This window comes from Culex quinquefasciatus, chromosome 3 (assembly GCF_015732765.1).
Source record: "Culex quinquefasciatus strain JHB chromosome 3, VPISU_Cqui_1.0_pri_paternal, whole genome shotgun sequence".
In the NCBI taxonomy this organism is placed as follows: domain Eukaryota; kingdom Metazoa; phylum Arthropoda; class Insecta; order Diptera; family Culicidae; genus Culex; species Culex quinquefasciatus.
Window position 1 is genome coordinate 191,485,287 of NC_051863.1, and position 213,734 is coordinate 191,699,020.

At 36.0% G+C, this 213,734-nt stretch overlaps 10 protein-coding genes and 1 long non-coding RNA gene across 16 annotated transcripts in view; 3 read left to right on the forward strand and 8 right to left on the reverse strand.

The window, feature by feature from the left end:
• LOC6040951 (RNA-binding protein Musashi homolog Rbp6) overlaps window positions 1-40,495 on the reverse strand; it is a 1,069,503-nt gene extending 1,029,008 nt beyond the window's left edge. For both annotated transcript variants that reach the window (XM_038262029.1, XM_038262028.1), the window contains exon 1: window positions 38,846-40,495. In XM_038262029.1, the coding sequence (XP_038117957.1) occupies window positions 38,846-38,934 (89 nt within the window). In that variant the 5' untranslated portion in view covers window positions 38,935-40,495. The remainder of the gene's footprint in view (window positions 1-38,845) is intronic.
• A 6,299-nt stretch (window positions 40,496-46,794) lies between these two features.
• LOC6031063 (deoxynucleotidyltransferase terminal-interacting protein 1) lies at window positions 46,795-48,605 on the reverse strand. Its single transcript, XM_038266084.1, has 2 exons — window positions 48,544-48,605; window positions 46,795-48,481 (listed from the first exon to the last, which is right to left on the reverse strand). Exon 2 carries the CDS (start codon window positions 48,426-48,428, stop codon window positions 47,073-47,075), a length of 1,356 nt encoding a protein of 451 aa, XP_038122012.1. The 5' UTR covers window positions 48,429-48,481; window positions 48,544-48,605; the 3' UTR covers window positions 46,795-47,072.
• Window positions 48,606-57,664: 9,059 nt separating this feature from the next.
• LOC119770544 (snurportin-1) lies at window positions 57,665-59,045 on the forward strand. Its single transcript, XM_038265596.1, has 2 exons — window positions 57,665-57,799; window positions 57,872-59,045. The coding sequence occupies exon 2, from the start codon at window positions 57,875-57,877 to the stop codon at window positions 58,970-58,972; it is 1,098 nt and encodes a 365-aa protein (XP_038121524.1). The 5' UTR covers window positions 57,665-57,799; window positions 57,872-57,874; the 3' UTR covers window positions 58,973-59,045.
• Window positions 59,046-62,601: 3,556 nt separating this feature from the next.
• LOC6031062 (speckle targeted PIP5K1A-regulated poly(A) polymerase) lies at window positions 62,602-65,191 on the forward strand. Its single transcript, XM_038263933.1, has 2 exons — window positions 62,602-62,803; window positions 62,872-65,191. Exon 2 carries the CDS (start codon window positions 62,885-62,887, stop codon window positions 64,949-64,951), a length of 2,067 nt encoding a protein of 688 aa, XP_038119861.1. The 5' UTR covers window positions 62,602-62,803; window positions 62,872-62,884; the 3' UTR covers window positions 64,952-65,191.
• Window positions 65,192-70,039: 4,848 nt separating this feature from the next.
• Window positions 70,040-78,340, reverse strand: LOC6031061 (isocitrate dehydrogenase [NADP] cytoplasmic). 2 transcript variants are annotated; one of them, XM_038263130.1, is made up of 2 exons: window positions 78,201-78,340; window positions 70,040-71,455 (listed from the first exon to the last, which is right to left on the reverse strand). In XM_038263130.1, the coding sequence occupies exon 2, from the start codon at window positions 71,446-71,448 to the stop codon at window positions 70,219-70,221; it is 1,230 nt and encodes a 409-aa protein (XP_038119058.1). In that variant the 5' UTR covers window positions 71,449-71,455; window positions 78,201-78,340; the 3' UTR covers window positions 70,040-70,218. The 2 variants fall into 2 exon arrangements, with proteins under 2 accessions (XP_038119058.1, XP_001841910.1); XM_001841858.2 differs by lacking the exon at window positions 78,201-78,340 and adding an exon at window positions 76,495-76,650.
• Window positions 77,754-78,343, reverse strand: LOC6031060 (coiled-coil-helix-coiled-coil-helix domain-containing protein 7). The gene is made up of 2 exons (XM_001841857.2): window positions 78,201-78,343; window positions 77,754-78,119 (listed from the first exon to the last, which is right to left on the reverse strand). The coding sequence occupies exon 2, from the start codon at window positions 78,091-78,093 to the stop codon at window positions 77,836-77,838; it is 258 nt and encodes an 85-aa protein (XP_001841909.1). The 5' UTR covers window positions 78,094-78,119; window positions 78,201-78,343; the 3' UTR covers window positions 77,754-77,835.
• Window positions 78,344-95,487: 17,144 nt separating this feature from the next.
• Window positions 95,488-209,081, forward strand: LOC6031058. The gene is made up of 6 exons (XM_038261390.1): window positions 95,488-96,302; window positions 157,241-157,412; window positions 157,507-157,638; window positions 203,649-204,854; window positions 204,930-205,126; window positions 208,515-209,081. Exons 1-6 carry the CDS (start codon window positions 96,270-96,272, stop codon window positions 209,079-209,081), a joined length of 2,307 nt encoding a protein of 768 aa, XP_038117318.1. The 5' UTR covers window positions 95,488-96,269.
• On the reverse strand, window positions 178,141-179,543 carry LOC6031056 (ficolin-1). Its single transcript, XM_001841853.2, has 5 exons — window positions 179,394-179,543; window positions 179,240-179,332; window positions 178,795-179,182; window positions 178,472-178,734; window positions 178,141-178,410 (listed from the first exon to the last, which is right to left on the reverse strand). Exons 1-5 carry the CDS (start codon window positions 179,516-179,518, stop codon window positions 178,296-178,298), a joined length of 984 nt encoding a protein of 327 aa, XP_001841905.2. The 5' UTR covers window positions 179,519-179,543; the 3' UTR covers window positions 178,141-178,295.
• LOC6031055 (fibrinogen-like protein A) lies at window positions 190,229-191,539 on the reverse strand. 2 transcript variants are annotated; one of them, XM_038262844.1, is made up of 6 exons: window positions 191,398-191,539; window positions 191,250-191,342; window positions 191,056-191,195; window positions 190,766-191,013; window positions 190,436-190,710; window positions 190,229-190,377 (listed from the first exon to the last, which is right to left on the reverse strand). In XM_038262844.1, exons 1-6 carry the CDS (start codon window positions 191,523-191,525, stop codon window positions 190,260-190,262), a joined length of 1,002 nt encoding a protein of 333 aa, XP_038118772.1. In that variant the 5' UTR covers window positions 191,526-191,539; the 3' UTR covers window positions 190,229-190,259. The 2 variants fall into 2 exon arrangements, with proteins under 2 accessions (XP_038118772.1, XP_038118771.1); XM_038262843.1 differs by having other exon boundaries at window positions 190,766-191,195.
• On the reverse strand, window positions 193,245-194,209 carry LOC119769635. The gene is made up of 4 exons (XR_005278455.1): window positions 194,054-194,209; window positions 193,633-193,991; window positions 193,304-193,578; window positions 193,245-193,255 (listed from the first exon to the last, which is right to left on the reverse strand). It is a non-coding gene; the product is annotated as an uncharacterized LOC119769635 (long non-coding RNA).
• On the reverse strand, window positions 194,302-197,081 carry LOC6031054 (ficolin-1). Of its 3 annotated transcripts, XM_038262847.1 has the most exons (5): window positions 196,929-197,081; window positions 196,783-196,875; window positions 196,551-196,723; window positions 194,783-194,979; window positions 194,302-194,720 (listed from the first exon to the last, which is right to left on the reverse strand). In XM_038262847.1, the coding sequence occupies exons 1-5, from the start codon at window positions 197,054-197,056 to the stop codon at window positions 194,337-194,339; spliced, it is 975 nt and encodes a 324-aa protein (XP_038118775.1). In that variant the 5' UTR covers window positions 197,057-197,081; the 3' UTR covers window positions 194,302-194,336. The 3 variants fall into 3 exon arrangements, with proteins under 3 accessions (XP_038118775.1, XP_038118774.1, XP_001841903.2); XM_038262846.1 differs by lacking the exons at window positions 196,551-196,723; window positions 196,783-196,875; window positions 196,929-197,081 and adding exons at window positions 195,225-195,317; window positions 195,371-195,533 and having other exon boundaries at window positions 194,783-195,164; XM_001841851.2 differs by lacking the exons at window positions 194,302-194,720; window positions 194,783-194,979 and adding an exon at window positions 195,870-196,290 and having other exon boundaries at window positions 196,354-196,723.
• Window positions 209,082-213,734: the final 4,653 nt, after the last annotated feature.

Sequence of the window (213,734 nt, forward strand, 5' to 3'; positions counted from 1 at the left end):
CTTGAATTTCTTGAATTTCTTGAATTTCTTGAATTTCTTGAATTTCTTGAATTTCTTGAATTTCTTGAATTTCTTGAATTTCTTGAATTTCTTGAATTTCTTGAATTTCTTGAATTTCTTGAATTTCTTGAATTTCTTGAATTTCTTGAATTTCTTGAATTTCTTGAATTTCTTGAATTTCTTGAATTTCTTGAATTTCTTGAATTTCTTGAATTTCTTGAATTTCTTGAATTTCTTGAATTTCTTGAATTTCTTGAATTTCTTGAATTTCTTGAATTTCTTGAATTTCTTGAATTTCTTGAATTTCTTGAATTTCTTGAATTTCTTGAATTTCTTGAATTTCTTGAATTTCTTGAATTTCTTGAATTTCTTGAATTTCTTGAATTTCTTGAATTTCTTGAATTTCTTGAATTTCTTGAATTTCTTGAATTTCTTGAATTTCTTGAATTTCTTGAATTTCTTGAATTTCTTGAATTTCTTGAATTTCTTGAATTTCTTGAATTTCTTGAATTTCTTGAATTTCTTGAATTTCTTGAATTTCTTGAATTTCTTGAATTTCTTGAATTTCTTGAATTTCTTGAATTTCTTGAATTTCTTGAATTTCTTGAATTTCTTGAATTTCTTGAATTTCTTGAATTTCTTGAATTTCTTGAATTTCTTGAATTTCTTGAATTTCTTGAATTTCTTGAATTTCTTGAATTTCTTGAATTTCTTGAATTTCTTGAATTTCTTGAATTTCTTGAATTTCTTGAATTTCTTGAATTTCTTGAATTTCTTGAATTTCTTGAATTTCTTGAATTTCTTGAATTTCTTGAATTTCTTGAATTTCTTGAATTTCTTGAATTTCTTGAATTTCTTGAATTTTTTGAATTTCTTGATTTTCTTGAATTTCTTGAATTTCTTGAATTTCTTGAATTTCTTGAATTTCTTGAATTTCTTGAATTTCTTGAATTTCTTGAATTTCTTGAATTTCTTGAATTTCTTGAATTTCTTGAATTTCTTGAATTTCTTGAATTTCTTGAATTTCTTGAATTTCTTGAATTTCTTAAATTTCTTGAATTTCTTGAATTTCTTGAATTTCTTGAATTTCTTGAATTTCTTGAATTTCTTGAATTTCTTGAATTTCTTGAATTTCTTGAATTTCTTGAATTTTTGAATTTCTTGAATTTCTTGAATTTCTTGAATTTCTTGAATTTCTTGAATTTCTTGAATTTCTTGAATTTCTTGAATTTCTTGAATTTCTTGAATTTCTTGAATTTCTTGAATTTCTTGAATTTCTTGAATTTCTTGAATTTCTTGAATTTCTTGAATTTCTTGAATTTCTTGAATTTCTTGAATTTCTTGAATTTCTTGAACTCTATTTTGAGATTGAAAAACAGAAAAGTCATCTTCTAAGAGCTAAACTTGTTTCAAATGGAATTTATTAAATACCAATTTCTTCGTTTTTATTTGTCAACACATGCCCAAGTGAACTGTTCGGTTCGCCCCTTTTCCAGCTAATTCCCAAAAACCACAAAACCGCACTTGAAAGTTGTCAGTTACCTTTCCCAGGCATCCAACACAGCTGGGCTACACATTTGGGCACAACTTTTTTCTCTGTACTTCCAAAGTCTCTCCTGAGTTCCTATCCCGAATGCAAATTTCTCGCCAAACAATAACAAAAAACACATTCCCAAAGAAAAAAAAGTATTCGTAAAAGTTTAAATGACTGTGGCACCACCGATAAGGATAATGAACCAACATACAGCCGCGTTGAAGTCCAACCAACGAGAAACTTAAGGCACGCCGCTAGATTGAAACATAATCGAGTCTTTTTGTTGGCCGGAGCGGTTTTGCCTTAGGCTCTCAGACTTACTTATTATTTGCTCGTTTTTTCACCTTGCACGTAGCTTTAACGTTTCTTTAAGGATTCAATTCTGGCAGTCGGAGTTGGTCCAGATGGTGGAAGACGTTGAAAGATTGCTTGAAAAACCATCGATATCAAGTTGCATTCTAATTAGGTGATGTGCCGTTAGTAGCTTTTTGCGATTCTTTCACCAACTTTAAAGATCTTCATTTCAACTTAAAGTGTGGATCGTCCAATTTTCCTCCTCTCATGTCACAGGCTCATCTCATTATGCATATCCCACTTCAGCTCTAGTTTGGAAGGAGTTGATGGATCCGTGAGCAAATTGATTTTTTGCTTTTGCTGCTGCGCATGCATCCGACAAACATTAACAGCTCGAAGGCTTCATCAACACGTGGTGTGCAGAGCCGCCCCTCGCTCGCCAACATCTGGACATCCCTCGGTTAATCCCAATCTCAAAGTTGTTGTTGTTGTTCGTCCCAATGTGTCATCAAGAATCCATCAATCAAAACGACTCGCTGCCACACACTTCAATCAGCCGTCGAGCAGTCGTTTGTCGCCGTCTTCAAGATGGACCTTTCTTCGTCATCAGCTCTTGAGAGAGTCGAGAGGCTTGAGGATTGTGTTTTTCCTAGAAGATCAGAGTGTGGCCTGGCGGGGCCAATGTGCGTGACTCCCTCGGAGAAACGGCCACCTTCTAGAATGCTTCACCGCGTATCGGCTAGTGGTCAAAGTCAGGGCCAGATTTGGGGGGCTAAAGCTTGGAAATCGTTAGTTTAAAATTTTTGGGTCCTTATTACTGGGTAATTCTCTACCAACTCACACGAAATTGGGAAAAGTGACCCCGACCCCTCTTCGATTTGCGTGAAACTTTATCCTAAGGGGTAACTTTTGTCCCTGATCACGAAGTCCCTTTTTTATATCTCGTGACGGAGGGGCGGTACGACCCCTTCCATTTTTGAACATGTGAAAAAGAGGTGTTTTTCAATAATTTGCAGCCTGAAACGGTGATGAGATAGAAATTTGGTGTCAAAGGGACTTTTATGTAAAATTATGCACTTTTCGAATCAACATTGACCCAGAAGGGTCATTTTATTCATTTAGAACAAAATTTTTCATTTCAAAATTTCGTGTTTTTTCCAACTTTACAGGGTTATTTTTTAGAGTATAATAATGTTCTACAAAGTTGTACAGCAGACAATTACACAAATTTTGATGATGGAAAATATGAAAGTAAACATTTGCAATAAATATTAGAATAAGTTTTTAAACTCTTTTTTTTTTTTGGTAAGTCCATTGTTTTTTTTTTATTTTTGTGACAGTTCGTTTGAATATTCGTTGATTATTTTTAAATAATGCTAAACATTATTTATATTTTACATTGAGAGTAAAATCCATTAAGGATGTTAAAGAAAACTCAAGTAATATTACGCATTTCAAATGTCGAAGTGTAAATATATGTTGAATTCTTATAAATTCTAATCGAAACGATTGATACTGAGCAGTTCTCTAGGATTTCAGTCATTCGATTTTTTTTGTATTTTTTAATCCGACTGAAACTTTTTTGGTGCCTTCGGTATGCCCAAAGAAGCCATTTTGCATCATTAGTTTGTCCATATAATTTTCCATACAAATTCGGCAGCTGTCCATACAAAAATGATGTATGAAAATTCAAAAATCTGTATCTTTTGAAGGAATTTTTGATCGATTTGGTGTCTTCGGCAAAGTTGTAGGTATGGATACGGACTACACTGGAAAAATAATACACGGTAAAAAATTTGGTGATTTTTTATTTAACTTTTATCACTAAAACTTGATTTACAAAAACACTATTTTTAATTTTTTTTTTTGATATGTTTTAGAAGGCATAAAATGCCAACTTTTCAGAAATTTCAGGTTGTGCAAAATCACTGACCGAGTTATGAATTTTTTAATCAATACTGATTTTTCAAAAATCGAAATTTTGGTCGTAAAATTTTCAACTTCATTTTCGATGTAAAATCAAATTTGCAATCAAAAGTACTTTACTGAAATTTTGATAAAGTGCACCGTTTTCAAGTTATAGCCATATTTAAGTGACTTTTTGAAAATAGTCGCAGTTTTTCATTTTTAAATTAGTGCACATGTTTGCCCAGTTTTGAAAAATATTTTGAAAAGCTGAGAAAATTCTCTATATTTTGCTTATTTGGACTTTGTTGATACGACCTTTAGTTGCTGAGATATTGCAATGCAAAGGTTTAAAAACAGGAAAATTGATGTTTTCTAAGTTTCACCCAAACAACCCACCATTTTCTATCGTCAATATCTCAGCAACTAATGGTCCGATTTTCAATGTTAATATATGAAACATTTGTGAAATTTTCCGATCTCTTCGAAAAAAATATTTTTGGAATTTTCAAATCAAGACTAACATTTCACAAAGGCCAAACATTCAATATTACGCCCTTTTAAAATGTTTGTCTTGATTTGAAAATTCCAAAAATATTTTTTTCGAAAAGATCGGAAAATTTCACAATTGTTTCACAATTCACAATTCATTTTCATTGAAAATCGGACCATTAGTTGCTGAGATATTGACGATAGAAAATGGTGGGTTGTTTGGGTGAAACTTAGAAAACATCAATTTTCCTGTTTTTAAACCTTTGCATTGCAATATCTCAGCAACTAAAGGTCGTATCAACATAGTCCGAATAAGCAAAATATAGAGAATTTTCTCAGCTTTTCAAAAATATTTTTTTCAAAACTGGGCAAACATGTGCACTAATTTAAAAATGAAAACTGCGACTATTTTCAAAAAGTCACTTAAATATGGCTATAACTTGAAAACGGTGCACTTTATCAAAATTTTAGTAAAGTACTTTTTGATTGCAAATTTGATTTTACATCGAAAATGAAGTTGAAAAATTTTTACGACCAAAATTTCGATTTTTTGAAAAATCAGTATTGATTAAAAAATTCATAACTCGGTCAGTGATTTTTGCACAACCTGGAAATTTCTGAAAAGTTGGCATTTTATGTCTTCTAAAACATATCAAAAAATAAAAAAAATTAAAAATAGTGTTTTTTTGTAAATCAAGTTTTAGTGATAAAAGTTAAATAAAAAATCACCAAATTTTTTTACCGTGTATTATTTTTTCCAGTGTAGTCCGTATCCATACCTACAACTTTGCCGAAGACACCAAATCGATCAAAAATTCCTTCAAAAGATACAGATTTTTGAATTTTCATACATCATTTTTGTATGGACAGCTGCCGAATTTGTATGGAAAATTATATGGACAAACTAATGATGCAAAATGGCTTCTTTGGGCATACCGAAGGCACCAAAAAAGTTTCAGCCGGATTAAAAAATACAAAAATTAAAATTGAAGAAAAAAGACCGATTTCGTAGAGAATTGCTCTACTCAGTTTTTAAGCTTTTATGCTTTATTTAGCGAAATTTTGTTGAAAAAAAAAATCATGACGATATTTTATAACAATTATTTTTATTTTCATACCTCAAGACTAAACTATTTGCGATTCGTGGTATGTCAATTTTACTTCTCAGTTATAATTTTTCAGTATAAAAAATCATTAAACATACTTTAGGTACAAAAATTATTTTTAAAAATATTTAAATCAAAACGTTAAAAAACTTGAAGGTTCTTTAAAAAGCAGAAGATTCATAACAAAAGCGAAACAAAAAATATCAACAAAAAAATATTGTTTTTAATTATTCGAAAAAAAAAAGCAAGAAAATAGTTGGATTATATACGTTTTACATACTTGTATCGTTTTTTTACTTCAATTTATCACTTTAAATTCATTCAACTTTGTCAACGATTTTATTTTCGATTTAAGTTTTTCTAATTAACATTATGATGATTTAAGAATAAAAAAATATATGAAATACGAATACAGGTGTGATATTTGCATATATTTTTGATGAAAAACTTCATTTTATTTATCATGCCATTTTTGGTATGAAAATAAAACATTTTTTTATAATTAATCATAGATTTTTTTGAACACAACAAATGAACACATTATAAAATTTAAATTTTCCTAGATGTTCGGACAAAATTTAAGCCCAGTTAACTAATTAATTGTTGTATTTTCAATTGAGTTTGTCTGATAAATATGAATCTCTAAACTACTGACATATTTCATATGTTTGGTATTTTTAGAAACTTGCTTTAAACGAAAAAATAAAGCTCTCATTTTTTCAAACCTATTTTTTAGACAGTCAACTATTGAGCCTTAACCCAGAGTAAAAAATATTTGGCATTGTTGTCAATTTCAAAATGCAACATTTAAAAGTACTTTACATAAATTTTCATAAAGAGCATCGTTTTCGAGGAAAATGTACCGAAACTTTGATTTTGTGAAAAACACCCGACTTTTTATTTTATTTTTGGAGTGCCCAGAGGCTTGCAGATATTCATACTTTTCAAAAATTAAAATAAAATTTCTAAGAAAAATTGATAATTTGACTTTTATGTAGTTGCTGAAACACAGCCCACTAAAGAATAAAAACAAAGGAAAATGGGGCTTTTGTTGTCACCCAAAAAACACTCAGTTTAAAATGCAGATATCTCAGTAACTATTTATCCGATTTTACAATGTCAAAAAGAAGCTTGATTTTGAGTCGGAGCCAAAAGCAAACCCTATACCTTTCTTTAGTAAGAAAGGTAAAAAATGAATCATACGTGAAATTGTGTGAGCTATCGGACATCAGAATTTTTAATTTCTGTCTAACATTTAAAAAAGAATAAGTTGTAAATTTAGCCTTTTTTGTGTTACAATATGAAACAAAACAAAATATTTTTTTCCTAAATCTTTACTCAAGCTACCAAATTCATCAAGCATTCTGATCTCAAGATACAGATTCCGTTTTGTATGGGCAGCTGTTAAATATATATGGAAACTTGTCTGTAGGAACCAATGTCGAAAAATAGCTTGTTTAATCATAGGGCCAAAAATACCAAAAATAATCCATGGCCAAAATTTTGGAGAATTCCATTACAAAAATCCGACTAACAGTACCATTCAATTATACAATGCAATTCTTTTGCATATTAATTGAATACAAAATTCAAATCTGAGTAATGTTTAAACAATGTATTTAAGATTAACATGACGTTATTGAAAAAGGAATACACATTAATGATCCTAAATGGAGCAATCCTTAATCCGTCCCTGACCCTCTTGAAAACACGTCCTCCTTTCGGTCCAAAAACACCACCCATCCACCAACCAGCCTGTCCACGGTGCCACGTTTTCGTCGGCTGGCGTTTGCGTTAATGTGTTGATCTTCAGCACTTTCTCCGCACCCTGGTCGTGTCGCCGGCCATTCCGGGTTCTGCTGAAAATCTTCAACGTTCGACGATGCGTTGACTCATTTGTCTAATGTTTGTCGTTTTATCGTCTTCAATGTCCCAGAGCGTATCGAGTTTCCCTCCTTATCCACGTCCTCCCTAGGGGGCAGCGTTTTTCCCCCGACTTGTTTTTTTTTCTCATGAGTGTTTTTCAATTTTCTCATCCTCGTCAGTGTGCGCGCCGGCAGCTTCTGGGAAGAAATTGATAAAATTAATTGCCACTACCAGCGCTTGTGATGGCCTATTTGTGGAAATGTTCATTGCAGCATCATCGTCAAAACAGTTGATTACGTTGGAACTAGAACATCGCACACATTCACTTGATGGCACTCAATTGGCCAACTAACGGTTACGGTTGCAGTTCCGCAGAACAACCCCGCCGCCGCAGCTAATTGAACTCGAACTGCGCGCGCCCGACTTTGGCGGTCGGGGTTGGCTTGGCTCTGGGGCGTATCAATTTTCCCCAATGATAATAATTTATCGCTCGTACGCGCGGACGGCGAATCTAGCGCTCACAGGCCAAGGTGCGGAAGCTTCTTGAAGCTTACATAAATCACAAATCATCGGTTTCTGGTCGCGTGGATCTGCAGCAGCGGCTAGCTTTTGGTGCTGTCAGTTGAACACCATGGTTGGTTGTTCCTCGAGATGAGTGCGGTTTGAACCGCGTCCGCAGAGGTTTGGTTTGCTCTGTGCTGCAGTTCTGGATGAGAAATACGGAACGGTCGGGGCAATCGTCAGCAATTTTCAATCTTTACTCCTATATTTATGAAGAGGGATGATCATAAAATGTAAGAATTAACTTGCCTTTCTAATGTTTGAAGTTGAATAAAAAAGGGGAAATTCTCATACGTTTGGCAGCTTATGGATTCATTCATCCAATTTCATCAAATTAGCAGATTCTCACAAATCATACAAATTTTGTTAAGATTTCACTGAACTACAAAAAAAAAACAATTTCTTTAATTAGTTAAAAAAGCTCAAAATCAATTTCACAAGACTTAATGTACAATCATTATTTAGAGTTTAGAATCTAGAGCAACCTTTTGAAAGGACTTAAAACACGTATTTGAACTTTTCAAATGCTGACAATCGTAAACCGGGGAATATTTTTTGTAAAGCACCAGAATATGCCTCTAAACATTTTTTTTTACAATTTAAATGATAATGATATCATTCTATAGTAGAAAATTCGAAAAACAAGCAAAAAATAGAAAAAAAGTGACAGTAACAGAAAGTGGTAGAGTAAGCCAAATATTGAACAAGAAAATGCAAATCAAAACACTAAAAATGAAACAAAAAATATAAAACAAAAGAAGTAAAGTTTTCCGTACAATTAAAGTTGCTCAAAATGGCCTCCTGAATACGGGAAAAAAATAAAAAAAATTGGGCAGTAGAGGATTAAGATTTTCTAGCAAAATGAAAAACACAAATTAAATACGAAGGGAATGATGTGGTATAATACTATTCGTGATGTACTTCAAGAAAGAAAATCATAAAATTTTAAAAAGTTACGAAAATTAGTTAATAATAACTAGGAAAATTTTGAAATTAGGATAAACATAATTTTGAATCGGAAAACGAAATGCATTTTCGGATTCTTTGGAAAATTTCCACTAAAAGGAGATAAAATTAGTATGTAAACTGTAAATTTCATGTGTTTTGCCTTCCTCACTTCAATGAGGAAAGGCTTTAAAATCACTCGAAAAATGAACTTCTTTATTTGACTTCGTAGACCCACCTTCACGTATACCTATCGACTCACAATCAAATTTTGAACAAATGTCTGTGTGTGTGTCTGGATGTGAGTCCGTGCACCGAAAAATATGCACTCGATTATCTCCGGACTGGCTGAACCGATTTAGACCGTTTTGGTCTCATTCGATCCGTCTTGGGGTCCCGCAAGACCTTAGTTAATGTTATGAAGTTTAAAAAAGTACTTCAAAAGTTATGCTAAAAAACGATTTTAGCTAAACTTCGGAAGATTGTAAAAAGCACAGAAAAAAATATTTCTGTAAATTTACATTATTTATCATGTAGCAAAAGGTATCATGATAAATGATGTATATTTACATTAGGTTCATTGGAAATTTACATTAGATTCATTAGAAGTTTACATTAGTTTTGAAAATTTACATTAGTTTTGGAATTTACATTAGTTTTGAAATTTACATTAGTTCAAATCAACTAATTCTGATTGGCCAATGGGAATGAGAAGCTCGACTTGGATTGCAGTAGGAAAAGGGTGTGGCCTATGTTCTATCTTAAAATGAGTGAAGCGGGCAGCAAAAGGAAATTATGATTTTAAAAAGTTGTTTCACAGGTAGAGGACGCTTTCTCGTCGACGGTGGAATAACGCTGGACTGGAATCGAACGGACGACGGGTAGAATGTTCGGTGTTACTGCTGCTACCCGCTGCCGACTGAGCCATCTTCGCATTTTATAAACGAGCGGCTAAAGCATCAACTTGTTCAGGTCGAGGCTCTGGCAGTGGGCAAGCGAAATATGAGAGCGATAGAAAGAGAACCAAATATAACTATTTTTAGTTCGGGTAGTTTTGAAGTCAACGTTTGGCAGAAATACATTGGATATATGATTTACATTAAATAGGAATTTACAGGAAGCCGAACACGGGTAGAAATTCATCAGATTTGAGTTTCCATGCTCAACGTTTCCATTAGATTCATGATTTACATTAGATTTAGATTTACATTGGAGTAATTTCCATGACTTTTTACTCTTTACATCATTTTTCAACATTACATTGAATGAGTTTACATAACAAACAGTAATTACGTACTGTGTAAATTTACATATTTTTTTTCTGTGAGGGTAGTTTTTGTAAGAAAACCCGTCATGCTATATATTATTAGAAAGGTATTTGAAAGACCTTTCCAACGCGTTAAAAATATTGAAGATTTGACAACCCCATCAAAAGTTATGAGCACTTAAGTGTTACTTATAGACTTTTTTGAAGCCGGATTTCATATATTTTGATGAAAAAGTTGTCCGGATCTATCATGCAACATATCGTTGGACAGGTAATCAAAAGAACTTTCCAGCAAGCCCAAAAGATTGAAGATCTGACAACCCTATCAAAAGTTATAAGCACTTTAGTGTTTTTGATACACTTTTTTGAGGCCGGATCTCAGATGTTTTGATAAAAAATAAGTGTTATTTATACACTTTTTTGAGGAAGTATAGTGTCTTCACTTTATGAATGTGAGGAAGGCACCAACCACCTAAAGGTGGATTAAGTAACGTTTTTGAAACAGAATTCGAAAAATCATTATTTATAGTAACTAGTTTTTAAAAAAAAACCTTAATTTTGACATTGTAACAACATAACATAAATTTTAAATGCATTTTGTAAAACATATTCTTTGAAACTGTAGCAGCAACCTTGATGATTAAAAATTTGTCGTTTAAGTTAAATTTGAATACTTAAAATCTATTACAAACAAGAAAAATCATGACTATAAAATTTTGAGCGCAACATTTTTTTCAAGTTTAATTTGAAAAAAACTTTTTTCCGAAAATAGTAAATGGACCTTTCGTGGTCTACCCCAGTGCATTTTTAAAAATTATAATCTCGCGACATATTGGACAGCTGGAAATAAATTTAAATCCTTTGAATGTCAATAGTTTTCTCTAATTCCAGTTCCTTAAAAAATTCAGCGAGTTTTATTATTTTACATTGAAAATCAAACCAATAGTTTCCAAGATATCGTAAATTGAAAATAAAGAGAAAATTTAATGACACTGAGAAAACATCATTTTTCACTAAAGTTAAGCTTCAAAAGGCTGCATCTCAACAAACAGCAGTCCGATAAACAATGTCGAAGAATGCAAGTTAAGCTTTTTTAAGCTTTTAAAAAAATATGTTTTAAATTGCAAAAAACTGATTTCTGTTTTGAAAACTTTCACATTTAAATGGCTTTAACCTGAAAAAAAGCTTTTCATAAAAAATACCTTCGATGTAACTTCTGATTTCAAATTTGATTTTGTATGCAAACATTATTTTTTAATTATTTGATGGCATTCAAGATACCCCTAAATTTTTTTCCGGGAAACCATATATCCAGTGCCCAATTTCGTTATTTGCCACCTTAAATATATCACCGATAGCTACAAAATCCATATTTTGGTAATTCAGTTGGAAAAGTCGATTTGCGAAAATCTTGGGAGTAATAAAATTAATTTTCTATCAACTAATGAATTTTCCCACTTTTCTCTCATAATTTTAAAATTATTACAAATCTGCATTTTAAACATTTACCATGCAAATAAAAATTTAAAAAAAAATTGTCAATGAAAACTGCTCAAAAATGTACTCTAAAATTTCAGCGATGACCTACACATGTCTGGGTACCAAAAGTTGCGTCTTTTAATTACGAAAATTTTGGTACCAAAACAAATATAGGTCATCGCTGAAATTTTGAAGTAATCGCAGTTTTAGTGAAAAAAGTTGATTTTTTGCCGATTTCGTCATTTCCGGTTTTTGCGCGTGGCGCGTCGAAAAACACGGATTTTATTTTCAAAAAATCATATCTTGGAATCCTGATGAACTCTTCCCATTTTTTAGTATGTTATGTAAAAAATCTCCGGGAATCCGATAAAAATGTTTTCAGACATAGGCTCTTTGGTCCAGACACCGTCAAAACGGCATTTTTAAGTTTCATACACCCTTTTCATATGTTAGGCTAGATTTTTAAATTTGTAACTATTTTTCTTTGAAAGGCCAACTTATCACCTTTCATTTGCGTATAAGACAATTGGAATCTGTTGAAATGGCGAGGAGTCATGATTTTTCGAAAAAAGTGTTTTTTTGCGAAAATCGACGAAAATGCCAATTTTTCGGACCACCCTAACGCGGCGTAGGTCACCCTAATGGCCAAACAAAAAAATAAGAGTCTAATTATTTCGGCCAGGGAACCCCCAAAAATAATTTGGGCTCGATCCGAGCACTTTTGTTTTTTTTTTTCATGCTGTTTTCGTGGGGATTTGCTGTATATTTTTCTGTTTTTGTAACTGAATAATGAATTGACTTAAAAAAATTCAATTGGCAAAAGTTCAAATTACAGTAAAACAACAATCATCTAAACTTTTGTTTACGAAGTACAAAGGCTTGATGGTCCTTCAATTTGCAAAGATGTCAATGTCTGTTTTCAAGAGAAAAAAAAATATAGTAAAGAATATTAAAAATACTTTAAACAATATCAAGTAATTGAAAAGGCAAATGTTTGATTTTCACATTTTTCATGAAAATAAAACTTGGAATCAAAAGTTTGGTATGCTGCCATCCAAAAATGACGTAACACCCCCATTACAGCCATTCCAATCATCCCCAGCCCAGGATCATCCGCTATGCCTCTGCCAAGTGTGCAGTTTTACACGATTTATGCTCCCATCATCGGTTGGGTGTCGCAGGGGAGATTCCAGGGTTCCTCTCTCCCTTATTACCCTTCCATCATTGACTAGCATTGCAGTTGCAGCAACCTTCATTGCACGGCCTCCTATGACGACGACGACGAATTGTTTGTCTCAATTGGTTCTTGGGATGTTGCACCCACCCAGCTCACTCCACCACCACCCTCTCTAAATTGTACCCACCGTGTGCAATCATCATCAGCAGTTTTCAGCGCGCACACACTGCAGAGTCATTCAATCATTTGAATGCAAGGAGGGGGAGGGGTTGAGCTATTTTTAAAAGAGTCCCCACCAGTGTGGGGGTGGTGGGGAAGTGGAACAATACGCGTAGCCCATTCGTCGGTGGCAAATCGGTGATGAATTGGTGTTATTGTAGTTGTAAGCCTCTGTGTACACACAGACACGCACACACACGCACACTTACACTTTACACATTTTTGCAGTGGTAAGCTGGTGTGCTGCTCGATTGATATGCTATCTGTGTGTGGAGTACAAATAAATGCACCCACCCTCAACGCCACCCACCCATCCACTGTTCGTAAAACGTGAATGATTGTTTGTTCGGTTCAGCGTTTTTTTTTTTTTTTCATTCTTTTTTGTCGAGTTATTTCATTCATATGGCTCTGGCTGGAAAGTAAACGAGCGTGCAGTAACAGGAAAATTATTTCGGCATGCCAGCAGCGATCCTGTGTGTCAGATCAACTTTGAAAATTGCACGAATCGTTTAAACTTTTCCAGGGAAAATTGGGAACAAAATGCGAAATCAATGCTGGTAATCGAAATTCACTGCAGTGATTGACTTTTTCTGCTGTTCATGAATTGAGATTAATTTTTAAGATAATATTGAAAAAAGAACATTAACTATCTGCTCAAAAATTAGCATGGTACGAAACATTTTTATTGCTCTAATTGTCATTAATGCAACAAAGAAGACCATAAATCGAGCCACTTACAAACGTCTGTTCCTGACACTACCCTCGTCAGAAAACTTTGATTTTCAACGTCAAAAATTTAATTGCCCGCAACCTTTTTCAACAACTTCCCTCCTTTTTGACCCGCGCCCTCTTTAAGAAGGTAGTCTTTCGCAGTATCGATTCCTGGCACGTCCACACCCCCCGCCCCGCCGAGTGCTCCACAAAACTTTTCACGATGGCTTGCCCCCCGAGTTTTCCAGGAAAAACACCATAATCGCTCTTGCCGCGCCACCACCTTCCACAAATCGCAAAATTCGCGTTATTTCGCTTTATTACACACACACACCGAGTCTGAGAATCGCGGCACATCCCTTGTGCGTTACTTTTTCCCTTAAAGGTTCAGACGGGACCCATCAAGTTGGTCTTGGTGGTGGGAAAATCGAAACAACGAAAGCGAAGAGCCACCGCCGCATTTTCCCCGGAAAAACAATAAAGCCCGGCGAAACCAGCTGAGCTAAACGGTCTCCAATCTTGGAATGGGTGCTGGACTGAATGCTTCCGATTACACAATATTTACTGGCGCTGTGGTCTGGGGAAGCGGCAAGGAAGTGTATGTTTAAGGGAGGAGAGGACGAGAGAGCACTGTTTTGGCAAAAGATACAGAGTAACTTCCGGTCCGGAGGACTGCTATTAGCAATAGCCGGCAGGGTTCAATCGGGAAATAGATTCAACGCTAGCAAATGAATGACTTTCAGGCAAGAAAGAAGGTGATGAAATGGAATGTGATTTATGAAAATAAGTATTGAAATTTCATTCGTTTTCACAAATAATATTTAGGAAAAAAACAACTTAAATCCGAAAAAATTGAGCATTGTGTAACAACCAAATGAAACTTAAACAGCAAAGTCTTACCTATTTTCATTAAAAAAAAATTACTATTTCGATTTGAAAATACTTAATTTGTCATTTTTGTCATTTTTGTCATTTTTGTCATTTTTGTCATTTTCGCATTTTTGTCATTTTTGTCATTTTTGTCATTTTTGTCATTTTTGTCATTTTTGTCATTTTTGTCATTTTTGTCATTTTTGTCATTTTTGTCATTTTTGTCATTTTTGTCATTTTTGTCATTTTTGTCATTTTTGTCATTTTTGTCATTTTTGACATTTTTGACATTTTTGACATTTTTGTCATTTTTGTCATTTTTGTCATTTTTGTCATTTTTGTCATTTTTGTCATTTTTGTCATTTTTGTCATTTTTGTCATTTTTGTCATTTTTGTCATTTTTGTTTTTGTCATTTTTGTCATTTTTGTCATTTTTGTCATTTTTGTCATTTTTGTCATTTTTGTCATTTTTGTCATTTTTGTCATTTTTGTCATTTTTGTCATTTTTGTCATTTTTGTCATTTTTGTCATTTTTGTCATTTTTGTCATTTTTGTCATTTTTGTCATTTTTGTCATTTTTGTCATTTTGTCATTTTTGTCATTTTTGTCATTTTTGTCATTTTTGTCATTTTTGTCATTTTTGTCATTTTTGTCATTTTTGTCATTTTTGTCATTTTTGTCATTTTTGTCATTTTTGTCATTTTTGTCATTTTTGTCATTTTTGTCATTTTTGTCATTTTTGTCATTTTTGTCATTTTTGTCATTTTTGTCATTTTTGTCATTTTTGTCATTTTTGTCATTTTTGTCATTTTTGTCATGTTTGATCATTTTTGGTCATTTTTTGATCATTTTTGGTCATTTTTGGTCATTTTTGATAATTTTTGTCCATTTTTGGCCATTTTTGGTCATTTTTGTCATTTTTGTCATTTTTGTCATTTTTGTCATTTTTGTCATTTTTGTCATTTTTGTCATTTTTGTCATTTTTGTCATTTTTGTCATTTTTGTCATTTTTGTCATTTTTGTCATTTTTGTCATTTTTGTCATTTTTGTCATTTTTGTCATTTTTGTCATTTTTGTCATTTTTGTCATTTTTGTCATTTTTGTCATTTTTGTCATTTTTGTCATTTTTGTCATTTTTGTCATTTTTGTCATTTTTGTCATTTTTGTCATTTTTGTCATTTTTGTCATTTTTGTCATTTTTGTCATTTTTGTCATTTTTGTCATTTTTGTCATTTTTGTCATTTTTGTCATTTTTGTCATTTTTGTCATTTTTGTCATTTTTGTCATTTTTGTCATTTTTGTCATTTTTGTCATTTTTGTCATTTTTGTCATTTTTGTCATTTTTGTCATTTTTGTCATTTTTGTCATTTTCGCATTTTTGTCATTTTTGTCATTTTTGTCATTTTTGTCATTTTTGTCATTTTTGTCATTTTTGTCATTTTTGTCATTTTTGTCATTTTTGTCATTTTTGTCATTTTTGTCATGTTTAATCATTATTGATCATTATTGATCATTTTTGGTCATTTTTGGTCATTTTTGGTCATTTTTGGTCATTTTTGGTCATTTTTGGTCATTTTTGGTCATTTTTGGTAATTTTTGGTCATTTTTGGTATTTTTTGGTAATTTTTGGTCATTTTTGGTCATTTTTGGTCATTTTTGGTCATTTTTGGTCATTTTTGGTCATTTTTGGTCATTTTTGGTCATTTTTGGTCATTTTTGGTCATTTTTGGTCATTTTTGGTCATTTTTGGTCATTTTTGGTCATTTTTGGTCATTTTTGGGCATTTTTGGTAATTTTTGGTCATTTTTGGTCATTTTTAGTAATTTTTGGTTATTTTTGGTCAATTTTGGTCATTTTTGGTCATTTTTGGGCATTTTTGGTAATTTTTGGTAATTTTTGGTCATTTTTAGTAATTTTTGGTTATTTTTGGTCATTTTTGGTCATTTTTGGTAATTTTTGGTCAATTTTGGTCATTTTTTGGTAATTTTTGGTAATTTTTGGTCATTTTTGGTCATTTTTGGTCATTTTTGGTAATTTTTGGTCAATTTTGGCCATTTTTGGTATTTTTTGGTATTTTTTGGTAATTATTGGTCATTTTTGGTCATCTTCGGAGCACTTAAAGAGGTCTGATAAATTGAATTTAAATTATTGGTCAAAAGTAAATGTCTTAACGAGGTTAAAAAGACTTTAAAATCATCAATGCGTACTAGACTTTTACCAGAATAAATGATAAAAGTTAAGGCGACTTGCTCAAATAAGATTTTTTTAATAACTTTGTCCTAAAATTGTTTCCAACCCAAGACTTCCACTACCAAACCACCAACCACAACAGCAGCGTCGATTCCCGTGCTCCCGAGTGTCTGAAAACATCTTCCTCAACGTTGACTTCAACGCCGACGACGACGACGACGTAACCACACACGCTGCACAGTGGGCGAAATAGAACCCAAAATCGGACTTAATTGAACGCGGCTGGTTCCCTGGTATGAATAATAGTGTTTCTTATGTAAAAAAATCCGGGGAATCGATTGGTGATGGTTTCATCCACCGCACGAAACGGCAAAGGGTCCATTTTGCCCCAATTCTCCATTTTTCACATTTTTTCTTGAAAATCGGTCTGTATTTAGAGCGGAGGCTTTATGCGGCCTTCCAAAATGCACTTAACTTATGTGAAAACGTCCCAGGAATCCAGTAAAAATAACCACTTGCACCGCAAAAATCATCTAGGGTCCATTTAACCCCAATTCCGCTATAAAAGCATTTTTGGCCGTTTTCAAATGTTAGATCAGATTTTAAAAATCTGAAAATATTTTTATCGTAAAGATCAGACAATTTTACATAAGAATGACGATTTGCACTTGAAAGTTTGACACATTTATATTGATATAGAAATTAAACTAAATAAAAAGATTGAAGAATCACTTTTGGGCCAATTTTCCCAAACGCAGAATAAACTGCCTTTCATATACATTTTATTTTTATCAACATAAATGTGTCAAACTATCAAGTGCAAATCGTCATTCTTATGTAAAATTGTCTGATCTTTACGATAAAAATATTTTCAGATTTTTAAAATCTGACCTAACATTTGAAAACGGCCAAAAATGCTTTTATAGCGGAATTGGGGTTAAATGGACCCTAGATGATTTTTGCGGTGCAAGTGTTTATTTTTACTGGATTCCTGGGACGTTTTCACATAAGTAAAGTGCATTTTGGAAGGCCGCATAAAGCCTCCGCACTAAATACAGACCGATTTTCAAGAAAAAAAATGTGAAAAATGGGAAATTGGGGCAAAATGGACCCTTTGCCGCCTCGTGCGGTGGATGAAACCATCACCAATCGATTCCCCGAATTTTTTTACATAAGAAAGACTATTATTCATACCAGGGAACCAGCCTCGTTCAATTAAGTCCGATTTTGGGTTCCATTTCGCCCACTGTGCGCTGGGCCGTCCCGTCAGCGCACGACTTTACATATCGCTCAAAGTGAGTGAGTGACAAATAGCCGGTGTTCGCGCCATCCTTCCAACCGGCCAACCCAGACCCAACCAAACTAAACCCATCGAATGTTTCGATGTTCCGGAGAAGACAGTGAATAAAAACTGCTCATTTTCAAGATATTTTCTAAGATTAAAAAAAATGTTTCGGAAAAAAGTTGGTGATATTTGACGTCCATCCTATGTGCTTGTAGCTTGGGTGGCACATCGGCGGAAACTATGAACTATCTTAGAAATGTTCTTCTTGATCACTCTAATTTTACTGTGCTGCAGTCAGTCGCGGTGAAGGGGGGCCCTTCAGGAGCCGCCATGTTCGCCTTTTGCGGGGTTATTATCATTTCAAACAAGAAGATTACAATTTGCCGATTCGCCGCCAGAACGTGCAGTCGTGTAACACCAATCACTTTCCTGAAGTCTGAAGGAAGCTGGTTAAAGAGGGGAGGTTGGCCACGTGGTAGTGATTAGTTGTTTGATTAGCCCGCACAATCTAGACCAGGCCGGGCACTTTGTCCTCTCGTCTGTTTGCCTGATTGGTTAAGTAGTTTGCGAATATGGAAATTAGTTTCAATCAGTGGCTGCCGGGACAAGTGGACGACAAGTGCCACGGATTTGCATTTATGTGTACTGTACACACACTTTAGATGTTGCCATCTCGGTTAAGGGCAGCCGATAAATTAAACAATGCAGCGACAATGTTGGCTCGGCTGACAACGGTGTGGAAGTTTTCCACTGCCAGGATCGTCGAGCGCGAAAAAAAAACGAGCCAAAAGTCGCTATTTTTAACAACACATGAACGCCCGAGCAAAACTTGAACCGGCGTCGGCTGAACCAAGCGGAAAACAAGCTGTCGATCACCGTCGATTAAAAATACATTTAGAGTTCACTCAATCAACACTTTAGCACGGGTTTGGGCTGGGTCTGCGGCAGGACTGACTGACTGACTGTTGCCGATCGTCTTGGGAGTGACGAACGCATGTCTGAGAGCGCTTCGCTGCCAAAGCCGAGATTCAGTGTCAGAGCGAAGTCCTGTGGTGCACATAGCCGAGGATCGCGTTCTTGTTGGCAATCACGCCGGTTTCAAGTTTTGTTTGTGGTAACTGTGACTCAGGGGCTCGTTGAACTTGAAGCCTTGGCTTGACTAGTTTACTGAATACTGTTATATTGAGTTTACTATTTAATGTATATCGTCCGCAGGAGTGACACAAGTCTGGGGGTAACTGCAATTTCTGCAAATTTGTAGGACCTCAACCTTACACCTGGCGACACCCCTGGAAGTTCTGGTGTTATTATTAATACTTTATTGAATTTGAAACTGAATTTCATTTGCGAAATATTAAGGTCTTTAAAAAAAAACATTTTGGTCTAAAATAGAGGTGGGCAAAAAAGAGCGAGCCGCTCAAAGAGCCGGTTTCAATTAAAAGAGCAAACTAACCATGGCTCACAAAAAAAGATTCCTTGGTTCTTTTTTAAACTTCGGTCTTTTAAAAGACCGTTCCAAGATGGAATGGTTGTTAAACTTGTTATAAATATAACTTTGAATTTCCAACTAATTGCAGCGTATTTTTTTTTATTGAAAAGGCAAATTCAAATATTTCAAAGCTTAAAAAAAATTCAAGTTTTTCTTCTTATTTTCAGTAAAAAAAAATCAGGTTATTTTTATGATCCCAAAGTGAAAAAGCATAAAAAATCACACCATTCTTAAAAATATCCTTTTGATATATATATATATATTTTGATAAAGAGAGGTTCTTTTTAATGAGCGAACGAAAATGAGCGGCTCCTAAAAAAGAATGGTTTTTCCCACCTCTAGTCTTAACTATAAAATTTGGAAAAATAATCTATTTGTAGTCATTTTAAATCAGACCATAAGTTAGATTGACGTTAGAAAATGGTGGATTGTTTGGGTGAGACTTGGAAAACATCAATTTTCATGTTTTTAAACATTTGCATGGCAATACCTAAGCAACTAAGGGTCGTATCTACAAAGTTTAGAAAGCAAAATATATAGAATTTTGTCAGCTTTTCAAAAATTAATTTAAAAAAAATGAAAAACTGCGACTATTTTCAAAAAAGTTACCAAAAATGGATATAACTTGAAAACGGTGCACTTTATCAAAATTTCACTAAAGTACTTTTTGATTGCAAATTCGATTTTACATCGAAAAATGAAGTTGAAATATTTAGCGATCAATATTTCGATTTTTTGGAAAATCAGTATTGATTCGAAAATTCATAACTCGGTTAAAGATGTTTTTGCACAACCTGGAAATTTCCGAAAAGTTGGCATTTAAAAAAAAATAAAAATTGTGTTTTTTTGCAAATTAAGTTTTAGTGACAAAAAGTTAAATAAAAAATCACCAAAAACTTCTTAACCGTATATCATTTTTTTCCAGTGTAGTCTATATCCATACCTACAACTTTGCCGAAGATACCAAATCGATCAAAAAATTCCTTCAAATGATACAGATTTTTGAATTTTCATACATCGTTTTTGTATGGACAGCTGCCAAATTTGTATGGCAAATTATATGGACAAACTAATGATGCAAAATGGCTTTTTTGGGCATACCGAAGGCACCAACAAAAATTCTGTCGGATTAAAAAATACAAAAATTAAAATTCTAAAAAAAGACCGATGTCGTAGAAATTTCTCAATAGTCGTTTTAATCCCCTAAAACATATAAAAAATCGAAAAAATTAAATGATTTCAGGAATTTTACACGGCAAAAAATGTAGTAATTCAGCTAGATGTTTAAGGCCAGGGGGTAAAATAAATTTTGCATTATTTTATGAAATTTAGTGTAATATTACACCCTAAAGTATGTAGTTCATCAGAGTGAGAAACCTACTTGACCGAAATATCAAGCTCACTTATGCGTTTATGCTTTTCATTCTACATCGATCTGATGGACAAGCGGGCTAAGGCGTCAGTCCTTAATGTTGGTGCTGGGTTTGAATCCCGTCAGTTGCATCTTTTTTTGTGTTGCAAGATTAAACCTCGGGTTGCTGAGATAGAGCCGCTTTAAGAAAAAGAAACACGAAAATTGAAGTTTTCTAAATCTCACCAAAGCAGCCCCATTATTTTCTAATGACGATATCTCAGCAACTAATGGTCCGATTTTCAATGTTAAAACATTCGTGAAATTTTCCGATCTTTTCGAAAAAAATATTTTGAAAATTTTAAAATAAAGACTAGCATTTTAAATGGGCGTAATATTCAATGTTTGGCCCTTTTAAAATGTTAGTCTTGATTTAAAAAATTTCAAAGTATTTTTTTCGAAAAGATCGAAAAAATTTACGAATGATTTTTGTTTTAACACTGAAAATCGGATCATTAGTTGCTGAGATATTGTCATTAGAAAATAATAGGGCGTCCAATTTTCCCGGGTTTTGCATTTCCCGGGAAACGGGAAAAATATTTTTGAAATCCCGGGAATTCCCGGGATCCCGGGAAATTTGCAGAAGTAATAATATCTATGTTTCAATAATATTTGACATGTTATTCAAGCTGAAAATCATCAAATTGGCTCAATACTATTCATTGGTGATAATATACACTTCAATCTAAACAAAGAATAGCAGTTTTATAATAGCTTGCCAAATTTTTTGTTTGTTTTTTGTTGTACTTAGGTTTCTAATCTAATTTCTAACCTAATGTGATTTAAATGAAATTAATCTCTTATAAATACATATTTTTAGTTATTTTTTTCTGCCATGACTAGAATTATTTAAAAAAAAATCTATGTCTAAAATAACAAATAAAAAGATCACAAACAAAATTATAGATGCCAATGTTTAATTTTAAATAAGTTTAGAAATTCATGTTATATATAAAGAATATTTTAAAAATTATCTTAAATCACTACCGCCAACTGAGGAAAATCAGTACTACAGTCTACATAGGTTCAGGAGATTTTAGAGCAATTAATTTGGAGATCGGTGTACTAATTGTTTTCTTCTATTCCTGTTTGAATCACGAAACACTAAAAAGGTGTCTTGATTTGATACATCCGTCTTGATTAGCCAAAGATGTTTCATGAAAAATAATTTAAAATGTTATTATTTGTTCAATTTCAAATCATTAATAGTATTTTTTTTAAATATCAAATTATTTAGAAAATATTTAATGCGCTAGGCATTTTCCGGATCGATAAATTTTAAACAATTTTCCTTTCTAAGTCAAATTAATGATGATATCTAGAGTTGAATAGGTTCTATAAACATGTGAAACACAAAAGCTTATAGGACCTTTTAAAAAACCCTGGATATATGCTTAAGAGCGAGTTTTTCACCAATGTGTAACAGGTCGTATCGAGGTGCTCCGATTTGGATGAAACTTTCAGCGTTTGTTTGTCTATACATGAGATGAACAAATATGAGCCCTCTACGACAAAGGGAAGTGGGGTAAAATGGGCTTTGAAGTTTAAGGTCCAAAAAACCTAAAAAATCTTAAAATTGCTCGCATTTCTGTAAAACTTCATCAATTCCAACTCTCTTAGATGCATTCGAAAGGTCTTTTGAAGCACTTCAAAATGTGCCATAGACATCCAGGATTGGTTCGACTTTTTCTCTTAGCTTTTGCAAATTACTGTCAAAAATGGATTTTTTTAAAACCTTAATATCTTTTTGCAACAGCCTCCAACACCCATACTCCCATAGGTCAAAAGATAGGTAATTACATGGACTATAAGCCTATGGTATTAACTTTTTGGCCAATCGCAGTTTTTCTCATAGTTTTTCGATTTTTCTAGAACAAACATTTTACAACGTTAGTTTTTGGCCGGTAGGCTGCCATAGCGGCACTTTTTAGTCTCAATTTTGTCATATTCGGAATCCTCGGACAATTTCACGTAAGTTAGAAGTAATGGAGTTGTAAATTTGATTGGAAAAATTGCCATTAAGAATGAATTAAAATATTTTTTAACAATTTGTTTAATTAGGGGTAAAACAGGTTTTCGCCTACTTGATACAGCATTTGACGTATTGATCACAGGGTAAATAAGATCTATTTCTTTTTTCAAAAATGTTTTATTTAATTATATTTTAAATCAAATTTACAACTCCAATACTTATAACATACGTGAAATTGTCCGAGGATTTCGAATATGACAAAATTGAGACCAACAAGTGCCGCTATGGCGGCCTACAGGGCAAAAACTAACGTTGTAAAATGTTTGTTCTAGAAAAATCGAAAAACTATGAGAAAAACTGCGATCGGCCAAAAAGTTATTTCCGTAGGCTTATAGTCCATGTAATTACCTATCTTTTGACCTATGGGAGTATGGGTGTTGGAGGCTGTTGCAAAAAGATATTAAGGTTTTAAAAAAATCCATTTTTGACAGTAATTTGCAAAAGCTAAGAGAAAAAGTCGAACCAATCTTGGATGTCTATGGCACATTTTGAAGTGCTTCAAAAGACCTTTCGAATCCATCTAAGAGAGTTGGAATTGATGAAGTTTTACGGAAATGCGAGCAATTTTAAGATTTTTCATGTGTTTTGGATAGTGCGTCCATCCCGGGAATTCCCGGGACAAAAATCCCGGGATTTTTCCAAAACCGGGAATTCCCGAATCCCGGGATTTTTCATATTTTGTCCCGGGAATTCCCGAAATTGAAAACATATCAAATTTTGGTCTAGAAATTCAGATTTGGTTGTGGAAATTAGTAATCGATAAGCATTTTAAAGCATTAAAATTTTTATTCGGCATATGACAACATTAATTTGGCAGGGAAAATTGTTAAAATTTTTGTTTACAGATCCGCAAAATGCTTTGCACCTTAGATATTTTCTACTAAATTTTATTTATTTAAAAAAAGACTTATTATTATATTCACGTTCATTTATGACTTTAAACTTGAAAAAAGCATAATATTTTAAAAATTATTTAACTTTTCATCATAAACCGGCATCTGGAGCAAATCAGGAAAAAGTAACGAATTAAGAAAGCTGTTTAAGCTAATTTGTTTTTGAATAATGTTCTGATTGTTTTGATTGATTTCGATTACAACAGGAACAGATCAAAACAATTAGTACACAAATTTCCAAATTTATTGCTCTAAAATCTCCTGTACCTATTCAGACTGTAGTCCCGATTATCCCCAGTTGGTAGTTGATTGGTAGTGACTTAAAGATAATTTTTAAAATATGTTTTTAAATATAAAACATAAAATTCGAAACTTAACCAAAGTGTTACATTGTCTGGTATAATTTTATTTCTTGTTGTTTTAGACACTTTCAATGAAATTGTATAAGCTTTTGTAGTTATATTATATAAATAAAAAAATAAAAGAAATATATTCAAAATTCTGGTTCAATTAAATTCCAAAGCACATCAAAGAACACATTTTTTAAATTGTGTTTTACACTATCTAAAGACTGCTGTCCATGTTCAGATTGAAGTGTAGCTTATCACCATTAACAGTTTTGAGCTAATTCTATGATTTAAGCTAGAAAAACGTAACAAATATAATGAAAACATAGATTTTATGACTGCTGCAAAAATTTCCCGGGATCCCGGGAATTCCCGGGATTCAAAAAATATTTTTCCCGTTTCCCGGGAAATTAAAAACCCGGGAAAATTGGACGCCCTAGTTTTGGACCTCAAACTTCAATGCCCGTTTTACCCCACTTCCCTTTGTCGTAGAGGGCTCATATTTGGCATGAGTTCATCTCATGTATAGACAAACAAACGCTGAAAGTTTCATCCAAATCGGAGCACCTCGATACGACCTCTAGAACAAACCGAGCAATATTTACAAATACTGCCTCTTAATATTTTATTTTATTTTATTTAATCGTTGTTTATCAATTTCCACAAAAAAAAACCCTGGATTTCCATACCAAAATTTGATATTCATTTCCGATTTCGGGAATTCCCGGGACAAAATTAAAAAAATCCCGGGATTCGGGAATTCCCGGTTTTGGAAAAATCCCGGGATTTTTGTCCCGGGAATTCCCGGGATGGACCCACTAGAAAATAATGGGGCTGCTTTGGTGAGATTTAGAAAACTTCAATTTTCGTGTTTCTTTTTCTTAAAGCGGCTCTATCTCAGCAACCCGAGGTCTAATCTTCAATGTCTCTTCTACAATTTTATAGCAAATTTTCTGAACTCTTCAAAAAAAATATTTTCAGAAATGATCACTCATGGTCACTATTTTTAAAAATCGAAAAACTTGAAATATTTCGCTAAAATCAAACTTTCGGTGGTTATATCTTGAAAACGGAGCCCTTTATCAAAAAATCTGTACAGTACTTTTCGATTGCAAAATCAATTTTGCATTGAAAAATAATACCACCACTAATTTGTGTCTGGTACATAAATCTGCTTCAGTCCCTTGCAGCAGCCCATAAAATAACAATAAACTCGCTCTATATCTTTACAATTATTCGGGTACTTCTCATTACCACGTAGCTCGCCGAAGAGCAGATCTGTAGCGGGCGGCGCTGTCGTTAATGCCATGTGACCAACACCCCAAACCCCGAGATCTTCCTTTAATACCATTCCCTCACACAAACCCCCTAAAATGCACCATGCACTTTTCTAATGTATATGGTGATCATTTATTATTACCCAACTGTTCAGCTTAGCTCAGCGAATCTGTCCCGCTGCTTTAGTTCAGCTGGTCCGGGTTTGGTCCCCTCAACCAAGAGATTCACGGGATTGGCACAGTCGGCCGGGAACCGTGCCATGACGGCCACGCGAGAGGCTATTATCTGTCGATTATCGTGATTATAGTTATTATTATGGTAGAAAATAACATGCACTTGGATGGGGGGGGGGGGTCCACAACCGACGACGGACGGAACGCGCCCGCTTTCGCATAAACCGAAACGAGCCGAATGAGTGTGTGATCTTGATGGTCTGCTGACGACGACGGCAGCGAGACACGGAGAGAAGTTTGGAATTTGTAGTGTCAAGTATGTTGAGTGATAGGTAAGACATTGACAACGACAGCTTTGCGGTACGCTCGAAGGTTGCCGATCGAGAGGTCGCGAGTTCGGTTCTAGTTGGGTTTTACAACTCAAACGTTTTTTTTCCGTGTTTTCAGAACTGGTCTTCCATCGTATAAGCGTGAACGAGTGCGAGTACTCACGACTGAGTATGGTGGGAGGTATATTCATTCAGGGTTGGGGTGGCAATCGGCAATTTTAAATTTTATATGAACCAATCAGCGTACGCTATTATTTCCACTAAATATTAATATTATTAATAAATGTTATTAGAGAGAGAGAGAGAGAGAGAGAGCGCGAGCGCCAGCCCCAGATAATGGTTTGCTCACCGAACCGGCAGCCGCTCCTAATTGATTTTATGGGATTTTATATTATGCCGAACCACGCGGTGGCAGCGGTTGCCGTCAAAGTCGCCGCCGTCAACGTTGCCATGGGAAGTGGGCATAAAGATGTTTATGTACTGGCCACACCGCGGCGGCTCAACCAATCGGCGTTGAGATGATGGAAGAGTGGGAAGGAGAGGAAGCTTGAAGAACCCCATGCGGAGAGCGGATCGGAAAACCGGTAGGAGCTCGTTTTCGGAATATGCAAGAAGAGAATAGCGAAATGACGACAAATGAGACAAGACGAAAGTCGGGAAGAAGTGAGACAAAAAGTGACTTAAAAATGGCTTCCATCTGAGGAAGAACTTTGCGTTGTCAAATTTTGATTGGACAAATTAAAGCGTTTTTGTCAATCAGGGATTCTTTTGAACGTGCCTTGTTTTACTTTTTCTAAATCAGATGATTGATTTGTCTAACTATTGTATACGACCAAATAATTAATTTGTCTTAAGCTACAAAGTAAAAAAATTAAAATGTTGATAATTTGGTTGGTTGAAGATTACTTTTTTTAGCAATTTTACCAAAATAATGTGTAAAAAAAACCATCAATAACTGATGAAAATTTCACCAGCTCTCAATGTAAAATTGCACATTTTTCGACACAAATCTGTTACCATTCCCAGATGAAATGTTTTCATAATTCCAGGGTCTTCTCAGATCTAAAAAACGTGATTAATTTGAATGTTCAATTCGTGGCGCCTCGTGGCACGGTGGTTAGCGGCTTTGGCTGCCGAACCCTAAGTTGCTGTGGGGCGTGGGTTCGATTCCCGCCTTAGCCTCCTGACCTTCTATCGGATGGGGAAGTAAAACGTCAGTCCATTTGCGTAAGAGAGGTTTTGGGTTGACTCACCACACATAACCTTCGGACGCCTAGAAATGAGCAGAAACTTGCAACAGAGCCCACAAAAGACCCGGGGGTCGTTAAGGTGTAACGGGCCATCATCAAATATGGCGAAAAAAATATGACGAAACCCCGTCCCGTTCCACGTTAATGATGATTGTTTCCCGATACACCTTTTTGTGTGAAAACTAGATTTTTTTTCTGAAAATCGTTAATTCCTCGCACTTATGATTAGCTAAAAAATATAGAAAAATAATCACTACGTACAAAATTAACACGGGAAAACGGCTAAACTTATAGTAGGCTCGAAAATGCTTTTATTTTTGAAAATTTAGCCTGTTTTTGCAAAGAAAATTTTCATCATACAAAAATACGCACACTTTAAAACACTTCAAAACTACCATTTTAATCACCTCACCTTAATAAACCGATAATCACTGGACGTAGAGGGTAGATTTTGTATGAAAAAAACACCTTAATAAACCGATAATCACTGGACGTGCTGCACACATGAGGACCAGCCAATTACGGGCAAACACTTCAAAACGCGATATTTTAGCGAAATTTAGAATCGAATTATGCGAATTGGAATTTTTCATTGGGTTTGTTTACATCGCTGATGTAAACAGAATATAACGTCACTACTACATGTATGCACGTCATGACTAATGCATGAAAATTTCAACGATCATCATAGTTCCAATACACTCACATCGCACTAACACATCGCCATTGGTGATGATGAGGCGTTTCACCTTAAAGTGGATTGTTTTTTTTTATTCAATTTGTGTCAATACAAGAACTGTCAAATTATTGTTCCGGTACAAAAGATCAAAAAAATGTCCATTTGTTGTGAAAATCATGCAGACCGACCGAAAACTCTTTCTTAAAGTATCTGAAAATTAAAACACTTTTAAATCAGACTGTTGCCAGGGCCGATTTCCCTCTTTAATGTTAGAACAAAAGGGTTTTCTCGATCCTAAAAAAAATTCTACTCAGCTGTGCGTTGGCCCTACTTTCGATCAATGTATATCACGCTTAATCGATCTTCAAATTGGTGTGCAGGCGTCCCGCTTCCTCTAATTCTAAAATTGGGCGACCCGCATTCCGTCGTGCGGCACGCGAATACCGTAAACAGGAATGATGTTGTACAAAATTGAGCTTCTTCTCAGTTGAAATCTTGAGATCTGGAGTTTAGCATATTTACAGAATTTTTTAATAATGTTGAAGCGATTTTTTTAAGAATTTGAAATAAGAACTTGTCGTTTGATATATTCGTTGTGACTTTATCAATCTGTTTGACTAACATCTCCTATATTTCAAGTGAAAATATCAGACATTATTTGCTTTCCACACCTTACTTGCAAAAAGGTTACAAAATCATTAGAAAAATTAATTTATGGATTTGACTTCCTAGACCCACCTTAATGTAAACATATCTACCCAGAATTTAATTCTAAGCAAAAAATTGTTACTCGTTTAACTCGTCACTGGCTGGACAAATTTTGAGCTATTCTCTGAGATTTCGGTCATTCGATTCTTTTTCGTATTTTTAATCCGACTGAAACTTTGTTGGTGCCTTCGGTATGCCCAAAGTAGCCATTTTGCATCATTAGTTTGTCCATATAATTTTCCATACTGTTCCAAAATTCAATCAGTATCTTGTAAAGGATTTTTTTGAACGATTTGGTGTCTTCGGCAAAGTTGTGGTATGAATAAGGACTACACTGAAAAAAATACACTATATTTTATTTGTGGTTTTTTATTTCACTTTTGTCACTAAAACTTGATTTGGAAAACAAACACTTTTTTGATTATTTTCTGACGTGTTTAAGGGGACATCAAATGCCAACTTTTCAGAAATTTCCAGAATGTGCAAAATATCTTTGACTGAGTTATGATTTTTTTAATCAATGCTGATTTTTTCAAAAAAATCGAATATTGGTTGCAAAAATTTACCAACTTTATTTTTCGATGAAAAATCGAATTTGCAATCAAAAAGTACTTTAGTAAAACTTTGATAAAGTGCACCGGTTTTTAAGTTATAGCCATTTTTAGGTAACTTTTTTGAAAAAAGTCGCAGTTATTCATTTCTTGATCATCTTTCTTGACCGTTTTGGTACCATTCGATCCTGATTTGGGAACCAAAAATCCTTTTTGAAAATTGCAAAGTTTAGTTAGGTACTTCAAAGTTTTTTTTTTGTAAAAGTTAGATTAAAAAAGGGTAGATTTTGTATGAAAATTATTTTAAGGCGTGTACTTAGGATGTGCAAAAAACCTTTCAAACTTAAAAATCCAATTAAAAGTTATGAGCACTTTAGTTACATCTTATTTTGAAGCCGGATTGTGATATGCGAAATCAAAAGACCTTTCCAACGATTTCAAAATATTGAAGAGTTAATGAGATGATTTAACAGATTTTTGCATTGTTGTAAAAACATTGAGAAAAAAAACATAATTTGTTGAAATTGTTTGCTAAGAAAAACATTCGAACAAACGAAAAGTGTTTTAAATTGTATTTTACACAACTTCAGTTATTTTGCAATCAATAGTATTCAAAAAATGTATGATTTTTAGAAAAAAAATAAACGAAAAACTAAAATTCTGAAGATTAAAAAAAAAACAAAACATGTTCAACATGATACTAAATAAAGAGAAAATGCATTTAAATAGATTTCAGACAAACTTATTTTTGATTTTTAGGTTCAGATTCAGGAAAACAAAACAACTGATTTTTTCGACAGAAAAGTGCCAAACTTCGTCAAAGTAACTGTCATTTTTCACCGATTACTCGGCAGAATGCCTAATAATTTGCCGAGACTCGGCATTTATTTTTGCCGAGTGATAAGTTGTTCTGACAAAAAATGTGAGTGTGCTCAAAAATTTCCAATTGTTTTTTAAAGATTTTTGAAAAAAAGATTGCCCCCAGATTTTTCGGGCTAATTTTAAAGTGGTGGGAGGGCGGCGACATATTTTTGGTCTGATTTTTTGAATATTTATGATTGCAAAACAAATGTACTGGTATAAAATGCCTCTTCAAATACTTTTTTCCGCTAAATTTTGAATGTTGGGCTTGTAATTCAAATTTTTATTTTTTGTTTTGTATCTTGAAAGTTAATGATTCTATTAAATCAGCGATTCTCAACGGGGGTACCGGGCCTACTTGATTTACACGGTAGGGGGTACCAGCCTAGAAGAAGGTTGAGAATCGCTGTATTAAATGATAAAAAATGTGCTAGACAAGCAAAAATAGTCGCTGAAAATAAGCAAAACCCAAAATAGGCAAAAAAAAATAATGGACTAAAAACAAAGGTAAATGCATGAAAAAAATTAAATATTAAACATAACACAAGACAAGTAAAGTTTTTCGTAGAACAAATGAGATGTTAAAACTTACCTGAATAAGTGAAAATGTTTCCAAAAAAATTGAGTGATAGGGATATGAATCGAAAAAATAAAAAATAATTATCAATTTCAAAGCACCAACTGCTGAAACTGGTCAAATACTTTTATATCCAAAATGATCAACTCCAGCTCACGGTACCCCTGTCTGGCGCAGCACTAAATTGACCCGCATCCCCAACAAGACATTGAATTTGGCAGCCGAACAACAACACAGCACTGAACTGACTGATCCATTGTGTGTGTGTGCATATTGTTGCCTTGGCACTGCGTTCGGTTGCGCTCGATCACAAATTTCTCTTGATTAAAGCGCATCATCACCATCGTCGTCAGAGTTTTCATCGTCGTAAACAGTCGCCGCCGACGGTTTCACACACGAGGGGATGCGCGCCATATCGGTTAAATGTGTCGGTTATGGACGCAAATTAGTTCTGAATGTGAGTTAGTGAGTCGTGTCACGTGTGTGTGTGTGTGTGTTTGTTAAGGGGTCTATTTTAGTTGAGACGAAATTCAATCTGATGAAAGGATGAAACAACGCGTGGATGTTGTTGGTTAGAGGATGGCACATGTGACGCTGCTTTTTCCGAGACGTTGATGAACTTCAGTGATAGCAGTTTGTTGAACTTTAAAGATATAAGCTGGCGCCAAATTGGGATTTGTTTACATGCTTTTTGAATTTGGTGGAATTAAGAAATTTGTACACAAATTTACACCAAAATACACTTTGGTTGTTAAATAATGTCTAAATTTATTCCGAAATTCAAATTTGCATGTAAAACTAATTTATTAAAATTCCAAGCGAAATTCCCAAAAAAAATGTTAGCATATGTGTCACAAAATGCGTAAATTATAACAGTTGGGAAGTTTTTTTTAATAGGTCCAATAACCTTTTTTTTTGTTATGAATATCCCTGATTCCCTGAAAATTAGCTTGATTAATTGGACCTCATCAAAAAAGACTCCATAGTTACACTTCTGTCCATAATTTTGTTAAGTTCATGAACATTTTTTTTTTCTTAGAATTCACGTCATTTTTCAATCTGTGGTCAAAAAACTCAAAAAATGCTTTTTTACGAATGCCGATATACATTGTATTTTTTATTGTTTACCTGGTGTGACAAGAAAAATTAATAAAATTGGAAAAGTTAAGAGATGTCCCTAGTTCGATTCTTGAGATCAAAATTAGAAACAGTGTCAATTTTGTGCCAAATTGGTTAAGGTTTAAGGGCCGCCATTAATCGTTGAAGTTTGTATGAGAAAAAAATATGGGGAAGAGCAAAAATATCAAAATTCCACCAAAAAGTTGCGTTAAATGTGTCCAAACATTGTCAAGTGTGAGATTCTTATGTAAAATGTTAACATCAAATAACTTTGTCGAAGATCGCCAAACGATCCGAGATAACCCTGACGAATTATGAGCGATTTAAAGAAGACGTTTTTGCATGGATAGATTTTATTTTTCATCAACTGTAACGATCCTTAGCGCCCTTCAAACTTAATTAATTTGGTTCAAAAATGGCACAGTTACTAATTTTTACCTTATTGTTGGGAAAATTAGACCTTATTGTTGGGAAACTGAGTGAAATTTTATGTCAAATTTTCATGTATTTTGTCAATAAATCGTTTAAATCCAAAAAAAAATTGAAAAGTGTTACTTTTCGAAACAAGTGCTGAAAAGTTCAACTTTTCAGCACCCATTTGAGTGCTGAAAAGTAGAACTTTTCAGCATTTATTTTGAAAAGTGTTGCTATTCGATTCTGTTATTTTTGGTACAGAAAAGCAGGCTATTTCGTCGTTCAAGAATGACAGGAAAAGTAAGTAGTTTCACGACGGAATTGCAAAAAAAAATATGTATGATTTTTTTTTGGTTTTTGTTAGGTTAGGTTATGTGATTAAATTTAAACTCTTAAAAAACTGGGCAGCTTTTGAAAAAATATATATTTTTGGGGTTTTGCGCTGATTCGATTTTTTTGTACATTATTTACATAATATGTTGGGAGTTTTTTCACCTTTTTAAGCAAAGTTCAGCAAGTTGTAGCATTTGCTACATACAAGAACATTTATCAAAAGATTATTTAACAAATATTATTCGTGAGGTTTTGCAATGGATTCATTTTGAGCAGGTAGTGAAAATCGTTTTAAAAATGCTTCAAGTTTTTGTAAATTGTTGGTAGGTTTTGTCACCCCCTTCCCCCGTCCTTCAAAAATGGCCCAAAAAGGCAGATTTTTTTCCGAAAAACTTCAAAATTTCAATAGAAGTTTAAATGCAAGCAGCTGAAATCAATTCAGAATTCATTCCCCTGCGTTTAGAATCAGTTTTAGCATGTTTGGGTTGATTTAAAAATCTTTTGAATTTTTTTTTAAATTTTCGATGTTTGTTATCGCAAAAAGCTTTTTTTTTCGCTAAAATGGCCAGAGGTGCAGAGCCGAGGAATTATAATTTTGAAAAATATTTGCATCAGCCTTTTGAAATTTTTAAATTTTTAGTTTTTTTTTTAATTATGGTTTTTATTTATTTTTTAAATTTCAATATTTTTTAATTTAAAAATTATGTATTTAAAAAAAATAAACATTATTTTTTTTGAAAACAAGCTTCTAACCTATTTCAAGACTCGGGAATTGAATTTTGTCGATAGAAGATCGAGAAATTATGATCGAATGATCTTAATCAACTTTCGACATATTAAGACTTATCATCGACAAATTATGACCTATTGTGGACAAATTACGATCGTAATATTTCGATCGACAAATCTCGATTGTGAGTCGTGAAATTACGATCGAAATATTACAATCCAGTATAAAAATTCTGCTGCTTTAAAAATTCCTTTTATCTTATGGTGATTTCGAATATAAAAAAATAATTTTTAAATACACAATCTCTAGAAAACCATAGATCTAGGGTTTTTTTCTCAAAATTTATTTTCCCTAAAAGAGCACTCAGCTAGCAAAATCTAAACGTAGAAATATGTACTCTCCCTGCAAAGGCTTATGAATTGATCTCAGTTGAAAGGTTCTCCAAATCTCCGAATTTCAAATGTAACATCCTGGAACAGAACTGCTAAATTCTAAAAAAAAAACACAAATTTAAATTAAAATATCTAGAAAACTATTTCAGAAAATTTACTTTTATTTGCTTGACAAATAACCAAAACAAAATCAATGATAGTCCTATGCAACAGGCTGCCAAAAAAGGTTCTTACCATTAAAAAAAATCGTGAGTCAATTCTTTAAAAAAACATGTTGTTGGGATTTGTAAATGTCTGATAGGGCAAATCGGAAGTCCGATTGTCGCAACATATTTAAGACCCAAATATCAATGCTGTAATTTTGATTTCATTGATTTAATTATCGTTTTGCGTCATAAAGTCAACAGTCGATACTTTCTTTTAGTTCCCCATTATGCCAACTGTAACAAATTAAAATCAAACAACCAGGGAAACTGACAGGCATGGAATTAAGTCGGTATAGTAATAAGAGCATGAATGAAAGCCGCATCAATGGCGAATCCCGATGTCGTCCACACAGACCTAGTTTCCGGACAAACCCGTACCCCACCAGTATACGAGATGAATGAACAACTCAACCTGAACCGTGTCGTTTGTACGCTCGGCGGCGCCTGCAACCATGTGCGTCGACTGACGACGACGAGCCCGGCTCCTCCTCCTCCACACAAAACCAGCTCAGCTAAGCCGCCTTCGGCCGGCCGCGCGACTTACGCGTTGCTAAGCCGGCTTAACCTGACGCGCACGCGGGTTGGCTTTTATTTTGATTTCTCATTTTCTCCTCCCATCAACTTGCCCTCTTCTTCGTATTATAACGCTCACCTCTCAGCTAAGTCGAGGCCAGGGTGGAAGCTACGAGGAAACAAAAATCACTCACGAAAGTTGACGCGGAGAAGACGTCGCGTTGAGTCGCGCGCAAAGTCACTCAGAGAGGTTGCTCGCCCAAGTTACGTAAACGACTTCGGACTACGGAAAAACGTGACGCACTGGCGTGACGTTCGCGAAATTTTGCGATGTTCCGGAAGAGTGGTGAAATCAACCTTAAACTTCACTCCCGGAACACATCCAGAAGCACTCGAGTTGGGACTGACCTGCCTCATTCCGGGGCTCTTCAAGCTGAGCAAGATAGTGTTGGCAACTCCAAAAGGGCGCTCACAGTAATCTTCGAGGGGTTCTCCATGTGCTCCACATAGATAATCGGGGCCAATTACCCGCCCGAAGCAACCGCGCACCCGGACTGACAGCGACAGGCAGAGCTATCACGAGACTCCACTATCTGCGGCTGGACAACCAACAACGGTGTTAGATAAGAAACTTGTGGGTTCGTTCAGGAGCTGACGCGCGGATGGCGCGGCGGCGGCGGCGCAATGAACTTGTGTGTTATCGGGGTGCGCATCAGGCAGGAGTGTTCAGGAAATCACAGCATTGCGGCGTTGATCGGAATCGATGTTCTGCGACATAAACAGTGATACAAGATGGGGACATCGATGAGGAAGTAGTCGGGTGAGAGTTCAGTATTTTGAGCTACACTCAATTATCCTAATATAAACCTACATCTTGATTATCTAAAATTTAGGCTTTTGTTACTCGGTGGTAGATCTTTAGATCATGAAATCATATTCTTAATTTAACATCTTCTTTTTCCCAAATCAGCGTTCGCTACCTTTAATAAGTTAAAAAGGGGTTATAAGCTCTATATGTGAATTCCCTATACAATGGATAAAAACACGTTTAAAATTATTTAAATTAACAGACCAACATTCCACCATTAATCAACTATGGCCCTTGTCAAGCAAGAACCTTTCTGTCAAGAAAAATCGCAAAGTTAATTTTTCATAATTTATTTAAAATCTATTTTAGACCTTTTGTGGTCGTACATAGTTTCATTTTGCTAAAACAATTTTTTTTTCGAAAAACTTCAAAATTTTAATGAAAATTTAAGTTTGATCAACCGAAAACCAGTTAAAATGCATTTTCCCGCGTTTATAATCATATTTAGCATATTTGAACTCCTTTGAAGACGTTTTAATTTTTTATGAAATACCAATGTGCAGTCCTACAAAAAGTTTTTTTTTTTCGCGAAAAAAAAATTCCGTCAATAATTAGGCTGGTACAAATATTTTTAAAACCCTTCAAAATTGGCCCGAAAAATCAGGGGGCAAAAAAAATATTTTTACAATAAACTTCAAAATTTCAATGAAAATTCAAGGGCAACCAGCTGAAATCAAATTAAAATACATTCTCCTGCGTTAAAAATCATTTTTAGCATGTTTGGGTTTATTAAAAAATCTTAAGATTTTTTGAAAATTTTCGATGCGAAATCTTTTTTTTCGATACAATTTTTGTTTTTGTCAGATCTTAGATTTTTTGAAAACTAATGATTGCAAAACAACTGAACTAGTGTAAAATGCATTTTAAACACTTTTTTCATTGAAATGTGAAGCCTATGGCTTGTTATTTAAATTTTTATATTTTTTTATTTTTTGCCAACCCCCCCCCTTGACCGCGGCCAGGGCCGAGGGACAATTTTTTTTAAATATTTGCATCGGCCTTAATATTCTAAAAACTAATGATTGGAATGCAGCTAGACGCGTGTGAAATGCATTTTAAAACACTTTTTTCATCTAAATGTTGAAACCTAGGCTTGTAATTTCAACTTTTATATTTTTTGCCACACCCCCAGCCCCCTTCCTCCTGGACAAAAATGTCCAAAAAATACTTGCAATTTAAAAACAAACTGCTGCTGATACATGTTTTTTACAGTTTTATAATTTAAAATAAGGCCGATGCAAATATTTAAAAAAGTTTTTGTCCCTCGGCCCTGGCCGAGTTCAGGGGGCAAAAAAATAAAAAAAAATATAAAAATTTAAATAACAAGCCATAGTCTTCCCATTTAAATGAAAAAAAAGTGTTTTAAAATGCATTTTACACTAGTTCAGTTGTTTTGCAATCATTAGTTTTCAAAAAATCTAAGATCTGACAAAAACAAAAATTGTATCGAAAAAAAGATTTTGCATCGAAAATTTTCAATAGACCCAAATAGACCCAATAGACCCAAACATGCTAAAAATGATTTTAAACGCAGAAGAATGTATTTTAATTTGATTTCAGCTGGTTGCACTTGAATTTTCATTGAAATTTTGAAGTTTATTGTAAAAATATTTTATTGCCCCCTGATTTTTGGGCCAATTTTGAAGGGGGGGGGGGGGGGTGACAAAAACTTTTCAAAATATTTGTACCAGCCTAACGCCATGTAGTTTTTTAACAATAAACTTTTTTTCACATTTGGCCCGCAAGCTTATGTCAACTTCAAATTGCACCCGCCACTCTAAAACTTTGAGCATGTAGAACGGAAAAAAACATTTCTTTTCATTTTAATGCAACAAATTTAAATTTACAAGGCAACATTTTACCATGGATCAACGGTCCCTATCCTGCAAGAACCTTTTTATCAAGAAAAATCAATTTAAAACCCTTTTGTAGTCGTACAAAGTTTCAACAAAAAAAAAACAAAAAAAAACTGTGAACAATAATATCAGAACTTTAAGCATAAGTTTAGGACAAAATAAGCTAGGTTGGTTGCTTTTTGAATTACAGTCCAGACTCGATGATTCGAAGCCTCGATTATCCGAAGTTTGAATTGTCCATAGTTCGATTATCTGAAGGTTTGTATGGGACTTCGGATAACCAAATCACGAACAAAAAAATACTGTATTTTTTTTATATTTGTGCTTTTTTCAAATTTGAGTTCCAAGTTCTAATTTTATTAAAATTTTAGTGGTTGATTGCCTGTGAGCATTCCAAAATAAATTTTCATATATTTTGATTGCGAACTTGATTGTTTATTTTTTTGATATTTGTCCATGTTTTTCAAAAATCAATATTTTTCATAAAATTGGCAACTTTGTCAAATACACTTTGTCCAATTTGTTACTTAGCACAAAAGATGACATTCATCAAAAAATATCAAAAGATAGGTTTTTGAGTAAAAAAACCAATTTAAAAAACACAAGTTTTTTTCCTTTCTCATGAAACAGATTTTTGAATATTTTAACAATCTTTTTGTATGGACAGCTGCCAAAATTGTATGAAAACTTGTTAAGCTCGTCAATTAAAATTAATCCGAAAAGACTTCTTTGGTGATAAAAAAAGTACACACGAGCAATTCCAGCTCAAATCAGGATTTTTCTGGTACTTTTATACCCGACCCTCTCCGATTTCAATGAAACTTTGTAGACATGTTATCCTAGGCCTATATGAGCAATTTTTGTGTATATGGAGCCAATAGTACTCCAAAATAACATTTGAAAAGGGCGTAAGGTATTTAAATATTTTTGTATTTTGTAATTTAAAAATTACTGTATCTCGAAGCCGTTGCGTCGTATCAAAAAGTGGTCAAAAACAAACTTGTAGGAAATTGGACGGGCTTTCTGAAAAAAATACACTGAAACAAAAATACACGCCACATCTATAAGATTTTTTGATTTTTCAGGCTAAAACTTAATTTGAAAGGTGATGTCAAGTTTTTTTTTCGTTCAAAATTTTTGAGAAAATTGCCTAAAATATAACCAAAAGACTGACGAAAAATGCAGGATGGTCTCTCCTAAAAAAAATACAAAAATCATTTACTAAAACTGTATTTTTGAAAAGTGGTCTAAACGTCAAAATTTTTGAAAACCGGTAGTGGGAATCGATTCTCCGGACAATTTTACAAAAAAGTCTCCATATTGACCATTGTCCTATGTCCAATCCTTGGGGAAATACAGCGGTTTTAAAAATGAAAATGTTGAAAAAACGGGTTTCTTGGTGGTTTTTGGCTATTTCTATATGACAGACTTGGTTTTCAAGTCTCGAAAATATTTTTACCGGAAAGCTCGTCCAATTTCCTATAAGTTTGCCTTCAACAGCTTTTTGATTTATGTCGTTTTTATATTTACGTAATAAAAAAAATAAAAAAAACAATGTCCGAATATTTTAGAGATTGTACATCTGATAAAAAAAAAGTGTTTTTATTCTTCAAACCCCTAACCCAAAACCATCACTTCAAACAACGTTATTTTCACTCCCAGAATCACGTTTAACACGACTTTCGTGTCAAACCCAGGCAACAAATCCCAGCGTTGGTTCTCTCGACCTCCACCGATCAACCGGACAACGCACTGGCGCGCCACTTTTGACCCAACGAGTTTGATGGACACATGCCGATGACATGTCACTCCCAGCCAGCCAGCAGCCGGCTCACGTTTGTACGCACATATCGTTTTGACAAATTTTTCCCGCTGCCTTCCCCCCCCGCTTAACCTGACTTATTTTAGGATTTGGTCAGCCGCTCGCGCTCTTACCCTGGGTCGTTCGGCACCTCGGCCTGATTGCCCCCGCCGGCCTGGTGCGCTCCGACTCCGGCCATGTCCTGGCTCTGGTGGTGCTCCATCTTCCACAGCTTGATGGCTTGCTCCAACGGCGTGGCTGCGTAAATGCTTCGCTCGAGCGAGCTGCGGACGATCTTCTTTTGCTTTCTAGAACTGCTTCACACACGGTGCTTCAAGCTAGATATCACAATTTAGAACTTTTTTCTTCTTGGATCTTAAGGTGTAGCAACACGCTAACGCTTCTTCACTTCAGCTATATCAGCGAACGCACTTTCGAGCTCTTTGAGCTGGTAATCACACGGAATCACTGACTTTGGCTTCGATTGCCGGATACTGATAACGATGCTCTGAACTTGACACAACGCCACGTGGTTGAACTCGACTACGACTGCTGCTTCTTCTGCTTCGGAGGGACTTTGAGATTTGCGATGTTCTTACGCGCGCACTCTGCTGGAGATGCTTCTTTGTTGAACTTGGGAGTATAGATATTCGAACACGGTTTACACGAAGAACTACACACGAAAAGAACACGCTCTCTATACAATCAACGAGGGGCTAAATAGTGTGTTTTATTTTTAAGTGGTTGATGCGCTGCTACTCGTAATCCGAAAAAAACGAAAACTATCAATTAGCTACTAATCGTTTATTTATACTTGTTTGAATATATGTATAAAGATAGATAGACAGATAGTGATGTGTGTTTTGCTGTATATATATATTTATATTTCTAGAGCGGCACGCCGACGATGATGATAGTGTATTTTTCAATATTGAATGAACTTCCGTTGATTCAATTAGAGCGGTGCACTGGCTGCGCGCGATGCTGCGTTCAATCGCTTAGATTAAATTTATATGCACTCTTCCTCCTTCCACAAAACTTCTTCCACTCTCGTTTCGCCCCGCAACGGAATCACTCTCTCCAAAAAGCTGGCTATTTTCCGAAAACACCGGCGTCTGGCTTTTCCTGAATCGCGTAGCAGGGAAAATTCCAAAAATACTGCTCCCTTTTTCAGCTCAAGTGGAATCCACGGCTCGCCTTGAACTCTGCTCTGGAGATCTGGACACGCGCGACTTGGCGACTTGGCGACTCACGCGTTCGACGGACGGGGGTGCAGGTGTGTGAACAACAACAAAAAAACAGTGTCAAAAGTGTCGTGTGTTCTGTGTGTGGTGATGCAACTCTACCGCAGGCAAGGCAAGACTACAGGACTAAGCGCTGTATGGACTGTTGTGTTGTAATTTCGCGCGGAACGATTCTTCGCGACAGCTGCTGCCGGCGGCGGAACACTACGACCTACGGATCTCCGTGCGTGCGGAACTGCTGGTACCAACTTCCGGTGTCTCGACTCTCTCTCTCTCACACTAGTCTAATCTCGACCACTACCAAAACGTGACTGAGGCTGCTCCTGCTGCTGCCGTTACGCTACTCTAAACAGAACTCTACGCGGCGGCGGCGACGACGACGACGTCGGTCCACGGATTCCCGGATTTCAAAAGAGATAATTCTCAAGACACAAACTCCAGAAAACTCGGCCAAAAACTGGGGGAAAAACCTCGAGCGCGCGCGGAGAGCTGGCGTAAGGTGCTGCTGACTGCTGCTACGGCTACTTCTAACTGATCCTTGGCCGTGTTCCGCCGCGGCGACGATGCAGACAGATATCGTCGTCGTCGTCGGTTCTAAGGAGGCACTCGCGAGAGAGCGACGGCGGCGGCGTCGCGATGCGACTTCGTACGCCAGCCCGCAGGCGATCACGTGTGTCCCCCGGCACTCAGCTCTCACGTGGGCCGGGGAGACCAAAACAACGCGGGCTCTTCGGTGCTTGGACGAACGGATTTGAGAGGGTGGGTGGGGGAAACTTGCAGTTTTCACTGCATTTTCACTACCACAACGAGCAGCCAATCACCCGCAATTTGGAAGCGTGCATCGCGAGAGTGAGAAAAAGAGCGAATTGTTTTGAATGTGGTGGTGGTGAGTTCTCGCGAATTCTTGCTCTCTGAGTTCTCTCTCTCAGTTGAGTGTGGAGGAATTTTGTTTTGCTTGGTTACCCCTCCAACGTGAGTAGGGGGTGGTTGAAGATAGGGTGTCTCCACATGGTGTCTCTGTGAAGAAGACCAAACCAGGCCGATGCAAATATTTTTCAAAGTTTTTGTCCCTCGGCTCTGGCCGAGGACGAGGGAAAAGCATAAAAAAAATAAAAATTAAAATAACAAAATTACAAGTCAGAAAAAATAAAAAAAAATATATAAAAATTGTAATAACAAGCCTAGGTTCAACATTTGGATGAAAAAAGAGTTTTAAAATTCATTTTTGCAATTCCGTCGTGAAACTACTTACTTTTCCTGTCATTCTTGAACGACGAAATAGCCTACTTTTCTGTACCAAAAATAACAGAATCGAATAGCAACACTTTTCAAAATAAATGCTGAAAAGTTCTACTTTTCAGCACTCAAATGGGTGCTGAAAAGTTGAACTTTTCAGCACTTGTTTCGAAAAGTAAAACTTTTCAACATTTTTTTTGATTTAAACGATTTATTGACAAAATACATAAAAATTTGACATAAAATTTCACTCAGTGTGTGTTTTTTGGAATTGCAAAAAATGTTGTATGGAACTCGTTGCAAAACTTGATTTTTTCAGCACTCTTCGTATTTATCCAACTCGGTGAACCTCGTTGGATAAATGTACGACTCGTGCTGAAAAAATCCTCTTCTTGCAACTTGTTTGCAACTACTATGTTTATGCAACAAGTTGCAAAAAGAGGATTTTTTCAGCACGAGTCGTACATTTATCCAACGAGGTTCACCGAGTTGGATAAATACGAAGAGTGCTGAAAAAATCAAGTTTTGCAACGAGTTCCATACAACATTTTTTGCAATTCCAAAAAACACACACTGAGTGAAATTTTAAGTCAAATTTTCATGTATTTTGTCAATAAATCGTTTAAATCAAAAAAATGTTGAAAAGTGTTACTTTTCGAAACAAGTGCTGAAAAGTTCAACTTTTCAGCACCTATTTGAGTGCTGAAAAGTAGAACATTTCAGCATTTATTTTGAAAAATGTTGCTATTCGATTCTGTTATTTAGGCTGTTTCGTCACGCGAGAATGGCAGGAAAAGTAGGAAGTTTCACGACGGAATTGCAAAAATGCATTTTAACTGGTTTTCGGTTGTTTAAACTTTAATTTTCACTAAAAAAATTGTTTTATTCAGGCCACTTTGAAGTGGGGGAGGGGGGCGACCAAAACTTTGAAAAATATATGCAACGGCCTAACTTATATTAAATATATTTTCAAAATTGGCAAAATCCAACCAAATTATGTTGAATTTTCAAAGAATTCAAGCAAAAAATATGTTTTTGATTATATGGCAAGATTACTGAAAAAATCACAAAATACCATATTTTTGGAGAGTAAATTTCAATATGAGTACCAAACGAAGCGAAATGTGGTATGATTTTTCGCTGTTCTAGTATTTTTGGTTTTTAGAATACAATGCTCTAGTTTTCACAAAATACCGCATTAAAAAAAATCGAAAATACTCAAACTTTTGCAATGTGCAACATGGGCATCAAACGAAGCGAATTTTATTATGCTTTTTCACTTATATTGGTGTTTTTTGTTATTTACTACAATTTTTACAAGATACTCAAATTTTCATAATTTAAATTTTCATAAACGAATTGAAATTTTGCATGCATTTTCATTTTTCAAATTGTTAATGCTGTGTTGACGACATTTTGTGAAAATTTTAGTATTTCATTTAAAAAAATTTTTAAAGCGCAGTAAAAATGTATGCAAATTTTAAAATCGTTTAAAACTCACATTGCAAGTTATGAAAATTTGAGATTCGAAAAGAAACGGTATTTTGTGATTTTTTTGTGTATTTATGTTTTCTAACTAACAACATTATTTGCAGTTGTCGTCCAGATAGCGTTGGATTCGGACGTGCTTGTTGAAAGCAAAGTGAAACAGTTCAAGGTCGTTGTGCTCTGTGAAATAACAATGGAACCCCGAAGATTGTTTACACTGAGGGTTCATTTCGGAGTAGGTTCCCGGAAACCGAAGGATGAGGAGATATTTCAGTTCTTCCGGAAGCAAGGATGGACCAGTTGTGATTTGAGTGCTATGTACCGAGAGGATCATAGCCTGTACGTCCGGTTCAAGTCAGCCAAAGGAATGGAAAAAGCCTTTTCTAGGTTAGGTCCGAAAACCACGTTTTTGTACAGCGATGGAACGGAGGCAGATGTAACGGTTGCGGACGCTGGAGGTGTATCGAAGTACGTTCGAGTTTTTGGATTGCCACCGGAAGTTGAAGATGGTCGGATTGAGGAGGTTTTGGGAGAATATGGAAGAGTTCAACAGCTGTACCGAGAACGTTATCCGGAGGAAACGGGATTCCCAATTTGGAGTGGCGTTCGAGGAGTATTTATGGAGGTTAAGGAAGCAATACCAGCTCAGGTCAAGATTCAAGGAATAAGCACTCGAATTTACTATGACGGAATGAGCAACAAATGTTTCGTATGTGGATCGAAGAATCATTTGAAGGCTGACTGTAAGGTTAGGGGAAAAATGCAGGAGAAACCGATTGATTCGTCGCCTAGGGAACCCAGCTCATTTGCAAGTGTGTTGGCTAATAGTTCCGCGTCTTCCCAGTCAGACAAAACAGTGTCTGATGGCTCAATGGTGCAAGACGATAGAAAGGTTACTTCAGAAACAGCAATCACTAGTGAAGGCCTGAAGGGAAAACCGAATGAAAGAAAACTTCCATATAGATTTAAGGGAGGAAAGATCATAATTGATGAAGAGTTCGCAAAATATTGGGATGATCGGGATGAAATGGTCCTAGAAAGAAGGGCAGCGGAAAAAAAGAGACTACTTGATTCACAAGGACAGCAATAATTATTTGAAAGAGTTTATGAACTTATGTATGTAAATATTTTAATATTTGTTAATAAAATATCTTTTTACGAAAAAAAAAAAAAAATGACATAGGCCGATGCAAATATATTTCAAAGTTCAAAGAACATAATAAAAAAAATATATAAAATGAGATGACAAGCCATGGTCCAAACTAGTGCGTCCATCCCGGGAATTCCCGGGACAAAATTCCCGGGATTTTTCCAAAACCGGGAATTCCCGAATCCCAGGATTTTTTGTATTTTGTCCCGGAAATTCCCGAAATTGGGAAAAATATAAAAAAAATCTCTGGAAATTTAGGTTTTGTTGTTGAAATAGATGAACAACGATAAAAAAATATATATTAAGCATATATCCAGGGTTTTTTTAAAGGTCCTACAAGCTTTTACGTTTTCATATGTTTATAGGACCTATCCAAACAAGGTATCAGCATTAATTTGACTTATGAAGCAAACTTGTAAAACAAAATACCGATCCGTAAATTGCCTATCGATCTAAATATTTTTTATCAAATTTTATATATTTTTGGAAAGACTAGTTATAATTATGATTTAAAATTTAATAAATAATATCATTTTAAATTATTTTTCATGAAACATTTTTGGCAACTCAAGACAAATGTATCGAATTAGGACAGCTGTTTTAGTCATTGTTTTTGCATAATGTTTCAATTATTTTGATTGATTTCGGTTAAAACAGGAACAGAGCAAAACAATTAGTACACCGATCTCCAAATGAACTGCTCTAAAAACTCCTGTACCTAATTAGACTGTAGTCCCGATTTTCCCCTAGTTGGCGGTAATGACTTTAAGACAACTTGATTAATAGTTTTTATATACAATATGCATGTCTAAACTTATTCAAAATTTAACTGTTATAATTTTATTTGTTGTCTTTTTATTTGTTATTTTAGACATTTAAAAAGAGGCTTTTCTAGTCATGACAAGTAAAAAAATGTATTTATAAGAGACTTATTAAATTTGAATCAGATTGGATAAGATACAAAATAACAAACCAAAGCTCAGCAAAGAACAAAAATAATCTTTCAAGCTATCTAAAAACTGCTATCCTTTTTTAGGTTGAAGTGTAGATTACCACCAATGAATAGTATTGAGCTAATTCTATGAATTTAAGCTTGAAAAACATGCACATATAATGAAAACATAGATTTTAATACTGTTTTAAAAATTTCCCGGGATACCGGGAATTCCCGGGATTTCGAAAATATTTTTCCCGTTTCCCGGGAAATTCAAAACCCGGGAAAATTGGACGCCCTTGTCCAAACATTTAAATGAAAAAACTGTTTTAATAATCAATTTTAAAAAAATATTCGAAATTTGACGAAAATTACGAAATCCATTTAAATTTTTAGGTTTTTTGAAAAAATAATAGAATTTTTTGCCCCCCTGATTTTTCGTACCAATATTGATGGGAGAGGTTTAACACCAATCCCTTCCCTACTAACCCCGAGTAGGCCGCGGGTAATCGGCTCCCCTCCCACTAACATTTACACACAAGATCCTCTGTAATTATTAAGTTTTTTGTAATTACAAAAGCCGACTCGGTCCTAACCAGGTCCCAGTACCGAAAAGGACCTAATAAAAATAATTTTATGAAAAAAAAAAAATTGATGGGAGACGGGAGGAGGGTGACAAGAACATTAAAAAATATCGGTTCAAGCCGATATAATTATCGAAATAACGATGACGATAATATTATCGCCGAAAATTCTATCGATAAACAACCTTGATATTCATATTTATATATCAGCTTTTTTTTTATATAAAAATCTTTTTCAAAACATTCATAGTTTGTTAGTTTGCTAGTTTGTTAGTTTGTTAGTTTGTTAGTTTGTTAGTTTGTTAGTTTGTTAGTTTGTTAGTTTGTTAGTTTGTTAGTTTGTTAGTTTGTTAGTTTGTTAGTTTGTTAGTTTGTTAGTTTGTTAGTTTGTTAGTTTGTTAGTTTGTTAGTTTGTTAGTTTGTTAGTTTGTTAGTTTGTTAGTTTGTTACAAGAACAAGAACAAGAACAAGAACAAGAACAAGAACAAGAACAAGAACAAGAACAAGAACAAGAACAAGAACAAGAACAAGAACAAGAACAAGAACAAGAACAAGAACAAGAACAAGAACAAGAACAAGAACAAGAACAAGAACAAGAACAAGAACAAGAACAAGAACAAGAACAAGAACAAGAACAAGAACAAGAACAAGAACAAGAACAAGAACAAGAACAAGAACAAGAACAAGAACAAGAACAAGAACAAGAACAAGAACAAGAACAAGAACAAGAACAAGAACAAGAACAAGAACAAGAACAAGAACAAGAACAAGAACAAGAACAAGAACAAGAACAAGAACAAGAACAAGAACAAGAACAAGAACAAGAACAAGAACAAGAACAAGAACAAGAACAAGAACAAGAACAAGAACAAGAACAAGAACAAGAACAAGAACAAGAACAAGAACAAGAACAAGAACAAGAACAAGAACAAGAACAAGAACAAGAACAAGAACAAGAACAAGAACAAGAACAAGAACAAGAACAAGAACAAGAACAAGAACAAGAACAAGAACAAGAACAAGAACAAGAACAAGAACAAGAACAAGAACAAGAACAAGAACAAGAACAAGAACAAGAACAAGAACAAGAACAAGAACAAGAACAAGAACAAGAACAAGAACAAGAACAAGAACAAGAACAAGAACAAGAACAAGAACAAGAACAAGAACAAGAACAAGAACAAGAACAAGAACAAGAACAAGAACAAGAACAAGAACAAGAACAAGAACAAAGGAAACCAAGGAAACGCATGGACAAAGTTTTATAGAAAAGTCAATTTGCAAAAAAAGTTGGGTATTTTTTTTCCAGAATTAAATATGCGTTAAATCATGTTCTAAATTGTAAATGCTGTTAATTGTTTTGTTTTACCAAGTGAGCTGAAACAAACTATATTTTCAGACCCAGGCAAATGTCCAATTCCAGATAAATTAAAACAAGAGACTTTTATTGGTTTGCACATTACTTTATTGAATAATAAGATATATTTTAAAACACTCATAGCACACCCCAAACTGCACACATCCTGAAGAGAACACTCACGAAATTTCATATTAAAAGAAGATTTTTCGCACAATCAACATCCGGTTAGTAACTTTGTTAGATTACACGCTGATATGTACACATCGACAAGCGACTACTGATTGTTTCTAAAATAGCCTTAAAAATTTAGTTTTTCCTAAATATCACTTCTCAATACTCGAAAATAGGAAACACCGTGCATCAATTTAGGATTTGGCCACTTCACCACTTTCCGGTATCGACACCGTGGCCACCACACTGGCCGGCGGAACACCGCCTGACGTAGTCACCGTCGTCGTCGTCGTCGTCACTGCCGCGGGTTGGGACTGCTGGGCCAGCAGGGCCGTCAACGTGGCATGAGAGGAACTCAGCGATGAGACACGTGGCCGCGGCTGCTGCTGAACGATGTTTGGCGGAACGGATTTTACGGTGGAGGAAGCTTCCGCGCTGTCTTTGATGAGCTTTTGAACCTTGGCGTAGATGAACTCGGTCAGCTTGAAGCCCTGCAGGTCGGCTAGTTTTAGGTAGGGCGCGTATTCGGGGTTCCGCTCGGCAAGCTTCTTCACCTCGTCCAGGACCAGCAGGAAGAATCGCCCGTTACGGTTTAGGGGAGAGATTTGTTTCTGGTTGAGGAGCCATTCGCGGTCCTGATTGTCTGGACAGTATCTTAGGATTTCTGGGTGCTTGTTGGCGAGGCGTTCTCGAAAGTCGGACACCCCGAGGGCCCGACCTGCCTTGAAGTCTAGGATGAACAACGTTTCCGGGCTGATTGTGGTTGAGTAAACGGTTGGGTTCAGTACTGAAGGACGAAGCTGGTACGGAAGGGACGCTTGGACATTTCCGAGTGACTGCAGAATCGAGTACTGATGGTTCTGGGTGTAGAGCGATCCTTGTAGGAAGTACTGCCGCTTGAAAGTGTCCGGTTGATTGGGTTCTGGCAGCTTGCGCTTCAATGCTTGCTGAAGAAGACTTGGCGTTCCAGTCGGAACTACGTTGTCCGTGCTCGAGTCAGAATCACTCAACTCCATGCCCGGTGTGTTTGCCCTCGAAAGCGAATTCTCCGCCGGGGACGCGATCTGACCGACGTACTGGCCCTTGCTATTCTCCAGCAACGAACAGTACGTATTCTTTAACGTTTCTTCCGACACCGCCGACTCTCCCAAATTTTCCTTAATATTCTTGATAGCCGGAATGAAGAACAACGAGCTAAACTTCTTAATCACCACGTCAATCTCCTTATCGAACAAATACTGAATATTCGCCCGCAGCAGCTCCAGCGACTTCATCGCGGCGTCGTTCGAGGGTTGATTGGCAAACGACCTGCCCGAGTACCGCGCCTTCAGCACATCCAACATGGCCTCACCACTCATTTTAGGGCGTCCCCTGCCGGTGTGCTGACCGGACGAGCTGCTGTTCTCCGACTCGGAAGACCCGGCCGCATTTTGAGCCAACTCAGCGGATTGACTTGTTGCTACTGCTGCGGCTAGTGGGTTGTTGTTGCTGCTGTTGTTGGATTGGCTCGGTGCCGAAGAGGACGAACGCCACACGCGCTGGATGACCATGGTTTGAACGCGGGAATCGAACGGGAAACTACAGGGTGGAGCACGTGAAAGGTCTGCAAAAGATGAAATTTGAATTATTACGCCGGAATGTATGCAGAAAATAGGAAATATTTACGGAGGTGAAAAACACGCCTGGATTTATGCAGCACGTAAACTTTATGATGCCTTTGAGATGGGATCAGGGTTTGTCATTGGAAGATGGAGTTGGCTTGAGATGTTCCCCGTTTGACATAAAAGTCATTTGACATAATAGTATTAATTTTTATTTAATAATTTTAGCGCACTAAAATGTTTCTCATAAACGATATTCATTTTTTTTTTCTTTATTACCGACTAACAGTAGTTTTGTAAGTGCAGTACAAAGTTTTGAGGGATCCTTTCAGCGAGTATAAGACATTTATCACAATGGATGCTAATAAAGTTGGTTGTAAAGGGAAACAGAAAACAGGAAAACAACTCGCAAAAATCCTGTCATTCTTGCTGGGATAGAAAATGGATAGGAGGAGGAAAAGGGTTTCTCGAAAACTAGATCACAATATCACGGCACCATACTCGATATCAGAGTGTTCTCCGACATCGTGCAACTCGTCCAAAACCTCTGTAGCAGTTTGCTGGTCCAGGTATCCAGTGATTTCGTGTTGGCCGCCTCCTCGAGCTCGTCCGTCGAGAAGTTAAACGGCACGGCAAGTCCAGCATCATTTTTCAGGATCTTGTTTTGGCACGTCTGCCAATTTAATCAAATTGTGGTCGCAGAATTCAAATTTCCGCTATAACTTTTCAAAAAATTGAAAAAATATTACGAAATTAATGTTAAAAGTAAGGCCATTGCAAATATTTTTCAATGTTTATTTTGTTTTCGGAAAGATCGAAAAAACAAATGTTTCATGTTTTAACATTGAAAATCGGACCATTATTTGCTTCAATGTCTCCTAGACAATTTTGTAGAAAATTTGCTGAAATTCTAAAAAAAAAAAATTCAGGGATGGTCACTTTTTTTGAAAACCGAAATACTGCAAATTTTCTCTGAAATCTAACTATCTTTGAAACGGGGCCCTATATCACAATATCTGTAAAGTACTTTTCGATAGCAAATTCAATTTTACATTAAAAAATGGTCAAAAAAATGTTATGTATAGTAAAAAAAAAAGTAAATCTTTCCCAGTTCCTGAGGGGAACACCCTTGAAAAGTATCGGGACCGGCATTTACAAAGCGGATTCAGTGGCAGTTTCATTCTCAACTTAATGTTAACATGTTAAGGTTAATGTTAACATTCCATAGGTCGCCTCCCTAAGGTGTCGTGATAAGGTCCAGTGTGTGACGATACACTACCTTCCCTTTACTAAGCAATCAATTCCAGAAGGGAAAAGATCACCAGTTGTGTTGGTCCGAGCCGGGATTTGAACCCCGATCTACCGCTTACGAGGCGGAAGCGTTACCACTGGGCTACGTGGCTCGGTTTTTCCAAAAAATCAGTATTTATCAAAAATTCATAACTTGGAAGCAGAATTTTTGGACATACTTCTCTATGGCTCAAAAGTTGTGGGTTGTGGTCCCCTAAAACATTTAAAAAATCTCTAAAATCTAAAAATACGTATTTTGGAAAATTAAATTATTGTGAAAAAAGTTAATTTAACATATTTTTAAATATATACAAAAAATTAAACAAGAAAAGGAACTTTATCTTAGGACAAAAGTTGTTCAAAATAACATCTGAACTAAGGAAAAACTAAAATTTTAAAACTTTTAGAATCAAGAAAAAATAAAAATTTGGGAAAAACCTCGAAGTTCCAAATTAAAAACTGATGGCCACACTGAAATACTGTAATTAAATTGACTAAAACACTGAAACTCCGATGGTTTGACACCAATTGTCGTCAAACGAACGTCACTTTTTAGTTTGACACCCTCTTTAAACAGAGCTCACACCTGCTACTAAACAACTGGTTTGATAGTAAGTGTGAGTCCCATATTAAAAAAGACAGTTCGTCACTTTGTAGTTTGACTTTGACCAACCAACGAGATAAAAACTAAAAAAAGTGTCAATCTAAATAGTGACCAACCATCACTGCCGTTTTACGGCGATATGATGTATACGCCATTGAGGTTTTTTTTTTTTTTTTTTTTTGAATTAAATATACTTTATTGAATCTTTCTTATAATAATTACATTTGGTTTACATAATAAGTGGTCAGCTGTGGCTCTTCAGCTTTAGTTTGCTTTTCGTGATTTAAACACTGTTCATATTCATAACTTTAAAAGTATATGATTTATCATTTTTGTAACACTAGGTACAATGAAGAAAAAAAAAATTTTAAGAAAACATAACCTAACCTAAAACTAACTTAATCTTACCATAAACTAAACCAATCCTTGAATCAAGGGGTATTCAGATATAGCACATTTTTCCCTGAATTTCAAACATTTTTCTTGAATCTTCTGATCCAACATTTTTACTTCTGCTAATTCATGAACCTCACTTGATCTTGTCCAGCCAGGAACATTCAAAACCATTTTGAGTACCTTGTTTTGGACACGCTGGAGCTTCAATTTATGAGTTCTAGCGCAACACTCCCAAACAGGTACTGCATACTCAATAACGGGGTAAATTATTTGTTTGTAAACTGCTAGCTTATTTTTCAAAGATAACTTTGATTTTCTGTTAATTAAAGGATACAAACACCTGATGAGAATGCTGCACTTGTTCAATATTTTATCTACATGCTGTCGAAACAATAGTTTCGAGTCAAGTATGAGACCTAAATATACAACTTCCTTTGACCAGGGTATTGAAACATCATTCATTTTAATCAAAACATCATCCTTTGGGACAAATCGGGCCGATTTGGAAAGTGGAAAAATGATGGTTTGAGTTTTGGCTGCATTTATGCGAATTTTCCAGTCGCCAAAGTATTCGGAAAGAACGTCAAGACCCTTCTGAAGACGGCCAACTAAATATCTGGTTATTTTACCCTTATAAATAACGGCAGTGTCATCAGCAAAAAGTGACAACACACCATTACCAGGAAGAGTAGGCAAATCAGATGTAAAAATATTGTACAGAAGTGGGCCAAGAATACTTCCTTGGGGAACCCCAGCATCAATGTTGAATAATCCAGAAGCAATCCCATTCAGAAAAACTCTGAACGATCTCTCCGAAAGATAGTGCTGGATAATTTTGATAAGATACATTGGAAAACCGTATAAATACAGTTTATGTATCAAACCATCATGCCAAACATTGTCAAAAGCCTTCTCAACATCCAACAAAGCCATAGCAGTTGATTTAGACTCAAGCTTGTTCTGCTTGATGATTTTAGTTACTCTCGTAAGCTGATGAGCAGTATTATGTCCCTTTCGGAAGCCAAACTGCTCATTCAAAATTATATTATTATCGTTGGTAAAATCCAAAAGCCTTGAATAGATGACCTTCTCAAAGAGTTTGGACAGACTACTCAAAAGACTAATGGGACGATAACTTGTTGGCGATGTTGGATCTTTTGAGGCTTCAAAATTGGTATGACTTTGCCCAGCTTCCAATTGGTGGGAAGTAACCAAGTTGCAAACATTTATTGAAAATATTGGCTAGATGTTGAAAGAACTGATCACTCTGTTTTTTCAACACTAGATTAAAAATGTTATCAAAGCCAGGAGCTTTCATATTTTTCATTTGTTTAACTGCAACTTTGACTTCCTCACCAGAAACATGGGAATCTGCAGGAAATTCAAAGGTAGAGTCATTGATTGTTGAAATACTATTGGCAACTGATGTTTCTTTACGGCTGGTCATGGAAGCGCCAAGATTATGTGAACTAACAAAATGAAGCCCAAGTGCATTTGCCTTTTCCTCGGATGTAATCAAAGGAGAATCCTCAACAATAAGAGGAGGAATAGGCTTTGGTTTGTTTTTAAGAACTTTTGAAAGTTTCCAAAATGGTTTTGAATAATTCCCAAGCTGGCTTACATGTTTTGAAAATTCTTGATTTCTGATATTGTCAAGTCGGTCTTGTATGATTTTGTTCAAATTGTTAACTGAAATCTTTTGTCATAGTCCCCAGTCCGTTGATATTGTCTCCTATAAACATTCCTAAGTCTAATCAAGTGTTTAGTATCTACGTCAATATCAGTTACCTTAAAATTAACAGGAACCTCCCGAACGTTGGCAGCCTCTGCTTGGTTGATAGCCTGCTGGATCACCTCCAGCGAACGATCAATATCAGCAGAAGTTTCCGGGTGTTGATCATAGTCGATGTTGCTGTCTACCACTTGCTGAAACTGCTGCCAGTCAACGTTGTGGTAATCTTTCCGGGTTGGTTGCCGCTGCGGAGTAACGGAAGCTCCAACCTCCACAACCACCGGATAGTGATCAGAACTCAACTCTTCAAACACCTCAGGATGAGCCACGTTCTCAGCCATATTGGTAATGAAGAAATCGATGATTGAGTGATTCCCAGACCGAGCCACCCTCGTTGGACGATCCGGACTCACAACGTTGTAGTATCCGTTTTGCAGATCGTTGTGCAGAATCACTCCGTTCCGATTCCTCCTGCTGTTGCCCCAAACTTCATGCTTCGCGTTGAGGTCACCAGCGATGATGTACTTTGCGCTCCGCCGTGTCAGCTTCTGGATATCGCTCTTCAGTTTTGCTGCTGAACCATCTCTGGCATTCACCTGACGTGGGCAGTATGCAGCAATGAAGAGTACTGGGCCAACCGAAGTGGGAATTTCCACTCCAACGGCCTCGATGATGTCCAGCTTAAAGTGTGGCAGCCGGCGTGGCTTGAGATCACGATGAACAGCGACAAGCACACCTCCTCCTCCAGAGGTGGTCCTGTCGAGCTGCGTCGCGATCTTGTAGTTTTGCAGATAAACTTTTTCACCGGGCTTCAGATGAGTTTCCGTGATGGCAGCTACGTCGATCTCCTTCTCGCGAAGAAAATCCACCAGCTCTAAGTTCTTCCTCCTAATGGAGCAAGCGTTCCAATTCAGCAGCTTGAGGGACCTACGATCCATACTGGATGACGAACGAGGTCAGCACTTCAATCTGCTGGGTCTTGGTTTTGCATCCACGCAGTGCAGCGGACATCTGTTTGAAAATATTGAGGAGTTCGGTTGAGGTGTAAAGATCATTACCATTTTCCTCAACTGCTGGTTCTTGGGTTGGTCTTGGCTCCTGGCTGAAGCCCGGTGGTGGCGTTCTCGGCTCCTGGCTGGAACCCGGCCGTGGATGATTCATCTCAGCTCTCTTCCTGGGATCCAACGGCAACGGTGCCAAGTTCGGGACCTGGCGTCGCGGTTGAAGAGGTGGAAAATTTTGCTCCACCAGGGCTGGAGGAGTTCTACGACGCTGAGGCTGATTCTTCGTCGATGCTTGCTGCCGAATTTTCACGAACTCAGCTCTCTTGGGGCACTTTCGGTCGGTTGACGAGTGCTCACCGTTGCAGTTGAGGCACTTCACCAGCGAATCTTGGATGCACTGGGATGTGATGTGCGCATCGGTACCACATTTGGCGCAACGACGCTTTAGGTGGCAGTTCTTACCTCCGTGCCCGAAGCCCAGGCAGTTGAAGCATTGTGTGACGTCACGATGCACTGGTCGGTATCGCTCCCACGACACGATAATGTTGAAAACCGCTCTGATTGCCTTCAGCTCAGGAAGCGTCGTCGATCCCTTAGCCAAATGCAGCAGGTAGAGCTGGTCACGGTACTTGATGTCTTTGTTGCGTCGGCTCATTTTGTGCACGGCCAACACATCCAGTTTCAAAACTTTTAGCTCGGCAGCTAATTCCTCCACTGGCATGTCGTACAGACCTCTGACGACGATTTTGTACGGCTTATCCATGACGACATCATGGGTAAAGTACTCCGCCTCGTTTTCGGTCAAGTAATCCTTGACCAGTTGATAGTGCTGCCTGGATTGCACCAGCACCTTAAATCCGTCCTGACACAGACGAATGTTGCCTTGGACTTTCCCAGACTTGATGAGTTCAACCAGCCCCGCACGAAAGTCGATCGTTGCTGCTGATTGCCTCACATAAAAAGGAGGCAGTTTCTCCTTTCGCTGTTTCACTTCATTCTCCTTTGCTTCCGCTACCTGGTCCTCGTCAGGCAGTCCAGCAAACTTGTTGTTCTTCAAAAGCTGCTCCTCGTGCGATGAAGAGTTCTCCTCCTCCTCATCCATCGGTACAGTACCGTCGCTCTTTTTCGTCTTTTTGCTGTTCGATGTCACTTCCAAAAGCACCTTCCTTTTGGAAATTCCCGGTTTTTGGCCATCAGTTGAGGCCTCAACCTTCCTTTTGGAAATTCCCACTTTTTTGCCTGCTTGAGCCGCAGGTAGGGCAATATTGCCGGCGTTTTGCGCCGGGACACGACGAGTCATGTTGATTCAGACAACCTTCACCAACGAATGCTCGGATAACAATGACGCCATTGAGGTGATTTTGCTGTAGACACGATTTTCTGGTTTTGTTCATTTTTCCAATTTAAAATGACTTATTTGAGGTCTGCTCTGTAGAAACTGTTAAAAAGTACAATAAAAATGTGGCCCCTACAAAATTTCTTGTTTTTTTTCTATTCTCTACGATTTTAGCAATAAAAAATCACTACTTTTCCTGCCCAATGATGTATGTATACATTGCTCGATCAAAGCTGGCTTTATTTTTTGTGCCAGCTATTTTGATAGCTGAGTGGATCCCGTAATGCATTGTCTACGTGGATACTTCAAGGGGGGGAGGTATTAGGGAGCGTTCTTTTATTACGTAACGCAGTTGGGGGAGGGGGTCGGAGGCCGTGTTACGCTCCATACAAAATTTTTAAAATTTGTATGGAAATTTTGTTACGAGGGGGGGGTCTAAAAATCCGTTTTTTGCGTTACGTAATAAAATAACGCTCCCTTAGCGATTGTCTATGCTCCATAAACACATTTTTGCGTGAACAATTGTCAGCAAAGGAGGTGGGTGGGTCTAGAATTTTCAAAAAAGTGTCTACGTGGATGTGGATAAGGTGTCATCCAGTAAGTACGTCACATTAAAATCAGCCAAAATTTACTCCACCTCCCTTTGTCACGATTTCCCTATGCTTTTAACACGCAACGTCACGCTTTCTCAAAACCCCCCTCTTCCCTCAGAACGTGACGTACTTTATGGATGATGCCTAATGGACGTCCCCTTAAGAATTAAATCGAAATAATGTATCACTCAAAATAATCCACACGTTGATGCTACGTGAAAAAACACGTAACTCCGATTTTCCCCTCGCTAGGTCCGTTTTACGTGACACACGTAAAAATAATGTGAAAGTGAACTGGGAAAAAAATGGTTTCACGTTGAAGTTACGTGAAAAACCATATGGTATTTTTCCACTAGGTTTTTTCATGTAGCTTTCACGTGTTTTGAAATGCAACTTAAACGAGACTCGAGTGCGCAATATCGGTCATATTTCTACGTGATTATTTTAGTATGAAAATTGAAGGCGATCGGTAGAGGTTTGCTGCCGGACTTGTGTTGGCAAAATTTTATCGAAAATGGAAAGGACGGTGAGTTTTATTCGGTTTGAAAATTTTAAAATGTAACTGATAGTACATTTTTGAAAGCAGGATCGGTAGCAGTATTTATTTTCGGCGAGTGCGCAATGGCACCGCAACTGGGCATCGCAAGCAATCCCGAGGTGGAAAATTTCGTGAACCCAGACAATCCGATCCAGGTTTCTACGCCGGGACTTTCTTAAGGTCTTGGCCATCAGCAGTCAGCTAGTTTTGAAGAGGTTAGTTTCCTCAAAGCAGACATATAAACAAACTGTTGTAACATTTTTTATTTTTTTTTTTTTTCATTTGTTCGACTTCAGATCGCTGGGCGCCGTCAACACGACCATTTCCAGGAACCCAAACTGGCCATCCTGGGACATCTCTAACAATCCCCGGTTGGCACGAGTCATGAGCCCAGGCAGTTCAATTCGGTTTGCCGTGTGCATGCAGATGGCCAAGTGCGAATCCACCGAGTAGGAGTAGTAGTTAACGTGGTGCACAAGGCACTAGCCACCGGTGGTGATTCTGCGCGTGACCAACGGTCTTAACTACTCCTTCTGGCGGAGATCGCGGTCAATTTGTTGATCACAGCCTCAGGACCGGAGGAAAAGTCTCATCCGACGACGTCTCATCGGTGTTTCCAGCAAATCACATTTTTTTATAATTTAGTTTCTAATGGCGAGATCTTTCCAATGTTTGTATATATTGATGAATAAAACAAGTTTATGCAAATTTTACTGACTTCATCCTAGTTTCTATTCGAAAAAATAAAATAAAGTGAAGCAAACATCAAAATCTACTACTACAAAGTTCTAATAACATTTACTAAAACAAACATGTTGATATCATCGATTGACTCATTTAGCTTTTACGTGTGAAACACGTAGAATTAATGTGAAACGATCTGGCCAAGCATATTCCGTTTCTACTAGAGTGAGCTCGTAGAAGTTACGTGAAAACTCTAGTGGAAAATTACCACATAGCTTTTCACGTAACTTCAACGTGAATATTATTTTGAGTGTAATAAAATATTGCCCAATCTTGATTTGGTCCCAAAACATCTAATCAACATTCAAACAGTATTGAATTTGACTTCTATCAATTCTCAACACGCAGAAAAATGTTTTGTAGAATAAGCCTGTACGAGGCTTGAATCAACAAAATTTTTGTTGAATATAATCAACGCCGATTTTGCGTTGAAACAAACCTTGATTTTCTCAATTCCACAAAAGCCTTTTGTTGTTTTGAAAAATCTGCTTTGACGTTTAGCGTTGATTCAACAAAAATCATGATTTTCAAATCAACAAAATGTTTTGTTGATTCAAATATGCCTTATTTTTCTGCGTGAATGTATACATACATCATGACGAGTAAAATTGGCGTATACATCATTGTTTGTTTGCTTAATGAAATGGGCCCCAGAGCAGTTTTTTGAAAAATTCTTTCGTCAGGAGGTAGCTTTTAAGATTCTTTATCAGACTGTACAATAAAATTGAAAATGTCCAAAATGGCGTATACATCATATCGCCGTAAAACGGCAGATCAGGGGTTGAGTGTATAGAGTAATCTACGTGCGCATGTATTGCGTGTACGTACACGAAAAAGATTGAGGTTAAATTTTGTCCGGAAAGCAAAATCAAATGGTGCGCTAGTGTGTGTACGCGAAACGTCATAAAGCTCTATACCAAAGGAGGGTGTTATGTCAAATGACTTTATGCCAAATGTGATAAACCCATTTTTAAACATGTTTACAAACAACAGCTGCGAATGAACAAGGCTGAAAAAAATGTTTTTTGATTCCTTAAAAACTGGATTGTTTTATTCATCAAAATTTAAAAAGGAATAAATTAGGTAAGTGTAGCTCAAGTTCATCCTAACTTTCAAAACAATCTTTATTAAGTTTGTATTCTTGCAACATTTCAGAAAATGACCGACTCCGATTCCGACAGCGTGTCCCGCTTTACCGATCTGTACAAGAACAAGTCCCGCAAAGAGGAGCAACAATGCGAGCGTCGTCGAACCCTGCTGGAAGAGCAGAAACTTTACCGCCAATCCGAGCTCGACGCCGGTCGCCCCGGCCTGTTGGAACTCATCGAAGCCGAACAGAGCACCGACTCTGACTGTTCCGATGCGGTTCACCGGCGAAGTCGGCCCAAGATTTGGTACAGCAAACTGTATCGGGATAAGGTTCAACTCTCCGAATGGATGTACGAACGACCGGAAGATCTGGACAACTGGTTCATGGTTCCGTGTCCCTCCGGAACGCGCTGCCTTGTCGTCATCCGCAAGGGACTGGCCGTGGCCTACGACAAAGAGGGACGATCGATTACGAGGTTCGCGACAGGACTTGGCAAACGCCAACGCGTAACCGTGCTGGACTGCTTCCTGGTCAAGGAGAACCGAACGTTTTACGCGATTGACATGCTCGTGTACAACGAAATGGACCTGGTCCACTGCGACTGCCAGTTTCGGTTCCTCTGGTTGCGCTCCAAAATGGAAGAGGACGATCTGCAGAAAAAGTTCTGCACACTCAAACAAGCCTGCTGGCAATTACAGCTTCTCCAGGCGTACGACTTCAAAAATCCCGCCCAAATCGTCGACTGCCTGTCCCGATTTCCAGCCTTCCCCGATCCGGCCACCAAACTCGACGGTCTTCTCTTCTACCACAAGGAATCAAACTACATCTATGGACGAACGCCCCTCGTCACGTGGCTCTTCCCCTTCATGGTTCCGGACGTGCTCGGTGAAGAGTGGCGCCAATCGCTCAACAGTCGCTATTTGGGCAACGTTCCGGAGGGTTATGGCCCGCAAGGACCCCGCGCGTACATGGACGACTTCGACGCGAAGCTGGCAAAACGACGCGCCAAGCGGAACAACAACCGGCTGACCGGAATGGACGAGGATGGCGAGGAGTATTGTAGCAGCAGCGGTGGAACCGGGCAGGAGTTGGACGGAAGCTACGAGGACGAAAACTGGCAGCAAAAAGAACTGGACGAAATGCGGCGGTTGGAAATGGAAGGATAAGTGATTATTCGATTGGATTGTTTACTGATATGAATAAAATTCATATTTTGTGGTAAAGTTGATGACAAAAAAAGTTTTTTTAATGTTTAAATATCTGTATTTCCCTTAAACTCGTACAAAGTCATGAAAATTAAGATTATTTTAGAGAAAAATATTGATTAAAACCATCCATAAACCAAGTGAACCCTTTTTTCAAAAAATCTTTTTATATGGAGCGTAGACAACCGTCAAAATAAAGTAAACCAAATGGAAAAAAACCTTACATTAATCATAAAAATTTCAAGAATACAAAGTTAAAAAATCAAAATCTCCAACATTGCTTAACATGCAAATTCAGCTATTTACAAATTTCAAAATACAAATATAAAAAAAAAAATAAAATTATAAAACACGAATTTATAAGAGAAAATTCAAAAATATTAGGCTTCCATAATTTAACAAATTGAAAAAACCCCACAATTTTAAATTGTGGAATTATAATTCAATCCGAAATTTTAAAACTGAAAAATTCTAAAACAATTGGGTCCTAAAATGAAGCTTAGATTGCTGATATTATTGTTTACAGCGAAAAAGCTTATTTTTCTGAGTACAATGACCCTTTGTACGACTACAAAATGTTTAAAATGGATTTTTAAATCAATTTTGAAAATTTAACCTCGCAGTCCTTCTTGACAGCAAAGCTCCTACTTGACAGCTCGTTCCAAGGGGACCATAGTTGATCCCAAGTTGATCCATCGAAAAAATGTTGCCTTGTCAAAAAAAAATTTTGCACTAAAATGAAAAAAGTGATCAGAAATGGTTTTTAATCGTGTTTTTTACCATTGTACATAAAAATTGACATAGGGCTTTAGTACCCAATTTGGAATTAAAAAAAATCTAAAATCGAATTTAAAGTTTTACTAGTTCAAAATGTATTTAAAATTAAAAATTTAAGAAAAAAGACAAAAAAAATGAAAAAAATAAAATGCCACAATCATAAAATTGCAATTTGAAATAATAAAAATAAAATTACATAATAATTTTGATAAAATCTGAATATTTTGATTAAATCAATATATCAGATATATAAAAATTTTGAATTCCAAAATTCAAGAATTTGACGTTTTTTAAAATATTTTATATAATAAAATACAAAATGTTCGAAGTCCTCGTCAAAGTTTCACCACGGATAATCGAAATTTTTATCATTATAAAAAGAATATCTATGATTTTCTGTAATTTAACACGACCGCTGAAATTGGCATTCAGGAATTAAAAATTTCAAGAATTGTATAAACAAATTGTTTAAAATTTGTTTCCCTGAATTTCGAGATTTCAAATTGTTTCATATACAGGAATTGAAAAAATAGCAATTTTGAATTGAAGAAATTTTAATTTCAAAACATTGGAGTTTTTGAAGATTTTTTTAATTTTAGAATTTTTGGATTTTAAATTTTTAATTTTTGGGAATTTTTAACATTTTTTGCGAGGGGGTCTCGAAAATAAACTCGCAACTCTCCTTGAGCGCTTTCCTGCCGATCTCCGTAGTTAACTTCTTTAATGCTATGATCAACGATGCCTGATTTTTTTTATGGGATATCAGTATTTTCCTAAAAATAAATCAGTCTTTTATCTGTATTATGACAAATTCAGAGCCATAGACGAAAATTTTGTATTTTTATCAGATGATTCAAGTTTTTTAGTCATAATAAAACATTATTCATTAGGGTAGAGTAGTCATCAATGAGACACGGGGAACAATGATAAAATGGCTCTCACAAGTCGTAGTTTCAACCAATCAGGCTCATATTTGGGGAAAGGTGTGTCTACTGGATACACGTCTGCCATATTAGTGGCTTTGGTTATGGACGCTCCCTTGAAAAGTAATTCATAACTGTTTGATTATGGGGTGTAAAAGTAAATTATGGACAAAAAATACTTTTTCGCTCGTAGGCTGCCATATACACCAAAACTAATATTTCTTCAAATTTCTTTCGACGTTCCATAGGGATTAAGTTGGGCTACAATGTCCTTTCATTAGATTTGGCCAAAATTTAGAATATACCCAGAATCCAGGGCTGTCTCATTGTTCCCCACTCATTTCAGGCCATGGGTAACAATGAGACACTTTGATTTTTCTTCAATAAACTTTTTAAAATCGATGGAAATCTTTCAAAACATGAATTTAAAGGGATTTTTGGCATATTTATAGAGTTTAAACTTCATTTAACCAAAAATACTAAGTTATTTGGTATTAATATATGGATTTTACAAAATTCCAATACTTTTTAGTGTAACTTTTGTTATTAAAAGTTTCATGTTGGCAAAATTGCTCTAAAATGTTCAAGGCAAGTCACCTGCAATGGAAAAATACAAAAACATGATGTTTTGCTAGAAAAATGTTGATTTTCGTAAAGTGTCTCATTGTTCCCCAGCTGTCTCATTGTTCCTGCCAAGTGCGTCTACAATGAGACAGTTGAATAACTCTGGCTGTAGATGTCGGATTGATCTCATATTTTGGTCAATGTTAAAACACATTAAAAGAAAGATAATGCAACTAAAAGCTCTTTAAAACATGCTAATGAAAAAATTAGAAAAATCGTTGAAAGTTGAAAACCAAAAGTGTCTCATTGATGACTACCCTACCCTACACTGACCTCACAAAAATGACTTTGCAGGCTCAACTCGATCGGTGGTCCGACGCTGTTGCATACAAGCAAAAAATGCATGCAATATGTGGGAGTAGCGAACAGAGAAAAATCATTCGGCCCTATCTAAACTTTTTTGAAAAATTCAAAGTGCGCGCGTTTGTGAAGACCCAAAAATTCCCCTCCAGTTGAGCCTGCGCAGAAATTTTGTTGATCGGTGTTACTGGTTGACCTTTTTTTCATTTTAATGCAAAAAAAAATACTAGGCAATTTTATTTCGATGGATTAGATGGACCATTGGAACGAGTCGTCAAGTAGAAACATTTCTGTCAAGAAGGGCCGAAAAGTTAATTTTTTGAAATCGATTTGTTGTGAACAATACTATCTCAAATTTAAGCTTAATTTTGAACCAAATTACGTGCACGTTCAAAATCAGTCAGATTTCCTCTAAACTAAACTTACTTAGAAATAAGTGATTTGGGTATTTTTTATATTTGAGTTGTATTTCACGTTTTGGACAAAAACTGAGGCTGTCATGCAAATTTGGACGTACAACGATTAAAAACACACTTAAAAATCATTCCTGATTTATATTTTTTATTTTGGTGCAATTAAAAAAAGTTGACAGGACAACATTTTTTAGATATACAAACCATTAAAAAAAGTAGGACCTTTTTTCAACAAGGACCGTGAGGTTAATTTTTCAAAATTGATTTAAAAATCCATTTTAAACTCTTTGTGGTCGTACAAAGATCATTGTACTCAGAAGAATAAGCTTTATCGCTGTATGAATAATATCAGCAATAATATAAGCATTATTTTAGAACCCAATTGAAATTTTTATAAATTATATCGCGATCAAATCAAAATTTGATTTTATGATTAAATTCCAATCGATAAAAAATATATAAGTTGGTTCAGCTGTGTATGCATTATGCCATTATGCAAAGGCCATGTCGCAAAAAATACTAAAAATTAGGAATTTATACCTAATGTCCGTTTTGCGTGTGGTGATGGCGTTTCAAGTGTTTCTCCATGTTCTTTGTTAACAACTCGAAAGCGCAAGTTTAAATCGCACAAAAATCGCTTAAATTTAGTTAATCAGCGTTGGAGCCATCGCGATAGTGTGTTTGCCTGCATCCCCATCGAAATCTGCACCAGAAATTTGAATTCCGTTCCGTGAAAAGCAGTTCCCTCTCGCCAGGTAGGTTTCGCTTTCTTCTCCACTTTTGCTTTGTTTACTCACTTTCGCTGGTGTTTCGAAATCAACAGCAGCAACATCGCGATGGCCGACGACGACCAGCAGCCTGGACCTTCACGGCCCCGTTCCGAGTCGGAGACTCCGGTGGCGGTGGTGGCCATCGACAGTCAGGACGACAGCGGGGACGACGATGAGGAGGAGGAGGAGGAGGCGCAAACGTCTGGGGAGGGTTCCAAGGACCAACAGGGGGACCAGCAACAACAGCAGCAGCAACAGCAGCAAACTCCGACGAGGAATCGCAAGCGGAAGCACTCGACGAAACGGGGCAGCGCGAACAAGAAGGGTGGTCCGAGCGAGGAAGAGTTGGACGCGGAGAAGTTAAAGTTCTTGCTGGAACCGGTGCTGAGTGCGTTGCGCGCGTTGGAGGTTAAGAACGAGCTGGAAGCGATGAGGACGCTGATCAATACGTTGCAACCGTCGCAGCATGAGATTGAGATGGCGTTGAACAAGGTTAAGAAGGATCTGGACCGGGTGCTGGCGTTTCCGAACAACAGTTATTGCGTGTACGATTTTGGGTCGATCAAGTCCGGGTTGGCGTTCCGTGATTCGGATCTGGACTTTTACGTGCACTACGAGCGAAACAGCGAGAACCGGAATGACCAAACGAAGCTGATTCACGTGATTCATTCGCGGATGATGCGTGACAAAACGTTCCACACTTTGGTGAAGATTATCGGAGCGAAAGTTCCGCTGCTGCGGGCCGTTCACGGTCCGACCAATCTGACCTGCGACATTAACTTTAGCAACGCCCGCGGGTGCTACAACAGCAAGTTTATCTACGCGTTGACCAAGTTCGACTCGCGCATCCACAAACTTGCGATCATCATCAAATTCTGGGCCAAATGTGCCTTCCTGTTGACGAACCACCGCCAGATGAACACCTATTGTATTATAATGATGCTAATCTTTTACCTGCAAACGAAGAAGCTACCTCTGCTGCCGTCTGTGCAGGATCTCCAGAAGGGCATCCCGCGGGTCAACTATGGGCCGTGGAACCTGGGCTATCCGCGTGAGATCATCTTTCAGTCGATGAACCGCGAGTCGATCCGTCAGCTTCTGACGGCCTTCTTCAAGTACTACGCAACATTCGAGTACGACAAGTACCTGATTTCGCCGTACGTCGGCCGCCGAGTCACCGTCGATGAAATGAAACAGCAAAAGGTGCGAGAACTGCAGCCGTACTACCGGGCCGAACAGCAACAGTTCCCGCAGTTCAACTACGGCACGTTGCTCCACATCCAAGACCCGTTCGAGCTCAACATGAACGTGGGCGGCGTGCTGAACTCTGCCCAGCACTTTGAGCAGTTCAAGCTCAGCTTCAAAACGGCCCACGAAGTGTGCCTCGCCACGATCCAGGAACCGTTCGCCAAGGTTCTGGAAGAGGTCTTCACCAAAACCAAGAAGTTCAGCAAGCCACCGAAGAACGTTCCACGGCCCAAGAACGGCACAACGAACAACAACGCCACCGGCAACGGCGGAGAAACTCCATCCCCGACGGAAGATAACGGCAAGCACTGGCGAATCTGCCGGTTGCTCCCCATCGAGTACGAGCTGTTCATGGTGCGGCAGATTCTGCTCGTCCGAAACACCGACAAGGACGCCATCATCACCGAGCGCCAAATCAAGGACATGTGGGCCGACTGTTTGCTCGACTTTATCGAGGACATTCTGAGCAAAATCTATCTCCTCAAAGTGGAACCCCTTAAAGACGCCGATCGCTGCTCGGGCATCCCCCCGAGCGTCAAACAGGACGACATCCGGACGTTCCAGATGGTGAGCGAGCGGCAGGTCATCTTCAAGCGGCCGCGCCTGCAAATCTCCAACGAGGAAGAGCTCGAGAACGAAATCGCCATCAGCAAGGCGCGCTGGCAGGCGAATCGTCCGCTGGTGTTCAACTGTCGCGTGGACCTCTTCAAAACCAACGACGACGCCATCGAGCTGCACATTCCGGACCAGCAGCGCAAGAACGGAGCGTTGCGCGTGTTTATAGAGACCTGCTTTCTCACGCAGATCAGGAACTGCATCAAGGGCTACCTCAAGGTGATGCTGGCCAAGGCCGAGGAACGGGCCAAGGCCGACCGGAACAAGTAGAGCGTGGGGGCATTTCATTCTTTAGATTTTACACTCACTTACACGCGTGTAATTATTAAGATCATTTAATTTGGACGACACGGAAACGGTTTGCGTGCTAAAATTAGGATAAAACTTTGAAGTTTTACACACTTTCCACTTTATGGTAAGATTATGTTTTTTTTTTCTTTCTCTAAAATTATGAACTTCTCTGTCGATCGTTTCATTTGTGAAATAAAACACCCATTTGCGGAGGGGAAATTTTTGCTGTTTTGAACATTACTCAATCCGAAATCTTAACAACGTAGTTTGCACCGGTCAGGTGCTAAAGCTATGCGAAAAAGTCAAACCAATCCTGGATTTCTATGGCACATTTTGAAGTGCTTCTTAAGACGCTTAAGACCTTACGAATGTATCTAAGAGAGTTGGAATTGATGAAGTTTTACGGAAATGCGAGCAATTTTAAGATTTTTTTTATGTTTTTCGACCTAAAATTTCAAAGCCCGTTTTACCTCGCGTTTTACCCCACTTCCCTTTGTCGTAGAGAGCTCATATTTGGCATGTATAGACAAGTTTCATCTAAATCGGAGCACCTCGATACGACCTGTTACACATTGGTGAAAAACTCGCTCTTAACATTTTTTGAAATTTACAAAATGTTTGGTAATTTTTGTAGTTATTGTTAATTTTGCAGTTTGTTTTTAGTTTTTAGATCCTTAAATAAAAAATGTTTTTGCTTTTTGGGTGTTTTTTTAATACCCCTGACCTAAGAGCGGTTTCAAAAACACCCAAAAAGCAAAAACTGGAAATTTGGTTTATTTGTCCTTTCAAAAAAAAAAAAAAAAACTCCGGAAATGTTGTATTTTAAGAAATAGTTTAATAAGTAAATTTGGAAACAAGTTAAATTTCATTTAGGCTTCATCCATAAAGTACGTCACGCTAAAATCAGCCAAAATTTACCCCCCTCCCCCCCTTTGTCACGCTTTTCCTATACTTATAACACGCAATGTCACACTTGCTCAGACCCCCCCTCCCCCCTAAAGCGTGACATACTTTATGGATGACGCCTTAGTTTATTTTTTTGTAGTTTGTTTTTAATTTTTGAAAGTTTTGCAGTTTTTGAAATTATGTATCCTTAAATTTATAAAGGAAATGTTTTTAAAGTTTATATATTATTAGTATTTTTTCGATGTTTGTGAAGTTTTTGATGTTAATACAACTTTGGATATTTTTGAAACTTTCAGATATTTAAGAAAGATTTGATTTTATTTTAAATTTATGTAGTTTAAGAAATTCTTTAAATTTGTAAAATCTCTAAATATATTTTTTTTTATTTTTCCTTTTTAAAATTAAAAAAAAAATCAGATTTTCGGGAATTGTTGCAGTTTTGAAAGTTTTAAAAATGTTCATTTTTGAAAAGTGTTTATTTATAATATAAAAAAGGATTTTTTCGATGTTAGTAATGTTTTTTATGGTATACCATTTATGAAACTTTCAGAATTTTCAGAAGTTCAAAATTTTTGTTGTTTAAAACTGTGTCTAAATTTGTAAAATCTCTGAAATAAAAAAAAATCGAACTATATTACATTGTTGTTTTTATTTTTTGTAGTATAAATTTATTTTTTTCAGTTTCTGAAATTATGTAAGGCCGTTGCAAATATTTTTCAAAGTTTATGTCACCCCCTCCACTAAAAAAATAATCCGAAAAATCAGGGGGCAAAAAATGTTTTTTCATGAGCATGAGCATGAGCATGAGAGATCACCCATAGGGGGATGGCGTCGCTATTTTTAGACCACGTTTTCCACTTTTTCTCATCGAAACCGACTACTTTATCGACTTCATTTTGCTGGGGGAGATAGGACGCGGTCGAGGACGCGGTCTATTTTTAGACGATGACTCAGCACTTTTCCACTCTTGCACTTAAAAAACCAGATGGCAGCACGATGTAACGTCACGTCCCTATGGTTGCCCCTCCGTTGCTGAACAGAACCGTAATAGAGTTATCTACGCGCGCATGTATTGCGTGTACGTACACGAAAAAGATTGAGGTTAAATTTTGTACCCGCCAGCAAAACAAATGGGGTGCTAGTGTGCGTGAGCTCGGGCTTAGATAACTCTATATCCTTTCAGCACTACTGATTATAGGCTTCGACAATCTAGTGGTGTTTCCCTTATCAATAGCATGTATGAATGCGCTGAAAAGATAAAACACCATGATTCTTTTATTACGTAACGCGAAAAATCGGAATTTTAGACCCCCTCCCCCCCCCCCTCGTAACAAAATTTCCATACAAATTTTAAAATTTTTGTATGGAGCGTAACACAGCCTCCGACCCCCCCTCCCCCCCTACTGCGTTACGTAATAAAAGAACGCTCCCTTACTAAAACTAGATCAGTTGCGAATAGGTAACAGTCATTGGCCACCAACGGCGCCCGCCATGTCAGTTTGTAGACCTCGATTTTAAGTGACGGGGATGTTAGTTAGCGCATAATTCGAATAATCAGGGGGCAAAAAATATTTTTTCAAAAAAAAAATCAAAATTTTAATGGAAATAGAAGTCATATCAACTGAGAACTATCTGAAATGCCTTTTTCTGCATTGATAATCATATTTAACATGTTTGGACTCGTTTAAAAATATTTTGAACTTTTATAAAATTACAATGTACAGCACCGCAAATACTTTTTTTCCGCAAAAATAAAATTTTCGTCAGTATTTAGAAATTTTGGAAATCAATGATTGCAAAACAACTGGACAGGTGTATGATGCATTTTAAAACACTTTTTTCATTCAAATGTTGCCACCGTGGCCTGTATTTTCAATTTTTAGCTTTTTTTACATTTTTTACATTTTAATACATTTTTTGACATTTTTAAAACAATCAGAAATTTCAGAAATATTTCACTGTCGTTAAAATTTTTGTGGTTCAAAAATTGTTTAAATTTGTAAAATCTTTGAATTTAAAAAAAAAGAAGAGTCCAGACTCGCTTTTCCGAAGGCCTTGGAAAGTTTCATTTCGGATAATTGAATTTGTAAAATCTTTGAATATATTTTTTTTTATTTTTCCTTTTTAAATTTTTTGCAGTTTTTTTTTATTTTTGCTTTTTTTAGAATTTTTAGATTTATAAATTTGGAAAAAATGCAAATTTTTGAAAAGTTTCTTGATTTTTTGATTCCGTAAGCAAAAAAAAAATCCGATTTTCGGAAATTGTTGCAGTTTTGAAAGTTTTAAAAATGTTTATTTTTGAAAAGTGTTTATTTATAATATAAAAACTAACTTAATCCACCTATGTGATTGATGCCTTCCTCACTTTTTACCAACAATGGGTAATATGAGTGGTTTGGACACATATTTCAGCTATTTTTTTAGATCCAGAAAAATAACTACACAGATATAACTTAAGAGGTCATAATTCGAGACAGGGTTGCCAGATCATCAATAATATGGACTCGTTGGAAAGGTCTCTTGATAACCTAACCAACGATGGGTCGGACGATAAATCCAGACATCGTTTACATACATTTAAACGAGATCCGGCTTCAAAAAAGTACATAAATATCACTTAAGTGGTCATAACTCGAGACAGGGTTGCCAGATCTTCAATGTTGTACACTCGTTGGAAAGGTCTCTAGATTACCTAACCAACGATGGGTCGGATGATGGATCCGGACATCGTTTACATACATTTAAGTGAGATCCGGCTTCAAAAAAGTACATAAATATCACTTAAGTGGTCATAACTCGAGACAGGGTTGCCAGATCTTCAACGTTTTGGACTCGTTGGAAAGGTCTTTCAATTACCTAACAAACGATGGGTCGGATGATGGATCCGGACATCGTTTACATGCATTTAAGTGAGATCCGGCTTCAGAAAAGTACATAAATATCACTTAAGTGGTCATAACTCGATACAGGGTTGCCAGATCTTCAAAGTTTTGGACTCGTTGGAAAGGTCTTTCAATTACCTAACTAACGATGGGTCGGATGATGGATCCGGACATGGTTTACGTGCATATAATTGAGATCCGGATATTTGCGAAAACACGTTTTTATACATAACTTTTGAACTACTTATCGAAACTTCAAACAATTCAATAGCGATGTATGGGACCTTAAACCAAGTCGAATGCACCAGGTTTGGCCAAAATTGGTTCAGCCAGTGCTGAGAAAACTCAGTGAGAATTTTGGTCACATACATACATACACACACACATACACACACACAGACATTTTTTCAGTTTTAGATTCTGAGTCGATATGTACACATGAAGGTGGGTCTTTGAGCTTTTAATAAAAATTTCATTTTTAGAGCAGGATTATAGCCTTACCTCAGTGAGGAAGGCAAAAAGGATTTTTTCGATGTTAGTAATGTTTTTTATAATATACCATTTATGAAACTTTCAGAATTTTCACAAGTTCAAAATTTTTGTTGTTTAAAACTGTGTCTAAATTTGTAAAATCTCTGAAATAAAAAAAAATCGAACTATATTTCATTGTTGTTTTTATTTTTTGTAGTTTAAATTTATTTTTTTCAGTTTCTGAAATTATGTAAGGCCGTTGCAAATATTTTTCAAAGTTTATGTCGCCCCCTCCCCTAAAAAAATAATCCGAAAAAACAGGGGGCAAAAACAAATTTTTTCAAAAAAAAAAATCAAAATTTCAATGGAAATAGAAGTTATATCAACTGAGAACTATCTTAAATGCCTTTTTCTGCATTGATAATCATATTTAACATGTTTGGACTCGTTTAAAAATATTTTGAACTTTTATGAAATCAATGATTGCCAAACAACTGGACAGGTGTACGATGCATTTTAAAACACTTTTTTCATTCAAATGATGACACCGTGGCCTTTAATTTCCTCTTTAAAATTCTCCGCCACAGGTGTAGATGGATATCTTTTCTGTTTAATAAACTAAATTCATTAGCTTTCCTGAAATAATGTCCTGTTAAAGCATTCAAATCTAAAATTATATTTAATGTATACAGAAGGAACAGTTCGAGGTCTTTGATACACTATAGCGTTAGTAGATAATTGAAGTCCGTACTTGAAATGAAACTTGAATTAAGCTATCAACGAAATCAGGGAAAATAAAAAGAACAAATTAAATTTCAGTATAAACGTGTTTATTTCAATTTCCAAAGTTATCTGAGACAATCTCACAATTACAAGAAAGGACTTCCACTCAGAGTAATTCAATCCCGCTTACCCTAGAATACAAACGTACGATAAATGCCCCCAAAAACGGAACCGTAGTGTTGTGCCGCCGCCGACGCTGCAGACTTAGGCCAGAGCCGCCTTCAAATTATCCCCGAGCTTGGTCATGAACTCAAAGGTCTCCAAGTAGTCGGAGCGCTGCACGCCGGACATTCCCTTGATGCAAATGGCCAGATCCTTGGTCATGAAGCCCGACTCGATCGTGTCGATGCAGACCTTCTCCAGCGTTTCGGCAAACTTCTTCAGCTCGGCATTGTTGTCCAGCTTGGCACGGTGCAGAAGGCCGCGGGTCCACGCGAAGATCGACGCGATCGGGTTCGTGGAGGTTTCTTTGCCCTGCTGGTACTGACGGTAGTGACGGGTGACGGTTCCGTGGGCGGCTTCCGCCTCAACGGTCTTACCGTCCGGGCACACCAGCACGGAGGTCATCAGACCAAGCGAACCGAAACCTTGGGCAACGGTGTCCGACTGGACGTCACCGTCGTAGTTCTTGCAGGCCCACACGAATCCTCCCTCGGCCTTCATGCAGTAAGCCACCATGTCGTCGATCAGACGGTGCTCGTACCAGATTCCGGCGGCCTCGTACTGCTTCTTGTAATCGGCTTCGTAGATTTCCTGGAAAATGTCCTTGAAGCGTCCGTCGTACTTCTTCAGGATGGTGTTCTTGGTGCTCAGGTACAGCGGGAACTTGCGATCGAGGGCGACCTTGAACGACGAGTGAGCAAAGTCCCTGATGGAGTCATCGAGATTGTACATGGCCATGGCCACTCCCGGTCCCTTGTACTGGTTGACAACGTAGCTGATGGGTTCGCCACCCGAGCTCGGGGTAAACTTCAGCTCCAGAGTACCGGCACCGGGAACGACAAAGTCCGTGGCCTTGTACTGATCACCGTGCGCGTGACGGCCGATGACGATGGGCTTCTCCCAGCCGGGCACCAACCGCGGGACGTTCTTGCAGATGATGGCCTCACGGAACACGGTTCCACCCAGGATGTTACGGATGGTTCCGTTCGGCGAGCGCCACATCTGCTTCAGCTTGAACTCCTCGACGCGGGCCTCGTCCGGCGTGATGGTGGCGCACTTGATGCCCACGTTGTACTTCTTGATCGCCTCGGCACAGTCGACCGTGACCTGATCTTCGGTCTTGTCCCGGTGCTCGATGCCCAGATCGAACGTGTGCAGCTCAATGTCCAGGAAGGGCAGGATCAGCTTCTCCTTGATCGAGTCCCAGATGATGCGGGTCATCTCGTCACCCAGGATGTCGACGACGGGACCGGCCTTGATCTTTTGCGCCATGATGAAGCTGGAATGGAAAACGGAGAAAAACGTCGTTAGTGACGAACTGTAAGGTTCACAGTAGGGTTAGCGAATTTTCCCAATTTTGCGGACAGCGGAAAATATTTTTTTTTAATTCTGTTAAATCCAATAAATTTTATTTATTTTCTTAAATGAACATGAGCATGAGAGACCACCCATGGTTGTCCTTCTCCGTTGCTGAACAGGACCGTAAAAGCCTATCAGCACAACCGATCATACGCCCCAACGATCTGGTGATGTTTCTCTTATCAACAGCATGCATGAATGCGATGAAAAGATAAAACATCAAGATCATCAAAACTAGAACTGTTGCATATAGGTCACAGTCGTTGGCCACCAACGGCGCCCGCCATGTCAGTTTGTAGATCTCGAGGGAATGGGACGGGAATGTTAGTTAGCACAGGCTGCTACCAAGGGTGGGTTCTATACGATATCCACACCCCCGCGTGTGCCGGAAAACTACTTCTACTTGGGATTTTGTTAGTAGGGAAGGGTGATGGTCAGGATTCATCATAGAAGATGATGATGTGACCCAAATAATCGATAAGTTTTGTTTAATGGGGTGATCGGTGAATGGGAAGCAATCGGATGCTGCTGTTGAGACTATTCCCGTTTATTTGTGATTTGTTTACGATTAGATGGATTATCTTAGACAGAGGGCTGTGGAAAGATAAAACCACAAAGAATGTATTTAACATGTAAGATATTAAACTCCTCGTACAGTGTTTAGTTCGAGTGGATCATAGACGATTTCAAGTTTTAAATAGTTATAAGAATAACGACCGATTACTGATGAGTTACGAAGCTACAAGAAGGGCTTGGCAATCGCGTAGGAGAAATACTCGTTATCGTGCTCTCCGGGCTATAATGCTGAGAGTTTTTTCACGCGTTTTACGGGAAACGTCTTTTTGAATTTTAAATTTATACCTCGCAAGCGTATAGCGCACCTACAAAACACATATTTTCAAATCGTAGAAATAAAACTAGGAAAAACGGCTGTATCATTTATAAAACACGGCGACGAACGCGCATAACCAAACTGACCCGACGCGTTGCTCGGACTTAACTATCGGACTAAATTTGTTTATTATTATTTAATTTTATTTATTTTCTTAAATGCTTAAAAATAATATAATTCAAATATTTCATCCACAAAGACTTTTAATATAAACTTATTTAAAAGCAATTCCATGTCAAATATGAAGCGGTTGCAACCGTCCTTCTATCTCGAGAATGACATTTGAGAAGAGTGTATTTTGTTTGTTTTTAATATTTTTGTATTCCGTGATTTAAATATTGCTGTATCTCGAAGTTCAAAAAGTGGTCGAATAAAAACTTATAGGCAGTGTGCTTGAAAAGGGAGCTGTCACTGAATGGGGCAGCTCGATATTTGAAAAAAACTTTCTGTCAGACGCACAGCGCCTATCACGATTGCAATCACATGACATGTCATTGCTTGGCGACGGTCGGTGAACGTAAACACACAAAGACGAAACAAACGAGAGCACCACTCAAGCAGCCGCCCGAACGAGACAACGTGCTCCTTCTCTCGTTTTTCGTCTCTCTCTCTTTCTTTCTTGTGTTTGCTGCGTGGTGACAGAAGTCATTTGAATGCGATCATGGGAGAGAGGATTGGAATTTCGGAAGAATGTCAAACGACCGTTCTCTGAGCGAATGTATTTCTAGAGTGACTGTATGTGTGACTTTGCGTAGCACTCATTCGGTTGTGTGTGAAACGAACAAAAGTAGATTGTCAAAATCAGGATGTCGTGGTGAAGACAGGCGAAGACGACTGATCAGACGACCTGTTACCTTTAACAAACAATCTCGAAATTTCTTATGGTAAACTTTTATGAAATTTGAGGGCTTCTTAAATAAATACACTGAAAGACAAATACACGCTTCTTTTAAGAGATTTTTTGTTTTTTTTAGGATTGAAATCAAATTTGCACACCATTTTTTCTCTTTCATTTTTTTGTGGAAATAAAATAAGATGTTACCAAAAGACTAACAAAAATGAAGGTTGGAGCAACATAAAAAATACAAAAATCATTCAAATCGTCTAAACGTCAAAGCTTTTAAAAACTAACGATTCTCAAGACAATTAAACGTATTGAACATTGTCCTAAGTCCATTCTTGTTTAGTTACAGCGGTTTAAAATACAAATATAAAAAACAGGGGATTTGCCCTTTTTGTGGTTTTTAGCAATTCCTATGCGTGAGACTTAATTTTCAGTCTCGAAAATAAAGAAATATTTTTACCGGAAAGCTCGTTCCCATAAGTTTACCTTTGATCGCATTTCACAAGAAAAACTTTCACATGAAGGTAAAAGGGGTAAAAGCAAATCGATATGTTCAATTGGGTACTAAAGCCCTACGTCAATTTTTATGTACAACGGTAAAAAACACTATCAAAAACCATTTCTGATCACTGTTTTCCATTTTGATGCAAAGAAAAAATGTCAAGACAACATTTTTTCGATGGATCAACTATGGTTCCCCTTGGAACAAGCTGTCAAGTAGGACGAGTAGGACCTTTTCTGTCAAGAAGGACCGTGAAGTTATTTTTTTTAAATATTTTTAAAATCCATTTTAAATCCTTTGCGGTCGTTCAAAGGTTTATTGAACTCAGCAAAAAAAGCTTAATCGTTGTGATCAATAACAGCACAAATATAAGCTTAATTTTAAGACCCAATTGGGTACTGAAGCCCTATGTAAATTTTAATTTACAGCGGTAAAAAACAAGATTAAAAACCATTTCGGATCACTTTTTTCATTTTAATGCAATTTTTTTTTTTGACAGGACAACATTTTTTCGATGGATTAACTAAGGTTCTCCTTGGAACGAGCTGTTAAGTAGGACCTTTACTGCCAAGAAGAACCGTGAAATTATTATTTTTTAAATGTTTTAAAAATCCATTCTAAATCCTTTGCGGTCGTTCAAAGGTTTATTGAACTCAGCAAAATAAGCTTTATCGTTGTGAACAATAATATCACAAATTTAAGCTTAATTTTAAGACCTAAATGGGTCCTAAATTTAGGCTTAAATTGATATTATTGTTCACAACGATATAGCTTATTTTTTTGACTACAATGACCCTTTCTACAAACGCAATGGATTCAACATGAATTTTGAAATCTGTTTTCAAAAAATAACTTCGCAACTCTTCTTGACAGAAAAGGTCCTACACTGAAAATCCGATGGTTTGACACCAACTGTCAAACGAACGGGGTCACTTTTTAGTTTGACACCTCTTTTACACGGAGCTTAAAGGGGACCATAATTGATCCATCGAAACAATGTTGCCTTTCAATTTTATTTTTTTGCATAAATATGAAAAAAGTACCGTAAACCGGGTTGACTTTGATAGGATTTCAATTTGTTTTTGGATATTTTCCAACAGGAAAGGGTTTTCTCAAGATTATTTTTAAAACATGTACTGGGGTAGGACACACAAAGTCCATGCACTATTTTGGAAAAAAAAAAGTTTTTTAATAGTTTTTAAAAAATAGTTAAATTCCGGAGTGACTTTGATAGTCATAGTTTTTCTTGTTAAAATCATATTTAAGATGTTCAAACTTAATGTGTACGTTAAATTTACCATTTCTAAAGTAGCTGATATAGTTTTTTTAAGAATAAAATCAATGTTTATGTTTAGTTTACTATTTTTACAAGCTTTTTAACAAAATATATATGCATTTTAGGTAAAATTGTTAAAAAGTCAGAAAAAGTCAGCCTGAGATTTGTTAAAACTAGTTTTGTTTATAAAATTATCGATTTATATTGCATTTTATACTGAATTCGAAGCACGAATCACAAGTTTTACATTTTACATGAATTTTTTTCAACTGAAATTGCCTATAAATTTGGAGATTTTGTTTAATTGTGTTTCAAAGACTCGTATTTTTTTTTATTATTTACAAACTTGTTTAACCTTCTCCTAGTGGAAAATTGTCCAAGGAATCCGAAAATTCATTCCGTTTCCGATTCAAAATCATGTTCATTAAAAAACCATGACACTTTGAGAAGTTTAAAATAATGACTTTCACTAACATTTTCTTAACTATTGTTAACTAACTATTTAAACTTTTCAAAATTTTATGAAAAGTTCTTTTTGAGATACTTTTGTTTGTTTTCAAAGACGCAAAACACTCTGCCTGAAAAGCCCAATCAGACCATGACCAGGCGTCGCTTCCCTCCCCTCATTAACCTTCGCCCGTGACCCGCCTAAACCACGCTCGCGATCATGGTCCGATTCTAAACGCTACACGAAATGTTCTATACCCCTCACCATTTAACCTTCAAGTGCTCACGGTGCAAAATTAACAAGCCAGCCGCCGGCGACAATGAACAAATTTTGTGCGATTTTCATTTTATCAGCTCACGACCACAGTCGGGTCTTATCGCCTCTTGTGAGGTTTTGGGACTTCGAAACTGATGGTGACTGTGTTGCTTCTTCTTGTTGGTTCTTTTAGCTTAGCGATGGCGTGATGAGGCAGAATTCGTAATTATCTTTCGTGATTGGGCGTTGAACGAGTGTTCTTTACTTGTGAGTTGCATTTTTATTTATACTTGAGAATACAATTTGAACAACTTGTTGATAGCTTCTTACGGAAGAGGTGCCTCTCAACGGCCACATTGCATAATACCAATTTGGGTAGTCGAGAGATCTTTTGGAATGTCGCACGATGGCGTTCGCGCGGTGTGTGACGTGTACGGTTCCAACACACCCTCCATAGCGAATACATCGCCGGCATCGTCTGCTAAACAGCCCATCCCCTTTCAAGAGAGTTGGACTTTAAGCTGCTTTGTATCCACTTGGGGCTCAACAACCTGTTTATTTACTGCCCCTCACACCGCTCAAGTGCATATTATCTAACAAGTCTTTTTTCTCTCTTGGTTACTGGCCAAACAAATCCGTGTCTTTCCATTAATTGCACTTCCCCGTGGTGACTTAAGTTCGGCTCAGTTGACGCCATAGTGGACACGTAGGCAACCCCAGTCGGTCGGCGTAGATCGCTTACCTGTTTTCTTTTCTTGGGTTGCGCTGGGAAGTAGCTAATTAACGTCCGGCTTTTCTTTCGGGAAGGGAGATCTCACACCGCACACTGGACACGACTGCACTCGACGGAATCTAAGCACTGACTGGACTTGGGCACTTACGACCTCTTCAAAAACTCTCTACTTGGACCTGAATGTGTGTGGTGGTGTCGGCCCTGTATCTTTCACTCTGTTGGATAGCTGCCAGGCAGAGACGGGCAGCTTTCGTGTGTCTCGTTTACTCACACGAAAATATGTGCAGAATGGTTCATTAAAGCTGAATACCGGTTTCGAGGAGTACTTGGTGTTGGTGCCATGTTGTCTTCATGTCGATGGGTAATCAGAAAAAAAACATCCACAGATGATAGTATGAGTGTTGCTATAAAATTTGACGGTTAGAGTGACCCAGCTAATCTACAAAATTAATCAAATGTATATTTCTTCATGATATCTATCCATGGTTTCAAACTAAACAGTTTCTAAAAATAATCTATAAAATGAGTGTAACTGATAAAAAACCAAGCTTTTTTTTCTGGTAGCCCTACTGTAATGAATGTTGCAGAAATGCTGGCGAATTCAGACGTCTGCCATAAAATACGCCCGAAGGTAGACTATACTGATTTCTCGTGGTTGAAAATTATCATTTCTTAAACGGACATCAGTTTTAATGAATATATTTTGTGTGTTGCAATGTTTTCCTACACAATATGTTTTAATAGATTTTTTATTTTTTTTCTTTACAGAGTACAGAGCAACTGTATTAAATATGACAAGAAATTGGACACAACAGAGCCGGACAGATAACATAATTGAAAATCGTACGAAAAGCCTGATAAATTGTATAAATACATGTAATTAAATAACTGTGAACTTCTAGTGTTTCATTCAGGTTGATAATACCCAACCAAAAACACAACATGAAGAAAAGAACGAGATGCTAAAGAGTACAAAAAAACTCGCACTTAACATCAGCAAATAGAGTTACAAGAATTGAGCAAATATTTATATTACTCTTATTTTTTTGTAATTCTGCTGTATTTATAGTAAACTAAAATCTATTATGAGATAAATTAGGAAAGATGCTTAACAAGCTTTGATTGTCATTATTGAAGTCCGTAATAGAAGCAATTTTTCCATTTTCTTCAGAGATCCGATTTGATAAAAACACTCATTGAAAATGTTTCATGAAACAAAAAGCCTTGAGCATAATCAAAAATTTAGACACATTAAAACAACTTCCCAATTTTCACAAAAACATCATAAATTTATTGATTGCAACAGAAACAACAAACTGGTCACCCCGTAAAACCCGCCCCACGAAAACATCACGCCCCGCCCGGCTTCGTCGACATGTACTCCTGCTTGATGCGGGCCCGGTCGGCCAAATCCGGCAGGTACGGGTACAGGCCCTTGGCACGGCGCTCCCGCTGCACCCGGTACCAAAAGTCTTTGCAATTTTTGTAGTTGCTAAAGTACAGCTCGCACAGGCTGTTGTCGTAGTTGTTTTTGTTCAGACACTTGTGCACCAGGTCCTGCTCCCGCAGGCACGGGTTGTTCTTTTCCGCGTCCGGATTAGCGGGCATCGTGAGGTAGGAAAAAGGTGCTAATTCTGTCAACGATGACATCGGGAGCCCAGCAGAAATTTGGTTTGTTATGTAAGAGATATTTTTAATGTTTTAGACTTACTTACATTTTAATCAACGAAGGTTAGTCTTTTTTATATTAATGTTTTCCTTCTCAAGCACGAAACTACACAAATCGACTGTGTTTTAACTTTATAAGTTTGGAAATAAACCGGCTTATTTCATCGCCAGACTGTTTCCTGTTTCCATCGACGCAACACAAACAGGAATGAAGGAAGGTAACCAAAACAAATTGGCCGAAACGTCAAATGCTTTGTTCATAGCGCAACATTCAACATTGCGCACGACATTCTGGGAAATGTAACAACGGCATCAAGTATGGCATGCTTGGTTCAGCCTGAATACAGGAATCTTCAAAACATTCAGTTGATTTATTGAAACAAACAAAAAAAAACAAGATTTTTATTGAATCCACGCTAAACGTCAAAGCTAATTTTTCATGTCAACAAAAGATAAGAATAAAGGTTTGATTCAACGCGGAGATGGTGCTTGCAAACTGATAATCTATGTTCTGGCTTGAATAACGGTCTATGAATGAATCCCTGCGGGAATGTGAATTAAGGGGACGTTCAAAACTGGTGTACACAAAATGGTAATAAATGTATTTATGATTGAAGAGATGATTTTATTCAAAAAATATTTAATAATTTCATGTTAAAGCAACATTGAAAAAAGATGCCTGTTTTTTTCACTTAATTTAATTGTTTCTTTTAGATTTAATGACTGAAATGAGCTAAGTGAAAGTAAACATAAAGATTAACGATTAACCATTTCAAAAAAAATGGCGATATTTGTTTCGAAAAAAAATGTATCAATATAAAAGTTAATATAAAGTTAATAAAAACAACAAAAATAAAAAAAAATGTTGCAAAAACATTTCTTGAGTTTTTTTTATAAGGTCCTATAAATATATGAAGGAAAAAAGATTAAAGGACATTAAAAAAAATTAAAACTCTGGATTTGGATCATGCTCAAAGTGATAAGCAACGCAGGGAAAGGTATTCTACAGTTGATTACATGTCTAATATAATTATAATTTTGAAGTTTTTTGAAAAGAAAAATCGCCCTTTGATTTTTTAGCAAATATTGAAAGGGGTAGGGGTGGGGACATAATCTTTGAAAAATATTAGCATCGGCCTCATTTAAAAATCATTTCTATTCATTCAGTTACATCTATCGAATGAAATTAGGCAAATTAGCCCCCTCAAAAAACTGGTGATAAAAATATTGGCCTTAATCGACGTTTTCATTGACAATACTTCTAGATTTTTTTTTGAAATGGTCCAAAAAACTATTGTCTTTCATATGTTTCAAAATACATAGTATGATGCTTATTCATGTTTTTAATTAAATATAGACATGCCTCGGTTTAGCACCGAAAATGGGGAATGCAAAACCGAGGCGTGCATAACTGAGGCACATAGTTTATGGAATTTTGGCTATATGGGAGACATTGGCTCTAATCGTATGATAAAATCATGCAAACATTTAAAAAATTATAGTGTTTTGGAATCGGGATGATGTCCATTAAATTTATAATTTCATATTTTTTTTTGAAAATGCATTTCTATTCTCTAAAAAAACCAAAAATATATTGTTATCGCAATATGCGTAACAAATGATCAGTTTTTTTTTTTCAAAGATTTTGAATGTTAAATCATGTTTTTAAACACTCAAAATTTTCACAAAACTACGTATTTTCGAAAAAAAAATACTCAAAATTTCCGTTTTTACAATGTGGGTATCAAACGATAGGGATGTTTTCATACAGTTCGAATGTAATAGCAATATTTTGAAAATACTCAAAATTTTCACAAAACTACGAATTTTCGAAAAAATACTCAAAATTTTTTACAATATGGGTATGACAAGATCCGGGTTTTTTTCATATATTTGCCAGTAGTTTTGTGAAAATTTTGAGTATTTTCAAAAAATGTTGTTATTACATTCTAAATGTAGGAAGAAATCCTGATCGTTTTATACTCATATTGTAAAAACTGAAATTTTCAGTTTTTTTTCGAAAATACGTAGTTTTGTGAAAATTTTGCGTGTTTAAAAAAATGCTTTTACATTCGAAATGTATGAAAAATTCCAATCATTTGATACCCATATTGCAATAACAATAATTTTGAGTATTTTTTCGATAATCCCTGCATGAAAATTACGTGTTTTTGGGAAAATTTTCATGAAATTATAATTTTAATGGATAGCTGACATCATCCCGATTCCAAAACACTATAGTTTTTTTTAAATGTTTGCATGATTTTTCATACGATTAAAGCCAATGTCTCCCATATAGCCAAAATCCTATAAGCTCTGTGCTTCAGTTAAGCACTGGACCGTGCTTAACCGAGGTAACTGAACGAATCAAAACCGGGACAGTGCAAAACCGAGGCGTGTCTGTAAAACATTCCTTATCTATTTACAATTTTTATTTTTGGAATCACAGGCTTGATCACAGGCGAAAAATTTTTAGAGAATAAAATATTATAAAAATTCCTTATTTTTATGCAAATTTTTGAAATACTCTAACATTTCAAAATTGCGTAGTATCTAATAGTTGATCTCTTTCAAAATGTTAGTCTTGATTCTAAAATTAAAAAAAATCTAAAATAACTGAAAATGAAAAAAAATTAAAATTAGATATTGGTACTAGAAAATAGAAGTTTGTTAAAATGAGACGTAAATAACTTAAATTTTCTTGTTTCTTTTTCTTTCATCAATCTTTTTCCAATCATCAATGTCTTTTAGGCAATTTTACTGAAAATTTTCTCAGCCTTTCAAAAAAATATTTTAAAAAGTAGACAACCATGGACATAGAAACATAGAAAAACTGAAATTTTTCAGTTAAAACTAAACGTTAAGTCGCTCTATGATGATAACAGTGCACATAAAATCTGTAAAGAATTTTCGATTGCAAATGTGATTTTACAAAAAAAAATCTGAAGTCAAAATAACTTTTCGAGTAAAATTTCTATTTTTTCCAAAAACACATTTTTTTCAAATAATCAACTGGCAAAATTGTTGTCCATATGGCTCATAAGGTGCGGTTTTTTACCCTCTTAAACATATCAAAACATTTAAAAAATTAAAACTTATTGATTTTGAGAAATTAAATTTTTGTGAAAAAAATAATTAAAAACGTATTTTTTTTCACTATACCATTTTTTCTGAGTAGTCCTCATTAATACCTACAACATTGCGGAAGACACCAAACCGATCAGAAAATTCCTTCAAATGATTCAGATTTTATAATATTACCGTACCGTTTTTATACGGACAGTTGCCAAAATTGTATGGAGCCTTGTACCCTAGCAGAAGGAAATAACTTGGGAATAGCATTTTTTGATATTTGAAAATACTAGGCCAATAACATATTTTGTTATTTATAACAAGATTTGTTATTCGTCGTTATGATTTTTTTGTTATTGGATTGTTATTGTAATAACAGACCAATCACATTTTTAGTTATTCTTCGAACAAATCTCTGTTATTCTTTTTTGTTATTTTAACAACTAATCCGACATCACAATAACAATTGGCGGTATTCTTCCATAACAAAAAATGTTATTCCCAAGTTGTTTTGGATTTCAACCAATATCAGACCAATAACAAATTTTGTTATGATAACATAAACTGTTATTAAACTCTTATGCAAAAATTGGGTTTTTAAGAAGATTCCATAACACTTTCTGTTATTTTAACAGTATTTGTTCTTGAAATGGCATGAATTCTGTTATTACCGTCTATTACCCCAGTCTGCCTGTGTAGATCAATCGGACCGCGCACTGGACTCACAATCCAGAGGTCGCCGGTTCGAATCCCGGGGCGGACGCAAAAAAAATTCTAAGTGTAAATATAGGTATTCGGTGCCCTCTCCCCGTGCCCATACCTTCACACTTAGGAGACCCGGGAAGCGGAGTCTTGTCGCAAAAAGAACGATACACGCCTGTGGATCCGTGGACGGAACCGCAAGGTTTAAGAGGGCCACATTATAAGGTGTTACGTCGATTCCGTTTTTTTCTGTTATTTCCGACTACCCTTTGGTCATGCATAAAATAGCATTAAAATACTAAACAAGCCAAATGCATAGTTAGAATACTGGGGGAAAACGCCCAGCAGCACAAAGCGCGCATCAAGTGCGCAAACTGTGGTGGAAACCACACGGCGAATTACCGTGGCTGTGCCGCGCGGAAAAAGTATCTCGAGGAGCAGGACAAGAAGAAGAAAGCGCCGGCGTCCCGCCAACCTCCGAAGACTTCGAGCTCTAACGCTGCAGCGGCTGGCGGCGGAGCGGTTCCATCGACCAGCCCAGCGTTCCCTCCCGGTTGGGGTGGTTCGTACGCTAGAGTAGCCGCTTCTGGGAGCCGTGCTTCACCGGAACAAGCAGATGTTACCGAAAATGACCTCTTCACGCTTCCCGAGTTTTTCGCTCTTGCTGGAGAGATGCTCACGCGCTTCCGTGCCTGCCGGAACAAGGCAGAACAATTCCAAGCTCTGAGTGAGCTTAGGATAAAGTATATCTACAACGGATAAGCTGCCTTGTGCAGTTTGTGTGTCAAAAGACAAAACAAACTGTGATCTAGTTTTAAGCTTTTCTATTTCTATTCTTTTCATTAGCAAATTTCGAAGGTTTTTTTTAAAATAATTTTTCCTTCTCTTGGCAAATCCATTGATAGAATTACATCACTACAAATCAATATGCAACCCGCGCGTGCGGATGTGGCCGCAGAACCATGCCCAGTGTGGAAATGCAATATTGATTAATTCTTAATTTAAAACGAATAAAAGGAATTCCCTCCAGCACGAATGAAAAAGGAAAAGACAAAACCATCCGATCATCCTGTCGTCGTCGTCGTCGTCATCGGCACGATCCCATCCAAGCTCAATGAAGTACGAAGCAATTTGCCAATTCACGTCCTCGCGTACGATTCTGCTCAGCAAGAAAAAAAAAGGGCCAACATTATGTGTTTCCCGCGGCCGCCGTCGTCGTCGGACGGGTGTGTGATCATCATTATGCAATTGGCCTCTCTCACCATCGCGTCGTCGTCGGCACACCATGTTGTGCGAGGACTGCACTTTGGTCTCTTGCCCTGTCCCGGTGCATTCTTGTTCCGAAACCAGCTGGTCCAGAATGTATGGCCACTTTATCGCGGTTCCCGCGGGGGGTAGCTGCACTTATGATTTACCTTGGGTCGTTGCGAGGGGTCATCTGGGGTCAAATTTGGAAGATTTCGCCTAAAGTTAGGCAACCTAATTGGAAGTCTTGTTCTAGATAGAACTCTCATATAAATTTGAAGCCCGTTTCACCCCAATTGTTTCCCATGCCCTTGCTCGGAGTTTCCACGAGTTTCCCAATTCGAGTGTGAGACATGTAAAGCAGAACATGATTTAATCTGACTTTGGGCTCATTGTTCAACTTCGAGTTCTGTTTTATTTCTGTGACCCGCGTTGGCCTTGCCCTTCGTGAGAGAACCCAGCTCAACACCCGGTTCGTTTGGGGGTTCGTCCCTTAACTGTTTTTTTTTGTATCTTTCTCGTGCAGCCAAGTTTTTATTGCGGCATTGACATTGCATCTGCGCCACACCTTCCCAAAGTTCCTTATCTTGGTGCGCGGGTGTGTCGAGCTGCTGCAATTGTACTAACAATTTCAATTTGCGGCGGCTGCCAACGAATCTCCGCCGTTGCATGAGGTGAGCATAATTGCAGACAACACACACGTTTGCATGCAATGCAAAATTTGCTTTCTTTGGAGCATTGGAGGTGGGAAAAGTTATTCCGAGCTAGGGTGAAACTGGTGGTGGCGATGATGCTGTGAACCAGGGAGGGAAGGTGTGGCTGCTGATGATCATCTCCAATGCTCAGAAAGGCGAGGAGGTGACCTGTTTGCATTTGCTGCTTTCGCCCCGTTTCGATTCGCACTCGATCCACATATCTTGGCACGGTAGGCCAGCGAACAAAAAAAAACAACAACAGCCGACCTGAAGCAATTTGCCAGCTGGTTTGTGCGAGATCAGTTTTTTTTCGCTTCAATTTGTACTGGATGTGATTTTAAGACGTTGTTTCCATGATAAAGACATATTTATTTTAGTATTGCCTCTGATTTTAATTCATATCTAGTAATTAGTAGATGCTTTACCAACATGAGAAAGTTTGTTTTCAAATACTTTTTATTAGCATAAGATTTAGGCTTTCGGCTTTACTTTGAAAATATTTCTGGACAACTTGATTTAGTTGAAATTTATTAAAAAATATACGAAAAAAATTTCAATATTTAGTTACATTGAAAAAAAAAACGATTCCACCATTCTAAAACTGATCAACAATTTTGTCGTTTGACAGATTTAATAAGCCCTAGTGAGCAAATGTCATATAACATACAATCATTGCTTCATTAGTTTGCTAGAAATGATAAGTTGTTATTCTTTTGAGCTTACGAAAAAAAAAGAATGAGTCTAGCGAAAAATCACGATCCATACAAAAAGTTGAAATTTTGTATGGAGATAAAGGCACATAATTTTAAATTTGAAGACTACGTTATTTATGCACAATCCCAAAGGACCCAGAAATCCTTGCTTGGATTTGAAGAATGTTTCAAATTAAAAAAAATATTTTAGATAATTGCTCAATGCTTAATGCGTCACCCCTAGAATGATAGATTAGGATGTCAGGAACAATGTTTTCATACAACAAAAAATTCCCAAAAATGGTTTACAACTCGCGCGTGGAGCTTAAATGAAAAAAGTGCATTTTTCGAGTATTTTTCAGAAATGCGCGTAACAATCATGCTAAAGTCTTTCAAATTTGGTCGCCTTAGGCATCAAGTTATAGTTTAATGTCCCCTGAACAAATTCCTGTACAGACATAGCCCATAATAGCTTGTGTTTGGGCATGGCGGGGCGTTTTAGGGAGAAAAATGGGTTTTTTTTAGCCAAAAAATTTCAAAATTTGCAGCCAAAACTAATGCATTCAGCTTATAGGAAATTTTACGGAGATCATTTTGATTTTTTTTAACATTCAATTTATGTCCACGCAAAACCAAAATATTTGCATTTTAGTGACTAAAAAGTGACGAATTTTCAAAATTCTTGGTATATAAGCGTTTTTAGCATAAAACATTGGCTACTATGATTACAAACGAGAAGGCATATATGTTGGATATATTTATTTTGTTCGCTCAAAAACGATAATTGGTTATAACATTTAATGAAAAAACATGAGATTTTCTCACAATGTGACGTAAACGACATATTTATAAGTACTGCTCAGTGCTCTTCTTGATATGAACAAATAAAGCTCTAATGGGTAACTTTTTTTTGAAAAAAAAAGTTTTTTTTTATAAATGAATTTGTTTCATTCGAATGTACATACATAAAAACTCACGTATACAGCTTGGAGATATGAACTTTCGTTTACGTCACATTGTGAGGAAATCTCATGTTTTTTCATTAAATGTTATAACCAATTATCGTTTTTGAGCAAGCAAAATAAAAATATCCGAAATATATGCCTTCCCGTTTGTGATCATAGTAGCCAATGTTTATGTGCTAAAAACGCTCATATACTAAGAATTTTGAAAATTCGTCTCTTTTTGTTCACTAAAATGCAAATATCTCGGCTTTGCGTGGACAAAAATTAAATGTTAAAAAAAGCAAAATGATCTCCGTAAAGTTTCCTATAAGCTGAATGCATTAGTTTTGGCTGCAAAATTTTTTGGAGTGATTTTTGAAATTTTTTGACTAATAAATACACATTTTTCTCTCTAAAACGCCCTGCCATGCCCAAACACAAGCTTTTATGGACTATTTTTGTACAGGAATTTGTTCAGGGGACATTAAACTATAACTTGAAGCCCAAGGCGACCAAATTTGAATGACTTTAGTATGATTGTTATGCGCATTTCTGAAAAAATACTCGAAAAATGCACTTTTTTTCATTTAGGCTCCACGCGCGAGTTGTAAACCATTTTTGGGAATTTTTGGTTGCATGAAAACTTTGTTCTGACATCCTAATCTATCATTCTAGGGGTGAGCACCGAAGATTTGACAACTTTTCATTTTTTGGGACGGCCTACTGCACAGCAACTAAAGTCTTGTTTACTAAGATATTTAATTTAATTTAATCTTAAGTTATTTTTTCTCTCTGCTCTGGTTAGAATTGAGGGTGAAGAATTTTTTGTTTTTCAAAATTATTAAGAAAAAAGTACAGAATTCATTGAACATTACTGATGTTATTTTTCTGTTAAGGGTTTATAATAGCAATAAATGTAAAACAATGTTCTTTTCCTGAAGTTTTTTCCGACCTGTGGTCTGAAATTTGTAAAAAAAACATGTTTAATTTATAGATAAAAATAAAATTTTAGCTATGAAATCAAAATTTTGTGTTTTTTTTGGTCTTTTTGTTGAAATTAAACTAAAGTTTGGATCTAAGGACCAACATTTCGTGCTATTTAAGGAGTAACAAAAATCAATTTTTCCTGTTTATTTTTTTGTGGCCTTATCTAAGCAACCTGAGGTCTAATGTTGAAAGTTTTTTTTAATAAACAGATTTTAAGGAAATTTTCTGAACTTTTCAAAAATAAACTTCAAACTTGAGGAACCATGGGCACTGTTGAAAAATAATGTAAAACTTTTGGTTGATTTATACCAGTGCACTTCAAGTGTTTAAAAGTGTGTTTGAAAAGCATTTAAAAAATAATGGTTTTCTTCAACCTTATTTTATCCTCTAAGGCCAAATCTTTTTTTAAAGTTAATGTCCCTCTTCCCGAGCAGACGGAAATAACTTGGGAATTACATTTTTTGATATTTGAAAATATTATGCCAATAACATTTTATGTTATTTATTTCGTTATGATAACATAAACCGTTATTAAACCCTTATGCAAAAATGGATTTTTCAAGATGAATCCATAACATTTTCTGTTATTTTAACAGTAATTGTTATTGAAATGGCATGAATTTTGTTATTACCGTCTGCGGAAATTTCAATTCAAATTTCAACATAGAAGACTTAAATAATATTTTAAAATGGCTGTATCTCAAAAACTACATCAGAAAACCTTCTGAAACTTGGCTCAAAGATACTTAACAGTCAAAATCGGATGTAACAACTTAAAAGGGCTGTATCTCGAACACTACATCAGTGAATGTTTTAATTTTTTGCTCAGAGGTGCGTTATGGTGTAAGGAATCGATATTGCCTATTTGTCATAATAACGGTTCTTTAAGAACCGTGAAAGTGTTCAAACGAAAAGTTTTTTGATCGATGTGGTGTCTTAGGCAAAGTTGTAGTGTATGATTAGGACTTTCCAGGAAAAAACGATCCACGAAAAAATCTTAAATCTTATTTTTTAATCTTTTATTTCTAACTAAAACTCAAATTCCCAAAAAAGTATTGCTTAATTTTGATATTTTCGAATATGCCCCTAAACCACCAAAAAAATAATCTTTTGCGTTTGAGTTAAGAACGGTGTAAACACTGACTCCGGGATTATGAATGAAAAATGACTTTTGGAATTTTTTAACAATAATGTATGTTTATACAAAATTCGTTTTCGTTTTCGTTTTACGGAGCAAGGTGGGGGACGCAGCCTCAAGTCAGTCCAAGTCCGGTTTCTTGTGGAAAAAAGGGTAGTGGCCGAACTAGTATTGCATACCAAATGAACACCACCGGAAGATATAGGGGATCGGGAGGGGGGAGGTGAAAGAAAATTAGTGTTGATGTGAGTAGTAAGAACTTGGATGATTTGAGCAGTTACGGTAATCTAAGTTTAACACTGAATAAAGAAAATCTGAAATTGTGATTCAAAGTAAGAAGGCCCGGAATAAATTAAATTATTAGTTAATTTAATAAGAAAATGTAACTAATCGGAGATCTATACAAAAGAAACCTATGAAAAACGAAACGAAACTATTGGCACTACGCCCCCCGGGGCATGGCCTTCCTCTAACGTGGGATTTCTGCTCCAGCGCCTCTGACGAGACAGGAGAAACCGGGACCGACGTTTTACTTCACCATCCGATAGAAGCTCAGTGGATAAGGCGGGAATCGAACCCGCGTCTCATAGCATCATCGGGATCGGCAGCCGAAGCCGCTACCCCTGCGCCACGAGACCCACAAAGAAACCTATGATGTATTCCAAATTTAAAGGAAATAAAAAATACTAGAGAAAAAAAGATGAAAACTAACTGCCGACCTGTCACGTCCGTCAATAGTCTTGTCGTACATTACAACTAGAAACAGATCTGCCAATGAAATGTTACACTTCGTTCAAATCAACTAATCATTTAAGTCCAATTATTCATCTACGGAAAACTATCTAACTTTAATCAACAACCTAAACTAACCTGTCTGAAAGTAAATTTAATCTCAAATCCCCGAATGTTTTATTATAACGCCAAATAAGGTAAAGGATCTTGTTTTTAAACCAGTCTTGCCGCTTCCAAAACCAATAAACATAAATGAACAGTTCATAAGTTGAACACTAGTAATTAAGACGACTATTTCATGCCATTCATTTCATTAGGGCATAGAGCTTTGCAAACAAGAGTGCATCTCTATTATACCTTATGTAAACTGTCATTTGAGTGAAGGAGACACACTCCTGTTCACAAAACCCATGCGCCCTTTTGAAATGTTAGGCTCCATTTGATCGTCAAGGCTCCAGTAGACCCTCGATTCGCAACAATGGTCGATACAACCATAATCCGAAAACCGTTAGTTCAACAGATTAACGAATTTTGTCCGATATCATCGCACTATTGATTGACCGAGACTCTATGGAAATTTTGACATATCAAAATGCTACGTAATAATATTTTTTTAAATAAATTTCAAAATCTATTCTATCCTACAATGCCTAGAAGAGGCCTCTGTTTCTGTTGTGAGTAAGCGCTGGTTTCAGAGTTCATTTTTCAATTTAAAAGGGGTGGGAGACGACTAATTTGCTTCATGAACTCCTACTCGGCCTTGGGACCACCTCTTAAGACACTGATGGCTCCTAGCTAGGAATTAAACCTAGACACAGCGTCGAGGCCCGCTTCGCATGGCAAAAATGTTGGCTGGGGGGAAGTGATATTATCACGAAATTTTATTTTAAAGCCAACATTGCTAACGGCGTCGAGGTCCTTACTCATGCCCAAGGAATAATGTATGTTTATACAAAATTATAAATTTATAAAAAAAATCTTTTTTTGATGTCTATGTCGCAAATTTAATTCTTCATCTGGTCCTCGGAAAATTTCACTTCAAATGATCAAATGAAAATAACTAGAATAATATTCATTTAATATTGTAACAGGCAATCGAATACAAAAATTTGAATAATATGAAGATGGATTTTTTTACGGTTCGCGATTTTTAGACTTTCCGGCGGGACAGTTCCGTGAGAAGTTTCTTCGGTAGATTAGTGTTTTGAGTGGTACAAGAATTCAGACATATTTTTTCATGTGATTTTGGTGTTGTGAAGAAGTGACACTTTGAGGAGAAATCTCGGTCACCGAACGGAGTTTTTTGGAGCCATTTGTTGCATTTTGGTCAGAAATTTCTGCCGATACAGGAGGTGGCCTTCAAGAGAAAATGGGTGGATTTTCCAAGTTTTTATTGTTGTAAAGTTGTGAAAATTGCTGAGGAAAATGTTGAAAAAGTTGAGTAGTGAGTGAAGGGGGCGGGAGTAGGCAACGTTTGCTGAGATTGGCGGCTCGATTTCTGAGCGGCTCAAAATGCAGGCGGCTTGAGAAGTCGCTGGATTCGTGACGAAATAGTAAATGTAATCGCTGTCGGTTTGACGGATGATGCTGCTTTTCGGGTGAGAAACTTCCAATTGGAGATATAGAGCAACCGTGACTGACTGGTTACGGTGTTCGCTTTGTAAGCGAATGATCCTGGGTTCGATTCCCATCTGCTCCAAACGAGAAAGATCAGGAAAGATGAATTTTTGAAACTCTAAACATGAACGAAACATCAAAGTCGCTCGAACCGGGGTTCGATCCCCCGTTCTTTGGATTGGTAGAATTAGGAATACTACTACTACAAACTATATACGTGCTGGGTCTTTGTCCATTTGACAAGGTCGGAAGTGCTAAATAACGTTTGAATCCGATTGATGCAAACGTTCTTTAGGGCGGGGCTTATCTATTCAAGCTGAAGTACCTCGCGCACGGCAAGCCTGCGTAGAAATGGGTCACCGAAGCTCGGCAGAGCTAACACCTACCAAATGCCTATGCGAGTTATTTGCATGTATAGGATTTAAAATCTAAAATACATGGAAACAACTCAATTTGTAAGGAGCGACCGCGTGGTCCCGTTTAGTTGGTTGCACACACACACACACACACACAATGATGCATATTGTTGTCTCTAAAACCAAAAAAAATGATAAATAGTCTGTTTTGATAATTTATGTTTTAGTAATAAAAGTTGAATAAATCGAGACATATATTTCGATGTAAATATTTTATTTTCAAAAGTCTTAATTTACATAACTTAGTGAATTTAATTAATTTACATAACTTAGTGAAGACAGCAAATCTGTAACTAAATTCCTTCTCAAGATACAGCTTTTCGAATATTTGCCTGCCTGTTGTGTATGTCAATCGTTGCACCCCTATAAATACTTTTCAAGCTAAAACCATTTCCTCTCTATTTCCCATGTCAAGGTTGAAATAAAGTTGCTTCCCGCCGGACAAAAACCAGATAATTCAAACCGCTCAATCAGCCATAAACACACTAACCAAGAGGATAGTCTCAGATTACCCCCGCCATCACCGGGTTTTGTAGTTTGGTCAGAGCGCCACCACGAGAAAGTGGCATTAAAACCTGACCACGCGCGATCATAAGGGGACGACACCAGCTTCTTCATCGAAATGGCAAACGGAAAATACCTACAACCAATTTCAACCAATCGGGAACCAATCAGGGTCAGCACGATAACCAAGTGCCGCCGCTACTGGAAACTGCCTTCCGTTTCGGGAAGTTGTCACTTTCGACCACACCGCTTGGCGCGACGCGACGACGATTCAAAACTGTCAGTGCAAATCGCAACGGACAGGTAAACCTTAAACAGAGCCTGCTACGCACAAATTGAATTAAAAGACTAGTGGCGGCGGCGGCGGCGGCAAAGATCTTGCGATTGATTGAGATAGCGGTGGGGCAGGCCCTTCTGGGAAGGTGGGGGGGGGCCTAGAAGCCGGATGACTTGTGGTGAGGAAAGTGGTCGATTAGGCCGGCGCACAATGTCCAAACATGGGAAAAAGTGCAGGAAATGGTAGCGCGGAAAAACGTGAGTCTATTGCGTGCGATTTGAATTGTAGACACCAAGTCCGAGTCCAAGTCCGCACGTAGCACAAGGCTCTGGAAGTGAATGCACTGCCGTCACCGTAATTGATCCAAAGGGCATCGTCCGGAAGGGGGTATCGATCGTAAAACTGCTTGTCGAAGTTTTGAACTATTTTTGGGTTTATAGTCACGGTGATGCACTTTCTAACGACTGTCCGTCAGTCAATCATCGTCCGAAAGTTGTCGCAACCAGGAAATTGGATGAAATCGAAACTATTGCCTTTTTATGGACGTTCATTTGACGATCAAAAAAATGTTGAACCAAGACGAACCACTCGCGAGAACGCACGCGATTATCTGATTCTGTTGATCGACGATCGGACGCTCCCAACAAGCGACGAACCTCATCATTTATTCATCAGATAAATTCGCCGGTGAGCGATCGAAGAAAGCTCGTAAACGGCGAGTAAAGCACCATCGCGATCAGAAGTTGTAAGTTCTGCTTTGTTTGCGTCCATGTCTGCGGTTACACCAACACTCATTTTTCAAACAGCAAATCCATGAATGAGATTTTAATTGTTGAAACGGTCGCGCGGCATTATTATGTATTCGAGGGATCGCGGAACTTTCTTTTTTTTGCCTGCCGAAGTCTTGCAAGTATAGCTGGGTGGCACAGATTTTTATTCTTCAAAGTACCCCTGGCTAATGATGGGCAAACGGTCAAGTGGCGGTGTGGTCACCAGGAATAACTGTTCTGTTGCGGGTGCCGAATTTATCGAAGACTTTGGCACTCTCAGCAAATATGTGCGTGTGTGACAAAGTGGTGATGATCGTCGCGCCGAGCGGTGAGTTATGAATAAATTTAAGCTGAACGTCTTTATTTGGTTCGAGGTGTGGTGATTCGGGATTATGGACCTGTTAGCAAAAAAAAAAATCAAGTGGCGAAAGTTATTGGAATAACTTGAAATACTTGAAAAAATATGTCGCAAAAGATTGTTTTGAAACTTTATGAATTCTTCAGCCTTTTTTGAATGCGATAACGGACGATTTTTAAAATCTTCCTCAAATTGACTAAATCTATAAATATCATTGTTTGCACTGAAAATGTTTATTTTTTTAAATGTAGTAAGTTTAAAAGCAAAAAAAAAAAAATCATAAAAAAACTCTAAAACAGTGAAAATGCATTCATAATATCCAATCGTTTGATACCAATATAGCATATTAAAATAATTCGTGTATATTAGAAAAAATACAGAATTTCATATTAGTACTTCATTTAAAAAAAACTTTTAAACAATGACAAAGAATGCTAATGATTTATTGCTAATTATAAAAATTTGAGTATTTTCGGAAAATTACGGTTTTTGTTTTGAAAATTGAGTGTTTTTCAAAACCAAAAAAACACTATTCAAAGTGACAAAACATGCAAAATTTAGCTTCGTTCGATACCCATATTGAAATTATACCAATTTGTGTATTTTCGAAAAAAATACGGCATTTTGTGAAAATTGTTGTATTTTACAAACAAAAAAAACTCTAATAAAAGTGAAAAAGTATAGGGTAATTCTCCGCCAACTCACACAGCAGTTGCCCCGACCCCTCTTCGATTTCGATCCCTGATCACGAATCCGAGGTCCGTTTTTTGATATCTCGTGACGGAGGGGCGGTACGACCCCTTCCATTTTTGAACATGCGAAAAAAGAGGTGTTTTTAATAATTTGAATGACCCCAACACTTGTAGAACATTGTTACACTCTAAAAAATAACCCTGCATATTTAGAAAAAAAAACACGAAATTTTAAAATGAAAAATTTTGTTCTAAATTAAAAAATGACCATTCTGTGTCAATGTAGATTTGAAAAGTACATTAAATTTCCCATAAAATGACATGTTCCAAAATTTTTTACAGTCGAGTAACGGAAAATGGGAGAATTTTTAAAACTTTTTTAAGTGTTTTTTTCAATGAAAAATACGTTTTTTCGGAATTCTGAGTACGCCACCAAATCGGGCATCTAATTTTACATAAAAGTCCCTTTGACACCAAATTTCTATCGCATCACCGTTTCAGGCTGCAAATTATTGAAAAACACCTCTTTTTTCGCATGTTCACCCCTCCGTCACGAGATATCGAAAAACGGACCTCGGATTCGTGATCAGGGACAAAAGTTACCCCTTAGGACAAAGTTTCACGAAAATTGAATAGGGGTCGGGGCAACTTTTCCCGATTTCGTGTGAGTTGGTAGAGAATTACCCTATACAAAAAATCGGTTCGTTTGATACCCATATTGCAAATTATGAAAATTTAAGTATTTTTGGAAAAAATGGTATTTTGTTAAAATTCAGTATATTACAAAAAAATCTATTCAAAGTGTTATGAAGCATGCAAAATTTCGCTTTGTTTGATACCCATATTGCAAATTATGAAAATTTGAATATTTAAAAAAAATACGGTGATTTGTGAAAATTGGAGTATTTTACAAAAAAAAACAATAATTGCGGAAAAGCATACAAAAAATCGGTTCGTTTGATACCCATATTTCAAATTATGAAAATTTTGGTATATTCGGAAAATTTCGTCGTTTTGTGATAATTGAGTATTTAAAAAAAACTATTTTACAAAAAAATGATACCCATATTGCAAATTATGAAAATATTATTATTTCTTTAAAAAAACAACCCCAATACAGAAAAATACATGCCAAACAAATGCCTGTAATAGAATTAAAAAAAATGTCTATTTGACTATTCGAAAAAATACGAAATTATGTTTTCTTTAGCATTTATGCTTTGAAACTTACTACATCCTCAAAAAATATATTCTTAGTGAATGTTTTGAAAATTTAACATGATATTGATTCATTGAGTCAATTTTAGAAAGATTAAATATATAAGTTATCGTTGACGTGTTTCTTGTTTCTTGTTTCTTGTTTCTTGTTTCTTGTTTCTTGTTTCTTGTTTCTTGTTTCTTGTTTCTTGTTTCTTGTTTCTTGTTTCTTGTTTCTTGTTTCTTGTTTCTTGTTTCTTGTTTCTTGTTTCTTGTTTCTTGTTTCTTGTTTCTTGTTTCTTGTTTCTTGTTTCTTGTTTCTTGTTTCTTGTTTCTTGTTTCTTGTTTCTTGTTTCTTGTTTCTTGTTTCTTGTTTCTTGTTTCTTGTTTCTTGTTTCTTGTTTCTTGTTTCTTGTTTCTTGTTTCTTGTTTCTTGTTTCTTGTTTCTTGTTTCTTGTTTCTTGTTTCTTGTTTCTTGTTTCTTGTTTCTTGTTTCTTGTTTCTTGTTTCTTGTTTCTTGTTTCTTGTTTCTTGTTTCTTGTTTCTTGTTTCTTGTTTCTTGTTTCTTGTTTCTTGTTTCTTGTTTCTTGTTTCTTGTTTCTTGTTTCTTGTTTCTTGTTTCTTGTTTCTTGTTTCTTGTTTCTTGTTTCTTGTTTCTTGTTTCTTGTTTCTTGTTTCTCGTTTCTTGTTTCTTGTTTCTTGTTTCTTGTTTCTTGTTTTTAGTTTTTAGTTTTTAGTTTTTAGTTTTTAGTTTTTAGTTTTTAGTTTTTAGTTTTTAGTTTTTAGTTTTTAGTTTTTAGTTTTTAGTTTTTAGTTTTTAGTTTTTAGTTTTTAGTTTTTAGTTTTTAGTTTTTAGTTTTTAGTTTTTAGTTTTTAGTTTTTAGTTTTTAGTTTTTAGTTTTTTAGTTTTTAGTTTTTAGTTTTTAGTTACGTTGAAATAGTTATTCGAATCATACGATAATAGAATGAAAATAGAAACTCATCTCGTCATTTCTTCTATCAATATTGTCTCTGACACATTTTCCCTCCCCCTCGTGTTCAAACTTTTCCACCCGCTCTAAGGTGAAACTGCATTCTGCACTTTGTCCCAAACCCTCTCTCCACCCATCTCAACAAGAGCAACAACATTTTCCACACACACTCTACTCTTTCTCTTCCGAAACGCGTGGAGTTGGAGTTGCAACTCTCCGTTCACTCTCTCCCACTGTTGCTGCTGCTGCTGCTGAAGAAGCGTCTCGATCGCTGGTAAAAAGAGTTCATACACCAAAATCAGTTCAGTTTGCTTTTGGCCCTCGGTCCGAACGGAGGTGTGCTGGTTTATGCTGTTTTGGTAGCATAGTTTTCCTTGACGATTTTCCGCTGCGGATTTTCCGTGTGGTCTGTCCGTTACAGAGATATTGCCTGTCCGGGAGTTGCTTTTCAGACGGTATCGCGCGCGTAAACCGAACTCAACACTTCTTTCCGAACCGTCCGTCCGAAAGTTATTAGAGGAAGGAAAATTGGCGGAATTAAGCTTTTCTCTTCTATTGGCTGAGTTTTCGTGGTCTGGTCTGGTCTGGATATGGTGTGAGATATGCAGTTAGCTTTCGGAGCCTCCGTGCAGAACTAAAGTGCCGGGCTGTGTGTGCCGTTGGATTCTTTCACCGAGATATCTGTGTCTGGTCTGGCAATATCTGAGGCTGAGGAAGAAGAGTGTTTTGCTGAAGAGAGGTGTTGATTTGCCTAAAATTACTACCTTCCACGCGAACTAGTCCGTCCTTCACGTGCCGAAGGAACCGTTTTGCCGCGTGTGGGCCAGATACCTGGCCAAGGTGCAAATTGGGTGATTGATGGCTGTCGGAATCCCGGTCTGAAGATCTAGTTGCGTTTGTACACACAGCATCAATTAGCCTAACAATTGCACAGTGTGTTATCGAAGGCTCGTGCCCACCCAAGATCTTCTTGAGGAGTTTAACCCGTTTTTCCGGACGACTTCCAACCCCCAAGTGAAAGTGTAGTGTTCCGCAAGTGTCCCGGATTCCGACGACGTGGTGACAGGTGACCGGTTTTCCCGCTGCAGTTCCAAAACCGGAAACACGATGGGACTGCGCGTTCAACTCCTTATTTTGATGGTAAGTCTCTCGGCGGGAGCCAAAACCACCCGCATGACCAATAAATTATATTCGATATGTGTCAAGAGGTTTCCGGAGGAAAATGTTGGTCAGTGTGCGAAAAAACCACCCACCCAAAATAGAAGTGCGGAAAACACTCCTTCTAAAATGTAGGTTTTCGCGGGGAGAATGGCACTGAACCTATAAATAAGCGCTCCGGGATAAGTGTTGGCAGCGGGATTTTGGACTGGTGCCGATTTCAAGTGATAGCAAAAGTAAGAAGCTTTGCCTTTCTTTGCCTGTGAAACACGACGCACGCAAGTAAGTGGTCGCGGGGTTGTGAAGATGCGGCAAAAAGAGCTAGTTGAGCGTGAAGGGTTCTTTTTGTGCGGGTCTTTGAGGTAAGGTGGTGCAAACAACTGGGCTGTGAAAATGGTGGTGCGAAATTGGCAATCAATTAAGATCGATGGATTGAAATTGTGTCTTTAGCTTGAATTTTAAACTCATGTTTTAGGTTGTAAATTTTTAGATAAGTATTTTTAATTTTTCAGTTTCACAATTTTCCATGAATAACACTAATTAACTTTGAATGAATTTTAGATTTTAAATAATTGCTTTTTCTATTATCTCATAATTTTATAATGACATCAATCAGGTTATTTTACAATGAGTTTATGAAGTTATCAAACAGAATCATTTTGTAATCCAATATTGTAATCCTGTGTGTTATGGCCATTAGGATCATTAGGAAAAAATAATTTTCAAAAAACTTTTAAAATTTAATGAAAATAGATGTCAACTCAAGTGAAACCCACATTTAGCTTGTATGAGATCGATTTAAAATATTTTATTTTTTTGTGAAATTTCGATGAAAGTTTTGTTTTTGCGAAACAAAATATTCCTTTAAACTTAACAACACAAAACAACTGGGCAGTTTAAATTTAATTAGGGGTCAGAAGGGTCATTTTATCATTATGAACAATTGTTTTCATTTTAAAATTTCGTGTTTTTTTCTAACTCTGCAGGATTATTTTTTAGAGTGTAACAATGTTCTACAAAGCATCACGAGTTATCGTGATTTTACGATTTTTATTTTTGAATTTTTTCATGAAAAAGTTGGTCGTCAATGACAACTGAGCAGTTCTCTATGGAATTGGTCTTTTTTCTTAAATTTTAATTTTTGTATTTTTTAATCCGGCTGAAACTTTTTTGGTGCCTTCAGTATGCCCAAGGAGCCCTTTTGCATCAAACTAATAATAATTTTCCATACAAATTTGGCAGCTGTCCATTTAAAAATGATATGTAAAAATTCAAAAATCTGTATCTTTTGAAGGAATTTTTTTTATCGATTTGGTGTCTTCGGCAAAGTTGTAAGTATGGATATGAACTACACTGAAAAAAAAATGATACAAGGTAAAAAAATTTGATGATTTTGCCTTCCTCACTGAGGTAAGGCTATAATCCTGCTCGAAAAATGAACTTTTGAAAAACAGCTCGTAGACCTATATTCATGCATACCTATCGACTCAGAATCGAAAACTGAACAAATGTCTGTGTGTGTGTATGTGTGTGCGTATTCACTTTGGTGCTCAAAATTCTTGCCAAGTTTTCTCGGCACTGGCTGATCCGATTTGAGTCAAACAAGTTGCATTCGATTTGTTTTGGTGCCCCATACTGCACTATTGAATTGTTTGAAGATCCGATGAGTAGTTCAAAAGTTACGTATAAAAAAGTGTCAGAGTTGCGAATTAGGTGCTGGAATTTTGATGCCGGATCTCACTTATCTATATGAAAACTATGTCCGGATCTATCATCCGACCCATCGTTGGTTAGGTTATCAAAAGACCTTTCCAATGAGTCCAAAACATTAAAATCTGGCAACCCTGTGTCAAGTTATGACCACTTAAGTGATATTTATGTACTTTTTTGAAGCCGGATCTCACTTAAATGTATACAAACTATGTCCGGATCCATCATCCGACTCATCGTTGGTTAGGTAATCAAAAGACCTTTCCAATAAGTCCTCAACATTGAAGATCTGGCAACCCTGTCTCGAGATATGACCACTTAAGTGATATTTATGTACTTTTTTGAAGCCGGATCTCACTTAAATGTATGTAAACTATGTCCGGATCGATCATCCGACTCATCGTTGGTTAGGTAATCAAAAGACATTTCCAATGAAACCTCAACATTGAAGATCTGGCAACCCTGTTTCGAGATATAACCACTTAAGTGATATTTATGTACTTTTTTAAAGCTGGATCTCACTTAAATGTATGTAAATTATGTCCGGATTCATCATCCGACCCATCGTTGGTTAGGTTTGAAGATCTGGTAACGCTCAGTCTCAAGTTATGCCCACTTAAGTGACATTTGTGTATTTTTTTTATTGAGAAATAGATGAAATTAGAATATCATCAAATGTTGGTAAAAAGTGAGGAAGGCGCCAACCACATAGGTGGATTAAGTTAGTTTTTAATTTAACTTTTTGTCACTAAAACTTGATTTGCAAAAAAAAAACACTTATTTTATTTTTTTTATTTTTTTATATGTTTTGGAGGACATCAAATGCCAATTTTTCAGAAATTTCCAGAATGGACGAAAAATCTTTGACCGAGTTATGATTTTTTAAATCAATACAGATTTTTTCAAAAAATCGAATATTGGTCGCAAAAATTTTTCAACTTAATTTTTCGATGTAAAATCAAATTTGCATTCAAAAAGTACTTTAGTGAATTTTTGATAAAGTGCACCGTTTTCAAGTTATAACCATTTTTAGGTAACTTTTTTGAAAATAGTCGCAGTTTTTCATTTTTTTTAAATTAGTGCCCATGTTTGTCCACCTTTGAAAAAATATGTTGGAAAAGCTGAGAAAATTCTATATATTTTACTTTATTGAACTTTGTTGATACGACCCATAGTTGCTGAGATATTGCCATGCAAAGGTAAAAAAAAGGAAAATTCATGTTTTTTTAAGTCTTACCCAAACAACCCACCATTTTCGAATGTCGAAATCTCAGCAACTATAGGTCCGATTTACAATGTTAAAACATGTAACATTCATGAAATTTTCTGATATTTTCGAAAAAATATTTTCAAAAATTTAAAATCAAGACTAACATTTCAAACGGGCAAAACATTCAATATTACGCCCATTTTAAATGTTAGTCTTGATTTAAATTTTTGAAAATATTGTATTCGAAAAGATCGGAAAATTTTACGAATGTTTCATGTTTTAACATTGTAAATCGGATTTATAGTTGCTGAGATATCGACGTTAGAAAATGGTGGGTTGTTTGGGTAAGACTTAGAAAACATCAATTTTCCTGTTTTTAAACCTTTGCAAAGCAATATGTCAGCAACTTAAGGACGTATCAACAAAGTTTAAAAAAACAAAATAGAGGGATTTTTCTCAGCTTTTCAAACATATTTTTTTCAAAAGTGGACAAACATGGGCACTAATTTAAAAAAATGAAGAACTGCGACTATTTTCAAAAAAGTTACCTAAAAAGGGTTATAGCTTGAAAACAGCGCACTTTATCAAAAATTCACTAAAGTACTTTTTAATTGCAAATTCGATTTTACATCGAAAAATAAAGTTGAAAAATTTTTGCGACCAATTTTTTGATTTTTTGAAAAAATTAGTATTGATTCAAAAAATCATAACTCGGTCAAAGATTTTTTGCCCATTCCGGAAATTTCTGAAAAGTTGGCATTTTATGTCCTCTAAAACATTTAAAAAAAAAAAAAATAAAAATAGTGGTTTTTTTGCAAATCAAGTTTTAGTGACAAAAAGTTAAATTAAAAATCACCAATTTTTTTTTACCGTGTATCATTTTTTTTCAGTGAAGTCCATATCCATACCTACAACTTTGCCGAAGACACCAAATCGATCAAAAAATTCCTTCAAAAGATACAGAATTGAATTTTCACATATCAGTTTTGTACGGTCAGCTGCCAAATTTGTATGGAAAATTATATGGACAAACTAATGATGCAAAATGGCTTCTTTGGGCATACCGAAGGCACCAAAAAAGTTTCAGCCGGATTAAAAAATACAAAAAAAAAATCGAATGACCGAAATCTCAGAGAATTGCTCAACTGTTTTCTCGTTAAATCGCAATAACTCGTGATGGTAACAAGCAAACTCCTTAAGTATATATTTATCAACATTTTTTCAATTGTCTATTCTACAACTTTGTAGAACATTTTTGCACTCTAAAAAGTAACCCTGCAAAGTTAGAAAAAAACAAGTTATCTTAAAATGAAAAAAAAATGTTTTAAATGAAAAAATATCTTTTTAGGTCAATGTAGATTCGAAAAGTACATTAAATATTCCTTAAATGACATGTTTCAATTTTTTACAGTTTAAATAAATATATAGGAAGCCTTAATTTCAAATAAAATAAGTTTTTAGCTAATTTATTATTTTTTTCAACTAAATTTTGTTTGTTTTTCTCTTCATTGTCATAACTTAAAACAATATTTTACTAATTGCTGAGATGGAGTATTGCAAAGAATTAAAATTCAGGAATATTTATTATTTTTTCCAAGCGCCCAATTATTTTTCATTTTTCAACTAATGATAGTTCGGCAACTATTGGTCCATTTAACAACGCTTAAAATGAAATCATTGTGAAACATAATTTTACAAGCAAAGTACTTTTTAACATTGAAAACTGGTCCTTAATTTAATGCTTCGCAGCACATTATCTCTGCAACTTATTATTTGATTTCCAAAGTTCAAAATAGATTAATGAAAGAAATTTTGGCAGATTTTGGAGTGACGAACTTTATAGATGAAGCCAATGATGTTTGTCTAATGCTACATGTTAAAAGACAATTTCCCCTAAAAAGAAAACAAATCACCAAATCTTTGATCCAAATCTATGAAAAGCTAACCAAATGGGCGCCCTTCTAGGTGGCCACTCCGGAGCAAAGCCCAGATCCACCGATGTGTAAACTTCGTGATGTTCCATGCCCAGTCAATTGACTGTTTCCGCGGGTCGGTGGTGAGTTCTGCTTTCTTTCTGCGGTTTTCATGCAGCATGCGGCTGCTGCTGGCTGGGAGAAAGATCATCGCCGGCGACGCCTCCACCGTGGGGAGGTGCGGACTAATGACAGATCGGGCGGGTTCCCCAAGATTTGCCTTTTTCGGAGATGATCAACACCTACGGTAATGAGATTTTCTGCCCGAGCCGAGCTGACCACAACCTGGGAGTTTTTTTTCCAAAGCTGCTGTGGGAAAGGTACTCATTTTGGTGGCCGCGGATATCGCAAACAAAGTTTCCTTTTTTTTTCGCCGGCTCAGACGGGGGTGCGCACGACTTTGCCACGAAAAGTAAACATTTGCAACGCTCATCTGCAGCTGAGGAATGATCACGCGGAACACTTTCTATTACACTATTTTAAACTTTTACCGGATCCAACAACATGATTATAGACCCCGCGGGGGAGTTTCATACATTTCGTTGCGGACATTGCGGAGTTGCTCCTGCGGTGCGTTTCATCCGAACGAATTGGACTCAATAGCCATCAATTTACGGTGCACTTTTGACTTTTGAAGCGCCACTTTTCAGAGAGCTAAATATATCATGACAAAAGTGCCACTTTTTACCGAGAATCTGCCTCCCAGCAGTCGAATCGAAAGCTTTCAAACGACGTCATAAATCTCCCTTTCTTCAGAACAAATCCTGGCAAAAAGTGGCGAAACCGAAGCCACCAGATCGTCATAACTTATTTCCACTTCAGTAAATGTCCCATTTCCCGCAGGGCAAAAAAAAAAAGAACGTCTCATCGCTCCTGAAACTCATAAAACAAAGAGCGATACGCGTGTGGCTCTTTTCAACATCAATGAACTCCTTGCTTCCACAGCCCAGCAAATTAAGGTGCAGAAAAAAAGGTATCCTTGAGCTGAGTGAAGATGCCGCGAAGTGCATCGCCACTGACTGTCGTTGATGCATTGCACAAGCTAATGGACGATAGTTTTGTCCTTGCACTTAGTATTTTTTTTCAGTTGCTCTCCGGGATGCATTTCTTTGCTTGAGGGAGGAAATATCGGTTCAACCTGTGAGGGCTTGTGGACTCTGGGTAACACTTTGGTATGATTTATGATTTGCCACGCGGCCTGACAGAGGACTCAGTGGACAATGAGACAATATTTTCACACTTTAAAAAATATTGATTTGGGATAACCAAAAATAGTATTAAAGTTGGTTCTGTTTTCTTTGCCTTTTTTGGTGTTTATCAATCAAAAATTGTTTGTTAAACTTATAGACATTATTTAAAAGTAAAAATAATTGCAATAGCGTTATGATGTTTAATAATTTAAATATTCAATTAACAATACATATTTATTTATTTCACTAGATTCCACAAAGAATGTTAAAGATCATAAGAATATTTGAATATAAAAATCCGCAACAAAGTTTGTGCTTTTTTAATCTTCGTAAAATTTATCGAAATATCGATAAACGTGTTTTATTTAATTTGCGGGAAATTTAAAAAAAATGATTTTTTTGACACTAAATTATGCTTTTTTATTAAATTTGCTTAAAATATGAAACATGTTGAAATCAAATTAACTTAGCATTTTTTAATGTCCTCTTATTTCCAGGAATTATCAATAAATAAACTGCATTTAATGAAGTTTTTCTCAAACTTTCTTAAATTATTCAAATTTACATCCAGCTGGAAAAACAAATTAAGTTTTATTATATTTATTTTACTGATTTTTTTTATTAAATGACATTTAAGATGCGCTTTGTGTTGGAAATATTTTAGCAGGTAAATTTCTAAAATCCCAATAAAATTTAAATAACTGAATAATAAATATCGGAAATTCTTAAAAACTTCTCAAAATCAATCCAATACAATCTTTTTTCAAATAAACAATTTAAGTCAGAAAATTTATTTTGTATCTTGAACATCTGCTTACTTTTAACCCACTTTTCTTTTCATAATGATGCTAAACGAATACATTTTTACGTTTATTTTGAGCAGTTTTTAAAGTATCATGAAATGGCCAAAAATTCCAATATTTTGTAATTGGCACGCCACGCAATTTCGGCCTATTCTAACAAAAATCATTATCTTTTGCCTAATTGTTGATCTTCGATTTTTTTCTGATAAAGAATCTTTCTGAATGTTTTTGAATCACTGCTCATGTTTTATAGAATGCAAAAAATAGTTCGAAAATGTTTTTTGCAAAATACATTCAAAAATAAACTAGAAGCTATCTACTCTTTGAACTATCCACAGAACTGTTTATGATTAAAAGAATGCCAAAACTCATAGACATTATTTCTTCCCGTCAAATCTTAATTTTTTTGAAAACTAATGATTATAAAACAACCGAAAATGTAGAATAAAACACTTTTTTTTATTTAAATGTTGAGACTTTGGCTTGTAATTTAAATTTTGATTTTTTTAATTATTTGCATCAGCCTTTTTTTAAACAATGCAAAAACTCCCAGATCCTGTTTTAAATTGAACAAAGAACTCTTTGAACTTGTTTGAAAGATTGTAAAAACTACAGAGATTTTTTTTTTTCGTGAAACTAATTCATTTTCAAAGAACTGGTCATGTGTGAAAAAATTCAAGATCTCCAAGAAATTCATAAATTCTTTTTTGCAATTCCGTCGTGAAACTACTTACTTTTCCTGTCATTCTTGAACGATGAAATAGCCTACTTTTCTGTACCAAAAATAACAGAATCGAATAGCAACACTTTTCAAAATAAATGCTGAAAAGTTCTACTTTTCAGCACTGAAATGGGTGCTGAAAAGTTGAACTTTTCAGCATTTGTTTCGAAAAGTAACATTTTTCAACATTTTTTTGATTTAAACGATTTATTGACAAAATACATGAAAATTCGACTTAAAATTTCACTCAATGGGTGTTTTTCGAAATTGCAAAAAATGTTGTATGGAACTCGTTGCAAAACTTGATTTTTTCAGCACTCGTCGTATTTATTCAACTCGGTGAACCTCGTTGGCTAAATGTACGACTCGTGCTGAAAAAATCCACTTTTTGCAACTTGTTGCATAAACTACTATTAAATTGTTCTTTAAAGTTGTTTAAAGAATGCAAATCAATAGAAATTATTTTTTAGCTGAAGATCAATTTATTTTCAAAGAACTGGTCATATTGAAAAGGATGCAAAAACTCCGAGGTCCAAAAAATGATATTTTTTCGTATTTTTTAGGATCATTTTTAGAACAGGATTGTAGCCTTACCTCAGAAAAGAAGGCAAAATAAAAAAAAAGCTCAAAAATTGAAAGAAAACAAATAAACAGAAGATAATAGATGCAGGTTGTGGAATAGCCCTAACACTAATAAAAACAAACAAAAATAAACACGATTAATTCATATAAAATACTAAAAATACGGAAAAATGACCTCCTGGAAGAGCAAAAAAAAATATAGGAGAAAAGGTAGTGAGTTTTAAAATAAAACTTATCCGTAAAATGTTTGCTTTTGGTTAGTGAAATTAGACAAAATTATAATTTTGGGACCAGCTTGATATAACTATTCAAAAATAATTAGGCTTTCTAAAACCTATCCAAAAATTCAATAAAACTGATGAACTAAATTGAACTGATATCATTCAACAAAAAATAGTCAGCAAAGGAAAAAAAAACAACTTAAATTGGTTTGGAATTACATTGAACATGATTCAAAATAATGATAATTCCAATTCTCAAAACTCCTGAAGAAACTCCCACTGTCCTGCAACAAAGGTGTTTTCACCATCCAGTAGCCATCTTTCCTATCCCTTACAAAAACAAGCTCAACAAAATCCATCCATCAGTCATATCCAAGCAGCATCTTCAAGGTTAATCGGAGTACCCTTCAGGATCATACCCGAGTGCTCCTCTTCAGTTCAGTCACCGCGGGGCAGACTGTCTCAGCAAAAAAAAAGAGCAAATAATGGACTCATTAGTCTTCCCAGCAGCCAGTAGCAGCAGCGAGTTGCAATTGATTCTTACCCTCGTGATGAATTCAACTGGGTGAGAGTTTAACCAGTTCTCAAAACGGTTGATCTGGTAATACATTTCCAAACTGCATTGTTTTAAAATTTCGCAAAACAAAATCCAAGATAATGGTGTGATAATAAACCACTTCTTGGACAGAATGAGACCAATTTAGCGACAAATAGCATAAAGTTGGATCTGCAGTTGCACCACACCGTTCGGTGGCTTAAACAGTTAAATTATGTGGGAAATTAAGCTTCCTCCCAACCTCGTTGAGCTTCGTGCGGCAATAAACAATATTTACGGATGATTAGCGCGAAATTGCACGATAAAATATTTATGGCACCACGATGGCAGATCGAGCCCCCTCTTTCCTTCACTGTGTGATTGTCAGATATGAATTGCTTCCCGGGACCTGCAGCATTAAAGTGGATCAACGACATAGTGCACCGGTTTAAGCTGGCTTAGGGGAAGAGACAATAAACTTTAAAATAGTCGGAAGAAAGCGGTTTGGGGAGTCTATAAAAAAGCTCGGGCTCGAGTAGCGTTATGGGAAGTTGATTTAAATTAAGTTGTTAGGCAGAAGACGAAAGGGAAAATGTGTTTTCATTCAAATACTAGGACAAATCCAATGAGGCAGTAAATATGTTAATGTTTGAATCAGTTCGAGTAGTTTGTATATTTCTTTCAAATTAATTACATTGCAAAACATGACTTCATCATTATCCTAAAGTGAGCATACCCTAACTCTGTGAAATAATAAAAATAAAGCAAAACCCACAATTAAAAGAGCAATTCGTTGCCGGAACTTAGCCAAAACATCCCACCTGTTCTGACCACCCCCGCACAAAGACAACCGGCCTTTTAACTTAGACCAAACGACCATACGCAATAATGGCCAACAAGAAGCCCACGAACTGGACTCTAACTCGGTCGGAGTTTACAACCGTGCCATCATCATCATTTTTACTGGAGCAACACACTATTTGGAGAGTCGATTGTTTGGGCTTTCCATTGCAAGCTTTTTTTTTTTGTTAAATAGTGCAATCTCGAACTTGGTACCGGCCAGAAATGTTCTGCGTGTGGAATTGCTCCGGAATAGCGGCCAGCCCGGGCATTGTTGGCACTCTTCCATGGGCAGAAGCATAAATATGTATCATGTAGAGCATTTTAATCAACACAAAGCGTTTTACTGGAGCACCAGCCGACCGGCCCAGCGGAAAAGTACAGTGGGGATCGTTAAAAGTTTTAGTTATGCTTGAACAGGTTTAAGAACGGTATTCCGAAAACGTACGTTTTATTTAAACGCGCCGTTTAAACTTTGTATGTAACGCGCACGCTATGCATGCAGCGATGTGCAGCGTGCCACTACACAAATATTTTACGGCAGCTTAAGGCCCCAAACGGTTACTTTTTTTTACGTTTTCAACGCGTGGGGGTTTTCCTGTCTTTAGCGGCGAGATGCCGCGATGGCCATTCTGTGGGGTTTTGAAGATTTGGTTTGCTAGTCTGGTAATATCTTCATCCATGTTTGTTTGTTAAACAAGCTAAATATATATATTTTTTTTTCAAATTATGTTATTTTGCCTAAACACAAATTTCTTAATTTTCGCAATATCCTTTGGTTTTTTGTTTTTCTTAAAAGCGACGATGTTACTTGATATTTGATTTTTCGACTTTTTTGGTTTTTGATATTGGTACGTTTTGCCTTCCTCACCTTACTGAGGAAAGGCTATAAAATCACTCGAAAAATTAACTTCTCAATTTGCCCTTCACGTATACCTATCGACTCAGAATCTGAACAAATGTCTGTACGTGTGCCTAGATGTCAAGGATGCCAGATGTACAGATTTATCTGTGTTTCACAGAAATTTTAGCTTCTGTCAGATAGTACAGACTTTAAAAAAACTACATTTAATTAATATTTTGTAAAATATCAACCGAAACTTATTTTGACAGTCTTCAAATGCGATTTTTTTGATGAATTTGAATAACTGTAAATTGATAAATTTGAATTTTGGACAAATGCACAGACATACACATACTATTTTACAGACATTTTAAATAACCGTGTGGCATCCCTGCACCCAAAAAAATGCACACGATTATCTCCAGACTGGCTGAACCGATTTGGACCGTTTTGGTCTCATTCGATCCATTCTGGGGTTCCATAAGGCCCTAGTTAATATTATTAAATTTAGAGACGTACTTCAAAAGTTATGTTAAAAAACGATTTGGGCTAAAGTTCGGAAGAGTGCAAAAAATGTGGGGTTTTGTAAGAAAGACCTTTCCAATGAGCCTAAAACATCGAAGATCTGACATCCCTATCAAAAGTTATAAGCACTTAGTGTTGTTTATAGTAGGATGTAACAAAAATGACTTTTTGGTGGGCATTCAAGGGTTTGTTCCGGTGGGCGTATTGAGCCCAAATCCAAAATATGAGCTTGATTGGCTGTAACCGGAGCTGGCGCTTTGCATTTGAATTTTAAACGGGTTAAAAACAAGATTTTTTTTCCAAAATGTAACTTTTTGAAGCATTTTGGCCACTGAAGGGTTTTTTTTTAACATCATTGGCGTGTAGGCCAGATCCTTGCGCATCTTTTGGTATACATAACATTGAAATTTGGAGCAACCTGGAGCTCGGTACAGACCTTCAAAGTTTGGAATTTTATCTAAAAATCGGCCCCGGCAAAAAGATATGCGTCGCGCCTCGCGACGCCCTAGACGCCATTTGATTTTGCTGGGGTCAATTTCTCGAAAAAAATACTTGAACTTTGAAAATCTCTACTGAGCTCCAGGGTGCTTCAATTTTCAATGTTATATATACCGAAAGATGCGCAAGGATCTGGCCTACACGCCAGTGATGTTGAAAATAAATGCTTCAGTGGCCAAAATGCCTCAAAAAGTGATATTTAAAAAAAATCTCTTTCACGGGTTAAATCTCATTTGAAATTCAAATTAAGCGCCAGCTCCTGTTACGTCCAATCAAGATCATAAATTTGATTTGGGCTTAGGATGCCCACCGAAAAAAAACCCTTGAATGCTCGCCAAAAAGTAATTTTTGTTACATCCTAATTTATACACTTGTCCGGATCTATAATGAGACTTATCGTTGGTTAGGTAATCAACAGACCTTTCCAACGAGCCCAAAACATAAAAGATCTGCCAACCCTATCTAAAGTTATAAGCACTTAAGAGTTTTTTATACACTTTTTGAGGCCGGACCTCAGATATGATGATGTTGTCCGGATCTATCAAGCGACCCATCGTTGGATGGGTAATCAATAGACCTTTCCATAGAGTACAAACGGTTGAAAATCTGGCAATCCTATAAAAAGTATATTAATGCGAGGAAGGCATCAACCATCTTAAGATGGATTAAGTAACGTTTTTAAACGTCACTTTTCAAGGATAGATCTATTTATTTTTTTAATTTGACATTTTTTTAGAGTAACTATTCACCTTCAAAATGCCTGCGTTTCTGAAAAGCCCTAAACATAAGATTTTTTTAGCGTCCTGAATTTCAAAAATATCAAAATATAGAAATTTTAGAAATTATAGAGATTTAGTCAGTATTTACATTTTCTTTTTGAAAATTTGGTTTGATGATCTCATAATGTGTATTTTTTCCGCCATAATAAATAAAAGAGAAAATATTTAATTTAACGCCTCCCAAATTTGCACTATTTTTTACTAGTGTTGGGACTTTTTCGGGTTCTTTTGAGCAGCACACCGTTGATTGATGTGGAATCGCTAAAAGCTAAATTTATTCAAATTAATAGTAATTCTAGGTTTAAGGTTAGTTTTGCGTACATTGGTCACCCTATCCGTGTATGTCCTCCAACAGGTAGGCAATGTCGTGCTTGTGCGAAATCTAGTCAGTCCGCAGCTCTAGTTTAAGGTTTTAACAAATTTAGATTAAGATTTAATAAAAATAAACTCTCGTACTCACTTTCTGGACACCTTCGATTGACCAGAAACACTTTCTTCAGCAGCCCTTACAAAGTTCCAGTGGTGAGCTTTAATTAATATTTAGGATCGTTACTAGGAATTCAAATTTAAGAGCGAGTCCACGAACAGGGCATACCCCTTTGTATGGGACGTCGTATGGACCTCACCAATCTGCCTGAAATTTTCAGGGGTTGTTTGTACATATAAAACTAGCGTCTGGCCAAAATATGAGCACTCTAGGTCAACGGGAAGTGGGGCAAATCGGGACACAAAGTTTGAAGGTTCAAAAACGTAAAAAATCTTAAAAAGGCTATAACTTAGGCAAAATTCAATTTATTTTCAAAATTCAAAATGCATCTTGAAGGGCTTCAAAAATGCAACAAAATGCAGGGTAGAGCATCCCAATTGGTTAATTCTAAAGGGAGTTATTGGCATTTTAGTGAAAAAATAGCATAATTTTCAAACTGAAATAAAAAAGTGTTCCATCCAGATATCAACTCGCTTCGACCTGCAGCTTGTAGGGGACATCTGGGACTACCATCTGAGACTGAGACCGCTTTGGGTAAGGCAGTTTAACATATTGAATAGACACTTTTACTTTTAGTGAATTTTTTGGTAGTAAATTTTTGCTCGGTGGACCCCTTAGATCCCATTTTCTGGTGATAATTTTATCATAATCGTGTTCCTGAGACAATTTCACATTAGAAACATGCATAAAAATGTTTGTTTTCATCCATTTTAACCCTTTAAAAAATGAAAGATAAAAAAATTAAGAAGCTGCTTTTTTTCTGGTGTCATCTAGTATCCTTGGAAACGAACTTGATTTTCAATAAATGTAAATCAAAGTTTTTTTTAGCTCCCACTTTCTCGATCACTTCAATTTCAACAAATCATCCAACTTGACGTATCTGTACATCAGCTGCGAGGACGACGTGAGCTGATGCTGATTCAAGACTCGGTGGGTTGCTTCTTGCATCGCCGAGAAGTATTTTCTGCAGACTCAGCGCGCGCCGCTCCGTAACAACTAGTTAACTCCATAAAAAATACGTTATCATAACCAATCGCGTCGGGTGCTCAATTAGCAGATTCATAATATATATAAAATACTATGCACAATTTTTGATAGAATCATGCTTGCTCTGTTCCTTTTTATGTCTTCCTTAATTTTCAAAATTTTCATTTAAATAGAAGCACGGTCAATTTTTTTGCGATGTTTTTCTCGTTTTTTTTTTCGAGGTCGGGAGACAAAAGCTTGGTAAATATTTGCAAGGTTAATTCATATTGAAAGTTGCCAAACTGTCTCTTCTAATTATTTTTTTCGTCCAGGTTGAATAATAAAAAAAGCTTTTTATCAATTGAAATGCCGGGGTGGGGGACATTTCGCTGAATGTCGCTTCGCCGAGGGTCATTTCGCCGAAGGTCGCCGAATAGGACGTTTCGCTGAATGGGACGTTTCGCTGAATGAGACATTTCGCCGAAAAGGAAAAAATGAAAAAAAATATAAAAAGGACAAAAAATGATTAAACTATTAAACTTACGCCAGGATAACTCAGCGGAACAGTTGTCAATAGAGAAGACTACTTTTTTATGCAAACTTTTGCGACAAAAATGAAAAATTATATAAAAATAAAAAGTATGAAAACGAATTTATCATAATCTAATTTGATTTGGCATAGAATCATCAATGGTTTTGTTACATTTTTGTGTGTTTTTCCATTCTTTAAAACATGAGCAGATCTTACTATCTTATTAATGCAAAATTGAATGACTTGAAAAAGTTTCTGAAATTTGTCTATTCTTTTAAAATCAATATTGTTTTTTTTTTTGTGTTTTCACATACTGTAAAAAACAGAGCAGTTCTTTTGATGGTTTTAAGTGTAGTTGTCTGTCTAAATCAGAACATTTTTGAAAAAAAAACATCAATTCTTTGAGACATCTTTATCTTTTTAAACATTTTTGTTTGTGTTTTTTCATTCTTTAAAACATGAGCAGTTCTTATCATAGTATTTAATTCGAAATTTTATGACTTCAATAAAAAAGTTTCTGGAAATTGTCTACTCTTTTAAAATTAATAATGTTGTGCTTCCACATTCTTTTAAAAAAGAGGAGTTCTTTTGATGGTTTTCAAAGCGAAGTTAACTTTCTTGAACATGTTTTTGAATTTCTTTAAAACATGAGCAGTTCTTTAAAAAATCTGACTTCAATGTACATGTCTGTGGAAAAATTTACCACTGTTTTAAAATATGTTTTTTTGTTTCACTCTTTTTCAAACAAATAATTTTGAATATTGGCTGTGAATTTATGCAGCAGTTTTTTTAAACAAAAAAGAGTCTAACAAAACTATTCTAAAAATGTTTGCCCCTACAATAATCTTGTCTTTGTTAAACTTGTTGTAACTATGGATGTAATTCTTTCTTACTAAGCATTAAGCAGTAAAAAACAATAACAAAAAAAAAACTAAAAAAGAGCATTTTTAAAATACTTGAAATTAAAAACACTTTCTATTAAATAGCATGAGAGATCATCTCTCAACCATTTATACAATGTCGAAATCTTAACAAAAAAAAACAACCGTCACACAACCACCTCAGCGCCTACGTGATTTTTGGATGACCCCCAAACAGTACCTAAAAAATTCGGCGAAATGTCCATTAGGCGAAACGACCTTCGGTGAAATGTACCAGATCCGAAATGCCGCACCCACTTTCGCTCGCAAAAATTCACCCCAAATCCAACGGTATAGTGCAATGCCAATTCTCAACGAGTGCCCCGTACCATACTTTACGACGCGCGTGATCCTGACCTCCTGGCGGTGGAATTTCTTTCAAATTTCGCACCGCCCGACCAACCGACCATATATCGTTAACTTGACCTGATCTGATCTCGTCTAGAAAATGCACTACATTAAAGCACAGCCGAGTATCAGGGTGATCGGAGGGGGGGAGAGCGGCATTTCTTGTGTGATGATTTGGGGCTTTTTTGTTTTGCTATCCTCAACACCAGCCAATTTTGCTACACAAGTCGGGCGGCCACCAGGCGTTGAAAGTCACAGGAGGGGGTGCTGAAAGCTTTTAAACGATCTGACATGAAGATACCTGGTTAGTCATGAATTTATGACTATTTTTGTTTAAAAGTTTAATTCACAGCTTCTTGATTTATTGCTTTTTGTAGCAATTTTCTTAGCACTAGCTCACAACAAAGTTGTGTCAAACTGCATAAGCATAATACAAATAACCCCTTTTGAATCAAGCTTCAAGGGTTGAAGATGGTTAATCATAATCCCCTTACTAGCCCAAAAGCCAACTTGTTGATTCGCCTGCCCAAAGGCTCGAGTCATAACGATGAGCAAGCAAAAGGTTCCCCTGGTGAGTGGTGTTGTAAGTATGTTTACTTTTCAATGCTCGCACGAGATTATGATGATGTTCTTCTGGAGCATACAAAAAACAGAGGCAAAAAAAAAGAAGGAAAACCATACCTGCTCAAAGGCCCCATTCAGAATCTTTGGCCGCCAAGAGCTTTTCTTCCGCGATGAAGCCATTGAACACAGGGCAACGAAAAGATGATGATCCCGCGGGGAGTGCTAATTTGGATGTTTTTCGTTAGTCGAACATGGGTATTATTTACTTAGGTCTCGTGTGCTCGAAGGGGGTTGGCCCGGATAGCGGTCTTCGGAGAACCTCCCGTGGGCCCCCGTAAAAGGCGGGAAGGCAGCTCGTTACCGACAAAGAATTGGCACGATTACGCAGCAGAAAAAAACACAAATTAATTGAAAGTGATTTCGTCTAAACATCTGAGATATTGTGCTGAAAGATCACGGAAACGATGAATCGGTGTTAGGGCTAACTACTTGATTGAGCGATTAGCGCAAACTAGTCCTTGAAATTGAATTAGCGCAAAACTTAGAGAATTTGCAGAAAATCCGTTGTTTTTTAAATTTTGGTGTGATTTTGAACGAAATTTAAGCTGGACCCAGTGGTATGATGAACGAAATTAAGCTAAAAACAGTCCACAATTAATTGGCTCCGGCCGCCGGTAAAGATACTCCGGGAAGTTAGGGTTTGAAGTCATCGCTCCCTCCTAGCAGTGTAGGAAGAGAGTGAGGGCGTATCCAATGAAGATGCTTCCACCGCAGCATCCACCGAGATACTCCAGTTTTAGAAACGCTCTCCACCGGCAAGAGTTGCCTTCTGGACGGTTGACCATCAACCCGCGGTGGGATCCACTTAATTGAATTCCGTTGTTCGATCTCGCCTTGTGGTGAAAGATCGCGCGTTTAGATCGACTCGACTCTCGACTCTTGGTTGAAATGCGGGCGGATCCACTACGGTACGGGCAAATGGACTACGCCGCGGCCTTTACGCGTTGTGATCAATTTCATCCGCGGAAAAGGTTTTTTGGGACTAAGTCCAGATATGGATCGGAAATTGGATGTAAATTTAGCTGATCGGACTTGACGCCCCACAAAACCCAGGCATTAATTTGCTAAGCCTCGATGACGACTCAATTCCCAGGTAGATCATCGAAGGGTTTCCCGGTAATTTTCTATGAAATCACGGTTGCAATCTGGGCTGTGAAGTCGGAGTTGGAAAAAAAATAAATTCCGACTCCACAGTGAAATTCTGTGTTACTTACTGGAAGATTTCTATAAATTTTAAATATCGTCGTCGTCAAATATTGATCTTTTTTTTATTTTATTAAATATTACATTTAGACTTAATATTTATCATAACACTGAAGTTTGAGAAATAAAACTAAAAAATGTTATCTAAAAATTTCAAACCTTTTAAATAACACTGAGATGAAACAAAAAATTTGTAATGTATGCCAGATTGTATTAAATAAAAACTTGAGTTAGTTTGACTGTGTAACAAATCGATAAAAAGTTGTAAAAGTATAATTTGAGCAATTTTTTTCAAAAGAATTTGAAATTTAGTGCTCATATTTTTGGATTTTCATGTTTTTTAGTGTGGTATTTTTTCAATAATTTTCATATTCTATGCCTTTTAAAAAAAATACTCAAATTAATCCTAATATTTCACAGATCACTTTGAAAAATCTGTTAAATTTTTAAAGATTTTTGTGTTCTTAAAACATAGAAAACTGAAGCACATAACCCACCCTTGAACAAAAAAAAAAAAACAAAAAACAAAAATCTCTTTATGTTTGATTCAATGCAAAACTGATAAAAATTTTCTTGAAAAATTTAATTCTCTTATAAATTTAAAATAACTTTCAAAATTTAATAATTATATTTCTTTTATTTAAAAATTTGCTCTTGTTTTAAACATGTACATAAATCGAATAAAATATTATTTAATATCTATTCTATTTAACAATAATCAGCTCACGTTTAAAAAAAATCTAAAAACCAACAGAAACTTATTTTTAGAGCTGATATATCCTTTCCGATACGATAGGTTAGAAGAAAGTGTCAGATTTATTATATTTCTGGTGCAACCCAATTCTCCTCCAGGAGTCGCCTAATTCATACCCAGGGGGAATTCCTCACCGATTGAGATACATTGACTTGAATAAAATGCCAACCGAATTTTCAAAATTATAATTTTGAGAGTTTTCTTTTTGTCAGTAAATATTATCAATACATTATTAATGGGTAATGGATAATGGTACCAACTCACACGAAATCGGGAAAAGTTACCCCGACCCCGAAAAAAGAGGTGTTTTTCAATAATTTGCAGCCTGAAACGGTGATGAGATAGAAATTTGGTGTCAAAGGGATTTTTATGTAAAATTGGACGCCCGATTTGATGTCGTACTCAGAATTCCGAAAAAACGTATTTTTCATTGAAAAAAACACAATTTTTTTTTTAAATTCTCCCATTATTCGTTATTTGGCTGTAATGTTTTTTTGAACTTGTAATTTTTTGGAAAATTTAATGTAGTTTTCGAATCTACATTGACCCGAAGGGTAATTTTTTCATTTCGAACACAATTTTTCATTTTAAAATTTCGTGTTTTTTTCTAACTTTGCAGGGTTATTTTTTAGAGTGTAATAATGTTCTACAAAGTTGTAGAGCTGACAATTACAAAAAATTGGATAAACATACATAAGGGGTTTGCTAAAAAACATCACAAGTTATCGCGATTTTACAAAAAAAAAGTTTTGAAAAAAAATACTTTTTGTGTTTTTTTTTGTTTTGTCGTCCGTGCATGTCGCGGGTGACGATAAACGGCCATGATCGACGACGACCAACTTCTTCAAAACTTTTTTCCGTAAATTCGCGATAACTCGTAATGTTTATAAGCAAACCCCTTATGTATGTATATCAAAAATTTTGTAATTGTCTGATCTACAACTTTGTAGAACATTATCACACTCTAAAAAATAACTCTACAAAGTTAAAAAACACGAAATTTTAAAACGAAAAATTTAATCCTTCTGGGTTAATGTAGATTCGAAAACTACATTAAATTTCCCATAAAATGACATGTACCAAATTTTTTTACAGTCGAGTAACGGAAAATGGGAGAGTTTTTAAAACTTTTTTAGTGTTGTATTCGATGAAAAATACGTTTTTTCAGAATTCTGAGTACACCATCAAATACGGGCGTCTAATTTTACATAAAAGTCCCTTTGACACCAAATGTCTATCTCATCACCGTTTCAGGCTGCAAATTATTGAAAACACCTCTTTCTTCGCATGTTCAAAAATGGAAGGGGTCATACCACCCCTCCGTCACGAGATATCAAAAAACGGACCTCAGAATCGTGATCAGGGACAAAAGTTACCCCTTAGGACAAAATTTCACGCAAATCGAAGAGGGGTCGGGGCAACTGCTGTGTGAGTTGGCGGAGAATTACCCCAAAATATAACATTATCAAAAATCATTATTCTTCATTTGCGTTGTGAAATGTTATTAATTCAATAATGGATTGCTCAGCAAAAAATATTACCTTAAAAAATTGTAAAAAGGTGATCCTGATAAATATTTACCAGAAACTGATAAAAATGTATGATTTTCTGATGTAAGAATGCACTTTTTTTACACAAAATCTCATTTCCTGATGAATATTATGTACCATCATTTTTTTTTTTGCTGTCTAGTTACTTGTGACGAGAACAAAACATGGAGTTAAATCTCATCATCTCATCATTCAAAATATCAAAATAACTTTCTTTTCATATTTTTTCTAATAATAATTGAACTAGATATGTAGCTTTGCAAAAGTGGGTTGATATCATGGGAAAACTTTTTTTTCATTCTTTTTCGTCAAAATAAGTAAAGCTGCCTCGTAGTCAAATCATGCTAATATTACATCTGGGAATGTGGGCAGTCATTTCTGTCAAAAAAATGTGTTATGTTGCCTCCTAAATCGTGTTAACCTTTGTGTTTTTTTATAGTAATTATAATTTTATTTCAATTTCTGTGGAAAAAGTGCAGTCACAAAATAATTACACATTGACTGAAGTAATATTACATAGAAACGAGGTTTTTTTTTTATCATAGAGTTTTTCAGCCGGAGGCTGGATCAACTCGAAGAAAAAAAATAATTCCGTTAAATATTCAGCCTTGCATTTAACTAAACCTTTGTTTACTATCTTGGAATCAAAATGTTCAAAAATTCCTTTTTATTTTATTTTTTATGCCTGTCAAGATAAAAAATCATGATAATGTTACGCTTGGGAATGTGGGCAGATTTTGAGTAAAGAAATTCGTATTGGTACAAAATATGTGTAAATTTACGTTTCTTTTTAAAAGTGTAAATGCCCTTTTACACATAAATTGAGGCAAAATTACATCTAAATGATTGAAATTCACTTAGTCCACATGCATTTGCAATAAATTTAAAAATTTTTGGACTGACTTGATCATTTAATTTTTTTTAAGACTTTTAGTTCAGTTAGTTCTCTGTGCTTTAACTAAATGTTTTTTTTGTCTTATCTTTTCAGGTAAATTGAATCAACAATCAATTATTTCCTATGAAGCGGTGGACGGTAACGAATTTGGAACTGAAATCGTATTTTCTTTCATAAAATCTTATTTAATCACAAAAATGTAATCACATTAATCGTAAATTAAAGTAAAGAGACGAGCCATTAGTAGTTAAGGGATTTGCTTCATACTGATTCATTCGAGTTTTAGAAGATGTTATCGAATGTTCAGTGCTTACCCGACTGCATATTAGATTAGAAACAAACCAAGTTTTTAGTTTCATCTGATTAATTTATCGACAGCTAACCTTATCCAATTGCCGTTTGGAACCGTTCCCAATAGCCAAGCATCGAAACGCCAGAACCCCAAACCCTGTTGCAAGGTCGAAAGATTGATTCGTTAAGAAGCAACGAAAGAATGAAAATAATAATATTAAAAGGCGAAAAAAAAACTGTTGATCGCACTCAGGTGATGAGGGTGGCTCAACACCGTATTTGCTGACTCTGAAGGCCTTTTATGAGCACCGCGCCGCAGCATAACTTGGTTGAGACAGCAGACACCGCCAAAGCGTCAGAAGCATAACAATCATCTTGCGCTACGATTTGAGCTGCGTCAGACCCAGCGAGATCATCGTCGTGCTGAAGAGGAGGACGACGTCTCGAAGAAATTATTTGCGGTGTGATGGTCGACCTTGCCCTCACTTGAACCATTCTCCGCGAACATCAAATAAGGATTTTATTTGTATTTTTTTTTAATTTTGGTAAAATTTTGTGAGGGTCTTTTTATGAACGATGAAGCAAAAAAAAAGCCAAGTCAAAAGATAATAAAATTTTAAAAAATAATATAAGAAATCTGCCAATTTTGTAAAGAATTGTTCGCGGAGAAGCTTTTTACCTCCTTGACTCTTGGCACTTGTTGCCGTTCTTGGGGGGACCACACTGATGAGGGGGCGCTACGTGAGAGACCCTGGTTGACATGATTGGTTTAGATCTTTCTTGTTTTGCCCGGCGCGCGCGTGTCGGCAGAATCGTTCTGAACTGTGAGAGCTTTGAATTGATGAGAAAACGCTACCGGCGATAATTGGCATTTGCCCGGGCCAATAAATAATGGCATGGCCGTAATTCACCCGAACTCTGCTAAGATTTGTTGTCTGAGGTTGAGAAGTAGATTTAAATCGAAATTTATTTTTGGACGTGTTTCCTTTATTGATGTTGTGCTAGTTTCAAAGCTGGTTTATTGTTTTTTTTTATACCTTTTAAACTTAAATTCGAGTTCTTGGACGTCAGTCAAATTTGAGTGGTTTATTGCCTATTACATGGAAACATGCTTTTTCTCAATATTTCATAACCATCCGGCATCTTTGATTTGAAATTTACAAATCACCTTAAAGAATTTTTGGGGTTATATTTTTGTTGACTTCGGATAATCAAGTCTAGACTGTGCCACCTAAAATGCCTAGCTGTGTTTTATAAACCCGTTGAAACCCAAAAAAAAAAACACTAGAAATAATTTCGGAAACAGCAACCAAATGACCCCACATTAATCAACCAGAATCATCGCAAAAAATCCTTCCAATTGGAACGGAAATTAAATCATGCGAAAACCAGTACTTTTCTCTTGCAACCGACAATTTCAAATAATTGCGCAAAAATATGACTTTTTCATAGCGGATGCAATGTGGATCACTTTTTCCCCCCTCCAACTTGCATCACAACACGACGGCTGGCCGTCCAAACAAGGTTGTAAAAAATAACCTATATTCTATTTCTTGATTACTTAATTTGGCTGAAATTGGCCACACCCCGAGACGCAAATCACACCCCGAGAACATCCGAAAATTCAGGTGATTATCAACCGGCCTGTGTCTACGCCCCACACACACAGAGAGGCCATTTTCGCACCTCATCTCCATACGAGCGCGCCCGTAACCGCTCGGAATCACACCTCGAATTCGGCAGCTTTTTCCCCCGGCTCACTGCTCGCGTAAATAGTATTTTAGAGCGTGGTTCGCGTAAACTGTAATTTGGAGCCCAATTTTCCACTTATTCGCGCCCGACCTGCCGACTTTGAAGTACGGATCGACCACTGAATAGACAGGCAAGTGTTTCTTCAACGCTTGCGATGCACAAGGGTCTGATGGACTCTCTAGCTGCATAGTCCGCTACTTTGGGATTGGCCCCCAAAGTTTCGCACGCGGATTCAATCGCTTATCGTTTTGCGCAGAATGGGTTCTAATCTCGGGGCTAATTAGCTGGTCTGAGCTAATACAAGCGATTGCGGCAATTTCTAAGGAGGGGCTAATCGTTACTTTCCTTTTCAAGGTGTGGAAAGCTATGAATGCACCGCACATTTGAGAGATGCGAGATTAACGGAATTCACCTGCCTTCGGCCACGAAACATCTGTTTGCTTTCGACGTTGTTTGCCCGTAGAATTTCGTTGAAGTAATTTACCCAGATGCAAGAAGAGATCCAACAAGTCCAAAAACGTTCTGTACAAGAGCAAACAAAGCTTAAAAGTAGAATCTCGGGTTCTTCTAAGCTGCAATCGTTTGCTCTTTTTTTTCTTCTGGCGTGGTTTGTTTTGGGGTCTCGGTGGGGGTACCGAGCGTACCGTAAGCCACATCAATAGGTTACCAGGGTTTTTACGATGCCTAATGGATTGTGTGGCCTCTGCGGCGTGCTGCTGCTTCAAATGGGGTCCATTTGAGAGTCATCCAGTTTAGATGTACCTGGGATAAGTTACCGTTGGTTTGTTGATTAGTTGCTTTGGTCGTTTGGAGGCTATAATCACTTGTGCAAACAGGGTCGGTTGGGCCGGGTTCAAAGACATATCGGAACCTATTTGGAGTTGCAGAGATCGAGTGAGGTTTTAAACAAGGCTAACATTTATTTTTAGTTCATGATGAAGACCGATTTGCTGAAATCATTACTAACCATCGATGTTTTAAATGTTTGCCATAGTGGTGAGTGAAATTTAACGAAAATTTTACAACATTTACAAGAAACGTCAGTTTGTTAAAGCACAAGCAATAATCCATTACGAACTCGATTATCCGCAGGTTTCTTAGAAACTTTGAATTATCAAAACATGGACAAAACATTAATTTTTGCATTTTTATTTTTTTTCTGGTTTTTAACATCAAATTAGAGTTCTGTGACCCCATTTAAGTATAATTATAATAGTTGATTGACATTTCAAAGACCTACCGACATGCTGCCGAAATTAAATTTGCAATCGAAAAGAACATTACTTTTTTCATAAAATGTACCGATTTTAAGTTAGGGGTCGTGCATAAACCACATGGCCTCCTTAGGGGAGGGGGTCCGAAATCCGATCAAAAAAACCAGGAGGGGGGGTCGACGGTTGACCACGTAGCCTTTCAAAAAAAATCTTTTCTATAAAAAAAAAACAAATAAAAGCGCATTAAGTACTTAGTACTTATATGCATACATTTTTTGTTACACTTTAAAACCATACAATTCTTGTGTTTAGAATTATAACTTTTATTTCAATGTCACAATATTTTCCAATTCAATATTTAATTATGTATTTCGGCAGATTCATATCAATACTTTGAGCCTGTTATTGAATGAACACTTTTTAATACTCATGTGACTCCTACTTACAAAAGTTTAAAAGCAGTTAAAAAATAAAGTGACAGTATCCAAAGTTCAAATACCCTAAAAAATGCGTACCAAAATACAAACAAAATTTCCTTTTATGTTGATGGTCTTAGTCTTCGATATTTCTATTTTCGAACAATTAAAAAAATAATATTGCTTACAATCTATACAAGATTTTCGTAACAAGGCAAAGACTAAATATGTATTTTAAATATAGTGTCTAAAAATGATTCTCTGAAAAAAAAAATATTTTCAAAATCTTAGATCTTAGCTATGGTAATTATTGGTCCTATAAGTGATCGAAGAATCTTTATCGAAAGATTTCCTTTTGACACTTAAAACAAACTCAAGATATCTTGTCTCTCCTCTCTCATGCAATATTTTTTTAAGTAAAAAGGAACTAAAAGCCCCAATTTCAGGATTATCGCGCAAAATTTCAGTTTCGCTACCTCATTTGCAAGTGAAACGTCTAACATTAAAAAATAACCAGTCACGAAAAAAACGAACGATACGATTGTTCCTTAATTCATTTAAAGATTTAAAAAATAGGGGCCAAAGGTGCACTTTTCTGAAAATATTAGTTTTTTCTTTAAGCTGAAAAAATATACTATACTTTAAACTTCATATTTGAGATAAAACCACTCAAATATATAGACACATTAAAATAATTTAAGTTTTAAAGAGTCACTTAATTTTCAAATGCCGATATCAATTTGTAAAATAAATTTCAGTACAATGCCGTTAAAGATCAACATAAATAATCAATCAAAAACATCGTTCCAACTTTTGTTTGCTCTAGTAAAAAAATCACTTGAAATTCCCCGGAGACAAGCCCGAAAACCTGCGAGTTGAAGTTACCGTTCCAACGTTTTAGGGAGACTTGGGCATCCGTTTATATTGGACATGCGTTGGGCATCCCAGTGTTAATAATTTCAAAGATTTTGAAAAGATTGAAAAAAACAACTTATATTTAGTTATTTTTTGTATATATTTTGAGGTAATGTCTCAGCAAACAAAAGTTGTATCAAAAATCTTAAATCGTGATAATTTCTGCCTATTTAAACAACTGAAAAAAATGTAAAATCAATTCCAAATTTTAGCTCAATGTTTTTTTTAAATTTATCAAAACACGTAGTCGATAGAAAATTCGATTTAAAGTAAGAGTAAGACTTAAACAATTTGGACGTCCATGACTAAAAGAATGATTTTTAGCGCGTTGTCTACTACTTTGCCAAAGACACGAAATCGATTTTTTCGATTATTTTCACATAACTTTTGTTTGTACAGCCGAGCAATTCTCTACAAAATCGAACTTTATTCTTTAATTTTAATTTTTGATTTTTTTAATCCGTCTGAAATTTTTTTGGTGCCTTCGGTACGCCCATAGAAGCGATTTTGCATTATTAATTTGTCCATATAGTTTTCCATACAAATTTGGCAGCTAAGGAAATATGAAAATTAAAAATTCTGTATCTTTTGAAGGAATTTTTTAATCGATTGGGTGTCTTCGGCCATGTTGTAGGTATAGATAAGGACTACACTGAAAAAAAAATGATAAATGGTAATTTATTTTGCTAATTTTTAATTTCACTTTTTGTCACTAAAACATGATATGCAAAAAACACATTTTTTGTTTTTTTTTAAATTTTCACAAGTTTTTGGAAATTTCCAGAACGGGCAAAAAATCTTTGTTTGAGTTATGAATTTTTGAATTATTATTAATTTTGAAAAAATCAAAATATTGATGCCAAAAATTTTTCAACTTAATTTTTCGATGTAAAATCGAATTTTCAATCAAAAAGTATGTAAGTGAAATTTTCATAAAATGCACCGTTTTCATGTTATAGCAATTTTTAGGTTACTTTTTTAAAAATAGTTGCAGTTATTAATGTTTATAAATTAGTGCTCATGTTTGCCCACTTTTGAAAAAAATATTTTTGAAGAGCTGAGAAAACTCTTTATATTTTGCTTTTTTGAACTTTGTTGATACGACCTTTAGTAGCTGAGATATTGCCATGCAAAGATTTAAAAACAGAAAATTTGATGTTTACTAAGTCTCACCCAAACAACCCATAATTTTCTATTGTCGATATCTCAGCAACTAACGGTTCGATTTTCAATGTTTATGTATAAAAAATTCGTAAAATTTTCTTATCTTTTCGAAAACAATATTTTCAAAAAAATTAAATCAATACGAACATTTCAAAATGTCGTAATATTGAATGTTTGTCCCTGTTTTGAATCTTGTATGGAGAAATAAATTACACAACTCGTCTTTTTTTGGACACACTGAATCATTGGAATCAATCATGCTTAATTAAAAAGAAAAGTTGCTTTAGTTTGGATTTTTATGAATGTTTGGAATAAAATAAATATTAACTAGGAGAATTCATAACTAGATATTTTCCTTAAAAAAAATAAAAAAAATCCTGAAACTAAACTTTTTACTTTTTTATTTAATAATTTTGATTTTATGAATATTCAAAAGCGCATTTTAATTAAATCATGAATGCTGTTTATGTAACAAAGTAGCTTTAATTCTTAGAGCATATTTATTCTGGATGCAATTATTTGCACTGCAATTCCATAATTTTGAAAACATACATATGTTTTAATAAGTATCTTGTTTTGTTGAGAATTTGGCGTGAAACCACGAAAAACCAAGACCACAAAAGACCCGGGGGTCGTTAAAGTGGTTTGCTTTGCTTTTTTTGTTTAGTAATTTGTTCTAAACTGTGAAATTGGGAAAATTATCTATTTAGAGACGCTTTCGAAAGTAAAGCTTGATTTTAAAATGATGTAAATAATTTTATTGAAAAGTTCAGAAAATTTCACATTTTTTTTTAATTTTTAAGCATGGGTAATTCTTTACCAACTCACACGAAATCGGGAAAAATTTCCCCGACTCCTCTTCGATTTGCGTGGAACTTTGTCCTTGGGGGTAACTTTTGTCCCTGATTGCGAATCCGAGGTCCATTTTTTGATATCTCGTGACGGAGGGTAGGTTCGACCTCTTCCATTTTAGAACATGCAAAGACGTGTTTTTCAATAATTCGCAACCTACTAACGTACTCAGAGTTCCGAAAAAACGTATTTTTCATCGAAAAAAAAAAACACTAAAAATGTTTTAAAAATTCTTCCATATTCCGTTACTCGACTGTAAAAAAAATTGGAACAAGTCATTTTAAGGGAAATTTAATGTACTTTTCGAATCAACATTGACTCAGAAGAGTCATTTTTTCATTTAGAACATTTTTTTTTTATTTTGAAATTTCGTGTTTTTTCTAACTTTGCAGGGTTTTTTAAGAGTGTGACAATGTTCTACAAAGTTGTAGAGCAGACAATTATAAACATAAGGGGTTTGCTTATAAGAGTCACGAGTTATAGCGATTTTACGAAAAAAAGTTTTGAAAATGTTACTTTTTGCGTTTCTCTATGTTTCGCCGTTCGTGTCTATCGCGGGTGACCATGAACGGCCATGATCAACGACGACCAACATTTTCAAAACTTTTTTTTCGTAAAATTACAGCTTTTATCCGTTTGTTGCATGTTGAATTTTATTAGGAAAGTATGAAAAAATAGTTCAAAGTAAATAAAAAATATGTTTTCAAATTTTTTTAATTCAGGAGCTTTTCACTATTGTTAATATTTTAATTTTATTAGCTATGTTGAGATGAGTTTTTATTTATCTGATAAGTTAAGCGAACTTTCTTTTAATCAAGATTACTCAAATTCAAATGCCCCCGCAGCGTTAATCGCTACAAGACGATTATCACACAACTTAAATGTCTCCCACAGTTTCGTAAGATTTCGCCGCAGTTTTCTTCTCCATTTCACTTGATTACGAAATGCGGCCTCCACAATCAACCACTTGTCGCGGTCAAAACTGCAATCAACACCTGCCCGGCTAATTTACCTGTTACTGATCGCATATTCATTCATCGCAGCCAGCTCATTTCCCCCAGTATTGTCTATCGGATTAGTGTAGCCACTTTTCTTTCACACATTCCCCAAATTAGGCAAATTGTTTGTAAATTGATGCGCCAGCTTTCGCTTTTCCTGTGCCCGGAAAGAGGCAACAATCTAATCACACGTTTTTTTTTGAGTGACGGAGCGTCAATCTAATCATGACGACGTCCAGTTATGGTTCCCCGAAAAACGGCCAATAAACACGATTGAAATCGATACCCCCTCGTCGGCTGGCTGGCCACTTACTTCCGTCGGCCGGTGTTGTCTTTCACAGGGCCAGCTTACCCTTACTCCAACCCCGTGTGAAACCGTCTGGACGTCGACCGGGATGATGAGTTCCGGAACATGCAAACGAAATCAGATTATTCCGGGTAAATCCAAATTGATTTTGTTTGTCTTTTTTTTTTTGGGCTGCTCACCGAATTGAGTGTTGTTTGGTGGATGATGTCTCACTCTGGTTGCGATTTTTTTCCGAAAAGGGTCGCTTCCCCTCGTGGGATATCTTCACACCACGAATCGTTGAAATTCATTGCATGAAGTCTCTGGAAAATTAATGATTGGTTTTTCGTCACAACTTGGTATTCTTTTTGAATCCAAGCCTTAAGATCTAAGAAAAAGACTAACGAAATTCAACGAAAAATATTGTTAAAAAAATCTTGATATTTTTTGAAAATCATTACTTAATTCATGGAGAATTTCAGATCAGCAAAGTGGCATCATCGTGGTGTTGTCATCTCGCAGTCAATAAAAACATTGAGTTTTGATGGACTTTACTGCCAGCTGCTACAAATTCGGCTTGAAACGCCGAGAACCCTTATGTCACATTCCCAGCACTGATGAAGTCCTCAAAAATACGCAAAAAGTAATCACTTGTCCGGAATCCGTGCACAGTCACCACCACTCCAAACCACCTTGAAGAGTCGGAATTCAGCAATCGTAAAATCCGCAAACAATAATCCCGGCGACAACAACATCATGAAATGCAACCCCCGCGACAACAAAGACCCTTCGACCCCTAGTCCTTTGTCGTCGATGGCAAAAACATACACCCCACGCCGAATAATAGATAAATGGAAGTGCTGCTGCTCTGTATTAATGTCAGGAAGTGTGTACGACAATGCAAAATTATGCTGTTGTTGATGTGTTTGCTTTGGGGTGGAGGTTCAGTCACCCTCCTTGTAACTGTACAACCCTGCTACACACACATTGGCGACTTCCTTGAAACAGGTTTAACAAACGCACAAGTGCACCCTCTCCCCGGTACACACCGCACCGCAGAGATTGGTCCGAGGGGGTGTAATTAAATCATTCAAAAAAAAAAATCCACTTGCCGCTGTTGTTTGCTGTTTTGTTTTTTTGTTGTCTTGTGTTGCTCTCGTTCAGCAATGTTGTTAACATGAAACGCATCGTAAACTTACACGTGCCGGCCGGCGCGGTGTGGATGACTTTAAACGCCACTAAACGTGATATGAAATCCTGATATCGAGCACTGTTAACAGGGAGTCTTGCGTAATTTGATGTGCGGAAATGGTTGTGACGAAGAGTTAATAAGGAAGATTTCGCAAAAATGTCAATTAAAGTCACTTTTTGTGACGCGATTACCAAATTGCTAACATTTAATTGGGTTCATTGTTTCATGTAAGGTAAGGTAAGGTGATAGGATAAAATAAGACTGAAAATAACATTTCCTATCAAAAAACCAACAACCTCAAAGATTAGATAAGTGCAGTGCTTCTGGGGACGCGCAGTCCTGTTTTTTCGTGATAATTTTCGTCTCTTTTGTGTGGCTGTTTGTGTGCATGGGGTGATTGGTCAGTATAATTGAATAATGCCGTCATAAGTGCAGTGCTTCTGAGGACGCGCAGTTCTGTTTTTTCGCGCTGTAGTTATAAAACAAGATCGATCTTGAAAATTATTCATATTAATCGGTGAGTTATTGTGTGCTTCAAGCCCTTGTGTTGAAAAGACCTTCCCATAGCTTCGTAGCTCGGAGGGCTCGACGTCGGTTGTTTGTGTGTTAAGCCCTCTCCATAGCATCGTAGCTCGAGAGGCAACGAAGATCATTACCTTATCTAGCTAACAGAAAGAAGATCGGAAGACACTTGATGGTTGAGTTCGTCGCGTCTATTCCGTAACAAATTCATGAACTAAATGATTATATAATTAAAAATCAGACTACGCTATCATTGCAGCATTGCGTTTAACACCTCATTTTATAAATAAATATTATTTGGTTTTATCTTTCCACAGCCGGCTGTCTAAGATTAAACCATTTCATTAAAAAATTAACAACAGTTAAACGGGAAATGTCTCATCCGCAGCATCCGATTGTTTGCCTTAAGAATAAAATATAATACTTTTCAACAAACACTATGATTTTCGGTCGCATCATCATCTTCTATGATGAATCCTGACCAAACACCCTATCCTACTAACAAGTTTTCAGGTTCCTGGCGCTCGTGGGGTGTAAGCACAGAGTAAATCAGCTGCCCTAGTAGCAACCAGCGCTAACTAACATTCCCGTCCCTTAAAATCGAGATCTACAAACTGACATGGCGGGCGCCGTTGGTGGCCAATGACTGCTAATACCTGAAAGGATATTACGGTTCTGTTCAGCAACGGAGAAGGACAACCATGGGTGGTCTCTCATGCTCATGCTCATGCTCATGCTCATGCTCATGCTCATGCTCATGCTCAGAAATTTGTGACAAATCCTTTACACCTTACCTTTACTGTAAATTGAATAATTCGTAAAAAGATCAAAAACCAATCGAAAAACAGCTTTCTTTACAAATAATCCTTAAGATCGATAGTAAACAACCTCAAGGGATATTTGAAAATATTCGTAAAAATCTATTCCCAGATCCCAGTTACAGTATGGCCCATAAAAAATGCGACATGTGCATTTTTTCACTGAAAAAGTGGTGCCATTCTTAAATGTAATTAACAATCTGATTGTTTATGTATTATGGTGTTAGTTTAATATGATTTAAAGATATCGTCATGATAGTTTTTTGCAGTTCGCCAAAACGGTGTACAGGCGGTCTACAATTATCAATCTATTTTTGGAACAATATTTACGCTAATTAAGTACCTTATATTTCTAAAAAGAAACAGTTTAAAATATCCAACTATGTGCCAAAAGCATCGTTAGAAGTCCCTCTTGAATACGCCCAATCAACGAAATTTTTCAATTTTGTAAAAATTAGCAATTGGAGTGAAACATGCCATTTTGGTTACTATTTTGTGTGATTCTGTCAAAATAAATCAACAACTTAAAACCGTTGTCGATGGCTCAAAAGCGTTCCCAGCGGGCTTATATTGTTAAAAGTCACATCAGAGCATCTGTTAGTATCAATAACCATCATTAGTAGCATTTATTTTTTTCGTTGAAACAATGCTTTAAATGGCTTTAAAAAATCCAAAAAATTGATGCATTTTCAGAACCGGAATATTTTCGAAAAGTTCACCATTTTACTATAAGAGGTAAATAGAGTGCGTAAAATTCGGTGGAACTAACTCTTACAACTCTCGAAATCAATAACCTTGAAGGCTGTTTAATTTTTAGTCCATAAAAAAAACATAATAGGCTATCCAGATCGACCAACATTAAAAAAGTATGTTTTTCTTTATATGGCCTGGGCGTGGAGCAAATTGGAAAATTTTAAATTGCAATGAGCTGTAACTTAGTTTATGTTAAGGGAATCGTTTAAAAGGCATTGATTGTTTGTTGAGATCCTATTTAACATGTGCACATGCTACATACATCATGAATAGTAAAAATAGTCCTGATTTTCACCTAATAACAATGTCACATTTTTTCATGTGCCATACTGTAGGTATTTGAATTACGAAAATTGTAGTACCCAGTAACTCAGATTTTGTTTTCTAAAATCTTGTTTTTTATAAGCAGAGTAAATTTTTCCGAGGAATCCGATAAACAGAACTTTCAAAGTTTTCATACAATTGTCAGGCTAAAGTTTTGAAACTTTAAACTATTTTTTTTTCAAAAAGAATGCCTAAAATAAGTTAAAATGACATGGAATTATATTTTTTTGAAAAATGTGGCTTTTGCAAAATTCAACGGAAATAGCAAATTTTGTTATCTACCCTAACACCCTAAACATCCTAAATTTTGGTCTAAATACTGATATTTTAAGTTTTTATTTGTTTTTTTTCTTCATATTAAATATGATATATTTTGAACACCGTTCAGCTTTTGTTTAAAATTGCTGTAAAAAAATTTTGAGGCAAAAATATGCGAAAATGTGTAATTTTATACAATTTCTGAGATTTTAGCGAATGGGTACATCTTTTCTGAACTATTGAGGATCGCTCAGTTTATTTTGAAGCAGCCCAATTACCGAAAAAGTATCGTTTATGGATTATATGAGGCAATGCGGTTTTTTAGCTGTTAAAAAAAGTTTGCACCAAATGTGGATTTATTAAAGAGGTTTTCTGAAATAAGATTTTTTTTCAGAATAAAACTCAAATAATTACGTTTTTGATATAGTCTTGCATGCATAAAAACGTCACAAAAATATATAAAACAAAAAAAAACAATTTGAAAAATATATATTTTTTTTATACTTGAGAAGACAGGCTACATGACATAATCTATATACGGTTACAGTTACAGTTGAAAAAGCACTTTTAGGCATTTTTTTGTTCATAAAAGATTTTTCGAAATATCATGCACAATCCAAAACAATCTTGGTAAAATTACATCTAGGAAGGGGTACAGCTTTTATGTCAGAAAAAATGTGTAATTTTACCTCTAAAAATGTGTAATTTTAACACATTTCAGGTATACTGCCACTTTTTGAGTCGAAATTGAGGTATCATTACATCATAAAAGTGGTAATATTCAACCTTCTTAAAGTACAGCTTACAAATTTATACAATTTTTACTATGTGGATTTGCGATTTGCTGAGAAATTTGGTTAATACCGTGAAATATCTTGAAATTCGAAATAATCAATGAAACAAATTGCTTTTCAAAAAATTAAAACTTTGTTTTTTACTGATTTTACTTTTGACTAATATGTCGTTTATGATATGCTGCGATTTGATGATTTGTTTTCTATACTATTCTGATTATTTTTAATCTCTGTGAAACATAGACCATTTTGGTCGAAAATGAGTTAATGATGACGTTTTGCTATACTAAACAAACTCTACAAGATGCTTTAACCCGATTTTGGAAAGTCGCTTCCGTTTCCCGGATATCGCAATACACACTTGTGACATAGACCAATTTATCATCAAAATGATTGTGCACACTTTTGACACGTCATAAATGTTGTTGGAAAATGTGGAGATTTTTTCTTGTTTTTCACAAATGTATGTACACACATACTTTCTAAAGGCAATGCAACCTTTTGTTTATAAAAATATTCTGATTAAGTCGATTAAACCATTGATTTATGCTTATTTTAGTTTGTATGGGAATTCGGTGCACACTTGTGACACTAGGGTGGAATCTAGTTATATGGAAAAATTTAAAATGACAAAAATCCAATCAGCAACACATTGTTTGGGTCCCTTTTAGGGTCCCAAACAACCTTCCAAAATTTGGGAGCGATTGGTTAAGCCCACGATTGGTGCAAAGCGAATGAAATTTGTATGGATATTACTATGGGGAAACTTGAATTTTCACATTTTTGAATTTACCAAAATTATGTTTTATTATTTTATAAAACTAGCACCGTAGAAGTATAGCCCTGGATGTCCTGAACAACTCTCCTGAAGACAGTATGGTGCTAAAGTGCGTCACAAAAATGATACAGAGTTTTCAAAAGTAGTGTATTGAAATAATCAGTTAAACTCACATCTCCTGCCAACATTGCCGAAGGAACCATGAAATACAAAATAAATACGATTGTTCTTATATTTTGATGAGCCTTACGTAAAATCGATATGAAGAAATGTTCAGAAGGCATTATTTATCATTCCAACGCCCAAGGCTCCAAAAAAGTTGGAACGGTAACTTCAACTCAATGGTTCTCGGGCATAACTCAACCAATCAAGATGATTCTTCTTTCCAGTGATTTGTTAGGATGTCTAGATGATTCTAGACCTTTGCAGAACTTAATTTGATCAAATCTGTAATTTTTGCGATCAAAAACATCGTTCCAACTTTTTTTTCGCGTGTAAAAAAAAAATTCGCCAAAAATTCCGCGGAGGCAGTTGTTTTAAAAAAGGTGGAACGATGTTTTCGGTCGCAGAAATTACAGATTTGTTCAAATCAAGTTCTGCAAAGTTTTAGGATAATCTAGACATTCTTACAAATCACTGGAAACAAGAATCGTCCCGATTGGTTGAGTAATGCCCGAGAACGGGCGTGTTGAAGTTACCGTTCCAACTTTTTTGGGAGGCTTGGGCGTCCGTGTAAGTTGGACATGCGTTGGGCGTTCCAGTGTTAATTAAAATGCACCCCAATTCCTCAAATATATTATAGTTTACGAAAGTTTCCACTTGACTTGGCAGTGTTGGCAAAAAGTATGATTTTTACCGAGTATTCCTAAATGACTCTCTTGAACGCTCTGTAACTTTTGTTAGAAGCAAGTTAGCACAACACTGTCCTCGAGAGAGTTGTTAAGGACACCCACTTCTACGGTGCTAGTTTCAAAAAATAATAAAACATGAATTTTGTAATTTCAAAAATGTGAAAATGCAAGTTTCCCCATAGTAATTTCCATACAAATTTCATTCGCTTTGCGCCAACTGTGGGCTTAACCAATCGCTCCCAAATTTTGAGAGGTTGTTTGGGACCCTAAAAGGGACCCAAAAAATGTGTTGCTGAAAAAAACCAATTTTCGATTCCACCCTAATGTGACGCGTAGTACAATTTTACTTTCGAAACACACTTGTGACACGTGCTTTTCAGATTTTTGTTTACATAATTTACTGTATCTTTTAACTGGTGTAACCAAATTAGTTGAAATTTGGAGCGTTTGTTAAGCGATAGTATATTGCTTCAAAAAGTTTTGCTCTATCATTTATAGTTTTGAAATTATTTATCAACAAACTTTAAAAATCGATTTTCTCGAAAAGTACTAAATGGTCGTTGTCACAAGATAGCACACAACTGACGATTTGTTAAAAAATTAAGAAAATTGAACTTATGCAAATTTTGTGTAATATTTTGTGTCTACAGTTATTCTTCAATATCACATCTTTGCATTTATTTTTTGCAATTTTTAGAATTCCCTGAAATTACCATGAATTTCCAATGTTTTGCAAAAGGGTCCCATGAAAGGGGCTGGAAACTCTAATATTACTCAAGAATACTAAGTATACTAACGATATTCCAGTATACTTGTTGGTATACTAACCGAAAAGCAATAAACTGTTAGTATATTAAGATACTCTCAGTATATTGGTAAGTATACTGGCGATATGTAAAAGAAATAATAAGTATACTAACATATGTTTTGATATACTGGTTAACATAATAATTATAGCTCTAAGAGTTTCCAACCCCTTGGTCCCATGTCTTATGATAATGTTTATGTACAACGGTAAAAACAATATTAAAAACCATTTCTGGTTCTATTTTTTTTTCATTTTAATGCAAAAAAAATAAATTGACAAAACAATTTTTTTTCGATTAATCAGCTATGGTTTCCTTGGAACGAGCTGCTAACTTTTTAGGACCTTTTCTGTCATTAAATATCCCTTTTAAACCCTTTGTTACCGTCAAGGGGTCATTGCACTCAGTAAATATACTTTATCCTTGTGAACGATAATATCACAAATTTGAGCTTAATGTTCGGACCGAATTGGCATGCCACGAAATTTTTGTTTTATTACCGTGAAAAATCACTAGACTAAGCTCAAAGGTAGATAGTAGAAGATTTCAAGTCTAATACAGACCAGCCCTTATCAAAATTTATATTAGATTATCAGCTCTAGTTATTATATTAAATATAACATGATTCTTTTTTCTTATTGAAAATGTTAGTTAAGAGTGAAACGGGACGCCAGTTCTTTAAAAACTTAAACATAAATTAATTTCTTAACTCGACAGGTTGTTTGCTATCGACAATAATGCAAAAAAAAAGAGGTGAGATCCCACTTAGTGCGATCATAAATCAGGATGACTTAATAAGCACAATCTTTGATCACAACGCTCTCACACTCCAGTTATGGATGTGTTAATGGCACGCACTGAGATATGATCCCCACGCATCCCACGGATGAATGATAGCAATCACGCAGCACTTGATCGTACAAACAGCTCCCGGGCTGATACCCGTTATCATTCACTTTCCGACGAGCGCAACAACTGGCTGTTCCCGAGCATGGGTAAATAACAAGGGAAATGCGTAATTATACCTTTCTCTGTTATCAATACCAAATTTTGGTATTCTTGGACCCTTTAAAATTTGTCTTAAGGATTATGCAAGAGCAAAATGTGGTATCATACCAATTTAAGGTATTGTTTTGATATTGCAAAATTGCAGAATTTGTCAATGATCGAACACCACATTTTGGTATTCTTTTGGTATTACAGTATTTTATCAAATTCCTCTGCAACTATGGGAAAATTTTGACCAATTTTGACAAAATAATTAATTTTGCGCTAAAATCATGTCTCAAAGCGAATGCTTTCATTCAAAACCGAAAATTTCAAACCTGATTTTAAACATTTTTGATATACCCCCTACAGAAATGACTTGAAATTGTAGAAAATTTTCTAAGTCAGGATGGCACATTTTGGTATTATTTGAATATTGAAAGGTTTCATCAATTTTCTCTGAAACTATGGGAAATCTGTTAAAAAATTTTTACGAGTTAATTAATTTTTCGCTAAAATGACTTGAAACCCAAAAATGTTAAAGATGATTTTAAAAATTAGTGTGATATACCCACTAATATTTTTTCAAAAACGTTTAAATATCTCTAAGTCGGGATAACCAAATACTTTGAAAAACGAGTCAATCGACAGATTGATGAATTTTAGTGAATTTCAATTCAGTTTCATTTTAATAATACTTATTTTTCAATCTTGTTATTTTTCAGAAGCTTCAAGAACTTCAAGCACAGGCCGTTCATCAATGACAAATGCATTCGGTGTGGTGAAGAATATCACTAATAACAACATGGAATCATCAGGTGAGTAGATTTGGCTGTTGCAACTGCTGCACTAAAAATGGTATGAAAATACAAAATTTTGGTATTACTTGTTCAAATACCAGCGACCATAATGTGCTATTAGTTGCCCAGTAAAAGATGGTAAAATACCATGAAATCATACCAAAATCATGTATGTGAAAGACCACAGAAATACCAAAATATGATTTTCCAAGGGCGCGGGCATACCTAAAAATAAAACCATGGCAATACCAAGTTTTGGTATTCAAGCAAAAAATCCAGAAGACCTCAACTTGGTATTGAAATGGTTTTATTTTGAGGTATTATTTTACCCTTGGAATAACATGGTTTGGTATTGTTGTGCCCTTACACATACAAGATTTTGGTATGATTTCATGGTATTTTACCATCTTTTACTGGGCAACTAAGGGCACATTTTGGTCGCTGTTATTTGCCCAAGTAATACTAAAATTTGGTATTCCCGTGTTATTTACCCCTGCTCGGGTTGCTGTTCCCGCGCGGTCTTCATTCTACGAGCTGGCATCTTGTCCACCTTGAGACAAGATTGTTGCGAATGCGAATGCCGGGAAAAGTTGCGGCTAATTATTATGTAACTTTCATTCTTCCTTTCCCGTTTTTGCAGCGAAATGCAATTGAGCCACGATGCAGTTATGTTTTCATTTATTTTGCTCATTCAGCTTCCCGCTCCGCACTTGTTGTGGAGGGTGAAACTTCCTTTGGTCAAACCAGAGAAAAACAGAACGATAAACGGATTATTAACGATACTAGCTATTTCTGCAGCGAGGAGATGAAAAACGAAAAACTTTTTCGCCACACCGTTCAAAACAGCGGCCACCCATCAACACGCGCGCGGTTGGACTATTTATCATTTCGATACCTTCTCCTGCCTCCTGCTCCCCGTTAAATAATGATGACCATGGCCGGCCGTTACGGTTCCCGGGCGTCAAAGCGAAATGTTTGGCGCGCGCGCTCAAAACTGAATCAATGAACGAATGAACGGGAGTAAATTGTGGTTCTACGCGGCCCAAAAGTTTTTCCCCCTTTTTGATGATTTTTTTTCTGAGGGTCCGTTTTCCGACTTTACTATTTCATAGAGACGGGCCAATTGGTGGAAATTAAGTTAGGGGTGCTATTTTGCAATGAGTTTGTACCACAAAATTGAGTATTTTTAAACTTTTAAGTGTTACTTGCACGACATTATTTTCAGAAGTATTTCAATATTCATAATCCATCGATTTTCAACGACTTTTTGACTTTCCAATGAAAACGAAAAAATCTTCTAAATATTCGAAACTGCTTTTCATACTTGTTGCATTTTCTGTTGTTCGAAGTATATAGTCTCAACTTTTTTAAACAAAGCCACAAATCTTCCACCTTGGCCATCCCTATTTCACAACTTTGGTTAATGATGGGTGCCGATGATGATGCTGCTGCCTCAGCCGCTGCAGGGAATGACGGGAGAGGGAAGAAATCATAATAATGGCCATCCCGCCACGGGTCGAAGAGTCGTCGAGAAGCAAACAACAATAACAAACACATCGGGGAACAAACAAGGCCACAAGAATGAATGCTTTCGGGAGAGCAAACTGGGGGAAAACGCAACCACCACCACCACGTGGACTGATTCGAAGAAGAGGAAGGGGGAAAAAGTTGACCACGGTCAGCGCTGCCACGTGTGGCTTTGCGTGTGTGTTTCTGTTGTTGTTTTCTGAGAGGTACGTTGAAAGCAAGTAATGATTTGATTAAAATGTTGTAAACATAATCGTTTTCCCCGCGCGCTCGCAGCAGAGCCTCAGAGATTCTGGCAATGACGGCGGGGTGGTGTCGGAAGGTGAAGAAGATGAAGCAAAAAAGAAGGTCGTGGCCACGGAAGGGGAAAAACGGTGGCGGCTAATATATTTATTGCATGTGTTATGTCGGCTGTCTGATGTTGTTGATGCTCTTGATGATGATTATTATGTTGCGCCACTTGAGTGACTTCAACACGTGTCCGAATTAATAACTCGTTTTGTTTGAGTTGATTTTTCCCGCGCGCCCCCTCCGCCTTCCACACCGAACATAAGTTGGGAGTCTGAATTGTGGTTCTGCCACCGAAAGGAAGTCAGTGTCCATGTCGGAACGGTAATAGTGCGTGGCTCGTGACAGTCGAAAAGCTGACAGCTGTTGATATCAATTTGTTTAATGCTTTTTCTCTTTAAATGTTTTGTGGTTTAACCTTTGAAATTTTTTGACTTTTCTGCTTGAAATTATTCTTATACTGTTTGATTTTTTTTCTCGTGTTCAGGTGAGGAAATATTGTAAAAAGTAAAATATTTAAGGTTAATATTTACATGTTTTTGAGGCAAATTTTAAGTTTTTTTTGTTATTTTGAAAAGAGTAAAACCTTAATTTTCTTTGACAACGAAAAAGGACAGTTTTACAGTTTTCTTGACATTCCACCTGACACCTGAAAACGCCTGAAAAGAATACCAATCACCACTAATACACACAAATCGTAAAAACTTGACATTTTTAGTAAAATCCCGAATGCGAATGCGAAACCCGGATAAATATCAACAAATTTACATTCAAATAAAACAACAGCTTAGAAAAAAGTTGGCCTACAGTTAATAATTTATATATTTCTATCAGATATTGTTATTGAAAAGTATTTGCACTGTAGAAGAATAATTTTGCAAAGCTGAAAATGTTGATTATTACCTCTTTTTCGATGTTGGTAATTCTACCTCACTTTGATACAATCTGGTCCACATTCTCCGATAAAACATTATTATGATTTTTTTATGCTGGAAAACGATTGGATTATATTGAAAAAGCACTCTTAAACACAATTTGGCATTTTCGGGGCTACTGAGATTTTTTGAATTTCATATAATTTTTATTTTATATTGAGCAGAATCATCGGTCGCATTTTTTTTATTTAGATTTTTTGCAAACTCAATTACTATATAGTATATAAGAAGAGCGTAACAAATGCTTTCCACAGATTATTTGCGTCCTTCAAAACACAAAATAAATCCAAAGAAATTGTATTTTACTAAAAATATTTTCTTAATCGTTGAGCAAATTTTAAGAAAATTGGAATATTCTTAAAAATTGTAGGTACGTTCTGCAAAATCTATTGAACCAGGGATTCTCCCACGGCCCGCGGACTGGGTTCAAATTTGTGAACTTTATAGCAAAAATTTAATAAAAAAAATCATGAATTAGATTTTATATGGTTATATTCCATTAGAATTGAAACAACTTGGTTTGTTGGCTTTAAATGTACAGAGGAAACCTATAATACAATTTTCAACAGTTTGACTGCGTTTTCGTTAATTTTGGTTTCAGAACATGAATAAAATTGATATTTAAAAAAAAAAGTAAGGAAGGATGCAATAGATAAATATATATTGTTTCAGATGAATTTTTGAATCATATTCAGCTTGGAATTTTTTTAAACCTAGGCTAATTCATCGTACTGAAAATAAACATCGTTGCAAATATTTTACAAAAAATAATAATTGTTTCAAAACATCAGGGATCTAAAATATATTTTTTGCAATTCCGTCGTGAAACTACTTACTTTTCCTGTCATTCTTGAACGACGAAATAGCCTACTTTTCTGTACCAAAAATAACAGAATCGAATAGCAACACTTTTCGAAATAAATGCTGAAAAGTTCTACTTTTCAGCACTCAAATGGGTGCTGAAAAGTTGAACTTTTCAGCACTTGTTTTGAAAAGTAACACTTTTCAACATTTTTTTGATTTAAACAATTTATTGACAAAATACATGAAAATTTGACATAAAATTTCACTCAGTGTGTGTTTTTTGGAATTGTATGGAACTCGTTGCAAAACTTGATTTTTTCAGCACTCTTCGTAATTATCCAACTCGGTGAACCTAGTAGGATATATGTACGACTCGTGCTGAAAAAATCCTCTTTTTGCAACTTGTTGCATAAACTACTATTTTCGTAAACTTTAAAAATTTTAAAAAGTTTATGAAACTGAACATTCGTTCTTAGACTCTAAGATAAATATAAAAATTGAAATTACAAGCCATGTTGTCAAAATTGGGATGAACAATGTGTTATGAAATGCATTTTACAAAAGTCCAGTTGATTTGTAATCATTGGTTTTCCTGGTATCTACGTAAAGACGACATAAAAAAAAAGATCGCGGAAAAATACTTTTTGTGGTACTGTTCATTGAAATTTCTCAAAAAATAACTAAATATTTTCAAACAAGTCCATCAGCTATGTATGATTATAATCTCAGGACATAGGTCTTCTAATTTCATTAAAATTTTGAAGTTTATAAAAAAAATTTTTGCCCGCTGATTTTCTGAAACGATTGTGGAGAAGGGGAGCCTTCCTCATAAACTTGTCAAATCACATTTTTTAAATATTATCAAGCTACCTTTTTTCCAAGTTTTTTTTTGTTTTTTTTTTTTTTTGTCTTCTCATATAATATTAGTCAGGGTCAAGAGACAAAAAATTATAAAATTATATTTGCGGAATAATGATACCTGGAATGAAATTATTCAGATATCTACCAGAAAAATAATGAAGTTTGAGGTGATTTGATGAATTTGAATAACTTTAACTGAATGCTCCTCAAGACTCTTTATTTTCCCAAACAATTTAAACATTGCACTCACGACTTTTTCAATCACCACAATTAAAATTGTTTAATATCCGCCTGTGCTTCGTTTGAATAGCATCCGCACCGCAGATCGCACTAATTATTTCCTCCAACAGTACCATCCCACTGCACTGAAGTACACATCTCTCAAGATCATTTCACCTGTCCGCGAGCAACTCTCCAGAACCCGCAGAAGCCGAACGCCACCCCCTTCAAGAACCCTTCAATTTCACACCAGATTTGCATCGAATCTCACGTTAGACCGAGCATGACATTGAGTAGCCCTGCAACTGCAGAACTGCACGTGGCCGATTAGATCTCGGATGGGTGGGGTGGGATCGGGTTTTGTTCCTGAAAGGTGCCCATTACGACGACTTCCGTGGAAATCGTGGCTCATTTCCACGCAGAATTCTGGGAAAGCCGGTGTCTCCTGGGGGGGCAAGTGGAGCTCAATTACCAGGCTCAGATCATCTCGGGCGTTGAACCGAGTGTTGATGTCGATCGGGGTGTGTTGTGGCTTCCGGTGGGCCCTAAGTGGTCTGATGGAAATTGACTTTTTGCTTGCAATGACATTGGATCATTGGAGACTTTAGAGGAAATTATTAGGTAGCGTCTTGAATAGTGAGAGAGTAATGATTAAAAAAACAGTTGGAATTTTTACTGCAAAAACAATGCAAATTTAAATAATTTAGACAGGGTTCAAGAAGGTACAAATACCGTGTCATCTGGATCGCAATAAAACCGTTTAAGCGCATTTACACTGCTGGAATCGTGCATCTCGCGTCATCATTCCGTAACAGCTGGATACAATTAAGCCAAATCGGCATGAAAACCTGCCCTCACGATTTGTTCCAGCGAGCAAACGTTCACTTTCTTGCGGCGTCTCGTCTATTATCGCCCCCGTACAAATCGTGTCTTCCACCTGGACAAACATGTGTTGTCATGTCTATCTCTCCTGGAGTTCCCACTTGAGCCGCAGACCTGTTGACTCTGCCTCCTCTTCGTCCAGTGTGTGTAATGGAGAACACTCGACTCGAGCTCAGCATGACCTTCATTTCGCGAAAATATCGTGCCAAGGTGCATCATCTCGAAAGTGGTGGCCACTTTTCACTGCCGGATTTGTGCTGCTGCCCCACGCCGTGCCGCGTGGTGGTGTCGTTTCGAAAGTAAACCTGATCCCCTCCTGATCGAACGAGCGGCATTAGAACCGAATGTGAGCTTGTAATGAATTTAATGGATGGCTATAAACATTCAATAGCTGTTGGAGATCTGCGCATTATCAACAAAGCGGTTCCTCTCGGTGGGGATTGGAGGAACCTCCGGAGACTTTCATCGTTGGCCACGTGGAACTGGAAGAGGAGGTTGAGAAGCGCGCGAAATTGCCTCACGACATGAGCCTACTGCGATGAGCAAAGTTTAGTTTTGTCTGAATTTGTTTTATTTTGGTAGATTGGTCCAAAATTGTCATCCACAAAATTTCAAAAAACATTCAATTAAAAAATTAAGATTCTTTTAAGTTAAAGTCGATCAATTTTTATAATTAATTATCGGACCACACTACCATTTCCCAAGAAAACCCGAGACCGGTTGGCACTCTCCTGGGGTGGCACATATGAATCAGCGTCGCCGCCGTCCCGAGGACGCGCTACCCTTGCCTTTGGGGACAACTCCACCAGGTACCGGTTCTGTTCCTCAACCGAGTGTACTCTATCGGTCGGGAAACCTGGATGACGACCCGATTTCTCCTCTCAAACCCCATCCCCGTTTGCTGTGGTGAAATAATTGCAATAAAAAAAACAGAAAAAAAATCAGCACCACCAACCGCAGCATCGTCATCTGGAAGAAGAAAGTGATTCCTCGTACCACCATCTCGCACCGTCAACGCGGACAACATTGTCGAGTTCCTGGTTGCTGATGGCAGCTACCGGTTTCCACACCACCACGGGGTGAAGGTGGACATCGGAGAGTAAAAGTGTACTTGTTCGGGGAGTCTTGAGTTGATTCCCCCGAGTATGTTATGGCCTTATTGCCGCGAGAGGGGGATAATGCGAGCATAAATCTGGAACGGAATGCCCGGGACTGTCGGCCTATTTCGCTAACAGGCTGATTAAGCGATTGAGGAGAGAAAATAAGCTCCGGGATCGGTACGTGGCCGGTTCGGGACTAACGAGCCACGAGTGGACGAACAAATTAGTTGTACCGGTAAACAGTTTATGGACTGCAGAAATGCATCGGAATGTGGTGGGGAGGTGGAATTTGGGCGGAAAATATGGAGGTTTAAATAAAATGGTTGTAACAAAGCCCGTAAATCTAGCGTACTTCAAATATTATTTTTTTTAGTTTGAATTTTTGAAAATTTCAATTGTTGAACATTGTTTTAAATCTCGTTCTTAAAAACGTGCCCATCTCTGATTTTTCTCAAATTTTGGAAAGGGGAAGAAATGGATGTCTAAATCGAATCGAATCGAATCAATACAATTAAAATTGATAAAAATAAAACATAAATACCTTCCAGTTATCCGAAGTCTTTGACAAATATCACTACGTATAATCGAATTTACGGTTAATCGAATCACGATTAAAAAAAACTTTTTGCCATTCCGTTTCATTTCAACGCCAAAAATAACAATACTGAAAAGTACTTTTCAGCATTCATTTGAGTGATGAAAATTATTTTTTTGATAGGGGGAGAGGGGGTAATATGCACCCCCGGGGCAAAATGCATCCCCTGCTTTTCTCGGTGTTTGCAAGAATTTTCCGGGAAAAAATCCTAGAAATTGGAAGCTTAACATTGCTAAACCATGCTGGAAAAATTTGAGCATCTAGTATAAAAACAGCTTAAGTTATTTGCAAAACTTTAAAATGTTGTGTTTTCATCTAATTTTCATTGAACTTTCATTATGATTTTTGGACAGTATAAAAAGCATTTATTGATATTGTAAGTGTTGAGGTACATAGTTTTTGCAATAATCTTCATTGTTCTGTTGATAGATGAGTCCAAAATATAAAAAAATGCTTTTTAAATTAAATTTTCTGCTAAAAGCGTGGTCGGGGCAAAATGCACCGCTGTGAAGCTCCTTTATAAAAACAGCGGTGTCATCTAGTGGTGACTAGTGCAAACTGCTTTTACCCGGTGCATTTTGCCCCATGTTGTGGTGCATTCTGCCCCGTTGTTGTAGTGCATTTTGCCCCAATGTTGCGGTGCATATTACCCCGCATGGTTGTTTGAAATGAATCGCAAATGTTTTTAGAAATTGGATATTTTCGAACAATTTTGAGGTTTTTTAAGGCTTTTTTCACATGGATGACGAAGAATAATAGTTGTTTTAGAACATCAAACAAAATACTTCCACAGTAATGCTGTAATGGTTGAGAAATCACAGTTTTCCCTTAGGGGGTGCATATTACCCTATCTCCCCCTACTATTTGAAAGTTTGAAACATATCATGACGGCTAAAAAAACAATTCAAAGTGACTTTTTCCGAAACTACAAAATAATGAGCAATTCTCTACAAAATAAGCCTTTTTTTCAAATTATTGTTTATGTATTTTTTTATCTAGCTTAAACTTTAAGAGTGCCTTCCGTATATCCAAAGAAGCCATTTTGCATCAGTTGTTCCTACTAAAATGGCAAGTGAAAGCATAACAATCTGTATCTTTTTTTATTTCTGTAAGGCTGTTGCAAATTTTTTTGAAGTTTATGTCCCTCGACTCTGACCTAATTCGAGGGGAGGGCAAACAAATTAAAAACATAAAAAATTTAAATTTCATGCAATGTTTTTAACATTTGGATGACAAAAGTGTTTTAAAATGCATCATACACCTGTCAAGATGATTTGCAATCATTGATTATCAAAACGTCTAAGTAATGACGGAAAATAATATTTTACGGTGCTGAAATCGGAAATACACAAAAATTAAAAATATTTTTAAAATAGCCTACACCTGCTAAATATGATTGTAATTGCAGAAAAATATATTTCAAATTGTTTTCAGTTGATTAGGCTTCGATTTCCATTAGACATAAAAATAACTTTTCAACATTAAGCATTGATACCCAAATAGTAGTTTATGCAACAAGTTGCAAAAAGAGGATTTTTTCAGCACGAGTCGTACATTTATCCAACGAGGTTCACCGAGTTGGATAAATACGAAGAGTGCTGAAAAAATCAAGTTTTGCAACGAGTTCCATACAACATTTTTTGCAATTCCAAAAAACACACAATGAGTGAAATTTTATGTCAAATTTTCATGTATTTTGTACATTAAATCGTTTAAATCAAAAAATGTTGAAAAGTGTTACTTTTCGAAACAAGTGCTGAAAAGTTCAACTTTTCAGCACCCATTTGAGTGCTGAAAAGTAGAACTTTTCAGCATTTATTTTGAAAAGTGTTGCTATTCGATTCTGTTATTTTTGGTACAGAAAAGTAGGCTATTTCGTCGTTCAAGAATGACAGGAAAAGTAAGTAGTTTCACGACGGAATTGCAAAAAAACATTTATTTTATTTTGATATGTTTTAGAGGACAAAAAATGCCATCATTTCAGAAATAAAATTCAACCTTTTTTTTATTATCCATTGGAAACCAAATCAAGTTTGATAAAGTGCACAGTATCCGAGTCATATTGCATTTTTGGACTTTGTTGATTGATTGATGAGAATTTTCTCAGTGTTGTCTAATTAACCCTCAGGAACTAATGGTCCAATATTTAACTTTAAAAAATGAAACATTTGTAAAATTTTCGGAGCTTTTCGGAATATTAAATATTACGCTTTTTAAAACTGTAAGTCTTGATAGCAAAATTCTCAAAATATTCTATTCGAATAGATCAGTAAATTTCACATTTTTTTTTCATTTCATCTTTTTATTTTATTTTTTAATTGAAGATCCAACCATTAGTTCCCGAGATATCGATGACCAAAAAATAAGGGCTAATTGAGCAATATTGCGAACGTATTTTCTCAATTTTCCTGTTTTTAATCTGAAATAAATGCCGTACCAACAAAATAAAAAAAAAGCAAAGTGTAGGAAATTTGTTTTTTTTTTAAATACACCTAACTATGGTTACTGCTTAGAAACTCTATAATCTAGACTTTGGATGATTGAGACTTCGGATAATCAGGTCTAGACTGTGTAACATTTCGAGTCTTTTTTTGAGTTAAACTTTATTTTTTATGCATACATAAAAAATAGTAAATGTTTTATTTGAAAATAATTAGTTTTAACTTGCCAAAAAAAAATGAGGTCGATCAAAAAATTAATTCATTTTCGGGCAAGTTCATTTTTTCTTATGTTTAAATAGTTTAGATTTTCTAAATTCAACCTTAAGGTGAAACGGGACGCCAGTTTTTTGACAACTTATGTTCAACTTGAATAATTTCTGAACTCTACAGGTTGTATGCTTGCTTTTTTTGGAACATGTTTATTTCAGGAGTTTATATTCTTGTCTTGTTTTGTGTTTTTCTTGTTAAATTTTTGGGATTTTTATTTGCATTTATCTTGTAAAGTTTACTTTTGTTTTTGATAGTATTTGGCATGTTCTGCCATCTCTTATCATTACCTTTTGCCTTTCTAGTTTTTTTCATGTTTTTACAGTCACTTTTTGAATTTTTTGACCATTTTTCACGTTCTACTATAGAATGGTACCATTTCCATTCTAATCGTAAAAAAATGCGTAGAGGCATAATCTGGGACAAAACAAAAATTACTGCATATTTATTTTCACATAAAATAAAGGACGTATTTGTGAAAAACACAGCCAACCTTGACCCCAGAAAAAAATGACAGTTTTTAGAATATTGGCAAAGGCAGATTAAACAAGTCAAACTTTTAACCCTAAAATTTTCTAAAATTTGAATAATTCTCCTTTCCAATGCTTTTTAAAGATCAAAATTGGTTGAAAATTGTTTTTGGCAATTTTTTAAGATTGAAGCCCACCTAGAGGTCTCCAAAAACTTGAAACGTAGCTTTAATATGGCGCTGCTTTTTCGTTTCACCTTAATTTTATTGTTTATGATTATTTCGACCACACTATTTACATTATAATAAAATTACAAATATTTTGTGCTTAATTTCTATCCTGCGATTGATTGAAAACGCCATTGTTTTGGAACAAGCTTTTAAATCCATTTTAATCCATTCCTTTTTTCCATTACAGAATTTCATTTCAATGATAAAAATTAGCGCTGATCGGTAGTTAAGAGTCAATAAATTATTAAGTATTGTATTCCAAAGAATGCACAGGATTCATACACAAAAAAAAAACAACTAAAATCATTAATTCACTTATTACGAGCCGAAAACAAACAATTTTCCCCTCGATTTATAAAGTCTTAAATTGAGCACTTGCCACGAGGCCACAATTAAGGTCGTTCTCGCCCCAACTCCAACCAAACGTCCACGAAAAAAAACATCACACCTAATCACCGCCGATTATCGGTAATAACTTAACTTTAAATAGACTCGCGGCCCAGCCATCTCCAATCGGCGCCAGCGATTTTAAGTCCGCGCGCCCCGACCAGATCGCTATCGCGATGATCTGATCTGGCCTAGTTTGCCGACTTTACCGCCGCCACCACCGCCAAGATGTTCAATGTCTGGAAAGGTTCCAGATTTGATTTGCGGTGACGCGATGCTTACAGGTTCAAATACTTTCTCTCATCTTCGTCAAGACATTCGCGCGGGGAAGAAACGGACGTTCTCCCGCTGATGATGGCATTATACATTATCGGGTTGAGTGACTTTAAAGCGGTGATGCCATCACCATTATCTCCGCCCCTCCAAGTTATGTAAATTTCGCCAATGATTATGTGCGAGCCGTATGGCGGCGGCGGCGGCGCGACGGAACTGGTGCGGATAAACAGTGATTAAAGGTGGGCAACAGCACGTTTGCAGGTTCACGGTTAATTTACGACACCCGGTACGGCCCGGTTTCGTCGGGGCTTCCTACTTCGACCAGTTCGACAACGGTAGGGGCCGGAAGAAACGGTAAAAACAAAAATTTCATCAACTGAAAGTGTTTCCCGGACAGGGTTGAATTCCAAAAGTCATAAACTAAAAAAAAGATTGGAATTGACTAACAACTTCACTGGTTCCGAAATGTCAACCCTGTACAACACATCATTGATGCAAGTTGAGCACAAAAAGAAGCTCCAACTTGCCGCCATACCTCGATTACGGTACGATTATCGGCCGCGCGCGGAATAAGTGTAATCGCAACGTCGCGCGGGTTCGTCGCTTAAAGTCCATCAAGCTCTTTCTTGCCGCGCGAACTCGATAATGAAGATTTAATGCAGAGCTGCTGCTGTTCATTCATAAAACCTTGCCCACGTTCGTAACACATCCATCATCCGAGGTAATTACCTCTTATGACAGATCCGGACCTCCGGAGTTACGGTTATCGATACCTGCTCATCGGTACACAAACTTGAAGATTGATCACTGATTTCAGAGTGGCCTGAAGGCGCCATCAAGTTAGACTCAACGATCGAATTGGGAAGTTCCATTTAGACCCAAACCATTAGTCAAACCCTCAGGAAACGCTCCACCAAATTCGCAGACTCCCCTACCCTCGGGGTGTCGAAAATTGGTTCCGCATGGTCCAAAAATTAATTCAAATTCCGCGGAGATGCTGCAGGTTGCACCATTTCGGCCCACCCAGGAACCGTATCGGAATTTGGCACACACTCGACGAAACCCTTCTGGTTGAATATTTAGGTTAATTGATTGTGATGACCGCGACCGTGGCGTCCGGGAATTTGGATCGGAAGTTGACACGATACCTTAATGAGATGAAAGGAAGAAAGGTTGGCAGAATATAAATTGGAACTACCGCCGCTGCGCGGCACGGAATGCGATTCGCGGAGAAGTGGGTTAGTGCGCGCTCACATAAATATGTCTTTTGCGACACGCACGCACGACACCACGTGGTAGATGGGAAGATCTTTGCCTGGGGCAGATAGATGTCATGGGAAGTGTAATTGAGCACGTGGTTGGGATGCTGCTTCGTGGTGGTGAAGATGTGTACGGTATTGCGCTAGCGGATTGGAGGGAAATGCCGTGAAAATTGCATGATAATGGGAAACATAATCTATGGATTTCATGAGAGACCGTCATTAGAAATGGTTTGGTGTCATTGAAATTATTAAGATGCTTAAGTTGATTACTTTCGCGTGTATTTTTTCCAATAATATATTCATTTGGTATTTTTTTCTTCAGTATTAATCGTCTGGGCTCAAAACAATATTTTTCAGGACATTTTATTATGAAATTAAAACAATTTCAACATATTAGAATTTTAAGGCAATGATAGTTATATTTGGTATATAATTAGAAAATTAAAGCTAAATGGCCCAACGACTTTTCGAACATAAAAAAGTGTCTCAACTTACTTTTTAAATGGAAGGTCAACGTTGCCAAAGTAATTCTTATCAGTTAACACATAATCAAACATGGTATTGTAAAAAAAGTAAAGTAAAAATAAAGACAAATTTTGCCTCCTAATCTTATGGCAAACAATTTAACAAAAGAGACAGTTACTTACAAACATTTTATTCTATCTATATATAAATGTCCCATACCCAAATTAGCAGGCTTTTATATACGCAAGGCAGGTTTGTTCTACCTAACCCTCTACTGCCTAATTTTTTTCGATTTTTTTTATTTGTCCGTGTTTAGGAGGTCATTTTGAGCAACATGTCTTACGAAAAACTTTAATTCTCTTGTTTTTTCTAGTTTCATTTTTAAGTTTTTTTTTATTTGCATTTATCATTTTAAGTTTATGTTTGGTTTGGATAGAATTAGGCTCATTCTACCACCTTCTATCATTATCTTTTGCCTTATTCGTTTTTTTCATGTTTTTACAGCGACTTTTGAATTTGTTTGTCCGTTTTTCACATTTTCTGCTATAAAACGATACTATTGTGTAGAATAATGCGTAGAGGCATAACACATTTTAAACATCAAAAAATTGTTGAAAATGGACTTTGGCGAATTTTCAGGTTAGGTTGTAGAGGGTCTAGGCTATGTGTTAACTTTTTGCAAAAAAGTGTTTTTTAAGGTTTTTAGAACAAAGTAAAATAAATCACTAAAATTTGTAAATCTTCTACGGTATTTTAAATTTTGTTTTTTTTTATTATTTGGATTAAACTTTGTTGAGCATTCCAGATTTCATTAAAATGGGAATGTGAATGAATTAATGTTGTAGAAAGTGATTAGGACTTTTTTGAAAAAAAAATGTTACTCGAAAAAAAAGAAGTTGATATTTTAATTTGAACTCAATCGATTGATTTTTTATACGTGTTAAGCGAATATGAATTTTATTTTGCATGTTTAGGGTGGGACAAAATCTGGTGCTTTACTTATCAATTTTCGAAAAAAAAGATTTTTTTGAAAAATGGAAAATATTGGCAAACAAAGTTTCAAAAATTAATTTTAAAAACAAATAAAATTTGCAATCGAAATTGACTTTACCGTTTTCAAGTTAAAGGCATTTTCAGTTCAGACTTCAGAGCAATTTTATATTTTGAAAATTGGCTCAAACTTTTTAAGGGCCTTCACTATGACCAAAGAAGTCATTATGTGTATTGTAATAGTGAGTCTGGTTCACCCAAACAATGCTCCACACAATTTTGGCAGCTGTTCATTAAAAAGGTACGTAAATATTCTAAAATCTGTATCTTTTTAAGAAATTTTCTTATCGGTTTGGTGTCTTGGGCAAAGTTGTAGGTATTTAATATTCAGAATAAAATGGATACTTTAAAAATCTGTGGATTTTTTTATTTATTTTTTTTCACAAAAAATCAGTTTCCCAAAATCGGTATTTTTTATCTATGCCAGCTTGAAGTTAAATTTTACTGAAAAATCACGTTTTTCGATTTTCTAAAAAAGTGTCCTGAAAATATTTTTTCGAAAAATTGGAACTAAATTTCATAAGGAACATTGAAGATCCGACCCCTATTTGCTGAAATACAGTGCATAAAAGAAACAAGAAATTAAAGTTTTTTAATTCAGCTTTTCCAAATAGCTTTGTATTTTTTGTTACTAATATCTCTCTTTCTATTACCAATGTTAAAAAAAATATTTTCAAAACTTTGAAATCACGGCTAACGTTTCTTCCATTATATAGAATTTGGCTGCTTTGGCCAAAAAGTTTGTGCCAGATAAAAAATACAAAACAAAAAAATACATGAAATCGGTCAACATTGTTGAGATAAATTTAAGATCATTGCAACAGAAAAAGCTTTCCCCTCCCAATTAAAAATAGCTGAGAAGTTTGTTTACGATTTTTTGAGACATTGTTGATCTGTTGATTGATGTGGGTTGCTGAAATACATCTTTCTTACAGCTTACATTTTGTGAAAAATAAGCTATTTTCAATGTTACCTAATATTTTCAGTGTTACCTAATAATCACTTTTTTTTCAACTCGAGATATCTCGGAAACTATGCCTACGATTTACAATGTTAAAAATGGAACATTTGTGAAATTTTACTCTTTCATAACATTTATTTTTAATTTTAAAAATCAAACTAAATCAAATTATTTTTATATAAACGAGCAAAATATTTTACAAAAGTTGCCTTGTTTTGTTAAAAAAGCAAAAAGCAAATATGATAAAACGTCTCAAAAATAGTAATATTTGCTTAGACATTAAATATTTTGCAAGATATCAAATGTTATAAAAAAAAAATTTATTCATAAAAAAATTGTGTTCATTGTTCAAACAGTACATGTTTTACAAAGAAACTTTAAAAAATATATAACAACGTCAGTTATAGATAATTAAGAAAACTGATTGAGTGATTATTTTTGGATTGCCAAATTAGGCAAGCAATTTCAAAATAATGGTTGAGGTCCTTTCAACCAACTCTGCAACAGTCGCGCAAGCAAGCAAATGAGCTGATAACCAAAAATATAATTTCGTGTTTACAGTTATCCCACTTAAACGGTGTTGCGGTTACCCGCAACTATCTACCCGACCTTTTAATGAAACAAATTTGTTAGCTCGCCCAGGCTACCCACAAATTGGCTGGCGTTGAGTCTCTGCACCTCCACACCGTACTCGCGCGCTGATCCAAATCTGATAAAACCTGAGGTCCCAAAAATAGGACAACTATTCGCTAAAACTGTGGAGCCATCAGTCTACTTCAGCGGCGCGGCGTCGCGGTCGATTGGCCCGGGTCTTGGATGAGTTATGGTGGCCAATCCATCTGGTGGCCTCGGCCTCGACCATGAGAATAGCATTCTGCGGCGCATTTTGTAGAGCAAACAGTTTAGCGGCATGGTGGCGAAATTGAAGTTGCGGTGTCGAAAGGGTCGAAAGTCCTCCCCCAGACCGCAGACTAGCCAGAGTTGGGGCGCGCAGGCCTAATGGCAGAGAAAGTACACGGTACACATAAAAGCGATAAAGATTAGAGCCTGGAGGTGATTTCGGGTTGTGGAGTTCGATGGCGTCGTGCAGAACTGAACTAGTGCAGTGTTCACCGAAAAAAAAAACGTGGAGGAAAAACAAAGCATTGGAAAACAACAAACATTTTCCCATTAAGTAATTGCATGAGTCGATCAGGTTCAAAACAATTATTAGCCATTATCTCGCAGCAAATATTTGCTCGATTAACTTAATCATCCAATTACTTGATCGATTGCGGAGAGCAAAGCATACCAGATCGATCGATGGTATGTGGCTTCCTCTGATACATGATACATGCTGCATAGTCTTGTTGTCTTAATGTGCCGCGATGCGGCTTTGCCGGAAGGCTTCTGGTGCTGATGTGTGATATCGATATCATGAATGATTCCGCGAAAAAAACTGACTGCAATTAGCGACGGAAAGTGAAATAGTGGCCTCAAAACTTTTTTGTCCACTAAGTAATTGAAGTTGGACTTTTATTAAGAGAAGTTCAAGAGTCCACTCCGTACCACCTTCATGTACCTGCTGCACCGAAATGCAGTTGGACAACAACAGTTATCTTCTGCCTTCAACGCAAACAGTCACGATTTTAGGTCTCTGACCCGTTTCGATGGGCATTCCAACACGCAAACGCAGACGCGTAGGGGAAAAAATATTCAAACAAATTATACACACACCTCGTGCGTTCAACCGGTCACCTAAATCTAATATTACAGAGCGACTACCTCGCTTACATACCAAGTTACACACTGAACAGCCTACGCCAGCTCTCGGACGAACGTTCTCCACTGTATCCAGCTTAAACTGCTTCGCAGAAGAAAGTGTTTCTCCCCATAGCTCAAACCAGCAATTTGAATAATTTAATAGTTTTTGGTATTTTTTCTCCCCCAACAATTCCCTCTTTTCAAAAAATTTCTATCTGTGTGGCACCTAAATCACTGTGATTGAAGCCATTCAATTCGTGGCTAATTTCTCGCCTAATTAATTCTTGCACCGTAGAGTGAAAATTATTGGTAATTGAAAGCAACCCCCCTCACTCCAACCCGATCATCAGTTCAAGGAAGATTGTGGAAGGAATACAAAAATTAAACGAAAATACAGACCATCACCGGTTGTGGTGGTCTCCATCTGGGCTGATGGGTGGAGGCCGCACACACAGGTTTCCTTTTCTCGTTTTCGTGAATGAAACTGGGAAAACGATTCATTGGGATCCCGTGTTTGGAGATGATCTGGAATGAATTTATAGTAATCTCATCCAGTCATTTCGATACATTATGAATGAAACAAACTTTATCATTGAGTGAGAGTGAATTCAGTTTCGAACAGATTGAATGAGGTTATTTGTTCTTAATAAACTCAACACAATATAAAAATGTCTAAATTTTAATGGTAATTGAAAGGTATATTATTTCATCTTTTATGATGTACTTTTACCTCTATTTAGACGGAAAATGTGGAATAACTACAGAATAGTTGTAAATTTACACATTTTTAGAGGGAAAATTACACATTTTTTCTGACATATAATATGTACTCAATCCAGATGTAATATAACCATGATTTTGTTCACCGGTGATTATAAGTTCGCTCGAATAATTTTTTCTTCCCACTAGAACTTTTTATTGACATCGTAAACTGACCACAAAGTTTTTTTTCATGTTTTAATCAATGACAATTCTTTTGTCACGAAATAGGATAGTGGTATTCACGTTTCAAACTCATTACATTTTTTTTTAGAAAATAAACTAAGAATTCGAGAGATAGTTTTTTTTTGTAAATTTGGAAGGTGTAAAAGATTTAAAATGTTGAACTACATCGGAAAAGTGGTAAATTTACAAGTTTCTACACGTAAATTACATTTTTTCGACATAAAAGATTAACCCATTTCTTGATCAAAAATTTACATGCATTTTTCCACACAATTAAAATACCATGGCAATATTACATCTGTGATTGGGTACATCTTTTAAGTCAGCAAAATGTATATAAACACTTTTCTAATAATGTAAGAAAATAATCCCACTTTTCGACCAAAATTATAGCATTCTTCCATCCTTAAAATGATTATATTACACAGTTAAAAAAGTATGGTTATATCACATCATCTTTTATGTCAGAAAAAATGTGTAATTTTACCTCTTAAAATGTGTGATTTTACCACTTTTTCGATGTAATGCCAATTTTTAAGTTTAAATTGAGGTAATTGTATATTTATATTTTATATTTTATATAACCTTTAAATTTTATGCCATCCAAATTAACATGATTTTTTGCTGTGTATTCCATCAAATTGTATCAAAATGTTATTATTCATTATATTTACAAACTCAATTACATTTTGAGGTGAAACTTTCAAACGAACCGTTGAAATCAGTGAGAAATGAATTTGAATTGAATCAAGTTGAATTTTTAATCACGCGTAGTACTTTATTACGGAACTGTTTGATAAATATGATATTTTTTCTTAAATTTCGAAAATTTCTGAGCAATTTGTAAATATCTCGGAAAACTCTTACTTTTTTCAAAACTTCACTTGTTCAAAAATTATATTTCTTTAGCTGGCCGATGCAAATATTTGTTGAAGTTTAGTTAGCCTTCTATTCCAAATTTAAATCAAAATTACTGAATATTTTAGTTTTTTAGTTTTTATTATGTGGAAATGATATGCAAAAAGACTGAAATCTTTTTTAAATGCATTTAAAGCGTAGACAATTTTTATTATAATACAGAGAAACCTCTCTTTACACGGTGCGTTACGTTTTTCTAATTTGTTGATTTCTCTGGAACGACGCAACATTTTCGCAATCTTTTAATAGCAATTTGTAGGTTTTGTTCAGATCTACAAATCACATTTTGAAGCTTGCAAATATATTGTATGGTTTTAGAGAAATCGACGAAATCAAAAGCGTAACGCCACCGCGTAAAAAGAGGTTTCTCTGTATTTTTAAAATATAAATAAAGAAATTTCAAAAATATTTAGATCTTTTGGGAAATTTCAATGTTCAGTGCTAAAACAAGTTTTTTCTCGCAAATCTTCAATTTTTTTAAAATTAATTATTGAGAAAAGAAACCAACCCAACTCATGATTTATTTTGGGTGTTCTATTTACTCTCTTACTTTTTATACAATCTTTGGAGTTAAATATATTTTATATAATAATAATAAATTTAGGCAAAAATGTTTTTGTTTTGTGCAAATCTTCTTGAAAGTGACAAATGCACTTCGGTTGCCATCAGAAGAAGAAACACCATAATTATGTAAAATAATTAAATATAAATAATTTTCTTCCACAAGTTTCATTTCCATTTCGTTTCCATCCTCAATTAGAGAAGCGACTAATTACAACAATAGCAAATCCACTCCCTCGCCCGGTTGCACAAGAATGAAGCGATTAGTTCCAGGTGCGGGGGTGGGCGACTACCGGCGCCCAAAACGAAGCCAAGAAAAACAGTGAAAGCTCCGCAAACTAGGGCTTTTCTTCTGCACACCGTGATGCGTGTGTCTGTGTGTTCGGAAAAGGTTACGCGCCACAGTCATCGGTAGCAGCAGCAAAAAAAAAAGGGTGAGAAAGCGAGAGTCCAACAAATTGGCCAAACTAAAGCGCTCTAAACACTCACACACATGAACAAAGGGACGGGGGAAGCTTTGAAATTAAATTCCCGCCGCGCACGTGAAAAACTTTCGCTATCGAAACGATTTTCGGGTGGGAACCACGTGGGAACTTTGGCTAAACCACGGTGGGTCGTCGTCGTCGCTGCGGCATCTCTCTAAGATCTTTGTGACTGGTTTTGGTGGCTAGCCACTTGGTGGACATGCTGTGTCCAAACAATTGGTGAAATTTAAAAGAAAAGACCTGAAGATGGTCATAATAGAGTGTTTTAACTCTGTGTTTTTGTTTTTCCCTTCTGTTGTTTAAGTTGCACATTATTGCAGGCTAATTTTCCAGTGGCGAGTGAAAGAAAGGTACTTCTCGTCTAATGAGGGGACACCGCCCTGACTGGGGCTAATTGCTGCGGGAAAGTTGAACCCGGGGCTCTAATTGAAACTTGTGTTGGGATCCAGCTGGCAAATTGTTTAGTGAAATGTTTAGACAAATTGTTGTACTGATTTGTGACATAAAATGTTAATTGTTACAGTCAAATACAGTTTCAAAAACAACATCCAAATCGGAAAAATACTTATTTTTATTTTATCGGAATAAGCATACGATCATGAAATAATTTTGTAAAATATTTATTTTCCAAAGCATTTTTTCTTTGCATTCATTTTTTTTCATCCAATCATCTTACAGTTCTTTCCAATAGATTTTTTTTTTAATTTGCATAAATTATGAATACATAAAACTTCGAAATAGAGTTTTTACATTTTTTTTTAAATTTGCAAAATATCAATGAATTTATAAAAATATTGTTTTCCAAAGGTTTTATTTTTTTTCTCAATCTGTATGACCTATTAGGGTGTAATATGGTTGTATGGAAAAAAATAAAGTTGTCCTAATTTAAAGAGCACAGCAATTTTTCAGTTCCTTTTGGGGTCCTAAACAACTCCCCAAAGTTTGAGAACGATTGGTTTAGTCCTCACATTGCGCAAAGCGAATCAATTTTCCATATAAATTTGTATGGGAAAAACCATTTTTTTGGATTTTGATATTTATAAAATCCACATTTCACGCTGTACTAAAACCGGATTCATATTCGGTTGCTCTGAAATGTGCTCTACAATTTTCCCGAAGAGAGTATGGTGCTAACTTGCTCCTATAAAAAGATACAGCGTGTTCAAAACTCGTCTAAAACGTGTTTTTTGCTCGAAAATCACGTTTTAGACGAGTTTTGAGGACGCTGTATCTTCTTTCAGGGACAAGCTAGCACCATACTCTATTCAGGAAAGTTGTAGAGCACCTTCCAGAGCAACCGAATATGAATCCGGTTTTAGTACAGCGTGAAATGTGGATTTTATAAATATCAAAATCCAAAAAAATGGTTTTTCCCATACAAATTTATATGGAAAATTGAATCGCTTTGCGCAATGTGAGGACTAAACCAATCGTTCCCAAACTATGGGGATTTGTTTAGGACCCCAAAAGGAACTGAAAAATTGCTGTGCTGGAAAATCGATTTTTGATTATACACTCTAATGACCTATATATTAAACAATTCCCCACGAAAACAGCATTAAAAAAACAAAAGTGCTCGGATCGGGCTCAAAATTTGTCTGAGGGTTCCCAAGCCGATTTTTTTTTGTTTGGCCATTAGGGTGACCTACACCGTGTTAGGGTGGTCCGAAAAATGGTCGTTTACGTTGATTTTTGCAAAAACCACCTTTTTAAAAAAATCACAACTCCCCGCCATTTCAATCGATTTTAGCTGTCTTATACGCAAATGAAAGGTGATAAGCTGGCCTTTCAAGAAAAAATAGTAAGAAGTTTCAAAAATCTATCTTAACATATGAAAAGGTCGTATGAAATTTTAAAATGCCGTTTCGACGGTGTCTGGACCAAAGAGCCTATGTCTGGAAATATTTTTATCGGATTCCTCGAACAATTTCACATAACATACTAACAAATGGGAGGAGTTCATAAACAGGATTCTGAGATATGATTTCTCGCAATGCACGAGTCACAACAATCTTCCAAGAGGTCAAAATTATGCAAAATTAGCTGAACTTTTCGAAGAAGCATACGATTGAGTTTAAGGGGTTAAAAATTCGAAAAACTGGTCAAAAATGGTCAAAACCATCACTTTTAAAAAAAAAAGTAAAATTCTGATAACTCGTGAAAAATACATACAAACCCCTTAAATTTATACATCAATTTTTTTTGTCTTCTTTACAACTTTGTAAAACATTGTTACAACCTCAAACCCTGCAAAGTTACAAAAAACACGTAATTTTAAAATGAAAAATTTTCTTCTAAATGAAAAAATGACCCTTCTAAGTTATTTAAAATTCATAAAGTACATTAAATTTCCCATCAAATGAAATGTCTCACGACTTTTGACAGTTGAGTAACGGGAAATGTCAGTGATTTTAAACCTATTTATAAGCTTTTTTGATAAAAACACTTTTTTTATTTTGAGTACGCCATCTAATCGGGCGTCCAATTTAACGCAAAAGTTCCTTGGACACAAAATTTCTATCTCTTCACGGTTTCGAGCTCAAAATCACTGAAAATCGTGTCTTAGTAAAAATCAAAAAAATTTATCACTATCAATTAAATGTAATCATGAAGCAAATGCATGATTGAGTATCATAGTTTATGATTGTGAGTTGAAATTTGATGATTTTTTGGTTTTTATCATCATAAATGGCAAACAATCATTAAACTTAATATCTGGGGACAATAATTGTAATTTTTCCTAGAAGTTGTTCCGCTGCGTTAATTTTATATCTCAATTCTTTTAATCTGAATTATTAAAAGTGAGTGACTAATAATTTGTGAAAAACTTTCAGAAGTCATTTAGTTTGTGCTAAGAATAAAATTCACAAATTTTATTCAGAATTGTATGAATGAATTTCATGAAATCATGAAAAGTGCCACAATACGAGTAAAAAAGGTTAACGAATCTTTGATTCGAATTTCATGAACCCTGAAATAGTATTTTTTGTGTATTAGTCAATAAGTCGTAAAAGCAGTTTTCCGAAGTTCCTTAGTTTAGAATCAATTTATTTCTGTAAATGAAAAATTATAATTTTGGACCGTACTATCAAAAACCCACAGAAAGTGTAAAGAATTCAAAATATTTTTAAGCGATCCAAACCATTCGCAGAAAATGCATTTGAAATTGTTTTCAGTCGATTAGATTTCTATTTCTATTAAGTTTTGAAATTTCTTGAAATAAAAAATATTTTTTCCACCCCTGATTTTTTGACATTCAGAAATTTGTAATCATGAATCAAAACGCCAAACCAAAATTTTAAAATATTTAAAAATTCAGGAAAATTATTTTTTAAGCTTTTTGCATCTGTGCTCACCAAATTGAAACAATAAAAATAATTGTCCAATTTGAATAAAATTAAAAGTACACTATATGAAATGAGATCCCAAAGCCCAAATCTATCATAACTTGGTGGAACTGAAGTATTTGCTGACATCAACTTCAAAAATGTCGAGTAATGTGATGTTAAATCTTACTTTAAAATTTCTAAAATTTTGGTAACTTTATATTTAGAATGCGATATAAAGTGGAAAAAGTGGTCGTCTGATATACAAAAGGTTGTTTTAAGTTAGATTCTCAAACAAGTTCCGGGTTCCGATGTCAGCAATTTTGCCGTTAAATAGTCTCATCCCCAATCGTCCTAATCAGCCGCAACTGCTCCAATTTAAACTGCCAAGTATTTAATCTCCAATTTCTATCTCTTTCTTCTCCTTCCCTCTCCCTGCAGGTGATGATAGCAAGTGGTCACGCCGCCAGCGGCAAATCCCAGACGCTGGGTGCGCCCTGTCAGCACGACATGGATTGCACCGACAGCATCCGCGGCAGCTACTGCACCCTGGAGGGCTTCTGCGAGTGCTCTCCGTTCTACGTGCGGCTCAACGAGACCAAGTGCCTGCCGTGTAAGAGATTTTTCGCTTCCAAGAACTGACCGCGTCGGAATCTCCGCCGGGTTTTAATTGCGCCCTAATGGTTTTGTTTGAATTTCGTTTGCAGCCCAACTGCTGGAGAGCGAGTGTGTCCTGTCAGAGCAGTGCTCGATGCGTGTGGCTAACAGCGTTTGCGTCGAGAGCCGGTGCCACTGCGAGGACGGCTTCTTGCAGTTCCGAAAGCACACCTGTCTGTCACGTAAGTAAAGTTCAATTTATTTATGGGACGCGTGCTTTCTCACGATTAAGCCATTAAAAGAAGGGGGGGGGGGGCAGGGGAGGTAGCCGAGTTGTTACGGTGCTTTCTTTCTGGCTCAAATGTCTTGAAATCACTCTTGAGTTGAGGTTCAACGTTGAGACGAGCACTTCTTCGTCACTTGGACGACTCTCATTAGCGTTGACTGATGGACTGTTGACATTGGGTGTTAGTGTTAATGATTTGGCTTCCGAGAACCTATTAATTACCATAGTTTCTTTTTTATATTTGTCAAGCTTTTTGAAAAGGTAGTTGTTTTCAACTTCAAGATCTTGCAAGACCAACAGCATCTTAATCTTGAGTTCAAGTGTTGCGTGCCTTTCTGGAGCAATACTCGAAACTTTAACCACAATCGCTCCCATCAGTTGAAAGGAACGGATTGCATTGCTGCAAGTCATGCCCTCTCTGGCCGAGGTTTCACTTCGAGTGCCGGTGAGAAACGTCCCGCACACCCCCTACATAACGGTCAGAATTAATTTCCGAACGCGTCTTCGAGACCATTATCGCGACCATCGGTCAACTCCAAGTTGCGTTACGTTTTCATCATTTCGGTAAAGTCGACTCTTAATCACCGCAATCAGCAGCAGCGCAGCAGTGACAGGTATCTCCCACCGAGTAATGGTCGCAGAGAGATGTACAGCTATTAGCTAACGCAACCATCAACGGGTGACCAACTCTGGAGGCACCCATCGTGGACAACAACCCGGCTGAATGGTGTAATTAGGCTTCGTCGATTGTTCTTCGTCGTCATCATTCAGCTGGGTTGGGATTTGGGGCTCTGCTCTGGGACGTGGTCGTACCCAACATTCATCAACAAACTCGGTCAAACGCAACGGTTTCATGTGTAGTGCACTCACCCGTTTGTACTTTTGCCACTTGCCAGTACACGGGCAGTACCTGGCGTGTCCGTTCAACTCGAGTACTGGACCCAACAATTTACGACCTATTTGTTGCTGTCCAGTGTTGAAGTACCTACATGCTGGCTGGCGGATGGGAGTGAGTTGTAGGTGTAGGCAGTTCTGAGTTCTATTGTTGTTGCTGCGAGATGAGAGAGCACTTTGCGTTGAAACCTGGCCACATCGTTTAAGCTGACTGTATGACTAAGGGGGGTAAAAGCAGTGAAGCACAATGCTCCAGACAAGTGATCCGGACCAGTTTAAGTGATTGTCTGACATATGCAGAGCATGGGTTTCGTGATACAAATTATTAGATCGTGCATGATTATGTCAGTGTTACGTGGTTATGGGATCCCACAACGGGTTTGAATGTTGAATTATTCCGGACATTGGGTTATGTTGAATGTTTTGTTTGATAACCAGGCAGTTTGCGGAACCAGTTTTGCCTACTCTCTTCCTAAATTTTGCATATCAAATTTCTTGTTACAAAGTAGTTTAGTAGATTTTTCCCTTGGCCCATGAAGAGTATCGGGGCCACATTTACAAAGCGGATTCAGTGACTATTTCTTAACTTAATGTTAACACGTTGAGGTGAATGTTAAAATTCCATAGGTCGCCTCCCTAAGGTGTCGTGATAAGGTTCAGATTGTGATGATACACTGCCTCCCTTTTACTAAGCAATCGAATCCAAAAGGGAAAAGATCACCAGTTGTGTTGGCCCGAGCCGGGATTCGAACCCCGATCTGCCGCTTACGAGGTGGAAGCGTAACCACTAGGCTACGAGGCTCGGTCAAAGTAAAGTAGTTTACTAGGTCAAATTTCTGTTATGAAATTAGGTTAAAAATGCCAATTACTTTTTATAATTTCAATGTTTGACATACAATCACAGTTCACGACTACATTTGCAGGTGAAACGCAAGCTGACGGAGAAATACCTGCCACAATTTGTAGATGAACAATGGGTAAACAAATCGAAATAATTAAAAAAAAACACACATTTTCATGTTTAATCAATTTATAAACATGATAGATTGCTTAATATCGTTCTTTTTATCGTCTCCTACATTTATGTTGTGATATTGCGGTTTTTGCATTCCCCTGCGTTTAAAACCAGTTTTAGCATGTTTGGGTTGATTAAAAATTCTTCAGATTTTTTTTTAATTTGTGATGTTTAGTATCGCAAAAAGACTTTTTTTTGCTAAAATTTTTGTTTTCGTCAAATCTTACATTTTTTTAAAACTAATGATTACTAATAATATAATAATGTTGAATGTTTGGCCCTTTTGAAATTTTAGTCTTGATTTAATTTTTTTTGAAAATCTTGTTTTCGAAAAGATCGGAAAATTTCTCGAATGTTTCATATTTTAACATTGATCATCGGACCATTAGTTGCTGAGATATCGACGTTTGAAAATGGTGGATTGTTTGGGTGAGACTTAGAAAACATCAATTTTCCTGTTTTTAAACCTTTGCATGGCAATATCTCAGCAACTAAGGGTCGTATCAACAAAGCTCAAAAAAGCAAAATTCAGAGAATTTTCTAATATTTTCAAAAATATTTCTTTCAAAAAGGGGCAAACATGGGCACTAGTTTTAAAAAATTAATAAATGCAATAATAGTCATTTTTAAAAAAGTTACCTAAAAATGGCCTATAACTTGAAAACGGTCACTTTATCAAAATTTCACTTAAGTACTGTTTGATTGCAAATTCGATTTTACATCGAAAAATAAAGTTGAAAAATTTTTGCGACCAATATTTTAATTGTTTTTTAAATCAGTATTGATTCAAAAAAAAACATAACTCGGTCAAAGATTTTTTCCCCTTTCTGAAAATTTCTGAAAAGGTGCCATTTGATGTCCCCTAAAACATATCAGAAAATAAAAAAAATGAAAACAGTGTTTTTTTTGAAAATCAAGTTTTAGTGACAAAAAGTGAAATCGAAAATCGAAGTCAAAAATCACCACAATTTATTTATCGCGTGTTCTACCGATCAAAAACTTCCTTCATAAGATACAGATTTTTGAATTGCCATATATCATTTTTGTATGGAAAGCTGCCAAATTTGTATGGGAAATTATATGGACAAACTAATGATGCTAAATTGCTTCTTTGGGCATACCGAAGGCACCAAAAAAGTTTCAGCCGGTTTAAAAAATACAAAAATTAATATTCAAAAGATAACCGATTTTTTTTTTGCTTATTTAATTTTTTTAAGAATTTTAACTCGAAGGAATAGAAAATTAAAAAAAAAACCTTCATTTTAAACCTTTAAAATCCGACCAATAATAGCCGAGCTATCGTGAGTTGAAAAATAAAGGCTGATTGAAAAACTTGGCTTACTACAAAACTTTATTTTTCTCAATTTCAATTATTTGCAATGCTCTGGCTCAGTAATAATTTCTCAAAGTTTAAATGAGCAAATTGTAGAAAATTGTCTGGCTATAACTTGAAAATGACACATTTGATCGAAATAAAAAACAAAATACTTCTCGCTTGCAAATTTGATTTGCATTGAAACATAGTTTATAAAATGATATTTATTTTCAAAATTTCTCAATTTTAAATTATTTTACATCTCAATCATATTCATATATCCGGCTCTCAATTTTAAATTATATTATATCTCAATCATATTCAAATACAACAATTCCCCACGAAAACAGCATGATTCGAAAAAAAGTTCTCCGATCGGTCTCAAAATTTTTCTGGGGATTCCTTGGCCGAAATAATTAGGCCCGTATTTTTTTGTTTGGCCATTAGGGTGACTTACACCGTGTTAGGGTGGTCCGAAAAATGGCAATTTTCGTCGATTTTTTGAAAAAAACATATTTTTCAAAAAATCATAACTCCGCACCATTTCAACCGATTTTAGCTGTCTTGAGCGCAAACGAAAGTGTATGAGTTAGGCTTTTAAGGAAAAATAGTTAAAAGTTTCAAATATCTAGCATAACATTTGAAAAGGTCAAATGAAAACTTAAAATGCTCTTTTGAAAGTCTTGGGACCAAAGAGCCTATATCTGAAATTATGTTTATCAGATTCTTCGGAAAATTTAACATAACATATAAAAAAATGATGAAGTTATGTTTTCAATATTCCGAGATACGATTTTATTTTAATTAAAAACTGGGGTTTTCGACGCGCCGCGCGTAAAAACGCGAAAATGACAAAATCGGCAAAAAAACAATTTTATTCACTAAAACTGCGATAACTTGAAAATTTCAGCGATGACCTATACATTTTAGGGTACCAAAAGTTGCGTATTTCCATTACAAAAATTATCATGGAATCATGGTATTCTTTTTTTAAAAAATAGGCTACTTGTAAATTTTAACTTTGGTAATGCTTGGAAAATTATATTTTTGGAATTATGTTTTAACGAAATTTGTTGCAACTTATATTTGAAATTGAAAATAGGTGACAAAAAACCCGTTATTGACAAAAGAGTATGATTGCTTGGTTGGTTGGATTGGTTGAAGAAAAACCTTTAAAAAATACATTGTCTAAGTAAGACAAATGTATTTGAAAATACTCAAATTGAAAGCAAAATACTTGGCAAAATACCAAAAACAAGAAAATATAAGTTGTCTTTAAAAGTAATATGAGAGTTTTAGTGGGTTGTTGTTTTTTTTATCTTAGGTGATATAACTAGAAACAGATTATACCATTTGTTATATGCAATTTAAATAATATAAAATAGGCCGGCAAAATCCCATAATTTTAAAATGTTATCATACAAAAGCTCCAAAAGTTTTCCAGGAGAAAAACATAGGCGTTTTTGTCACAAAAGCCCTTTAAAATTCGAATAAATTGAAGAAAAAAATACAAATACTTGAGAACTAAGAATCCATTAATGATATTGAAATAGTAATTTTCCAAAACAAGGCCAACCGTTTTCCCGCTGCTCACGCAAACCATAAGCCACGGTACGTACGCTTTCCTTTCAACTTCCCTGTAGGTCGGCATTCGTGGTCGGCACGTTTGTTGCTCTTTCCTCGGAAAATGCAATTTCCCGCCAAAGACAGCGCGGCCCGTTGTAACGCGTGATGTGATGTGTAAGAGGTCAGTTTTGCCGCCACATTATCCGCAAATAATGATGGGCTTTGGCAAGGAAATACAGCAAAAAAATCAACTTCTCACTCATGTGTGATTGTGCAAAGTGTTTGTGGCGGGAAAAATATCGGAACTTTTTGCTGCAGAACTCCGCGTGTGTGTGTGTGGGGTTTGGCCGTAATCCACCACATTAAAGGCTCTTTCACTATGATTGACACAGCGGGATCGCGTTTTCCTCCTGCTTCTTGCTGTCCATTTCTAAGAAGACGCAATCTTTCTCCATCACTGATGGATATGTTCGCGAAATGCTTTTGTGCAAACGATGATAATGGGCCATGTAGGGATTATGGGTTGCAGGATTGAATATGTAATAAATTATTAAATGAGTATTTATTATAAGATTGATATAATTCATAAATAAGAGTTAAGAGCGCAACAAAAAGTGCGCACCTTCATGAATATTGCCTTGTTAGCTAATCGTGGATTGAGTGCGAGAGCGCGCTAGCGAGCTGCGAGAGAGAACAACGAGCGAGAAAACAACGAGATGCGCGCGGCCGGCGAAAGAGAGAATGAAGATTGTCAAATCAGTTTTGTGGTTAATTTCTGTGGAATAAGACGTGTTGTTTGTTGATTGCAAAATATCTGTGTTTTTATTATAAAAGAAAGTCCCCGATCACGACAATGGCACAGTCCGGTAAGTCGAACCTTTTTGATTCATGAAAGATCATTTGTTTTGCTTGAATTGTTGTGTTGTGAAATCCAACAGTTTTGTTTACCTGCCAGGAAGCACGTCCAAATTTCGCTTTGCTGTTGTGCCTGTGTTTTGAAACAGGTAGATTTTTGCTTGAACTTGTTATTTGAAATTGATAAAAGGCATAAAACTATCTGCGATAATTGACGGTCTTGAATTTAATGAATGATTTGCTTGTTGTTGTGGTATTGGGAACGAATGTTTTGTTTTGAAGTAGTAAGTTTGGCTTTTCGCTGTGATAATTGAAAACCAATGTTTTATTCTAAGTTTATGCAGGAATTTGAAGGCAAATAATTTGCTCAAGATTTGATTGTTTTTGTACAATCACATTTTTGCTTTAGATGTGATTGTTGTTGTTTTGATTGACGACCAATGTTTTGTTTTTAATTTGATGCAATGTTTAATCGTTGTTGTGGAAATTGAACTCCAATGTTTTGTTACGAATTAGACTTCAATTTTTTTTCTTCTTATTTTTGTGATTGATGAAAATCAATATTTTGTTTATAATTTGACAAAAGATTTGACAAGATTGTGGAAATTGAAAATCAATAATTCTTTATGAATTAAATGGAGGATTAGTTTGCGATTGAAGGTAGATAATTTGTTTTTAATTTAGTTATTGTTTTGGTAATTGAAATCAAATTTGTTGTTTGAATTTTATTGTTGTTATTATAATTGACGACCAATGTTTTGAATTTGATGCAAAATTTGATTGTTATGGATTGTTGTTATTATTGATGATCATGATCATTATTTTTATTTTTTATTTTGGATTGGATGCTGGTTACTTTGGTAATTGAAGACCAATGTTTATTTTTGAATAAGATAAATATTTGCTTCTTGTTAGTTTTATTTTAAATTTAATGAAAGATATGCTTGTTGTGGCAATGACTTGATGCAAAGTCCAATAAAATCACAAATAACAAAATTTACAGGTTTAATTTTGATTGAAAGATTTGATTGTTGATGAGGGAATTAAAGACCAATGTTTTGTTATGATAAGATGACAAAGTTGCTTATTTTTGCGATAAATGAAAACCAATATTTTGTTTCGAGTAAGATACGAAGTTTGATTAATATTGTGGTAATCGAAAACCAGGTATTATTTTGAATATGATGGTAGATTTGCTTTTTGTTGTGGCAATCGAAGGCCAAGATTTGTTTTCTGAATTTGAGTATTGTTATTATAGAACGGTATTTTTACTCGGTTTTAAATTTCATGCAATATTTGATTGTTATTTTATGGTGGGCAATTTTGAGTTTTAAATTTGACGCAATATTCGATTGTTTATATGGTAATTGATGACCAATGATTTGTTTTGAAGTTGATGCAAAATTTGATTATTAATTTTATGGTTAATGAAAAATGTTTAGGTCTCATTTGAATGAAGATTTGATTGTTGTTATTATTGACGATAAATTTTTACTGTGAATTTGATGCAATATTAGATTGTTGCTTGATGCTGTGGAAATGGAAAAATAGCGTTTTAAAATTCTAATGAAAATTTTATAGATTTATGCAGAAATTGACAAACATTGTTTTGCTTTGAAATTTGATTTGAGCAACGTTTTTTGCCGTTATAATTGATTAGTCATAGTTAATTTTGAAGTCTCTTCTTTGTTGGAGCCTGACAGACCTCTGCGATGGTAGTCAGAAAAAAGTCTCCTCTGTGTTGGAGCCTGACAGACCTCTGCGATGGTAGTCAGAAAAAAGTCTCCTCTGTGTTGGAGCCTGACAGACCTCTGCGATGGTAGTCAGAAAAAAAGTCTCCTCTGTGTTGGAGCCTGACAGACCTCTGCGATGGTAGTCAGAAAAAGTCTCCTCTGTGTTGGAGCCTGACAGACCTCTGCGATGGTAGTCAGAAAAAATCTCCTCTGTGTTGGAGCCTGACAGACCTCTGCGATGGTAGTCAGAAAAAGTCTCCTCTGTGTTGGAGCCTGACAGACCTCTGCGATGGTAGTCAGAAAAAAGTCTCCTCTGTGTTGGAGCCTGACAGACCTCTGCGATGGTAGTCAGAAAAAAATCTCCTCTGTGTTGGAGCCTGACAGACCTCTGCGATGGTAGTCAGAAAAAAAGTCTCCTCTGTGTTGGAGCCTGACAGACCTCTGCGATGGTAGTCAGAAAAAAATGAACAATCTGTGCTGGAGTTCTTTGCGAAAGCAGTCAGATAACAATCTCCTCGATAAAGGAACCCGACAGACTTTTGTGATGATTTTTGCCTTCCTCACCTTACTGAGGAAAGGCTATAAAATCACTCGGAAAATGAACTTTTAATTAGACCTCCTAGACCTACCTTCATTTGTACATATCGACTCAGAATCACCAACTGAGCAAATGTCTGTGTGTTTGGCTGTATGTAGACATGTGTACCAAATCAATGTCACTGGAATATCTCGTCACAGGTTCAACCGATTTTGGCCGGAACGGTTTTAATCGATCCGTCTTAACGTCCCCAAAGTTGCTATTTAAATTCATGCAGTTTTATCATGCATTTAAAAAGACATGTTAAAAAAAACCGTTTCATATTAAATTAAAATTATGGTAAAAAGGGTGGTTTTTTCATGAAACTCTCAAATGTTATAAATTTTTAGAAAGCATATGAGAAGACCTTTTAGGTAAAGTAAGAATTTTCTTTTTATAGCCGGGACCGTGGTGTAGGGGTAAGCGTGATTGCCTCTCACCCAGTCGGCCTGGGTTCGATCCCAGACGGTCCCGGTGGCATCTTTCGAGACGAGATTTGTCTGATCACGCCTACCGTCGGACGGGAAGTAAATGTTGGCCCCGGACTAACCTTAAAAAAAAAAGGTTAGGTCGTTAGCTCAGTCCAGGTGTAGGAGTCGTCTCCCTGGGTCCTGCCTCGGTGGAGTCGCTGGTAGGCAGTTGGACTGACAATCCAAAGGTCGTCAGTTCGAATCCCGGGGTGGATGGAAGCTAAGGTGTACAAAGAGGTTTGCAATTGCCTCAACAATCAAGCCTTCAGACACTTAGTTTCGAGTAGGAATCTCGCAATCGAGAACGCCAAGGCAAAGCTGTAGAGCGAATAATTTGATTTTTGAAGAATTTTCAAGATCTGACTTACCTATCTTAAATTACAAGCAGTTTAAAAAATGGTCTGAATTCACATAACCTCAACTGGTCGGGTCTGATCGCCACGAAAAAGCTGTGTAGAGGGATGCCTTTTTCCTCAAAGGCCGTGTCTGTATAATCTTGACAAAAGTCTGTAGGTAGTCTGTTAATTTATTAGGAGCTCTGGTGCTGCGATCACGTTAGGGGAGATCAATAAACCATGTGGACACTTTAGGCGGGTTGGAATCACTCTATAAATGAGAGGAAGGCACCAACCTCCTAAAGGTGGATTATGTAACGTTTTTTTAAATAACTTCGCAGAAGGAGCCTTATGGATTTTACAAATATATTGTTCAGCAATTTTTTTTTTTTTCATTCAATTAAGGACCGTCTTTAACATCACAAAAGAAATTGACCTAAGAAAATTAATAAATAAATTTAAATGTGAAAGTGAGCACTTTTTGGTATCCACAGATAAAGCAATATGTATTTTGGCGTTATGTCTGTGAACTACCTAAAAAAATGATATTAAATTCATCGAATAGGACTAAAACGGTTGTCACTATTACTAAAACTGGAGTTTTCCTCTCTTAAAAGATAAACCTCTAAATTGAAAGACGCTAATGATTAAGTATTACATATTGATAGTTGTTATGGTTAATTGTTACTTTAATCGATTAACTCAGCTGTGATACAAAAGTTGCTTGAAACCCAACATTATTTCACAGGGAAGTAAAAATTTAAGTAATCGTTAACATGAACATTACATTATTAGTTAAAAAATGTAAAATAATACACTAAATAATTAATTTGATGCATTTTTAAATAATAAATAAAGGAATGATTAATCATCAGAAATGCTTGAAATATAATTTAAAGTGTGAGGGCGTTGCGTCACAAGAGAAAATAATACAAATTTTTGAATATTAATTTTGAATTGAGAAGTATGAGTGACAATTTGAGCAACAAAAAAAAGACATTATTTAAAAAAAAAACTAGGAAATATTTAAATTTATTTTTCAATGTAATATCTGTTATTTGTATCAAAATGGTTCAAAATCATTCATTAATTTCGATAAAAATTATATTTTAACACTGTATCATTTTATTGAGTTAAAAAAAAAACTTTCGAAATTTTAGTATGGTAAATACATCAAAAATCAATTAAGAGAAACATTATTTTGAAATAAATTAAAGAAACTTTGGGGTTCTTTAATCGATTGTACTTAATTATGAAACCAAACTTTTTCAAATTACATAACAGGAGTTTATCAGCAAAGAAAAAGTTAAAATTTTAAATAAGAAAAGAAATTATTGACAGGGATCGTAAAGATCGTGATTAAAAAAAAAAATTAAGTTTCTGTGAACAATCTACTCAAGTAATATATCAAAGTTGCTTGGAACTCATTTTACATTACGAGAAAAATAAAACAAAATATTTAAAAAATAAAACATTAAAAAATCTTTCAGCTGTTTTTAGATAAGCAAGATACGTTTTGAAGGAATTTATGGTTAGGATATTGTCTCCTCCGTGTTGGAGCCTGACAGACCTCTGCGGTGGTAGTTTGAAAAATGTTTCGCCTGAGCTGGAACCCTTTGAGATAGTAGTCAGATTGCAATCTATACATCTATGCATTGCAAGAATAATTGAATAAAATATGTTTTTTGTTGTTATCTGATAAGCACAGTACATTTTGAAGGTATATATAAATAAAATGACCTTAAACATTGTTTTGATCATGATTAAATGTAACATTGAATAGTCTAATCTACGGTAATATCAACAGTGCTTGAATCCATACCTTTAGCTACAATAAATACAATTTGAAGTGAAAATTAATTTGACATATAATAGAAATCGAATATAGCGGAACGGCATTTATTTCAGTTTATATATTTTATTTTTATTGCAACAATTTACCACATGATTTTGTGTTATTCATTAGAATAATATTTTCTGAACTATGTTTTGTTTCAAGATAAACAAAAATATTATTAAGTAGACACAACAGAGAAAAAAAAAACTATTCGGTAAAAACTATTCTTTGTCTGGTTAAAAGATCGCGTAAGTGAATATTAATAGAAAGTACAAAATTTTTAATATAAAAGTTGAAAAATGTTGATACTACCATGCATTTACAGAACAAAATCGTTAAATATGTATTTTTTTAAGAAAGCTTTTGTGGCAAGAATAAACAACATTTGATTTTTTTTTTAAATGTATTTTGTGCAGCAAAGCACATTTTGAGCATCAATTGAATTATTTATATTATTTTTGCAATTTGCTTCATTTATTGATATTGCTTTTCAAGAAATCATCTTAAACTTAAATATGGACTGTTTTTTATTTTATAAAAGTGTACCGGTATTGATGAAAACAAATTCTTCGAAAATATTACTGATTTTGCATTTTAGTAATTTTTGCCATGATTTATTAACAAGTTCAAAATTAGTTAAAATGCGGTAATTTTTGATACAATGTTAAGCGGTGTATGCACATCGGAAGGAACCGGTCAAGAAAAAATTCAAATGGGCAGCAGTAGAAGCGAAAGCAAGCCAGATAGGGTGAAGAAAAACCCTAAGAAAACGCTCCCTCTCCTTTGTTCTACTGTTCGTGAAGTTTTTTCTTGACCCCTTTCCTTCCTATCTCCATGCTAGTCTTTATTTAAAAAAAAAATGTTTGTTTTAGCTGTACAGCTTGGTTGGGAATAAGTTACAGAAAAGTACAGATAAAAATATTGAAAATGAGGAAGGCTTGAAGATCCATCTTGGGTGTTTTTGGGTATTAAGCACAAACATATACTTTTCGTCACGTTTGCATTTAACATTACCTAAAATCAGTTTATGTTTACCTTCAAGTCCCGTCTAGTGGATCAATCGGACGTGGCACTGGGCTTGGGCTCATAATCCATAGATCGGTTTGAACTCCGTGGCGGGCGCACATAAATTCAAAGTGTAAATTTGAGTAAAAACAATATCTGTGCCTGTCATAGTTTTTGTTTCAGTTTTTTTTAAATAAGTTAAATAAATTACCACATTGTATAAATTTTTAGAAATGCTTATTCTTTGTTTTTTTTATGGTACACATAAATTTAAAACTTTAAAAACGCCAGGATTATGCTTTATTTGTTATTTAAGTCAGCAACACGTTAGATTTTTGAATTTAGAACACATTGTTTTATATTTCATATTCACAAAATGATGATAAATAAAAATAATAAGATTCCATTTAATTCGAAATGTTTAAAAAAATAAAAATTGCTTTTGAATTTGAATTATTATTTTTTTAAATCGTGTTGTATTGTTTCAGCAATGTTTGTAAAATTTGCTTTTTAATTTTAAATTACATAAAATTTAAAGAAAATCAGGTAAACAATCACTAATCTCGTATTGCATAAAAAATTGATAAACCTGCATTTATTTGAGAAATTTTTGTGGTTTTTGTTTTTCTCCTCGTTTTTTCTTTTTCTTATATTTTCAGGTGTTTTAAATTTTCAACCTTATCAGCGCATTCCATTTTCTACAACTTCTGCGATCGGATGTCAGCCTCTTGGACAACATAGATGAAACATTTCGAAGACTGCGCTTTCGTATTTAGATCAGCATGAAAACATAGTCGAGGAACCCGACGAAAATCTTTTAGGAAATAAAAAAAACATTAATTGATTTAGCATTCATGCAATTTTTCTGTTAGGAATTATGATTGATATTCGTCATCTTGAGAGTAGAAAAGAGGGAGAATGTAGGGATTATGGGTTGCAGGATTGAATATGTAATAAATTATTAAATGAGTATTTATTATAAGATTGATATAATTCATAAATAAGAGTTAAGAGCGCAACAAAAAGTGCGCACCTTCATGAATATTGCCTTGTTAGCTAATCGTGGATTGAGTGCGAGAGCGCGCTAGCGAGCTGCGAGAGAGAACAACGAGCGAGAAAACAACGAGATGCGCGCGGCCGGCGAAAGAGAGAATGAAGATTGTCAAATCAGTTTTGTGGTTAATTTCTGTGGAATAAGACGTGTTGTTTGTTGATTGCAAAATATCTGTGTTTTTATTATAAAAGAAAGTCCCCGATCACGACAGGCCATTTAGACGGCTCTTCGATCGTCATCCGCTAGGTTTTATGCTGGATGTTTAGGGGAGACTAGTGCATTTGATTTTGAGGAGTTAAATTTTTCAAAGAAATTTAAAATTCATTTATATAATCTCTACATCCAAAATTGAACAATAACATTAAACAAATTAACTCTCCACGCTCTCCCCTATGCAAGAATCCGCATCAAGTGGGAGCAAATGTGGTGTTATGGTAATTGTCCATTAGAAAACGATTTGCGTGGATCGTCAGTCACTCCACCAGACACCGCGATCCACGTTCAGTACCGCATTGCTCCAGAAAACATTGGAAAAATGCAAACAAACAAATAAATAAGCAGAAAAGCTCTTCCACGAACCGTCCGAGCCCGTCGGCTTATTTGGCTTTGCCGATCCCTTGGACGCGTTGGCTGGCCGCAGGTTGACGACCGGTCCAGAAACTTCTAATTGCGCCGAGTTAATGCAATTTTCACCACCCACCGCCCAGCATCTTTGGCGGTACCGCAACATCAAGTGGCAGATCGAGGGAGAGAGAGCATAAAAAAAGGTGTGCGAAAAGTGAATACATCGCAAAAGTCTACGCGGAGATCTTTGAGTGAAAGTCACAGTAATTAAATTTGGCAGAAAATTATACTTTTAAATTGATTGAAAATTCAGTCAAAATTTAACACAATCTAATGAAAAAAAAATCGAAACCTAAACATTTTTTACAGTGCACATCACGGAAAGCGAAAAGCTGTACGCCGGTTTGTTTGCCCAGCTCAGTTAAGTGGAAATTCCATCGGAACAGAAAAATGCAACCTTGATCGTGAAACCGGCAAAAATTTGCATTCGCGCAAGGTCTCTCTTGGCGCGGCAATAATGATGGGATGATGGCGGGAAATTGGCTGCCTCCGGTGAAGCATCTTCAATCTCGCACCCTCGCCCCCTCAGGATATTGTCCATCAGGGCTTTGGCTGTAATTTGTTCCCGGTCTACGTCGTGTTGCTGGACGTTGTAATAGGCGTTGAATTGCGGGGTTAGATTAGATTAGGGGAAGAAAGATAACAAGAAAATCAGCTGCCACTTAATAATTTTAAGTGATGAACTTTTGCAAATATTGACAGGGCTTTGGGGTATCGATTTAGTTAACACCAGCTTGAGTTTGATTGTTTTTAATTCAAAAAATATTTTGACCATTATAACTACCAAGATAAATTTACAAAATGTGCAAAGGTATTGCTGAGACTTGCATAACTTTAATGATCTGCTGATTTCTGTTTTTTTTTTAATGCATTAAATGATATCCAGTTTGTTCCAGATTCTTTTTTTTTTCTTTCAGACTCGCTTATCCGAAGTTATCTTACAAAATTTACCAGTATTCGGATTATTCGAATCACAAAAATAAATTTCGGCTTCTTTTTCAGAGTCCAAGAGCTCAAATATGACTCCAATAATGCCCTAAAATAATATTGATATATATTTTTAAGATATGGCTGCCAACATGGCGGTGATGGACTGTTGAGAATATTCAACATAAATTTGACTTTTTTTTGTAGCTAAACTCGAGCTAGACATAAAGAATACGAAAATTTAAAATAAAGATTTTTTTCGAGATTTTTCGAAACGTTACAAAAAAAAAGTGTTTTCAAGCTTTCACTAGAATATATTTTTGATAATAAAGTTAAATAAAGTTTAAAAGTATAAATACTCAAAAAATAAAATACCGTAAACGAAGCAAATTTGCATTTTCACTTTTTTAGAGTGTTTTTGTCAAATATTCATATTTCCACATTATACCGTATTTTCTCGAAAATACTAAAATTTCATAATTTGCAATGTAGGTATCAAACGAAGCGAAATTTTGTGTTTCATTTTATTAGATTTTTTGTAGGAAAAAAAATCTAATAAAATGAAACACAAAATTTCGCTTCGTTTGATACCTACATTGCAAATTATGAAATTTGATTTTTTGTAGCAAAAGACTAATAGAGTCAGATTTGCGATTCCTTTCCGTAGGGTCGTCAGAATTTTCGCGTCCGCCGTCGGTGTGTTTTTCGTTTTTTTTGGCGTGCGTGTGTGCGTGTGAAGGTGCGGCTGGATTTTGCTGTCCCGATGACAGTTGAGCCAGTCAGATTTGCGATTCCTTTCCGTAGGGTCGTAAGAATTTTTGCGTCCGCCGTCGGTGTGTTTTTCGTTTTTTCTCGCGTGCGTGTGAAGGTGCGGCTGGCTTTGGCTGTCCCGATGACAGCTAGCCAGTTTGATTTGACCCTATCAACACCCTATCATACCATTTCAGCTCGATACACATCGAAACTCGTCGTTCGCACCGTTAATCAGTACCTCACTAAACATCAATCATTTAAAACTCGTAAAATCATCTCAAGTTAAAAGTTACATTGTTTAATCCTTCATTCTTTAATTACAAATGATTTTTGTTCTATCTTTCCACAGCCGGCTGTCTAAGACTAGACCATTTCATTTAAAATTTAACAACCGATAAACGGGAAATGTCTCATCCGCAGCATCCGATTGCTTGCCTTGAGAATAAAACATAATACCTTTCAACAAACACTATGATTTTGGGTCGCATCATCATCTTCTATGATGAATCCTGACCAAACACCCTATCCTACTAACAAGTTTTCAGGTTCCTGGCGCTCGTGGGGTGTAAGCACAGAGTAAATCAGCTGCCCTAGTAGCAACCTGCGCTAACTAACATTCCCGTCCCTTAAAATCGAGATCTACAAACTGACATGGCGGGCGCCGTTGGTGGCCAATGACTGTTACCTATCCGCAACTGATCTAGCTTTAGCAATCATGGTGTTTTATCTTTTCAGCGCATTCATACATGCTGTTGATAAGGGAAACACCACTAGATCGTCGAAGCCTATAATCAGTAGTGCTGAAAGGATATTACGGTTCTGTTCAGCAACGGAGGGGCAACCATGGGTGATCTCTCATGCTCATGCTCATGCTCATGCTTTTTTGTAGCAAAAGACTAATATTTTCACAAAATACCGTATTTTTCAAAAATGCTACTAATTTCATTATTAGCAATATGGGTATTAACCTTTTAAAACCTCACCCCGCCTCTAAACGGGCTTCGATCTAAAAAATCGCCAAATGTCTATTTTTCAACCAATTTTTGATCTTCAAAAAGCATTAGAAAAAAAAACTCTTAAAATATTAGAAAATTTTAGGGTTGTAAGTTTAACTTTTTTTTACTAACATTAAATTTTTTTTTTGATTTGACGGGAAAAATAAAAATTTGGGCAGTAGAGGATTAACGAATATCTCATTTCCTTAAAATGATCAAATTTTCAGAAATATTTTTTTTAATACTTATTTTTTATATATTTTTTCAAAATACTAAAATTTTCATAATTTGCGATATGGGTATCAAACAAAGCGAAATGATGTACGCACATTCATTGTATTAGATTTTTTCGCAAAATATTTTTTTATTATTCTTTTTTATAGAGTTTATTAGCCGGATTTTCAAAATATTAAAATTTTGTCAAAACACCGTATTTTTCGAAAATTCCTAAAATAATGTAATTTTCCATATGGGTTTCAAAAGAAATGAAATTTTGTATGCATTTTCACTTTATTAAAGTTTTTGTAAAATAAAAAAAATCAAAAAATATTGCATTTTTTGCAAATACTTCAATTTTCATAATTTAAAATAGGGGTATCAAACGAAGAGAAATTTGGAAAGCATTTTCACTTTATTAGAATATTGCAAAATAACCAAATTTTCACAAAATTTTATATTTTTTCAAAAATACCTTAATTTGAGCATTTTACAAAAACGCTTGCATAAATTGAAATTGCATTCATAATTTCGCTTCATTTGATACCCAAAATTATAAGAATTAGAGACCTACAAAAAATGACAAAAATGGCCGCGCAGCTGCAACTCTAGGGGAAGCTTGAACGTTGTGGTCCCCGTGCAGTACACGTGCTGTTTGAAACTTTCAAAAATAGTTTGATAGGGCCGAATGGTTTTTCTCCAAAGTTTGTATGATGCAGAAATTTTGTTGCTCGGTGTAATTGTAGTATTTTACAAAACATTTTTTTAAAAGGCGAAATTGCATACAAAATTTCGCTTTGTTTGATACCCTAATTGCGAATTATGAAAAATTAAGTATTTTCGCAAAAATACGGTATTTTATGAACATTTTATTTAGTATTTTACAAAAAAAAAATCAAAGTGCAAATACAATTTAGCTTTCATATAATTTCCGGGACCGTGGTGTAGGGGTAAGCGTGGTTGCCTCTCACCCAGTCGGCCTGGGTTTGATCCCAGAAGGTCCCGGTGGCAAATTTTGAGACGAGATTTGTCTGATCACGCCTTCCGTCGAACAGGGAAGTAAATGTTGGTCCCGGTCTAACCTAGAGTTTAGGTCGTTAGCTCAGTCCAGGTGTAGGAGTCGTCTCCCTTGGTCCTGCCTCGGTGGAGTCGCTTGTAGGCAGTTGGACTCACAATCCAAAGGTCGTCAGTTGGAATCCCGAGGTGGATGGAAGCTAAGGTGTAAAAAGAGGTTTGCAATTGCCTCAACAATCAAGCCTTCGGACACCAAGTTTCGAGTAGGAATCTCGCAATCGAGAACGCCAAGGCAATGCTGTAGAGCGAATAATTTGATTTTGATTTTTTGATTTGATGATTTTCTGAGGTAATTTAACTTTGTGAAAAATGAAAGCTCCATTAGATTTGATAAGATATTAATTTCTTTCAATGAAAAAATCATCCTTTGTGTATAATCTTGGAAAACAGCCTACTAAATGTAGACATGCCTCAAAAAGTGATAAAACTGTATTGATCTCTAGCCGGGCTTCGATCTAAAACAAATTTTAAGACATCAAAAAGCAATGAACATAATAATTTTTAACTTAAGGAAAATTCAGGACTTTTTTATGTAACTTTCCAAATACTTTGATTTTCTTCAGGGGTCAAATTGCAAATAGAAATAATAATAAAAAAAACAAAAAATAAGATAAGTAAGGTTTTTGAAATTGACCTCCACGGGAACACGAAAAAATCGAAAAACAAATTAGGAAGTAGAAGAAGTCGCATCAAGACAAGATTTGCCTTCTTTATCTTGAGCAAAACTGATAAAAGTTCCAATTGAGGTTAACCGCAATCATGTGTGGTTGTCTCCCAACTGCAGTTATGAAGAACAGTTTAGGTATAAAAGGAAGGGTAGAAAAATCAGATAGCATTACTCTAACTTTCGAAGAAATTTTGCCTAATAGAATAGTTGAAACCTTTTACAATATGTTTAAACTATGGTTCGCATTTATCTTACTGATAAAATTTTGTAAAAGTGAAAGTGTTCCTACCAATAATTGCAATGGCTTTGGTTACGAATTACTTTTGGCCCGCATGGATAGTTTTAAATACAAGTATGTAATTTCAATTTGTTTGTACAAAAACTCATTGCATTATTGTAATTTATATCAAGGATTTTGGAAATGCTTGGAGAATTAAAAAAGCAAGGTGAAACTATTGCATACAATCAAAATATAAGCAATCCAGCCCCTTCATGGTAAGCCATTCTTGTAAAAAAAATGAATTGTTGAGTTAATGTTAATTTAATTTAAGTGAAACTAACATCGAGGAGCAACCAAATTTGATAGCAAAACAAAACACTTCAAACAACACGATCGGTTCCTGTGAAGAAGAACACTCCCGCAAGTCCGGACCGTACATGCTGGCAGTCGGGAATTCAACGTCATTCAGCGTTTACTGTGAGCAGAATCTGCACAGTGGAGGTTGGATTGTGATTCAGAATCGATTCGATGGATCGGTTGATTTTTATCGGAACTGGACTAACTACAGGAATGGATTTGGGAATTTGAGCGGAGAGTTCTGGCTGGGACTGGAAAAGATTCACCTGGTAGGGATATTGTTTACATAAAAAAGTTTTTTATTAAGCTTTTATTTTCAGCTTACATCGGTGAAACCAAGATTCTTGCTGGTTTACTTAGAAAATTTTGACGGCAACTCAAAGTATGCAGTTTATGACGACTTTAGCATTGGCAATGAAAATGAAAAGTATGTTTTGAAGTCTGTAACGAGACTCTACGGTACATTGGACGATTCGTTGGCTGTGCACAAAGGAAACACTTTTACTACACGAGATGGTAATTCTGCACATTGTGTAAAGTTGTTTCTGGGGGCTTGGTGGAATTCTCGACAATGTTATTATAGGTTAGCTATTTTAATGTTTATTCTAGCAAAATCACTAAAACTGCTTTTTTTTATATTTTAGTAACTTAAATGGACCATATTTACCTAGTAAAATATCAGACACAAGATCCATGAATTGGCACGGATTTTCCAATGATCATGAAAGTCTGAAGATTTCTAAAATGATGATCAAGTAAACAAACAATAAATATTCACTAAATGTTAGGAAAATGAATCATGCTTTAATATTCAAATAAATTTGTTCACATTCATTCGGAACTCATCATCCATTCAAAATCGTGCCATTCCATCGCCAAATGGCAAGAATTGCCAATAAATTTCCCATCGATTTACGATCAATCCGTCGATTGTGATCTATCGTTTATCTCACAATCGAATGCGGTAGCTTAAGACAAGTTGGCTTTTGCTAGATTTGCATACCCCATTCACCGGCAATCGGCAAGATAAACAAATGTGTGTACGATTCAAAAGAAGCCAGTTTTCAATTCGATTGGCTCTCACTGGTGTGGCTCCAAGAAGCGACCACCGCCGCAGAGTACCGCTAAGTACGGATCGATCTGTTAAGGAGGCTCCTCTCTCGTCTTCTTCCGCAAGTAGGTAGCCGCTTCCATTCGTTCGGTTGAAGCTTTTCACTTTCTCTGCATCAATCAGGTTTCAGTCCAAATTTGAATAAGTGATAGAGAGCGGCAGGAAAAGTAGTTAACCTTCTTCTGCTTCTTTTTTTTGCGAGGAGTTAACAAGTGTGGCTAAAATGTTAGTTTACTGCAAAGTATCGGGTCTTCAATTGTCATATTTCGCGCAGATTGATTCGCCGGAAGCTAACTTTCCTCAGACCATCGAACCCGGGTGGAGTCCCACAATCAGCTCGATTAGATCAATAGTTTCGTGTGCGATAAACGGCTCGGAGGCACCGCCGACCTCAACTTCTATGTTGGTGCAGCTTAAATATCCACGAATTGCTTCCAGTCAGCGCGCCGCAGTGGTGGAAAACGAAAAAAAATACTGAGAGCGCACAAGTTCATTCCGTTAATGAGCTAGTTAATCGGTAAGCCCCGTATAATCAGAAACTGTGCTGCGCGAGCCGGCAGAAGTAGAAGAAAGCTCTTTTGCCGATGCTGTCGTCCGAAAACAAAACTTCCACCACGGGGTTGGACTGGGAGATTGCGTGGTTGTTGATTAAAATTGATCTGCGGTATAATTTTAATTAAATCGGATCTCGTTGCACGCAACCAAGCTGAATCGGGTAGAATTTTGAGGAAATGGAAAGCTTGAGCTTCAAACTAGGAGGAAATTGGGTAGAAAGATTTAGCAGGTGAACGAGAAAAAGCACGGCGAGGTGAGATTATATGATTATCTGAAGAACCAGAACAAGGCAGGTGTATGATGTTTTTTCTTATTTTGCTTCGAACTCGTTCTATATTTATGTAACGACTCAACACAAAGAGTTTATAGACTTAAAACAATAAGCAGAGAGATATGACTAATTAGGTCACCTTTTTTTTCTAGCTCAAAAAAACCTTGCTTAGATATAATAAATGCGATTATTTAATCATCATTCTTGAAATCTTTAAATTTTCATGTTTATTGGAAAACCCATGCCAATTCATTGATTTTGTATCGTCGGCTTTTATAGTTAAATATGGACCGTTCAAGTTGCTAAAAGAATAAAAAATATCTAAAAAAAACTTGAAAACAAAATTATTACCAAGCAACTTACCTGTAATAACACTTTTTAGAATTCCACCAAGCTCCAAAATATTTATCAACACATAGAGTAAAATCAACATCTCGAGTCGTAAAAGTACTTTCCTTATGAATCACCAAGGAATCATCCAATGTTCCATAAAGTCTTAGGACGTTTTTTAGTATATACTTTTCATTTTCGGAACCAACTTCAAAGTTATCGTATACGGCAAATTTAGAAATTCCTCCAAAGTCTTCCAAATAGACTAACAACATTCTTGGTTTTTGTGATGTTAGCTGGAAAATTAAAATCCAACGTTAAATATTTTTAATTTTAACCCATTAAAACCATCCTACCAGATGAATTTTCTCCAATCCCATCCAGAACTCCCCACTCAAATTGCCAAACCCCTCCTTGTAGTCGACCCAATTCCGGTAAAAATCAACCGACCCATCGAATCGATTCTGAATCACGATCCAGCCTCCACCCTGGAGCCGCTGTTCGCAGTACACTTGAAACGCAGTTGAATTTTCCACCGACAGCGAATACAGCCCGGACTGTTTCGTTTGCTCGTCCTCGCAAGAAGCTATTGTTTCCGATTTTTGAGACTGCACAGCTTTTCCTTTAATCAAAACTTCCACAAGTTTGCTATTGTCAGAGGGGTGCTTTTTTGGTCGCAGCTCAAAGATTGACTGCTTGATGGCGTCATGATTTGCAGTCATTTTTTGCTGCTCTAAAATGTCACTGAAAAAATGATTAAAAAAAATTTCGAAGTTCAAACACAATTTTGATCGTACAAACCTAGTTTGATCGAGAACATCTTGTTTGTTCCTATTTTGGTTGTATAAAATGGCTTCACTATGTTCTTTCATTTCCACTTGCATCTCCAAGAATCTAAAAAATAAATATGAGTAATATTAACGATTTGAAAATCTGTCCTTCTCATATAGCTTACTTGTACTCCAGAAAGTCCATCTTAGCCAAGAGTAGCTCGTATCCAAAGTCATCGGAACTGTTAGTCGGGAAGCCTTCAGCGCAAAAACTAGCTAATGAATGTAGCATAAAAAACCAACAGAACATTTTAACAAATTGCACACATCTGCTTCTTTAGACAAGCAACTCCTAACTGATGCAAAGGATGATTTAGTTGATGACTTTTATACCACTGTTAGTTGTGTCCTGCATTTTGCGGTAAACCACATAAAACTGTTTTTTTTTTTCTTCACGATAAGTACGTCATGCTAAGAGTTGTGCTAATTTTAAAAACTTTCAAACGAGATGGTTTTGCAATAACTTTAACATGGGTTCAAAAACATATTCCTCAAACTAGCAATTTTCCATGAAAACGAAAATCACTGAAAATGTTGAGGGGCTTCCCTTAAACCGAAGAAGGCATTTTGCATAATTTCTTGATCGATTTGGTGTCTTAAGCAAAATTGTAGGTTATTATGAGGACAATTCAAAAATAAAAGTTGAGTAATCAATAACTGATGAAAATTTAAAAACAAAATTATCAACATTGATCAACCAGTAATATTTTTTTAGAACTCCACCAAGCACCAACATATTCATCAAAACACAGTGAAAACTAAAATCTCGAGTCGAGACATTTCAGTAATAAAAGCTTCACTTAAAAAATACCCATTTTTTTGAATAACTTTTTTTCCACAAACCACAATTTGTGTAAAAGTTAGTTTTTTTTTTATAATGTTTTAATCGGGGGTTGTTTTACGTTACTATTTTCGCAAAAGTTATATTATTTGGTGCGATTTTGGCAGAAATACAATTCTTGAGTTTTTTTTTGAAAAGGTCCTATTAGCTATTGTCTTTCATATGTTTATAGGACCTTTTCAAAAAAAACTCTAGATTTTTTTAGTGATTTTGCGTTTGAATTTTCTTGGTACAAAAATGAATGGAACTTTAATGCGCACCTCTAGCTCGCATTTTTTTTTTTTTTTGGGAAAACAGATTGTAAAACATAAGTGGAAGAGGAATTTTAAAAATTATTTCAAAGTTAGAAAGGCAATATTCTAAGCACGCTAGTTAGTTTCGTAAACCTAAAGTTTGGTAAACCTTGCTTTGTGAACTTCAAATGTTAGATTAAAATGTCCATAAAGTGACTTTATTTTTTTCAAAAATTACCCTAAAACTAATCGAAAACCCGAATATGAGCTTTTTAGGTAAAAATCAAATATCAAAATGGATGGTGCGTAACTTTGCCCAGTATTATTCTATTTCGAAAAAAAAAACTGCAATTTTTTTTAAAATGAGTATAAAATGGATGGGAATTTTTTCATACATTTCCATCAATTTTTTTAAATGCTCAAAACCTTCACAAAACTAAGTACTTTTGATAAAAATACTAAAATTTAAAGATTTTACTATATGCGTATCAAATGATCGGATTTTTTTTTAGTATTTTCAAAAATGTGTGTTATAAATTTCGAAATGCATGAAAAAATCGCGATCATTTTATAATCATATTGCAATAACAATAATTTGTTAAATCATTGCACTTTCAAAATACAGAAAAAAAATACATATTTTTGTTAAAATTTTAATGTAATTATAATTGCAATTAATAGCTGACATCATGCCGATTCCAAAACATTATATTTTTTGGAAGTTTGGATGATTTTTCATTGATTATAGCCAATGTCTCAGTACAAAACCGGAGTATGACTGTATCAATTACTTCAAAATTTATAATGTTATAAATAAAGCAATTGATACTGTATGTTGTTTTCGTCAACTGTATTGCAGCTCAAACTGTCTATTTCGTTTCCGTTGTTAATATTTATTTCTAAACAAGCTTTTCCCGGCAAACTTCGTCCTGTCCTTTTTTTGGTTTGTTTCAAGTTAGCAGTAGATTGTCTATTTTTTTCTGTTATTCTATTTGTTCTGTTTCTCTGTTACTGTTCGGGTTTTATCCTTACCATAAGGATTTTTGAACATCTCGAGTATTTTTGTCCGACTGGATTTTTGTACGGATTTTTACCTCGAGTTTGCGTTTGTACGTCCCGCCCGTGTGGATCAATCGGACCGCGCTTTGGACTCACAATCCAGAGGTCACCGGTTCGAATCCCGCGGCGGGCGCTCTAAAATTCTTTGTGTAAATATGGGTATTCGGCGCCGTCGCTCCGTGCCATACTTTCATACACTTAGGAGCCCAGGGCGGCGAAGTCCTTGTAGATAAAAAGGAAGACACTAGTGGTTGGTACTAGCAATGGTGGCCGACAGCTATTAAGTCAACTTCGTTTGCGTTTGTACGGAATTTTGTGTTGACATTTATAACTTTTTTTCTTTTTTTTTTGGTTTTGCTAAGAACAATTTTTGATCTCATTGTGTTTGTTTTTTTTTTAGAATGTTTTGTCATTTGCTGAAATTTTCTCTTTTCTCTTTTTTTAAATTTAATTTTGCCTGTTAAAGTTTCGATGTACTGAAAATGCAAGACGTTATGATATCCAGTGAGTTGAGATTATTTTCTGGCTGATCGTAAGCTTGTGAAAACCGACAAATGTTCATGTTAATTTTACAAAGTTTTGAAAGTTGATATAGTTTTAGTTCAGCAAATTGCTCCTTTTTTAAAAGTGTTTTAATGCGTGCTAGATATTTGCGCTCTGATATCCAAGTTTATTGTTTTATTGTTTTTATTCCTAACTGTTTTCATTTTGAAGTCTCAATTTTCTAAGCCTAATTAAATAATTTCTCAACAGTGTACGGCGTTTTTTATTCCTTACTCATTCCAATATTTCTTTTAATTTCTCTCATCGTTCTTTTTGTTAAATTGAATTTATTTTTCTTTTTCTACTTTTTTTTTTTCTTCTTTAAAAGCAGCTTTGCATTTTCAATTCCTTTTCTTTGCATTTTTTCATTTTTCACTTTTTTCAATTCTGATTATTTACGAACCTGAAAGAGTTCAATCTAGTGCAAAATTTTTTTTTTTTGCTGTCTGCACTTTTGTGAGAAAAGTGGGCTAATTGTGAGTTTTATCTTTCTAACCTCAATGAGGTATGTATATTTAAATCAGTCGAAAATTAACATCTTTATTTGACCTCCTACACACAAAAAAATATGCGAATGTTACATCATTTTTGATGTAACACTTTTGCACGTCGTTAATCATTTAAATTTAAATGCGATTTGATGTAAATTTGCAACAAATTATACGTAAAAACATGATATTACGTGAGATTCAACCGTTTACGTCTAATCTCAAGTTTACATCAACTGAGGTTACATGTGATTCATTTTTCCGTGTCGAGTAAATTCACATATTATTTTCTGTGTAGGTTCACCTTAACGTATACATATCGACTCAGAATCTAATTCTGATCAAGTTTCGGTTTGTGTGGTCGGCTTTTTTTTTACTATAATTGCACTTGGCAAAACAGATGTTGTGATTGGATTCCACAAAGTTAAATGCTTCTAAACCAACTTTTACAATCATCCAAAGATTTATATCATTCACCTCAGTCAGCTTAAATTCTCTTCGAAACCACCTCTGGAAACCCCAAAAATCTCCGGTGGCCAGTAACCTTTTTTTTAAGCTGGTCATTTCCTGAAAATATGATTAATTTCTCGTCAAATGCACTTGAGTAGATCAAATTTTGTAAATTTTCAGCAAAGATGCAGCATTGAGATTTTTCGTGATGTTACTACGCACCCTTTTTATAAGTCTGCGTTGTAACGTTACGAAATGTTAAGCTTTAGAAAAAAAAAAGAAAATGTATTTGTTTATTTTTACCTTTTTTACTTTCTAAAAGCTTATTTGCATTTCAATCCTTTTTCTTCGTTTTTAAATGAATCTGTTATTTGTAATCCTTTACCTTTTTTCAATATTTCTATCCTGTTGACCTTTAATCACTTTTAGAAAACTATTTGATTCTTCTTTACCCCTTCCCGCCCAGATCAAAATCGGGTTTTTTTATGTTTTTCTACATTACTCATAATTGGATCGACCAATGGTTATAAGTTAACATCCAATATATACCAATGCAGGTTGAACCAGGTTGAAAAAATGCATGCTTGCAGAGAAAATTAATTTCGAAGACAAACATTAGTGGTGCTCTGGAGTAACCATGGGCGTTAGAGGGTTTAAAAGAACCTGAAATAGTTTTCGTTCTGCCGGCACTTTTGTGTTAAGTTAAAACTTTTTTTTTATCCTTCCTTCTTCCATAATTTTTTTGTCTTCTTCATTTTTTTCATTTTTGTTTATTTCTATTTTAATTTCCCGTCATGTTTTTTTCGAAACCTTATTTCCATTTCTATTTTTTCCTTTGTTTGTTCCAGACAATGTTTCCATTTCCTTATCATTTTTTTGTCGTATTCAGCCATTTTCTTCCTTATTTGCTTTGCATTTGTCCTGACTTATTTTTCTTATTTTTTCTTCTCAAACCTAAAATAAATGATAATCTTTTAATATTTTTACTTATTCGGCAATACTCACAACCATATCATAAAATTAAACTATGCGGCTTTTTATAAAACTTTTTTCCTTTTCACTCACTACATGAAACATTTACACCTTTTGACATTTTGTTTTTTTTTTTTTTCTTTGAACTAATCTTGACGCCTCCTATGATCATAATTTCTTTTTTTGAACCGTTTCTCGTACAATCGGCAGGAGTTCCGGAATCGGTTCCATAGTGGCCAAAGTGTCGATTGGTTAGCGTAAGAACCTTCCTTAGGCTTATACGAATCCAACGCAGCAAAGAGCGCTCCAATCCGAACTCCCGTGTTCAACTGATGCGCGTTCGAACAAAACCGTCGAAATCTATATATGTATTTGTTTATAGGACCTTATCAAAAAAAAAGTCAAGATATATAGAAGAAGATAGTGGATTTTAATTGACATCTGTTGAGTGATAGTCTTATCATTAAAGCTTACGTCACAAAGTCAAATAAATGCATTTTATTTTACTAACTGTATCTGATTCTCAGCTCCAATATATCAAATAGTTATTTAAAAAAATGCAAGCTGCGGAAAATTTCCTGTTGAAATTGTTGAACTAAACTAAAAAAAAATCTTAATTGATTTAAGAATGGAAATAATCCTGGAAAAAAAAATACGACTGATACTTTAACACTGTGACAATAGAAAAAAATTCAACTTTTTGAACAAATATCAATACAGAACAGAACAATTTGCAACAGCCTTAAAAAACTATTGTCTTAGCTATAAAGTTTCTTAATAGAGAAAAAAATATAAAATTTGGCTGGAATCACGTAGGAAAATTACAATTATATTGCCAAAAATCGACAACTTTCGCAACTTATTTTGACAGAATAAAATAATAAAACTTCAAGAAACTTGAATGTTAAAATGTTGTTCCATAAATCAAAAACAGACATTAAATCTAAATAAAAAATATTTACTTGGATTCTTAGAAATTATACCATTTTTTGGCAGAGACTTATTACTTCAAAATGAACCGGGAGTCATTAGTTTCAAATAAAAATCGTAGAATAATAAAACCAACGTAGATAAACGCATGTTTGGTGAGACGAATGTAAGCAAAAAAAATCATTGATGTCGTTTTTCTGGTCTTATTCTAACTGACGATATATCTGACAAATAAAAAAAAATAATGACTAGTAATATTCTTGTACTGATGATTAAAATACCCCAAGTTGATGGATTGTCCATCTTCAATAAATACTTTGCGCAAATTTATATCGAATATCAATTAAAAATCATGCACCATTCGAAATAATAACCATTATAAAGAGGGAGAAAAACATTCCGATGAAATCCCCAAAACCATTAACCATTCCAAACGCTTCTAATCAGTGGAACGAAGCCAAACTCTCACTCTCCGTTTCCATCGTGCACTTTCTGACCCAATTTCCGAACGAGCATGCAATTTCTTGCCGCTGTTTCTCTTCCTCCTCTCTTTCCAAATAGTAAACCCCAAACACACACTCAAACACACACACGTGTTGATGGTGGAAAATCCACAACCATTTCGGACCCACCTGAGAGCCAGCAGCAGCTCATCATCTCACTTCGCATATCTCACTCGGTTGATCTTCGGCTCGGAAGATCGCGCCGCGCGAGAAGCAAGAGAAAAGGCAAAACAAGACAAAAAAGGCACACGCTCACGAATGAGCGAGCTAATTGGAAACAATCATAATCTCATTTCCACGCGGTCGGCCCCACATCCCACGTTGGTGGAGTGAGAGACTGATCGCATAAATGGCCTAACGAGCAGGAGCCGAGCAAGCGAGCCGAGGGTGGGTGCTGAAATAATTCAAATTATTGTGATTATTATGTTATGCGAGAGAGGGGCAAGTTTATGTGCATTTGGCAGAAAAAATCAATTAGAAGAATTTTCTCTCATTTGAGACACTTTATCATACAGGAAAAAATCTCCAAACATCGTGGTAATGATCTTGAACTTGGTGGAAGCGAACTTAACTGCATTCGTTTTGCGCAAAACAAAACATGAAACAGTTGTGTCTGAATGGTGGAGTTTGCGAGGAGTGTGAATGGGGAGGGTGCGGTGAAGCTTGGACCGGTTTTGTTATCACCAATGATGTGTGCGAGCTGAGTGTTTTGTTTTACTTCCCATGGTTATTAGCGTGCTTTCTTATGCAATTGATATGGGCCATAAAAACTTGATCGTGAAATGAGTGCTAATATCTTTTTTGCAGTAGCGAGCGATTTTTTGCTTAAAGTGCCTAATGTGAATATCAATAAATGTGAACTGTTTCGATAACAGGTTTAGCTCCCAATAATGAGCCATTTATTTGTTTGTTTGTTTTCTGTGACCAAAGAAATTATTTTGCATCATTTGTTCGTCCATACAAGTTTTCATACAATTTTGACATATGTTTATACAGAAAGGTTATTTAAAAAAATCTATTTTTCAATTCGACTTATCATACAAACAACTGGATTGCGCAAAATAATGCTGGTACAAATTTTCTTTAAAGTTTTTGTCCTTTGGCTCTGGTCAATGTCAAAGGAAAACAAAATGAAAACAAAAAAATATCTTAATTTCAAATTTATAGTTCAACATTATAAATTTTGAAGCAGAAAGTACCACAAAATCCTCATACATTATTACAGTTATGGTGTTATCAATAATTCACGAAATATTTTTTGAATTTATGACAGCATTTTTTTTGTGGGGAGATGGGAAATTTCATAAACATATGTACGTGGGTGTACAGATTACTGAACATAAGATGATGAACTGTTTGATCAAGCGAACATGAGAATTATTCATTCATTCATTTATGAAAACAATTTTTATATCTTTTCCTATCTGTGATCTCATAATTCAAAATTAAAAAAAAGTAGGGATGCCCTACACAGAAAAAAAAATGATGGTAATATTCATCTGGAAATGGTGACAGATTTTGTGGCAAAATAAATGATAAATTTTACCCCAGAAAATGATGAATTTTCATCAGTTTTTTTATGAATATTCATCAGGTTCACATTTTTACACATTTTTTATGTAATATTACACAAATAAAATTCAACTTTTTTTTGTGTATTTGATAAACAAAATATCAAACGTTATACAGTGCAGACTCGATTATCCGAAGGCCTCTGAAAAATGTCACTTCGGATAATCAAATCACGAAAAAAAAATTGTGTTGTCTGTTTTGTTGATTATCGAGCTTTTCAGTATAACCCCTAAACCACGCTGATTTCAAAATTTAAAATCCAAGATGGCGGCCAATATGACGAAATACACAGAAAAAAAATGATGGCAATATTCATCAGGAAATGGTGACAGATTTTGTGTCAAAAAAATATGAAATATTACATCAGAAAATGATGAATTTTCATCAGTTTCTGGTGAATATTCAATTCAGGTTCACATTTTTAAGTTAATATTACTCCAAAAAGTTGTTATATTCAACCTACCAAATTTTCAACATTCCAAAATTCAACTTTTTTTTGCTGTGTATTGGAAAATGCTTTTTATTATTTAATAGGTAATCAACTTTTCCAATTTGACTAAAATGAGGACGCAGAACTCAAATTTGATGTTTGATACAAAAAATAAATAAAACAAAAAAAATCCTGATTCGATTATCCGATTTCCTATACAAACCTTCGGATAATCGAGTCTGGACTGTACAATGTATTTTATATAGTTTACATAACTTGAAGTTTATTTCAATGAAAATTTTAAATGTCAGCAATAGTTATTTTTTGCTTCCTTTTTTTATTGTTTAAAGGGGAAGAACTAAAACTTGAGATATAATTTGGCCTAACCCTTTGTCTAAATATAATTTTATGCCATCTTTTGGCAGTGCTGCCAATTTTTCGAAAAATTATCATAGTTTTAAAAAATGTGGAAAAAAGGAGAATAAATATTTTGACTTTATTTTTTAACGTAAAATTGCATTTGCAATAAAAAGGTATTTTACATAAAATTCAATATCGTGCACCATTTTCAAGTTGCATTTACTAAAAATTTATTATTCTTTGATAATGTGACTTTTTTACCTTTAAAATTTGTTTCAAAGATATTGAAGAATAAACTAATGATTGCTGAGGTACAGCCTCCAGCAAAAAAAATACGATGATTTCTTTTCATCACCAAAATAGCGATGAATATTTATGTTTTGATTTTCAATATAAAAAAAATCAAAGAACAGTTTAGACTGGATCATCCGAAGGTCTTGGAAAAAAATCCCTTCGGATATGGTCATTGCTAATTTTTTTTTTCAATCCTTTGTTTACCTCCACAGTCAAACTTTCCTCAATAAAACAAGAGGGAAAATAATGATTGCCAAAAATTTAAATTTTCATTGAAAAATCCAATAATTGATAATACTCTTACTTTTATAACTTTTTACAAATTAACAATAGGATTTTTTTTTCAAGAGAAAATGGGAAAGATTCATTTTACTTAAACTTCTGATTCTATGTAACCAAAAAGTTAAAAAAAAATGCATAAAGGTAATACAAATTTTAACAAAGAATTGTCTCAGTCTTGAAAGATAATAACATTGATGGCAGTTTAAAAAAGTCTATGGAATAATTGTATTAATTAAAAAAAAAATTGCTACTAGAAGTCGGTTGAAATCGACTAATAGATTATCAAAAAAACAATAATTTTATAACTAGGGTTATTGATGGTTTTAGGCGTAAATTTAAAAATTCTAAGCATGTTTCCAATATTTTTTTATGTTTCGAAGAAATCACACATATTGTTGATAATTGTGTATCTCAGAATAGCAACCATAAAAGTTCATGTTCAATTTAATTTAAAAAAAAAATTCAAAGTCATCAAAATCCTCAAGAATTCATCCCCTTTTCATCTTTCTTCTTCCCAATTCCAACTCTCCTGTCCAACCAGCACATTTTCACACGTGTCGTTTACCCTTACCCACCACTAACCTACCCCACAACGAGCAGAAGAGGCGGCAATTCCAATGTCAGGCGCGGTTCCAAGCGGCAGAAAAGTGAATGAACATTGCAACCCGACAACCTCACCGCTACTTACTGTCTTTCAATGGGCCGAAGAGACCATGCTGCTGTCATAAATTAGCATCGACAATCCGTACGGACATGCCAATTGGCAAGTGTCGGCACTAATTGAAGGGACTTGTAGTTGGAACCCTTTCAAGACTTACTTGAAAAAATGATACTTTTTGTTGTTGTTTTTAAATTTCGTATATTTTGAAAGCAACTGTTTAAATTTGTTATTTGTATTTTTGAATTAAAAAATGGAAATTAAAGGGTTGAAACTTTTGAAAAGGGAAGACAGCAAAAGCATGAAGAATTGATATTGAACCTTCCATTAATGTGCATAAGTCTGTCAAATGCACACACTGGTTTCTGCAATTGAGACGACTGTCAAGACTGCAACGATGAGAAGGAACATCAATGCGCTATTAGAGTGGCGTTGATGAGGGAATCATTTCGCGTTTTACTGTTATATGGACTTATCGGATTGATTGGAGTGGGGTTATTTCTTGAGAAGTCGTATGCCTGTAAAATTAGTTAAATTTCGGGTGATAAAAGAATAAAACTTGAATGGAGTGGTGGTGTCAAGGAAACATGATAATAAACTGCTGCATTTCTAACAACCTAATGTCTTGTTTTGCATAAGAAGGCATCATTTCTCTCATAAACCCAATTACCAAACTTCTCACAAAACAAGTGACAAACATTTTAAATTAACCCATTAATCTCTCAACCCAGCGAGAGAGAAAACTTTCGACATTGTTTACTTTTCGCCTTTTCAAAAATCTCCCAAAAAGAAGACAGGTTAGCAAACAGCTGAGCCCCTCGAGACGATTTGAATTTGAATTGAATGAACTGAACATCCATTGCTAACCCAGATTCGTCCACGAGTTTTCCCCTAAAAAAACCGTTTCCCTTTCTTTTCAACTGTGGTCTTCTTGGAACTATTCGTCTCAAGAAACAAAACGCCTCTGTGCCATAAACGAAGACATTTTCTGGGGCCAAAACCCGCCGAACCCGAACGAACGCAGGAGGAAAAAGTAAGCTCTTAATGATGACTGGTGCAATAAAAATATGAATGAAGGCGGGAAAACATGATAACCTTACTCCCCCTCCCCTACCCCGTTTTGTAATGCAACTTGCGGCCTTCGCGCTTCCGTAGCCTCTCCCAAAAGTGGGCCAAACGTTTCGAAATGATTTAATTATCTGCTTTTAGGTTTTGGACTTTGCAGAATAACAATCAGGGTAGCGGTTCTAGTTGTGAAAGTTTGGTGGGCCGGGGGCCAATTTTTACCCTTTTTTGTGATAAAAAAGGAGAACTTTTGTCGAATTTTTGAAGAACACTTTGTTTTATTATGGATTTATTGACAATGTTTAATTATCTTATTCCGTGCATCTAATCATCATTTTTGAGATTTTTAATCCTTGATACTTATTAGAAAATGCATACCAATACATTGAGGCTCGCTTTTCTTCATTTGTGTGAGGTCCATTCAGGTTGCTAAAATTACATCAGTATTAATAAAGCATAACACTGAATACTCAAAATTGACAGATACCTATGGCTGCAATAGTCATACCACCAAGCACCCCGGCGTTCAGAAGCACAACTTAGAGATGAGTCTTCGTCATTGTCGACATCAAAAGTGCTAAATTTCTTTCCATTCTGTTCAAGCAAAGAGTCATTCAGGTTTCCACGTTCACCACTTATTACATTCAAAGTGTAGTGTTCTCTTTCAGTACCAATCGAGAAGTCCGAGTAAATAGCATATTTTTCATGGCCATTGAAGTCTTCCACGTAAATCAATAGTTCCATAGTTTTAAATGAAGTTAGCTGCATAAAAATGTTTTTAAAAAATAAACAAATACTATTAGAAAATCGGTCCTACCTTGTGGATCTTATCTAGCCCAAGCCAAAACTCTCCGTCAAGGCTGCCAAAACCATTCTTATACTCGGTCCAATTCCTGTAAAAATCAACTGATCCGTCGAACCGATTTTGGATCACTATCCACCCACCGTCGTGCATGTCTTGCTCGCAATAAACTTCAAACTCAGTTGCGTCTGCCAGGGATAGCAAATATTTTCCTGACTTTTTGAACGTCCCTGACTCACACGATTTGATTGAAAGGATCGCTGGTATTGTCATTACATGCTCTGGTGGTGCCACTACATACTCTGGTGTTGTCACTACATGCTTCTTGTACAAAAATTCAATAAATTCACTGTTATCGGAAGGGTGCTTTCTCGGTCGTAAATCGAAAATGGACTTTTTCAGTGCTTCATGATCAGCGAACACTTTTTGCTGCACCAAAATGTCACTGGATAAAATATAATTTGCAATTTAATTGTTAAATAAGGAAACATCAAATTACCTTGTTTGCTCGAGCACAGCGCGTTCACTTTTCTCCTGCTTCAGTAACACAGACTCAATTTGTTCCTTAATCTCCACTTGCAATTCTAGAAATCTGCAAATCGTTACAATTAAAGACATGCCACAAAAAATAATCATTGCTTACGCACTTGTATTCTAAATAGTCCATCTTTGTCAGCAAAAGCTCGTAACCCAATCCATTTGAGTCGTTCGATGGGGCAGCATCAGCAACAAGCAAACCAATTTTAAGGATGAAAATTAACCAATATTGAATCATTTTGCAGCAACGAAAGTTAACAACTGCAGCGAACAAGATGTTCAAAGACACTATGTTTATTATTCAAATTTCCTTCTATAATATACGCATGTAAAGAAGAACGTTTCAAAATGGGTCGGAACCATTACTATTTTTGCGCGGAATCAAAGAAAAGTATCTTGCTTGAGTGTTTTGCTGGTACAAATTATGTTTTTATTAAAAATAAAATGTTGATTTCAGTGTCATGCAGTTTCTTTATTTGATCATCATTTTCGATGCACTTAACCCCTGATAGTTGCTATTCAATGCGAGCCAACTCATTGTTTCCGGATGTGCTTCATTTTTGTACAATCCATTCAAATTACTGCAAGATAAGTAGCTTAGTGCCTATTAAATCAGCATAATTTACGAAGTTCTCATACCTGTTGTGGCACTGATTGTACCACCAAGCTCCATGGTACATTCCAGCACAGTTTCCCGGACCATACGCATCGTTGTCGGAATCGTACGTGGTAAACTTGCGTCCTTTGTGCTGAGTCAAAGAATCCCCCATGTTGCCACTTTGGTAGACAAGTGACGATTTTAGGTCGAATTTCTCATCCTCACTACCGACTGCAAACGCTCCGTACTTTGAGTGGTAGACATTTCCAGCGAAATCCACAACTTGAATCAGCAGCTCACGAACTTTTGTTTTGGTCAACTGTAACAACCAACATAATATAAAAATAAAATTCTATCCTAAAAATCAAATTACAAACCACATGAATCTTATCGAGCCCTAGCCAGAACTCGCCGTTTAGATCACCGAACCCATTTTTGTACTCGGTCCAATTTCTGAAGAAATCAACCGACCCATTGAATCGATTCTGGATTACAACCCAGCCTCCAGCTTGCAGATTTTGTTCACAATAGACATCGAACTCGTTGGCTTGATCTACGGACATGAGGTATATTCCTGACTTCAGGGATGGTTCACAGGATGTAATCGTCGATCGGATTGGGGACGTTTTGTTACCAATCAAACAATCTAGAATTTTGCTGTTATCTGAGGGATGCTTTCTTGGGCGTATTTCGAATATTGATTGCTTGAGTTGTTCGTAATTTGCAGCCATTCTTTGGTGCTCAAGGATATCACTGCAATATAAATGTAATAATTTTTTTTCTACAAAACCAAATTAGTAATAAAAACCTGTTTTGCTCAATCAAAACCCGTTTGTTGGATTCCAACTTATGCAAGATTGTTTCACTTTGTTCCTTCATTTCCACTTGCAGTTCCATAAACCTTCAATACAAAACATGATTCGTTACTTACTGATTAATATTTTTTAAGAAAACATACTTATACTCCAAATAGTCCATCTTAGCCATCAACATTTCGGTGCCAAATCCATCGTTGGTATGGTTTGTCGGCAAACTATTACAAATCTCCGAACACAGTAGCAACAAAATTACCTTGTACATTTTATCAAAACTACTTCAGGCGACTGACGAAAATGAAATGTCCAACTGCCACTTCTGTACCAAGTGTTGTTTAAATGATTATATTTCTTTTAGAAGTAAACATTGAAAAAGTATTAGATTATTCTCTTAAATCGTGAAAGCAAGATCAATTTATTGATAAACTTAAAAATTACAAAACATCTCATTGGATCATCATCTTGGAGATTTTTAAACCTTGAAAATTGCTTGCAAACCCGTACCAGCACATTGTTGTAGTATCAATCACGTTTTTGTACATTCCATTTAGGTTGCTGAAATAAAAATCTTAGAACAAACACCTAATCTTCACACGTCCTCACCTTGTGTAACATCCCGGCGTGTACCACCAGGCACCGTGGAACCAAGAAGCGCAATTTTTCGAGTTTTTATCATTGTCGACGTCTTTTGTGGTAAACTTGTTTCCCCTGTGATTAACAAACGAGTCCACCAAGGTTCCACTGTGCCCACCTACGGTGCTCAAAACGTACTGCTCACTTTCACTGCCGATGGCAAATTCACTATAGAGGGCAAACTTTTTATTGCCGGAAAAGTCTTCCAAATGAACCAGAAGTTTTCGCGCTTTGTGAGAGGTTAACTTAAAAATTACAAATTTAAAATACGATTGAAATAATAAAAATATATGTTTTACCAAATTAATCTTATCAAGTCCCAGCCAAAATTCACCATCCAACCGCCTAAAAGCCTTCCTTGTAGTCCGACCAGTTCCTGTAGAAATCCACCGATCCGTCGAATCGATTCTGAATCACGATCCAACCCCCTCCCTGCAGAGTCTGCTCACAGTAAACCTCAAATGCAGGCATATCCGGAACCGCTAGCCAATATTGGCCGGAAACTTTCGATGGCTCAAGTTCACACGACGTTATCGAAGGAACCTCCTTCACCTCGTTCTTCTCTGGAGAAGCACTTTGAGGACATTGAATGTTGCTATTTTGATGTGGTGAGTTTGCCAGCAGTTCCCTTTTCACTTCATTTAAAAGCTCCACGAATCTTGATGTAATGGCGAGATGATAATCATTTTAAAACAAAATTAGAAATAGGTATTGAATCACCTGTTTTCCAAGTGATCAATTTTAGCTATCAGTAATTCGTAGCCAAAACCATCGGAATCATTTTTTACAATTGTTTCAGATAGACAACTCTTTAACAACACCACCAAAAGACACTGAAATAACATTTCTTCAACTTTGAGATTGCTTCACTAGCATGAAGTTTTTTTTGACTTATGGAGCTGGTAATGCTCCGTTCTTTATAAGTAGAAAGGGGAATTATTGTTCTCTGTAATGACTAAACAGAAAAGTATCACATTCCATCTCTTTATTCAGCACGAAATTCTCACTTTAACATTATTTTGGACACCTTCAAACCTTGGTAATTTGTTTGGAACGAATGCCAGCACATTGAAATAGAGTTAACTTCATTCATATATTTACCATTCAAATTACTGGAATGACAGGCTGTATACCACCAGCCTCCAAAATAATTATTTGCACAATTTGCTGAGCTATGAGAATCATTATCTAAATCCTTAGTGGTGAACTTCATGCCCTTATGTTGAACTAGGGAGTCACTTAATGTTCCACTGTGTCCTTCCAACGTCTTGAAAATGTACTTTTCATTTTCATTTCCAATGGCAAATGAGCTGTACTTTGCGTACTTAACATTCCCGGAAAAGTCCTCAACGTGCACCAACAGTTCACGTGGTTTAGATTTGGTCAACTGCAATAATCCAAAAACAATATTAATATTAATTCTTTGAACATTTATAACTATCACCATACCGCATGAATTCGATCCAACCCCAACCAAAATTCACCATCAATACTACCGAATCCATTCTTATAATCCTTCCAATCCCTATAGAATTCAACCGATCCATTGAATCGATTCTGAATCACAATCCATCCTCCTCCGTAAAACTGCTGCTCGCAGTACACGTCGAAAGGATCCACCCCAGCAACGTCCATCCTGTACCGACCAGATCGCTTAGACTGCTCGTCCTTACAGGAAGTTATCTTGGTCGGAACCACTCGATCGCGATTTGTGGACATCCCCTCTGTCATCAAACTGTTGTTTGAGGGATGCTTCCGGGGTCGCAGCTCAAAGATTGTCTGCTTGAAGGCTTCGTGGCTCGCGAAGAATTTCTGCTGCTCTAGGATTTGTCTACAGAAGGTCATATAATTAATATGAATTAGTGAGTAAATGCATTCAAATCGATTATACCTTGATTGCTCCCACAAATCTTGCTTGTTCTTCTCTTGATTGGATAGCAACTGTTCACCCTGTTCCTTTACTTCCACTTGGAGTTCTAAAAATCTATAAATGTGTTATTTCATACAGAATCACTGTTGAAGAAATGTGATACCAACTTATACTCCATGTAATCCAACTTTGCCAACAGTAATTCATAACCAAATCCATTGGTACCATTTGTTGGAACAGTTCCAGCAAAAATGCTTCCAACAAAAATTGTAATAATAAAACTGTGAAGCATGATTTCAAAGCCTAGACACACTTCTAACGTCACCCAAGTTGAATCTCAGACTGGAAAAGAACCACTGTTGAAGTTCTTTAAATGCAAAGCACATTACTTTTGCTTATGAGAAACAAGTATCGGTGTTTATAAAATTGAGAGCCAAGTAAAATAAAATTCGTTTTCATTAGCAAATATTTCTAAAATTTAACTCATTTTTAAAAATTATTTAAAGAGGGGATAACTTGATAACAATGCAAAAAAAAATAGTTAAATTTCGATTAGATTAAGACAGCAGCAAAAACTGGTTTTAGGGAATATTAAAAATGATATTTATTATTCAATAATTTAAAAAAAAAATAAAGATGTCCTTTTTGAAAAAATATAGTAAGGTATTACTTTTTATTTCATCGCTTTATTCGTAGCACTTTATCACTTTATCATCATTTTGGAAACTTTCAAACCTTGGTAATTACTTTGGAAGGATTGCCAGCACATCGTAATGGAATTAATTTCGTTTTTGTACTTTCCATTCAAATTACTGGCATGACACGCCACATACCACCAGCCTCCAAAATGACCATTTGCACAATTACCTGAGCTATGAGAATCATTATCCGAGTCCTTAGTACTGAACTTCGAGCCTTTGTGATGACTCAAAGAATCACCTAAGGTGCCACTGTGACCATCCAACATCTTGAAAATGTACTTTTCAACCTCACTTCCAATGGCAAATGAGCTGTACCAGGCGTATTTCACGTTTCCGGAAAAGTCTTCAAGATGCACCAACAGTTCACGTGGTTGAGATTTGGTCAACTGCAATAATCCAAAAACCAAAGTAATTTAAATTCTATGAACCTATTCTAACCGTCGCCATACCGCATGAATTTGCTCCAAACCCAACCAAAATTCACCATCAACACTACCGAATCCATTCTTATAATCCTTCCAATCCCTATAGAAATCCACCGATCCATTGAATCGATTCTGAATCACAATCCATCCTCCTCCGTAAAACTGCTGCTCGCAGTACACATCAAAGGGATCAACCCCAGGAACGTCCATCCTGTACCGACCAGATCGCTTAGACTGCTCGTCCTTACAGGAAGTTATCTTAGTCGGAACCACTGTGGATATCCTCTCTGTCATCAAACTGTTGTTTGAGGGATGCTTCCGGGGTCGCAGCTCAAAGATTGTCTGCTTGAAGGCTTCGTGGCTCGCGAAGAATTTCTGCTGCTCTAGGATTTGTCTAAAAAAGGTCGTATAATTATGTTATTTAGTGAGTAAAAGTTTTGAAATCGATTTTACCTTGATTGTTCCCACAAATCTTGCTTGTTCTTCTCTTGATTGGATAGCAACTGTTCACCTTGTTCCTTCACCTCCACTTGGAGTTCTAAAAATCTAAAAAAGTGTTATTTCTTACAGAATCACTGTTTAAGGAATGTGATACCAACTTGTACTCCATGTAATCCAACTTAGCCAACAGTAGTTCGTAACCAAATCCATTGGTACCGTTTGCTGGAACAGTTTCAGCCAAAAGGCTTCCAACCAAAAATAGAATGCAAGAAATTTCAAGCATCATTTCAAAGCTCACTTCCAACCTCAACAGCGATTGTTTGCAGACTGGTTAAAAAAACACCACATGTGAACTTATTTAAATGTCAAACTGTAATCATTACTTTTGCTGAAAGAACGAAACAAGTATCGAGATGGAACTGTCTGACTCCGATCTTAAAAAAAAGTATAGATTGACGTGATAATTTATTTAAAAAAAAATGCATGATAAATGGTATTTTTTATTTTTTTTTTTCTTTATTGGGATGTCCAACTAAATTCAAAAGAATTACAAATTCCTTGTTGAAAAAAAGTTCACTTTATCATCATTTTTGAAATCTTCAACCCTTGAAAATTGTTTGAGAATGATTGCCAATTCATAGTATCAGAACTGTCTACAATTTTGTACAAACCATTTAAATTGCTAAAAAGAAATTAAAACTCACCTCCGTGTAAGCACGAGAGCAAGCAGCAGTCAAGTGCTCAGTGCTCCATCGTTTTTTCGATTTTTTTCGCCGTAATTTACCGTGATTAACCGCCAGTTTGCTCCTGCAGCATGCCAAAGGCCGGCCGTGGCCGTGGCAGTTCGAGTGCGGCCTCGAAAAACCCTCGAAGTTCGTCTACCGGCCGCGTGCAAAAAGGTAAACAAACCAACGCCGTGTCGACCGCCATCGCGCAGGGGAGCGTGAGCGCAGAAGGCATCGACAAAAAGTTACTACATCCCGGATATGTTCCGAGATCACCAGTGCGAACCCGTTCAGGTACTTCCGGTGCCACGACCAACACGTCAACATCCGCCAACATTCCCATCAGGAACGAGATCCAGATGCTGAGCGACGACGAAGAAAACAACAACAACACCGACGGTAGCAGCACTACCGACGACGACGACGACGACGACGATGGTCGTGCACGGAAAAAAGTGCCGACGCCAAAAACGAACAATTCTCCAAAGGAACGTAGGCCACCTCCAATTTTTGTTTTGGACACGTTGGTGGACGATATTGACGAGTTGCTGGAAGGCCTCGGATATTGTCTGAAAATTGGTATGTCGGCAGTGCAAGTGATCACACTGAATAAAAAGAATTTCGACCTGGTGTTTGAAGAATTGAAGCATAGCAAGTTCAACTTTTACACATTCAACCCCGAGAAGCCACTTGTTAAGGTCGTCTTACATTGTTACCAAGACCGTCCAGTTTCCGACCTGACCTTTCGGACGCCGGAATAAAACCGCGGGAGATAAAAGTGCTCTCGCGCAAGACAACGGTAACAGGTACTCACACACTGTACCTGTTGTACTTCGACCGCGGCACCGTCAAGATCCAAGACCTGCGGCGGACTAAGACGTTGGACGGTTTTTGGGTAAACAGCTTACGGTTCCAGCGGAAAACTCAGCGTTCCCTCCTGGTTGGGGGCGTTCGTTCGCCAGCGTGGTCGCTGCCGGTGCGGCAGTACGGCCCAGCAAGAAGTTACCGGGGAAGATCTCTTCATCCTGCCGGAGTTCTTTGCTCTCGCGGGGGAGATGATGACGCGGTTTCGGAGCTGCCGGAACGAGGTGGAAAAATTCCTGGCCCTTGGGGAACTGATGATCAAACACATCTACAAAAGATAAATATTCTGTGATCTGTCTTTCTGTGATATAAGCTTTCTCTTCCTCTATCCCCTTTCTTTTGCAATTTCTGTAAGTTTTTTTTTTATTTTGTTCTTACTCGTGCTAGTGCCTTAGTTAAAGAAATAATTGTTCCAAAAAGGATTATGATGCAACACACAGCTGAAAGGAACTCCAAAACTCTGTTATGCACTTAAAAATAACTCATTGTATCTTGATTATTCACCAATAAAACCGAATTGAAATTGAAAAACATGTTCTAAAACTTTGTTTAGCATTGTCATGGCCTACTTTTTTGAATTTTGTTTTCAAAAAACTCATCACAGCAGGCTATGGAATTTCTAACTTTTTTACAGTTAAGAGATAGAGCTTTGGCGTCTTTGGCGAGGGGGACGTCACTCCGCGATAACACACTAAAACGCTCAAAAACGAGCTCGAAAAGCATCAACGCTACTCATCGTGCCGAGTTTTCACATAACGCCACTTTAAAGCAAGTTATCGCAAGTTAACGCGCGTTAAAGCGAGTTAAAGCGACCAGCTCCTGCTCGACTTTTGAACCAGGAAAATCTATCTTGCAACCTTGCCGTCGAGCAGTTTTTTGTTTTGTTTGGCAACTCGGTATTTGTTTTTGTTTTTTCAAGCAGGAGGAGGAAAGTTTTCTGGCAATATTTTTTTAGTAGTGCGATTAACAGATTTTAATTGTGATTTTTATTTTTTTAGGCTCATAATCGAGGCGCTTGGCTGTAGTTAAGCCTAGACTGGGTTAATTACAGTAACTATCTCCTGCTTTTGCCCTGATTGTGACCGTCTCCCAGCCAATCGTGAAACGTTTGCCAAGCAATTGACAAGTTGCGCAAGTGCACGGGAGTGAACGCAATATTCACGAAGGCAATGAAGCACCGGTCGCGAGGACCCCGAAGGATCAACGTGGAGGAAGTGGACTTGCCGGCATTGTTATTTTAGTGCGGCTCACCGGTGAAACGTACGCCCAGTGCGACCCAACCGTGTCCGTATTTGTCGGGTGTCGGTCCGGATTCCAGGCGTCGTCTCTCATGCTCGAAAAGTAAGCCGCAGGCCGCAGTACGGAAGCAGAAAGTCGTGGTTAAGGAGGAAGCGGAACTTGGCACCTGGTGGTGTCGGTGCACGATGTCATCTTCAATTTGGACCACGATTTGGAGATTCAACGCCAGCTGTGTGGAATTCCACCGCAGGATTGCAAAGAGCGGATTATAAAGGACGCCGTGGCAGGTTCAGTAAATTAAAAAAAAAAACAATCTGGAATAAATCGAGTTGCTAGTCGAGTTGTATAAAGCAAAATTCAATTAGTGTTTTTATTACAATTAAACAGAACATCCGGACCGTCGAATTGGCGGTGAAGTTGAAAGTTGGCTAAAAGCGTGGATTGTATCCGACTTGAATCGAGATGATCCGGTGACAGAAGGAGAGGGAGAAGGGACGACTACTGGACGAGTTTTAGATACTTTATTGACATAAAATGTAAAGCCGCTTTAAAATAAATAAAATATAATTTTGAAGACAAAAATCGAACCGCAGCTTCCGTATACTCCGTAAGCAGCCATTACGTCGGGCAGCTCGATGCAGACGCTTCCTCCACAGGCCCATGACGAGCCACATAAACATGTGAATACCGTTTTCTGCTAGAAGTTGATGGTGATTAGTTGCGTGAAACTCTGTTGTACAACTCAGAGCTCAATTCTTACCCAAAATGTAAGTACCAACTCCATCATCTTATCTGCCGTGCACCGGATAGCCGCGGGTACATTTGAGACGTCAACGTTGACGTCGTGCACCGGCGTCAACCACGGGTAAAAGTCCGGAACCAATGTCAGCACCTGCGCTGCACAAAGTAGATCACGTAAGATCGGTCGTGCAGAGTGGGGTCCTTATTCCCCTCGAAAAGACGTCGTTCTCAGCAGACACTAAATGTACAGCGGTAGCAATTTCACGCAATTCGGCAAGACGAGCTGGTCGGCTGACGTAGACGATGCCCAGTTCTTCCGGTAGCAGGCCAGAATCTGGGCCGCCCTCACGATCAGGCTGTCCTTGATTGCCTACGGCTTGTTATCCTGCAGCTTGAACAGGCCCTGCTTGGTGAAGAACAGATTGGTAGTATCCAGGTCCCAACTGCGGAAAGATCCGCCAACTGGTTGCACGTCTTCAGGCTCAGATTAAGCACGCCCAGCTGGCACTGGCCCGAGCAGGATGTGAACAGCAGGGCATGAACATTTCCTGTCGGAGGAGAAGGTTAGGTTCTGTGTAAGCTTTTAGAAGTTAACCTTTACCTGGACATCTCCGACGACCACCATCTGGGGCTGTAAGTGATGAAGCTTCATGGACCTTAATCGAGGCACGCTCCTGTCCCTCATCCACGGTCAAGTGACGAATGTGGTTCTTGAACTCCGCGCACAGCAAATGAACCAGCCCGGACTTGACCTTATTGTACGACACGTCAATCACGGCGGGGTGTTATTCTGGCAGTAGTCCTTGGTGATCACAAAGTCGTAGGTTCCGGGCACTGGAACAACGTCCGCCGTCGATGAACTGGATTCACGGACACATGTAGGCCGTGCATCGAATCGGTCCCAACTCGCCAATCGGAAGATCGGATGGACCAGTTCCTTCTCGGCGGCACGGACAAATGGTGAAACGATCAACTCGAACAGAACGGTACTCTGCTTTATCATGTCCGTGTTGACCGGGAAGTGGGACATCGACGAACGCATGAAACACTGTCCAGAGGATCCCTGGTTCTGGTCCTGGGTGATAAACTTGGTGGTGACCAAAGGCGCACTAGTCCGGCCGCGTTCCTCGCAGACCCTCCACCGTACGACCGCTGATTCTTGCTTATTTCCTGGATCGAATAGGGCATGCTGTCCGGATCAAGACGATTCTGGACCGGAGGTGCAAGTGCAGGTGGATAGTACGGAACGGTGAAACCGGTTCCATTTCTGGGCTCAAATATGGTCCATCAACGATTACAGCAGCCAGTCGGAATTCTTCAACCGGTCGACTATCAAAACAAACTGCTCGAATGATTTGACAACGAGAACTGTCATTCGCTCGTGACAGTTCTCGCTGTCAAAAAATTCGAGCAGTCTGATGTGTGAACGCATAAAAACGTAAGCCAAAAAGCAAGTTAAAGCGGAAAGGTGAAAGTGAACGCTGCAAAGGTTTGAAAAGGAAGCTTTATCGCTCGGCTAGCGCGGAAGTGACGCACCCCTCGGTCTTTGGCAAAGTTACAGGGCAAAACAAAATTTTCAAAAACTTTGTCGAAGACGCAAAAGCTCTACCTTTGCGTTGAATACCAGTTTTGAGACCTTTTTTACAAACCCCCACCAAAAAACAGTTTTTTTGTCAGAAACTATGTTAAATGTTGATTTTAGACGATTACAACGAGTTGTCAGTAATATCAAAATAAACAACTTTGTAGAAGACACCAATGTGGTAGGAGCTATATCTGATGAGTTATAGCAAGAAATTGTGCTGATTTGGCTAGTTTTCGAGCTCGGTGTACAAAGCTTCGGGAAATTTTGGGCAAAATCCATACAAATGTCGAGTTAATCATTCGTCCGAAGGTTTACGGTCACAGTTTTTGGAGCATTTTAATTTATTACATGTAATTTTTCTTTGTTTCACACAACCAAACTTTTCTCAGTAAAAAAGCTGTTTCTCGCCAATGATTAACTTTACTTTGAGTTTTTCAGCGGTTTTTATGAAAAAAAGGTCCGGGGAACATGATGGGAAAATGGAAAATTGGTCAAAACTACATTTTAAAACAAAAAGTGTAAAAAGGTAATATTGAGGGTAATTGAAGGGCTAACTTTTTTTTATCGCAAAGCATTGAAAATTTACTTTAAAATGAAAATTTTAAAAATCTAAAAAAAATCCCTGTACATTTTCTCACTTTTTTCCATGCATAGGGGAACAGTATCTAATTCCAGCGTGCCATTAATGTTGGCAGGTCAGAACTTTGGCATTCAATTAAATATAATTAAAAGCGTTTTCAACTGAAATCGAGTGATAAATAGCTCAATAAGAAGTGAGCAAACAATTTTCTATCAAAAGTTTTGCCAAATTAGTTGTTTAAATAGTGAAAATCCGCAAATTGGATGGAGTTAGGAGCGAGTGCTTAACCTACCAAACATACGAGAATTTCCCCTACTTGATCCTCGAGTATGGTCGTTGGTCATATTTGACTCAGAGGTCTGAAAAACCTCAAGGAACAATATTCAGCTTGTAAAGCAAAGTTTTGAAGCATTTTCCCATATTATGGGCAATCTTAGCTCCACCAACTGCACTGCTGACCACACCAATCAAACTTAAAGTAGTCTAAAATAACGTTGCTTTCAGGTATTTTCCGGAAAAGATCCGGCAACGATTTTTTCCTTTCCAAAAATCCTTCTTTTTGTGCTAAACAAAGCGATTATTCTGTTGTTTGCGCCTTAAGCAAACTAGATTACATGAGTTTGTAACTTTTTACAGCATCTAAAATACAACAACATTCCAACGCAAAATAAATTGAATAAACAATCAATTTCATTTAAATAATGAATGTTTTCACGAAGATGGCTCAAGAAAAAAAAACTTTTTTAGAACTCAAATTACACTACTAGATGATTTTATTTAGTTTAAAAAGAATTTTGCGTGGGTGCACTTCCTGGGTGATACGAAAAAAGTCCCGTTTCGGGGACTCCCCCCAACAACGAGAGCACATCTCAGAATAGCCCAGTCTTGAGCAAATTTCAATTTCGAGACCCCTTCCCGCCTTTCACCCCGCTAATGATGGCAGGGTTCCCGAAAAATCAATCTCGGCGACAGCACGTGTGCGTTTCGCCAAACCGGAAACGGGGCCGCCACAGTCCCATAAATTGATAACCACTTGCATGCATATGAATAGTGACACGCGCGCGACCATTGATCCCAAACCCCCATAATCGGCCAAACTTTTGCGGCCAAATTGATAATTTTGTGTTCCTCTTCTCACTTCCAGCCGCCCAGCCGGGAACGGTGTGCTACAGCCACGCGCACTGCCGCATGTGGGACCGGGAAAGTCACTGCGACTTTCTAATTCCGAACCTGTTCGGACGGTGCCAGTGCACGTCGCCGGCGCGCCAGGTTGGCCCGACGTGCGTGAAGGAATCGACCACGACGCTGGAGCAGGAGCTGCCCGGGTTTGCGAAGCCTCAGCAGCAGAAACCGGAAGTGGAGCAGGTTTCGACCACCACCGAGGACGATTCGATTGTGGTGGAGAATTTGGTGGTGAAAAAGGGTGACGATGAGAAGGAACAGCAGGTTGAGGAGCAGGTCCAGGTGGAGAAGGAACCGGTCGGAGAGGATAGTACGACCTCCAGCGCAAGCTACGACGAAGAGTACGGAACGAGCGAGGAGAAGAATGATTCGTATGACGATTCCAAGAGTACTGCTCACGTGGAGCAGTACGAAAACACCGAAAAATATACAGCTTTCGAACAGGATGTCGAGAACAACTTCCAGGAAGGTCAGGAGCATGATACGGTTGAGACTACCGGGAGCAGTCATCAACACGACAGTACCGACTATGATCAGTACTCGTCGGAAGCGGCTACCGCTAGGCCAACGGAAGAGAGCTACGAGTACGATAGCGGAAGTCACGGCGGGGAAGAAATCGACGAACCCCTGAAACTCCATTCCGTTCATCCCGTTAATCAGGTTGAACTCATCGAGAAGCACAACCACATTTCCGACGAGAACCACTCGAACCTGATTGAGGGAGAAGACGAAACTACCCCGAAGAGTGACAGCAACCTAGAATCGTACGAAGCTACCAACGATAGTTCCGAGGGAGAATTAACCACGGAGTTCAACGACATCAACCGTCGTGAGGATGTCGTCACCGCACAAGAAGTAGAAGATGAGGAGTCCAGCGCCGACGATACGCAAGAAACTACCGAGAGGATAGAAAAGGAGAACGAAATCGAAGACGAATCCCCCGAGCATACCACGCCGACCATGGTTCGATTGGCCAGCCGGACCACGTTGATGGAACCGGAAGCCCCAGTTTCCACGACTGTCGCTACACTTATTGCCGAGTCGGAAACCGAAGCGCTAACCACCACCACATCTAGTACGACATCATCTAGTACCACAACCACCACTAGTACTACCACTGCTTCGCCCATTTCAAGCACAGATAGCAGCATCAGAGTAAAACATCAGGGTAAAACAAAATTAAATCAATGAAATTGAATTGGCTTAATGTTTCGTTTCGTTTCGTTTCCCTCCCCTCCCACAGGTATTCGAACACGTGTTGATCTTGGCGACGGGCCAATTTCGCTCGGATTGGCGTGCGTCAACAACCGCCAGTGCCAACTGGCCGATCCGTACACCTACTGCAACGAGCTCGGCCGGTGCGACTGTGCCCATTCGCAGGTGTCGCCGGACGGAATCTGCAACGCTGCCAACACCGGTTGCTCGCCGGGAACGTTTCAGGTTTGTGGTCGTCGATTGGCGGCGGATTTTTGTTTAATGTTGGCGAATTGTGGAGGGAGGTTGATGGTGGTCCGATTTCATTGAAACAAAATTTTATTAGACACCAATTATATTTCAGAGTTGAAAATGGTTAGAGATATCCATGCTTACATGATAAACGATTTTTGTTTTTGTTTGCATGATAAATTATCAAATTACATAGCAGATTCGTTATTTCGTATTTCGCAAATTTAAATGCTCGCAAATTCGAACGTATTTGAAATAAAAAGCACTCAAACGTCAAAACTGAGTTGTCAAACTTATGTTTACATACATTTCAACCCCTTTGTTCGATTTCCGAGCACGTGGTTTTGTGTTTTTGACAGGTCGCCAGCTGTGTGCTATCTTGTGACATAGACCATTTTGGTCGAAAATGAGCTAATGATGACGTTTTGCTATACTTAACAAACACTACAAGATGCTTTAACCCTTTCGAGCCTGAATTTTCAAAAAATATTTTTTTATCTGATGATGGGAAAATGATTCTTAAGACCATACGAAAATTATAGGCTAGTTTTGAAAATTTTCATTTTTGGGTCATATATGACCCATCAGGCTTGAAAGAGTTAACCCGATTTTGGAAACTCGCTTCCGTTTCCCGGATATTGCAATACACACTTGTGACATAGACCAATTTATCATCAAAATGATCGTGCACACTTGTGACACGTCATACATGTTGTTGGAAAGTGTGTCTTGTTTTCCACAAATTTATGTTGATACACACTTTCTAAAGGCAATGCAACCTTTTGTTTTTGAAAATATACTGATTAAGTCGGTTAATCTATTGATTTAAGCCTATTTTAGTTTGTTTGGGAATTCTGTGCACACTTGTGACACGTAGTACAATTTTACTTTCAAAATACACTTGTGACACGTGCTTTTCAGATTTTTGTTTACATAATTTACTGTATCTTTTGACTGGTGTAACCAAATAAGTTGAAACTTGGAGCGTTTGTTAAGCGATAGTATACGAACCGATTCCTTTAAAAAGTTTGGCTCTATCATTCATAGTTTTGAAAATATTTACCATCAAACTTTAAAAATCGATTTTTTCGAATAGTACTAAATGGTCGTTGTCACAAGATAGCACACTACAGACGAGGTGTCAATCGTTCCAATTATCGAATGCGGATTCGCTAATTCTAAGGATGTTCCAATCGAATAACGAATCCGCTCTGTATTTAAATATGTAAATGACTTTCTTCGCAATTTTTTTTTTTGTTTTCATACAATCGTAATTTTCAAATTGTCTGAAATTTCGCATTTTTTGAAGATTTTTTTATTATACATTAGATGAAACTTTGTCTATGCATTCCCTATGTCAAAAGAATGCATTTTAAATCATTAGTTTTTCAATACAAGGATCAACACAATTTTGAGAGCTGGTTATAAAAAATTTGCATGTCATTATGAGAAAATCTGTATCTTGAGAAGATTTGGTATATTTCGAAAATGTTTAGGTTTTAACAAACTTTCAGAAAAAATATGTACACTTTTTTATTTGACTTTTTATCACTAAAAGTTTATTTTCCAAAATAAGTATATTTATTTTTTTAAATTATTAGATACCTTCAAGGGGTCTAATAAAGCGTCTTTTTGTGCTTGGGTATGGTGCAACATCTGGAAAATATTTTTGTGGAAAAAATGATTTATGGCAAAATCTGAAATAATGTCAAACTGAGTTTCAAAGATAACTTTTTGATGCAAATCAAATCTGCAATGACTTTTTAATGATTTTGGCAATATATTTGGAAAAAAATTCATATTTGTAAAATATAAAACTATGATGATCTAACTACTGGTTAATGAGATACAGCCTCCCAAAGTTGAAATTTTGAGAAAAATAAGTTTGTCTCGCCCTCATTTTTCAACTTGCGATATCTCGGAAATTATTGGTTCGATTTTCAATGTTGAAAAATTAAGCCTATGATGAATTTTCTACCATTTTCAAAAAAAAAAAACAAATTGATTTGTTTCTGACAACCTGTGAATTTTTGGCGAAAATAATTGTAGGGAGTGTTAGATAAGCCTTTTATATTTTTTTAGACAACAATTCAAAATCACGTCTGTTTTTCAAAAGTGACATGAAATTTTTTATTTGAATTTTTAGATTGTTATATTATATTTCGCCACACACATATTAATTTGTTCAGACGGGCTTCAAGATAGCACAACTATGATTATTTGTAGCTGTTTTACAGATTCTGTTACATTAGACCGAATACAACATCAGTAATTATTTCATTCAGTTTATCACACCGGGCTGGATGATAATTATACCATTGTTGTTGGATTGTCTTTATTTTTCTTTTTTAAACAGAATAGACCAGATGAATATTTAACAATCTCATTTTGAAAGAGTTTTTTTTTCATTGGTATCAAGAGCCTTTGTTTTGGATACATCCTCAGTTCAAAAAACACTTAATTTTCTATTTACATTCCTCTTATAGCAGTTTAACTTTTAAATTAGTATCAGTCTAGACATTTGTTTTTATTGATATTTAAAATGTAATATTTCTTTTTAATTTGTGAATTGCTATATGTTTGGGTTTTTGCTTCAATATTGCTCTAGTCTTGATTTTAATTTAGTCAAAAGTTTTGTTTAATTTAGTTTGCATGAATGCAACGGGTTGAAAAGATTCTCGATGTGGTCATTAGCCTTTGAAAACCTAAATTCAATAATCTTCTTTTGAGCTTGTCATTTTATTTCCCAAATTCCGTTGTTTATAGTTCTAGTAAAGTATTTTTGTATTATTTTAGGAGAGACATACCATCTTGCATTTTCCTTTTTCTTTTTGTAACATTTCCCATTTCCTCAAAAAACGAACGAAAAAAAAACAAAATACAAAAAAAGTTAAATAACTTATGCCCTTCTCAAATGTGATTCACGAGTTTAACTAGCTCCATATACACAAAAATGGCTTATATATAGGCCTAGAATAACATGTCTACAAAGTTTCATTGAAATCGGACCGATTTGAGCTGGAATTGCTCTTATAATGTTTTTACTGATTAAATAAGTACACTTTTCTATCATACTCAGAAAATTAATATAAACGGGACGAGATAATTCATTATAATCAATCGGTATAAACATATTTAGCTCATTTCTGGCTCAGGAAAAGCACATAATGCACATAAACACAAAAAGCACATAAACTTTTAAAAATATTGGCAACGGCCTTAATGAAATATGCAAAAACATTTTTAGAAACCAAGCGCCTCCATGGATTATTTTTAAGAAAGGAGGATGAAATGGAAGCGCTTGGTTTCCTTGAATGATTTCATATGATATGAAAATGAAGCAAATTAATCGTATATTTGATGCTGATTCATCCCATTCCAGTGCCGCTCGAGCGGAATCTGCATCAGCTGGTTCTTCGTGTGCGACGGCCGCCCCGACTGCAGCGACGCCTCCGACGAGGAGTGCAACTTTTCGCTCAAAGCCAACATCACCAACTGTCCGGCGCTGTCGTTCCGGTGCGAGCAGAGTGGCCGCTGCATCTCGCGGGCCGGAATCTGCGACGGCAAACCGCAGTGCCCCCAGGGCGAGGACGAGGTCGGGTGCGATTTCCGGAAAAGCCGCAAGTGTCCGGAGCACACGTTCATGTGCCGGAGTGGCGAGTGCCTGCCGGAGTACGAGTACTGCAACGCGATCGTGTCCTGCCGGGACGGAAGTGACGAGCCGCCCCATCTGTGCGGTTCCCGGTCGGTGCCGAACTTTTTCGTGAAGCTGCTGTCGACGCCCAACAGCCGGAGCCGGAATTTCTGCCCGTTGCGTTGTAACCGGGGCACGTACGCCTGCCGCTCGACGCCAACCAGCCTATCAATTTTGTGCTCGGGACGGATGGCTCCTGGGTGCGGTGACGGAAGTGACGTTAATCCTGGAACCAGGCTGCTCCGTCTGCCGTGAGTTATCGATTCTTTTCAGACAGTTAGGAAGCATTTTTAAAAATTCGTTTAAGCGCTCATCTTACATATATATAAACGGCTATTAGAGAGCTTTTTTCTTCTTCTGCGAGACTATTTTATGATGCGACAATGGCGTTAAATAGAGTATGAGATGGAGATGCGGCAAACGAAGAAAACCGGGAATGGACCCATTCAGGCATTCTCTCCGGAATGAGATATGGTCCATTGTTGAGCATTTTAACTGGAATACATTTATTTATTGTCTGGATATAAATCATGCATATGAGTAGAGAGTCCTATTATCCTTCTCAAGACAATTCAACCATGATTTTTTTTTAACACATAAGCAATTTTCACGTAATTCGTAATTTTGTATAAAGGATCCCAGATCATTCTACGAATTCAAATACTAATCATTTATATCTATAAAATTTAAACAATCCCCACATTTTTTTTAAATAAATCACACTTAGTGTTAAAATCCGATTAGAAGACCTCAAGTACGAACCGTTACACAATAAACCCAACATGTGTTTGCAGGAATAATTTAGCAGTAGTACACAGAAGGTGCGACCACCAGCCAGGATAAGAATGTCGAGGTTAAGAACAAGGATACGAATCGATAAACACTCGCGTGGAGGAAAAACCCAGCTGACAGTGTCCGTCGTGGTCGTCATCATCAGGGCCACCGCACCGTGAAGAAAGCGGGAGCAGAGTGGTAAATTAAAATTTATTTATTTAAGACACGCTAAACGGAACACGAGCCTCCGTTCCCCTCACCCCTCCGGAAGGCCACGGGGCACTTCAGCGAAGTTCAAGTTAAGAAACACCTTTTCCGTGTTGTAGCGCGGTGGCGTGCTAAGGAAAAAATGCTTGCATGTGCAAAGTTTCTAAGAAAAAAAAGGAGGAGAAAAAACAAACAGAGAAATTATTGAAATCCTTGTTCACTGAGTGCACCACCAAGTGGGTGCCGCACTCTCTGAATAACGCGTTTCAATGATTTTGTTTCGAGAATAAACTTCCCGTTTAAAAAAAAACAGTGACTAACCCAACAAACAAGCAATATGTTATTTTTGTCGCAAGCATTGAGCACAAACTGGAAACAATGTATAAATTATAATGCTTTTGGCTTCTCTTTCATATTTTTAAGCACATCTAGTTCGTAGAATCAATTTTAATTCAATTAATAAAATAGAAAAGTCAAAAAATCATTTTCTTTTTTTTATAAGAATATCACATTTTCCAATAAGTTCATTTTTTGTGCAGTACTAGTTTTTTCCCCAGAATATACAATTTCCCACAATGCCATTCCCCATAAATTCTTTTACCAGGATGGCCCATTCCTCTGATAAACCATTCACTATAATTGTTTGTTTCTGTAAGTTTTTCACTCAAAAATCAAATACGCTTTTGTATATCTTAAAATCTTTTAAAGGGTAATTCTCTACCAACTCACACGAAATCGGGAAAATTTGCGTGTTCTTAGGGGTAACTTTTGTCCCTGATCACGAATCCGTTGTCCGTTTGCTGATATCTCGTGACGGAGGGGCGATACGGCCCCTTTCATTTTTTAACATGCGAAAAAGAGGTGTTTTTCAATAATTTGCAGCCTGAAACGGTGATGATATAGAAATATGGTGTTAAAGGAAGTTTCATGTAAAATTAGACGCCCGATTTGATGGCGTACTCAGAATTACGAAAAAAGCGTATTTTTCATCGAAAAAACACTGAAAAAGTTTTGAAAAATTCTTCCATTTTCCGTCCACTTCCGTTAAATATTTTTTGAACATGTCATTTTATGGGAAATTTAATGTACTTTTCGAATCTACATTGACCCAGAAGGGTAATTTTTTTCATTTAGAACAAAATTTTCCATTTTAAATTTTCGTGTTTTTTTCTAACTTTGCAGGGTTATTTTTTAGAGTGTAATAGTGTTCTGTAATAGTTGTAGAGCAGACAATTACAAAAAATTTGATATGTAAACATAAGGGATTTGCTTATAAATATTACGAGTTGTCGCGATTTTACGAAAAAAACGTTTTGAAAAAAATACTTTATGCGTTTCTCTTTGTTTCGTCGTGATGTTTATAAGCAAACCCCTTATGTTTATATATCAATATTGTTGTAATTGTCTACAACTTTGTAGAACATTATAACACTCTAAAAAATAACCCTTCAAAGTTAGAAAAAACACGAAATTTTAAAATGAAAAATTTTGTTCTAAATAAAAAAATGACTCTTCTGACTCAATGTAGATAATAAACAAGTACATTAAATTTTCCCTAAAATGACATGTTCCAAATTTTTTTTACGGTCGTGTAGCGGAAAATGGCAGAGCTTTAAAATTTTTTTAATGTTTTTTTCGATGGAAAATACGTTTTTTTCGGAATTCTGAGTACGCCCTCAAATCGGGCGTCTAATTTTACATCAAAGTCCCTTTGACACCAAATTTCTATCGCATCACCGTTTCAGGCTGAAAATTATTGAAAAACCCCTCTTTTTTCGCCTGTTCAAAAATGGAAGGGGTTGTACCCCAGACAAAAAATTAGATGATCTTAAGGCAAACATATTTTTATTTTACGAATTGCGCCATTGGTTCACCCATACAAGTCTCCATACAATTTTGGCTGCTGTCCATACAAAAATGGTATGTAAATATTCAAACAGCTGTAACTTTTGACTGAATTTTCTGATCAATTTGATGTCTTCGGCAAAGTTGTAGGTATTGTTGAGGACTTTTGGGAAAAAATAGGTACACGGAAATTGTTTTTGCAGATTTTTTAATCAACTTTTTTAAAACTAAAAGTCAATTTCCCAAAATACGTATTTTTTTTGATTTTCGAGATTTTTTGATATGTTTTAGGGGACAAAAATCTGCAACTTTTGAGTCATAGAGAAAAATGGTCAAAAAATCTGGCACCGGGTTATGAATTTTTGAAAAAAAATAGTGATTTTTGGAAAAAAAAATCGAAGTTTCATGCAAAAACAAGTTTGACATTATTGTTTAATGCGAAATTTAATTTGCAATTGAAAACTACTTCACAGATTTGTTTGATAAAGGGCTCCGTTTTCAAGATATATCCACCAAAAGTTTGATTTTAGCAAAATATTTGCAGTTTTTCAATTTTTAAAAACAGTGACAATCTCTGAATTTTTTTTTTAAGTTCAGAAAATTTACTATACAATTGTCTAAGAGACATTGAAGATTGGACCTCGGGTTGCTGAGATAGAGCCGCTTTAAGAAAAAGAAACACGAAAATTGAAGTTTTCTAAATCTCACCAAAACAACCCACAATTTTCTAATGACAATATCTCAGCAACTAATGGGCCGATTTTCAATGTTAAAACATGAAACATTCGTGAAAATACATTGAAAATGTTCAAATCAAGACTAAAATTTTAAAAGGACTAAACATTGAATATTACGTCCATTTAAAATGCTAGTCTTGATTACAAATTTCGTGTTTCTTTTTCTTAAAGTGGCTCTATCTCAGCAACCCGAGGTCCAATCTTCAATGTCTCTTAAACAATTTTATAGCAAATTTTCTGAACTTTTCAAAAAAATATTTTTAGAAGCGGTCACTCATGGTCACTATTTTTAAAAATTCGAAAAACTGCAAACATTTCGCCAAAATCAAACTTTCGGTGGCTATATCTTGAAAACAGAGCCTTTTATCAAAAAATCTGTAAAGTAGTTTTCGATTGGAAATTCAATTTTGCATTAAAAATAATGTCAAACTTGTTTTTGCACGAAACTTCGATTTTTTACCAAAATCAATATTTTTCAAAAATTCATAACTCGGCGGCAGATTTTTGACCATGTTTTTCTATAGCTCAAAAGTTGCGGATTTTTGTCCCCTGAAACATATCAAAAAATTTCGAAAATCAAAAAATAAGTATTTTGGGAAATTAACTTTTAGTGAATAAAAAAGTTGATATAAAAATCAATTTTTTTTTTCCGTGTACCTATTGTTTTCTAAATAGTCCTCAACAATACCTACAACTTTGCCCAAGACACCAATATGATCAAAAAATTCACTCAAAAGTTACAGTTGTTTGAATATTTACATACCATTTTTGTATGGACAGCAGCCAAAATTGTATGGAGACTTGTATGGGTGAACCAATGACACAAAATAGCCAAAAAGTTTGAGCCAAATCAAAAAATACAAATAAAATCCATTTCCGGTTTTGGTAGAGAATTGCTCATATATCGAATACAAAATGCAAATTTTCCACTAAATTTTCGAAGTTAATTCGCTTTATTAGTGCTAGCTAAATCTAACAAATCCCAAGTGTATCCCATCCAGAACGAGACCTGACCTGCGGCGACTGCCACTTTCTCGCTGGCCTCGTTGATGTTTATTAGATTGGAATATAAACGATCGCCGCCGGCCAGTTTGCTAAATCACTTCTCCACTATTAGCCGCGATACTGGACCCGAGTTCCGCGTGGCCGACCTCGTCGTTCATCGTGCGCATAATCCACCTCTATAGAACGTTGCAACTGATATGGAGAACTGCTTGGAGTGGTGCAGCTTGTTCTATCGCGCAGACTTAGTTAGTTCAAGCAATTGAGACATTCAGAATCGATGGGGATGCTGTGTGGTTTTGAAGTTTGAAGCGTGAAATCAATATTGTACTGGAAACTCTCT

Coding starts and splice junctions, on each gene's coding strand:
- LOC6031063 (XM_038266084.1), bottom strand. CDS start 48,428: ATGGTCATCCAGCGCGTGTGGCGTTCGTCCTCTTCGGCACCGAGCCAA.
- LOC119770544 (XM_038265596.1), top strand. CDS start 57,875: ATGACCGACTCCGATTCCGACAGCGTGTCCCGCTTTACCGATCTGTAC.
- LOC6031062 (XM_038263933.1), top strand. CDS start 62,885: ATGGCCGACGACGACCAGCAGCCTGGACCTTCACGGCCCCGTTCCGAG.
- LOC6031061 (XM_038263130.1), bottom strand. CDS start 71,448: ATGGCGCAAAAGATCAAGGCCGGTCCCGTCGTCGACATCCTGGGTGAC.
- LOC6031060 (XM_001841857.2), bottom strand. CDS start 78,093: ATGCCCGCTAATCCGGACGCGGAAAAGAACAACCCGTGCCTGCGGGAG.
- LOC6031058 (XM_038261390.1), top strand. CDS start 96,270: ATGGGACTGCGCGTTCAACTCCTTATTTTGATG. Junction 96,303..157,240: donor TTCAACTCCTTATTTTGATG/GTAAGTCTCTCG, acceptor CTCTCCCTGCAG/GTGATGATAGCAAGTGGTCA. Junction 157,413..157,506: donor CGAGACCAAGTGCCTGCCGT/GTAAGAGATTTT, acceptor TTTCGTTTGCAG/CCCAACTGCTGGAGAGCGAG.
- LOC6031056 (XM_001841853.2), bottom strand. CDS start 179,518: ATGTTCTGTTGGTTTTTTATGCTACATTCATTAGCTAGTTTTTGCGCT. Junction 179,333..179,393: donor ATGGACTTTCTGGAGTACAA/GTAAGCTATATG, acceptor TTTATTTTTTAG/ATTCTTGGAGATGCAAGTGG. Junction 178,735..178,794: donor GATTGGAGAAAATTCATCTG/GTAGGATGGTTT, acceptor TTAATTTTCCAG/CTAACATCACAAAAACCAAG.
- LOC6031055 (XM_038262843.1), bottom strand. CDS start 191,525: ATGATTCAATATTGGTTAATTTTCATCCTTAAAATTGGTTTGCTTGTT. Junction 191,343..191,397: donor ATGGACTATTTAGAATACAA/GTGCGTAAGCAA, acceptor AACGATTTGCAG/ATTTCTAGAATTGCAAGTGG. Junction 190,378..190,435: donor TATGACTATTGCAGCCATAG/GTATCTGTCAAT, acceptor ATGTAATTTTAG/CAACCTGAATGGACCTCACA.
- LOC6031054 (XM_038262846.1), bottom strand. CDS start 195,495: ATGCTTCACAGTTTTATTATTACAATTTTTGTTGGAAGCATTTTTGCT. Junction 195,318..195,370: donor TTGGATTACATGGAGTATAA/GTTGGTATCACA, acceptor ACACATTTATAG/ATTTTTAGAACTCCAAGTGG. Junction 194,721..194,782: donor GGTTGGATCGAATTCATGCG/GTATGGTGATAG, acceptor GGATTATTGCAG/TTGACCAAATCTAAACCACG.